Source organism: Watersipora subatra, chromosome 1 (genome assembly GCF_963576615.1).
Source record: "Watersipora subatra chromosome 1, tzWatSuba1.1, whole genome shotgun sequence".
Lineage (NCBI taxonomy): Eukaryota > Metazoa > Bryozoa > Gymnolaemata > Cheilostomatida > Watersiporidae > Watersipora > Watersipora subatra.
Window position 1 is genome coordinate 24,841,287 of NC_088708.1, and position 216,503 is coordinate 25,057,789.

Here is a 216,503-nt window from a genome sequence, read left to right on the forward strand (position 1 = left end):
GCAGGCTTATAGGAAGGTTGTCCGATCCCTGACATTAGTTCGCAGAGACCGCAACTCCAAATGTGCTGCTAGTTTTAAAGGAGAAATACCACTTGTCCTGGCAAGCGAAAATGGCCAGGGAGACGCAACTGCTGTTTGGTCCTGCTGGCCCCCTGCTGGTTGATGCAAAGGGACAGTTCAGTCTCCTTGAGGAGAACAAGCCAAATTTGTGCAAGCTAGAAGATTGTCAACTTAATCACTTATTGAAGATATCGCTTGCTGGTGCCCTGTAAATGCTGTTCAAGAGAAAAAATTGCTAGCTGGTTCATGCTTGTAGAAAGATTCAGTGAAGGTTGTAGTCTGTCTCGTATTGTGCACAAGAATGAATATAATCATTCATACAGAAGTATTCATACTCTAGAGAATGAGCATTAGCAAGTTCAAAAGAGTAAAGTAGGTGAGTAGAAAACAGGCCCTACCCTCAACACATGATTATGTAATGGCTAGTCCTATTATACACATCTAATGGTTGCATAAACGAAGAGGATAAATAAGGATACATTGTACTAGCTGTGCCTCCCGGCGTTGTTCGGGTATTAAAAACCAGCTTATAAACAATGAGAAGTGATGAGATTTGCTTACCACTTGCTGGCAGGCAACTCTCCAGCAAGTGGCAGGCCATTGCCAAGTGGCCTGGCACATTGCCAATGGAAAATTCTACTAACCTAGTTAGTAAGCTTCAAATGCTGGTAGGCAATGACATTGCGTCAGCATTGTTGCCCAGCTAAGCTATTCTAATAATAGCTATAGCCGGAATGCAGACAGACATATGACATACAGACATAAAACATACTTTGAGATATATATATATATATATATATATAGATTGTTTATACCCGTTCGCATCACTCTCATTCCCTAAGATTGAAGCACTAATCTAATTATTTAATCAATAAGAGCTCTGGAGAGCTTAATGTCTTTTTGTTGAATTTCTGCTTGAATAGAGCGAGAAGGTCCTTCTATCTGGTCAACTGACTCGCCATCCCTTCTATCCTTTTAAACTCAAACTTGTTTATCTGTTCATTTTCCATGTTGAGGTGCTGGGGACCTGGTGAATGAGATTTTTATTTCTAATTTTTGACTTTAGCTGGTTTAGTTCAAAATCTGTAAGGTAATCAAGAAATGGGACTATTTGCGCGAACGGGTCGTTTTGATTTCTCTGCTATTGGCTAAATACCTTTCTGAGCCTTTGCTTCCTCTGATTTATTATTTAGAATAAGTTGTGGGCTGTCATTCTCTTGTACTTCTTTCGACATTTGAATTCTTGTTACTTTTTGTTGGGTCCATGACGGATGACTCTAGTGTTGGGGTAGTAACTTCGGTGCTGCGATCTTCCAAGAAAACAGCATATTCACAATAGCGACCGTGTTGTTTTGTTTCATTTAATGAGTACCATTATTGAATTGTTCAAGTATTACATATGACCGTAACTCTTTGGTTGTAACTTGGTACTGATTTTCTTTCTGAAGTGCTTTGCTAACATCCATGCTTGATCTACTTTCACAATTTTTGGTTCTATTCTAGGGTCAGCTTTTGTGATGTCTTATTGCTGGTCACAAACAAATCTGTGACCATCAGCCATTCTCTTTTATAGTTCTGCAGCGTAATCGCTTTTTGGTTGTTTAGTATAGAATGTCTTAGTCTAGCAGTGAGAGTATCTGGTAAATTCAGTTCTCACCCAAACCTAAAGTTTGCAGTTTCATTGGTGAGTGAATGGGGTGTTGCATGTAATGATTGCATGATCTGGGATAATATCAAACCCCCATCAGTTTCAACTGTTGAAATTAACATTGATCTGAGTGTGTTCCCCAGATCGCGACTGTCATATTCCACCATTCCATTGTTTTGTGGGTGATAACTAGTGGTGTGACTATTGTTGAACCCCACCCCCATGCTACACAGCTCATACATAAGTTTCAACTCGAATTGAGTCTCCATATCTCTGTGAGTTTTCTCAGGTAGTCCGAAATAAGCAAAAATCATTTGATCTAGAATGTCAGCGACTGTCTTGGCGGTCCTGTCTAAGATGGCAATAGCATCTCGCCATCTGATGAAATGATTGGATAAAACCAAAATTATTTTATTTCCTCGCAGGGTGGAGGTAAGACGCTTTACAAGGGATCGATAGACATTACTTGTCCAAGTCTGCCAACAAATTATTTGTGTTGGCCTTGCCTTGAGGTATGTCTGCTATTTTTCGCTGCCTGACAGATTCTGCGTGCCTTTGCTATCCTATGGATGTCACCGGACATCTCCGCTCAGTACCATGCGAGCTGTTATCATCTGTATGTTTTGTTTATTTCAGCACAATGTTGAGTGTGCTATTTATATGACAAGAGCCCTCATACCCAACTGGCAGACAATTACCCAATCTGCTCGCTTGTTAAGAGTCATTCTGATCTGTAAGATTCTTTCCTCTATTTGACATAAGTGCAGTTGTTCTGTTAGCTTTTTAAGTTGTTTTTCTCCTTGGTCGATTGTCTTTCTGTGATCCTCTGACCTGACTCTAAAGCCGCGATGATACAAGCAGTGCTGCTGCCAGCTTGACACTACAAAGCTGGGATTTCTTGGCTTGCTGGGTCAGTCAGTCTTATTTGAAGGGTAATAGCTTCTTTTTTCATATCTGGATTTGCACTCTCCGTATGTAGTAGGATCTTACATTTTTATTTTTGTATCTATCTCTTATCTCAGTCCTCAAAACATTTACATTGTTTGGGTTCCATACAATTTCTGCTGAGCACGTCAGCATTGCCATGTTTGTTGCCGGCTTGGTGTTCAAGCTAGAATCTAAATTCGGACAGTATTTCCAACTCCGAACCACTTTGTCACCGAGCCACAAGTGGTTGTTAGTACAAGTTAGGAAGTTTTTTCCTAACTTGAGCATGCCTTTGTCCATCAGTAGCTGGTATTGGAAATCTGTGAAAGGCTTCATGCCAAGTATAGTATCTTCTGCTATTTTTGTGGCTCGAAATGAGAGTTCTGCTGCTACACTGCATATACTACATTGTAGAGTGATTGTTTCATAAAGCAAAAGTCCGCTTCCATCCACCATTGAGGCAGTGATTCTTTCTGCATCAAGTCTGTCCTTTATGTTGGAGAGTAGGAAATTAAAAGCTTTCTTCGATAAGGTGTTGGCAATAGCTCCGGTATCGAGTAGATAGTGGACAGATTTTTCACTTTCAATCTTGATGGGCACGTATAAAAAACTCCCATGAGCTAAGCTCTTAGCTTCTAGTTTTAGTATAGGTGTCTTCTTCACAAGTGTGTTGAGCCTCACTTTTAGCAGCGGCCCTCGCAAGTCCAGGCCGAGTAAAACTAGTTACGGGGCTGAACAGGTGGCATTTGCCAATGGTTGCTTGCTGGTCCTTGCTTGTTCTGCTTTGTTTTCTGGCAGTCCTTTTTCAAATGTCTAGTTTTTTCGCAATGTAAGCATGCTTTCATCAAGTGAGTGGTTTCTTTGGTGAGTTTGTTAGCTTGTCTTACCAAATCAGTTTAGTTGTCAATAAGGGCTTCCAAGATTTTTAGGATCAAGTTTGTGTGGTGAAGTCGTTTTGCACTTGTTTGGCTTCTGGTTCTGCTACTGTGTTGACACCAGTTTTGGTTTCCAACTGCAGGAATTCCTATGCTATCTGCACAGCATCTGTTATAGTATGGTGAGTCATGGTGAGTAGGTGTTGCTGTAGTCTGGTGTGATTTAGCCTTTCTTTAAACTTCTTTACTACAGTCTGAGTTCTGGAAGTTTTGTCCATCTTTGGTATGCAGTGTTGACTGGTCTATTTCAGCTTTCTAGTCATGTAGGTTTTGCTTGGGAGATTGCTCTAGATAGTCTCAGGCTTGCTATGCTGTCATGCCATATTACCCTGTAAGCTGTCATAAATCTCTGTTAGTGTCCACCCTTTTCCAATTTTTTTTGCCAGTCCATCCAGGCAGGCTCGGAGATGTAGAGTATTTTCTTTGCCATTCCAAATGTTAGGTTTTTGTAATTTCATTGAATTGTGAAATTAATAGCTCCACAGCAGTGGCTCCGCTGAACTGGGGAGGTTTGAATTTGGATTTTCTGGTATTCATTTTTGTCAGTCAAAATAAAAGCTCCTTCACTGGGCTAAGGTCATTTTCTCTACATGCTGTTTAAGTGGGGAGCCTGGGTAATTTGGTTTGTTGTCTCCTCTCTTCAATTTCTTCACTCAATTGTGGTAGTTCAGTTGGTGTATGAGTTATTATCCTTTTTCTTGACATTTTATGTTTTGGTCCTCTACCTTCTTGTCCACAATCCCACTGCTGTCCCCAATGAAATGAATTTTGATTAGCAGGCTAAGGAAGGTTGTCCGATCTCTGACCCTTTGCGCCCAGGAATCGCAACTCCAAACCCACTGCTGGCTTTAAAGGAAGAATACTACTTCTTATGGGTCTTGATAAATGAAAATGGCCAGAGAGACACAACTGTCCTGCAGGTACAAGCTGGCAACGCAGCCCCGTACTCCTTGAAGACAACAAGGCAAACTTGTGCAACCTAGAAGCTTGCCAACTTAGTCACTTATTGAGGATGATGCTTGCTAGTGCACTGTGAACGCTAGGGCAATTTAGGATGATTGTCAACTTAGCCACTTATTAAATATGCTGCTTGGCTGTGGTGCGCTGTGAATGCTGGTGCAATGCAGACGATTGCTAGCTAATCAATGCTTGTAGAAAGATCCAGAGAAGCTTGTAGTTTGTTTCGTATTGTGCACAATAATGAATATAACCATCCACACAAAAGTATTTATGCCCTAGAGGCAGGCCTTAGCAAGTTCAAGAGGGTAAAGTAGATGTATCAACAATGTTAAATGGTTAGTTATATAAGAGTTACAATGATTTGTAGATAGTGGAAAACAGACCCTACCCGCAACACATGATTGTAAAATGGCTAGTGTTATTATACACATCTAATGGTTACACACACAAAGAGGATAAATAAGGGTGTATTGTATTGTTCCTACCAGTCCACACCAGTTACAATTTTTTATTTTTAACGTTTGTTCATCAAGCTTCATTAGTTTTCTAGAATACAATATATATACACAGATTACAGACTGTAATAAAAACCTCATTATAGAAATTGACCACACGTTCTTGTCAAATCAATTTATGCAGATTGAATTTAAAGACAATTTTAATATATTAACTTGTCAAAGCAGATTGGGAAAAAAATAGCACCGTTCGTATAAGTATGTAATATAACAGCTGTAAATGTGGTGCTAGGTTAATAATAAATATACAACTATAGTATGGAGCAGTTGGTTCAGTGGTTAAGGCATTGGCTGATGATCAATAGGTCAGTGGTTCGAGCCACATAATGACCATTGGTGGTGTTAGGAAGGGCACCCAACTACAGTCGCTCCTGTGCCATATCTGGTTGGGTCGACGGTGACTCAACCGGCTCTCCCATCTACGCTCTCGCGTGGATGAGGAGTTTGGTGAGCAACCCTGCATTACTAAAAACAAAACCTGGAGAAGGACGAAGGAGCTCCTCTGCAAACCAACAGCCAGCTATCTAAAGATGGTGTCTCAATAAAAAAAACATCCAACAGAAGGCAATGGCAAACCACTGTTGAAACTTGTCAAGAAATTCTTAGTTATAGTAAGTGGGGGAGAACTATGATCGCCTAGGCCCTCGCAGGACACTGTACTCTGTAGAAAGAGACGCTGTGATTATGTATTATTTGTGTTGCGGCTTTTCTAGAAGTGCACCTATTTTAATTTCACAGCAGTACGTAAACATTATAACAGAAAATTTAACTAAATTACAGAAAACATCGCTCTAGTTTACACAACCTATTTGTAAAAGCATTACTTTAAATAATACTTTACCTACTTTTCATTATATTAGCGCGGAAACTCCTCTAAATACATACACATACATATGTTGTCACATATATCTTTGTATGTACCATATATATGTGACATCAGTAGTTTGAATAAAAATATTTGTCTGCTTACGATTTTTTTCTTAATCCTTAAAACGAATCCTTATTTATGCATTACTGTAAACACCAAAATATTCATTGTTTCGGAAAAGGGTTTTGAAATGACCCGTAGTGAGGCTTTGGAGTAATTCAAAAGTTGTGATTTGCTTACATAAAATATCGCTATGACTCTAAGGCTCTTTGTGAAGAGGCAACTAGTAAAACTCACATTCACTCCATTATTATCTATTTGTTGCTGTAGTCATGTTCTGAACCATATTTTTCCATTTTCTCGGATATATTCTCGCTTTGCCATAATACCACTATGTGCAATTCAATAAAATAACTGATATTCATCAACAGTGGCTTAGTGCAAGATTGCTAATACGTATACATGTAGATCAAGTCTTTTTACTGTATAGATATTTGGTATCTAACCAAGTATTATGCACCATCCAATGCAACTATGTGCAACACGTGTGCCATGTTATAAATAGTTTCACCCGCTGAACATTAACTAATCTCTACCAATTCATAACTAATTCAAAACTAGTGCAAATAAACAATGATGGACAATAAACCCATTGTCATAAGCTCTGTTTCACATATTTTAATGTAAAATTAGACTCAAAACAATGTTGAAATATATAATAAAATAAACTATAAGAAATGATCATTAAACAAATAACTTGACAACATTATGAAGGATTGAAAATAGGTAAAAAGATGGCCATGCATTAACATTCATTCTAGCTGAAATATGCATACAATTATTAGCACAATAAGCAAGAATATCCAAATGTATTTGCATATCAAAGAGTGACGCATAATACATGAACTAGCAGGTGATGTTTGTGTCCCTAAAAAGGCTTCCTTAGCTCAGCTGTTAAAGTAGTTTAGCCTACAAAAAAAATTCAAGAACTTAGCACGCTGTGAATCTTTAACAATTGTCAAGTGAGGAACAAAGGCAAATAAATGAGGTTGTGAGAAATTGCAATGCAACCAATTAGTTGTGAGATGAATGACAATGCTGATGATAAAATAAGTTAAAAGAAAATATTTAAATACATTTCCCTGATGACATCAGCCAGCATCGAAATAAGGTTAATTCGGTTTGTGTTCGTTCACTGAAGCTTGGTTCACAAATCCTAACATTTACTATGAATCTGCTATGATGGCTGATTAGATTACCAGTGTTAAACATTGACTGGCCATCTAACAAGGTACTACCGCTTTTTTATTTTAGACTGTGAACGTTCATAGCATTTTGGCCTATCAAACTGTCCTAGAAATTATTGTCCCAATGCAAGTGGAACATAACTCCAAATTTTTCTCACATTTCTAGGATTTACGCTAACAGACAGCTCGATGCAAGCTACATAAAGGAAATAATTGATACTACACCATACCTTCGCACAACAGGCGATAGTCTAAAAGTATGTACCACAACCGATTCTTTTCGCAAAAATATTTTTTATTGCTAAAACCCAAATTAGGATACAAAAAAATTGAAAAACAAAACAGAAATTTGGATTACTACGCACAGGTCAATGATTGGTAAAGGTAATCTATAATTTACGCAGTTGTTGCTGCCTATATACGTATGCATGCATATGCTATGAATGCATCCCCTATGTATGCAAATGCTAGATTGACAATACAGCAAAGCGTTTAACCGAATATCAGAGAACCAATACAAAACACACTTTTGTTTTGATGTCATTCCGCTTATATTCTGGCAGTTTATAGAACTCTTCCCTGCTGGTACCCAAGTATTGCATAAACTCATTTGCAGATAGATACTTCTACAAAGAAAACAACCATAAACCTTACGAATTTATGTTCTAGTAAACAGCTACAGGTAGTGTTAAGTATTGGTAGTGTGTATCTTAGCGAATTTACATCCGTCTTACCTCTCAATATTAGACTAATTGCATTAGAACTATGATCGGTGTAGAGTTGTCACTTTATTAATAATAATATTAACAATTAATGCCACTCATTAAATAATTTATGGAGAATCATATTACTTGGTTCCGAAATACATTGATTGACTCTTAATATGGATGACAATCAGCTAAATGCAACTCTGCAGATATAATGAATGAATGAGTAAATCTCCACTGGCCTCATACACACCATTTCCAGCTGCTAAGAATATCTGAAATAACGATTTGCAATGCAGAGTGGCGGCCTTTCTACAATTTTTTTACATATAGCATCAATAAGCAAAGTTACACAGACAATTTAACAAATTATAATTTTAAAAAGCCTCACACAATACCATTTTTTTTATATTTCCTGTGAGGAACAGCCTGATAATCATTACATTAAAAACAGTTATTTATATTTGCTACATATTTCACCTTTTGTTTCTTTTAAAACCATCAGACGAAAACCTTCTGTTTTATGTGCACTTCCAGCAGGCCTTACTCACTCATGTTCATTATGTCAAGGATATTTTAGAGTAGGATTCTAATCTACTCCACTAATAGCAACTAACAGCAACTACATGTACATTTCAAAAAGAGAAGAAATACCAGAAAGGTTTTATTGTAATAAGCATCCTTTCAAATGTTTTTAAGAAACTGCTGGGTGAAGCACATTTCCCTTGCCCTATGGTAAGCACACAACAAGTCAAACAGGTCAATCCTGACACAACTGTCAATAACAAATAATTTCGCAAGCATCCAACTATCACTTTATGTCACACCTTGTTGACAGCGACAACACATGCCGCATAACAAAAAATTCCAAACATATTTCATGAACGGTTTATGTCTCTTTCCATGTTGTGACACTGTCTGGATTGAACCACACGAGTCTATGTAAACGGTCAATTTAAAACACATGTAATGAAGAACAGCATGAGCTGATTGGCCAGATGAACCAGTGTCATCAGGACTTATTGAAACAAGTGTGTTGATATTTTGCTAGTAGGTGTGGCAACAAGTTGACATTTGGTTAGGTGAACCCATGCTTACCTCTAGATTTGTATTGGAGAGGCCTTTTCTTCTGGTTTCTGATGACAAGTTTAGCTCCGAGTATGGAATTGGCTACAACATATAAACCATAAGTTCTAGAGGAAACACTAAAATTGAACTTCATATTCAAATTAGTTTGTCAATTACAAACTATCATTTTACTCTGCACTTTTTCCTTTTCATTTTGGTGAGATAAATAGATACCTATTTCTGGCCTCTAGGACATTGTGCAATGTGAGAACTAGTTATGATAACCCTATGAAGTATACAGAAGATTAAAGTAAAGCTTTTGTCCTTATCCTCCTTACATTTATGTTACTGTTATAAATGCTCACAAAAATATTGCAAATTATGGTTTTAGACTACAATTTTTAGTTTTATAATTTATTCCCATTTTTTATAAGGGACTTTAAGGGGTTTAAGTTGAAATCAATTCACGCATATTCATATAGTCTAACATAACAAAGCAGCAAGTACAATGCGCAACTGATGTATGCGAATTCGATGTCAAGCTGTGTTGGACTGCACCAATGAAACTTGCAAGTTCGAACAACATTTGTCCATTGTGTTTTAGCATTAGCAGTGAAACTAGTTTCAATAAAGTAGCCAGAGATTATAAACGAGCTATCTATGTTTTACTAAAGGACAAGTATGAACTGTGGAGTCAACATTGGGACTATCTATTGGATGTGGCCAGCGTTACATACTTCATTTCATTGTTCACAACATAAATACACTTGAATATTTTATTCCTTGCAGCGCTTGAATTTACAAACTAAAATTTAATACATGAATACATCTCAAGTATTTGTAGACTAATAGTTGAGCAAAACCACTCTCATTGTTAGAACCCATAACAAATATAACACAAAAATAGCAAAATTAAACCACATAAGTATTGCAAAACTTAACAATCACAGCAATTTACTTGTCAAGTTAGGCTTTGTGTTTTCAGGATACGTAGCCTATACACTAAAGCCTGTTTTAAGTGGCCAGCCTCAGTATGTTGGGCTTTTATTGCCTATAGGTAAGGGGGGCCTCTCTGAAGACATCCTACCTCTTTAGGCTCAAACAGCAGCTCTTCCCACAGAGTAAGTACTGATTCTGAGCGTTTCCTATAGTCAAAGCTCATTGCATTAAGAAAAGGCGAGCCATCGAAATGTGAAATGTCATTGGAGCTAGTGGGGGACTTCTACAGATATAGACACTGGTGCACAACACAGCAAACAAACACACACAACAGATTGACAATAGTGACACCATGCAGACTAGGCAAAGGCAACACATTATTTTTACATTTTATACTCTCTGTGTTCTCGGTTTACAATAAGTAATGTTTTTATGTAAATCTGAGTAATAGTACACCATTTCTATAAAAACTAATAAAATCTGTGATTGCAAAGCAATTCTTCAGCTCACAAAAATTGATTTTTCATGATGAAATTTTTTGCCATCATTAGTAACTTTGATGAATATGTTTAGTGATATAAGATTACGACATATTGGAAGTAAAGGTACATGTTGCCAGCACCAAAGTTACAAAAGCAAGCGATACAGAGACCCATGTAGTTGAACAAGAGTACATGCACTAGTAGCAGCTGTGCTTTAGCAAGAGCAACACACATTATTGCAGAAGACAGAATAAGCGATGTATTGTTAGAAGAATGACTGTTGCCATATCATAAAACTAGCCAGGATACCTTGAGAGTGAGGTGCTTTAGAAAGACAACACTGTCAGACATAGTGGAACATCTATGGCTCGCCCCTCTCTAAATCATGCAACACATGTAACAGTTTCATGAATTCAGCAATAACATAGAGCTGGGAGCGGGTGCTCGGTATTCCCCGGCATAATGGTTATCAACGATCCACTCAACTCGTTTCACACGTAGTATTCTTGTAAGTTTTTACTAAAACATTTTATCATACAAAACCTTGCATGAAACAGCAATACTACACAAGTCTTGCCCATGGTAAGGGTGTCTCATAGCTACTCAAACATCATAGGTTAAAAGAGATTCTTCTCAAGTTAGCTTGTTGTCAAGCGATTGGCAAGGAGTTTGTGAAGGCAGTTGGCGATTAATTTGGATAAAATAAAAGTCGATGATAGAGATGAAAACGAAACTTCAATGGATGCCAGACAGATTATTACAATAAAATTAAAAATATCATTGTATTGTATTGTGCCACTCATTTCCGAACTGTGAAGGATTTTTTGAACCACAAGAAAATGTTTTTTCTTCTTAATGCACTTCTAATGAAAGATCCAGCTAGTAAATCTTTACAGAGACCCTTAATATCCTGATACAGTTATAATTAAACTAGAACTATAATTAAACGATACTGAGGTTTATCTTAGCAAAACGGTGTTATTAAAATTTATTTTACACAATTGTCTATTAATTAATGTAAAATATTACAGTAGTGAATGATTAATCAACATTATACAATTTGTTTTAGATATTAAGTGAAAATATCATTCAAAACCTTCCAGAGTCTTGCAGTATTGCATTATTAAAGTTTCATTTTGTACAGCAAGACTTTTGTTTTGAATGCATATGCGTTTACTTCAAACAGCCATCATCTGTCCTCTCTGCTTGTTAGTAGGCCTAAAGGCTTTTCAAATGAGTGTGTTAGGTGATATCTCTGTTAGATTATGTAGTTAATGAAAGTGTAATGTTGGTAGGTAAAAAAGAAAAACTTGCAGTTCAAAAAAGTTGTTTTTTCAATTCAACAATGTTTTAAATTAGCAAAAGGAAAAACTTTACTATTTAGTCTTCTGGATATGTAGATAGAGCAACGGGTTGATGCAAACCTGAGATCAAAATAAATCAAGAAGCAAATTGAATAGAAACAAAGAAGGGGACAGGGCATGAAGAGAGTTAAGGACGATTTGCTGAATTAAAATCGGTAATTGACTCAATTCGTGGTAAATCCAGCAATCAAGATAGACCCACTGCCAAGTTAGATGAATATTAGAGAGACAAAACCAACTGCTCATACCTTGCCCTTTGCGGTAGGTCGAGTATTGTTACGGTACACAAAAGTATCCTGCGAAAGGAAATCATGATGCTCAAGTGGCTACACCACTGACATGCAGTTAGAAGAAAAAGGAGTATTAGTGACAGTAGCTAGCTTCCCTGAAACTGATATTGGAAAATGACAACATCGTTATTAACTTAAATGGGAGCGTGACACGCAGCGTTACTACCATAAAACTATTGTGAACTAACTCCGACAACTCCAGCTAAGTCATGCTCAGACAACATACGACAAAATGTTAGCACATGTGAAAAGGTGCTGAGTGTGAGAACATGCATTGCAAAGTGATGTTTAGATACAATTTTTAGTACCTCAAAGACACTGTCTCTGTCGTCGTCTTCATCTCCATTGCGGGTGACCAGATCTACAACTGGGAAAATACACATCTTCGCTTTCCCGAATATTTTATGGTTCTCATACTATTTTTAATTCTATTAAAATGTGATACTATTCATACACAGAAAAAAACCGTAGCATAAGCAAATACCTGAACTAGTGCAGATCTGTATTCATTGAGCATGTTAACTGTTGTATAAGGTATATTCACAATTCATCACAATATATATATTACTAACTCTAAAACAATGTAATGAATTTTATTAAATAAAAAAACCCGTGATACTCCAGATTAAAAAATTGATTGAAACTGTAAGAAAATAGCTATGATTAAGCTGCAGCAAAGATCTGGTCTCTAGAAATGAAACATACCATTTGCTCAATCTACATGTATATAGATATAACATGTGCCAATATAAACAACTTTTTTGCAGGGTCAACTTTTTGGCTCAAACTGACATTTCTATCGACTGTTTTATATACAATAAAACATTTAATTGAATGCCGTGGAACTCTATTTATCAACCCTGATTCCATAGTGGTGGTCAACTGAAGGTAGCGTTCAAATAGAGGCTGACGTTGTGTTTTTTAAATGGCTCATCAGAATTTTGGGAAAAAAATTCTTGCCCTTTTACGGGCAAAGCGAACATCGCCTATATTTTACCCTCTCTTTTTTTTGGTGGAGTGATCCTAAACCTTCTGGGTGCAATAAATCAGCTAACTTACCTCCAAATTGTCAAAGATCTCTTAATAAATATGAATTAAAAAACCGAGAAATATCTCTACCAGTTGATATCTATTGCTTGCAATTAACCTGCGATGATATTATAGCCTGTGTCCTGCTTTGCAATTTGTTGGAGCTTTTAATTTTCATTTCATTCTAAATTTGAAGACATATTTTTATTTTATATATATATTTAACTACGTCGAATAAAAGCTTATTGCGCTCATTGATATGTTTGCTACAATTAGCAACCAAAGCTAGCTTTTTATGTGCAATAGAAGAACAGTTATGAGCGTCGATCAATTGTAAGATGAGACTACCGCAACGATGCTATCAAATAATATGCTATAAATCTGCAAATTTATAAGTTATATAATGATAATCTTTCAAATGCTAAAAAGATATATTCATGAACAAGTAACATAAACGAACCATACTTATATTACATGCAGATACAAAAACTAACATTTTTAAAACAAAAATATTTGCATCGCTTGCTCAGATAGCTGCGTTCTGATTGCTTTCGATGGAACGAACATCTTCTGGTTGTCCAATTCCTTCCACCACGTCTTCTGACCTCAACTCTTCATCTGCACTGCTGAACTAGTTGATATGAGCATCCAAACAATGTTTTTGCAGAGCAAAACTTTTACGCTTTGCATTTAGCACACATGCAAATATGATGTCATAAGTTGTACTTTGGAAAAGAGATTGACAGAATAGAGATGCAGCCTGCAGACATGTAGCGACTAGTTTACATGTTGCATTTAGCACACATGCAACGCGTAAACTAGTCGCTCATCTACTATCGTGAATGTAAACCATTTTTTATATACATGTACTTCGAAGTATTAAGACCGTGTTGAACAAGGAACTACTATTAGCCTGAGAAAGTTATTAATTATTTTTATGATGCTGCTTTCAAAGCTATAATGAAACAAAATGAAAAGCTTTGGAGTTGGACAACGAGAGAATTGATTGTTATTGATGTAAACTATTCATTATTATTACGATTTTATGGAAACCTTTCTAATGACTGCTTGATATTATAGGTTCAGATTGTCAAAGTGGCGGTCAAATGGAGGTGATGTTCGAATAGAGGGTGGCACTCTATTTTTCAACCCTCTCATAGTGGCGGTCAAAGAGAGGTGACATTTAAATAGAGGTGGTGTTCAATTAAAGGTTTAACGGTAATAAAAATAAAGTTTTAAGAATGCCCAATAAGCCTACCATGCATTTTGCGTTCCATTTCCCTTATTCCCATCTCTTCCTCATCACTGCTGTAGTTGCTAAATGATTCCTAGGAGACAAAAAGACCAATGTTAAATTCATGGCAGCTTGCTATTAGATACTGTTAGTATGCAGTTAGTACACAGGCATTGATAAATACATAATACTAAATTTACTGCTATGTAGAACAAACTTATTAAGCTTTTGTGGCCACACCCATTAGATAACTAACAATACCTCATACCCATTAGGTAACTAACAATACCTCATACACATTAGGTAGCTAGCAATACCTCATACCCATTAGATAACTAACAATACCTCATACCCATTAGATAACTAACAATACCTCATACCCATTAGATCACTAACAATACCTCATACCCATTAGATAACTAGCAATACCTCATACCCATTAGATAACTAACAATACCCCATACCCATTAGGTAACTAACAATACCTCACACCCATTAGATAACTAACAATACCTCATACCCATTAGGTAACTAACAATACCTCATACACATTAGGTAGCTAGCAATACCTCATACCCATTAGATAACTAACAATACCTCATACCCATTAGATAACTAACAATACCTCATACACATTAGATAACTAACAATACCTCATACCCATTAGATAACTAACAATACCTCATACCCATTAGGTAGCTAACAATACCTCATACACATTAGATAACTAACAATTATTCATACCCATTAGATAGCTAACAATACCTCATACCCATTAGATAACTAACAATACCTCATACCCATTAGATCACTAACAATACCTATACCCATTAGATAACTAGCAATACCTCATACCCATTAGATAACTAACAATACCCCATACCCATTAGGTAACTAACAATACCTCACACCCATTAGATAACTAACAATACCTCATACCCATCAGGTAACTAACAATACCTCATACACATTAGGTAGCTAGCAATACCTCATACCCATTAGATAACTAACAATACCTCATACCCATTAGATAACTAACAATACCTCATACCCATTAGATCACTAACAATACCTCATACCCATTAGGTAACTAACAATACCTCACACCCATTAGATAACTAACAATACCTCATACCCATTAGGTAACTAACAATACCTCATACACATTAGGTAGCTAGCAATACCTCATACCCATTAGATAACTAACAATACCTCATACCCATTAGATAACTAACAATACCTCACACCCATTAGATAACTAACAATACCTCATACCCATTAGATAACTAACAATACCTCATACCCATTAGATCACTAACAATACCTCATACCCATTAGATAACTAGCAATACCTCATACCCATTAGATAACTAACAATACCCCATACCCATTAGGTAACTAACAATACCTCACACCCATTAGATAACTAACAATACCTCATACCCATTAGGTAACTAACAATACCTCATACACATTAGGTAGCTAGCAATACCTCATACCCATTAGATAACTAACAATACCTCATACCCATTAGATAACTAACAATACCTCATACACATTAGATAACTAACAATACCTCATACCCATTAGATAACTAACAATACCTCATACCCATTAGGTAGCTAACAATACCTCATACACATTAGATAACTAACAATACCTCATACCCATTAGATAACTAACAATACCCCATACCTAGCCTGGGCATGGCTCTCGTGGGGGATTGGGAGAGAGAGCCTGGGACACATAGCAACACGCGGAGAAGACAACTCTGAAAGTCGACTTCTGAAGTCGCTATTATCACAATCGTTATTTCCGAAGGAGTATCATGTGACGGTCTTATTTATGATCTACGCGAGTATTATGTATTATTTTTAATCTGAATTGGCAGCTAACAAACGCTGGTTAGTAAGTATGAAATGTTGGTTGCATAATAAATCAATCACGAGAGATATATTATTTCATATGTGCAATTCATTATGTTTTGATTTAATTATAATAACAAATTAAATCAATTGAATAAGAAAAATTCACAATAACAATACAAACATAGCAAACTAATAGCAATAGAACAACAAAAATGAATCGCATGCTGCTAGTAAAGAAAAGTTCATCTAGTTAAAAGTAATCTCAGTTTTATTTTACTCGCGAGTATTATGATTACTCGCGACAGTTATTATGAACAACTCGGACCTACCACTGCAAAACGGTGCCATCTGAAAGCAAATACTCTTTTCGAAGCCAGTAGGAAGAACTATAAATTAGTCAAAACCTGCGATAATATGTTGTAAAGCTTGAAACTGTTCTGGTCTCAGTGTAACTATGCTTAGCTTAGATAGTAATTTTTGAATCGCTCTATTTTTTATCAGCATAGGAAATAAAACTGCTAACGCGAAAACGCAAGAGAATAGTAACCTATGGTTCTTATCGTTTTATTATTAAACGGGGTGTTACGTAACCAACCAGTCTATCAAAAATATAGGACTTTTAATTAGATCAAGTCACGTGACCATGACAATAGGCTTTTAAAGGCGCCACGTCTAATACATTGTGAGATCCGAATCTAACGACACGCTTCCATTAGTATCAGTCTGAGCGTCATATGTAACATATGTCGCTCGTTTTGCAGAAGTTATCGTACCTTTGTTTCGCTATGTGTCCCAGGCTCTCTCTCCCAATCCCCCACGAGAGCCATGCCCAGGCTACCCCATACCCATTAGGTAACTAACATACCTCATACCCATTAGTTAACTAACAATACCTCATACCCATTAGATAACTAACAATACATCATACCCAAAAGAGAGCTAACCATATCTCATACCCAAAAGGTAGCTAACCATATCTTATACTCATTATAATAATCTAAAGCATATTACAGTTTATTTATGAACATTGACATCTGCACGGTTTACTGACCTGGAATGTTTTATATATAATGCATCACTATCTACTACAAGGCTAGACATGGAAGGTACAGCAACTAAACTCTGTGTTTATGAATATAAATATAATGTGGTGTGCTTTGCCAGCTTTAAATGTAAAGGTCAGGTCGACATTCTATAATTTGCAATAGGTGACATTTAGGGCATGACAACTTAACAGTCTCTGCCAGCCTCATTATTTTACCCAATCATCGGATGTTTTTGACAGTTGAGAGGTAAATCTGTCTCCATGTAGCAAAGTTATCAATAGCGGCTTATTTTAAGGTTTAAAAAGGGAGTCCACATATAATCAACAATGAGTAAAACAAATAACAAGGCAAGATGTTAGCCTACAAGCCTGTTAATTGAAAACTAGATTTGGGAAAAGGTTGGTCTATAAAGGCCCCATAGGTGAAGGTCATTCCCAAAAATTGATTTAACCTAGTTAGACCAGTTTAAATCCCTTTCTTCACCATTGTCAATCAAATATTTCGAGCTTGAGCTATATTCTTCATGAAAAGTTGCTCAAAATTTTTAAACCGTACCTACATGTAAATACCATTGCAATTACTTTTTTCAAAACCAACGGCAGCTTACAAAATATTAGTAAGTTTAACACAGCTTACTTGGCATACTAGCACTTATGAATGCTTTTCTGAACCTCGTTAGTATAGAAAACAGTTCCTGATGTATTAAAAATGTTTACTTACAAATCTATTCAAAAATTCACACACACGTTTAGGATTCACAATACCGTATTTCGGTTATATAACCATAGCAGTACATTCGAGGAACCTACACCTTTTCTTGCATAGCTTGTTAACTTGTATCGATACAAAGAAATAGAGATACTTGTTTAGTCATGACACAAATAAGTGCTCACTTGACACAGATCTCATAGAATATTCGTAAGAAGGACAAGAAACATATCTCTACTCACATATATGTATGCACCAGGTGTGCCAGGTGGGGCTGTAGACAAGGACTTTGATACGCATCCAAAAGAGTAGCCAGGTTTGACACCTGAAATGAGTTTTATAAATTAAAATACGAGTAATTGGCATGCATGTAAGAAGAGTACGCCACTTTTTGATTAAGTAAAAACTCATAAAATACAGCTTAATGCTAAATAGGTGACGAATAATGAGTTCTTGTGAAGTAAACTTTGCAAAAGTTACAAATAGGAGCAAAAGGCATGAAATGAAGAACTCTTGTCTGACAGTATATGTTGTCTATTCCATACGCACGCCATTATTAGAGACAAGTTGGCAGAGCTGAAGAAGACATAACAGAAGATGAGTCTTACGGTATCTGTGTGAGGCACTGGCACTGTGTACGACTGGCCTATCTGTGTTTGTCTGTTTTATTGCTGACTCGGATATAAATCGTGGTCTATCCACCAGTGACCGAGATGGTGCTGCCAATGGATGTAATAAATGTGACAACATAATGACAAGGCTCAAATGTATTTTAACCAATTGTAGCAGAGAATGAACCTAAAATGCAAATATCAACATAACCATAACTTTCGATAGATTTTAGAAATAGTATAATATAAACTTGAATTTGGATACATGGAAATGTAGAATCACTGATCTCATAGCAACAGGCCCTGCTGTCATTTCATATCGTCATATGCTACTCCTTACATGCTATCCTGTATCTTATTTTGGCACAAATAAATGGGTAGACGAATGAACATCATAAGTAAATTTACCGAAACCTCTGACTGGAGTTGTCATTGGACACCTAAAACTTTATTAATAAATATGAGTGCTGTCAGCCGCCATAATTGAACTACTACAATTTCTTGTATTTAAAAGTGAATATGTGACAAATTATTGAAATAAATTTGTGATAAACAAAGCATTCTAATGCCAAGTGTGAGAATAATAAGATAAAGCTGAACTCTGCGTATTTTTTTATATTTGTGAAGCTTTGAAAAAAACATTTGCTATAAATTGAAGTACATCTCTTCTATTTATCTTATCTACTGCATTGGTCCCTATATATATCCTCAGAGAAATACCTTTGTTTCTGGGTGAATATGCGGATGGTCAATGAACTTTCTAGGTTGAGGCCGACTGCATATGAGCTCAAAAAAAAACATTAAGCAGTGGTCTGGACTATATTGTAGTAGCTTTACATAACTAGAGTAAACCAATTACCTGTGTAAAGGAATGTGTTTATTGAACAAGTGCCCCTATTAGTTGCAGGCTATTGCAGCAAACTAAGCATTATAGCAAGTTGTATAGCCTGGAAAATTAATTATACCGGCTAGAAAAAAAGTTCACCTCCCAATGGCAGTTCTAAAGGAGGCTTCTTGGTAATGCTGTGGCTTTATTTTCATATTTAACGATGAACTTACCCAAAATTTTAGGTAGATTTCATCAGAAAGTATCAGTAGTTTTCTATCAACTGCCTTTGTTTTTGATGTTTGAGCTGATCTGACTGCCAGGATGTTTCAAGATTAAAATTGACAAAACTTGATCGTGATTAAAACGCTCAAATTGACTCAAAAGCGCGATTATGATGTCATAAGTTGCACTTCGGAAAAGAGACTGACAGAATAGAGATCTTTAATGCTACAATTTGAACATAATTTGAAATCAATAACGAGAGAGACCGGCAACCGTGCAACCGGTGATGTCATTACAGCACATATTTTTCTGGTAAATGTTTTAACTGCAATCAAGTTTTGTTTATTTTAATCTTAAAACATCCAGGCAGTCAGATCACTTCAAACATCAGAAACAATTACAAACGATAGAAAAATACAATTTGTTTTTTGATAAAGTCTACCAAAATTTAAAAAAAGGTTTATGTGTGAATAAATGCTAGCCAAAAGTGCAAATGAAAAGAAAAGAGTTGAAGCCTACTCTTTTGCACACTGATCCCCTTCTCACAGCTCTACGTGACATGTACACTAAAGGCAAGACCTACTCACACGCGTTTAGTGGTGAGGTGAACCTTGGAGGCTGCACAGGCTCTTTGTTAGCGGAGGGAGTACGAGATGCACTTCGTGGATCTAGCAGTCGCTTTTTATCTTGTTTAATCTATAAAATTAAATTACGTAACATGATAGTAAGTTTTACAATCAAAGCTTGACAAAACGGGTCAGAACAGTTTCACAGCAATATTCATATTACATGATATAAATAGAACAGCTGATTGATTGTACAACTGCTGCTGAACTACGCCTAGAAATAACTTCAGCGTCATGTGTAGTTACAAAATCTCTGCTCGAGAGTCGAAATACGCAGTCTACATAGACTAATTTTTAGCTAGCCCTAAAGACATGCTACGTTAAGGAATCCTATATCTAAATTGGTGCGTTTCCATGCTTCAAAGATATACCTCGTAGAAGTTACATGTATTATGAATTTAGAAAAACCCAATTATAAGATATCGTAGGGAAAATGGGTGAGCTAAAGCCAAAGTAAGTTCATGAACAAATAGGATTAAAAGCATTTTGTACATGGGTGTTGACATCTTTTAGTATTTATTGTAATATCAGTTGAAAGTGTGAGCGCTCTTTTTATGGCTCATATTAGTAAAAGGTTTGTAGCAGTTTTTAACCGTTTTGGTTTTAAATTAAAACTAGATCAGGGGTCAGCAACCTGCGGCTCCGGAGCAACCTGCGGCTCCGGAGCAACCTGCGGCTCCGGAGCAACCTGCGGCTCCGGAGCCGCATGCGGCTCTTTCATCCCCTCGCTCCGGCTCCTCGGACTTTGGATTTTTTTTCCTTTTCTACCATATGCCAAGTAATTCATAAAACTTTAGAAATTTTATTACTAGATTTTGTAACATAAATTTAAAAAAAATGGTAGTTATGGTGATAAATCAAAGATTGTCGCTTGTTATGCGTCATTATTTACGTTCTATTACCGTATTATTAGTACCTTATCACATGATTGTCACGTGGCTTTAACTTTAACATAAAAGTGCAAAAAACGTACTACCGGATTCGCGCGGAGGGCCAAATCGCTACGAGATACTTTCTGATATTATGTCAACGAAGGGGGTTGCACAATTAGAAATCTAGTAAGGCTGACCAGCCACTTGGAACTGCAATATCGTCAACAACACTACTGACAAACAGCAACACTAATACAGGTAGTACACCTTATAACAATTTATGCGCCAATAAAACAGCCAAAACTATTTTTGTTCTTTGCAAAAGTGTAATTTTGTTTTCTCAGCAGTTGAATCATCATACATGCCACACCTTTTCGTTTTATGGTGTAAACATGGTATAAAAACATTAAAAGCTAAACAAAAAAGTTACATGTAGTATTTATTTATTAAAATATCAAAGGGGGTTTGTGGCTCCCACTGCGTTCTTTTCTGCTGAAAACGGGTCTAAATGGCTCTTCGACTGGAAAAGGTTGCCGACCCCTGAACTAGATTAAACCAATTTCGCTAGTACAGCAAATTGATATGAATTACAAGAGCAGAAAATACATGTGGGAAAGTGCATGGGTCTTCAATATAAGTAGGATATCAGTCGAATTATTGCTTTCAATCATTGAAGGGTACTTTGTAAGACGAAAAATGAATGACCAAATCTTTGTAGTTTTGAGCGTTTGTGTGAGTTTAAGGATGCTATGAAGGACAAATACTTGAAGTATAGAGGAGTAATAACTAAGCAGAACAAGCACAGCTCCTGATGCATTAACCAATGGCATGACATCCTGGTGCCTTTGCTGATGGCTTTAGAAGTCGTCAGAATTACTTGACTGAGAGGCAAGCATTTCCTTCCTTTATAGAAATATGGTATGACAGAGTGTAAATGGAACCATCAGAATAACTACTTCTCTCTCTCCCCCTTTCTTCCCCCCTTCTCTCCCCCTCTTTATCTCTCCTCTCTCTCTCTCTCTCTCTCTCTCTCTCTCTCTCTCTCTCTCTCTCTCTCTCCCTCCCTCCCTCCCTCCCTCCCTCCCTCCCTCTCCCTCTCCCTCTCCCTCCCTCCCTCCCTCCCTCTCTCTCTCTCTCTCTCTCTCTCGCAGTCAATCCTTTCAACAATGACTGTTTTATGGTTTAAGCTTTATCACTGACTTCCATGCGGTTCTGTTGTCCACCTTCTCTTGCCATCTGTTTGGGTTTAGTTCCCTCAACTTCCTGTTATGGTTAGTATAACTAGTAGCGATGCCAAAATGCTAATTTCAACCAAACCTTTTTGCTACTGCAGAATGTTGGCAAAACCGAGTGTTATGTAAGAGACCCTAAGCAAATTACCTATGCAAGACAGTTGTGACAGTCTGTATAAAATCATCTACATGTATGAGAATACCTCCCAGGGTTAGAGCCCTCTTGCTCCCGGCTTCATTACATTAAATAAACTGTCGATGTATTGATTCAACACACAGTTGCTATTATTGGCACCAGCTATGGAAGATACAGTTGCACAGCCAACATATTCCAAGCTCAGTATTGAGCCAATGTTAGTCATATGACCCTATCAAACTACACTGTCAGGTCTTGTGTTATCACCTGAAGTTAGCACCTGAAGTAATGGAATGCAGAGCTTTGATCTAATAAAGTGCTGCAATGCCGGTTGAATGATTGCAAGAGGTGAAAACTTTGCCAAAAAAAGAAATGAGAAGATAACTTACCTGTTCAGTGACATCCTCTCTAATACATTGTACCATGGCGGAGTCGTGAATTTTGGAGATCCCATTCAACTCTTTTTGTATTTTACTATCAATACCATTAATTTCTTCCTCATCACTGCTGTCTTTCTCGTACTTCTTCGCGAGGCTGTTTCTCACTGCAAAGGATTACACTAACATCGGCATCACTGCGTAAATATTAATATTGATTGTAATAGGTACCTTGCGCCAGGTTGCCACAGTAGTCGCAGCAGTTGCCATGCTTCAACACTGCCTATACTAAGATGTCTTCACAATTTAGCGCAGTAACTATCAGATGCCAACACCGCCTATGCTAAGATGTCTTCACAATTTAGCACAGTAACTATCAGATACCTACACTGCCTATGCTAAGATGTCTTCACAATTTAGCACAGTAACTATCAGATACCAACACCGCCTATGCTAAGATGTCTTCACAATTTAGCACAGTAGTTACCAAGATGTTTAGTAATGACTGCGATAGCAGGAGGGGCAGGCCAGTCTTCCCTCTCAATAGGTGGTATATCTTTTCTGATCTCTGCGCTTGGATAGTGGGAGAGTTTAATAACAGCTTCTGTATCAGCTGGCCGTTCTGGTGACTTGGAAGTATCTCGAGAGTGAGGCCTCTCTCCTGTCCTTATAGGAGAGCTTCCCCTCAACAAATCAAGCATTCCTAGAAGACAAGGTTAGCCTTTGACAGCAGGCATTTTCATATCTCTATAAATCTAAACATTAGCTAATTCTTAAATCAAACATCGATAAAATGTTGAGGAATCGCAAACCTATGTTCAGTCGGACACAGCGTACCATACGAAGGTTACCGCATGCTTGATTCTACCAAGTTATATACAAGGAAAAGGTTATGGTTCAAGCAAACTGTGTAGAAGTCAAAGCAGGGCACAAAACAAACTTCAAAATTGTCCATATTTTTTCGTTCGCTCAACAGATCAGACGTAGATAGCTATGCGCTGACTGACTTGCTGATTGCTGGTTGTGACATGTGACAACACGGTCAGGCATATGTTATAAACACATCACGTCTCCTTTCACTTATTTACATGTAGGCCTAAGTGGCTGGAATTGCTAGCTTTTATGTTCGTGTTATGACAAACAGTGTTCACTAGATCTCAGGACCAGAAACATAGTCAAGCACACTGGCCAATAGTCAAGCAATTAATCACTCCATTGATAAAAAGCCTGGCTGTCTACGCTGCCTGTGTCAACAGAGTCAAGCAACATAATACTATACTACATTCCTAGTTTCCAAAATAATTAAACCTAAAGTTGAGGGCAGAGCAACTATCAGCCATGTGGCAATGAGCTAGAGAATAATGTAGATACAATTACAGACCAGAAGATGAGTTACGAGAGAAGGAACAGCCGCTCATTGCCATAGAGTAGATAGTTCAATAGCAGCTAAGTAGTGCAGACAGCGTCTAACGGCAGCAACCACTCGTGTATGGCTTTGCTGGGCAGCAATAAACCAGTCTTAAACATTATGATCAATAATTTAGTAGCCAATTGAAAGGCCTTATATAGGAAGAATGCAGCATTCTTTATGCTTCAGTACTCATGTAGTATTCCCGATATCCTGCTACCTAGTGAGAGTCAGTGCATGAACACCTGGTAAACCAGTTGGAAAATCAAATCAAAAAGTGAAAGTGCACCTGCTATAAATGCCTGCTAATACTATGATCTGTGATTACATGCTTATGCAACAGGTAAGACTTTGATTAAGTGTATAATGATACTGCGGTTATCCTTCAAAGCAAGCATCCAAGGAGTATCAGCATTAAAGACAGGCAAATATCTGGAGGTTTATAAATAATAATCATAGGATCATATAGAGGTAAAACATACAACAATACTGTGTACTGCTGTAGCTATCAGTACGGCCCTATTAATAATCTGGAGATCACTCATTACCTGCCTTCTTGGGTTTCTTCAGCTTTGCGCTGGACTTCGCGTACGAAAAGTTATCTACAAAAGATAACATACAACACAAAATTTTAGCTGATTTTAAAATTTTGTTAGTTTTTTAAGGTCGATAACAATGTTTCTTATTAATGTGCTGCTAATAGCAGTTGGCAACTTTGTGTCTGTTCGGTGTGACAATTATTAAATGCCAACAATTCTTAAAATGCTATCATAAGCTGACTGAATTACATAGCATCTGCGATTCGGAACGAACTAATACATATAGTTTTGCTAGTGCCGGAAAACCGATTAACAGTGCAATACTCATACCATCTGATGTTATCGGAAATGAGAAGGCCAAAATGATTGATAATGATCCTAATAACCTATAGTAGCACTCTTATCAGAAAACTCTGTTTACATAAGATTATGCTCAATATAAATATTTTACTGCAACTACAGGTGGAGAAGGTCCTGCCTACTACAGTTCCTAGTAATGGATAGGTCCAACTAGCCATGACACTATTTCCTCGAAGGCTCTAGCCAGCTACTGGGTACCGTTAGTGAGTTTGAATTGGTAGCTAAAAATGACTTCTACAGAGAAACAAGACCTTTTATAAATGCTAGATAGCTAGTATGCAATGATTGTAGAAGTTACTGCCAGGTATGAAACAATTGTCTATGAATATGCTTAGCGAGTCGCTAAAATGTAAAATAAGCCACAAAGTATGTTTGAAAAATTACATGCAAGTGACCTACATTCATAAATAACATCACCATATGAAAACAGATGTTGATTAGTGAAGGGGTATTCTGAGGAATAATCTTTGTCATAAAATCAGTCAAGATGTATATTTTTAACAATATTTATTGGTAATATAAATTTCTTTAGATTTCAGTGCAGCAACTCAAGGCAGGCTGTTAACAATTTAATCTTTATGTTAATGTTTAAGAGTCTGAACGCCGAGAAAAATGAGGTCAAAAAATTGCAATTTTATCACAAGCTAGCGTTGTTACCACGCTTTTTGAGCTCATTTTTTTCGGCGTTCAGCCTATTAACCATCCTGTAACAAGCTACCAGCAATTTCAAATAGTTTATCTACCTTTTATAAAAGACTGAGATTATTTTGAAGGCTGAATTTAGATAATAATTGGTTTCAAGACACACATCTCTATCCTTCTAAAACTAACTAAACATCCCCAAGTTCCATTTTTAAAAAGCTAGCACACGTCACATATTTATGGGTGGAGCTTGCTGTGTCGATTGTATTGTTTTCGAGACCAATATTGAAGCGCTGTAAAAACGCCTTCATGAATTTGAAAGTTAGTGGATCAATCTTTATTTTGAGTACAAAATCGGAATCAACGTGTCTGATTTACTTAGAAACAACGATAAAACTTGTATGTGGCAGTTATGGTTTAAGGCATTGTTGGTCTGCTGGTGCTTTAGCCGTATATTAGAGATGAACTTACACACAACTTTAGTAGATTTTATCCAAAGGTATCAGTAGTTGTCTATCATCTGCGACTGTTTTTTATGTGTCTCACTGCCAAGATGTGTCAAGATTAAAATCAAACGATAATTAAACTATAAAAGTTGTACATGGCAGTTGTGGTTTAATGCAATTAATATCATTGATAAATGTAACATACATCCTACATTCCACAAACTATGTTTTAAGCCAATATGACAGCTTCTGAGAGAGCATAAGATTTCCATTACAAAAATACATCCTTTCAAAAAAACACATCATGCAATATAGAACATGACAACTAACACCCTTACAGTTCAACAGCTGGGTGTCCATGTGTGGTTTTCTATGCCAAGGTAATGAGTAATGTAAGGATTGATTACAGATACAAAGGTGAGGCGGTCATAGACAGTTGCTAGTCTGTTTGTCTGTCATGTTTCCTGCTAAATTTTTAGACTTGAAGGATAAATTTTATTGGCAACAAGCCAAAGTGAAATCAAATTTCATTATGAAATCTTTAAGCGCTGGTAGTTCACCGATATGCAAAAGTGTCACAAGCAATGACCTCCTCACATTGGTTCAGAACACAAGCTACTTGTCCTATGCAAAATCACTCACAAAATGTGACAATGCATCAATAAAATTTTGAGCAATGATGGCTTCAAAAATCACAATACAGTCAAACCTTCATATATGATCACTTCAGCATACGAATTAAATTTATTACGTACAGTGTAATCCTATAAAATATTTGTTCCAACATAACGTTTCAAATATACGGAGCAGACCAAGAAATGAATTAAGTTCACGTGTGAAGGTTTGACTGTGTTCCTGGCCGTCGAGGCACTTGGTGTTAGCTTGTGCTTACGATAGAGTGAGTTGCACTGTTATTTGAGACAGCAGCACTTACATCAGCATTGTCTGCCAATTTAATGTTAATACGCAGATAAAAGTGAAGGATAATTAGCAACAATTCAAAAAAGATGTCAGAAATCATACAATATAACTGAGCAATGATAACAGGCTGGTGGTTGCTCTCACTATTCAGTTAAATGCTTGCATAATAATTCTGTGGCTGAAACGTTATAGGAGCAGCTCAGCGACAGTACAGAACACACCATGCGGTACAGTGGATATAGCAATGAATGATGCGGCGCTAGAAAACCGCGACAAGAACACATATATACAAGAACACATATATAAAGATACAAGACTGCGCGATTGTGCTGTAGTCATCAATGTAGTAGTATCAAAAACATTGATGACACACCGGTCCTAAGACAGCTATCAAACCATGAATTATTTTATCAGGGCTACTTTAAAAAAACTATTTCTGAATTTTAACTGTTTTATATGACAATTTACTTGAGAATAAAAGTAGATCCATTTTAAATTTCTTTTTTTAAAAAGATTCTTCTATCAGTGAGAGATCACAGGCTATTTAAGAGACAAGTTAAGCAGTTAGTAAGATGGGTAGATGTAGAATACTAACTGACTAGACATATAAGTACGACCCGCTGCTATACTCTATGGTGACTTCTATTGATTATCAATTAATATTCCAAGGCAGCAATACACGATCCAATAATACAATCGTCTTTTACTTTACAGAGAATTGACTTTCTCAGGCTAGTAAACAGCCTTGCATGCCCAAGTACACCAAGCAGCGACTAATAACATATACACAGACATTTAATCTATACAATATATAAAAGTTTCGTGAAAGACGCAAGCTGGAAAAGAGTAGCACTAACATGGGTGACTTCTATCTGTGTGATTATCTCACAGAAACGCTAGAAAAAAGACTGGGGATTAACAAAACTGTGACGTTAATGATAAAAATAGCGTCTTCCCCTTTTTACTACTTGTAGTTAAGCAGTTTTTGATTCTTACAAAGTTTTTACAGCAAAGCTTTATGTGATGTTTTACCTGTAGATTATCTGCAGGCTAATTGGTCCACTATTCAAGATTTCATGACAACAACAAGTTTTCCCTTTTTGAATAGATTATTGATTTTTTCTAAATCAAATATCGCATTTCAATGGATTTTCATAGTGTTGCAACATCTCACTCCTCTGCACTATTTTATCTCGTGATCACCTAACCTTCTACTATTCATAGATAGAAGTTTCCAACTGCTGTCAGCAATGTCAACACCTAGTTTTCAAGTAAAATGCAGGCAGAGCTTAAGACAAATATGAAAGTAAAATTAACCCCAAGATTTTACAAAAAATAAATAAATCATGCAAAATAAAAATTATAAACACAAGTTGTAAACGTTTACCAAAATCTCTAGGTTATTTGAAACCTAATATACTCTATTGTAAACTATATGTGAATGTGGTTAAATCATGTGAATGAGTAAAATGTGGGTTATTATATAAAAACAAAGTAGGCCCATACTGCAACAATCATCAAGTAGTTTGTTTGTTGTTGGTCTGTCGTGGTTAGTTGTACAATGTAGCATGTCTCAAGAGGCTCAAGAGCTCTGATCTATATAACCATTACATATACATGTACTTATATCAACGCCAATATGGCTTTGCATATATAAATAAGAATGAAGTTGTTAAAAATGCACGAGAATTCAAATCGATAGCTACATGCAGTGAGCTGTTATAGTAGTTTTTCGTTAATTTTACCATTGATCCCTCAGGGATGTGACAAATACTAGATTTCAAATTGTCTGTAAAATCAGCAAAAACTAATATGAGATGTCCAACATAAATGACGGGAATTGTCCAAACAATCAGTCATATGTAAAAGTCATAAGCCGAGTAGAGTTGCTATTTTCAGTCTGTTATACCCTGAGTAACCATAAACCCTCTCAAAACCATGAAATTTGTTAACATTTTATGCAAAAGTGTACAGACAGAAAAATCTATGTCCGAGCGTTGCCCAAGTTCCTATTCAAAATAGAATTCTTAGTTCTTGCAGCAGGTTTGAGTTGAGCATTTTATTTAGTTGGTATTTTTATTCTACTATTCGGTATTATTTGACATATGCAAAGTTTTACACTCGGCTTTCAAATTGATTTTAACAATTTTTATAATTTTTATATAACTGCACGCAACTTTTTTATGTGCCTCTCCCGCTAATTAAAATCTCTGTGACACCCTCATGTGACCTTCTCATAGAATTTATCTAGTTTACTTCAGGACTAGCAGGTGTTAACATAACAATCTTTTAATCTTTTATTGCTTGGAAAAAATCAGTCCTCATCCAGAACCATTTGGATCGAGGAATAGACATTTAAATAGAAGAAACGAATAGCACTTGACTGTTATAATAACACTGGAAACATTTGTGTACAAATAATCTATATCATATCTCATAGTCAAAGGCAGTAATTCAAATGCGCTTCATTGAAATTAGAATTCTTAAAGACCAAAGATAAGGTGTCAACACGCTACGGTGATAAGAAAACCAACAGAGTGACTTACCAGGTCTGTGGAAGCTGGCTGGTGGCTGTAAGTTAGGCGTGGAGACTGAGCCTTTCTTTACAATGTTTCCATTCTTATCCAAATAACTTGTCTGATAGAATTTTCCAAAGTTCATATTTGTGCGACAAGACGGGCTGGCAGCCTGCAAAGAGCACGAATGATCATTGCTGGCTTTAGTATCACTAAGCTGCACCATGTCCCCAGACAGGCCAGCCCATACAGATAGATGATTAGCTACTCGAGACTGCCTGATCAATACCACAAGTATGATCTTTCACTTCACGACACTTGCACAGATCAGCTACCTATCAGTCGTCTAAAATAATTAGACCGAGCTAGAAGAGAAAGCCAACTCTCACTCACTCTCTCACGCCGAGCCAGCATTCATCAATGAGCTATTCACTTCATCGGCAGCAAAGGTCAAAGAAGCAGATGAAAAATGTGAAGCAACTATGTGGCTCCTACGCAGTGATAGTAATTATTATGCACTATTTATATACATCAACTCATTATAATATAATCACTGGGCTAGCTAACAACTTAAGCTATAACCTTCATGAACAATATTCTAGATATAGTTACATATTTATTGTGAATAAATGGTTTCCACTAGATGCCACTATTTCATATGAATGTAGGTAGACCTAGCAAACAATCTCACAAGCCCAAACATGAATGTGTCACAAAAACGTATTAATATAGAATATTTGTCAGCTTGTTAGATGCTTCAGGCAACACAGGCAGAAATAAGTACACCTGAGAAGCAGCTAAGGCTCCTCCCGCCATTTCCTCAGTGATAAAACTGTAGTAACGGCTATAACTATCTATTAAGCTATCCAGTGTCAAGGCCTCCCATGTTGCTCTATACACGAAAGAGTTGAGTGAATTCAGCATGAATTTGAAGAAGAAATATAATACATATAATCCTCACTATATTCTTCTTATGAAATGCATACTAAGTACACAAGGCTTACTGATGGATATGTAATCATGAATAGATGACGCAATACGAGGCCTCGCCTGTGATTTGGCAGATGGGTTGTACTTACTAGGCTATTAGAAGAGAAGGTAAGTGAGCCGCCGTTCACACCTGCACCAACTGCAAATGAAATACACCCACTGATAAATGTTCAACGTTGAAACAGCAAATAAAATGCTCACCTAAAACAAAACTAACAAAAACTACCTTTAATAGTCAAATGAAATCATTGCGTGATGCAAATAGATGCAATAAAGACTGCTAATTTTCTCAAACACAAACAAACTAATAATTAAATGAACTCAAACATTTGTTCAAAATAATAAATATATTTTATTCATTACTACATTTCGTAAACAATGTGACCAATTGTATAAGCAGTTGATCAGCTGTAGGCTATCAAATCACAGCTGCAACAACAATGATAGAATTGTCACAAATCTCGAGTGAACATTAACAACATACCAATAAACAGCTGATTTCACACCAAATATGATGCTAACTGTTCACTACAACGTAGCGGAACACATGCAATAGTACGCTAAGATCAGATTATTTCCAGTACCTTCTTCCATTCCGTGCAAATATTAAATAGACATCAATCCAAGAACTGGCAGCTATTCATGTTCTATTATTAAGTAAATACAAGAGAGCTCACAGCTGCGCCCTGCTATTACAAGTATGCAAGCAACTTCAGCCTGCCACAAGTGGTACGCTACAAAATAGGAAGTACTGAGTTACCCTCTCACGGTATAGAGTAAAGGTTCATTACCTGGTCAAAGCCTTTAGTATGATTACTTTGCTCTTTCAAACTACAGGTTATTTCCATCCTATGAAACCAAGGAAAATCTTAAGATCTAAAAGGAGTGCTTGACCTCATGATTAGTGTTTTATATCCAATTAGTTATGCAAGGTATTCAGAACCTGAATGCGCTTTCGCTCAAGGAACCAGCGGATTATAGAAACTACTGGGTTAACATCGGACAAAGCGTACCCGTTTGAGGTCTTTCACGTAATCTTTCTCCACTCATTCTCATGGAATTTTAAGCTGTATCCAAGAAGGAATTATCACCAGTGACTATATTTGCGGAGGGTCTATAAAGGACAGTTATCAGCTAAAGACGGACTGATAATTCATGCATGCACATTCCTGTTTCACGTAAATTTCATGCATATTTTTGAAGCTCCCATGAGGCGAATGGCCCTCCAAGGATTCATTCACGCAATGGTACTAGAATTTCCACAAACCAATGTTGGTCAGCATATACTTAAATCATGACCAATGATTATGATATATATATATATAAATGTACTATAAATATATATTATATATCAGTTCACTCTGTTACAATTGTTACAAAAATTGAACCCAGCGAGGACTGAAAGAACAACAGAAATATATACACAAATAATCTATTGCAACATATAATAATATAATATAAGGTGTATGTACATGTAGAAACATAGCCTGAGCCATGTTTACAGTTTGCAGCAGCCATGCGGTGGATACATTCAACTGCTACTGGGACCGCCAGTCACAAGATGATATAATTTTTTAACCACTAGTTTTATATTTAAGCTATTGACAGCACTCTGTATGGGGCCAACTGGAGTTATTGAATGGTGAATGAATCGTAAGAAACCCACTACGGAATAATTTCCTTATATCTGTAGTAGGTAGGTGAAAGCCTTCATGAATTGGTTACTGTCAACTACATAACTTTGGTGATTTGCTTACAATCTAACAATGAGCAGTTTAAATGGTCTAAAAGCAGTCTAATTACAAACCAATAGGTCAATAGAATAACACCAGACTATGATGTTCTAGCTCGCCATTCCACCATCACAAAGTAGAGCTTGAATCCTCACTATTCCATACCATAAAGCTTTTGTTCGAGCAAATGATCAATTCAATTACATTTTATCGGGTCATTTTTGCCCTGTTTGTTTGCCAAACTCTTCTTTTCTGCCTTTCCTGATACACCCAACTTCCATTCTCATTCTTTTTATCTAATCTAGTTCTTTTACTATCTATCAATTTTTAACTTCCAAAAAAGTTGTCACCATTTTGTCATTATGAGTAACAAGTTGGTTTCATTATCCGTTTGTTGTCAAACTCTGATTCTCATCATCAATTATACCCGATAGCATTTAACCTTTAATCTCACAAGACTATTAAAGCTACAAAAAAGACTGAAGATATTAGAAATCAGAAGCATAATCGCGTGTAGTTGGAATCATGCTTTAAATGCAGACCTTCTGAATCGTCTCTATTCTTTAAAATCACCTGCCAAAACTCAACGGCCAACATCAATGATTGCTACTTCTAACACCCGCAAGCGCAATTTCTGACACACAAGCCTAGCCTGATCTAACAGGCCTGATTGACGGATAAAACTTCTATAATTAGGTAATAGCAATCTTGCCCTCGCAAATGACTTTCTCAGGGCATCACATTAAAAATACCTTATTGTTTCTTTCTACTAAAAAAGTTGCTCAACAAAAAATAGTTGTGTAGACGAGTAAAATCAGCTGTCACTTGAAATATTAACAGCTTTATCTTAACAGTCAAAAGAATAACAAGGTAGCGGGTGTGTTACTCAAATCGTGTTTCTCATTTAGTACAGACATTGTTTTTATCTAGCTATGCGTAATCAAAAGATATACAGAACCCAATGATGCAGCCGAACTGAGTATTTATTATGATGAAAGCTTGGAAAAGTAGTAGTTAATAAACCTGCAATTGAGGATTGTCTATCTTCATGCACGCACAATATCAGTTCACATTCGCAATTGATGATAAACCACCACTGCTCATAATTCCATACCAAGTTTCGTATACCGCTTTTGGTAAAACAAAGACATTCACAACAACGTGAACAAGGTAAAGTATTGCTCCACTATGACAGCATCAGACCAAAGTTAGAATAGCCACGGATGAGCCACGTTTATGATCCCCGTAAGTAAACGATTCAGAGATCCGACACAAGTGCTTACAACAATGTACTTTTTGACTTCATTCAGTATATCTGCTTGGATAAAAAAGGATCTTAAAAAACTACTCAATGCGTTTCTATACGACATCCTTAAGTGATGCAGAAGATTATAGTAAAAATACAAAATTAAAAAGTACATGCGTATAGTAGTAAATCAATAGCAAAAAAGGTGATGACACCCCCAATACCTGTATAAAAAGGCTTTTCAACTGGTTTTAAGTACGTACATGTATAATGAGGCTGTGCTGATAGGGTAGTTTGTAAACTACTAGCAAGCAAAGTTTGTCTTTCCTTAGAATAGGCTTTAAACCAAGCATTACACTCGTATTGTTATTGTGCATTGTGTAGACAAAAAAAGTTGAAAGTGTGAATTTAATCTAAATGTTAACTTTATGGTAAAACAAACCTTGTTGAAGGACTTCTAGTTCAGTAGCCAGGCACTTAACAAGGTTTGATACGAGCCAATAAAGCTTGTCACTTATAAGGATTGATGATCTCTACCTTGTTGTTAGATAAACGCCTCCGATTTTATAATAGCCTTAGCTACCTATCAGCATCACACACTTCTCTCACCTACTTGACCTTTGTGAATACTGAAGCGCAGCAGCTCAAATTCCAACAGTTCAAACGCTTGTTGATAATAAGCAATAATTGTGTAAACAGTTTTATCAAGCCAATGAAGCTATGTCTCTGTCACATCACATTAGATCAGCGCTTGTGTTGTCATAGTAATTGTGGCACAAAAACTGTAAATGAATAGCATTAGTAGTTACTTACCAATGCAGGAGTCATTTTGAAAGATGCCAATGTGCATATGAGATGGTTTCCTTTTTTCTAAAGCAACTTACTTACATATTGTTTGCATAATCAGGAGTGTCTTACTAACATGATGACAGTCGCCCATTTTAGATGTTTCAAAAGATTTCGGAAGCCCTTGGGAAATATTCATTAGGATTGTATCAATGCCACACAGCATTATATTGCTTTAATTTTATATAATCATAAAACGTAAAGCATTTATCCATCGGAAAAATACATACAGTTTGATGCTTGTTGTGACGGTGATTATTGAACATGGTTTTTAAATAAGAATTGTTGACCCATTATAAAGATGGGATAACTCCAAATAAGAAAAAAATTGAACAATCATTACAGCAATGATAAATCAATGAAATCACAAAGTCTCCTCTTACCCTATGCCATCATATATCAAGCTACTCATCAACCTTCGGCTTTAATTTTTAAATATTTCGTCCTGTTTGGCATTGATCTTTACAAGACCTACACTATATATCACCTTCATGTTACCACTACAGAAAATTAAACAGAAGAACAAATTATAAAAGGGAAATAGTTTTCATCAAGCTCCAAGCGTAATATTTTATGTAAAGTAATGTCAGCTTAAAGTAATATTAGCTCAACGGAATAGCTTGCACTACAAACTGAGAAAATGGAATGCACAGCAAAAAAACTGACCAGAGGATCCATTGTAGTTCATTCACTCATTTAAATTAAAAGACACCCAGATAATCCTCAGGTAGTCATTACATGTGGACACTATGTAGTTAAATTCCTCCAAGTCTAGTTCCATCATAAGCTACAACCAACCAAGCGCGTGCAGGCAGTCATAAAAAAGCCAGTATGCAGATAATCATAAAAATGAAACTCTATATTCAATTTTTCAAGCACACCTACAAAAAGAACATTGCAGACAGAAATAACTTACTATTGTCAAAAATCTGGGTTCAAAGAGTAAAAGAATTCACTGCAGAAGCCAGGGGTATAAAACTGCCAATCACTGAGAACTATCACATAAATCTTGCAGAAAGGGCATTAAATGTCCCTGGTATCCATTTTTAATCTTTAACAAGGCGGCCTATAAATTCCCAAAAAAAGTAGATATATTCCTGTTTATATTCATGTGTTGAGGTCCACATTGCGCAGCCATATGTTAGCTAATAGACAAGAGTATGGTTAATGTAAATTGCATTACACAGCACACATTCTAGTATACTAATGTCATTTTTAGGTAGAATAACATGGCTAGTCTTAAAGTCTAAACCTTCATGTAAATTGAGGCTATTTTCTCAACTAATCGAGAGAACATGTCCAGACATTTTCAGTAGTTAGAAATATTTTTGCATGTCAAAACGGAGAAACCAAATAATATTGGTGATAATCCATTTTATAAATATCTAAAATATTTGGATACAACGTAAATTAAAATAGTTGGTTTTTAACTTTGATGCCATGAAGCAAGATATTAAAATCTAAATTTGTATACTTTCATAACAAAACATCGATTTATAATCACCTTTAATACAATAATATTACATGACAATAGACGAAAAGATACAAAAATGAAAAAATTTCAAGTGCTATAGGCAATTAAAGCTAAAAAAAGTTAATGTTTACTGCAGAGGCTTTACTGCAAAGGTTTACTAAACATGAGAAGCTTTACAAAAAAAAATTAACTTACTCAACAAATTAATTAACACTAGCAGCGAATGTTATAACTCTTTTTCATCAAAGCACTACTAAGCCATTCAAAAAATCGCATATCTTTTTAATTTTCTAATCATGTTCAACTATCATGTGTTATAGTTAGTGTTAACTCTGAATTACAGTTGCATTGCATGTTTATTTGCTTTACTCATAAACAGGTCACCAAAAGAACTAGGTCGACTTTAAAAAGTAAGTTTCCTGACGCTTATTCATAAAATAACTAATAATCACATATTGCTAAAGAACTGCAAAAGCACAGTTAAAATATAATAATCAAGAATCAAACTTAGGGGATCCCATAAACGCACTGAAATCCGCCATTTGGGCAGGACTCTCTAAATGATTATAGATTACCTGCGATATATTTGCTCCACACCATAAGGAAACTAAATAGTTTCAATATTTGGTAATATTCAATCGGATGCATATATACACCAACTATACAATTAGCAAGCACTTCATATTAGCATTCTTTGTTTTTGTACATAGAATAAATTATTGTTGTTTACTTTGATGTTTAAATATCTGCTATGTATTGTAAGATTTATAAGATATAAAATGGGCTATTCAGCGAAAGCTAAGCTGTCCTGAATAGAAGATCACAAATAGCACTTTCTAAACTTTTTACCGAAGCAGATTTTAGCTCAATCACTGAGCCAAGATCTGGTCTTCAACAAATCAGTTAATCCAAGAAATTAGAGTGACAGCAGGCACTTAAGAGGGTAGTCATAAGTTTATGGCTAAAACTGACCGTCTTGCGATGAGACAGTCCGACATGTGAGAGCAGGTTCCTCTTTGTATATAAATCAGTCAAGTAAAACTGCCTGATTGGCATTGAAGAAACTTCCTTCGCAAAGATGTATTGGCAGTAGCAGATCTGCCATAGCAGCTTGCACTAGAATAATCAAAAGCTCATCTAACTTAGAGAATTTTACTGAGGATACATTTGCAAGAACTGGCTGTAAAGACAGTAGAATGAAAAAGTTAGTCTACTGTCAATGACTGTCAATGAATAGAAACAGCAGCAAAAAAGAGCAAAACCATAATCTGTAGAATCATTTTCAAAAAGCAACTCAAGCATATCATGCAGTTTACAGAGACTTTACAAATCTTTGTCAGGTTACTGATCCTATCCCCTGTATTGCTGATTTCTAGCTAACTTTGACAACACTATCAGGGTCAAGATTTTAGGCTATTACGAATGCGTAGACTAACAAGAGCTGCTTAGAATTTAAAGTAGCAAATTACGAGATGCCCTGCAGGCAGTGATGTTAAATATTTTTCTCCTAAAGTCTACAACCTCTTTTTCTCTGGCATCCCAAACAACACCAGTATATCAGGGAGCTTATTTGTATAAATAACAAGACGATATATAGTAGTGTGTCAAATAATGTAAAAATGCAGTGCCCCTATATACCTGAAGATTGCACTAAAAAGTGCTTGAGTCTAGAACTAAAAGGGATCAGTGAATGCAATTACATAGGTACATCAACTGTAATTCAGTAAATTGTTTGATGAGACGTTCATCTGATAAATGAAATACTCCAAAGAATTCAAATATGTATAATGCTTTAGCATTACATGGCCAGAAGTACATGCCATGCTGAGATGCTAGCAGAACACAGAAAACGAATGGTTTTACAAAGAAATATCATTTGCTTACTTCACTAAAGAACAGAAAATACCCTTTTTTACAGATATGTTTCTTGTGAACTGACAAGTCAAGCCACAACTAGCCGGTCATCACAATGTAAGGACAGAAATGCAGGTACGGATGCCGAATGTAGATTTTTTAGGTACAGAGCATCTTGCATGTAGCTGCACATAGAAAAGGTGCTGAAAGTTTCTGAAGTTGCCTGTCCTTACTGTAGCAGGTCGTTGGATCTGACTCCTTTGTTGACGACGTCCATTACAATGCGGTACAGAAAGACAGAAAAGGTAGCAGCATTAAGCTTTAGTGGTTAACATGTTTTGATGTGTGGGCAGGTCAGAATGACATACTATATTTAATGTTCTATTTAAATATTTAAACGTCTAAAATTATCGTTCTAGTAATAGAATGTGGCTTACATAATGAAGCACCATCTTCTGAAAAATTTCATATTGTTGATCAACTGCAACTGGTTAAAATTAACATGTTCAATGGCTATGAATAATTTACTGCATGCTTATATCTACCAGAAAACGACAAATTATTTTAAAAAATATTAACTTTTTAGGCTTGCTAACAGAAATCTTTTGCAGCATGTGCACAACTCTTCGATACTGGCAGATTTTGAAAAGATGATTTCCAAAAGGAAAAATAATTGTGAAGTTAATAATTTATCTCTGTTACTTTGAATCCTTAACTTGAAGAATTTCCCATAAATCAATTAGTTTGCAGGCCATACTACAGCAAGTTCAACCAGATAGACGCGTTTTTAGAAGAGTATCTCATTAACTGAAAGTAAATTTCAACTTGATCTACCATCAGGCATGCTTGCGTGAAAAAAGGAAACTGTAATTCTACGTCAGTAGAATGAAGCAAGGAAATTAAGCCAATGCTCTCTTGCTCAAGTCAATTGACTTGATCAGGAAAGTACAATAATTCATAAAACATATCTTCAATGCGTTTACATATAGAGCATTAAGATGAAACCACAGTTCTGGATAGCATATTTCGGCATTTTATTGTATCATCCCGAAGCAGACGGACTTGCTAAACGATTTACATAAATAGTCGTTGGATACACCGCACATGCAATTATGTTGTACAGGCATTTGTCATACATACATAGATACTACACGCGGCTAAACTTGTAGGCTATGAACGAAGATTCTTCGCCAAATATTTATCGTTGTCCAAACTGTGCCTTGATATGGCAAGACTTGTACAATTCTGTTATAAATGAACATCCCTTCGTACTGTCTATGGGAGTTCTACAACATACTCCATCTATGGAGCTCTAGATAAGGTCACGGACATTATCGCACGCGCATTTTGTTGATCTGTCCAGCGAGCTACAAATAATTCCATTTTAATCATTTTGTATAACGTAGATGTTGTTGCTTTTGAGAATGAATTTTAAACGGAAGTACTTCAATTGAATTTGCAAATTTGGTTTAGCTTATGCTATTTTTGAAGATAAATATTTACTTTGTCATGTTGGTATTCTATACCAATATTACTTTATAGGGGCCAGGCCAGGAAAAAATGAAAATGAGTGAGAAATCGTGGGATTTTTGCCCCAATTTCCACAATTTTATATATACTATCATTGATACATCAATTGTCCCAAAACCAAATTTCAAGCATTGCCCCACTTTTGGGTTGGCAGGCCTGAGCAGGGCATTTTGGTAAAGTGACCCTTCTTAATGCCCTCATACGTTACCTGATATTGTCTAGCATTGTCCTCGCAATTACGCCGAAAGCACCTAGAGTACTACATAGCGTAACGTGTTCCCTTGAAATAATCTTGTACTACACAGCACGCTTAGCACATTTTATTTACGTGTTTTAGAACATTTCTTTCACAAAAAGTTTACCATAACTGAACCCGAAGCGATGAATAGATTAGCCCAATAGGTTCATTTATTGACTGAGTAATCAAAGAGATGTAGAAAAGTTTGCTAACACACCTTGGCCACAGAAACTTGACAGATATTTCTTTTTCCATTCCTCTAACAAAAGTCATGATCATCTGCATCTACACCTTGCCCAACAGTAATATATTTAGCCAATGGACTTTTTCTATATTAGAGATTTTACACCCAGGTTCTTGCTTACCATTACTCTTATGAAAAAATTTTTTTTTAGATAATCATATAATCATGATTTATCTAAAAACAGTGTTTAAGCTACTTCATGCTTGCATCTTCTATTTTTATTTCATTATACTATATAACTTGCCTCGTTGTTGTACATTGAATCTGCGAAAGAAAAAATTTTTGCAAGCTCATCCTATAATCCACTAAAGAATTTTTCTAGCTTTATACAGGGAACCTCTATTTAAAAAAGACTATACATACAAAGTTTTAAAGTTATGAAACGTCTTTTGGTAGAGATCTTGCTTTGACTTACAGAAGATACTTCTAGTTACGAAAAGCCTTTTCTACTTTGGCCTGTTTGTTAGTTTCGTGTTTTGGCCCGTTGCTTCTCGTGGGTACGACTCAGAAGGCCTCCTCACTCAGTTTCTTTTATTAGCGAAAGTCAGTAAACGACAAATGTTTTGCTTTCAGTCGTTATATATTTTGGAGTTATCTTATATCGCATACATGGCAGTGTAGTTTTTGTTTCTAGCAATTCAAGTTCTATGTTTTCGGTATGATGGCAGTTTTTTCAGTTCGTGCCGATGTATATAAATCTTTCTACTTATGTTTTTGAAAACATTTATTCTAAGCAAAACAACACTAAGACAACACAACATCCTCGTCCTCGTATGATCTTCATCTTCAAATTTTCTGTGGTCTTTTCTTAGCCTTGTTTAGATGGACAATGTTAAAGGTATACAAACAAACATACCGTTCATAGTTTTCAGTTATTTCTCTGTTTTCTTTCACCTCTTTCACATGTACTTTTTCTATTTATGTAGTAATAAAATTCTAACATGTAAATATTACAGGATTTAATCATGACATGTATTTATAGTTTATGCTAACGTTATATTTGAGTTATGTGGAGGCTTAGAATGGATCAGGGCGTTTACTTCGTAAAATCGATTTTTACTTGCAAAATTATGGAAGTTTAAAATGGATACTTATGAAACAGCTTCTTGAAAAAATTACTTTCGTAAGTAGAGGTTTCACTGTACTTTTTATTTCACTTTTAATTAGTGATGTTTGTTTTCTTATTCTCAAATTTACTAAATGGTAGCATGCTCTTCCAAATAGTTACAAAAACTTCTTTGAGGATGGAGGGGAACCAATTTAATCAAAGGGGGACTATCAGTTAACAATGCTTTCACTTCTATTCTGTTATGTAGATGGTATTGGTATTGCTGCTCGAGCTTGTTGCAAATCTTCAAAAAGCGGCATAGAGGGCCAATTCTGTGGTTGCTAAGCACGGTACTTTATCGATGCACACCTTGGCCAATAAAATTCAATAAATAAATTAATTTTGACTGTGCTATAGCTGCGGTCGATGTATGATTAATTATGCAACTTATAAAAATTAAAATTACTAAACTTGGGTCAGAGGTTTCCTAATAAATTCCCCAAAAAATAACTGTCATTGCTATCGCACCTTAGCTTCTCATATCGTCTGTGATGAATGTGTGTCTGTGCTCTTTCCTTTTTTATTGCATATGTATTACTGCACTGTGGTGAATGTAGTGTATGCTGCACTGTGGTGAAGAAGTAAAACTAGGAAAACCTTGCATTCAAACTCTAAGTATCCATTGTTTTTCATCTTTTTCATGCACATTTGACATTTCTAAAAATGTAGATTTGTTTGCTCAGTGCCTCAGGTAGCTAGAGTTGAAATTAGGTCAGCCGACTAAAATCAATAAATCAATAAAGTTAGCCGCGTGGCAAAGCTTTATCTTGATTAAATAACCGTCAAGTAAATCCCGCTTTTCATCCTTCATTTGAGATTTACAATGCATTTGCATACAATCTTTTTGCAAAAGATTTTACTTCATGTGGCCTACAGCAAACTTGTAATCTAACATTCTCCTTGAAACAACCATCAAAGCTGATCAAGTGAATCGCATGAAGTTTGAAACAAGTTTTTTGAATAAAATAAGTTTTTTAGGTTAGACTATCTTTGTAGCAGTCATTTGACACATTTAACGTCGTTTGTTTGGTTTTGCTCCAAATTTTCTTATTTAGTCAAAAGACAGCTAAAATTTTATACATTCAATATAGAGTAAACTTTTACAGGTTTTTTAAAAGTCGATAACATTTTTTAAGTAATATTTTTGGTATTCAATAAAACAAAATGGTACTTCCTAATACCGTATGAGTCAAACCTGACATGACACTCCTGCTCAACTGACCATTGGTAAAGAGAACAATATCTCAGTAGCATCTCGGTAGCAAGATATGTGAAAGATTGGTTTCGAAATTTTTAAAAGCTACAATAGTTTTTTAGTTTATACTGTGACTATAATTGAGTTTTGTTCCTTGATTTGTCTTTTATGCCATGATATGTTCAAGGGCTGCTGAATATGCACTATTATTATTGCAAAGTTCTTCGAGTCAAAAAATAATGCTACATTCTCAGCTACTCTTGATTATTTTAGACTTAGCACCATGCTGTCTCACGTGTTCAAAGACAATTTGCTTGATATGAAAATGAAAAACAAAATTGGCAACAATACATTCTGGTTCTGTTAATTTTTTTCTCAAATAAATTACTTAGTATGCAAAGAACGGTATCAGATGTCAAAATATGTAATGATGCAGTGGCTTTGATCACTCAGAATTTATAATTATGTTGTTCAAATCTCAATAGGACTGCAGTTCTGTGTTAAGAAATATCTTTAATAGTAGTTATTATTCCTTCAAGTATTTACCTTAAGAGCAGGCATGTATTCATACAGCCAGGAAGATTGTATTTGATCAATATTCCAATGCCCAAATATGTTTACAAACAGACAAAATGGAGAACTCATTTTGCACTGTTTTTTAATGCTGTAGCTTTTTAATGGCAGCAATAAAATTTTTTGTATGTTTTTGGTTTCAAATTCAAAATAAAATTCAATTGAATTTTATGATATCAAACTGATATGAACAACCATGGTAGAAATAATCACCCTCAGTCTTGTATAAAAATCGGTGTTGGTTGTCAGTGAATGAAATCTTCATGAATTCTCAACCCCATGCACTAATGAGTTTCAAACTTTTGGGAATCAATGAGTTCAGTGTAGGATCAACCTTTGAACTAAAGAAGTGCAATTGCAGTTAGAAGCTGCTTGTTAGTCAAAATCAAAAAAGCTTGTCCTGACTTGCAGGAGCTATGAGCGGAGATAAATCAGATACCGGTGTCAAGGCTGGAGAAGAAAAAGTTAAAATAGAAGAGATTCGTCCTAATGAGGATGATGAGAGTCAATCTTGTCGGACATTTGTCTTGCATGAGGAAGACCACACATTGGGTAACGCCCTCAGGTGCGTGTCCTAAAAATGTAAAAGCAAAATTTTTGGTAAAGCTGTAGCAAAACGTGTGACCCCCAATGTCTCACACCAAAAGGTTTAATATTTCGTGCATATAGATGCTATTATATGCCGTCTTACTGATCCCTCAGGAAGATTGCAGTGCAACTTAGCATATGGCGTATCTCGATTTATAATATGCAGTTTGTTTGCTTTTGGTATCGACCAGTAATAGAAATATCGATGGCCACAATAAGTTAATGCTCAGCTCAAACGCTCAATTTTAAAGAATGGTCATTTGCGAACAAGGTAAATGTGCAAGCAAGTAATCATTACCCGCTATCAGTAAGTTGGCTCTGTGTCTGAGTAAGTGGCTTAGTCCAATGGATTCTTGGTGATTATCGTAGAGACACAGTCGTTACCAGACTACTTTATTATTCACATATGAAGTTGCAACTTGCAAAATCACTCATAAACTTATCTACTAAGTAGTTTATTGCTTTTTGCTTTTCGTCCATCATTTTATTTTACATAACTTTTCCGGGCCGAGCAAACACTCGTAATCAGTCAAGCAAGAAAAAAGGCGTTAGGATAAGGCATTGTAAGGAATAAATAACTTGAAGTTTTTCGTGTCAAAGACAAAGCTGACAATTAAAATGATCAGCTTGCTCATTGGCTGACCCTGATTGTGTTCAAGTTAGAAACCTTGATATAGTAACAAAAACGACATCGTAATTGCTAGTACATATTTTAAGATAATAATACAGTCATACCTAACATATTAGCTTAAATATGTGATTGCGTCAAATTTTTGTTGGTTCTAACAGAAAGTATCAATTTTTTTCTATCAGTTGATATGTTGTTTTAGGCGAGCTCATTGTCAAGATATTTGAAGATTAAAGTCGACAAAAATTGATCGCGATAAAAACGCTCAGGCCAAACAAACATGCCCAGACTTGTCCAAAATGATGTATATAGTGAAACAGCCAGTCTCTATCTCTCGTATTCACATCGGCTATTGTGATAAGTCTAGTCCTACGCGGCTCTATTGGCATATATTTAATTTTGTATTTGCTCATGATTGCGAGAATAAAATGTTAAATCTAGCTACAGATACATTATTATAAATGTTTCAAACGCCTCAAATAAGGATAATTACAAATTTGTCATATTAAATTTCTGTAAATGCTGTGTCAACATTTGAGTACCGACTACGAATCTGCCAGCCTACAATGATTAGGTCGTCGAGTTAACTTATTTCATCGCGGCCTTTGTATCCGCGAAGTTCTCAGTTGCTACCCACACCGGAAACGAGTTACTAAATAAAATAAGCAAGCTGCATATTTGAAAAGAATACGTGCAAATATATGGTGAAACCAACTGCATCCCTAAAAAATTCATGTATAGTCAATGTTATCTAGTCATTATTAGTATCAATTTGTAAAAATTAATTTACTGGTCACATTTGATTAGTTGATTCAAGTACTAAACAAATGGTTTTGAGTTGACTGAAATAGTAAATGCAAAACAAGGTCCATTTCTTTGAATTCAATTAACCCACCGATTCTGGAAAAGGGCTAATAAAGCCATTCTTGCACCTGGTTGGCGGATTGTGGACTCACCTGTTTTCACTAAGTAGCGTGGAGCATAAAATCTTTTGAGCACTTATTATTTGGTCCAATGGAATTGAGTCGAGCTATGCAAAAGTACCTGTCAATACAGCTCTGATTCCACTTCATCCATCTATCAAACAAGATGTTTTGCAAATCATGTTTTGCATTATCTTATCTTCAACATTATTATATTATATAATTTTTATAAGCCAAAAAATTTTCATTTTAGCATAAGCTTTTATTAAAAACATCCATCCGAGTCGTGACCACTCCCATAGCTTCAGCTCATATAATAATACAAAGTACTCTACTGCAGTAAACTCAAGCAAAACATATCATGGTTTGTGCAGCGCACATTCATGTCTCTTTTTTTCGTGTATGGCAGTTTCCACTAGAGTTGTCCTGATTTTGGTATCAGTGCCGATATGGGTGTTAAGTATCTGAATCGGTATTGGCCGATCTTTTTTTAAAAATTGAAAACTTCAGATACTTTTTACAAATCAACTATTTAGCAGAAAACAGAATTTTAGCCTGCTACACTAACAAAAAAATCATCAGCTGCATGTTCCTTACTTTAATCTAATGAATTCTGGGGCTGCCACACAATCTATTTCATGTCTATAGCCTGATCAACATACCCACAGCTGAGGAATGTTTTTGCTTTAGTTAAGACGTAATCACAAAGTGCAGTATTTCTCAATAACAACGATATGATTTATTGCAGCTAATTGCGAACAAGATAACAAAGATGGGGAAACAAGAATGCGGTGTAATATTTCTATTTACTAGCATTACGAAAGTAATTTGAGCAGTCAATGCATAAAGTTATCTATCCTCTCTCTTGATCCTGACGATATGATGTATCATTTGTATCGTATAAAATAACCTTAGTTACTTATCGGTATTTGGCCTTTCCTCCTTTATCTGTGGCAAGTGAGTCTCTCTTCAGTACGGCTGGCGACATCGATAGTGATAAAAGATGGAGAGTTTTCACTGAGAGAATTGAATCACTAACGGTAATTAAAAAAAACATTGATTTGCTCTAAACTTTATACAGGCGCAGCAGTTCGTTCAGCAAGAGAGACTTCATTATCACAAACAAAGCTGTACCACTAATAGTAATTACCATTATTAATAACAACTCACAAGAAACACAGACTGTTTTGTTACTAGAGGCACGGTATGTCAGTATGTGGATATATATACATGTATATCTTTTTTTTCATAAATACAAACAAATAAATACATATTTATATTTTCTTTGCATTTTATTTATATTTGCATAATAAAATGAACAATTATCTATGCAACACAAAAGATTTGAATCAAATTATTTTTCAATAAGAATCGGTATATCGGATCGGTATCTGAATTGGCTGATGAAATTTGAATCGAGGCATCTCTAGTTTCCACCTGGCCACAACTGCTCCACTGGTGGCGGCACATAAACATCCTGTAATCAATAAAACAAATTAAAAAATATATGACATTCATAGATACGTCATTTTAATGTGTATCTACTGAAAGCTTTCAATTTGGGAGTTAGATAGATTGAGAGTGTAAAATTATAAAATGAACAAATGTTTAACAAAAGCATAAGTACGCCAAGCCAACAATTCGATGCTTTGTTTCTGGGAGTTAAAGATGAGCATTGGTCAATCCATTTTCCTCACTTTCTACAAGTGAGAAGTGAACGTAAATTCTAATCATAAATCTAATTTACTAGCTAAAACTGCCAAAGAAAATTTGAAGCAAATATTATAGCTAGGTGAAACGATAAAAAAGTGATTGGTTATAGCAAAAAGTTATAAATGTATTCATGAGTAGTAAAATGATTACCTTTAGTTCAGTACATATCTATACATAGGAGGCTCAAAGTTAAAGGTAAATTTACCTCCATTCTTCTATCTTCTTCTGCAGCATATTGCTGCTGATGCCTGTCAGCTCTAACCATAAGCTGTCTGCCCCAATCCTTAACCACCTGATGCTCAGAAAACTCTGAGTCACCTTCATTGGAATTGGAAGCATTGTTACAATTTTGTTGTTCGGCAATAAAGCATGTAAATGAAGCAATTCAGTAAATTAACAATGTTAATTGATTCAATAAATAACGATTGCGATGCCGATACTCAATCTAGAATTGAGTAAAATCCCTAACGAGGAGAATCACAAGCGATAACATTTATCATGACCTATACAAAAATTTTGTGCTGATGATTGGCTAAAGAAGAGATCTTATATTTATCGCTCGTTGGTTCTTTTCAAATGTATCACCACTATACACGTAACGAAATAAAGCACTCGCTCGAATCTGAGCGTTTTAAAAAATGATCTCATTCAAACGCTTATATCTCTGGATAGGGTTACTCTACAAAGACAAAAATCACATTACATTGTAGCCGATGTTTTAGCCTTTTATTGGTCTTAATTTCATTTGATCGACTTTTTTGGCGCGATGACATGTTTAATGCGTTCTGGGACTGAGTTCATATGTCGATGTTCTTGTATCTCAGTGCAATATTTCCTATATAAAATAACTAAATATAAATTAATCCGTTCCCATAATATGAAACATTGCCTAAAACAGGATTTCATGATGGAAAATGTGTTTTTTATCATTGTAATCCACTACTTATGCTCACAAAGTAACAAATACCTATTTAGTGGTTATGATCTACAACAAAATGTAACATTACTATGTACAACGCTGTATGGAGTTCTTACCTTCGAGACAGAACTTTTAGCTGGCCTTTTTAAAACTTTTTTTCAAACTGATTCGAAAATAAAGACTGAGCTATGCTGTTCTCAAAAGCGGCCTCTCACATACATGGCCACAAAGTGGCTGCATAGAGCTCCGGCTTCTTCCGGCATCTCAATTTTCTCATATGTTGGGGCACTTGTATGTCAAGGTTTAACTGTAATCCGTCTAAGGTACTGATTAATGCAAGTAATATTTTATTTGACAAACAACACTTGTAGAGTAGACAAGATAAAAATAAAAAATTTGCATAATGGTAGACTAATGGTGATAGGCATAGACAGAGTGATAGGCTAATGGCTATACAATTTCATTTAATAAAATGATTGTATAACTGCTTCCTGTTCACTGTATCACTGTTCCCCATGCAACTCTTATTGCTACATAAGCGTAGGTCTGTAGATGACCCTTACTTGTGACAATGCAAAATGTTGAAAAAGGAAAACAACTGTAAGTATACATTGATCAAGAACCAGTGTAGCTGTTTGTGACTATTTTTCTGGTAAACTACACGTATACATCGTATTTGTACGTAAACAAGTGTACCCATTTCAATAAATATTGCTCAACTCTTAAGCGTTCTATATGCAGCAGAGTGCAATGCACTGTCGGTTCTAATTTATCCTAAATACTTCAGGTTTTTAGCTTCAAATATTGTTTTGTAGAGTTAAAGAACTGTTCAGTTTTTGGTAGGATGCTGCTAGGTATATTTTACTAGGCATGTTTGTTCACTCGTTCTTTCTGCGGCTATGTATACAGAGTAAAGAAAATGTCACTGACCTGTTCCATAAATTTAGCAAACAATAAGCTTGTAGTTAAAATTTTGACACTCTTTATAACCTTTTGTTGTTAAACCCAAATCTTGTGACAGGGAAGAACACGCTGATTATATGTGGTCAGTTGTTAAAGGTTGACTTGCAACAAAATTTACATTGCAGTTATTTGGTATCAAAAGGTTCACCTTGTCTTACTCTGCTGTGTTGGGGGTGCAAAATATGTGAAAATATGATTACAAGCTCTTAAAAGCTAAAAAAACTAACAGTTTATCGCAGTCATCATGAAAACGCCATAGTTTGGATTCCCTTTATTTCGATGACGCACTCAACTCGACGTGGTTATTGTTTTGAAACGTGATGTTATCACGTGAATTGAAATGCCAATAAAAGGCTCAATATAAAACGTCTCGTAGCACTAGTTTATGACAAACACTTCGAGTTCTACCGGAAAGCCCTTATCAACTATAGATGCTCGCTACTTGACAGTTTCGTTTCAGCTTGGTCTAATCGTCTAGTCATAATCTGATCATGTGACCCATACTTCCTGCCAAATGGCGCAAACAATTTCTGCAGCATTTGTCGATTATTACGGGTGACCAACAGGCTCCTCATGTTTGTTAGGGGATGATATGTACTCCTTCAAGCTAAGGATAAAAACTTAAACTAATTTTTAGGCTAGGTTTTGAGATATCAGTGCTCAAAGCAACAGTATTACAATGATGATGAAATAGACACATGAGGATGGTTTTACACCATGAGGACATGGTTTGATTGAATGCGTGAAGTACATTTGTGAAAATATTTCAACTAATGAGGTTGCATGAATGTGTAAACAGAAGCACATCGTATTCAACTACATCCCATTTGAGCCGTTTTGGAAAGAGATTCCAATCTACGGCATTTTCATGATGGCTGCGATTAACTGTTCGTTTTTGAGCTTTTAAGATCTTGTAATCACATTTCCACATATTTTGCACCTACAACACAACAGAGTAAGACCTGGTGAACCGTTTGATACCAAATAACTGTAATGTGAATTTTGTTGTAAATCAACCTCTAAGCGTAATATATCCGCTCATTTTCATTGTTTCCTCGTCATAGGAACATTTTGAGGCAGGTAACTCACAAAATCTCAACCGTCAAATTTACCGCTTTTTGTTATATTTTGATTGTATGAGTATCTTGTTACTAGCTAAAAAATTTTACGGTATTTGGTGATTGCTAGGTGAACAAGATTTCATCTCCCGAGTATATTTATATTCATATCCATAAGTCGACTGTTATATATTATAAACTGCTCTTGTCTCTCGAATTTATCAACCGTAGTAGAGACTGACAAATGTCGCCCAGCGTCGTTTGTTTGGTATTTACAGAACGTGCTACAATTCTTCAATTAATGGAAGGGCAAAAATAGTATCAACATGTCGTATTGTGTACATCTAAACAAAGCGTGTTGGCTAGGCGAGCTGGTCCAATAGCTATAACCCAAGCAGCGGTTGTCTTACGCTTCACTTGACTATTGTCTTTAGCCTTTTCTTTTCATAACTGCGCATGATAATACTGCTCTTAATTACAAACATTTCCATTTATAGAATTGTTGCATCAGCATGAGACAGTTTTTGGCGTCTTTTCGGCAGCATTAATATTGATGGTATTGTTTTGTGACTGATTATAAGGCAAACTATGAGTAATATCAAAATGTTATTGAGGTTTGTGTTTGAAACAAGGAGATGATGCTGGCGTTATGTGCCGTTTGGTTATGTATAACTAATTTGGAATAATAATTAATTTTCAGAACAATTAATCAGTTTTGAACAAGCTCAAAGGTAACGTTTATATGAATACAGTGCACCCCAAGTTATGATCTCCCTGTTATGCAGTTTTTTGTCTTGTGATGTAGAATACGATGTTCTTTTGCCTTACGATGTGGATCGCGATGTTTTTCGTCTCATGCTGTGGAACGCGATGTTTTTTCGCTGTACGATGTGATACACTATGTTTTTTCGCCTCACGATGTAGGACACGATGTTTTTTTCGCCCTATGATATCAACAAAAAATTTTCTCAAAATTCAAATATGGCAGTCAGTATGCTGAATACATCGAAATAATGAAGATGCCAATATGCTATTCGCCAAAATCCCTTCCACAACGAATGAAAGATTTCGTTCGTTGTGGGAGGGATTTCGTTCAGCAAGCATCATCTCTACATTTTGTAGAGATGATGCTTGCTCTCCCCCTCAGTTTAGCAATCTTCGTGTTTCGTAAATGCTTGATATTGCCTGAGTAGAATGAAAATTAGTAAAAAGTAAATGAAAGTTTATTCTGAATTTTAGCGTTTAGTATAATATTTACTCTGAACTTTAATTCATCGTGCGTATATATAACTATACATGTATTACTACATATATAACTTAAGTTCGTTAGCCATGTGTTAAGTTTAATAGCGACGTCAAAGGAAGAAGTAAGAAAATTATTACCATTGCAATGAAGCTAGAGTTACTAGGTTAAATATAAGTTAAATATAGTTCCTTGAGTTAATATACCGTTTTGTTACGAATTTTTAATATGTGCAGTACGTATTTAAAATTTTGATGTTTTTTACTAGGGGTGTTTGCATTAGATAATTACTATAGGTTTCTATACCCCTCTCTCAACGACATTTTCGCCTTATGATGCCAACACCGGAACGAATTAATGTCATATGGCGGTGGTGCACTATATTGATAATTGTGTCCTAGTTGGCTGGCATCCATTTCGAACTTCATCTATCACTTCAAGACAAACGCACCTATAAATATTCAACATCTGTTGCTAGCGTAACATTATCCACTTTACAGTATTGCCATATATTTATGAAAAAAAACTCTTAGTTTTACTTAAATTATATTTATGGTTATGAAAGGATATCCTTGCATAAGGATGTTTGTCACTGTTGCTCAGGTATGTGATAATGAAGGACCCAAGAGTCGAGGTCTGCGGCTATTCTGTTCCTCATCCTTCAGAAGACAAAATATTGCTGAGAATACAAACGGATACAACGTGCTCTGCTGAGGATGCCCTTCGGACAGGAGTGGATAACTTACAGTCACTCTCCGAACTTATTCTCAAGAAGTTTGACAAGGCAATTGAAAAACACAAACAAAGACTGTCTTGAGACTGGCCAACGCCTTTGATTGATGTTAATTTCTAGCCATGCAGCTGGACACCTCAGGCTATTTCACAATGTTTTCCCTTGTGTGAGGCCAGCTTCCTTCCTGGTCAGGCGTTTTATATTCTTTGTCAGAGGAGGTGTGAGGGTTGATTGTGTAAAGCAATTATTATTACATGTAATGAGCTGAGGTGTAGACTACACGGGTTAACAGATACAATCCCTGGTATTGCTCTCGACTCTCTCACAATTACCTTCCTAGCTATTATTATATGAATGGTAACGTAATTTGTATCTAGGGGACCTCCGCTAAGACAGCACACAATAGTATCAAATTTTGCAGCGCTAATTACCTCTTTTGTAAGGGTCATCAATAGACCATCGATATCTTCACCTCCCAGTGACTGATTTTCCTTAAAAAGATAAACTTAGTTAAATGACTCTACTGCGACAGCTCATTGCTCTAATTGCTTTAAATGTAATAAATTCACATCTGGTGTTGAAGTGTTCAAAAATCAGCCATTTTAATGTGGTCATAAGGAGTTTAGTAGGTCTGATCATGAATTTGGTGCTGTGTGACAACCGCTAATGAGTAAATAGCCTTGTGTTCATTCACACAATGACCTCCGCATGAGCCTTGCTAATTATCCACTATATTGAAGTGACAACACCAGTATAATTGATCGCGTGCTTGGTGATGTCAGTTGGTTTCTATTTGTTTATCCATCTTCCATATATTGATCAGCTGTTTGTTGTCTGTAACAAGCCTAGCAGGAGGCTGCACTCCACTACAGACCTGCCACAAGGTCTACGACAGATATGTGACTTTGACGCAAAAAGATTCCAATAAATGCTTTTTCACAAAATTTAAAACTTGATGGGGGTCGCATGGTTCAGCCGACTAGATGATTTTATATACTGTATAATGTTTGGATGGTTTAGATGTCTGTTGAAGACTAAAATGGTTGGCTAGTTTGGAGACCATTAATATGCATAATGTTATCTGTTGTCATTAATACCTCCTAATCTTGTTTATGTAAGAGCAGTGCACTTCTTCAGCCGTAATGGAGAATATGAACCCAAAATAGTCACTCTTTATGAAATCGTTATGGTCTCCAACATTGCCGGTTTGCGGCACATTCTTTGTGGCCAGTCAAATCTCGTTGTTAAATTAGCAAAAAGTCGCCAGCCTATATTTCGTGAAATTTGTCTAGTCTAGTTTGTGACTGTTTTATACCTATAAGGTAAAATGAACAGTCTTTTAGCTAAAAGATTTAGCAAAATATGTTTTCATAGCAAACATATGTCAAATATTTGTCATACTACAAGAACAACGCTCCTGCCTCTGATTTTCTTATAAAATGTAATTATTTTAGTTTCTGGCACCATCAGTTTGTACTGGTATATTGTAGCGGGACTGGCTTGTTTAGTAAACGTTCTTAGATCTGGTGAAAACTGCTATTATTTTTAGTAGACTAAAGAGTGTGAAGATGTAGAAGATCTTTGAGGGCAACCCAAACACTCTCTTATTATATGATTAAATTAAACTAAAATTCTGCTTTTTGCAATTTCAACAAGAAACTTAGTACGGGAAACAGAACATAAACATCGGCAGATTTGTTGATGCAGGTAAGTTTATTCCCTCCTAATGCTGCTGCCCATTAGCTGTGAGAGCGTTGGAGCATTTGATGACGCTCTTTTAGAACCTTCACAACATGTTGGACTCTACCGACTATCATTCTCGTGGTCAGACCTGCCTAAGAGTATTTGAGTACTCTAACAAGCCTCTTTAGTAACCGAAACCTCAGGCTGTTATGATACTAACCATGTTCTTTTCTGCAAAATATTCTTTATATCGTTTTTGCAATTGGTGAATTCTGAATATTGTGTTTAGACTACCTTATGGTAATCGAGGGACTGAATACGCGTACACAAGCATAAGAATAGGAAGTTTGTAAATGCAGCTAGTGATGTGCATGACATGAGTGGCCATGTTGATGAACACAGAGTAATTGGAATTGTTGTTTGTTTAGAACTTAGTTTGCGCTGAGTTAATCTCATAAACTTGTTCAAATATAAATAAGTATTTGTATAAGTATTGTAAATAAATATGTATTTGCTATGGCCTTTAATCCTCATTAGAAGCACACAAATCATTCGTTTCACTGCATTCTTAGCTTAAAAACACAGTCAAACGCGACATGCGAAATTTGTTTGTTCTGAATTTCATGTTGTGTTCCAAAAATTGTATGATGGAGCTATATTCTTATCTGATTACATTATTGTTTATTCATTTTACAGTCAAAACTTGATAAATACTAAATTATATATAAACAACATAGTGACAATCAAAAGAAGAAGTTTTTTATTGTCATTTCATGCTCATGAAAAGCAAGCAAAGATGTGTAGCCTTGGTGATAGAGAAGAAATAGTACTCAGGAAGAGGTGATGATGAACATATAAAACTAGTCTAACCCAAGCTAGGTGAACTTCTAATTAAGACAGCTATTTATAATTCATATTTTTAAATTACATTTTAAATTATCATGTCCAGCATCTCGGCTTTCACTCATTTCAGGCTCTTTTCATTTCATCACTTTCACTTGCTTCCTCATGATAGCTACTAGACAGTTTCGTACTGCTTAGTGAATTGATCTACAAATGTTTGTTCATTTTTTACAAGTTCTTGCTCTAGTTTTAGGAAAAGCATTGACTGATCTTTGTTCACCACTACAACCACCCGTGCTAGACTTTTTTGGGTTCCATGATGTTTAAACTAAAAAGGAAGGTATTTTGTCACATTATTTAGAGGGAGACCAGCACGTACATGTATGTATTGTTTAACTAAACAGATGTTTTGAAAAACCTTTGATGATATGTGTTGGAAATTACTTGAGGTGTATCTCAAATATTTTTTTCAATTTCATACTGCATGTTGATGTACTTATATATTTAGGTAGTCACACCTATGCTTTCATCATTCCTCACATATCCTCGGACGCTTTGGTAACACTTTACATGGATTCTTCACCATCTTGACCACTGTGTGGCAGTGATTGATGAATAACATTATATAGTAGTCAAGTCGGTGCAGAGACTCTTAGGAGATTGAAGAACTCGAGTTGATTTGATAATGTAAAGCTCTGTGCGATCAGCAAGCGCGTGAGAAGCAAATGTGTGAAACAGGAAACGCTAGAAACGAAGCAGGATGTTACAATTAATGACACAGAAGAACTTCTTGCAGAGACATTCCCATCTGGAAACCTTCATTTTATTGTAACGGGTCAGAGTTTTATTGGAATTACTTTGCAGGAGGCCCACCAACTAATTACCCTAAATACGAGTGTTATTTAGCTATTTATAAATCAATATACAAATCTAAAGAGAGCTTTGTCCAACCATTGCTCGGAGGATCACCGACCAATCACAGCGAGGTTAGCTCCGCTTCAGTCTATAAAAGCAGGCAGCCTGTCTGAAACATTCAATTCAACGCCTCATCACTGTTCATATAAGATTCACAAACCCTTTGGAAAACCTACAATATGCAGAGCAATATCTTCAATCAAGCTATGATGCCGAGCTGGCAGCTGCTGCAGTTGTCTCAACTACCTCTGGTCAACACTGCTTGGATGGAGCAGGTCTACCACAATGCAACAGCAAACATGCAACCAACAACGCAGCACAGGAGAAAGGGTTTCAACATCGCAGACATTTTGTCTGATGATGACAGCCAGACGGAAAAGGACATTAAAAAGTTAGCTAGTCATCCTTACTATCCAGCGGCACAACCGTACACTGAACCTGCAGGTAATAATTCATATATGCTTATTGTATCAGAGAATGTTTTTTTTTCTAATTTTCCTAAACTTTTAAAAGACCGAGGTTTTGGAACAACTGGTTTAATGGACTGTTAAAACGAGTTCAACTTGCTCAGATTAAGTTGCGATAGGTATAGATGAAAGATTTAGGAAAATTGGTGGTTTTGTGGTAATAGGAAGAAACGAGTTGTATGTGAAGATAGAGACAATGCAATGACATTGTTTTGGTTATTAGGCTCAGAGGAGGTCTTCTCATTTAGCATATTGTCAGTGTAATGGGGCGAATTAATGAGCATTATGGACTGGCGTGAATAAAACAATTTAGTAAACAATAGATAGTCACTGCAAGACATATCGATTTCTGAGACTAATGAGACCCCCTGCTAGCGTGACTCCTACACAGCTGGTGATCATAACGACATTCCTCATACAATTAATCCTATTGTTGATGACTGCTGCCATTTGGCCTATAATGAGCCTCGCTCAGTTGAAAGGTGTATGCTTATTGACTTTTTATTTATTTACAGTTGCTAGAAGGCAGTGCAGAAACAAAAGAGTTCGAACCATCTTTACTCCCGATCAACTCGAACAGTTGGAAATCATCTTTCAGAAGCAGCAGTATATGGTTGGTTCCGAGCGATATTACCTCGCCTCAAAGCTGCAATTGAGTGAAGCCCAAGTGAAAGTATGGTTTCAAAACCGTCGTATAAAGTGGAGAAAGCAGACAGGGCTCGACGGTAGCCATGGTGCAGACATTGACAGTGGCTATCGTTCTCCTGGTGAACATAGCATCGACTTTAGTGACACTTGCTCTGAGTCTGGATGCAGTGACACGAGCAGTTTATAATTCACCAAATATATAGAATACCAGTTTTGAGATTAAACAAGTATTACTGTTGCAAGTTAGTATTTTTTTGCTCATTTATAGAATTTTTTTGTATATTTTTTTCAAATACAAAACTTTCAAATTGCTACTCGAGTATCTTATTTCTTCCTCTGCTTAGGAAATCAGATCTAAATAGTAGATCCAAACTATATTGTATAAAATGTTCGCAAGGGTCAACCAACAGGTCAATAAATATTACACATTATATACAGGCTCTCAATCAGCAAGCTATTTGATGTAACAAAGATAAATATTTAGGACAATATTGAGCAAAATACATGAACTCTCTGTCAACAAGACTTTCAAAATACCCTAGTTTAGTGCAGCACCGTCACTGGGTACAGAGTCTTTGCTGTGTAGGGTTTTACTTAGTCCCGTAATGAGAGCGTCATTGTTTCCATCATGAAAAATGGTTGTGGCAGGAATGCTGTATTGTCTTGATGCATTCAAAGTCACGTCAATATCGGGAGGTAGAACAGGCCCTTTCTCAAGACTGCCAACTCCTTGTGATCCACGGCTATACACGTGGTTCGCTATCCAAGTAGACTTGTCACATGCTGTCCTTGGTTTTACCGGACTTCCAGCTGGAAAAAGCTGCGAGTTATTTGTACCATTTTTAGGTTTGAACTGCAAGAAAATGACACAAGTTTAAAATAAACATTGCATTGTATGATATTGGAGTAAGTTTTCGAGTTTTACACATATGATACACTACCAAAAGTAGCTCCTATGCATATACTTATACATTGACACAAAGACACAATTTTTGAAATTCTATTTTATAAGTCAGTTTTTTTCACTATCAAAGATGTTAGAATAAAAGAGTGCGAGGTTCCTGTGGAACATACATTCTTCATGTTTAATTTTTACTCGATGTTAACTAATCCAAAGGAATACAACAATTGATGGTGATTAATTCTAAATACGGCAATGTTAAAAAAAAATTTCATAATAAAAAGTCAATCGTATAAACGCATATAAAATCCAAGTTTTAAACAACATCCGGTACATCATAATATAACACTGCTAGTGTAAAAATGTTCATAATTGTTCTAGCAGCTAAGGACTAGTAAACAATGAGACCCTGTAAAAAAAGATTGTAGGCTATATAGTAGTTTAAGAAAGTTTTCCCATCAACGTTGTTTTACCATCGAGTCAACCAGATTTTTAAATTTATTGTTGTCAGCACTTAAATGTTACAATCCAATACCAAATTAAGACAGCATATATTAAGGTACCTTACAAAATTCTGTACCACTAATATTTTATAGTTCTGTCTAAAAGCTGATTGTCGGTGTCACATAAAAACACAGATCATGATCCATTCTTTGTTTTAAAGTCTATTATGGTATACATTCAAAGACTCTGTTTTCGTCATGGCAACTTCAATATTTGAAGTCAGCAAAAGTATAAAGCAATGTTTCACAAAAATTAGGTGAATTATACTTTTGAAGGTTGAAATTGTGAACTCTTCTACGAAGAGCATGGTTGTGTCACTCTCGTAAATCGAGAAATGGCTTGTGAATGCTTCAATATTTTTGTCATTCAAAATGTACCAAAAGTTGTGGCAAAAGAACATGTTTTTATGCAAAACTAAAAAGTTACACAACTACATCACTAAGTTCATAGTTAGTTTGTTCAATAGCATATATGTATTCCGATTATACCGCTTTTATACCGCTTATAAAGTCACACCTAAAACTCAAGGTTTCTTTGTGACCCTCACGCGTACAAGTATACGCACTAACAGTTTATCATTGGTATTTGTATATTTTTTGTGTAAATCAATAGAATTCATTATAGATCAGCCATTTTAATAGCGAATTAATACTTGGTATAGTGGCGGATTATAGGCAAATAAAGTAGTCAAGTGACAACACTAATACATGTGTAAAAATAATTGCTACATGTATTTATTATTGGTTAAATAGCAGTGACAAATTTCTTGAGTCTTTGACAATTATTAATGATGCGGGCAATGTGACACTCGGCTTGTTTAAACAACCATTTTCATAGTAGCTGAGGGAAAACTGCAAAATCGTTCACAAAACATCCAATGTAAATACATCTCAAAATCAAAATTGTTTGTCTGTCTAAAATAACTTGCAAGCAGTTTATAAAATATAGTCTTTTAATAATTGTACTGCTTTTATAAATGTTTGGAATAATATTTTATGGCTTCCTATGCGTATTGAAGCTTGAGCTTATTAAGTGAAAGCATAATCTTCAACAATTGTCAATTGCACTCACATATACACATTTCTGTATGCATTAAGCATATTACCTATAATAACTACTGGTTGCTGCCAGTAGCAATGTTTGTGGTTGTAAAAGAATAGTGACACCTGAGAATTCGACTCATGTTTACTTAGACCAGTTACAATAGTAGAAAGTTTCGATTACGTACTTTCTTACATCACAAGGTTTAAACATAATGCTGTAGAGCATTATGTTTAGAGTTGAGTAAAATGAGTAAATTTATGAGTAAATTTATGAGTAAATGTAGAACAGTATGGTTAAAATCATAGATGAATACATAACTTGGTATATATAGCATATTTAGTGTGAAAGCCTTTAGTACTTCAGATTGGAAGCCTTTGCTCGATAAGTCCTTTGCGTCTTGACGTTACAATAAATATACCCACGAAACAACTAATTTCAAGATAGATGATCGTTTCTCTGCCTTGTAGCTTTTTACAGGTCAACACTAACGATTGTTATTGTTATTCCTTACCTTCCTTATTATACGTCTCGGCGTTGGCCTGCTTTCAAGAACATCTCGCTGAAATTCTGTATAAGATGGTGAAGGGAAAAATCTTCCCGGTATTTGCTTTTGCTTGTGTAGAGTGGCTCTCATAGGGAGACTTCGCTGTACCACTATATAAACGTATTTATTTGTAAAAGCACTGACTACTTATATTATATATGGTATATTCTATTAACGTGAATCTTTCAAGGAGACTCATCTTGTACATGTAAATATATGTGTTACTATTAAAGGATAGATAAATTTCAATATTAAATAACCTTTGGTTCATCCCACACCCTTATACATGTATATAGAAATACTACATGTCCTGCTATCTAAGTGGCCAGTAATGGCATATAACAGAACGGATGCAAGAGAGGATAACTGACGAAGTAAATAAATTATGAGACTGGCGCGTAATTACAAATAGTTTTAGGTGATAATGCAATAATAAACGTCATTAAAAACTTTATATCACAAGAGCTTTCTTTTGTATACTTAATTAGCGCAAACTTGCTTAAATGAATATAATACATACATGTATAAAATTTTCTTGCATATCCTGGTAAATTAGGGAAAAATGTGCTTTTAACAACTTGCAGTAATCAATTGCTTTGATTTTATTTTACTTGAATCTTGCTAAACAGGTATTTGGCCACAATTTTAATATAGGAAATATTTTGCTGTATATAAACCATATTTATTGCATGTAACATCACTAGATTAAGAGTTGTCCTCCCCGACTATTGAATGTGCCTTAATAAACTCTTATTGAATAAATTTTTCCTTCAGCAAAGGTTTCATTACTGATGACTAGCTGGTTATTAGTTGAATGTTTTTACAGACTGACATATAATCAATACATAAACTAACAAATGGATTAGACAAGTATTTTATTTAAATTACTTGTATGATACATCTATATATATAAATCTCAAAGTCTGTATTTCAGTTTGTCCAGCTATAGCTATTAAAATATTGGAATGATGAATCTGTATCGCAAAGAATTTGATCTCGGAATCTCCTGTTCGCTAAGCAAATGCCGTCCAATTTAGCTACGCGAGATTGATAGATTTCCTGAGCGATACATGTTGTTATGTAGGTACAAATACGTTACCATTTTCCATTACGGCGCAACGTCGTTCTATATATTAGTATAGAGTCATAGATAACTAGCTTACTTAAATTAGTCATTGACAATGTGCCACACTAATGGCAAGTAACTACATAATAAGCTGGTTTTTAACACCCGTGCAACACCGGGCATTCTGCTAGTATTATATATATATTGTTATTTATAAATAAAGAGCATACGAACTTGTCATAGTAGTGTTTGAGATATAAGCAGAGTTGTGTGAAGTTGATCTGTCAATGCTAGAAGAGTTACCAGTTTTTAAATATTGATTAGTTATTTACGAGTTTGGTGTGCTACAGATGCATACTAATGATACACATTAATGATACACAATGATGATACACAATGATGATACACATTAATAATAGCTTGAGAGATTGTATGGCCCATGATATCTTCATGCGCAGTGAATTTGCACTGACTCTTCAAATTATAAACACCCCTTTATCTCTTTATATACCCTGTAAGCTAACCAATTATATATAGTCTAGCAGTCCAGTCAGTCACCTTGTATTGATTGACTGCTTTAATTATGTCAATTATTGACAATTAGAAATACGAATTTTGACTCATATTCTGGTTTTAAACTTCTAACAATGCTATCAAACAGTCTTGAAAAGTGTTTTATTTTAGAACTAACAGCAGATATAACAAAGTTTTAACTGTTCGCAGTAGCATTTCAAAACTTTTCTATAAAATGCTTCTTTGAAGTTATCTTATTTGTGAATCATTTTGGTGATGAGTTGGAATGTACATGAACATAGCTGCGATGAATGTGTAAACAATGTTTACAAATTGTTGAAAAATGTGAATTTTCGTTTTTTAACATTTCTCGCATGAATTCTCTAATTATTGTGAATTATTCCATTCAGCCTCATAAGCATTTTATAAACATACTGGAGCTGGTCGATTCATCATATTTGAGCTCGGGAAGCGCAGTAAGCTTGGTGTCCACACCATTGCTTAAGGGAGAGGCTAGAGAAATGAACTTGACCCCAGCTGAATCTGTTGTCAAACTTTGGTGTGTATAACCGTTAGTCAGAGAGACTCCACCATTCAAGCCTGCACAAGTAGATAACATTTGGTTTATGTGACGACTGGGAGATAAGACGCCGCCGTAGTTCAAGTCAAGCTAACATTGTTGATAAACTCACAAACCTACATTGTTGGTGCATAATGGTGCATGCCATAGATACCCTTCACAATTCCAATATATTGCTTTGTTCATTGTGGCTTTGTATCGAGTAATGCGTCTATACACACGCATTTACTAACAAAATATGAAGCAGTCATAACTAGGGCCAACGGGTTAAGGAATATTGTTCAGTTTAAATACTATCATGCTGCGATTGTTATATTCTGATTGCCAGTAAAGAATTTCCTTCTATAGTATTCTTGTCAAATTTCCCATCGTATTCCATTTTTTCAGTTGACTTCAGTAACATTAGAGAAATTAATGATTTTAAGGAGTTATGGTTACAGGGATTGCTTCTTAGGCATGTGAGTCATTACACAACACTGCCTGAAGACATTGCAAACATTCACTAAGTACTCATCCAAATCTTTTTGCCACTTTTTGATAGACAAAAGCCATTTGTGGATTTATTAATATAGTGAGATATCTTTGTGACAGGTTAAATGTGATAGCCCAATAGGTTTGTTTTTCCCAAATGCTAAGTTTTGCTATAGCATCTGTTGTGTGTGTTCTCAAGGTCAATAAACATTTATTGTCTGTTATGCATAGATAAGTAGCTATTAGTATATAATTCATATACGGTACATATCTGCCAAAATTTTGTCATTTAAAAAATTAACAAGCCAAAATCTTCTGGTGTTATTCATGCCTAAAAAATGGCCACTCAAGTGATTATATTATGATATCCAAGTCACAGAAGTCTGGAGTATAGTAACAACAAAGGGACAGATGGTCAAGTTTAGTATGGAATCAATGAAAGGTATGCAACCACGTAACTCTTTATATCGACGCACAGGCACCTCAAATAGATACCCAAACACCTGTCTAGAATTACCGGCTAACTCAATTTCTACATTGAAACGATTAAATATATTAGTCCAAACAAAACATGTCATCAAGTGACTGATAACTATCCAATGCCTCTGAAATCCCAAGCAGCTTAAATCTTGTCGCAGAGAACTAAAGCATGGGCATATGCTCTTTTGTTTTATACTCACCGGTTGTTTAAAGCAAATAATTTTGGCTTTCAAGTTTTTTTACAAATAGAGGCTGACCTTTTTGGTTTACTCACTGTCCTTGTTTGAAATAATGATGACCTCAATTCTGTGTAAAGTCTTGTGACGACATCACATCGGTTGACCAATCTAATAGGAGATTTGAAAAATTTTATGATCAGTTGCTACTAACTATATAGAGTTATCATGTGATTGGTTGATTATTGCAATGCTATAATTTTATTGATCCATTAATGGACGTACTCGGCATGTTTGAGAACAAAGTTGAATTTAGTACCAGTTATTTTAAATAGATAGAAAATCTTGTGCGTAGATGAACCCTGCATACAAATAATTTTTGGTGACACGAGCCATCAGTGCATGCAATATGATGCTGTGGGTGATGCACCTACCATGCAATAATACATAATACCAATTAATACATGTAGTTGTCTTCTCATGACATAAAACAGATCATTTCGTCCTTCGAGCTAAGCAAAAGGTTTTTTAGCAGCAACTATGTAAACTTACCAAGGCTAAGGCTTTTCTTCTGTATCTCTACAATCTCCTTGTTCGAGGCTGTCCATCGAACCGTCTTGGCTGCTGGTGGCTGTAATGCTGTAGTATCCAAATTGTGACTAGATGGAGGGATTGGTGTGGGTGTAGGTGTAGGCTGGGGCAAACCGCCATTCATCATTCCATTGCTCGAGTTATTCATTCTTGACTACATGTGTGGCTCAATGCCACCTTAACTAAAATATTGCCAACTCTTTTCATACTAAATGAGCAAACGGATAAATCACTATTATTATCTGAATACATAGTGAATACACTGGTAGTCACTAAAGGTTAAGAAGAAAAAATCCGGAACTCACCATCGACAGCATGCCTTCCCTTATAAGGCTGTTTTACACTTTGTTTATACCTATTAAATTCTGTGACATGACCCACTTAGTAAAAAGATTTTACGGAACTGATCTTGTTACTTCTTAATATTACTTATTGAACAGCACGCAAAAAAGACAAGGCAGGCCATAGTTTTTGAAACTGTTACTGTGACATCACCTACATGAAAAAACAGGTACTGTCAAACCTCGACATTACATTGTAGTCATAAATCAAGGTTTGACTGTATTTTTTGTTCTATCTCAAATTCTCAAGTTTTGTAATGTACACTTATATTCATTGCAGTCGTTCATAAAAATGCATAAATTTATTTAAACTTTGTATTTAGCACCTTACAATGAATACTATCGAAATGTATACCGTGAGTATATTGGAAATGTTAATAAATTATAAACTATAAGATAAGAATATAATAGATATGTAGACAGCACCCAAGTCATCATAATACAAATTCATTAAAGTACAAACCTTGTTGCATCCACCATTAACATATGCTGATTGTAGATGAGCTGTTCAGCTCTAAACCTATCTCCCTGCCCGTTCTTTTCAAGTTGTGAGCGAACAACCTCTTTCAAGCAGAATTCGCTGGACGACTGCTCATTCGGAGTTAAATCATTCTACTGAATCGGTTTTTACAATAGTTACAATACCATACTTGGCTGCCTGTTTGCTGAGGTGCCATTCAACGGGTATTTTGTTTGTTAATTATGATTGCTGATAAGAAGTGAACCAAGCGACATACATATTGTATATATTTGATTAAGGCAGCCTTTATCAACGAAAAGGCAACAATGTTCTATTCATATTCGTCATATTTATTCTCTCAAGGTTCTCTTTAAACATTCATTCAATTGATTGCATAACCTTTCTAATCGCTATGAAACGCTAGGTCAAAGCCTTGCAAACATATAAGATGCAGTGTGCACGCAGCTACTACTAGCCAAATGCGTGCCTGCCCTTGCTCTGCGCTACTCTTTCCATGCGATACCTTACAGCATAGCATTTTCTTTATAATTGATGAGATGTCTACATATAATAAATACAATTCTACAAAGGTGACATATGTATTCTATTCTGCCATGGCCCCTTCGAGATAGCCATAATTCGGTCGTGTGAGCAAATTTGAAGATTTAGTGTATCGCAATTTGTAAATCTTTGGAAGAATGTCAACAGGCTCTGATTCACTGACTTCCTCTTTCTCTTTGCATTTCTTTCTACTGATTTGATGCTGCAGCGCAATGGCTCGCTGGTAAGGTGGATGCAACCTTCTTGTACAGCTTTCTATCAGCTTACTAGGATCCTGCGCAGTCTCAGCTATGGGGAAGCATGACACCTCTGGCAGTGTGCTTATTCCATGTTTTTCGGCATTAAATGTTCGTTCTTTTTCAGTTTCTTTTAATAATAAATGTACTTTTGAGTTTTCTTTTGTTGGACAAGTGCTTTTTATTTCTTCCAATTTTTGTTCCTGTTCTTCAGGTTCAGGAGGCTCTTCGTCATCATCGTATAGTTGGCAGTGCGTGCATTCAATGTTTGTATGACATGGAATGACTATATGCGGCCTTCTAGTCGTGTGAGTCAATTTTTGTGGTGCTGAATTTGATTTATTTAGTCGTCTCTTAGTATAAGCCAGCATGCTCTGGTAGGCGGTAACATTGCTGATAGAGAGGCAAGTAAGGCTTCGATGTGATTGTATAGCATTTTCTCCTATACCGTGTGGTGTACGCAGCAGGTTCTTGTCTGCGCGGATCTCTAACGGCTCTGATGCGCTTGATCGGAAGGATGAGTGATCTACAGCACCTTGTAGCTTCATCTTCTTACCCTGTTATAGAGACTGATACTTATGAACAATATGTAATGCAGGGTACATGACAAGCATCACCATGTGTTTCTTAACAATAGTGAACGCTAGCAGAATAACTGCAAAGTTCATCTCTTGCTGCTATCATGAGTAACAAATATTTCAAAAATGACAATTTTGACTGCTCTTTTGACTTGACTATGTAACAGTTGATTCAAGCTAGTCTCTTTGCTCATACAATAATTTGCTATAAGTACTGTCACATAACTCCTGACTAATGTCAATGTCCTTATAATAAAGTGTACCGTCTCAACACTAACTCTTTCACAGAAACAAACCTTTAGAATGTCCAAGTCTCTCAGACTAGTTTATACATAGCGTAGCTAATTATTTATCTTTAGACAAGAGCTCAATGCCTCAAAAGTGTGTTGAAGGTGATAATAATAGATAAAAGGATTAAACATACAAATACAGAAATTGATCTCTAGTTAAAGACCACAGAAATTGATTTCTAGTTAAAGACCACAGAAATTGATCTCTAGTTGAAGACTATTTTCTGTTGATTTTATATAAAGAGTTTGGTGTATAAAAGACTGTACTCTAATAAGACGTATGGCTAGAGATGTGATTGCGGAAGAGATATCCGCATTTGCAACAATAAAAATTTTTGTAAAAACTACTGCACTCGAAGACTATATAACAAGCTTACTGCGACAATATATGTGCCATCCTAATTTGAGCATAAATCATGTTTGTTTCTAAAACTTCATCAGTTACATTTTTTTGCGTCACACTAATAACAGAAATGTAGTTTTCTTGATTGCGTTTATTCATGCATTGAGAAAGTAACTTCTCAAATTCAATGAATCAAATTTTTTAATCACTGAAAATGCTAGTTGGAGTTTATAAATTTGCCTTATATACATAAATGTTGCGTAAACTGTTTCCTAGCTTACAGCTACATCAAGTATAACACAAAGAACTAAGGCTACTTCTATTAAATCTATATCATAGCATATGGTTCTTTGTTCATGTATACAAGTACAAAACCTGAACCAGCAGAGTTATACCGGGTTCATTGAACAGTCTTTTGTCTACCTACACTAACTAGATAAGTGGTAGATTATATCAGCATTGTTAATTTTCCTTCAATATGCAGATTAAATCCCTACTACTTCTTTCACTACGGTATGCAATATATTAAATTGCCTTTAAAGGTCCACCTGGACTAGGCTACCATTACACTATTATAACTTTGAGCACACATATAGCATGCTTCGTATTAAATATGATATATACGGGTAATGAAGAAACACGCTACTTATAAAAGAAAAGATAATATAAAGAACTTGTATAGTTATCAGCGAAAATATATTTGTTTTAACTTTGTACCTGACAATGTATCAAGGTTTAAAATTTCTGTCTAGAAATGCCTGGCAGTATTAAAACGTTTAATCTATTTTTTACCTTTAGAAATCAGAAGATTAAATCTTTCTGATTTAACTTCACTTTCGAAGAGGTAAAACCTGAATGAACTGTTGTTTTTTTGTACCACCAGGTAGCTATGAATTTAAAATGAAAATGATCTTGGAATGTTTAAAGGAAGGATATGAATTCACTATCTATATATATTTTTTCAAAGTATGTTTTATGTCTGTATGTCATATGTCTGTCTGCATTCTGGCTATAGCTGTTATTAGAATAGCCTAGTTGGGCGACAATGCTTACGCAATGTCATTGCCTACCGCATTTGAAGCTTACTAACTAGCTTAGTGGAATTTTTCATTGGCAATGTGCCAGGCTAATTTAACAGCTTGAAAGTTACAGTTGTTTGACAAAGTTTTTAAACCTTTACTACAGTTTTTTTCATTTTTCTCTTAATTTGTTTCAATTGCACGAAACACTTCTCTCATGATATGTAGTTTGAAAGTTAGAATGGTAAATGTTGTTATATGTTAAATACAAATCAATTTTCTGTCCAGACTTTTTTATTACCCGGGCAACGCCGGGTAGCACAGCTAGTACAGATATATAAGTGATATCCGCAAGAGAGAGCCAGAATTTGCATGTAGGTTAGACAGCGTGGCGAATAATCAATAGTAAATCATTAATACTAATAGTTTAGTCTCGGTGTGTAAGATACTGATATGTATACCGTTTGCTACCTTATGTTCAGCTCAAGCTAATGATAGCAGCATTATTTGAGGTTGAAGTTCAAAAAAAGCAATTGAATGGTGTTCAATGAGCTTTTGCTCTGTTAAAATATATTTTAATAATGTTCTTTTGCTCAATATTATTAACCGCAAAGAAACGACATAATAACATAAGGTTCATTTCTATCATTTCAAGTCGTACGAAAGACTCTGAGGAAACTAGGCATAATGTACATAAGATTTATTTCTATCACTTCAGGTCGTACGAGAGACTCTGAGGAAACTAGACATAATGTACATAAGATTTATTTCTATCATTTCAGGTCGTACGAGAGACTCTGAGGAAACTAGACATAATATATACATAAGGTTTAATTTTATCATTTTAGGTCGTACGAGAGACTCTGAGGAAACTAGACATAATTAACATAAGGTTTATTTCTATCATTTCAAGTCGTACGAGAGACTCTGAGGAAACTAGACATAATATATACATAAGGTTTAATTTTATCATTTTAGGTCGTACGAGAGACTCTGAGGAAACTAGGCATAATGTACATAAGATTTATTTCTATCACTTCAAGTCGTACGAGAGACTCTGAGGAAACTAGGCATAATATATACATAAGGTTTAATTTTATCATTTTAGGTCGTACGAGAGACTCTGAGGAAACTAGACATAATTAACATAAGGTTTATTTCTATCATTTCAAGTCGTACGAGAGACTTTTGCTCTCCTTACATACACTTTGTTAAAGGTAGTAAATTATGGGAAATTGCACCTACCACATTCATGATCATCTCATATGCATAGCTGTGAAAGCGTACCTTTGAAATCAATATGCAAACAAATTAATGGTAATTGAAAATATGGCAGACTATGAGTTTGTGTGCGTAAAAGGCATGCTGATGCTAAACGATAGTATAAATAAATTAAATGCATAGATTTTCTGCTTCAGTCTGAAATGCTAGAAATGAACCTTTATGATCAACTGAGTCCCACAAAATATCTTGTAGTTGCTGACTTATGATTCAGCTGCGGAATCCTTGAAAGCAGCGAAATTGACATGCATAGATTGTAAACAGCACCCATGACTAGACCTAGACTAGACCTCTAAATACTTTAACAACAGTGGGAAGCCACAACAACTGGGGCAGTATTTTACAATTGACACCTCATTAGTAGAGCAAATACGCTGCCTGTGCCTACACACCTCAGCAATGGTAAAATAATTTCTGTATATTAATTTTCTTATAATTAATTGCTGTTAATGCGATGTACTCTAACGTATTACAGTTGTTATTGAACTCATATAAAGCAATTTTAATATCACGAAGGTTCTGTCATAAATTGTTTCAAGACCAATAATGTCACCAAAAAATGTTTGTATAGTCTATTTTGAGACAAGCTTAACAACTTTAGTAGTGAGTAATGCTCTTAGAGATTGACAGCATTGTCAGAACATATTAGATACAGTCCTTGAGAGCAGCCTCAAATATTCTGACTATACTTCAATAACGGTAATGGAAAATCTCTCTGGTCTGGGTAAATTTTTCTACCATCTCATGCCTTGATATGTGCACAATGATTAGTTCCATTTCACAGTGAATTCCTGTATAGAAGACTTATCTATGTGGCATAGTTAATTTCTGTAGAGTCAATTATAAAAATGGTTTTCTACTCCAAGTAGCCAATGATTAAAGGCAAGGCATGTTAACTCCAAGAATGTACTTGGGTCTGGAGAGACAACTTCCTATTGAGCTATTCATGGCCACCAATTACCATAGCATATGAGCAGTGTGCAAGTATATTAAAAGTGAATGTAGTATGAAATCAAAAAAATATGTATATGCACTTTTTTAAAGCCTTGGTTGTGTCACTATTTAATATGTTGTGTATCGCCTTTTTCATTACGCAAATGCTTGATAGTTTACCTAAATTCGGATATATGAATTTTAGCTTCCTCATATTGATAGAGCATATATGTATATAGAATTTAGATATACAAGTACGCTGCTACGTATAGTGGCGGAAGCTTATGTTTTATGTAGCCTGCGCTCTGTTGAGACCTTGAATCAAACTCTGAAGCCAATATGATACATACATTTTCATACTCTGATGTATTATAACACTTGACTTTCTGAAGCAGTTTACGGAGTTTTTGGTGAACACGCAAGCTCTTCCAGTAAAAATCCTAAAACTCACACAAAACCTCCCGAACACGATTATTTTTGTCTCGATATGTGGTTATGGCAAGATATATAAGGGGTTGGGGCCTTCTGAACGGGGTTAAGGTAGGTGAAAGGGGAAGCAAAAGTTAGTTACCAGAACTTCACATAGAAATAGTGATGTCTATTTATGACTGAGGCTAAACACAATCATGGAATCTTTACTATAATAAGAGCCATGTCTGTCCGTCCGTCTGAAGCCATGCTAAAAGGTTAAGAAAACGAATGCTACCAACAAGATTTGACCTCAAGGGTTTCAGCCTAGTTGACAAATGCTCCACCACACACACCAATCAGAGTTATTGTGCAGCTAACTATTTTTTGTATTTTATCAGCACACATAATGATCTCTTACACTGGACTGTACCAGCACTAGTGTCAACAGTTTGACCAATGAGATTCGTAAGCAAAAGTTAAGAGCTTTAAAGTTAAGCGTGTCAAGTCAACTTCCTCCCACCCTACCTTGAGTATGTGCAGATGTTCGGAGTAACTTTTAGGTTTAAGTGGTTTCTCTCCGCTAGACTCTTTTGTCTATAAAATAAAAAGGGTCATATCAGAGCAATGCTAAGAGAGTCTGGTTTCCTCTTACTATTGTTAACTTTTTAGCTGATGGAATTGTAAACTGATATTTTAAACTGTAAACTGAGACAAAAAAGGCAGCAGCAAGTTTGATGCCGAGTGCAGTCCGAGGCATGCCTCTAACTCCGCCTTCTGTTGATTCCTTAAATCTTTTATGGTTTAAAAGTGTGATTAGAGTGCAAACAGGTGGTCACAGGGTGACTGACCTGGTGTTTTAAAAAGCCGTATTCACATAGAATTGTCATATAACACAAATTAAAGATCATTTACAGCAAACAAACAAAGAGTGGAAAACTGAAGTAAGCATTGGATTCGTTAATTGTAAACCACTTAGTCAAATTTGTCAACAAGTATTGCTGGTGCCCAAAAATAGCATCATCTTTGCTGTTTCTCATTCTATTTTTGTGCAATTCTATTTTCAGCTATGGTAATCTGGTAGGAAAAAGTTCAAGTAAACATTGCATTAGTTAATACATTTCTCACAAAAACTCAATGTTGGATTTCGACCAACCAAACCAAAATGAGCATGACTGATGCAGTTCAGTTGAAATCTTTGTTTTAAATACAATGATTCTGCGGCTATAATTTAGAAAACTTTGCTATGGTTGCCTTGCTACCACCAAATAACTTTTATCGCTCACTTATTGAACAACAAGAGATTGCTATGACCTAGTAGTCTGCAAAAAGCTGTTTTAGGTTTGATTTTCAAAAAGACAACAACAAGAGCGTCACACTCTGTGTTGCTCATTGCAGATTACTTTCCTGTGCTTACTTCATTAAAGGAATCTGAAAACAAAATAAGATAAAATAAGTAAACGCATGATGTGCTGTAATATTTTGCAATGATTTGGCTGCGTTACAAATGTCCACAGCAGTTGTGTGCTGACATGTGACATGGCAGTAAAAGAACTTACAGAAGACCTATTAGCAAAAAAGCTTGCTGCTCAAGGTTATTTTTTCACTCTTGGTAATTTTGTTGGAGTTTTTCTGTTTTGGGCGGCGTTAGCAATGTACATCTAAGATGGTATTGAGTCAGTCATTGCATTATTAATTGCTGGTTACTTACTCTTTACTGTAACTCTCAAAACACACGATCCACTATCGACCATGTTCTAGTTGGGTAAGAAGCACTCATTCAGATTTTCAATTAGTCTCAAGTAGTCTAGACTCTACGTTAAACAAACCAACACGTAAGTATTTGGTATCCTTTTCCTGCAAGCAATGTAAACGTGCGTAAAGATGAAGTCTGCATCAAATTGGTGTTCTAATTTTAGGCATTATAGGAATAGATTTACTTATTATATGAATTAGAAAAGAATTCACAAGAATGAAAAGGAATGAATGGATATGTAAATAAATGTATATCCATGTTTGTTAATGATTGTTATACCCATCCTTGTTACTGTTTGTTTTATCCGTGTTTGTTACTGTTTGTTATACCCATCCTTGTTACTGTTTGTTATACCCATGCTTGTTACTGTTTGTTATATCCATGTTTGTTACTGTTTGTTATACCCATCCTTTTTACTTTTTGTTATACCCACGCTTGTTACTGTTTGTTATACCCATGCTTGTTACTGTTGGTTATACCCATGTTTGTTACTGTTTGTTATATCCATGTTTGTTACTGTTTGTTATACCCATCCTTGTTACTGTTTGTTATACCTATCCTTGTTCCTGTTTGTTATACCCACGCTTGTTACTGTTTGTTATACCCATGCTTGTTACTGTTTGTTATTCCTATCCTTGTTACTGTTTGTTATACCCATGCTTGTTACTGTTTGTTATATCCATGTTTGTTACTGTTTGTTATACCCATCATTGTTACTGTTTGTTATACCCATCCTTGTTACTGTTTGTTATACCCATGCTTGTTACTGTTTGTTATTCCCATCCTTGTTACTGTTTGTTTTATCCGTGTTTGTTACTGTTTGTTATACCCATCATTGTTACTGTTTGTTATACCCATCCTTGTTACTGTTTGTTATACCCATCCTTGTTACTTTTTGTTATACCCATGCTTGTTACTGTTTGTTATACCCATGCTTGTTACTGTTTGTTATTCCCATCCTTGTTACTGTTTGTTATATCCATGTTTGTTACTGTTTGTTATATCCATGTTTGTTACTGTTTGTTATACCCATCATTGTTACTGTTTGTTATACCCATCCTTGTTACTGTTTGTTATACCCACGCTTGTTACTGCTTGTTATATCCATATTTGTTACTGTTTGTTATATCCATGTTTGTTACTGTTTGTTATACCCATGCTTGTTACTGTTTGTTATTCCCATCATTGTTACTGTTTGTTATATCCCTCCTTGTTACTGTTTGTTATATCCATGTTTGTTACTGTTTGTTATACCCATGTTTGTTACTGTTTGTTATACCCATCCTTGTTACTGTTTGTTATACCCATCCTTGTTACTGTTTCAGCGGAGTTGCCAGGCAGCTCAGTTCACCTATAAAAGTAAGTTGATTTTGGGCTTGGCTATTTAATTTCAAACATGTTCAATCAAATTCGATTCACTACTAGTGATAAAAATGAATTAAATTATAAAATTAAATGTATTTCCATAAAAATTGGTTTTATATAATACTTTGATTCATAAAAATTTAAACAACTATGATAACTTCACTTTTAGAAGACATAATGACTCCTACAGAGCTTAGAAACACAATGATTAGAGATAGTTATAAAAACTGTATTGCTGCAACATTATGATATTAAACCAGCTGCACTGAAAGGCTATAGACAAACTACTGGTAGCAAAAATATTTCATTATAATGTCTCTTTCTCCTGCAAGCTTCTGTGTCCACTACTGGTGAAGGTTTGTTAGAGCCTTTGAAGGTTCCTGTTACCAATATGTTGTTTTCTGCAGCATTTGAATTTATCTCAACACTTGTTACGGCACACTTTTTGTGACTGTTTACTGGTGGAGTAAGAGTGATGCTCACAACAGGTTGCTACTGCACAGAACCACCTCATGCAGTATCCTTATTAGAAAAGAATAATCCATTCTATTGCAACTCACACATCAAATCTGATGAATATTTCATTCACCAACAAAGTTTCGGTAGAAATAGTTATTTCAGTATTAATAGTACTTTTTTATGAGGTGCTCAATTCTGATATCGTTTGAGATCAAAAGCTTTGAATATCATAGATCAAAAACACATTTTTGCAAAATTTTCTTTGTAATGTCTTTCATGAAATGATGATATCTAAAAAGACAGTGTAGCTGTTTGCTTTTTACCTTATCCATTTTGCTTGGTTGTGTTCCTGCCCAGTCATGCCCACTGTTGATCATCCTCGGCAAACTAGACTGTGACATGCGGAGCTTATCCAAGGCTGAATGTTCCGGATTTGTCCTTTCTCGACGCCGGCTCCTTAAAGCTCTCACCTTCTGTTTGGTAAGCTCTAATTGCTGGGGAGTTTGATCATCAGCCATATTCTTGGCACCTTGTTCCCTTGAAGCCTGCGTGAAAATGGCGGCTTCACAAAATCATCTCGCGCTAGTTAAAATGAGAATGCAGAATAAAGATCATGACTTTTTCATGTGACGCTTGCTTAATAAAGATCGGCGCAGGAATGAATGCTGTAATTTGAAATGTCATCAGAGTTATGTTTTGCATTCTTTGAGATTTCAACTTGAAGTCCTTTGAGTAATCAATAATAAATAGCCATATTCAAACAAGTGTCTCAATAACCTCTATAATAGGATCAGATATAGTTTATTAAGCAAACAGCCTGTTTACCCCAGCCTCCGGCAGCTCTTCTGGAATGCATCTCACAATCTTGGCTGGGACTATCTAAATAGAACTTTATAATGGAGTTTTTAAAAATGTGAGGTATCGAAAATTTGAGAAAACTTTTACAGAATTTAAAAAGTCTTGTGAGAACAGGTTGTAGCTATTATATATATTTCTGACACATTAGTAATGTAACTGTTATTACTATGAAGCGTATGAAAGTTTAGAGGCACGTAATATGAACCAGGCTTATGATGTCAGTTAAAGAAATGTTCTAATTTTGTGTACTGTTTTACACAGAGAAAATGGTAGTAATAGTAACTGATAGATTCAGTCTTGAACAATAAATAAGAGTAATTAAAGTTACGACAGATAAGAGAAAAGTTACAACAGAGCTAATTTGATTTGAATTAGACAAAGCAATGTACTCTCTGGGCAATTGACTCGCAAACGTATATGACGAGATAACTCCTTACCGCAATTACTACGTTAGGCTTTTGACAAAAAGACAAGTTTTCATTAAGTGCTGGCTCGTGATGTCAGATATTTGCATGCCATGGTGTACATACCCAAACATTTGCAGTTTTTAGAGCGTCCAAACTGAGGTTCTTATCAGAAGACGTTATTGATGAAGATATTTCTGCTGAACCAATTATCAGGTGTCGTAGCGTGCCTATTAGTTTTAGCTGTTTCGATTGTCTCTTGTAGTCGGCCACCGCTGTCACTGCCCGCCTTTTGTCCGTGTGCTTAGTTTTAGAGTTGCCACTGTCAGTCATCATCATAGGCTCCCTGCAAGTGTATACCCTGTATGAGAGTGTCATCCTACCCTTCCTAAACAGCCTCTACAATTACTAGTCTAACCTTTGTGTCAGATATATTTCAGTCTTGTGTTTCTAAAGGAATTCTCCTTTAACTATTTATTTATCATCGATTAGATGCTAATGGTGAACATTTTATAAAAGACAAAACATTCTATATCCTATTATATTTTATAAGTGACCACCGTAATTGATCTATTTACAGACGCATATGTTTATCCAATTCATGACAGGGCGGAATATGAGGTTATTAAAAACATTTTGATATGAAAAAGAACAAACAAGATTAAGTATTAGCAAATAGTCTAATGCACAGCGTAAAGGTTCTTTGAACGCTATCAATTCTTTCTGAACTGATATTACACTAATGCGTAACCTTCCTTAACGTCGGCATCTAAGGATTAGTATTTTAACATATGATAAGGGCATGTTTGCATTTCTCAGTTAGAGTTGAAAGCGAATTCAGTACATGTAACTGACTTGCTGCCAATCATGAGCAGGGGCAAGAAAGTTCATTGCTTGCTATTTATTTTCCAGAAAATTGTGCAACAAGTAATGGAAAATTTTTGTTTGTTGACCCCCGTATAAATACAATAGTTACACCATTCTCTAAACATCGTAGCGTTGTTAAGGCACATATCAGATCTGTAACATAACATTAAGATTAAGTCTGTATTATTGAAGGCTACTACGCTTCGAAAGAAAAAAGTGGTTTACCGGGGTTTGATATAACCTTTAACACGATCCATACTCATTGAGTTCACTCAATCTCCAGCAGAGTTTTGTGTCTCCTAAATATGGAATAGATTTGGAGATTTGAAAAGTCTCTAGATAACTTTGTTTTTAGTGTTTGTTTGTTTACCAAAATGATAACATGATATAGCATGATCTAAAAGCAATTGATTAGAAATGACAGTTGGTGGACGCTGTAACAAAAAAAACGTCTTTTATTGAAACACATTTCTATATGAGGCAATGCGAAAACAAAGTTCTTGCTTGATGAAACAATTTAATAAATGCGATTCATTGTATACATTAGTTTTAGCATACGGTGTTGTAGAACCTGGTTGTAGAGAGTAGATGTACATGTAAGTTCTGTTGGCCACCTGAAGATTTTTAGCACAAGCTTTATTTTTTCATTGCCTGTCCTGCGACCAATAGCTATATTGGATTCGATTAGACACAGCATCTGGTCATTAACGTCTGCAACTGTATGAAATGGCAAATGCTGCATAGGAGATTGAAATATACATATTAGATAAATAATGTGAAGTCATTTCACATTATTCTTTATTGATGGCAAGTGAGATGCTGCCTCCGATTTTAGCATTTATAGCTGATGATCTGCACTTAATAACTGCCTCTCAAAGTATAATGGGCAATTATTTTCTAATACTTATTACTACCACTAGTTATATTGTCTATTGTTGTACAATGAAATCAAATCAATTAGCGATACTGAGATTGGATTTCATGATTCTAAGAGAAGTTAGCGGGCTTATATCGGAAAACGTCGTTTTATAGAAGCTTTTGAAAGTATTTACTATATCATTAGAACCTCATCAACAGCATGGTAAGTTAGAACACAATTTTCAACTGCCAATTTTCAACCTGAAACATAAGGTATTGGAAAAAGTTCTTAAGTCTAAACCAAATCAAAAGAGAATAGTAAAGAAGTACTTACGATTGAATTTGTTACTTTTACGTGTGGTTCAAACTCTGCCTTGGCAGCTTCATGCTGATGTGAACTTATGACTTCACGTACTTTATAGTAGTTGCAACTAATCTAGATAGCTCATTCGCATCGACAATGGTAAGCGTTCTTAAGAAAAATCTAGATAAGATTGAGGTCATAAGCTTTATGTAGGCATTGCAATTTCATATCAGAACATTTTATGAATTTGCTTATGATAAAACTCATTTGAAAATAGCAAACAAAAGAATGCTGTTTAAATAGATAACTAATAATGGCACAACTGATACACCTAAACAGTAGCCTTATAACTTGATGGTGTAGGTATAACATTGATGTATCTATTTATCTAAAATCCAGATAATTATTCAATATCCTATTTCTAATTATATATAATCAAACAACTGTAGATTATGTTAGCTAGGATGTCATATATATCCTATACTTAGACTTCATTGTATGCATTCACTGCCCTTTTATCTATACTTCTTACGTATGCTAAATAATAATTTAACAGCACTTGTTGTGATTTGAAATTCAGTGTTCGTTTTAGTCAACTGGCATGTGTACATATAATTTACGTCTTATAAACATGTCAAAAGATAGCTACATGTTTTATTAACCAAAATCACGTAGTCACTGTTCACTGTGATGCCAAAGTATCTATAACGCAATACTCATTCTCATCATGTGTTTTAATTTGTATCAGTGCGTTTCAATATTGATCAATTTCATTTAGTTGTGTGGTCTTTATCTACATCTAGTTCTGTTGAATCTGGGTGTCGTCTGTAAATCTGAGTGTACATTAGCTGTCTCTCATCCTACACACAAGTTCGGCCCATTTACACCGACAACTCTTATGGTAACATTCCCTTGTTTGCTTCCTCATATAGTGTGTGGTTTTCGTTTATGTATGGTGCACTTAATTTGCTTTCTGTCCGCTTACTCGGTATGCTAGTTTATTCCTGATATGTATTGCCACCATATGCCCACATTTTCATTTTTTGTAGTCACATCTATTCTTTGCTGACCTTGAAACGTATTAGGCCTATAGCATCATTCTTAAAGATACATGCATCCCATCCTGTATTGATACAAATCCTTGATTGATGCTGTAACCTGTATATAAACTATAATTACCGTTTGTTGCGTTATCTCTTACCAAAAAGCCTTCGCCCTGCTCTGTCGATGCTTCCTATTCACAGGTTGATTAAAACGTTTTTAGTAAACAGTGTTTCTTATAAATTGGCTGATTTTTTGATAAATGATTTAATTCGTTCTTATTGGTGAATTAAAAGACAACTCCGAGAAGATTTGAAAGCAAACTCTGGCCTCATAAACAATTTGATTAGGATTGGTTTTTAATGAATTTCCAATAAACAGATTAATACAGTATTACCTGAAAATTTACTATGGTTAAAAATAAGATTTAAATTATACTGTTAAGGTGTTAAAATTATAAAAAAAATAATAAAATTGTATTTATAATTGCAAATTTTTCAACATGTTAAAAACATCAAGTTGAATTGTGATTGGTCATTACAAAAATTACATGTACATCCAAATGTAATCCCTTTGGAAAAATTATGAGACAATCGGCATTAAATAAAAATATTGTGAAATACACATCTTCAATAATTGTTTACAAATATAGTCACAATAGATTACTGACACTAACTTTTGGCAGAGGGGATATTTTATGTCTTCACTATTTTTTTTAATTTCACGATATTTACTGAAATCACATCAAACAATTAATATTTGCATAAAATTAACTTTCAATATTAATAGTGTAGACTGTTCAAGCCTGGAAATGTCATTAAGAAATGCTTTCTGTGATTGGAGATTTGTTGTGTGAACAAATTGTGAAATAAGTTTTGCTAATATATGTCAGGCAGAATTTATAATTACAAAAGTAGGAGCTAACAGACATTTATAAGCTAATTTAGCGGATCTCACCCACAGTGACACAAAATAATAGAATAAATAATGTAATATTAGAGAAGTTATAGCCACTGCAGTGTATAAATAGAACGGTTACTGCCCAGTAGGTATCAGCAAGAAGCTTGTCAGCCTGTGACGGGGAATAAGTTTTATTTGCAGAGAAACTTTTCACATCTGTGCTGGATAGACATCCTTATTTGATAAATCACGTACTACGTTCTAGGTGCCTTAAAAACCAATGAATTACGACATACCAGGTAGACGATAAGGATATGCGGAATCAAGACAAAATGAACGAGCAGTCTGGTAAAGAGCAGGTCAGTAGACAATCAACAATGGCTCAGTCAGGCACTATTTTATTGCAAGACAATAGTTATGTAAAGTCACTTATCCACTCTAAGGATGAATATGGCCAAACACTTCTAATCAGGGCTGTGTTCATCGAGGAATGCAATCAAAGAAAACGGCTGTTAGATGCTTTGCTGAAAGCTGGTGTGGATGCATTAGCTATCGATGCTTACAACCGTAATGCTCTAATGTGGGCTTGCTTGTATAAACGAGATAATGAGATAGCAACACTTCTCCAACGCGTGTCAACAACTGGGTTGCTGCAGATAGATATTTATGGAAATACTGCGCTTCATCTTGCTGTAATATCTGGTTCAGCTGCTGCTGTGAAACTCATAAAAGAACGTATGTCTATTGAAAATTTGCCACTTGAAATAGAGAATAATAGTGGGATTACCCCAACAATGGAAGCACTTAGGTTAGGTCATGACATCTGTTACAGCTTGCTGCGGCCCATAAAAAAGGAACACGAAAAATCTGTATACAAACACATTCGTCGTCAGCCTGAATCCAAAATCTATAGCAGCCTAGCATCACTACCACCTATTCTTCCAGCAACCATAAATATGAAGATAAAATCATTCGATATAAAAGCTTGTCGTGAGCCTACAGAGGTAGACCCATCAAACTATATTCACCAAGTTTGTGGAAAGAGCAATGTACCTCGATTGACCGACAATTCAACAAGATTGAAGCTTCCAAAGGTAGACAGTACTGACAGACAAAAGCGACCATCCTGTCAAAGCTTAGCTACCTCATTCGAAAGTAATCTTCCAGATATAAACTAAGATTCGATAAGTAAGATTTGATAAGGGATAACTCACAGCTTCAGTGTGATTATAGTCCTACCAGAAGTGGAATTTTTTAAATTTAAGAGTGCAGCATTTACAGTTATTTGAATCTGTTGTTATACTATGAAGATAATAAAAAATGAACCATAAACGCACAAGGGTTTTGATTTTAATTTATTTTTTTCACCTACAATAAAATGCAAGTATGTTTTATGCCGGTTCTGTTAAGCATGTTGAGAAAGGGTAATTATAATTTGAACAAAAATCACCTGTGGATTTAGCAACAACTACATTAACATATTAATAGTTTACACGCATAGACTTTGGTTAAAAATTGACTGCAAACAACAGGTTATGCTATAGCTCTAGATTAATACTTACTAAATGGATAACCTCAATGTACTGCTACAACTGTTAATGGCTATGGTGAGATTAAATGACATTAAAGCCGCACACACGAAATTCGCAATGGTGATTGTGTTGCAAAAACATGATCATAAAATGGAGAAATGTTAATTAATTACGGTTTATTGAGTTACAATTTGGCCAGTAGGGTACAGCCCTACTAAAATGCAAGGCTATTTTTTGAATCGATAAACCATCAGCTCAGGTACCAAAAGCATAATTAAACTTAGGTGTTGATTTTGTGTAATTAAGATAATTTTTTGTAAGAAACATCTTCAAATGATGACCCAACTAAAAAATTAGCAGCTGTGTATGGGAGAAAATTAAATAAATTATATACTGCCGCATGTAGCGTAGTTGTTAGATAGAAACAAAACTTAAACAAGCTAATGATTATTGATTAAATATTTAAAACAACAATAAGTCAATTGCTAGAAGTTAGTGAAGAACTTAAAATGTCGGTTGTTGGCTTCTTTGCGAGCTTCCAAACATTGAATACTTGCATCTGATTCATCCTGAAAACGGGAAAAAAGTCAACTTTTAGATATCGAAAAGCACAAATACTGCATCAACCAATCACATTAGTTTCATGTAGAACTACAGTAGGTGCTTCTACAACGTAAATAATCCGTTCCAGCAACGTTTACGCTATAGGGATTTTACATTATAAAAACAGTAAATATATGTAAATTGCCTAATCTGTTCCAGGATCTTGCCAAACTCATCCCTTAGGCCATTCAAAAAAGAGAAACTTGACTTAACTTTTTTAATTTGTGGGATGCACCATAACTGCTGTATTAATGGTTTGCATCAACAACCTTTTTCCTTTTTTCTGATCAATCTCACTGGTTTTATAGACCATGCTCGCGGTAATTTTACAATAAACTGATGGGAACGCGCATCTTCGCTGCTCATTTACAACGATTTGTTTATTTTTTCTAGCCAGCAAAGTCTATACTGCAAGGTTAAACTAATAACAAATATTTTATATGCCTGCAATAGAGCAAAACCAAAAATATTTTTACTACAAAAAGAGCAGTACTACCTGCTCATCGTCTATCTGTATTCAGGGGGTCAAGGCTAGGATAAAAGATAACTTTCGACGATACTCCAACTCGTGATATTCAGATTGGGAGACCAACGCTGTAACACCTGTACCAATCGATCGTTTTTGTATTTATGAACAATTGTGCAGCTACCCTATTCTCTGTTTTGTCGACACATCTGACGATCTATCATGATGAATTAGAATGTCGCAAACGTTGTATACACGTATATAGTAGATGTAACTCTATATGCACTTCGTTTTCTCTTTCGCAAGTGCGGCGAGATAAATTAACATTCAAATTGAATTTGGGAACTCACTCGACTTGACACTTTACATTATATGGAATTTTTTACGTAGTACCAAGCAAAAACCTTACATAAATTCTGTTATAGGAGGTATACATTATAAGAGTGTCTACTGTAGAAGGATATGAATTAAGTGATATCAAAATTTGAATATATTAAATATATCTTGTTGTCTTTGAAACACACTCCATCATACGTTCACTCATCTAATGGTACATCAAAGAGGTAGAAAGGAATTTATTTTTGCAAAAGGCTGTCAGTCTTGATAGAGCAACTTTGGTTGTTAACTAAACAGTAAGATAGGTAAAATGTAAGAAGTTTTCTTCATATTCAACACCTGGTAGTTTTTTCATAAAGTAGTTCGTATGGTCAAAGTTTAAAAATCCTGACAAAGTTAAAAATAAAAAATTACGCCCATAAGCTATCTAGACCAAATCGAAGTACAGAAATAAAAAATCTGCAGATTTTTGTGTAAAGCAAAATGTTTCACGTAGAACTAACGAGTAATGGATTTCATCTGATTCAATTAACAGCCAAATCTGACATATGTCCGAGTTAAAAATCTTTTTGAACTATGAGAAATAGAGAGGCAAAAACCAACCTTATTCATGCAAGAAACTGTTGGTTTGGATACAGCAGCTCCATGTGCTGGCAAAACAGTAAGATAAGTAGAATCTTCAGCAAAAGATTCTTCATATTCAGAATATGGCGACTTTTCCATGTCGTGGTCAATGGGATTAACCTGGGATAAAACCTGAATGGTGAAGAACATTTATGTTATTGTGCTAAATAAAAAGACATCTGTTGTATCATCATGTTGCATCATTAATTTCTCTGAAGAAACACCTTTTTAGAGAGATTTCGGATTCATGTGTACCCCAAAATGGGTACACAACATAAAATGTTAAGAACAATTAGAATGGGATAGGTCTAAGCAATAAGCAATTTGTTTACCCATAAATGCATACCCATAAAGTTGGTGATAATCTCTACAAGCTGATTTTAGCGATATGCTACCAACATGATAATTGCTCGATCAATGGACCTTGAATGAAACCAATAAAACGCTTGCAGCGGACATCGAACTACATCAAACTTATAAAGTCAAAGTTCAGTTAATAACTCGAAACATCAAAATATTGATAAAGATCTCGGGCAACATATTTTAACGATGCATCATCATGCATGCACTTATTCACAGTTAATGGACAAGGCCCTGACTAGGGGCTCAAGGCAAAAATGACCATGATTATCCGAAATTTCTGAGGAGTATGCAATTGTAATCGAAATGCCTCACATGTAGCCCAATCAAATAAACCAAACGTATAGGGAACCTAAAAGCGTTCTTCGTGGAGAGGCCAAATAATACACAGTTGAGCTGATGAATAAAAGGGCCAAGTTAATCAATACAATCAATAATAAAATACGAGCTCAAACAAAAATTGGTTTGCTGTTAACAGTATTAATATTTTTCAAAACCAATCATCACAACATAAAAGAATTAAGTGACAGTCATAATTTAGATATTGGTATATGTCATTGACATATTGTCTGCCTGTCTAGGGTCCTTTCACAGATTCTTTAGCAGTTGTCAAAGCTTAAAAATATACGTAACTGATAATACAATTGTTATTGAGCCAACCCCTATTGAAACCAGAAGGCTACAAACATGACTATATATGGCTTTATGTTGCATCATGGCGAAGTTTTCGAATCAAAACAAGCTACATAAGATAACATACCAGCCTCATCCTTTACGGTGCTACCATGCTGCCAATAACTATATAGGCTATATACCGCATATACTGCTATATACTACTTATGAAACAAACTTCCTTAATAACGCATGAGTTACAGACATAGAGTCAGAAGCCTGCATAGAAAATTTTTCTAGCAAAATCTTAATGCGCCTGTGAATCGGGCTCTTCAGTTTTAGTTAATAATGAACACTTAATTGTAGAATGCATACAAATAACTGAAGAGTATTGTTGAATGATGCGATTTAATGCTACCCCACCTTCCTGACTAATTGATGTCTGTCGTCACAGCAGTTGCAGGTGGGAGTTATGAGAAGTTGATGACATGCCGATAATACATAGTATTATGCAGTATGTATATAAGAGAGTGTTACATGTGAGTATCTTCTATTTACAAAACAAACATAATATCAAAACTAACTTCCAGCTGATCTAAAAAAAGAATTTTTATTGGCGATATTAATTTCAAAATGAAGGCTACTAGACTATTAAGGTGCGCGCACACTAGAGCGAATGTGATATGAGAGTGAAGCGACGCGACAAAGCGGCAGCCGCAAGATTGTGGCGTTTTCAGAGCGTTCAAACGTGTTTGATTTTGGATGCGATCTCTTGCACGCTATTGGCTGTTCCAAGGTCATAGACCGCGAAAACTGCAAGCCTGGTCAAACCAAACACTAGTGTATTAACAATAATAAATTGATTAATAATATTAGCGTGATCAGATATGGAAGAGCAACTCATTGCGCTAGTAAGAGAGAGGCCATGCCTCTATAATCAAAGACACCAAAATTATAAAAGAGAAGATATTAAGAGGAATAACTAGCGAAAAATAGCAAAAGAGTTAAAGCTAGCTGGTAAGTAAATAAACCATAATATTTAATACATTTTATTCAAATTTAAATTAATGCTGGATGGACGTGAATGATATCGCACTAAGTTGTGCTTTGAGGTGACATTCGTTTGATGCCTCAGCTGCTATAGCTTTGCTTAATTCCCTTTTAGTGTGCTCACTCACACCTTTAGTATTTTTACCAGTCGGCTCTGATGCAGCACTCTCAAATGGAAACAAGTAGAAAGCATATGACAATGAAGTAAAGATCAGATCTGGAACGCAACCACAGCCCCAACATTTAGGCAGGTTTGAAAAGCATAATTGCAACTGGTTTTCTCTTGGGTTTATTCATTCAATGTTCAAACAATTAGCAAGCCAAAGTGAGTCATATTGAGCATGTTGGATTAGCTGTTGATTACACGTTTAAGCTGTTTTTACAGGAGATTTGATGACCATAACAACGTTTACAGCAGGAATGTAAGGCTTGGATGCAGCTTTGCAACTGAAGCAGTTTTCTTGTGTTTTAAAACTGCAGACGTTTCTTAAATCTTCTGTCTTTTTGCGTTTGTCTTTTTATGCTACCAAATATCAGGTGTAATTGTTAAATAATGACTGAAATTCTAATTTAAATAGCTTAAACTAGGTTGGGGTAAACTCGTGTCAGACTTCATCGCGCGCATGAGCCTTACAAGAATAAATCAGATAGTCCCTACAGTACAGTATACTCCCTGTAGCAAATGGTGTCTCCCTAAAGATGTGTTGCAAACATGGGCTTGGCATTTGCATCTTTAGGGTTAGATGCTGAGCAGTTGGTGACAGACACTCTTTGACTAATGTAGACGAGTTGACTAGTTAGTGCATCCAATTTATTGTTTGCAAATTAGCCAGCAGCCGAATGATTAATTTTCAGCGCAGTTATTTCCCTGCAGTCACTCCAGCAGAAAAACCAGGCCGAACATAGCTTGCATGCAGCATTTATACTTTTTTACTGTATGCCAATGGATTGTAATTTGGAATCCTATGACTCTTCAGAAGAATCTATGATTATGGTTCCAACATACTCAGCCTTGAACCACTCCTCATAATGCTGTTATTGATTCTGTTTTTCATATTGTATGAGATACATATTTGAACAACCTGAGCTATATGCATTGAAAAGAGCACAGATAATATAAACTAATTTTACCGGAGTTGCTAATAACATTTTCACAATGCGAGCTCGGATTGGCCACCGAACTGTGTTTAGAGACCTCAAATAAGACACTGCGCTTCATGCATTCACACGCCAAGATCATCACTCGTGACGCTATGACAAAGTGTGTTGCTGTTTTGAACTGTCGGTTTATTACGCTTGCGTCACGAAGACTGCTAGCATTTAAATTTTTATCATTTTGCACACTAGTGTAATAGAGCCTCAAGGTAAAGTGATTCCAACTAGAGTTTTATGCCTCCACCATTCTAAGTATGATGCTCTCTATTAAAATCTATGTGTTTCAAGATGTACAGTAATAACTTTATCATGCTTGGACTTATACTAAAATCAATTGAATATATATAAAATGTATATATATAAGTATTGCAAAATGACACCTGCAAAACTTTCCATTTTTAGTTGCACTACAAATATAAAAACAACTTAATTTTTCAAACTTTTCATATCATATATAAATGGCAGACATCTATGCTATTGCAGTTAGAGGTAAAATGTGGCTCAATTGACAGACAACAGCAAAAATAAATTGAAACTCCTAGCAACACATTTTTGAAAACTTAGCTGTGATAACAATGAATCTATAATTAAATTACATTACTGATAAGATTTGTTTTTGTGCCAAATATTAGACAGTCTTCAAATATTTGCCACAAGTCTTCAATAAGACTGCATTTGTCATTCCTTTACTAATGCGCAAGTGCACTATTGGAATTATGATTTTTTTTCATGAAGAAATTATTCTTGATTAAGGTAAAGTGTTCTGGCCTGTAACAATATTTACACAACACGAACTGACAAAAGACAACCTCTGTCATATCTCCTGTAAGATTTACTGTGGATATCTGACACTCATGATATAATAAATTTACCTCATCATTGAGCTCATAATGTTGAGATGCATACATAGGACTATTATAGCTGCTTGCATACTCGGCTACCTAAAAAAGAGAATTCTAATACTCTGCAAATGCATAGCTGACAAACACAAAAGTGCAAACCAGATATTTCAACTCTGCTTTGATTTATTCTAAAACAAACTGGATGATACTGCAACAAAGTTCATCTAAATATCAATGATTGTCAGCTTGAGAATATTGAAAAAAACCCTAATTGACAAAAAACCCTAATTCTGCTAACTTGAGGAGTGATGTCAACAACAACTTATGTAATTTCATGCTGTAAAGTTGTTTTATTAGCATAACCTACCAGCAGCTCTATTGTATAATTTGCCCAAATAAAGGAGGACATTTCATAGTGATACAAGCAATAAGACACAAAATAGAACACCTGTGAGCTTTAGGGAATGCAAAGATAATACCTCAAGTCACTCACTATATGTACACCAGCTTAGGGTGAGAAACAGAACTACTGCTCATATGCCTTTTCATAAGCCTAAAGGTAGTATGTTATATTTATTGGCATACGTTTTATTGTAGCCGTATCTTCTTTTCACTGAGATGTAGCTGCCAATATTCATAGGCTTATAATGCAACTGCTGTGTTTTTACCTACAGTAGATGTCAGTGGATGAGAGCAAAATTTGTTTTCTCAATGACTTGTTGGTTTTTGACTGACAGCTAATAGTTGAGGTAATCTACATTTAATTGTAGATCTCTCATCACTCTAAGAACAAAAGTGTTAACACTTTAAAATTTGCGAAAAATATTGAGCAAAAGTTATTGGAGTGACGAAAAATATTAGCAATGTCAATAATGATTTAAAGCCAATTCAAATAAACGTCTAAAAAATTTGTCATTATAAATACACTCAATTATTTTGTTCTAGCAAAATGATGATGCATCATAAATCTGTTTACTAAATCAGTTAAACATGACAAACTCACAACTCGACTCGTAATTCAATTCAATAAGCTGTGCAAGAAATGACTCACTGAACATTTATCTGCAAGCGTGAACATACTCTCGATAGCAAGTGCAATGCTATATGTGCTATAGATTCTTCCCAATTCATATGCGAGCAGTGATGTACCTACCGTTGAAGACAATCTTGGTATTTTGTGAGGAGATTGCAGAGGAGCTTCGACATCATACTCCATAGGTCGAGTTATTGAAGAGCATGTTGAAAGTGAAGAGCATGGCTTCACAGACTGTGACATGTTCTTGATATTAATATGTGGTGATGGTTGAACTGGGTTAATAGGTGAGCAAGTGGAGGGTCTGTTTGAGTACTGCAGATGTGTAGATGGTTTGTACCACTGTTTCTGTCGAATCTGAGCCAGTTGTATTCTAAGATCTCTGCACTCCATTTTTAAAGAGTTTTCAGAATGCAGAAGAGACTGCAACTCTGAATCATTCTGCAGCCTGAATAGACCAAATATATATTGTAATCTAAGCAAAAGACTAATCAGTTCATTTATTTTTTGTAAAAAAAAACAGTAATCTTGATAACAAATGGAGTACTTTTTTTAAACTAGCAGGAGTGTGTTTAGCAAACTTTTCTATAACTACACTAGTTAAAATTTTGTTGTTTAACTACATGTAGCTAAAAGATTGTAGTATGATTTTTGATAAAGCCTAATACTCACTTGGATGATTTTGCACCGATCTCCTTTAGTTCTGAATAAAATACATATATTTGATCAATAGTAATAATAATCGATTAGTGTGAGTCTTAACCCTTTTGCAGGCGTAGCGACGATATTGTCGTTTAACGATAATGGGCAGCATGATAAATCAATTTCTGGCCTGCTTATTGCCGGTTTTTGTTTAGATTTTCTACCTATAGTAAACTACAATAGATCGGTCTTTATTAGCAACAAAGAAGCCGTTTTGTGAGAAAAAAACATTTGTTTTGCAATACTATACAAAAAAAATCCGAAAAGAAATTCTGCAAATAAATTTTGGAATTTTTTTTTAGCTTGGTTCTGCTTTCTCAATGTTTTGCTAATGTGCAACATTTTTCTTTTACTGTCATGGCGACCTCCAAACGAAATTACGCACATCTCTCTAATGCTGCAAGAAGTAGAAGTGTTAGTACTAGGGGTAATAGGATATCAGCTGATTGTAATATAACTTCTTAGAGTTAGTAGCCAGAACTAATAGTGACAGTGAATCTGGTTCAGATTGTGACTGGGACGATTTTGCATTAAAATCTGAGAGTGAAAGTGACGAAGAACCTAGTAATAGTTTTGATGATTATGGAGGTGGGAGCAAGAATAAGCACATGGTGTCAAGACTGCGGTGTAGGCTTCTGCAAGGGCAAATGCTTCCGAAAGTACCATAGCTAGAGAAACTGTTATGTGAAGAATTGACTTGAAACATGTTCATTTGTATTTACCTGTATCATAAAAACATAATACACGTATACAATACCATAAATAAAAGTGTGCCAATGATTTTTTAAAATCGATTTGTGAAAAATTAATTTTCCCAGGAGGTCTCAAACAGCCTCAAAAACTCGCCTGCGAAAGGGTTAAATTAGCAACAAACAAATAATAGCTAAGAGTGCCTGGCTATTGTTATGGAACTGTAGCAGTTGAAATGTGTGCAAAACCATTTTACAGCTGACCTAAAAGTGTGTAGGAATATACATGTTAGTTCATGCAAATGTAGAGATTACTAAGAAAATAAGCAATGGTTACACCAGGAATCTAGGAATACTAAAAGCAACAACAACAACAAGAAGCTCTATATAGGAGTTAAACTGTTTGGAAATGGTTTATATTCATTATAAACCATTTCCTTTCTTAATATATTAAGGGTTTAAAGAATAGAGAAAGCATAATCTTATTATGCTTTATTAGTTATCTTGAGGTGTTGACTGATGTTCTAAAAAAAGAATCAAGGAGATTGACCTACTAGAAGCCGAGATATAGCCAGCCAAACACAGGTCTACCTAATAAAGAATCAAAGGAAAACCCTTCGAAAATCTCGAAAACTGTGACGTATAAAATCGACTTAATGTTCATGTGCCGGAGTTGTGCACCCTTACCGCCGTTACGTATAATGATTGTTTTGGCTACGAGATGTGAAAAGCTACTCGCGATAGTAAATAATTTACAGACTAGCTCTGGTTTCTCAGGAAAATCAAGCAAACATTATGTGGTAAAGGCATTTGCCCATAACCCCTCGACGTGATTTGTCAAAACAGAAGAGCATATTTTGACTATTGTGCTTCAAATTTTAACTCGATCTCCACGGATATGCTCCGAAGATCCTTTGTTCAACGAACGGCGCGTGTATAGTCTATATGCGACATCCGCGATTGCAAGTCGTTTAGAATAAGAAATGAGAATGTGAATTTTTGTTCATTCATCATTTTTCTATTGTGTATCTACCGCAGCATTTAGTTGATTTTCATGATTATCGTCACTATTAACAGACTGTAAGTTCACTACAGCCATAATCTTAAAAAGAATAACTTGACCGTGCTGCTCTTGCTGTAAAAAAAGAAAACGATAACTTTTGATTTGATTTTTCTATTGATCTATTATCTTATCTATGATTATTTTTTATGATTAATATTATAATCATAATGCATATTATACAAAATAATAATATAACTGCGTATAGAATAAATGATGTAACTAATATAATTTGTAGAAATTGATAGCAGAATGTTGCGAAATAATAGATGCGTGTAATTATTTTATTCTAAAACTAATCTACACGTCAGAGGGACTGGTTCGGAATTCTCAGAGCAACGATTGTTAGGCCCAATTTGATTGTTCTATACTTCCAGGGATTAGACCAATTAAAACGCCGTGATTGTTATAGGAGAGCGCATTAGTTGGCTTAATTGACCAATGGCACACGAGTCGATTTCATACGTCATATATTGATGACTACCAAAAAACTTATGTTTTTTGGTAGACCTGTGTTTGGCTGGCTATATCTCAGCTTCTGGTTGGTCAATCTCCTTGATTATTTTTTTAGAACATTAGTCAACACCTCAAGATAAATAATAAAGCATAAAAATATTATGCTTTCTCTATTCTTTAAAACATAATACCTGAAATTTCCTGTTCATTAGCCAAGATACGGTTTTGAAGATTTGCAATATCTCTTTTCTGCTTCAATACCAAATTCTTCAAATCATCTAACTCGTCGCCTAGAATTGAATATGTTTAATTTTTCCTAACATATACTACGCGTGTGCTACATAAAAAAATCACCAATGATATCGGCATTGAACAAAAATCAGCATTGTTACTGTTTGTGGTGAAGCAAGCCAAACTTTGCACCTACTATCAAATACTAATCCATTTGGTATAAACTTTGAAGGAGCAGGGAAAGGGATTGGAGTGCAAAGATCAGGGAGAAGTGTGGATAACTTTGCCAGTTCTCTCTTGCAAGATAACTACAAAAGACAAATGAAAAAATTGGATATTGCGAGAGTCTATAAGTATTGAAGTACATAAATTTACATGTAAGTAAATATAAGAAAATTTAATAAATATAAGTAACAAATGGCAAAAATTTATGTAAAGACAAAACTGAGAGTTTACCAAAGAGCACAAGTTCATAATATTCTCTGTATTTGCAACAAAAATTCAACAATACAGAAAATAAGTGGTGTTTTACTGTGCAGTTTGTGTATTTTAATTTTTCTATCACTTAACATCTTTGCACAAAAAGCTCTGAGCTCGCTGCCTCTACAAAGATGAGTAAGCAATTTACCATTCAAGCAACGTTTGCTTTTTTCAGAAAATTCCTGCATCTGTTTAGATCACACACATAATTCTAGTATCAGCTAGTCTGAACAGTCTGAATGCAACCATTTCTATCATTATTAACAAATAAAGGCTCCGTGATGATTCTACAGGATTGTCATTTTGTACTGACCAGCTTTTCCTTCAATTCTTTTTCTTGTTTGACTACGTCACACTGAATTGATTTAGCTGTTGCCAATTGCAAATCCCATTTCCAAGTACTTTCTTTGTCCAAAGCAATATCGCCCATCCACCATAGCAGTGTCTGAAACCATTGACTACTGTGAAGCCATTTTGATAACCATTTTGAGATTCTATGTAAATGTTGCTAGAGTTCTCTGATGTAAAATACTGTTGGTTCTATGCAATCTGCATGTATGTACATCTGCATCATTTTTGTAATGAAGACAGGAAAGCTGCAACAAAATATCTAATAACCTAAAAGATGAGCTCTAATTATAAAAATTTACTATTTACGGTCAAACCTCTACATCTGATCACCTCAACATACAGATTTTTTAAAATAGTAAATAAATTTTCCAAAAAATAAATAGTCAAATATTTGCTCAATGTAATCGTTGAGCAAATATTTGACTTTGCACTCCAAGTAATTTTTAACAAATGATTTTTAACTATATTTTAATATATCGAAAATGGGAAAGGTGAAAAATTCTGAAATGAAAGACTATAAATAATAAAAAATACATAATATGAGTTAGTTTAAATTTGATGCAGTTTAAACAGTATATCCCGATCAGAAAAGACTTGTTTAGAGCTACGCGTTGCTGAACCTGCATTTCCATGAGTGTCTCTAAAGTAAGGTAGCTACAAAAGCCTCTGTTTACTGATTGTTAACTTATTAATTTGGTTTTTACACATAATTCAGTTTTGGACATAGTTTTACATATTTTATATCATATACTTGTACTTGTTTTATTAATAGAGTTATAGCCAATGATTAAGTTGTGGAATAAGTTTATTAAATCCTGATGTAATCTGATAAAAATATTTGCCCCCACACGCAAAAGTTTTATGATATGAAGGAAACTTGGAACGAATAAACTTGAAAGTGTAGAGGTTAGACTGCAATTCAAATTACTGTGCTTAGTTTAAGATGGGAAACATTTCTTAATAAATTAAAAAAACAATTAGGAGCATTGAGCCTAATGATATACAAATGCATAAACAACTTAGATTGCTAACATGCTACTGCAAAAGGATATTTGGTTATGTTAAACATCTATACCTCTTAACTCTTTCCCTATAGTGGCAGTTAAATAGAGGTGGCATTCAAATAAAGGCTAGCGTTGTATTTTTCAAACAACTCATCAGAATTTTGGGGAGATAAATTTAACCATTTCACGGGCGAAATGAATGTCACCTATATTTTACACTCTGTTTTGTCTTCGAGCGGAGCAACATTAATCATTTTAGAAGCAAAGAATCTGCTAACTTACCACATACTTGTTGTAGATCTCTTAATAAATATGCATTAGGAAGCTGAGAAATATCTCTACCTGTTAATATCTATTGCTTGCAATTAACCTGCGATGATATTATAGCCTTTGCCCTGCTTTGCCACTGATTGGAGCTTTCAATTTTTTATTCCATTCTGAATTTGAAGGCATCTTTTTATTCTATAACTATATTTAACAATGTTGCATAAAAGCTCATTGCATTCATTGATATGTTTGCTACAGTTTGCAGCCAAAACTGGCTTTTATGTGCAATAGAAGAGGAGTTACGAGCGTCGATATTTTTGTTAAGTTAAGATAACTGCATGGATGCTATCAAATAATATGCTATAAATCTGCAAATTTACAAGTTATATAATAATAATCTATCAAATGCTGCAAATATATATTCTAAAACAAGTGACATAAACAAACCATACTTTTAATGCATAGCAAAACGAAACTTAATGTTTTTGAAACAAAAATATTCACATTGTTTGCTTGTCCAGTTGTGTTGTGATTGTTGCTATAGATTGGGATAATTTCATCTTTTTCCGGATGTTTAATACCTTCCACCAAGTCTTCAGACCTCAACTCTTTTTTTGCACTGCTGAACTAGTTGATATTAGTGTCCAAACAATTTTTAGCAGAGCGAAACTTTTACGTGTTGCATTTCGCACATATAATGATAAACTTTTAGCTGCGTATGCATTAAGCGCAACTTTTAGCACAAAACTAGTCGTTCATATACTATCATAAATGTAAACTGTTTTCACATAGGTCGAAGTATCAAGACTGCGTTAAACAGGGAACTACTATCAACCTGATACAGTTATTAATTATTTCTGTGGTGTTGCTTCCAAAGTTTCAACGCAAAACCAACAATCTTTGAAGTTGGAAAACGGATTTTGGTACGAACAGAAACAACAAAAGAATTGTTATTGATGTAAGCGAGTCATTCTTGGTACGATTTTGTGGACGATTTACCAATGATCACTTGCTATTACGAGGTCGTAAAGATCAACAAGTGTCAAAATGGCAGTCAAATGGAGGTTGCGTTCTATTAAAGGGTGGCGTTCCATTTTTTAACAATTCTCCTATAGGTCGAATAGAGATGGCATTTAAAGATATGGTGGCGGTTCAATTAGATTTTAACAGTAATCAAAACGTAATATGATGTTGGAGACATTATTTTATCAGATTCTGAGTGTTACACAAAATGAACAATAAAAAGTAACATACACAATAAAAACAAAGTTTATGAACTAAATGCATGATGTACAGTCATACTACAACTTACGAATGCCCCAATATACGAGAAACTTGAGATACGAGCCAGCTTTTAAGCAAGTTTTAGCTCTAACATACGAGCCATGTTTGAGATAAGAGCACGCGAGTCAGTATCCACGTATGTCGGAGGTGTTTTACGAGAACAGCATCACTCTGTATTTTTCAACTGCTCACGTTATACTTTTGCACCGTGTTTTTTGTGCGCGTTTTTCAGTGTAGAATTATGTGAATTAGAAACACTGTGCGTAGACCGAAAGTTAACTGGTACAATGAAGGATAATGCAGATGCAGAAGCAAAAGCGAATGATAACAATTGATATTAAATGTGGAATTATTGAAAAATATGCGAAATATGTATGCATGAATGAGCTAACTCAGCAAAATGACAGAAATACATCCACAATTATCAAACAAAAGGAGGATATTAAAAGCATTTAGTTTGCAAAAGGATTAACCATAGTTACTAAATGGCTTAGTGATATTCACGATCGCTGATGGAAAAACTGCTCAGGCTTTGGATAAAAGACAAACAAATGACTGGCGACAGCGTAACTGAAATAATGCTACGTGAAAAGGCCGGTGCTTTCTATCAAGACTATAAAAATTATAGACATTCGAACAATTTGGCTGGTGGTCCTGCATTAGCCCTTTGTGACGGCACCTGTGTTTTTCCTTATCGCAACATGTTGAAAGGGCGACAAAGGCAAACATACTTAGATAGGTTTCTCTTAAAAAGACCGGCTGATTGTGAGAGCAAAAAAAAGGAAAAATTAGATAAGCTGCGAGAAACTTAAAAGTATGAATGCCGAAGAAATTTTAATTACATTAAGGTAAAAATTAAAGTTTGCTTTTAGGTCTGTGCATCAGAATCCAAACTTATCAAAGTCAACTGTTGTAATGAAGGATAACTTATCTCTCCCTCTCTGGCAAATGCTAGCGTTAGCTGCTGTTGTATGTATTTTAATTTTACATTTTCATTAATCACATTTCCTTGCATTATTTTTTATTTGTTACTTTTTGAAAGCATGTGGTAAGTTAGGACCATAGAGTTATCTCCCCTTAGAGTGATAACTACACGAGCGTTTCCGGTGCCAACAGGGAGCGTTTAGGCCACGCCTCTTTTTTGTGCTAGTCAGTCGTAGTGATTGACTAGATCAATAACATCAGCCATGAGAAGGGTTAAACAAGGATCATGAATTTCCAGTTGAGATAGTAATTAATGCTCATATTAAAGAAATGATGATTATAGTTTATTACTCTAATATATGCTTATTATTTAAAGCAATTCAATACCTACCAGGGATTGCTAAACATATTATGGAAATGTTTACTTTTTCATTTCCATAAACATAAATATTTCCATAATTTTAGGGAAATGGATATGGACATTTTATTTTACAGGTATGGAAATGGTATGAAAATGGAAATAATATGGAAATGAATTATGGAAATGCTATGGAAATGGAAATAATATGGAAATAAATTATGGAAATGGAATTAATATGGAAATGAATTATGGAACTTTTATGGAAATGGAAATAATATGGAAATGGAAATAATATGGAAATGAATTATGAAAATGGAATTAATATGGAAATGAATTATGGAAATGGAAATAATATGGAAATGGAAATAATATGGAAATAATTATGGAAATGGAATTAATATGGAAATGAATTATGGAAATGGAAATAATATGGAAATGGAAATAATATGGAAATAAATTATGGAAATGGAAATAATATGGAAATGAATTATGGAAATGCTATGGAAATAATATGGAAATGAATTATGGAAATGGAATTAATATGGAAATGAATTATGGAACTTTTATGGAAATGGAAATAATATGGAAATGAATTATGAAAATGGAATTAATATGGAAATGAATTATGGAAATAATATGGAAATGGAAATAATATGGAAATAATTATGGAAATGGAATTAATATGGAAATGAATTATGGAAATGGAAATAATATGGAAATGGAAATAATATGGAAATGGAAATAATATGGAAATGAATTATGGAAATGGAAATAATATGGAAATGAATTATGGAAATGCTATGGAAATAATATGGAAATGAATTATGGAAATGGAATTAATATGGAAATGAATTATGGAACTTTTATAAAAATGGAAATAATATGGAAATGGAAATACTATGGAAATGAAGTAGGGAAATGGAATTAATATGGAAATAAATTATGGAAATGGAAATAATATGGAAATGGAAATAATATGGAAATGAATTATGGAAATGGAATTAATATGGAAATGAATTATGGAAATGGAAATAATATGGAAATGGAAATAATATGGAAATGAATTATGGAACTTTTATGGAAATGGAAATAATATGGAAATGGAAATACTATGGAAATGAAGTAGGGAAATGGAATTAATATGGAAATGAATTATGGAAATGGAAATAATATGGAAATGGAAATAATATGGAAATGAATTATGGAAATGGAATTAATATGGAAATGAATTATGGAAATGGAAATAATATGGAAATGGAAATAATATGGAAATGAATTATGGAAATAGAATTAATATGGAAATGAATTATGGAAATGGAAATAATATGGAAATGGAAATAATATGGAAATGAATTATGGAAATGGAATTAATATGGAAATGAATTATGGAACTTTTATGGAAATGGAAATAATATGGAAATGGAAATAATACGGAAATGAATTATGGAAATGGAATTAATATGGAAATGAATTATGGAACTTTTATGGAAATGGAAATAATATGGAAATGAATTGTGAAAATGGAAATTGTGACATACACGTAATCCCTGATACCTACATGACTTGCCAAGGCACTGAATAGATAGTGAGTGAAAGTGAAGGTAATGCAAGCAGTTACTCATAAATAACATACATAGTCATACTGGGGTTGTATTACATTGGTGTGATGGGAAGCTAATCAACTGCCATCAACTATGAGCTGTACTACCCGGTGTTGCCCGAGTAATAAAAAAGTATTTGGACAGAAAATTTATTTTTATATAACATTTACTATTCTAACTTTTAAACTTCATATCATGAGAAAATATTTTTAAGCAGTTTAAATGAATTAAGAGGAAAAAGAAAACAACTCTAAAAGTTTGCAAGCTTTTTCAAACAACTACAACTTTTAAATTTCATATCATGAAAGAAGTGTTTTGTTGAAATAAATTAGGAAAAAAAATAAAACTGTAAATGTGTTTAAATGTAAAATAATTAGCAAGCAATGGCTAAATATAATCTGTTTAGCTATGATTACAATGAAAAATTATTTAATAAATAAGGTAATAAAAAAGTCTATTTTATTTTTATATAATTATAGTTAGTAGAATTAAGTATAATTTATTTTTATTTAACATATAACAACATTTACCACTTTAACTTTCAAACTACATATTATGAAAAGTGTTTTGTGTAATTGAAATAAATGAAGAGACGAGAGAAAATAAAAACAACGGTAAATGTTTTCAAGCTTTTTCAAACAACTACCACTTTTAAACTTCATATCATGAAAGAAATTTTTTGTTAAAATGAATTAAAAAGAAAAATGAAACTGCAAATGTGTTTAAATGTAAAATAATTAGCAAGTAATGCTAAATATAATCTGTTTAGCTATGATTACATGTACAATATAAAATTATTGTAATCATAGCTAATTTTTATTACTTTATTTAATAATAATTTAATTTAATAAATAAAGTAATTCACAACTACTTTTTTATTACTTTATTTAATAAATAAAGTAATAAAAAGTCTATTTTATTTTTAAATAATTATAATTTAGTATAATTAAGTATAATTTATTTTTATCTAACATATAACAACATTTGCCACTCTAACTTTCAAACTTTTTGCTTGCTTACATCAAGCAAAGATGGCCACTAACTAGTGGACATTTTTGCTTCAAGCTAGTCTATGTATTTGATTGATACGCATTGAAATCTAATATTACTTGCAAGGGCTGTTTGTGAACTGAGGTGACAATGAATCACTCTATCACCATACAATGTCAATACTTTCAGTTGATGGCAGTCGATTAGCTTCCCATCACACCAATGTAATACAACCCCAGTATGACTATCTTATTAGTGAGACTATGAATAACCAATGATATACAGCCCCTCATGTGTGGGGGCTGTATATCATTGGAGTAACTGATTGCATTAACTCACTTACTTAACACCATCTATTCAGTGCCTTGCAATGCATGTAGGTATTGAATTGCTTTAAACCATAACTGCCACGAACAACTTTTATCATATTTACTAGGTAAATCAGACATGCTGATTCCGATTTTGTAATCAAAATAAAGATTAGGCTACTAACTTTCAGAGTAATGAAGAACTTTTTATAGCGTTTTAATATCGGTCTCGAAAACAACACGATCGGCATAACAAGCTCCGCCCATAAATACTTGATGTAACCTAGCTTTTTAGGAACAGAAGTTACGTAGGGATGTTTAGACCGATTTAGAATAATAGATATGGGTGTTTTAAAATCCATTAATATCTAAATTCAGCCTTAAAAATAATATCAGTCTTTTCTGAAAGGTAGATAAGCTATTTAGCATTGCATATTTAAAAAGCGCAATAACAACGCTAGCTCGTGATAAAACCGCGCTTTTTGAGCTCATTTTTCTCGGCGTCCAGCCCATTTAAACGTCATGTAACATGCTGCGAGCAATTTTAAATAGTTTATATCCCTTTCATAAAAAACTGAAACTATTTTACAGGCTGGATCTAGATAATAATGAGTTTTAAGACACCCATCTCTATTATTCTAAATCGGACTAAACATTCCCAACTTCCGTTTCTGAAAAAGCTAGGTTTCGTCACATATTTATGGGCGGAGCTTGTAATGCCGATTGTGTTGTTTTTGAAACGGATATTGAAACGCTTTAAAAAAGCCTAAATGACTTTGAAGGTTAGTGGACTAATCTTTATTTTGAGTACAAAATCGGAATCAGCGTGTCTGATTTACCTAGAAAATACGATAAAAGTTGTTCGTGACAGTTATGGTTTAAATAATAAGCATATATTAGAGTAATAAACTATAATCATCATTTCTTTAATATGAGCAATAATTACTGTCTTAACTGGAAATTCATGATCATTCTCATGGCTGACATTATTGTTCTGTCGATCACTACGATTGACTAGCACAAAAAAGGGGCGTGGCCTAAACGCTCCTTGTTGGCACCGGAAACGCTTGTGTTGTTGAATGCACAGTTATCACTTTAGGGGGAGATAACTCTATGGTTAGGACAATAACCACCATGTTTTTTCTGCTACAATATTTTGTTTTAAATGTTTTTGTTTGCATTTTTTAGAGTATGAAAACCAATCAATATATATTTAATTGTTCTATATATAAATAAATTGCGAGTAAATTGACATACAAGCTCAGTCCCAGAACGCATTGCATTAAGCTCGTAAGTCGAAGTATGACTGTATCAGTTTTGATGATAATCAATGCATTGAGCTTGTGCAGTTGTCAAAAGTCATGCAATGTCAAAAGTTGTGCAATCAATAAAGGTCATAATCTGGGGCTATTTTACCGGAGTCATTTAAAGCTGGTAGTAGCATGCCAAGATGTAGCACGCTGACAAAGACAATAAATTGAAAATGTAGTGCTAACTGCAGTCGCAAGCTTTAGAACATGTAACTGAATTTTACAATGTTTACTAAGATATTTATGAATAAAACAAGATTGGAGATGTTTATTATTATGTGGGAGCAAAGTCTATGCAAAGAGGACAATGTGGTTATGCATAGCAGCATTTCCCAACAATCTTTTTTAAAATAAATAAGAAAAAACTAATGCACGGATTTAAAGAACTTCCTCAACACAAAAAATTAGTACGAAAATTATTTTCGAATGAAACATCAATAACGAAATATTTTAACAGTAATCAAAACGTAATATAGTCACAGGTTTCCTCATAATGGATGACGAAACCTAAACAATAGCGGCAATAATCTAACTAAAAATAGCGGCAATAATCTTTCATAAATAAAGTAGTAGTGTGTAACATTAGAGACTCCTTTCAAGACAAATATTTGCTATAGTTTTATGTTGAATGATGAAAAATTTGTATACAAAGGTGATCATAAATCAAGGTTTGACTGTGTACAAAGAAGACAGCGCTGCATGTAACCTATGAATACCATTGGCCAGCTATTTGTTGAGGAAAATACTGTTGTTGCGATATTACAGCAAAACCTCTACTTCATGCTTAATATTGAAAAGGGTGCTATCTTTAATTAAATTAGCAATATCGTTGCAGAAGAAGATTATTGATAAACCAATGAACCTACTAATTAAATCCAGCATTGATAAGCTGATCAAAATGTGCACAGTAAAAATGATTGATCTCATGCAATGGGTAACTAAAGTATAGTGTGCTGCAGAATGGCTCTCTCCAGAGATAAGAGCTTCTACATGATCATGCAATATTTAATGTCTGACTACACTGGTGTCAGTAAATTTGACAAATAGTTCTAATAACTCTATTAAATCCTTGATAAAACTGTTTGTGCTGCACTCCTGTGCTAATATTGCATTACAAAACTCACCAAGTGCTGTTATAGCTACAAAAAAATTTTCTTATGCATTATCGTTTGTGAATCTGAATCACAGGCAAGAATTGTTAATCCGTTGATCTGTTTTTCACTGATCCAAGATTTCAAATGTTCATTGGCCAATGCTTATTCTTAGCATTTGCATACACATTTAAAAAGAACTGCATTTCAAACAATGGTTATACATGTATATCACAATTATATTTTATTAAAAATGACATGGTAATCTTAGATTTTATGAATGTAACATCAAAGCGTCACCGATAAGCAACAGATAGCCTTCTTGTCATAATTTTAGAACATTAAAAATCAAAAGCCTAGCTGTATTACTGTGTTGCTAAAAGTTCATATTATTTTCTAATCCTTGCGTGAGATAAGAGCAATAAAAATTGTTCTTGGTAAAGAAACAAATATGGATGTTCAGCGACCTATTTTTCATTAGAACAAAACATCACTGAATGATTGTTAAATAAAACATATTTTTGTGTTTCTAAAATGATAGCTAATGAGAAAATGAAATGAAAACAATCACTGCTTCCGTGCTTCTAAGACTGGTCTGTCATAGCGTTTGCTGATCTATAAAAATTGGCAAAACCACAAAAATCTTCCTTTGTAAAGCAAACCTCACCTGTGAAGTTTATTCTTCAAAGTGCTTTTACTAAAAATGATCCGTCCATAATTAAAAATTATAATCTTCAATGCGAATGACATCGTTTGCTGGGATAATAGGATGTTGTAATTTTGCTGTTAGTCACTCACATCAGTTTACTATAACAAAATTTAATTTAATATTCTTTTAATTTAAGATAAAAAACATAGAAAACTGGCCTCCACTAACTTTCCAAATAGAAATAATGCTAAGCATTAGTTGAAACATTGTATATTCACAGCAATAAACAACTGAAACAAATTAGCCATGATGCACCGAGCTCAATTGATTAGTTGGTAGACCAATTTTGGTTTCTAAATGATGATCAGATAGCAGTCTTTAAAATTTGATTACCTAGGAATGTATCTCACTGAATGAAAAATTGTCAGCCTCCAGGTTTTTGTAACAATAATGATTTTTATGAAGGAAATCTTTTAAACCTGAAAATGTAGTGACTATTTTGTCAAATAGGGATTCACCTAAATAATTTATTCAGTTAATAGGCCCAACTTTATTTTTTACGGAGCTAAAGATGAATGCTACACAATTAAACTAAGTATTCAGACCCAGAATCTTGACTGGTCAGATATTTTTTATATGTGAGATTGACAATATTTTAAGCAGACTTAAGTTTTCAGCTGCATGCAGTCAGAAATGAGAGATTATTATATTGTAGCTAAATTGATGTCATAAGAGTAATAATAATTACACTTAAAAAAGGTATGAGTAAAAATTTTGGGAGTAAATATTTCTAAAAATATTGGAGCAGCTCAAATTTGACTATGGCTGCTAAAACAAATCGTAATGGGAAGATAAGCATATAGATATGATTATTTTATTAAAGCAACAGACGCTAAGATATTTTACAATAGTGTGACATGATAGTAAAATTATATCGAAGTGAAATATTTTTGCATAGCTGCATAGTCTAGTAGGCCACCTTTAAAGTTTGTTCATAAATTGTTGACACAACTGGGTTGGTGTGCGGTAATACAATATTATTGAGTCTATAGATTTTAATACAATTTGTGAGATCTCGAGGTGTATTAGTTAGGGTTAAAAACTCAAACAACTATCGTAAAACCTCTATTTGAATGACATGGTGCTGCATTTTTTAACCCTTCTCCTAGAGTGGAATTTTATTATAGGCGACATTCAAATAGAGGGTGGTGCTGTACTTTTTGACTAGCTCGTCAGAATTTTGGGACAATAAATTTAACCCTTTTGCGGGCAAAGCGATGCCAATGTCGCTTATATTTGTGTTATCACATAATGGTATCTGACCCATACACCCAAAATTTGCCACAATAAATTTTGGAAGTTAGGTTACGATTGTGCCAAAAACAAACCAGTTGCATAGTTTTTCTTTTACTTATGAAACACAGCATAAATTTTTGTTTCAATTTGTTTAAATTTCCGGTTTAGGATGAGTGAAACAAATATTGTAAACAGCAGTCTAAATGTAATTCTGCTAGTAAAATCTTTCAACACTAGACCAATGATATTTTTGACTACTACATTTTTATATTAGCTAATGTGTGTCTGTATATTGGTCAAACTGCAAAAACGACAGCATGTTTTTTGCGGCAAGTTTCACTAAACTACAAAAATACTAAACATTCCTTTTGTTTTTTCAAATGCATTGATTCTTGTGCAAATTTTTTTGCTAATTCTAACAAACTATAAATTGACACTATATGATAGAAACTGCTTTTACAGCAAAATACTGAGTGTATGCCAGCACAAAATGGTAGGCATGACTTAATTCCACCTGACAAAAACATTAAAATCCTCAGTGAAATAATTTATATTTGCTATAAAAAAATCGATAAATTGAGCTAATGCGTGTAGCTAATTAGCAATTGCTAATTATTGTTATTTTGATATATTGTCACAGGTCAACTTCCGTAAGAATTGATGTTGTCAATTTGGGAAAATTGAATAGAATCGAGTCAATGAAGTTAAGATAACTAAAGAATTGAATTGTGATGTTTCTGCTATGAATTGTAAATCGAATCGGTTCATACATGACATACGATGCAAAAGAATTAGGAATTGAATTCATTTTTTGATGAGAATTGAAATTTTCAAAGTCTTATAAACATTTCTTCTTACTGGTCACTACCATTCAGAAATTTTTTTTTCTCAGACTAGATTTGTCTACTGAAAAAGAATTTCAGACCCATTTCACAAAAAGAAACATGACTACTAGAGAAAAAAAACGTCGTTGCAACAATTGTTGACAGACCACTCAAGGTTGGCATTCAATTAGTGCACCACATAGAAATTGTACCCCATTCTGAAGTCATGATCTGATGTAAGCTTACTCAACCTTAGAGAGCTGAACTAGCTTTGATCGAGGATGCATTGCAAAGAACAAACTGTCTCATACGAAAAACAACTTATAGATTACACTGAGGAACCTTGCTTGCAACAGAACAGTCACTACATTTTAATTAGATGTTGTCTCAATTGTTGCCAGTCGTAAGCAAGCTGAAATGCTAAGAAACTTCAGACTTCTATTTATGACTTCTAGTATGACAACTCATACTGTTTATAGCAACTCTAATATCACATTGCCGCTGTGACAAATCAGGTCGAAAGTACGTTATATGCTACAGTGCTACCATTTTTTTAGCTCGTCTATGTTTGATCCGGGTAGAACCAGTTTCTCTAGGCATAAGATGGTGTTTGGGGACAACATTTGGCCCAATAAACACAAACCAAATTGACATGGTCTGGCACAGGAAAAAAATGAAAGACAGCAAATAGAGCCGATTGCGACTGGAGACAGTGTGGATGTTCACACACCTGATGACAACCAGTGGAACCCTGGAATTATAGTGGCAAATCATGACCAGCCGAGATCATACATTGTAGAGACAGGAGTTGATGATGTTGCTAGATGTTGAGATGTCTGAGGCTGGAGAACAATGTCAACATTCGGCATGGGTATCAACGACTGAAGCAGAAATGTCAACACCAGGTGCAGTAACACCTCGGAGAAGTTGTTGCAGCAACAAAGGAACTTTGTCCCAGGAGTATGCCAAGTTCCAAATGGAGTAATCGGCGGTCTACTCTAAACATAATTAGTTCAATAGGTTATTCTGCTCCTTCTGTTCAATTCTTATTTAAAAAAACTTCCAAAGAAAGGAGATGTTGTATTATTATTAATTAAAAACTTACATGGAATCAACTGGTTAGAAAATCAATGTTACCTGGCAATGCTGACTAACTACAACACCAACTGGTAATTACAAAACTATAACGTCATCCGTCCAAGATAGTGCAACACTATGTTCATTATTGATATAAACTAATAAATAATCCTCTGATAGTAACTGAATATATCAGGTCTCTTTAAAATTTAGTAAGGTGTAGAACTTGAACAATAATTACTATATCTAACTTTGTAAGGTATCTCCTGTGGTTGGGTCAGCTTGTGGAGATAAAATAGTTCAATTAGAGAGATATAGAGGTCAAAAGTTGAAATAATTTGTAGATCTAAACTCCAAAGCTAAATTAAAAATGAATTTTCCATTGTGTTAGTGTTTATAGTCTGCCTTGTGTTGTGTTTAATAGAATATTGAGAATTCGTTTGTTGGAACTGATGAACATCAACTTTGAGCTCTTAAAATTGAATTTTACTCAATGTGTGCAGGTCTTTCATCTCTCGTCTGCGTTTCAGGGTTTCCCAATGTCTACTTATCATTTTTTTTAAATATTAAGTTTACAAACACCATATGTTCATCTAAAAGCCTTGTGGTCAATTTCTCTCTGACGGATATTCCATTATTTGCAAGCAAATACCAAAATAAGCAGTTCTCTTAGCTAGAAGTCTAACAATTTAGAGGGCAGGCATGATTATAAAAAGAGTGGCATTTGACTTCCAAACAGTATTGTTTATATGCCCAGTAAAGTCTAAAGAGCCTCACATTAATACACAATCACGTAAACAAAATTGTCGGAAGGCCTTAGGGGTATGGCGTCAAGGTTGTAGGTAAAGCTTATGTTAGCTGGGTACATTGATGTATAGGAGTATTTATTGGTGTTAAATTTTAGTTGCCAAGTTTCTACCCAGGCTGACACTTTGGTTGGTTGTGAGGTGCCTGGCAGTCTTTTACACAAGATATAAGTCTGTATATAATTGCATTGTCAGCAAAACATTGAACAGAAGTTTTCTCACAATTTAAGACTCCGTAAAGATCCTTGATGTATATAAGGAGCAACAGAGGCCCCAGCACCAAACCCTGGAGAACACCAGATGTCACTTTCGGCAGCAAAGATGAGCAGCCATTGACTTAGACTGAAAAGGTGAGCATTGTGATGAATTTGCTAAGCCAAGCTTTCCTAATCATCATATGCGTCCAGCTATCCTTGGATTAGCACTGTAAAGCCGTGGTCACACGATGGCCGAACCGACTTAGCTTTGGTTCGAAGGTTGTTTTGGTTCGGCTAAGCCACATGTCACACGGCATCCGAAGTAACTTCACTTCCTAGATACCATACGCATGGAGACCGGACACTGTTTCATTGGTGGTTTTTATGTATTTGAGCTAAGTATTTCTTTTATAAACAAAAAACTTTGAGGAACAATTATTAATTATAATTACGCAGGATATTTATCAGAAGATCGTTCAGCTGCTCAAAACAAATCACTCGATACAAAAGATTTTGCCAAACCTTCTTATCAACAAAATTATATTTTTTGCTAACATATGAATGTTTTTCTATGCTGAGTACATAAGAAACAAAGAACAGTTTTTATTATAGTACTACGGTTTCACATAAATAAATCAGTCAACGATTCTTCATCAGGATAAATATGACACATTACTTCCACGTATCTACTTCTACTCTACACGAAGGAAAATCACACTCATTCTCTTACATTTATGCAACACTTAAGTGCAACATCTTACATTTATGCAACACAATCACAAGCTACATTGTGCCTGAGTAAAGCCTGGCAAAATCCTTTTACAGTATATCATCATATTGCAATGGATGACGTCTTTTAATTATTTTACTTATTTACCAACAAATTCCATATAGTTTTGTGCTCTCATTTCATTCAAAATGAAGGACGAAATATTGTAAATGACGCCATCGTTTTTGATGTAGTTTTTGATGAGCCTTGTCGTAAATTGCTTCATGTTGTTTAATTAACGAAATAAAAAGATTATCCCATTTTTTTTTCAACTTTGCTCACACACGCAAGGAAAAATGGGAAGCGTGCTCGCTAGAATTTTAACCAGCCAATAAGAGCAGGGATTCAGCCACAAAATTACGAGCAGGACTGAAATAGTTCGTTTTGGCTAGAAATGTCTTCGGCTGAACAGTTTACAACTGACACCGACGTCGTTTTGCGTCGTTTAGTTCATTTCGGCTATCGTGTGACCACATCTTAATGCAGAAGCCAGCTTGCATGGAAAGACAATGGACTGACGCCTAGCACTTGCTATGTAAGCTACTGCGCTCCAGTGTTAGGGGGTGAATAAAAAGCACAGAGCAAGGAACCTTGAACTACAAGGCCTAGAACTACAAGGCAAAAAACTATGTTCCATATTACCATAAACAACAGCACGGTAACATTAATTAACCTCTGTGCAGCTTTGTGCATATACATGTATTCCTGAATGAAAAGAAAGCCTGCAGGCATATACAACATACACAAAATCCACTTGTGAGTGGTAAGTAAACACTGAATTCCAGAACAATATACATGGTGCTTGATGCATGTAAATAAAGTTATTGAATTACAACAATATTATATCCATGTCAATCGGAGTCTAGATGTTGTTGTATGAAAATATCACGAAAACAACATACCAACAGGGAATGCAGCCAGACCAAAAAATAAGCATATAATACGTACAAGCAGCAAGAGGTTCAAAAGATGTCAAAAGATCCAATAATTAAAAAACACCAAAAGCAAATTAGAAACTTCAAAATTTAAGGAATAAATCATAAAAATTGTGTCAACGCCGGGCAGAGAACATGCCAAAGGGATTTAGAAGCAATTGAATTACCAACCACTACCATAAAACCATCAAAGAAACATCGACGACGAATCAAATGATATCCCATATAGAAATCTGCCACCCTCTGTCCGACACGATCTAGATACCATGAGTAAGTCATGAGCTCCACCCTACATGTCTACATCTTGTACACCAGCTGATGACTTGCATAACAAGATATCTTCGCGCACCCAACAAAAAGCATTGAACCATAAAACTCAACCTACTGCTACAGACTAGCTTTCTAACATGCTAGACATCTATAAAAGAGAGCAGCTCCAATGACTCAGCCTCTTTTCCAAGGGCTTGCAGAGCTTTCTCTTTCCTGTGGCCTGCTTAGGCGCTCTCCTCTCTGCCTCATCCTCTCTGCCTCATCCTCTCTCTCTCTCTCTCCTGCCCATGCAGTCTTTTCCCCCACCACATGCTTAAACTCTCAACCTATGAGCTGTCATGACTTTCATTTGACTGTTGAAAATCGCAGCTGTACAGGACTGAGCAAACAAACATTTTAATTGTTTGACTTATAAAATATAGAAGTAATTTCTACTGGTAAATATTAGTGTTGCTTACAATAGCTTAATACCTTCATTAGTATCTGAACCAGTAGAAATCAAATTAGTTCCCACAAGCTAAGCAAAGGCGCACAAACTAAACAGTCAAAAATGAATAAAATGACAATTTAATTTCAACACTGATGTTGTGCGTGGATGTTGTGTTGTATAGTTATGCATAGCATAAATTCTCCTTATCCACCAATAACAATATAACAGTCCCTACTCTTTTCTTCGCTTTTTTATTCGAAAGATAGAAAAGCAGTAGGGACGTATTCGTTTAAATAATCGTTTTTGATACAAGTTCTCGTTTTCGAATCCCTGCTATCACCAAAGTTATATTTAGGTGGTGTTATTCACATTTACTCAGTCGTCTTACATTATAAATATAAATAAACCTTGTACGTTGACAAACCCTCCCGTATTTCTCAAATTAAGCTTGCTAGGTATTATTCATAATTTATTTTACCAGCAGACTGCGCTTCCAACCAGGGTCTTCTGCACCCCTAGCTTACAACTTCTATCAATCCTATAGAACATCGTAAAATATCGGAATAATCTCATTAGATATTTTTTAACACCGGCCCACCGGAAACTTACAATAGCGATCGCATTTAACCAAGAATATACTGTACATAAAAGACTACAAATAATTTTGCATATTGTTGTTTCATACATTGTCCTGATTATTTAAGAACCTTATTGTGTTTATATACTGACACGTATTAGATTATTGAACTAGTTTGTTTCAGCAAATAGTTGTAAGTGTTTGCTTTAATTTTTACAAAGTACTAAATTTTATTTAACAGCGATGTACGTTTGTACACATTTTTGAGTTGCTATGAAATGTATTATCTAGCATTTCATTAAATGCTTGCGTTATGATTTTACTCAAAAGATTTTTCGTAACAATTTGTATTGTTCATCGCTTAATGCTGGGTGTGCATCTGTATGACTCCTGTTCGGTAACCCTGCTTAGGTGGTGCATTCACGATTCTAGGTTTCGCATATCGTGATCTATTTACCTGTAACCAAAATTTTATTGCTCAGAAATTTATTCTCGATGAAGAACTGACACAAGAACGAACATTTGATGCAGCGAAAATTACGCTTTGCACCAGCATGTAATTATTTAAGTTTGTTTAGGTCTAGGTCTAGGTAAAACTCGAGCCTTTAGACCCCGCTCGCGGGTAAAAGAAGGCCTTCAAAATGTCTGTCAAAAGTTCGATAAAATTTCATGGCTTTCCTCGCAGGTTGCGGGAAGTCCTGGGCATAAAACTATATTGATAAAAACTCGAATTTGACTCAATGGCGGGGGGTTCCCCGTTAGTTGTTGACCTTGTATTATGATCATGAATTGTATCTTGTAAATGCTTAAAACTATCAATAAAAGAACTGTGCTTGCCATTTGTTAAAATCTCTAGCATCAATGTCATGCGAGCATTCTTACGCCTTGCCTCCAACAGCTCTAGATCTAAAAACTGCCTTGCTTCCGTAACACTCTGTTTTCCCCTCAAATCTGAAATAAAACGCACAGCCCTTCGCTGCACATTCTCCAACGATGTTATCTGCCTAACTAAATGAGGGTCCCATACCTCACCTGCATATTCCATTATAGGTCTACACAAGGTGAGGTATGCAACCCTCTTCACCTTTCTGGGGGCCTTAAAAAGCACATGCCTCATCATACCCAACCTCTGAGAAGCCTTTGCCGTCACCGAATCAATCTGCAAGTCCCAACTAAAATCACTAGTAATTTCAACTCCAAGATATTTAAAAGCTGATACATTCTCTAACGCTATTCCTCCTAAAAAATAATCCACAGAACTATCAAGACCGTTCTTACCAAACCTGACTATTTGACACTTATCAGTGTTAAACACCATACCCCAATGCTCAGCCCACCTTTCCAACAAAAACAAATCTTCCTGGAATTTTTGGGAACTATCTAAGCTGTTAACCGGGCAATAAAGAAGGGCATCGTCCGCAAAAAGTCTTATTGTCGATGTCTTTATAATGCTACAAATGTCATTAATGTAAACTAGAAAAAGAGAGGGCCCCAGCACGGAACCCTGAGGAACACCAGAAGTTACTGCAAGAGAACCAGACGCTGCTCCCTCTACAACCACTCTCTGCATTCGGTCTGCTAAAAAATGTGCTATCCATCTAACTACTGCTGAGTCAATACCAATAAATAACAGCTTTTCAATTAAGAGACCGTGAGGTACTCGATCGAAAGCTTTCGAAAAATCCAACACTGCAGCGTGTACCGAGTCATTTCCATCCACCATTTTCATAATGTCATCTACTGTTGTGACAAGTTGGGTAGTGCATGAGAGACCCTGTCTAAATCCATGTTGGTTTGGGTTGAGCGTTACATTAAGATGCTGATTAATATTGCTTAGTACTATATGTTCTAAAAGTTTGCATGCAATACATGTAAGTGAAACTGGTCTAAAATTACTGGGGCTGTCTCTCGAGCCTTTTTTAAAAATTGGTACTACGTTTGCCGCCTTCCAGATATCAGGTAGCTGGCCAGTATTAAGAGAATGTTGAAAGATAAGAGCTAAAATCTGACTAGTGACCACCACATCAAGACTGAGGTCCTCTTTCCTCAGCTGGTCAGGGCCTGGGGCCTTTCCGGTCTTCAGACCAATTAACAATTTCCTCACCCCCTCACTAGTAATTGTAATCGGACAGTTCCCTTCAGCCCAAAGCGGCTCTGAGTATGAACTGCTCCTAGAAAAAACACTTTGAAAATACTTGTTAAAAATCTCTGAAGTCTCAAAAGCTGATTTACCCTTAAAAATAACAGAGCCATGGCAGCTCTTCCCACTTTTCCTTCTATAAAATGAATAGAAAGGCTTGCTATCTCCCAAACTCAGTGGTTTGAATAATATTCTATCATAGTGGTCATATTCCATTTTCCTAAAGAGCTTTTTGTTTTGGCGCCTAGCCTGTTTGTACTGTTGTAGGTCTGTGTCCAGGCCACTTTTCTTGAATTTATCATACAATTTTCTTTGCGATCTTACACATTTCCTGGCAGAATCATTAAACCATACGGGCTCGTCTTTGTTTCTGATCTTTTTTGTGCATTTAGGTACATAGTTACTGACTGCTTCTTTCAAGTCAGTTTCAAAGATTTGCCATGTTGTGTTTATGTTTTCTTCATTTTGAATAGCGTTTGACACTTTAGAAAGTGTTTTCTCTAGAGCCAGAGTGATAGCTTCAAAATTTGCCTTAGCGTATATTTTAAAAGAATCATTATGCTTACTATTTGGCCTAAATTCCCTGATTTTTATATTTATGCCTACCATGTAATGGTCACTTAGTCCAGGATTGATCACATTCAAATCTGTAAAAAGGCTGTCATTATTAGTAAGGATTAGGTCGAGTGTATTGCCAAGTTGGTGTGTAGGCTCAGTCACGAGTTGGGTCAGGTGATGGGATAGCAGACTGCTCAAAAAAGATTTGTGAAGTGTTTTGTTGTGAGATCCAGAACGAACTTGACCTATAATCCAGTCTATGTCAGGCAAGTTAAAATCACCTGAAACAAATATAGTAGATTTAGGAAATCCTGACACTACTTGTCCCAGTAGATCGTCAAGTGGATCAATTGTTTGTCTGATAAAAGACGGTGGGATGTAAAGGCACAAAATTATCAAATCTAGGCCACGATCAACGCATTCTATTTTTACACAAACCACTTCTATTGGAAAATATGTACCCTCTAAGTGGATCTGGTGGTGATTAATACATGGTGAAAGGGCAATCATAACCCCTCCGCCATGGCAATCTCGATCACATCTATAAATACACTTTTGCGATGAGCTCAAAATCATTTCATTATTGAAAGACGAATCAATATGTGTCTCTGTAATGCATAGTATATCATATTCCGATGCTAAAACTTCTATTTCATTCAGTTTACCCTTCACTGACCTTGCGTTTGCTAAAAGAAGGCTTATTGGTCTACTTTCACTATTTTTTTTTTGATTATTTTGTAACGATTTGTAGAATTTTCTGCTCTGATTTTCTTTAACGTCTGGTATAACTGAAAATCCTCCTCTCTTTCCTCTTTCGACATATCTAGCTTTGCAAAAATACCCCCCTTCTTAAAGCTGTTGATTCTTCTCACTATTTCCCATTTGTCTTCCTTAGACTCTGTGCATATTTTGATAGGTCTTGGTTTCTTATCTTTCAAGTCAGATTCTTCACTTATCCTACCTAGCCTATACATGTTCTTCTTTTCAATTACTTTTGAGAGATGACATTCTGAAAAGAGCTTGTTTATTTCTTCAACAGTTTCCTGTTTGGTGTTGAACTCTTGGAGTCCAAAAAGAATCAGGTTTTTGTCTCTAGCTTCTTTTTGTTCGTTTTCATTTTTCACAAGTGTTTGTTTTGCAGCACTAACAAGAACTTTTGTGTTCTTTTCGATATCTTGTACTGCTGCTGCATATGTTTTTTTTATAGCCTCAACTTGAGGTTCAAGACTACCAATAACCAAGGACTTGATTTCATCCAAACTTTTCTCGATATTATCTAGCTGGGGATTACTTTGAACAAAAACTTCTCCCTTGCTGCATACCTTACAGGCCCACTTGGCACCTTTAGGCTCCAGCCTCGACAGCAGCTCAGCTTCCTCTTTGCTCAAACTAGCACATCTATAGTGAAACCAAAACTGACAAAAATCGCATTGAATTAAATTATCTACTTCATCTTTCAGTTTGTTTTTACATTTACCACACTGACTATCCAACTGAATCAAACCACTGCCTCTGGAAGTCTTAGCCTTAACCATTCTATCACTGAGATTTAATAAAACAAAATTAAAAATCAGGACTTTAAAATAAAACAAAGAGTTGTCCCACTCAGTGTCTACCACTAGTCACAGCAGTGCCTGAAGCGGCCAAGCTGCCTTCCTGCTAACTTCAAAACAATATAAAAGTGATATGGTAGTATAAAATATGTATAAAAAGGGGTAAGAAAGTAATAAAAGGGATAAATATTCATAAAAGTTGAAGAAAAATTTGTAAAATCTGAGAAGCTCTTAATAGCACGTCCTCTCAGGTCAAGGTCCGTTGTACGCTTAATGTTTCACTCAAAGCATTTGTAGCTTGTATGTTGTTCTATATTTTTGCCAAACTAAAATGTGTCTTGTAGAATACTCAGTCAGACTTTTATAGCATACCTAACATTACAGCCCGGCAAGGACTAGGTTCACAGTTTTATGCTTGATTGTCTAATACTCATGGTTAAAATTGTATTTGAGGTTCTTAGCCCGTGATAACTGCTTGGAGTGCTGCTGGCTGTTTTCTTTTGGTTGTTATGATTCAACTAGAATGAACATCAATTAGAATGAGCTGTAATCTTGCATTGATAGCACCCTAAAATGAATGACAGCAATTAAAAATAATTACAGCGCGAAGTTGTTTCAGTTTTTCATTTATTTTTGCTTTGTCCATAGTAATTTTAGGTCTATCTCTAGTATTTTTATGTCTGAAATATAAGCTTTGTAGAAATTTTGTAAACTTGTGGTGAGCATACTTGTGCCAGTTTAGGTGTAAACATACAACTTTTGTAATATATACATAAAATAAACGTATTTTAATGCCAATGGAACAGCAAAAACACTGTATTGATGAATAATAGGATAATTTTTGGATTGAGTGTCATAAAAAGTATTTTTTGCATAGAGAGAACATTAACCATGAATGGTAACCAACTGTGTGTATTGATGGGAACTAAACCATGTATTGAGAAAGCTGTGTTAAATGGATGTTTTGCAAGGTCTTTTCAAATCCATTCTAAGTAGAGCTGAAATTTATTCTTCTATTACTCATGTATATTTCTATAACCATTGGCAAGAGCTAGCATTAATAGCAAGCAACTTGAGCTGACTTGAGGCTTCAATTAATCATGGTGATGGTATTTATGTGACAGAAGTATTTGCTTGTAATTTTCATACATTGCATGTTAGTAATTTTCGTAAATTTGTATTGTGCTTTATCAGGCATACCGGTGCTTGCCTGGAATTCAGTGCATCATTATATATAGTTCTCAAAGTATGTGGATATGTGTGTATGTGTGTCCCTCCATCTATCGCTATAATTTACTCGCTTTCTGGAATTTTCCATTGGCAATGTGCCAGGCTAATAGTGGTAGGTGAGCAAGTGGTAGGCAACTCTCATCAATTCTCATTGTTTATAAGCTAATTTTTAATACCATTTTATATTGGCAATGTGCCAGGCTAATAGCAAGTGGTAGGCAACTCTCATCACTTCTCATTGTTTATAAGCTGATTTTTAATACCCGGGCAATGCCGAGAGGCACGGCTAGTCATAATCTATAGCTTATGTTTTAAAAACATACGGAGGAAGATGTTTGGTAGAATGTATTGTTATGCTGCTGTAAGCAAAACATAGCTATAGGTAAAATTAAATCTTCATGAAGCACAGAAAAGCTATCAAATATTGAAAGAGGGTTTCTAAATACCAATATTCAAACTGTAGGGGAAGTACTATCGAACAAGTTTCATCAATTAGTCTTCCTGCGATGGAGGCTTTGATCCCTGTCATTAACAAACTGCAGGATGTTTTTAATTCAGTTGGGACAGAGGCTATTCAGCTTCCACAAATTGTAGTTGTTGGTGCACAGGTATGTTCATCTATCATCTCAAATTCCATTTATCTCTTACTGCTAACAAGATGGAATAATGAATTCGAATCTTACAATATTTTGTTTGCTATTAGATAAATACAATTCGAAAGTTTTGTTGAACATTGAGATTTGATATATAACAATTTCATCACTCCTATCTCAAACATTGAAGCATCTGCCTGTCTCAAGCATTGAGGCACTTGTTCTTGCTATGGGACAATTGTGACAGTTATAAATGTATTTCAATACAGTAGCTTTTACTTTTAGAGCTCAGGGAAAAGCTCAGTGTTGGAAAGTATTGTTGGGCGAGATTTTCTACCTCGAGGAACAGGTATTGTTACGAGACGACCTCTCATCTTGCAGCTTGTCCATGTACACAAAGATGACTCGGAAAGTAGAATACAACCCGATGGAAGTATGTGCTATTTCTACTCAAGCTTATATGTGTACTAACCGAATGCTTGGCGTTGCACGGGTAGTAAAACAAGTACCCAATGAATTTCAATAACTTACCATGTAAGCTAATAGTCTAAATTTTTACTTGAACTATAGCTAGCTTTCAAAATAATTGTTATGTTATGCATAACGGTCAACTGTGCTAGTTAATAACCCCAAGACTTTAGGTGTTAGTATTTTAACCAATGTAACTAATGTAATCGCAATCATTCATTGGTATGAGTTGAAAGGTCGTAGTGTAGTGGGTTGAATTGCTGGTCTTCAGACCTGGAGGTATAGAGATCAAATCCTCTGTGAAGCAGATCATTCATTGTGAGAGTTAAATAACTATACCTGGACACAGGGCAAACCAGCAAATAGATTAACACTGAGATATACATGTATATAAATATATGTTTCATTCCAATTCCCTTCGGGATGGAGTGGCTACTGGCACTTGAGTCTCTTTCCCCAGACGAGGATTTTTATTACTCCCCTCAAAATATTTGTCGTTCTGATCACATTACTTGGAACTGTAAAAATCTTGAGTAGAGTACATATTTTTTAGGAATATTCTTTTATTATTACGAAACTTGTAGCTGTAAAACTCAATTTGTCACAACTTTCTGTTTAGCTTTTAATGTTGCTATGTTTTGACATGCATGCTAAAAATATTTGCATAAAATTAATAGGTAGGGTTGAAGCAGAGGAATGGGGAAAGTTTCTGCACACCAAGAATAAGATTTATACAGATTTTGAGGAGATTCGCCAAGAAATAGCAAATGAGACAGATAGACTGTCTGGCACAAATAAGGTGAGTAGGCAGTGTTTACTAACTGATGAATACATCTACAGGGTACAGCATGAAACCCTTCTATTCTATGTATGCACAGTAATTGTTATTTATTTTGCATATTTCTTTTCTAATTATTTTGGGATACAAATGAAAATATTATGTACACTTGTTATATATACCAACATGTACACTTGCTATATATACCAACATGTACACTTGTTATATATACCAACATGTACACTTGTTATTTATACCAACATTTTTTGACATCCTTCCCTATTGCTGTTCAGGTAAGATGTTTTTTGTTGACAACAAGCTTTAGATTTTGCATGCATCTTAACGCAATTGTTGGCCTAACCATTAAGTTGTGGATTTCATCCAAAGATTCTATGCAACTCTCATCTAGGATTAGTCAAGAGTATTCTGCTCTAGGCCGGCCCCTCATAACATGATTTTCTTCAATCGCTTGGATCAGACAGCTATTGCATCATTGTTTATCACTTGAATATATTACCCAGACCTTTAGATTGTTCATATCGTCTAATATATTTTATTGTAGCCTATATTTAGTATATATTTGAATTATTTTGTTTTTTAATTGAGTAATGTTAGAAAAATGCAAATATACGCAAACGGATTTTGAGAGTGAACCAACCTTCTTCCACTGAAATAATGGACAGTTTTAGAAACGACATATGATCTTGACCTTAAATGGTTACTAAGGCTCTTCAAGCCTCAAATTCAAAAGATACTAAAATTGCATCAAGTATAATATTTTTTTGGATATTTTTCCCAGAAGATCAAATCTAGCCTTGTTTATGTTATGCAGGGAATTTGCCATGATCACATTAGTTTGAAGATTTATTCTCCTCATGTGCTCAACCTGACTCTAGTCGATTTGCCTGGTATGACCAAAGTTCCAGTCGGTGACCAGCCAGCTGACATTGAAACACAGATCAAAGACATGATTATAAGCTATATAGCCAATCCAAATTCTATAATATTAGCTGTAAGCGCTGCCAATACTGATATAGCTACATCGGAATCTCTCAAACTTGCCCGTGATTGTGATCCAGAAGGTTAGTCAAATGTAATGTCTCCTCTTTTTTATATACACTAGACATTCCTTTAAAGGTTGACTTGTAATAAAATTCACATTACAGTTATTCGATATGAAAAGATTCACCATGTCTTACTCTGTTGTGTTGTAGGTGCAAAATATGTGGGAATGTGATTACAAGCTCTTAAAAGCTAAAAAACGAACAGTTAATCGCAGCCAAAACGGCTCAAATGGGACGTACTTGTTACAGGATGGTTTCGGTTTACACTTTCATGCAATCTCATTCGTCAAAATATTTTCACAAATATACTTCACGCATGCAATAAAACCATGTCTATTGTTCTTACGCGTCTGTTTTATCGTCATTGTAATGCTGTCACTATTAGCACTGGTGTCTTATAACTTACCGTAAAAAATCGTTAAACTTTTCAGCCTTAGCTCGAATGAGTACATATCATTGTCTGATAATCATGACGAGCCTGTTGGTTACCTGTGATAATCGAAAAGTGCTGCAAAACTTATTTTCGATGTATTGGGTCACATGATCAGATTACGACTTGACGATTAGTCCAAGCCGAAACAAAACTGTAAAGTAGCGAGCATTTATATTTGATACGGGTCTTCGGTAAAACCCGAAGTGTTTGTCATAAACTAGTGATACGATAAGTTTTATATTGAGCTTCTTATTGGCCTTTCAATTCATGTGAGGACATCACGTGACAAGACGATAACCAAACTGTAATGAATACGTCAAATAAATAAAGAGATTCCAATCTATGGCGGCTTTTCGTTTTTGAGCTTTTAAGAGCTTGTAATCACATTTCCACGTATTTGGCACCTACAATACAACAGAGTAAGACATGGTGAATCTTTTGATACCAAATAACTGTGATGTGAATTTTGTTGCAAGTCAACCTTTAACGTAAACCTCCTATAACGTAAATTCTACAGAACAAAGAATTTATGTAAAGTTCTTCGCTTCGTACTACTTAATAATTTCATATAACATAGTGTCAAGTCAGTGCATGTTTTCGAATTCAATTGGAATAGTGTCACTTTCTCTCTTGCCGCACTTGGGAGAGAAAGCAATGTATAGGGTTATCTCTATATATACAATGTCTATATATACAATGTACTAGTTCCCTGGCATTCTATTTCGCTGTGAAAGATTGTCAGCTGTACTGATAAAGTACAGAAAATAAGTAGCTGTGCAATTATTCAGAAATATTTACAGGTGATCTATTGGTGCAAACTTTAAGTTTAGATTGATCTTGGAACAAATTAGGCAATTTACATGTGTTTGATTGTTCGTATGCCATAAAATCCCTCTAATGTTATCGGAATGAATTATTTACTTTGTATCTTTATATTCCTGATATTAATTGATTGTATTTAAATATAACTCACTGGAACTTTTTTGTTCATCAAGCTACAGGGTGGACGTAGGAAGAATCCATGATACGCATTGTATTGAATGATGCTCTGACAGAATGACTATGGGCTTGAATCTAATGATTTCTGTTTACAAAATCTTTTCACAGGTCGACGAACTCTGGCTGTAATTACAAAACTTGATCTGATGGATGCCGGCACAGATGCCATGGATGTCTTATGCGGCAGAATCATTCCTGTGAAGCTAGGAATAATTGGTGTTGTGAATAGAAGTCAGGCAGATATTCATGACAACAAGGTAGTGCTTTGTCATGCTGTCTGATGCAAATAATGTCAATATTTATCACAATCGTTTATTGAACTTAGACAGAGTAGTTCAAGGTAGTAAATTACTTATTTGAATGTACAGGTAAAGTACCGGTTGTATACATAAGCTGATGTTGGGGTAGTTGCTACAAAATCAGATTACTTGATGAGTAGTTGTAGATGGTATTGAATGCGGTTAGTGCTAAGCTGAAGGTTACAAACATTGAGATCTATTTCATGATGGCTTCATTGCTCATTAAAATTTTACTGCATGTAGGCCTATAGTTCATACAAGTCGTGGTATATGAATTTACATGATGGGCGTACTAACATGGGCCTAAATAACAACTATCAATTTTGCTATGTTAGTAGTTAGTATTCTATAATTTGGGCTTTCCTCATTTACTTAATAACCCTGATTTAAAATTTCAGAGTAGGTTTGCTATGGTTTTAAAGTCGCGCTTCTTTACTTTACGCATCTGAGCTAGTTGTAAATACACACCTCAAAATGCTGCACACACATTACATTTACAAAACTTCAGTTGTCATTTGTTGCCTTTTGTTTTGGGATAACCTCATTTTTATAGCAAAGATAGTCTTCATTTTGAATAAGCCAATCTTTTAGTTGAGCATAGTGAAAGCCAAATGGCTATTTCAAATTAGTTTCGGATCAGATGACTGCACTACACAACCTCTGAAACATGCTAACCTTGTCTAATTCATAAACTTGAAGAGGCTTTTAAAATAATCGGCTATTTTAACTTTACTTCTACCAGGAGTTCGATTTTTTAAACTTGTATTTAAGTTGTGTTAAGAAACATTTACAACCTGACACCTACTTGTTAGTCACTGACGTACATCCTTCTCTGTAGCACCGCTTAAAAGTTTGTTATCTAAAATTGGCTAGAGTGGTGCTAAAGTCTTGCTTCATAGATGTTATGACTTGTTTTCAGTAGATAAGGTTTGTTTGTGAAAATATTCTTTAGGTAATAGACGATCAACTGAAAGATGAGCACAGTTTTCTTCAAAAGAAATATCCAGCGATCGCTTCTCGGAATGGAACTAAATTCCTTGGGCGAACATTAAATCGCTTACTAATACACCATATCAAAGACTGCCTTCCCGAACTGAAAACTAGGATAAATATTATGACCTCACAATATCAGACTCTTCTCTTGTCCTTTGGAGAGGCCATCGAAGATAGGGTAACAAAATATGATTTTTATTTTTAGCCGAAGGATGGTAAAATTAGTAACATGGCACTAAATGGTTTTAAATTGATTATCTCGTTTGCCATTCTGTGGAAGCCATTTTTCTCGGAGTTAAGTGCATTTGCTAGGTTTGTGGAGTCTTTGAGAGTTCTTATACTTTTGAAGTAAGCTTTGTGTTGACAGCAAACCTCTAAACGATAATGGATCCACAACAGCAAATTAAATTCCTAGTTTAGAATTAAATTATAAAATATCCTGTTTTATAATTAAATGTATTTATAATGTATTTTGTAAAGATTCTGTTGACAATCGTAAAGACTACATTAGCCATTGTTTATCTAGATTCCTATGGTCCGTATTCTGGCTACAATATAATATCACTGAGTTGGTAACTAGTTTTTTTTTACTATTCAAATAACCAAACCAAGCATTACATAGATTCTTAATTTATTGGTCAGGCTTAAAGACAAGTTCAGTTTGGACACCATTTAAATCACGTTTGAATTATCTTGCTGTCGATGTCTTTTGGAAGTTGTGTTCACATACACGCATACTAGGCTTCCCTTGCAATTGTTTAGTTTTCATACTCATTTAGACTCTGTTCCTAACTACAGGTTCAGTGCAAAATTTTTGGAATCGGTCTCTTCTGTTTGCGACCAAAACTTCCATTTACATTTGGTTAGGCTTTTCTAGTGGAACTGATCACCCCAGCTCTAAGATATAGCGTACAAACACATTAGAGAGTTTTTACCAGTGTTTTTGCCTGGAGTGCGTGCTCTCAACATAGTGAGAACATGCTCAAAACACTCGTGTAGGTTGTCGGCGAGGCAGATAAACCTATATTCATTGGTAACCAATCAGGCAGAGCTTTGTCAATCTACTTTAACACACATGCATTAGTAAAAAATACATATAAAATTATTTTGCTTATTGCCTTGCACCATATTTTAAAAAAATGAGTAAAAAGTATGAAATAAAGAATTAAATGGCTGATTAAAAGATCGAGTAGTAACAGATTACAAATTGATGTAACAAATAAATATTTTAGTTTCAGTTATTTTTTATCAATTTTTAATATTGTTGTAAAGCAAAACGTAGCGATTTGCTATTGTCTAGCTTTAGTGTTTCAACAAACCATAGTTGCTAAATTTTACAGAAATATTTTCATAGATTAACTAACCAGTGAGTTAAATGCTTAGTGAGTTTTACGTCAATGTCCATTTGCTGAAATTAGATCGCGCTTAGGTGAGCGAAACTCCATCATGCCTACCTAGATGATATCACCTTCAAAAATGCTCAGAACTCTTCAGTTTATTTGTACCTATAATGACAGAGAGGCTTTTTAAGCTATTCCTGTGACATCACTATTAATTTGTCCGATTTTTTGTTGATTGTGTAATGTTTACATAATCGGTATAATGTTGGTAGGCGATAACGAGTAAGAAAAATTAAATTGCTAAAATGTCAGTAACTGATTATAAATATATCTTGAAGCATTTTGAATGAGTGTAAAATATTTTAATTTAGCAAGTTCAATATAACTCTGTCCTATTTGATGCTGTCAAGGTTTGAGTTGACTAAGTTGGCGGGAATGTTTGACCAAGCTTAACATCCTCGTTTGAGTACTTCTATTATTCATAAACTATCAGTTTTGTTTTCTCAATTTCCAATCAGAATTGAATACGAATGACGTTTAGTGTGTAGCAGGCTTGATGAATATGTATATCACATGTTAGCACTTACTAGCGCACCCATTAATGAGAACGAATATATCAATACAAATAGTATTCTCTTGGACTGTTGCTACTACATGTATGTACAGTATATACGTATGTTTGTATGTACTACATGTATGTATACTACATGTATGCTACAACATGTACTGTATGTACAGTGGGTTGTACTTGTTTTTAGAATCAACTACTGCTTCAAGTCGTCACAAGATTTGCTACTGCGTACTGCAATACTATAGAAGGAACTGCAAAAAACATTGAAACGTCTGAGTTGTGTGGTGGCGCAAGAATATGCTACATATTCCATGAGACATTCGGCAAAGTTCTGGACTCTATAGATCCTCTTGGTAACCTAACGCAGCTGGATATACTCACGGCTATTAGAAACGCAACGGTTAGTTTTCTAGTGTATCTGATCACAGCGCTGATGGTTTTTATTTCTGTATGAAGGTTTGTAGATTTACAATATTGCATTGGCTTGTAGCTGTGGGTTTGATGAAGACTCAATAATACATTGTTAGACAATTACATGCAAATTTGACATCGTAGAACAGTTAGAGAGATGGGCCTTACAAATCTTAAAGGTTGACTTACAACAAAATTCACATTACAGTTATTTGGTATCAAAAGACTCACCATGTCTTACTCTGCTGTGTTGTAGGTGCAAAATATGTGGAAATGTGATTACAAGCTCTTAAAAGCTCAAAAACGAACAGTTAATCGCTGCCATCACGAAACTGCCGTAGAGTGATTAAGTTTTTTTTATTAGAATCTTTTTCCAAAACGGCTCAAATGGGACGTAGTTGAACGAGATGGCTTCTGTTTACACTCTCATGCAACCTCATTCGTCGAAATATTCTCACAAATATACTTCACGCATTCTTAACTAGAGTACTGCTGCTGGCAAGCCTGTTGCACTTGGGTTATTAAAAGCTATTTCTTGCCTCGGCTGTTCACTCAGTTGTAGTATATTGCCCTTTTCTGTATGAGTACATCTCAGCATGTCAAAATGCCTTTCCATCTACTATTCACGACCGTTAGTTAGCACTTCCATCAGATTCATCATAATTGGAGTTCGTTATCTTATTAATTTATAATAATAAAAAAAAAACGCGATTGTTAATTATGAATTGCATTAGCTAAACTATCTGCAAACAAATTTCTTTCTTTCATCAATCGCAATTGCCACATCACCTATGGCCATTCGGTCTAAGGCTATGAATGCCTCGCGCAGGCTCACACTGCTGTTGGCTTCTACTTTTTGTGGCTGTTATTGATTCATGAATGTCTACTAACCAAAGGATCGCCCTCTCTGCCATGATTTCAATGTTTATAAACATTGTTCATCGGCTTCTCTAATCATGAAAATGTCAGTAGTTTTGTAATAATTGCATTGAATTACTACTAGTAGACATCAAAAAATAGACAATCTGGAAGTACCATTAATCAGGAGAAACTTTGGATAAGGTTTCTTAAATTCCTTCCGTCTGAGAATAGGCTCAACATATGATTCATTTGCGTAAAATCAGGATAGATGAAATAATGGTTTGTAGTACAGCAAGGAATGAAGATGAATCCACAAGCTATTTGCTATAGCTGAAAATTAAATTTATAATTTTAATTTGTAGTTTTTTATTTGGCTTGTGCATTTATAATTTCAAAAAAGTCCTTGGGTCACACCTTCTAGCTGACAGTCAGTATTAGCCAGCTTTGTTAGCACACAGAAAGGTCAGTGGGTCGGGGAAAGCCTGTTTCACTTATATGGTGTATCCTCAAATCTCTGGAAGCCTGTTGTTTGTATTCTTAGTTGATTTGTCTCAAGTAGGGTAGACGAATCCTCACAACATTTATAAGTTGGGTTTCAATTGTTGACCAATTTTATTCATGCTTGATTTCGTGCTTTATATTCTATTATTTTGTATTATTGCTGGATCAGATTTATATCATTTACCTCCACCACTTTGTTCATTTTGTATTTTTTCAAAAGCTAATTATCTTCCTGTCATATGGTTGGATTTGTTGTATGTGTGATCTCTAGGGGCCGAGGCCAGCATTGTTTGTTCCGGAAGTGTCTTTTGAGCTGCTCGTGAAACGACAGATAAAAAGGCTTGAAGAACCAGCACTGCGATGTGTAGAACTTGTTCATGAGGAGATGCAGCGAATCATACAGCATTGTGGCACTCAGGTAGTTTGTCGTCTATAACATGTTTTCATTTATCTTTCTTTGCTGCCGGTGACTGTGTGATCATCTCAGTTAAGTTTCGCTCTAGCCCTGATTTCAGCACACTAACATGGCAATAGCTCTTTGGAAATTCTACATTAAAGTTTTGAATAAGTGCTTGATATATTTTTACAACGTACTTTCTCATTAAATTCATCTTAGTATTGTGCTGATTACTACATAAAAATACTATTTATAATAATATGTCGTTTTGATCACAATTGCTAGTTGATGAATCCCCTCTAATTATTCAAGGAATGAATACTCTACATTCAGTTTTTTATATGTCTTTGTTGGTCTTAATTATGGTTTGAATTACTTTCACAGAGTAATAACCCCAAATCTCACATATGCCAACCGTATTCATATGGGTCGCGGTCACAGAAACCATGGTTAAGTCGCAAATCACGAAGTTGAGTTATTCGACTTTAAAGTTCCACTAACTGAATTTATAATTTTAGTAAGGATTTTGATAACACATGCTTCTGGACTAATCAAAGAGTGATCTTTCTGAATCTGAAGTCAGTTTAGATAATAAATGTCTTAAAACCTCGGAAAAACCCCTTAAAACCGTTGCTATGCTAAACAGGAAGTACTGATAAATGGCGTCCGAAAAACGTAATCGTTTCTTTTTTGCCGATTTGAGGGATAATTCTGACATTTTGGACACTTATAATGAGTACTTTGGTATTCCAACTGATGCCAAAAGCAGTGTAAGTAAAGGGAATGACCATGATATATTCTTAACCATTCATATAAGATTTTTACAATATTTAATTATAAGAATAATTATTCGATTTTATAAGATTTGATTATAAGAAAAATTATTCGAATTTGCAAGATCAAAGTATGAAGTGACCAATGATGTGCAATATGTTACTGCTATTATTATTTTTTAACATTTTGTTGATCATACTACGGTTGTGCTCAATATCGCAGGACTGCCAAGCCGTTTTTAATATCTGCAAAATTAGGTAATACATTTTCTTATAGATATACAGCCATTTCTATGACAACCAGCCAAAATCTGTTTAGATTTTTAAATTCAGCATAATTTTTTTGATACAAATACAGAAATCTAGATAAATATCACAACCTCTTAATGTTGGTTGCTATGACGTTTTGAAATGCAAACAAAACTGTGCATCGGTTTTCGTTTCTCAGACTTTAACACCAGTTTTCTCGGAACTAGGTTTTCGCACTGATGGTAAACATGCATTCAGTTTATTGACCATAAAATCTGTTGTAATTAAGCTAGAATCAAAATTTTTTTTGCAAAATAATTGTGAGAATTTTCTCCTTCTGTTAATGCAGATAACTCTAAATCTTATAATCCCGACTTAACCATGGTTTCTGTGATCATGACACATATCATAAAAACTCCTCTAGACAGGGGAACTGTGACGCTCTTATGAAACTCGGACAAAATGAACTTTTTATTAATCCTTCCCATTTTAGTCCCATTTTAGACTTGCAATATCTTTCTCTTGCAGCAAGAGATGCTGAGGTTTCCGCTGTTGCATGAAAGAATAGTGGATGTGGTGACCGCTCTGTTGCGTCGCAGACTACCTCCTACTAATGAAATGGTTGGTAATGTGCAAAGAATGGGGAAATTGTGGTGTTCTCCTTCTTTGGATTTGTCTTACCTTTTTATCATTTGCAGTTATGTCTGATAAAAACATTTTTATCAGTCAATTTAAGACAGTCTTGTATTTGCGAGTGTAGATGGAGGGAGAACTGGAATATCGCTATAGATTAGTATAAAACATTAACTTGGCAATTTTTTGAATAAAAACTTTGTAATGAGAATAATTTCAGTGTGAGTCACAATGAAAAGCTGCCGTGTAAAATGTACTCATCATAGACTTATTTTGTATATACATGTATATTGTATTTTGCTTTTGGGATTATTTGAATTGAGTACTTGATTAAACTGCATGTACGATGTGTATGTTTAGATTAGTCAGCCACTGTGAGCAGTAAACACAAGCAAAAACTTGCAAGCAAATGTTACTCTTACTTCAGGTATCCAATCTGATGGCAATCGAACTGGCTTATGTCAATACTAAGCATCCTGATTTCTCAGAGGCAGCCTTGATTCATCGGTCAATGACGGAGCAGCAGCTGGATGGAATCGCTACTATGCAGGTGTCGAGACAGCGAGAGCCTGAACCTCATACCAAGGTGGGTTTTAATGGTGCTCCTTGATCCAGCCGTACTATTTAGGCATTGCATTAGTTTAGACAGCTAATTCACTGACTACCTTTTGTGATAACTTGTTTTTTTGCTGTAAAAATGTATACTATCAAACAAGGCTCCAATGATTCAAATGGGAAGTTTAGTCATTTATTCGGGATTTGATAAATAGTAGTAGTAGTTAGTAGTACTTATATAGTAGTTTTAAGGCTCTATAGGTTCACTAGCTGTCAAGAAACAGTTCAAGAATGTTGAAATTGCTCCAAATCGCTCCACGAGATTGCTCCACGAGATCGCTTCACGAGACTGGCATTTTCCTTCTCTCTCTGTGGTGTAAGGCAGGTTTTCTTTTCTCATACTGCAAGTAAAGGGTATAAAACATAATTGTCTAATGTCAATTTGCATAGTAGCTATCGTATAGCTAGCTACTCACCTATGACTTTTATTCAAATACTTTGCAGAAGAAGCCACATAAATTACACAATAATTTGTGCAGGCATCAACCATTAAAATCCAATAGTGAGAAACAAAAGTTTTATAACACTGGCAAGTATATTCTAGTTGTAGTCTGGGTGGTGAAACTTCCACTAGCAATAACTGGTCTTGATATTATCCATTGCTTTTTGTGTAGATGGTCATTGATGTTAGACAATAGCAAGCTCGGAAGGTTCCATTAACTAGTTAGGGTATTGCTCTCTCTCTCTCTCTCTCTCTCTTTTAAGATTTTATTACAGTTTAATAATAAAATAAAATAAGTCTGGCCAAAGAGGAAAAAACATTAACTATTCTAATGCGTAAAACAAATAAATGAACAGGAGTCTGATATTTTTAGTTGGCTTCTTGTTTGAGCCTATGATTAGCATATCTCTATATTTCCCTGTCAAAAACTGCATCATCACATTAGCTTTTAGAGCAGCAGGTCTGTGGTGCCATACCAATTCAAACATGAGTTCACATAAGCTTTTAGAGCAGCAGGTTTGTGGTGCCATACCAATTCAAACATGAGTTCACATTAGCTGTTAGAGCAGCAGGTTTGTGGTGCCATACCAATTCAAGCATGAGTTCACATAAGCTTTTAGAGCAGCAGGTTTGTGGTGCCATACCGATTCAAACATGAGTTCACATTAGCTTTTAGAGCAGCAGGTCTGTGGTGCCATACCAATTCAAACATGAGTTCAGTGCTTAGTGTTTCCATTGGTCTCAAAGTTTTAACAGGGCGCTTATAAAGGTATTTCTTTTTGCGTCTACCTAAACATTACATCATCTTGGTCGACCGCAAGCAAATTAACAAAATCACAGCTTGAATTATTAGTGCCTATCTGCTTCAAAGGAGGAGTGGCAGCAGCAAAATATACACATTCTATGGAAATAGCTATGGGGCAAACAACTTTACTATAAGCTAGGGTAGGTCATTTTCTCATGAAACAATAATGATGCGGGTCAATAACAAACTGTAAGCTTTCTTTGTTATAGTAACTGACTATTGGATTTATTTACTCCAAAACTTAAATATGTTGGCATTATAATGCTTAATGCATTATTAATGCATTAAGCATTATAGTGCTTAATTCATTAATAATTAATAATGCTTAATGTATTATTAACACTTTGGTATCTGTCACAAAAAACTAATCTTATCACTAACGCAATATAAGTACATATTTTCGCGCGTTTTCATTCTACCTAAATACATGTATTTGGACATGTTTTGTTAAGAAATTCAGGCTTATTGCAAGATGTTGTCTATCAATAGCAATAGTGTTTTGCTACCTAACTAGCTAAATGCATTTTTCTTGTTTTTTTGTTTAAACAATGCAAATTATTTAAACAATACAAATTACAGAAAATGTAAAATCTCTTTAGCTTTGGTCTAAGTATTAAAACATTCCGGTTTTTCAACTTTTTTCTATATACAGTATGTAAATTTGTAGTGTTGCGACTACAGGAGACGCTCCGACGTAAATAATCTAGTCATGTTTACGTAATGGGGATTTTATGTTATAAGAACAGTTAAATATATGTAAATTGCCTAATCTGTTCCAAGATCTTTCCAAACTCATCCCTTTGGCCATACAGAAAGAAAAAACTAGTCTTAACATTTTAATTTGTTGGCTGTACCATAACTGCAGTATTATTAGTTTGCATCAACAACTTGTCTCCTTTTTTTGATAAATGTTACTGGTTTAGTAGACTATGATTGCGATAAGTTTACAAAAAATTGACGGGAACGCACATCAACGGCCATTTTTCTAGACAGGAACGCACATCAACGGCCATTTTTCTAGACAGGAACGCACATCAACGGCCATTTTTCTAGACGGCAAAGTCTATTCTGGAAAGTAAAACTATTAACAAATATTTTGTCTACAATAAAGGAAAACAAACATATTTTACTATAAATAGAGTAGCGTCTACTTGTTAGTCGTTTATCGGTATCCAAGTCAAGGTTAGGATAAAAGGGAGCTTTCAGCGATACTCCCAACTCTTGACATTTAGATTGGTAGACCGACGTTGTAACACCTGCACCAATCGATTGAGTTTAAGTATTTATTAATAATTGCGCAGCTACCTATTCATTGTTTTGTCAACACATCTGACGATCTATCACGACGAACTAAAATGTCATGGAAGTTGTGTATATAATAGATATTACGTTATACGCACATCGCTTTTTCTCACAAGTGCGACGAGATATGTTATCATTCAAATTGAATTTGAAAAGTTGCCCCTATTTGACGCATTACGTTATATGGAATTTTTTATGTAGTTCAAAGCGAATACTTTGCTTAAATTTTTTACGTTGTCTGGAATTTACGTTATAGGAGCGTCTCCTGTACATGTATATGCAGTCATTAGCACATTGTACAATCAGTAGGTCAGTGGAGGCAAATCCGTACAGTTAAACCCCAATATACAGATTTAATCCATTTTAAGCGTTCCACTTGTATTTTGTTTCATTCATTTAAGAGTCAAAACAATAATAAAAATCTCAAATACCAATAATTACCATCAAACCTCTACTTGGAACATCACTACAGACACATTTTTTGATATACAGTATATTGTAAAATTTGATCAAGTACATGCTTCAACGTAAAAGGTAATTTTCAACATGTTTTAGGTTTTTGAAAGATTACAGCTTTGTAAGTCAAAGTGAAGAAGCTGATAAAAATCGAAAATAAAATGTGAGATTGATGAATAAATAAATTAGTTAATCAGAACATTAGTTAATGCAGCATATGTTATGCTGCATATTTCTATCACTCAATCTACCATCAAACATAAGCTTTGCTGAGCCTTACTTCTGTTCAGGTGTCATTAGGGTATAGTAACAATGAGAACTTTTTTATTCGTTCTTATTATATTATATTAATTTAATTTTTTTATGTATAGTTCCACTTTCAACATTTAGTCTTTTACGTAGTGATTAGTTTTAATGTTATCAGTATTTATTAGAAGTATTTATCATGGTACTATGTGTTATAATAAGTTATACAACATACAATGTGTTCTCATACAAGCATACGGCTTTTTCAGCATAAAAGAAAGCAAATATTGGAACGGATTAGTATCATATGTTGGTACTATGTAAGATCTTTTAAATTTGTGGCCAGAGGTCTACTTGCTAAGCTTTGTGACTTAGAATGACATTTAGCTCTCGAGCTGCTTCATCATAGTGATATATGGTGCTATTATTAGATGGTGCTATCATTAGATAGTGCACCTTTGGAAGTGCTTTTATGGTCAGCCAAAACGGACTACTCTACATGCATATAAGTTTCTACTTTGGAATGTGTGTTGTTCATCTATAAACTATAAACATCCTGCTATTCTAGACACCATGGAGTGTAACTCGATGGCAGCCAGTACACGACGAGGTAAAGTTTGAAGTTGCAGATTATTTTTAATTTGTTACTGGTTAAAGTTTTTTATAGCTTTCACAGATTTAGTAATTATAGCATTTCATAGAATGGCTATACGCAGTGCTAGTTCGGCTCCGAATATTTAAAATATTGTGTCTGTATAGTTTCATTACAAACTTTTCACCTGTGACATGGTCATCTGTGACATGAAAACCAACAGCCATTTTTTAAAGCAGTCTATTCGTGTTTCATGGGTTTTGTTCTTGTTTCCATATTATGTGGATAGGAGGGAGGCTAAAATGTTTGCACATTAGATGAGATCAAAGGTTTCCTTACGTGTTATATTGTATATTTACTTGTATATTTCTTTGTCAATTTCGAGTTGGTTGTCATTTTAAATGAATTTGGTTCACTTAAATTGTACCCCACTTGCCTGGCGAAGAATTGTCATTATATTTTCATGTGACATTTTTATAATGACATGACTTGCAGCATCACAAGTGGAACCACTCTTTGTTAATACTGTTATACTTAATGCCTTAACAGAATGCTCCAACTGAGTGGAGGCTTATTCTTACTATTTTTGTACATACACTCACAAACAGACCACTCTCAGCTTCTGATGTCAAAGCTCTTAGTGACTGCAGAAATGCTGGAAAGTATGCATTTTTTGGCAATGTTTTTAGTGTTAGCTCATACTCGTTAAACTTTGTAGATGCTGCCGACTTCGGCCCCGTCAAGTTCTGAACAAGGTGGTACATGGAATCGTATTTGGAACAGAAGTCAGCAAGGCAAGTCGGAAGTGAATGGTGGAGGTGACGCTAGCCCGCAACCTTCTAGTCCACAATTTGCAAGGAAACCAATGGACAGCTCGAAGTCTGCTTCTGTTGGGGTGAATCTTTTACCAGATATTCCACTTCAAGGATCGAGCAGGAAGCTGACTGCTCGTGAGCAGAGGGACTGCGAAGTTATAGGTATGGGGAATTTTACTGAGAAGCTAATCTGTGGAGAGCTGGCTTATGTTGAGTTGTATCTTGCTAATGGCTGTTTTATCGCGTGAGACTTGTAGATTGTGTAATGTCTTACTCAATTATACTGTTTGCTCACTCTTAACCACTTATACCTCTGGCTAAGGATATTTGTCAGCCGAGATATCTCTGTTGGTTGCTCAACTATGTAACAAGCGAATCATATTTGTAGAAAAGCTGATTCGCTCATACTTTCTAATCATACGCAAGAGCATACAAGATGCTGTGCCAAAAGCCGTTATGCACTTCCTGGTCAACCATGTGCAGGACCATATCCAGAGTGAGCTTGTAAGCCAGCTTTATAAGAAGGAGGAAATAGAGCGATTATTAACTGAGTCTGAAGCCGTCACATCAAGGCGACAGGAAGTCACTGAGATGTTACAAGTGAGTTGCAGCATCGTCTTACCCCTTCACACAAACACAAAGAGTCACCTATTATATTGTCAGCTCTCTATGGGCAATCAATCATCCTTGGCAACATAAATATTTGATTTGGAGCGTTAGTTGAGCTTTTTTAGTCCGTGTTAATGTGCGACAGTGGTGTCTGCCACACATTTTGCAAAATTTTATTGCCGTCTGACGGCTTTAGGGTAATTCTCAATCAAATTGGTTTTTGAAATCTGTGCAAGAGGTTTTGCTCATTATTTGACTTAGTCTCATTTTGAATGTTGTATCAATCACTGGTAAATTTCAGCTATTCGTTTGACAACGGAATTTTACGATGTACATGTTTTATATTATAGTAGGCGCTCCTATGATGTAAATAATCCGTCCCAGTTATGTTTACATTATAGGGATTTCACATTATACGAACCGTAAAATACATGTAAATTATCTAATCCATTCCAAGGTCTTTTCAAACTTGCCTCTTCGGCCATGCAAAAAGGATAACCTTGACTTAACTCTTTTAATTTGTGGACTGTACCGTAACTACAGTATTATTGGTTTGCATCGACAACTTTTCTCCTTTTTATTAAAACTTTCACTTGTTTTATGGTTCATGATTGGGATGGGATAATTTTATAATAAGTTAAGCACATTTTTGACATCCATTTACAGAGATTTGTTTATTTTTTTTAGACAGCAAACTCTATTCTGCAAAGGAAAACTAATAACAGATATTTTATACGTCTACAATAAAGTAAAACAAAAATATATTGTCACTCTAATAAGAGCAGTGTCTACCTGTTGGTCGTGTATCTGTCTTCAGGGGGGTCAAGGTTAGGGTAAAAGACAAATTTCAACAATACTCCTACTTGTGACATTGAGAGTGGTAGACCGGCGGTGTAACACCTGTACCAATTGATCACGTTTAAGTATTTATGAACAATTGCGCAGCTACTTATTCTCTCTGTTTTGTTGAAACATCCGATGATCTGTCATGGTGAACTATATGTATATATAATAGAGATAACGCTATACGTTTGTCCTTTTGCCCACAAGTGCGGTGAAATAAAGAGAGCAAAATTTTAAGGCTAATTACAAGATTATTATTGTTCAATTTGAATTTGAGTACTCGCCACGATTTTACACTTTAGGTTCCATGGAATCTTTTACGTAGTACGAAGCAAAAACTTTACATACATTTTTTTAACATTATGTGGAGTTTAAGTTATAGGAAGTATAGGTTATAGGAGCATCTACTGTATTAATCTTATTCTGAAGCATCTTCTTTTGTACCTTTCAGTAAAAATGGATTTGTGTAAGTTTTTTTGCTATTTTAATATTTTGATAGCTAGCAAAGTTTTAAAAACAACAAAACATAAAGTATGCAATTGTTTGTTGGAAATTTAAAAGCGTTTGTGCTTTTACAGATTGCCATATAACTTATATAAACATTGATGGTTAATTTATATGTACACTTAAATTCCTAGTTCACTCTATCCTAATTGGAATATTATAATAATGTTAGCCTCATCATACAGTCAGTTGCTTTTCGTTTAATCATTCCAAACAATTAAATGTTAATTGCAACTATTTAGGGTACATACAGTATGTAAACTAATGGTATGAAGAATTAAAAAATATAATTTTTAGCCAAATTAGCGGATTGCTTGTCCATGTTTTCCAATATTACTAAGGGAATATATCAAAATAGCTCAATATTTTTGTATTATGTAGCTACCTCTTTATTCCTGCAATGAAATTGCTGTTAAAAAGCTTTGCTATACTAACGTGTTAGGATTTGCATAGGGATGTTGTTGGATTCAGTTGAATTTTTACAATGCAGAGAGCTACACTCATTTTCTTATAGATAATTAATTTTACATTCTGTATGGAGACCTTGAATTTCGAGGGACTTGAGTTTTTACTTTATTCATTTTTCTGGTTTATTTTTTATTTTTGTTAGCAGAACAATAAACACTCACAGTTCAAACAGGTTAATAGCTTGCGCTGTTGAAACCTCAAATTTGTATGAAAATGATTAATAACATCGAGTGAATTAATCACAAACAAAATGGTGAACTCTGGTTTTTCACCTTTAGTCACATTAGAAGCAGTTGAAGAGGGTTTTCTTGTTGTAAATCGTTCGAGTTAAAATGGGAATGTAGACATGCATTTATTGCGGTTTCATCTGCCTATATATATATATATATATATATAAATCACAAAGTTTGTCGATGTCTGTCCAGCTATAGCGATTAAAATCTAGCAATGAAAAACTCGTATCGCAGAAGATTTGATATCAGAACCTCAAGCTCACAGGTGACGAGCTAACCCATTTTGCTACAATGGATTCATTGGGTGATATGAGTTAAAATAATTTATATTTAAACACCTATACAGTTGCTTTATTTTTCTCTCAATTTGTTTCAATTGCACAAAACACTTGTTTCAAGATATGAAATTTAAAAGTGGCAGTTGTTTGAAAAGGTTTGAAAACCCTTAGTTGTTTTATTTTTTTCCCAATTTATTTGAATTGCACAAAACACTTTTCTCATGATTAAAGTTTGAAAGTTAGAATGATCATTCTAACTCTTGTTATACACTAAATAAAAATAAGTTTTCTGTGCAAAAAATTTTTTATTACCCGGGAATTCACCTAGTATGTTATAAAATTGAATCCTTGAACTGCCTGAGTATTTAGGAATACTTCTGTAAATTGTGTAGTTGTATTTAAACCAAGTGCGTAATTAAATTTCACACACCTTCTGAATCAGGATGCATAAGCTGAATCAAAATTACAATTCCCTAAAACTGTGAATTTACATATCAGCACATTAGCTGCGAGTTAGACTCAATTTCCTTTTATCATCTGAATTGTCTATAAGCCCAGTATGACCATATTCCAAATTAAAACTATTTTGGTTAAAAAATAACGTTCAAAAATTGTATTTTCAAAAGGCCTTGATTGCAAAATAAATTTTACAGGCTTAGCGCCGTGATGATAGAATCTGTAAAAAAGTAAGTCTTCCATTGTTCATGTGCGACATTTTTATCACAATGTGTTAGTTGTTAATAAAAGCACAAATCCTGAAACAATAATTAAATAACATCAATTAAGTGTAGAGATCACACTGCTTTTGCCATTTGATTGGTGATATGGTAGTCTATACCTTATATCTGGTGAGAAGAAAAGTACTTGCAACAGTTTTGAACTTCTACTCTAATTTAGCCTCTCAACCTACAGCTCAAGGTAAAATTTGCAATTTCTTTCAATTTCTTTGCTGCGTATTAAAAAATAATTTACTAATACTGTTTTACTTTCAGGCATTACAACGAGCTTCCCAGATCATTAGCGAGATTAGGGAATTCCAAATATGGTGAATAGAAACACTCCATCAAAAGCTCTCATAAAGCATTCTTGGCAGTGGACAGAAAACTTTGTTTGGGATATGATTATTTGCAGTAGTTTGATATTGTAGGTCTGGAGCCATTTCAAGCTCATTGTTGTTCTTCAACTCTCACTTATATTTTGTCTCTTACTGATTCATTAGTTCATTCACCACAAATTTTCAAGAAGATAGTATTTTTATGTTGGTAAATCATTCTGCAATAATGTTAATGTATTTATAAATATAAAACTGGCTGAATTAAATAAAGAATTCATGCATTGAGTTCCCTTTGCATGATAGTACACATTTACATTATTAGAATTATAAACATCGGAATTATAACTTCAAGCAAATGTTACACTATTTACATCTAGGCATAATGACAAAACGTTAACTTAAAAAAATAAATCGCTATGAACATGTTTGCTGAAATTAATTGCCCTGAATTTTTGTTTTTACAATGAACACCCTTGCTAACCATCAGGAGTAATGGAATAATCGGCATCACTACTATCTTTTTTATAGACCTCTGTATAGCAGCTGCCAGCATCACCCTTCTCATTTACTCCATACAGCCTCGCTTGATCATTGACCTGTTGTGGGCTCCCGTGTTTCTGATGCAGACGCAAGTCATTTTCAGAATGTACTTTTCGGTCACTTTTCGAGGGAAATTTTGCTTCATCCGTCGAATGCATTTTCTCTCCATCCCTTGAGCGAATTCGCTCTTCTCTTGAAGGCAAATCTATTGACTGTACATTTGGTTTGTCTTGAGAGGATGCAGTTGCTTCATGAGTCGTCTGAACCTTTCCTTCTTTCAACTGCAGTCTTGCTTCATCCTCAGTATGAATTTTCAAATCACCCTTGAAATGCAGTTTCGCTTCGCAATTGGAGTTTTTAGCTTCAATTGCGTTTCCATTCATTTTCTCAGTCCTTTGTTGGTGTTTCGTATGAGATTCGTCATCCTTAACCCATTTGGCTAGTATACTTGACCTTGGATCCTCTTGCATCATGCGTTTTAGTCCATCCTTAGGTAGCTTTTTGGACCCCGCTTCTTTTGAATGCTTGCCATTTTCACTGTGATGTTTCTCTGTCTTGTTTTGTCGGACTTTTTCTGCTTTTTGAAAAAACTTCCCAGGCGATGAAGCAACTTCTAAATTTTCAATGCAGGTTTTTTTTTCTTGTAACTGATCATTTTGATTTTTTGCAGCTGCTGCCTTTTCTTGTGTTAGTTGAGCGACTAAGTCCGGGTGATATTCTTTTAGTCGCACATGCCAAGCTATACTTGTCACAGCAGAAACTGTGCGAAACTGATGCACCACATTTCGAGGAATAAAATATATATCGTGATCCCTTAATGTGATGCGAGCATACTTCACTCCCTCTCTGCGCAGTTGGTTGAGTTTAGCATCCTCAACCCAGCTGACACACTAAAAAATTATTATTACAAATATACACCTAAAAACCATTAATGCCTATTTATACACATTGTGGGAGAACACGCACTGGAGAAAAGTACAACAAACAGCAATAAGCGTTCTGAGAAGACATGTACCTGAGAGACTGGTGGTTCATGCAGATCTAATTGTAGCTTATTAACTACATTGAGAAAGCTGTCGGCGCTAAATGCTATCACATCTTTAACAACCCTGTCTCCATGTGATCTGCAACACCAAATATGGATTGTTAATTGAAACATGTTCATTACAGGCTGCAAACTGTTACATTTAGCACAATACATGTTGAAGAATGCCTGCAGTTTCATCTCTAAGTAGCAGTAAGTGTAGAAGTGAACAGTTGCTACTGGATAATTGTAGTTCAACATTTTCTCTTTGCTGCTGCTGAGTTTAAGTAACATGTTAACCACTAGAAATTCCCCTGCCATACAGCCCACAACCTGATAATGGAATAGGTGATAATGGAAAAATGAAATGGTAGTGCTGGTTGTTGAAAAAGTAGTTGTCAGCAGGAATTGACAGAGTATAGCGTAAATGCATGCTTCTCATTACATCCAGTACATGTGAGCTGTTATATGTTGTTGTCAAGTCTGCCTAGAAAGTTGTTACGCAGTTCTTGAAAATAAGGAATGTGATGAAAGGGGGGGGGGGGGCAGCATTGGGAGGAGCAATATTGTTTTGTGCAATATTTTCATGGTCAATGATGTCCATAAAATCATGGTCATCATCTGGAAACCAAGGGGTTGCCAAGTCCGTGTCATTTACATCGCCTACATCTACTAAAGAATTCTCTGTATCAAATGAGTTGTTGTTATTAATTTGAGTAGCGTGTTGTTGAACATTAGCATTTGATTTTGATGGTTGCTGTGAAGACCTATTTATCCTCCTACTAAGCTGTAATAACTGAGAGACACGTGACCGGCCACTGCGTTGGCCACGACGTGGTGTTCTGGGAAGTTGTATGTCCATGGTAGTTGTCAAGTTGTTTTGAAATTAAATTTAAAAAGTCAATTATGCAAAAACGGTGAAAAAAATCACATCTAATCTACTACTATCTCAAACCTATGTTTTACAACAATAAAATAAATATTAATTAAAGCTGTAGGCCTAACCTACTGTAATGTATGTAATTTAACAACAACAATAAGGAAATACATGTATGTTTATTATAACTCTGAAATGCAATATTAGAAGTAAAATGGCAAGCTTCTGCGTAATATGCACAGTTTGAAAGTTGGTTGTGTTGAATGTAGAATGATTTTGATAGCGATCTTTAACAGAAAGCGAGTATGAGCGTTCAGGCGTCTGAAAGTTTTCTTCAAACTGGAGCAAAATAAAAAAATGTTCTCGTCGTAGAGGGGCATTGTAGTTTGGCCCTAGCTTGTACATAAGGTGTAAAGAATTTTGGCTAACGTTTTAAATAATTTAATGAAACCTTCGGTAATTGGACAAAAAACATCTGGCTGATAAACTGTGTACCACAATTTCGTACCTGTAAATCGGTCTACGCCTCAAACGGTCTACGTTTATTACAGAAACCTTCGAATAAATTCGAAAAATTATTCTTATAATTAATTTTATAAAATCGAATAACTATTCTTATAATTAAATATTTTTGCAAGATATTAAAAACGGAAAAATGTTAGAAACCTTCGGCAATTAAACAATGTCATAGACTGGTGAAATGAGCACGTTTTTCTCATGAAATGCGCACAGCTTAATAGTTCTACTATCTGTCGCACGGCTTTATTGGCGTATCGTTGGCCGGTCTTAATTACGATTTAAAAAAGCTTTTCAAGTGTTTTATTGCGATTTCAGGCCAAATTAATCTGACTATTTGTATATAATCCGATCATATAGGTAAGGTTTAGGATATTGTCTACAAATAATAAAGACTTGGTAACATATTTAAATAGATTTATATGTGTTTTGTATTGTTATTATAGTTAAACGACTCCATTGAAAAATGGTTAAATTTGTTGATGAGTGCATTTATCATAAAGCTCCCAACAATCGCTTCGCTCGTGTTTGGTGTTTTGTCGTGGGATGATAATTATGTTGTTACTCATGTGTTGCATCTATTTTTGTGAATTTAAAAAATTTATTAGAATTTTTAAATGTTTGTTTTTCTTTCCGACAAAACTGAATTTTAATGTGTAACGAAACATAACTTTTGGTGACATACACATGATGAATAGGAACAACCTATGGCAAACTATTGCTGAAATCTTTTATCATAAATTTTCTATTATTGCAAAACAACACTTGGTAAGTTTATTGCCAAATGCAAATTTTCACATTAATTTATAACTAGTTATTACTGCAACCAAGTTATTGTAACAATTTTTTTATGCAGCAGGAATTATAAACGAAATTCAGCGAACGTAGGTAGTTGGCCTATGGTGCAAATCTCTAGCGACAGAAACAATACGTGTTCTATAAACATACGAAGTACAAATATATAATTTAAACTAGGTTTTTGTGTAGTTCTCCATTACATCGTTGTCACTTTGGCAATAATATTAACGTGACAGTTTTCTTTATAGGTTTACATTATTTTCATCAGGTAAATGTATTGTGTAATTTTGCATGGTCTCTCCATCTAAATTTTCTATAACAAGCAAATGTCTATTACGGAATATTACGGCATGTGCTGGATAAGATAATTACCGTACTAAGGGGTCGGCTTACAACTCTGATTGAAAGCACATGAAATGACCTCATGCTAGTTACATAATTTGAAGACCTACAACTCAAACCATACTAGTAGCGATGGCTTGCACATCAAAAAAAATGCAACAGAACCAGTGTATTTGGCCTTGTTCTGTACAGCTTTTGTTCACACGATAAGAGTGTGCACACCCGAGTTCAGCAGCTATTGTTTGATAGTAGGATACCATGACGGTAATGCAATTACATTAATAGTATCACTAGTACAGTTAAAAATATATTACCAAAAATATGTCATTTTACCCACAAAAGGAAATGAATGTCTTACAGTGACTCTTAAACTAAAAGCAATAAAGGCATAATATAACAATAATGGTTACCAATATCATTAACTCTTTCGCTACTAAGTAATTTCTTTAACCAATACAATTAAATATTTGGTAAAACCAAATATTTGACATTGGCGTATATAAGTTTTCATATCTCTTGACCAAATCAATTAGCATTAAATTTTGCATTAAGTGATGCCATAAAAAGGCCACAACTAAGTTTGCGAAAGAGTTTGGACTATTTTTGCCCTCTTCATACTACCGTGATTAAAAAGTTGAGCATGTTCTGAGTCAAACTATTAGCGCTATCACTATAGCTTACGGCATTATTATTACTGTTAATAATAAATACTCACTGTCTACTACAATTTGTGAAACCCGCGTAACTGTGATAGCTGTAATGCGTCTGATCATCGTGAAGAAAAATAGCTATAAAAAAGTATTTATGCAAAGCGAAACTACGGTCATCTTGAGATGCACACATGTTTTTCATTGGCTCAACGCAAACTGATGAATGATTTTTTTCAATGACATGGAAGCTTTATACGGTGGCTGGGAATGTAGAGTTTGAATAAATGATCTAAACATTTTATAAACAATACAGTCAAATCTCAACCTGCTGTGACCTCCACATAAAAGATTGTTTAACATCTGACGCGCAACTTTGGAAAATAATTGCCTTGACATGAAAAGTCATTTTCAAACTGAATTCTGAAACATTGCAGGTTTGTTAAACAATACATATGTATGCAGTTCTCCTTTGCGTTGTTTTGTTCCATGTTGCTGGTATAATGTTAAACATTTCTTAAATTTCACTTAATACCTTCTCTTTTAGTTTTAAAATTATTGATCCCTAAATGACCAGTGTTAACATTACGTATTAAATAGGTAACAAGGTTAACATCTACATGTAACTTGATAATATAATTTTATATAACGCATTTCTGTTAGACCTGTATGTAGGTACCAGAAGCATACATGGGCAAGTCTATCCCTCAGAATGAATTAACATAGATTATATGTTTATAAGAATATTTACTGCTATTATTTCAATATCGACACGCAAAGCAATTATCGGAATAGATTAACTTTGTTGGTCGAGGTTTGACTGTATTAAGAGGCCCAACTGAAAGTAGATGGTACTAACCATATCCTAAATTTTCCTACCAAAACAATCTAGGAAAAATTAACCGAATTAGATAAAGTTGCCTAACCTACAATATCTGCAAACAATACTACTACTACGCAGCTCTTGCCAGATTACTAAATTCAGTTGCATTGCATTCAATCTTTGAAGAAGATGTTAGAGTGGCAAAGTTTAATCATTTTCAGAAAATTATTACAGGATGAAAAACTGACTAGCTTCAATCAAAGATAATATTCTTATGGCACGACTTATTACTTGAGAACAAGTAACAGCGCAGGTTAGTAACAAACATAAATCATCGTTATTAGGTATAGTTATGTAGCCGACTACCTGCAGAGCTAACTAAAAAGTAACTTGATGCTACGGGCTACCCATTATTATCAGTCTATATTTTTGGCTTGTGTGAAGCAGTGCATGGGCAGGAGTAAACTGCCTAGTCAGTGTATCACAAAAAGGGTAGATTGAGAAAAAAAATCTATTTTTAATTTGACATCAAATCAAAGTAAAAAAAAGGTATCACTCTATTAAGTTAGTAAAACGCTAAGATCAGGCCTCTGTTAACAATTCAATAAGCATCTACCCTACATATACTCACTTATGCCCACAATGGACAGCCTTAAGAACAGCTGCAGCAGCAGTGGTTTGTCTGTCAAATCCTTGACCAATGTGGTCAGCATGGCACTTGGTTCGGTCTTCCACAAGCGTTTCCCTAGGCTCAGATGACCTTGGCATAAACATCTGTAAGTTTTTCAGCTCATTAGAGCCACGACTGCAAAAAAGACATGTAAAAACAATAAAGACTAGGTGTTTTACATTGGAGGTACAATGTATAGACTATTAGGGTTAAAGTTACTGTTAAGAGTGCAGTGAGAAGAAACTGCAAGAGAGATGCAGCAGCAAGCATAAAGTTAACAAACACAAGAGAAGGATAACCATTACCGAGTAGATGCATTCAAAGCGTGATTTTCAATTGCATATAGTTCTAGAAAAGTCCTAAAAAAAATATGCAAAGTTCTATGCTGATGTTGTTAGTGAAAACTTTACAGATTTTTGCCTGAAGGGAGCAGATTAACTACAGTGAAAGCTCAACATACAAAATTAATCTCTTTCAAAATTCTTATAAGAATACATTGTCTTTTGTTTAAATTTTGCTAGAGCCTAAATGACAACAATCAATATGTCCAATAAATACATATAGCATTAAAACAAATGCACTATATGAAATAATGTAAAAAATAAAAGAACTATATTTAAATACAAAAACTACCAATAAAGTAATAATCAGTCAAGAGTTTTTATTGTCACCATATCTTAGAAACATAAGAACATAAGTGTAAACTGGGAAAGGCATAGGTTTGGTGACATTGTGAGTAGTATAATTATTCCAAGTAACTTACACTAGATATAGCTGAAAATATTTTTTGTATGTCATGACGAGAAATTTGACCACATATGACGGCTTGGCTGAATGATGAACAATTATCAACTATAAGAGAAATTAATATAAAAAATAAGATAACTTAGTTATGCCAATTCAAAATTCATGTGGTCCAACTTAACTAGCTTCATATCTCTATCACCACCTGTGTCTACACACCGCCCGTCTTCTGTATCGCCAAAACTCTATCTGTGTTCACCTATGTTTCCAGCAAAGTAGACATGCCAGTAAAACAATTTTTGATTTATTACTGATTCATTAATTTAGCTTATTACATATAATTTAAGTGCTTGAGCGTAATTTTTTTACAGCTTTATGTAATACATTTGTTTTAATGCCATACATTTACTGTTACCATGAGCTGCAGAGGGAATTAAACCAAATAGTTTCTATTCAAAATGTTCACTTCGACATGTGACGATTTTGACATATGAAGCAGATATTGGAATGGATTAACTTCATAAGTCGGGGCTCGGCTGCAAAAGGATGGAGCGAGAACTGGGTGGTCGTGCACTAACACCAGCAATATAACAAAAGTAGATGAAGGATGTAGTGTGAATCAAAACATTCATATACCTCTTTTGCCTTTTGAATGGTGATTTTGGAAGGTCTGCAGTAGGAACAACTTGTTCACCAGGTCGTGTCCATAATATAGGTCCGTCATTACTGTGCTGCCTTGGCATCCCATGTGCGATAGACAATGTACTCCATGGCATCGACACATTTAGAAAGAGATTTGACTCAAGCAAATCTAGGACATCTGTCAGATAGCCTCCAACCTAGGCAAGATTATGGTACAGTCATAAGAGATGAAAGAGAGAGAGAGATCAAAAAGAATGTAACCAATTTGTATTTGAAAAAATATGTTAGCTTTGTAAGAAGCAACACCAGGTTGTGTACCCATTGATGCTAATAGAAGGCACACACCAATGTTATAGAATGCAGCGGAATTGTTCACCAACAGAAATACCTATGTGTGTTCTCAAACCATGCCACTTCTATAAACTAAAGTGATTTGTGCAGAATGTAACTAGCTTGTTATCATAAAAACCTGCAATATTGTCCGCCATTACAAAAGCAACTTTCTGCCAATACTCTCTTTAGGTTTGAGAGTTATAATTATAAAGACAAGTTATGATGGTGATATAGACAAAAATAAGCTATGTCAATTCAATGTAGTAAATCATATTTAAGAATGCCAACACTAACAAACACCCATTTCCTGACACAAATTTATTCTATTTTCTTTTAATGAACTAAATTATGTTAGCAAATGCCTAAAGAGAATTTATTTCAAATATCTTAATAGTTATGCGAAGCATGTTATGGTGATCAAATGACCTTGGCCCACATGGTAACCAGTTCAAACTGATACTCATGTAAAAGCAGAATTGAGCTACAACTAAATTACACTAAAAGCATACCTCCTCTTGTGCGAGACCAACAAGGCTGAGCTGTAGAAGTGGACCTGCTCGGTAGGTGCCACTATCATAACTATTGTATATTCTCTCCTTGACATCTGACATTGACATGGTCTCGATGTCGGATTTACCCAGCACACCCATTTTAGCGGTCATGTTCGAATGTTTCTCAGCCAAGTAGTCAATGAGATCAGGAAACGATCGTGCCGAACCATGAACGATTGCCATTACAAAATAAGCAGCTCCAGTTTCATCTTCAAGGAATGCTAGTTTCATGTATTCATCGACAAAAATCTTTTGCTTATCCTCTGGTAAATGGTCGATCTCATCCTGGTAACTATGCAACACCAGGCCTGCACCATTTGTATGAACTTCAACATGCAGCAAGGAAGCAAACTCACCAGAAATATCAGCCGATATATAACGTTTGATCATGTGATACTCAGGCAAGTAGCTGTATTCTTTTGATTTTACAGATTTATCCAGCTTTAAGACACTCTGGAATCTATGTTGAGACTCCTTGGGTCGAGAGCTTGACTTACAGGTCACCTTAAATCTTTTGACAGATTCTCCTAAAGTCTCGTCATATCGCACCCGTTTCGGACTAGTTGGCTTACACTCAAGACTGTGTGTACCATACAATGATGAGATCATATGATTAGGAGTGGATTGTTTAAATTTAGGCACAGCATGGCTAGTTTTTGTCTCAACTTTCTCCTTTCGAATCTTTTTCGAAGCCTTCTCAGTTTTTTGAGAATCCAATGTAAAATTTGATATATGAAACTTTGAGGGTGAGTCATGTTTGGATTTCACAACCTTAGGATGTTTCTCCTCGGTAACATGAGTAAATGCTTGGCCATTTGATGTCAAATCTGCATGAGCCGAGTAGTCTGGGGTAGTATCACCGGAATCGTTAAGTTGAGGTCTATTCTGTTGTTGCGTAGAATTATGATTGCGTTTCTTATCTGAATGCTTATTTCTTTTACTGTCTTTTCGTTTGTGATGATGTTCATGAGTTTGCTTCAATGCTTTTGCAGATTTGTAGATGTCTGAGCTACATTGGTCTGGTCTTGCAATAGAGTCTGTTAAAAAAGCATTGTTCTACATACAATTAATCTTTTCAAATCATATCTATTAAGAGCCTAAACATAAAATGGAAGAAACTAATTGCTGTACATATCGTATAATGACACTGGTACACTATACTTCTATATATTACATAATTAAGCCTAATTGATGCAGAGAACTGCAAATGCATAAAAAATGTAACTGAATCACACTTACGCAAATGCGGTATATAACATAATTTATTGAAAAATGCTTTTTATGCCGAGCAAGAGTATGCGCAATCAGGCTTCGTATTATTTTTGTTTGGCTATTTTACATTGTGTGGTTTGGCAACAATGAGCGCAATAATATGCACCAAGTCAATGAGATAAGAGTTGGCAATCAAGTTCATAGCAATGCTTATTTAACTTATTGAAGCCAATTTCACACAGCCCCACCAAAAATCTAAGATCATCTTTTCCACAATAAACACCAGTTCTACTAGGTTTAATGACGCAATTCAAGATGATGAAGAAGGAAAATGACACATTTCTTATCATATAAACCAAATTTCAAGCAAAACAACCAAAATAGCTTTGAGATAATTTGTAATAACAAAAACAACGCAAAAACACTCACAGCCATGAAGAGAGGGAGAGAGAGCAGTAAAAATTAATTTCCTAAACTCTGTAAAATCTCATATGATGTACAATTTTCCCTGACAGAAACGACCTACACCTTTCAGCTACAGCCTTTGTATGTACATGGTTACTCGTAACTGCGTAAGAAGGATGGTTGCAGTTTTCCCCGTTGATGGCAAATACCCCTGGAAAAAATATGGTTTTCACCGTCCACCCTAAATACCAGCGATACATTAAAACTAATATCAAAAGTTGAAATAGAACAATAAATTCAAATTATTATGCTTCTTACCATCTCTTTATGGTGTAACTAACCTACTTCCACTGAAACTAAGAGAACAACGTATTTTTCGAAAGCTATCATAGTGTCTTCGACAGTTCCACTAGCTATAGTATCTAATAATAGTCAAAGAACTTTCAAGTAGAGTTGAGCCTCAATATTTGACAGTCAAGAAAGAGGAAGACGAGGCAACTTCAAGCAAATGGTGACATGAACTTTGTCTCCTTCCCAAAACCTTTATAGTCAAGTTGTAAATGTGTGTAGGTAAATAATGTACAAAATGTAGGCATTAAACTTTGATGTTATTGTCTGTTGTTAGCAAATAGTACTATTAAAGGATTATCTCTTTATTACAGATAACGGTTACACATTCTGGGAGCTTTAAATTGTAGGAGTTTCTTTTTCAAGTAAAATTTTTTTCATCCAATATTTGGAGTGAGCGAAATACTTTAGCAAAATACAGACTAATTGTAACAATAAATCTAATCCTTGTTGTTTAGGTGGATAGGATGAACTTCCAAGTACAGTATGAGTGTAGGTCTTTTGGTTATTTTAAGTGTTGAAACCTATGCTAATTGGTATAATAGAGCTGACAAAAGTGCATCAACTGGTTAATTGTATACAGTTTAATTTATTGAAAGGTTAATAAGCAACACAAACCCATATTTTCCTTGTAAAACTTAACCGAATAAAATTTGCTATGCTTTTTTTTATAAAAACACAATTTACTATTTTTCCCTTTTTCCAATTTTTTCCATGATATTTAAGAGTAAATAGGGGAGGGTGGGGTACGATGCAACGAAAAATGCCTTTTTGGCTATAAAGTTTTACTAAAATATTGAAATATAATTTAAATAATACCATAGGATACAGAAATAAGTTTTACCTCTGTATGCCAAATCCCAATTTTGCTGGTTGTATACTTTGGAACATATCACAAAAGTATTCATTGCATAATTGGTGTTTCAACATGCCCCGGTAGGGGATACATTGAAACAGCCTATGGGGCACGTTGAAACAGCCTATGGGGCACGTTGAAACGTCCTTGACTTTCATAGTAAATTTTAATTTTAGAATTGTGTTTTCTTGAAATTTATTTTCAGCCAAACAATTCAAATTTCCACTAATTATCTGAGCAAGAAAAACTTGAAAAGAGTTGGCTATGAACTTCAGAACACTGTGTACAACAATCACGACAAACAAACTTCCAAAGTACAACAAAACATATATGCATGTTGATATAAAGACCAAACTTATTTTTCTATATGTTAGCTTTTGCAGTCATGATATCAATATTGTACAGAAATTTAGGTGTTCATCATGGGACATGTTCATCATTAACTTTTAGCTATATCATAAAGGTTTGTATGTTGCTCAAGCTGTTCCCCTTAGTATAGTATAGAGGAGCAAGTTTGAGATATTTTGCAACTTGTCCCTCTATTTTTATTATTGAAACATGTTGCAACTTGCCCCTCTATTTTTTTATTGAAACATGTTGCAACTTGCCCCATATCCTTTGTGTTTCAGCGTGCCCCAAATGACTTTGAGTAACCATAATGTTCGTCCCAACTCAGGGTGATGTAACATCATGAAGTTGGTATGTGCATTGTGAAGAGAACATGTCTATAGCTGCCTTCACTGACTTTTGATAACGTGGTATGATGCACAAAAAAGATATGCAATTCTCTAAATTTGGATATAAAAATGAAAAAACAAAAATTTATCAATAAATTTTACAAAATCATGGCTTACCTAAATCGCTGTTCTTTTCATTTCATGCAATCAAGATATATCATAAGATGACCTAGAAAGCTCTTTAGTTGGCGAGGTAAGAATTCAAAATGATGTGAACAAGCAAGACATTTTTGGTGTGTTTCAACGTGCCCCACTGTCCCCTACCCCTTTTTCTCGACTGTCTGTGATAAATTCAATAATCCTTTTGGAAAGATCCAACCTAGGTAAGAGGTATGACAAACATACGAAATACATTAGCATACCCACTTACTTGTGTTAATATGGCTATCCTTGTTGAGTACGTGTGTTGAACCAGAGTTAAGTCTTATGGTGATAGGTTCCACTTTTGGTGGTAGCTCCATGTGCACATCTTTACTCAAATCACCGCTGCAAGAAGGTTTTGATGTACAACTGTCAATCGGTGTGTTGGTCTCCACCTGGCCTACATTCTTGCCAGATGTAGCACTGTCGGCATGCAGATGATTGTCTGGCGAGATTTTAGAGATGAGATTACAATGTGATTCGTCTAATGGTGTTTTGGAGTTTGTACTTGGAGACTCCTTTTTCAATTTATGTTTATCCTTTTTGTGGTTATGATCCTTGTGCGATTTATGCTTGCGGACATCAGAATGTTTTCTGTGTTTCTTCTCTTTAGCTTTTTTGTGGTCCTTTGTGCGCTCTACTGTACCATCTTTGAGTTCCAGTTTTTCTGTTTCGTGTGCATCCATAGTATCATCAACAAATGCGTTATCATTCAGCCTTACTGCAAATGGCAAAATCTTTCGATGACAGTCCTGATCAGAACCATTTTGAATCATATTATCACAGCCACTTGAAGTCTTAGACCCTTGAAACCTTTCCGTAACAAGCCGACTGCTAGAAGCATCTTCTTCTGGGGCCAACACCATTGAATTACGAAGTAGCTATTAAAAGGAACGAATATAATTAATAAACGATCAAAATGTTAGTAGCAAAAACTATCTCTACACAAATACATAAAATTAACGCCTAACAATAATTAAAACATACTATATACATATACGCAACTTTAAATACCGCTAGCATGAAGTTGTATTTTTGGTGCAATCTTTTTCGCAAATACTTGCAAAATAAAAATCAGAAAATTGCTGTCCTTACAGGTATTAACACTACTTACTAAAAAAAGCAAATCAACCAAACCTGAGGTAAAAAATAAACTGCCACAACAAGGTCTGGTCAAAATAGCGTTGTGCTCGAAATCGGCAGATTCCAATGTATATGATTAAGCTAGTAGTAAACCCATAACAAGATAGTCTCTGATATATAAGCATGTCTTGAGTTAATTAAAACAAAACTAAAATTATCGTCATTGCTAACACTAAATAATCCGCAAAAACCGTTTAACCAACTATTTTACTAGTTACTACCAACCGTCAATAATATTGGCGTGTTTATTTAGCAGTTGGCTAGTTAGCGTCACGATCTCACATTCCTGCGCAATTTAGCCTAAGTACCATCACATATATTAAATGAATATGCACTTATTTTTGTTCACAAATTGTAGTGTTAAATCACAGCCTAACATCTTTTCACCTGAAATTTTGTTGCGTTAAATTTATTTTTTGTGCTAATTATTATAATTAACTATCTATTTTATGAGAAATAATTTCAACATTATAATTTATACAAAATTACATTTTTATTACACAAAAGATCTTTTTATATACTGCTGCAGATTGTTGTTATAATAAAGTAACCAATCAAACTAGCTTGAAATACCGAGAATATGCGATAGTTTACGATATTGCATAGTGGAGAAGTTCGCGTACTATTGATGTTCCTTAATACATTTCATTATAATTTCTGTTTGAAGATACGTGTAAAAGCAATCGCTACTGGACCTGAAGGTGCTTGATTTTTGTGTAAACTTACTTGTTTGCTTTTAAAAAACCAATTTGATGCTTCAAGTTTGAAAATATTGGAAGCTCAGTCGTCAACCATTACAGTAGAGGCGCTCGAGTTGGGCCATACTTTGGCCTTGGTACACGAGTTTGTCTCACACGTCATCGACAAGCGTTAAAGGAATTTTACAATTAGTCATTTGTATTTTTCTATGAATCTGTAGCTCATATTTGCGTTTTGTTGTGTTTAGAACAGACTGGGTTTGGATTTCGCTTAGGCAGTCGCCTTCTTAGTCCATCATTCCTGTTAATCTTAGTTGCTTTTAATGTATTATCAGCTGGTATGACGGAATTAGTTTCATTATTTTAAACTTTAGAAGAGTGATTATCTGGTTAAGCACTGACAACTGGTCAGAATAACTTTACTTATTCCATCTATATTTATTCGCTCACCCAATGTGGACTTCAACGTCTTATAACTGTTCTAAACTACCTTTTAAACATTATTTACAGTTACAGAACAAGCAATCATTGGTTATATAATCAACTGTTATTTGGGAAGCTTGTGGCAGATATACCAATAACACTGAATGGTATATTACAGGGTGTACAAAATTACATCGTTTGCTGTGGGTGTAGTACACGTGTAGGCCTTATTGTTAGCCTCTTTAACTTGCTTTCTTTATTTCATTTGAGGTTACCTACCACATCAAATTAATGACATAAAATTAGTTCAAAATTTAAGAATTCACGAATAATAATTTCTAGGGATTACCGTAGTGAACGATGTGAGTTAATGCAATTCGCTCAGTACACCACATTTTGTTGTTTGTTCAGTTTTAACATGAATTTTCAATTACGTAAGGTTGCCTCAGCCTTATGATGGCCTTGTGACGAAATGAGTTTTTAAATTAGGACTTCATGTCGCAACTACAAAATGTTGACTGCTCATTGACTGTTAGGTAAAATGATACTAAGTAATATGGCAAGAGGAGATGTATAAGTTATGTGTTAAATCATTTTTTCATCCTGTCTTCAGTTTAGTTTTTTCAGACGCAAGCCCATAATCTCTGTGAAATGTTGGTCATGGTACGAAATAGCATTTCCAACAGTGTTGGCATTATTGATTTTTGCTCGAGTTAGAATTGTGTAGCCAGTAACTAATCTGCCTTTATTGATTTTGTTTTATCTAGCTTGCTAGTTCAACTAGTGTGCAAAGAGGATAACAGAGCATAGACAAGTTTGTATGCTCCTGCGGTCACACAGATGCAATGATAAAATCTGTGATTGTGATACCTCCAAACAGCGGTAATAAAGTAAGTGATCCCGGTCAGGTTTAAGAATTTGTTTTTATGATAAAATGGTTCTATTTTGTGCAGCAGCATATTTCATAATCTCTTAGGCATGTTAATTACATGATTCTGTTCGGTCACTTGATCTTGCCTATTTGATTCTACTGTGGTTTGTTGTTTTGAAATATTTGATAATACATGTAATTGTATTTTAAAATGCACTAGATTTAAAGAATGTTTGTCGTCTGCCTTTTTGCTACATAGCAATTCAAAATTAACTCCGCGAATAAATTCATCCTGTAGGGTAGCAATTCAAAATTAATGTTTAACTTCATCATTACCTCAAAATAATTTTAAAGTTGATGTGTTCTTATTGTAAGTTTTATTTTGTGTCTGTGAATAATGTATTAGTAAAGTTCATCTTGCTTTTATTTTTAGAAAAGCTCCTCATCCGTCATTAGTGATGACAAATCTAGAGCACATAGTTCATCGGGGCGGCAGCTGCGCTTACACGATCGTGGTAAGTGTCCTTTTGGGTTATACAATGTCTAATTGATTCTATGGTAACAGTTTGCGTATATCACACAAGATATGTGGTTTAATTAAAGTCATCCTAACATACATGTGTTGTTCTTGTATGATATGTTGTTGGTTGATTTTTGCCATATCATCTCAACACCTTGTATTATGCATCTTATAACATGTGGTGCGACCAAATAATTGGTTTCACTCTTCTGTATTGTTGAAGAATAAAGTGTGAAACACATTGATATTGTGGTGCTTATTTATTCATTGCTTGTATATTACTTCTATAGCTCGGGATAGCTGGAACTCAAGCACTGCTGTAACAATGCAGTGAAATGATGTGATTATATAAAGGTTTTTAATGTTGTTCTTACATATAAATGATTGAGTCAGATTCTGTTAACTCTACAACACTTGAATACTGCTACTAATTCCCTGTTTGCTTTCCCTTGTCTCCTGAAAACAATGCAGTCAGCATTTGTTGGCATATCGAAAGTCAACTTGCACTCGAGCCTATTCAGCTGCTTAGTCAATAGTGAAGGTTTCACTTTGGCCACTCTTGCTTGTTTTCTTCTTCAGTTTTTTCGAGAACTTGTTCTTGCTTTACAACATGCATTGAAGAATATTCAGTTTTATGAGAACAGAAACACTTGTTACTTGAATATACTACATGTTATGTATCATCTATAATGCTCTCTTCCAAAACTGAAGGTCTTGCTGATCATGCAGCTTTCTTAAAAGCATAAATTTGTAATGAAGTCGTAATGACTTTTTGTTCTTTCACACAAAAGACATTTAGTTGTATCATAGAGAACATCAGCCCAAGTGGTTCTAAGTAAACCTTCACTATTCTGATGTTAACTTCACTTTTAGTAATTTTGACCCTTAGTTGCTTGCTCTTATCAGCATTGCTTGCGCTCGTACGCCGGTGTTTGCATTGCATGCGCCTTGACCATTGCCAATGGTGGCCACGCTTGCCTCATTTCCAATGCGTTGCAAGGCACTCCTCTTGCCTTTGGTCGGGGAGCAGGGAGCGTAGACTCCCTGGCGTGATGCCATTACCTGATCTATCACGCAACTAGACTGCATTGTTTTCGTGCTTGTTTGCAGTAGTTTGGCTAGAGCTGCTTAATCCGGGGGTTTTTAGATTAGCTTTATTTAGCACTTTTATTTCTTGTCTCACCACTGTCATCTTTGCTGGCTATTATTACATGTTATGCGTTTCTTGTGAATGCTGGGTGTCAGTATATTGATATAGGCATATGTTCTATTATGTCAATAATTTCCCTTGTTCTCAAATAAACCTGTATTCTAACATTGAGAGTAAATTCGTTATTTCGAGATCTTATGCGTTAGTTTCATTAGCGATGCTGCTAAGTTTTTTTGTGTTGTGATTCTATATTAGTATAACTGATGCAGTAAATGAGAGCCCTATCATTTGCCTTGGATCACCAAGTGTAGTATTAATCTAATAAGCTTTGTGGCTCTTAGTTTATTTGTAACCAAACTAAAACATGGTGTTTGACTTTTGACAGATCCGTGGTGAGTTTGTCACAAGAAAGGTTATTGCTAGTTGACCCAGAACTTATTGTTTGCTATAAATTTCATGTTTCAACTGCCTGCTTAACAAATTAACCTGTGTGATTGTTCTGTCTCTTGGCACCGTGCTAGTCTGGGTACTGAATGGGTGTCTCTCTCTCCACCATAGAGTCACACTGGTATGCAACTCTATGGAAGCCACTAATCTCCTCTATGGTTTGGGTGCTTCACGTTTACCTGAATATGCCATTAAAACACCATGTGCATCGTGCAAACTAACTAGTTCAGTGGTGCTGAAAGCTTCTATGTCACTCTAATAAATATACATGCGCTTATTGCCATAGCTTGCTCAATGAAGCTTAGTGTCTGTCAAAGTCTGTGCACTTTTGTGTATGTGAAGATCGGAATTGTCATAAATTTGCCTGGGGTTTTACCATATTGATTTTAGTGATTCTACCAATTAAAACGTGAACATGCCATAGGCGCTATAAAAGACATGTTGTTTGAAAATGCAATGAATTCTGTTAGCATAATTCAAGGAAATTTTGATAAGCAATTTAGCTTGTTGATGTTTAGCTGGCCAATTTTCTTAGTAACTGAAGGCTCTTGGGTGGAGTCTAGGTGGATGTTCATGTGAATTTATAATGTGCTACACGATGCGCTTTTCCTTCAGGGTCAGCATTTTTGATCATTGCTGTTTTTGCATGGTATCAGCCTTTGCTTGCGAAAGAATCGGCGGGATTGATAATGGTTGCTTAATCAGCTGGTTGCAAACATCTAAATTCAATGTGTCAGACTCCTCGTTTGTGCTTGGTACTCAAGAAGGAACTTTATAGCACAACTTTGTTACCCATTCTTCCAAAGCCTGCTCGCTCTTGTATGGTTCAGTATTTTCTGTTTTCGAGTTCTTTACATAACTATGACTTCCGGCATCTGACAGCTTTCTTGTCTATCTCAACTGAATGGCTAGTGGGTTTGCCCAGGTATGTCGCAAGTTCTAGGTTCCAGCATGCAAACCCAAACCACCGAAAATGCACTTGCGAGGCTAGTGTTTGCACCCTTAGGCGTGTCACTTTGTATATGATTTTTACTAGATGTTCACCTAATGCTCTTCCCACAACATATGTATCCTTCAATCTCAGCTTCCACTTACCTGAATGCCATATGTTCACTATATTATTTAACAATTTGATATTTAAGGCTTATCTATGGGATATCTGTTTTCTCTCAGTGTTATTGTGCCAATATTTTTATTAGAACAGTCGTGAATCAGGTGTCGCCTAAGGCAGGGGTGCCCTCTCTTAAATATGCAAACTAAAGTAAAATAACCCAATCAGTATGGTGCGAAATATTCATGATTCTATAGCCTTTTTGATATGTACAATATATATTTTGCTGTATATATGTAGCACAGAAGACAGCTCAACACTGATTGTACCACCAGTCATGTGTATTTTATATTTCATTTTGTATGTATGTACTTTAACTGTATTTAAACTTTTTATTGGCATTATAATCATCAAAATTATGTTTTTCATTACATGGCATAAAAATGAACAGACAGAAATCAAGAAATATCACGTGAGTTGAAAGCACGTGTTTTGAAAGTTGGTAATCTAATAATACTGTGAAAAATGCGAGATAGTGAATTGAAGGTTGCAGTAACAGAAAGTTTCATTTAACAGCAAATTCTTGAGTATAAGATCTAGCTACATACAGATGGAATGCTTCGTCCATGCCTAGTGTACAATTAATTTAATTCTAAGTATTGGTCAAGCATGAGATGAGCAGATGCTCCCAACCATGGTATGCCTAGGCTACTGTATATACATAGCTGTGGAAAATTAGTGGATCAAACTTACCAAATACCAATCATCTCCCTTCCATCTGAATTATGTATGCGTTAAGCTTAACTTTTCAAATTGAATAACACACGAATCACAGCTACACGCTGCCTAAACTTTATGCTGTAGCTTTTGAACATATTGATAAAATCTTTAAAAAAACTAATTTACCAGCAACAAAGCTAAATAGTATACCAATAGGTTACCAAACTTATTTCATTATCGTGCAAAAAACTTTCTTGCCTTTTACTGCAAGGCAAGAACATATGCCTTGATGAACATAACTACAAAAGGAACTGAGTGTTTGATATTGAAGCAAAAGTTCATTTGTTCAGTTTGTTAACGGTTTACAAAAAGATTTTCAATTTTGTTGTAAATGAAGAAAAATTAGTTTTCAAACACTGTGAAACTCGCTTTATTGAGTTGTTTGTTATAATCTAATGGCAGTTAAGTGAAAATTATAAGATGTGGCTGTTCATTTTTTTTTTGATACTACCACAATACTGTTCTCATACCTTACATGTGTTTTAAGTCGATCTTGAAGGTCTTATCAGCATTCCTTGATGGTTTATAGCACATTTTAAATTCATTGTGTATTAAAAAAAAATTGAAAAGTTCACGAAGCTATTGTTAAACAGGAGTGTTAGTTTGACTGAATGAGTCTCTAGGCGATTTAATCTCATGATTACAATTGAATGGTAGACCATGATTAATAATTATTGAGCACCCCTGGCCTAAGTTGTTTGAAGCTTAGTGAATGTTCCACTTAGATAATATCTTATGGTGTCACTGGCATTTACTGTATTTTCATGCCACTAATTGGTTATTTTATAGATGCTGTTATAGAAGCGTTATGTAAGTTTTTGTTGACATCGCTAACATGGTCACTTTTTGTGACAGCTTTTTAGGCAGTTGATGATAGGCTTTTATTTCCACTGAATGATGAGCGATCAGGCTGCACTGCGCATGAACTCTCCACATTTAAAATGCGCTGTCCGCGTCATATTAAAATGTTCAATCATCATGCATGCCATCATTGTAATAAATTTTCATTTTCTCAGATATATTGTCCGCCTATCCAAATGCTAGTAGCTACGAAAAGTTCAGATTTGGAGGCGCTATAACGGTATAGAACTGTTGCCATGTGAAAATGATGGAGTTGTTATTTCAGTAATGATCATGCTGCTGAAAATGATTATCAGACATCTTTTAAAATCTGACAGGTTATTTTGTAGAACTAGTTATCTTGAGCCTTGGCATGCATGATGATCGCAATATTCTCATGTTGTATTGATTGCTCAACTTATGTAGTGTTCACGACTTCATGTGCTGGCTACCCTTCCCTACACCATTTCTCTGAATGTCTTGTCTCTTGCTATTCATCCTTATTTCATGTTAATAGCTTTAAGATAATTCGTAAGCTTTATTCATCATTGGTCTGGAGCTATGCTGTCCTCTCACTATTTGAGCTAATATTTATAGTTCCTTCTTGCAATTGGCCTTAGTTTTTGACAATTTTTCTTTCTTGTTCTGTTAGGAAACTTGGCGTAATGTTTCTATCAGCGATAGAACATTACAAGAACAAGGTAAAATATGGGTGTGTGATATGTAAAGATTGTGTCGAACTATCAAAGTAAATGTAAATATATTCTACTCTCCGCTGCTTATTGCAAATACTTAATTATGGTTATCTTATTAAGGCGTTGTTCCTTATGTATGCGCTATGTGCATTGCTCTTATCACCAGCTTGGGCTTGGGTTTAATTTAGACCTGTAATTCTGCTCAATCTTTCAATTCAAATTTTCTACAATTTTTGTGCTTGATTTGCTAGTACTGAAATATGTGAGCTGATCAATATTATTTTTGGTGGCCTGAAGAACTCAGTAATAGGTCGATAGAACTGTTTGAGCATCCCCAGCTTCTTTAACATTCCACCATCTTGTTTGTCGATGTGTCACTTGTTTGCATGCTGTGAAATGTAGATAGCAGCGTGAGGGTTTTCTCTCGTCGCTTTGCATCTTCTTTGTCATGCACCCAGCTTTATCAGTTCTTTGCATTGGCCTACAACCAAAGTAGAGCTGAATAAATATGGTTTTGCTCATTGACACAGGATTTTCTTCCTGGTCATAGTGTCCTTTGTACTGTTCCAGTCTGTTCGTCAGGGTGGACGATAATAGGTAACATTTCCAAAAAAATTTGGACAGTTGTCTAACCACCATTTCTAGCATTTTGGTAATGTTTCTGCAGGTGATTGCTTGTCGTACTGTGTTACAAAATGGCTGTGCGTTTTCTCTAAGCCTGAACTTACTGTTCCGTTATAATTTATCTAACTACAGTATACTTTTTAAACTTATTGTCATTTTGTGCATTGCATTGTTGCCTTCAAGACATGTTGATTTGTCAAAGGTTCAATGGATGGCTCCGGATCAGCACTGAATCAGTGTTATCGCTGTACTGAGTTGGTAAACATTAGAATCTGCCTCGCTACATTTCGCATACTTACTGTTATCATGCTATGTGGTGTTTTGCAATGGGCTAGCTGGTATGAAGCTGGTCTAACCGCTAGGTTTGCAATTAGCTGTTATCTCCAATTTGTATCCTTAGTTGCAGTGGTGCTTGGTCTCTTTCCTATGTTACTAAGGCAAACTAACTTCTAATTAGCACACTCCCCATCCACTAGCATTAGTACCGTCTATTATTCATAACATCTCTCACGCTTTTGCAGTCAAAATCATGCTATCACTCTCTTTATCCAATGGGTATACTGCTATGCACAACCACAGAATTTAATCCTTGTTGACCTGTAGTGATTTCTTTTTCACTAATTTACTTCTGTGTGTTTATGCATGGCTTTTAGTTTGTTTACCTAGGTATTGTGAGTTCTCTTCGCTGAACAGACCGTGATACTTCATTCAAACCCACAAGATGCATTGCGCATTATTGGCAGTTGTCTTGCGGTGATTCAGATAATCTATGTTCGAGTACAATGGTCGATGGCACAAGCTCTACTATATGGTGTTCTCAATTTCATAATTTCTTTCATTTTAGGTTCGTCTCAAAAGAAGATACTGGTAACATAATATAACTGTAGTAAGCTAACAGGCGGCTTCAGTCGGTTGTAAAACAAAACTCTTGGTCATTGTAAGATTTCAGGTCTTGCAACTCTCTTTTGTAGGCGATGAACGTAGTGGAGAAAGGTCTGAACGCCACAGACGCGATGAAGGATTGTCAAGCAAATCTGAGACACCAGCAAGCTCGCACCACTTACCTGTATGTACTGGCATGTTAATGTGTGAGCCCCCACACAACGAAAAATGTTTGCTTTTTAGCTTCTGACATAAAAATAAAACTATTATATTATTATTACTAATTATTGTTACTTTTTATCATGGAGCTAGGTGATGCTTATAGAGTAAAACATTGATAGTTATGGTAAAACCTCTATTTAAACGCCGCTTTTAATTGAATGCCACCTCTTCTAGAATGTCACTATAGAAAAAGGGTTGAAAAAGTAGAGCGCCGCTTTTTAATTGAAAGCCATCTTTACATTCTTTACGAACCCATAATCGAAAGTGATCAGTAAAAGTGTCCACAAAATGGTGCTAACAAGGACTCAGTGACGTCAATAACAAGCAATTATTTTGTTGTTGCTGTAGTGGTTGCCAAGATTTTAGTGACGGTGTAGTTGAGAAGATCGATTGTCACAATTATCAGAACTACAATCTGATTCAAATTCACTATGGTCTAAATCATATCCCTTGTTTCAGATTCGTCCATAATGTGGACGATGTGAACGAAGAGAATACTCTTCAGGAACACCATACGATGTAATAGCAGCCATTGTTATGGCATATTCTAACTTTGGAACGTTAAAAACTTCTTTAAAACTTGAAAATGTCCGTTTTCTAGCTCCAAAGCTTTACAGATTTTTCTTCAAAACCTGGAAAGCGAGATGCCATTGAAATAATTAATAACTGTATCTCTCTAATATTTTATAATCAACGTAGGTCTTCGTTTAACTTGGTCTGATACTGTGACATACAGTGAAACTCGGATATCTCGAACACATGGTTAACTCGAACGGATTTGTTTGGTCCGTTCCCACGCAATGATAAATTGCTTTAGATAACTCGACCTGTACTTGGTTAACTCGAACAGTTTTTTTGGCTAACGGAGACGGTTGTTATCGCTTTAGAATATCACTTTATTCCAAGCCATAGATATAAACGTTTAGTAGTTCTTAGGCATCATTATTACCACCATCGGCAAAATATTTTCGTTAACGACTTCTCTAAAGGTTTGCAAAAAATCAAATTTTACCTAACATCCGTTTGGGGATAGCCCTACGCAAACAAGGAGAAGCAAGGTAACCTTCAGATAAACTTTCAGAAAAATCGGCAAAACTGGTTTTTGTTAAAACGCTCAAAAGAAAAATGTCTTTTTGTTCTGAGAGTTTCAACCGCGATCAAGTTTTGCCTATTTTAATCTCAACATCCTGGCAGTCATATCACCTAAAACAAACAAACGAATCTCAAGTAATAAAAGGACAATATTTATACTTTCTGATAAAAATTGTTAAAATATTACATGAGAGGTCCCTTGACTTGCAACAAGCATTCAAATCTTTTGATTTATATATAGTTTGTACTGATAAATACAATAATACATGCACTTGTCACAGTGTTCTCATAACTTGAACGCTCTGATAACTCGAACACTTTCTCTCGGTCCCGTGAAGGTCGAGTTAGCCGAGTTTCACTGTATATGCAAAAACAGTTTAGCAAAAATGCTGAGGCCGACAGCATTAATGTCGATCCACTCGAATGAGAATGCAAAATATAGGGGACATCAGAGTCGCTTCACTTGTAAAGCAGTTAAATTTATCTTTCCAGTTCTGACGAGCTATTCGAAAAATACAGCACCACTCTGTACTTGATTGCCACCTGTAGTGAAATGCCACTATTATAGGGAAGGTTGAAAAATAGAGTGCCTTAGCGTTCAACTAGAGATTTTATTTAGGATACTCACTCCTGAGATTTTCTTCGTATTTCAAACGGTCCATTTGTTTATCTAAAGACTTCCTTAAGTTTTCTAGGCACTACAGTCGTAGTAAAGTACAACACAGAATTATGCTTGACATGGGTCTGTTATTTGCGAAAAGAATTCGAAACAAGATTTTACACTATCATTTTACACTATCAGTTTTCATAAAGAAATCATCACTGAACCCTATCCAACTACACTGAAAACAATCAATCAAGATGCATTTTTATAAAACCTCGCATTTATAGCTGTTGATTTTAGTGTAAAACCATGTTGGTAGTTCAGAAGTTGAATTAAAACCTAAGGTTGTTTTGTTTGTTGCCGTTTATGTACTTTAACACTGGTGAATGTCCGGCGTTGACCGGGTAATAAAAGTCTTTGCATAGAAAATTAATTTTTATTCAACAGAGAATAACAGCTGCCGTTCTAACTTTCCAACTTCCTATCATGAGAAAAAAGTTTTTTGTGTTGTTTAAATAAATTAGGAGAAAAAATAAAACAACGGTATAGGTTTTCAATCTTTGTCGAATAGCTGTAACTTTTAAACTTCATATCAAGAAGGAAATTATTTGTGCAGGTCAAATAAATTAATAAATAAAATAAAACAAATATGAAAGTGTTTAAATGTAAATGTGAAACAATTAGCAAGTAATAGCTAAATTAGGCCGGTTTTCTAAGGTTACAATAAAAGCTGATTTAATAAAGGTACAATTAATACGAACTGCGAAATCAAAATAGAAAATGTGAATATGCTGAATTAATAATAACGATTTTTGCATAGAAGTGTGTGTGTAGAAAAAGTGTGTCTGTGTGTGTGTGGTCACTGTTCCAGCAGAAGCTATCCATCAAAACTTTGAATACGACGATACTGGTACAAATGTAAAATGAGATATCGGACTATCTTTGTCTGACCGAATGGAGAGAGAATGTAGAGGCTATTCCTACTCGATATTCCTGACCGCGATTTAGCAATTGAACCATACGATAAAGCAGAAGTAGAAGTTGGCGAAAAAGCACCGTGTTTCATACCTTAAATGAATATCTCGAAACTCCATTGCGTTTCATAGAGTTTCAATTATTACGTCATTTAGCATATAATACCGTAGAAAAAGGTGGATAAAGTATGAATTCAAGGTTCAAAGTAAGTACAGTTAAACTCGGATAACTCAAACTTCAAGGGACCGAGCAAAAGTGTTCGAACTATCAGAACGTTCAAGTTATCAGAGCACTGTCACAAGTCCATGTATTTACTTATTTATTAGTAGATACATGAACATATACAAACTATAATATAAATCAAAAGCACAAATGGCTTGTTTCAAATTAAATGCTTCTAATGTAAAGTTTAAAACGTTTTTATCAAAAAGTATAGAGATTTCTTTATCACTTGAGATTGGTTTGTTGTTTGAGGTGATGTTATTGCCAGGACGTTTTTTAGATTGACATTGGCAAAACTTGATCGTTGCTGAAATGCTCAAAAGAAAAGACATCTTTTTCTTTTGAGCGTTTTACCCACGATCAATTTTGCCGATTTTTCTTGAAGTTTATGCAAAGATTAACTTACTTTACCTGGCATTCGTTAAGAGCAACACTCCGAGGCAGTTCAATTAAAAGATTTACGAGGTTTTGCGGTACATTGTATATCACTAACGTTTTTTGAATGGATACTTATTGAATGTACACACGTATTCTGTGTTTAGGTCAAACGATGAATAGTTTTTTTTAGCTAAGGCAACGTATACGTTTGATTACCACAATTTTTAAAACGTTTTCAACATTCCGACGTTGATTCAACACGGAATCCACGTCAGAAAACTATTCATCACGGGCTAGCCGGGTCACGCACTCAAGAATTTTCGCCACGCAAATACAAAACAAAAACAACATGCTGTTTTTGTTTTGTATGTGCGTGGCGAAAATCCTTGCGCCTGTGACCCGGCTAGCCCGTGCTATTCATCGTATAACAGTATAAATCAAATTTCACCAAACCTTTAGAACAGTCGTTGACAAAAATATTTTGCCGATGGAGGTAGTAACGACGCTTATGAATTACGAAAGGTTGAGGTTTACCTGTATGGCTTGGAATAAAGTGATTTTCTAAAGCGATAGCAACCGTTTCGGTAGCCGTTGGGCAAAAAACAGTTCGAATTAACAGTGTTGAGTTCGAGTTATATAGAGCCATTTATTATTGCGTGGGAACGGACCAAGCAAATCCAGTCGAGTTAACCATGTGTTCGCTATATCCGAGGGCGAGTTATCCATGTTTCACTGTACTTTGAATCGTAGGAGTCTCTGGGGTCTGGTGGTTAAACAATGGGATTGCAAACCTGCGGCTGCCTTAATTATGAGTTCAAATCCAGCAGGATTCGAGATTTTAAATCTAAGATTTTACGAGCTATTGCTGGACAGACAGATATCCAAACAGACGACAAACTTTGAGAAATATATAGATAAGAAGAGTTATGAGTGTCGATCCATTGTAAGCCGTATTAAGATAACCGCAAGGATGCTATTAAATAATATGCTACAAATTTATAAAGTATATAATGATGATCAATAAAATGCAAAATGCTACAAATATATATATTCATGAACAAGTGACATAAACAAACCATACTTATATTACATGCAGAAACGGAAATTTACGTTTTTAAAACAAAAATATTTGCATCATTTGCTCAGATAGCTGCTTTGAGTTGGACAATGAGAGAATTAATTGTTATTGATGTAAACGATTCATTATTAATTCGATTTTGTGGACATTTTTCTACTGATCAATTGATATTATAGGTTTGTAAAGATTGTCAAAGTGGTGTTCACTCTATTTTTCAACCATTCTCTCACATGGCGATCAAATAAAGTTGGCGGTCAAATGAATGTGGCGTTCAGTTGAAGGTTTTTCCGGTATATATGTTATTTTCTCAAGTATGGTATGACCATGAGTGCATAGTGTTGGGCACAAACAAGTGTGAGCAAACAGCCTTTCCCTACGGGACATAGCTGGACATACCAAAGGACTAACAGAGTGACAACAAACTTTGAGAAATATATATATTTCTCAAAGTTTGTTGTCTGTCTTCATCTGTTTGGTTATAGCTATTAAATTCTCACATTCTGTTGGATTTGAACTCGCGACTATTGTAACTACAGGTTGGCAATCCAACTGTCTAACCACCAGTCCACATAGTCTCTTTCGATACAAACCCTTTATATTTTTTACACCCGTTTCTCCGATTTTCTGTGCTAAGTAATGTAATAATTAAAACTCTATTAACCCTATGAAACGCAATAGAGTTTCACTCTATCGTGAGCGGAACACGATAGAGCGAAACACGATAGAGCGAAACACGATAGAGCGAAACACGATAGAGCGAAACACGATAGAGCGAAACACGATAGAGCGAAACACGATAGAGCGAAACACGATAGAGCGAAACACGATAGAGCGAAACACGATAGAGCGAAACACGATAGAGCGAAACACGATAGAGCGAAACACGATAGAGCGAAACACGATAGAGCGAAACACGATAGAGCGAAACACGATAGAGCGAAACACGATAGAGCGAAACACGATAGAGCGAAACACGATAGAGCGAAACACGATAGAGCGAAACACGATAGAGCGAAACACGATAGAGCGAAACACGATAGCGCGAAACACGATAGCGCGAAACACGATGGGGCGAAACACGATGGGGCGAAACACGATGGGGCGAAACACGATGGAGCGAAACACGATAGAGTTTCATAGAATTTCACTCTATAAAGCTGTAGTGTCATTTAGTTATTAATTGAAATTTTCTAAAACACTGCTTTTTTCGTGAACTTCTGATTTTCGGTTTTCATGGACTTCTATATCTGGTTTTTCGTAAGGTTCAAATGGTATGTCGATAAAGGCCAATACTTTCACGCGGACATTGCTAATATTTCGAGTAGGAATAGCCTCTACATTCTCTCTACGTTCAGCTAGACAAAGCCAGCCCAATATCTCATTTTTACATTTGTACCAGTATCAAGCGGTACCAGTATCATCATATTCTAAGTTTTGATGGGTATCTTCACCTGGAACAGTTACCTTTTTTATATACACACACACGCACTTCTATGCAACGAATTTTTATTATTAATTCAACCTGTTCACGCTTAATTTATTTGACTTGCACAAAACATTTTCCTAATAATATGAAGTTTGAAAGTTACAGTTGTTTGACAAAGTTTGAAAACCTTAACGGTTGTTATATTTTTTCTCTTAGTTTATTTGAACTGCACAAAACACTTTTCTGATGATATGAAGTTAGAATAGAATGGTAACTTGTTATATGTTGACTAAAAATAAGTTTTTTGTTCAAAGAGTTTTATTACCCTAGTATATATATATACGTGTGTATATATATATATATATATGCAATTGAATGTTGGAAAATAAATAAAATGATAGAATAGATTCAAAGTAATTTGTTATTGTACTAGCAAGAAATTTTCTAATGTATCAAAACTTAACATCTCACAAGTAGAATCCCAATTGCGATAATTTATAGTTTTTCATACCGTCTGATGCAAATGAAATCAATAGTTACACCTCAATAAAAAAGCTAGGTTTAAACTGGCAAACTTCAGTATTTGGAATTACAAAGTTCTAATTCTTATATGTCCACTTATATTATCAATCTCGACTCTTAACGGCTTCCTCTTCCAGTCTTGCAATTATTTCTTCATAATCATCTTCGGCATCAATCATTTCGGAAATTATATACATTTAAATTTTTTTCTTCTGCTTCTGTTATAGTACCAAAGTATTCTTTGAAAGTATCTTTACTAGCCGAGTGCCCGGCGTTGCACTGGTAATAGAACAGTTACCTAATGAATTTGAGTAATTTACATGGAAAGCTAGATCTTCGCCAAAATCTTTACTGAAACAGTACCCGCTTTTTGGGCTTGCTTAACCCCAGCTATTAAAACTAAGTAAACTTAACCAATGTGGTGACTATTTGCCTAATGCACAACCTGTATAGCTTAATGGTTAAGTTCGCCCGCCACCTAGATCTAGGTAGAAGTCCTGAGATCAAATTCAGTGTCATGTAGGTTTTTCAATGCTAGATTTTAATTGCTTCAACTGGACACAGGGTTTAACAAAAAGACAAACACTGAGATTTATATGTAGATAGAGTATTATTATCAATTGAGCCAGTGAAAAAAAACTGACTATTTGACTCGAGCAATGTCATTTTGTATTACTTCTGGTTTGCATAGCATCAACTAAACCTAGTTCAGATCTTGAAAGAGCATACTTGATTGGCTTAAATAAGTAAACTTAAAAACAACAAATGCATGGGGCGTCGAGTGTACTAACTGCTTATCGCTATTACATTGTTATAATGTATGCAACCTAACTACGCTTACTGAGATCGTGACCCATATCCCCAATTAATGTGCTATTATGAATTATTTCTAAATCAAATAGATTTTGAACAGATTATTATTTCATTATTTCACTATTAAAATCGACTTATACTTGGTATTTGTGATGCTATCAGCTATGGAAGCTTTTGAATTATTTCTATCTAAGTACAGACAATAAGGCTCACTGTTTGCATTATGTTATTTTTAGAGTGAAAATATAAAAAAAGGAGATCGACATTTGAAGGAAGCCAGCGCATGGTGAGTGGCTATTTACTTGCCTATTGTTTTTGTACTAAATGCATTTATTGCTTTTTGCGGATCCGTTCGTTTTTTCTATTAAAAAGTTGAAAGTCAATTGCTATGTCATTATTATTATTACTACTACTATTGATTACTGTGAGCAGTTGTGTTCGTTAGATAATCGGTCAGTGCAGTGAGCAGATGAGCAGTGGTGTATTTGTTGTTCAATAGCTGAACAAAAATATTTGATTGGATAGAGTTTTGCTTAATAGTCACATCTCTCTCATCTCTCACACTGACTTTGATGTGATATGTATTTACAGACGTTTCATATCCTGAGTAAGTAAACCCTTATAAGATACTGCATTGGTGTAGTTGACAGCATTCTTGTTTGATAATAATGTTTTATAATACATTTTGTGCTTGCATACTATTCGTTGATGAATGGTCACTGAGCAGCAACTTATTTGGTGCCTGTCTTTTACCAATGATTGTGTTTCATTAAGTGTATATCCTGGCCATTTCCAAATTGTATTGTAGTATTTGAACTGGTTTGTTTTCTTTAGCTCGCCAACCTTCCCTTTCTCCACATATGCTAAGGTGTGGAATTAATTTATTGAACTTATGTGCTATCTTAAGTCTGCTAGGCGCTAAATTACTTATGTATCCTTTGCAGCATTACTGTTACAAGTATCGACGGATTGACTAAGCTGAATTGGCCTTCCAACTCGATTAAGTACACAGGCACTAGACCTTCATTGTCCTACAGTTGCGAGCCATCTTTCTATGCTCACAATATCAACCTGAACAAAGAAGAAGAAAAGCATCGCAAAGATCTTTTTATTATCAGTGATCTTCTTGATGATATCATTGACTGTATTGATCTCGACAATAGAGCTTCAAAGTCTTCGAGCAAACGAAAGTCTAAATCCAAAAAGTCAAAAAAAAAGAAAGCAGCTAAGAGAGAAATGCACAATCTAGCCAATACTGAAAATACAAAACTAAAGAAAAAGAAAACAAGGGAGTCAAAGCAGGCAACAACGGAGTCCCACGTTGCTGATATTGCTGTTCCTACAGCTGCGTCCTCGTCAACTCACCTTTCAACTGCGGCAACAACAAAGGCTGTGGACATCAATGCTAAGGATGTTCTGCCATCTTTTTCTTCTATTGCAAATGGAGAGAATGTTAAAGTTGAAAAGAAAGTGAAAAAGTTGAAGCATCTCAAAAAGAAGATATTGAATGAGCATCCTGGAAACTCCGCAGCAGTAAAGAAACCAAAAATAATTCAACCAGAATGTGTAGTTGACGAAACAAGCCAGCAACGGATTAAAATCGCTTTCAATCAGAACTCGGGAAAATTATCAACCAAATCTAAATGGGACACAAGCAGCGATGAAGAGGGATCAAGCAGGAAAGGTGCTATATCTTACCGCTTCTCTGATGAATCTGACACACAACCATCTATTGAGCCTAAGAAAAAAATTCAAGATGCACTATCTCAGAAACCACCAGCCAAGTCAAAACAGATGCCATTTGGTAGGATGCAACCAGGAGGTATTCTACAAAGCATAGAAATACATAATCCACTACCAGACATGAAACCGGCTGTGCCCATTGCCCACCCTAATCCTGGGCCTGATGGCGCTGGTGTTAAATCACCATCTAAAAGCAAATCTCGTTCTCGCAGTAGAACTCGTTCTCGCAGTAGAAGTTACTCATATTCGACAGATGGTAGCTATCACAGGAGTCACAGACGCAAAAGACATAGCAAGCGGAGAAAAAGATCTTACAGTCGGTCATATTCACGCAGTCGAAGTCGTTCATACTCTTCTTCTCGTTCGAGGTCATACTCGAGGTCATATAGCAGGTCAACTTCAAGAAGTCACAGTAGGTATAGGTCATACTCCCGAAGTAGCTACTCGAGTTACTCGTCACGTTCATACAGCTCACGGTCTCGATCCCGGTCGCCGCGTTACACACGAGCTGTTCAGCCGAAGTACAACAACACAAGAGCATACAATCTCGGAAAAAGGAAGAAGTTTAACAAGAAAAAGAATCAGTACAAGAATCAGCAAAATCAGATACATCAGAACCCGAATATTCAAAAACAACTGGAAACGGGCCGAATGAAGGCTGAGGAGACTGTGATGAGGTTGAAAAAACAAAAGGAGCAACAAGAAGACTTGCAAAAGCGTGCTTTGGAGTCGATAGCTAAGGCTGCATCTTCTGCTGGTATACCCCTTCCATCGAGCACTGCAACTTCCACACCTCCTGTATCAGCAGCAAGCAGCAATACAAGTGCCGCCACCACTGGTAAGTTCTGACCAAAGTAAACTCGTATAATGGGTATCAGTGCATATTCACTATGGTCAAGTACTGTTATTGCAAAAATCGCTCGGGCGTGTTTCTGTAAGGGTGCTGTTTATGATAAAAAGGTTTCAGCTGTGTAATCGCTTGTCAAAATTTACAACCAGTCAGGGCTGCTACTAGCACACACTATGACGTATTGAGGGTTTGACGTCTATATGCAATTTGTTGTTAACAAGAAATTTTAAGAGTGATGATACCTGATTGAGAAAATGAGCTGCATCATACCAATTTGAAATGCAAAATCTTGCAATGAAAATATCTCTGCAGTTCTCCTCTCATTCTCATGGCTCGCGCAAAATCAATGAGAAACTCACCTTGTGAAGCATTCGCCTCATGACTCGTTGAGACATCTTCTATCTAAAGCCAGTCATAGCATTTTTTTGACAATGGCAATCCATGTTACACATTTTATATTAATTTTATATACCATATATATAGAGTTTATTGCATTCAGTTAAGGCTTTCGAAACTCAAGGAAAATTTGCTTGTTTTGCTGCATTGTATCCATTTTATGTATATTGCACGGCATAATTACTAGTACATTATTATTGTGTTGGAGTTGTTTTAGATGGTTATTATAGTTGCCTCCAGGTAAGTTAGGAAGTGCCCTCACAGCTGTGCTCTATTAGCCTTTGTGACACTAATCCATTGGCTGATTATTTTGTCCTTCACTGTACTATGTATTCATTACTGCAGGAGCGTAGCCTGTGCTCTAGTAGGGTGTAGGAACTTTATAGCCTTGGCTCCCAGAATTTCGGTAACAATGCTAGCAAATTGTTTGTTTCAATACTGTATTAATTTTAGAGCAAATTGCGTCTGATGTCAAACCGTTGTCTTACCGACCGCCAGTGTTGGCATCGAAATTAATTCATGTTTCCTTTTTTACATTGTGATACAAAATTGTTGTTTTTGAATAGTGCACAATGTCTGTTCCACTAATGTAATTGTAGTTACATATTGAACGTTATTACAAATCACTCTTGCTTCATTTTTATCAGACAAAAAATTTCATTATGTGTGACTGACTATTTCTAGAAACATCAAAATGCAAGCTGCACGCTACACCAGCTCAATTTGCAAATGAGAAAGGCAGTATGTCGTGCAAACACCATCTGCCACTATGCTATTGAAAACATGTCCTGAACACATTGATGCAAAATATCCAACCTGTTTAGCTAATCCGTAATAGTACTGTGACTCTGGGTGCTTAAGCTAAAGTCATTGGCAGCGGTACTTTTATCTTCTGGTACAGCTGTGTAATACTCTACACTACTTTGTTATCTCTTGTTGTTGATTCTTTCATTGAGCTTGCACGCATGAGCTGCCATTGTTGCCTCACAGCGTCTGTTTCAGGTGTGCCGCTCGCGTTGGCAGTTCAGGTATAATACATGATTTCCCATTGCAAACCTATAATCATTGTGCTAGCTAACAATGCATGGTTTCATCTAGGTAAATGTAGTGCAAAGTGGCTCTTGCAACTCGCTTTCCCTGGCACTAATCATTTTCTTTTTTCACGATGTTTAGGCGCTATCAGTTTGGATGAGATACCTAAGCCTGTTAATGGTGGTGGCAATGGCCTCATAGAGAGCTATGCTGAGGCTAGTCAGCTCTCCACTGTTCCTGCATTGCTCCCTAGAACATTTCAAAACAGAGAATTTATTGGTATGTATGTTGATATCTTTAGTACCATTTGAATTCCTTAAGTATTCAGATTAAATCTGGTGGAGTATGGGCTGCAGAACTGGATCTATTTGTCATTCTATAACACACATGAACTATTTATTTTCAACTATATATAACCAAGCATGCCAAGTTCACTACAGATTTCATTTTGACCTGGTCAAATTGATATGTGAACGTAGCAATAAGAAAAACCCAGAGTTGATGGGTGCTAGGTCTGTATCCAATGTTACATTGTATAGCCAGGTTATCCATTTTCTTTGGCAAGTTGTTAAAAGTTGAATCTATTTTTTCAACATTGTAACTGTTTTACATGAAGAGTTTTCTTTAATTCGCAAGAAGTTAGTATTTTATCTTGACAGCAATCAACCTCTAATATTAAACTGACAGCGAGGAAGTGTCTAGTTTACCTTATCCACATGCATTAGAGTTGTCAAATGATCCGCTGTAAAATTGTTCATGATAGCTTATACATTATAGGAAATGTTACCAGCGATAGTCATTCGAATTTCTATTTTTTGAAACTCGTAATATTAATTACTTTTCTTCCCGATGTGGAACGCGCAGATGACATCCTTTGTTTTAAACATTTTCATATACAAATTTGTCATGAAGCTTGCAATAGAATCGTAATATTTTCCATAATTATCATCTGTCTCATGTTATTATAGAATGAATGACTTAGTTTTTCTTTATGAGTTGGTCTGTTTTTTCGTGCAAAAGTAAGGTTTCATTTAAAAAACAAGTTTAATGTTTATTTTTGCATGTTTCTATATCATTAGGCCCAGTGAGACCAGGTATGGAGAGCGATATTCCTCTACCAGATGGTGCTCCTTCAAGCAATCCTACTAAGGACGCTATGGCACTTCATGAACCTCTGCCAATGCCAGTCCCTAATACAGAAGACGATGTTTACAAAGATTTGGAAGCTCAGGCCATTCAGCATGTGCGAGGGTCCAATTCTAGTCCAAGCACAGAGCAAATGCAGCAGATGGGTGTCGTTCAATACCTCCCACAGTTGCAGGTGTGTATGAGTATAGCGTTTGACTGCCCGCATAGATGGCTCAAAACAAAGATTAAAATTGTAAGCACTTAATAATTATACACTTACCTATGATATTTGATATAATAGTGATCTCTCTTGCTGCGCTTGGGAGGAAAAACGACATACAGAGGGCCCCGGCCATATGACATTAATTTGTTCCGATGTTGGCATCGTAAAGCGAAAATATCATATAGAAACCTATAGTAATTATCTAATGAGAACACCTCTGGTACAAACATCAAAATTTTATATACGTACTCTACGTATTAAAAATTAGTAACAAAATAGTATGTTAAGCTTAGTAACTATAGTTATCTACATTAACTTTAGTGTATTTGGTGGTTATGATCTGATGATGGTTATGATCTGATGATTGTTATGATCTGATGATGGTTATGATCTGATGATGGTTAAAGATTCTTACTTCTTAGGACCCATGCCTAACAAATTAAAGTTATAAATGTAGTTATATAGTTAAACACGTATGATGAATTTAAGTTTATAGCAAATATAATATTAAACGCTAAAATGTACAATAACTTTTCACCTACTTTTCAGTAATTCTCGTTTCACTCACGCGATATCAAGCATTTACGAAACACAAAGAATGCGGAACTAAGAGAGAGTGAGCATTGTATCTCTTTCAGGTGTGGGAGGGATTTCAGCAAATAGCATCTTCGTTACGCCGACGTATTCAGCACACCGACCGCCGAATAAATGAAAATTTCGAGACTTTTTTATGGCGGTATGGCAAAAAAATAAGTCATAACGAGGGACGGAAAAACATCTTGTTTCACATCATAAGGGGAAAACCAGTAAAATAGGGATGTAACGCGGGTGTGCACTGTATAGTTGTATCCGGAGTATCTATTATATTTTTACTTGATTTTAGACATATACAATATTTATTCTTTACAGCATATTTCTTGCTGCGAAAACAAAATCGATTTAAAGATAAACTTACACAAAATTTTAGTAGATTTTATCCAAAAATATCAGTATTTTCCCTGCAATTTGCGATTGTTTTTATGTTTGAGGTGATTCGACTGCCATGATGTTTCAACATTAACATGGACTAAACTTGATCGCGGTTAAAACGCTCAGAAGAAAACCGCTGTTGAAATGTCGCTAGTTGCACAGCGGTCTCTCTTGTTGATATCGGCTATTGCATTCAAGTTGTGGCGTTACACATCTTTATTCTGTCGGTCTCTTTGCCGAAGTGCAATTATCGACTATTATTATTTTATTATTATTATAGACAATTATTAATCACTGGTTCACTTGAATCTGATCATTTTACCTACAATCAACTTTTGTCGATTTCTATCTTGGAACATGTTGGCAGTCAGATCACTTCAAACATGAAAACAATCTCATATGATATAAAGGTACCGATACTTTCTGATAAAATATACTAGATTTTTGTGTAAGCTCATCATTAAATCGACAGCGAAGGTATGCACACTTTGCGTAAAGCTACCGTAATCATGGACCCTAAACGAAATGTAAGGGATAATAAAGAAAGAGAAAAGTTGTTGATACAACCCAATAATACAAGTCACTCACTGTACAGTCAATAAATTAAGAGGTTAGGTTTTTTCTTTTTTTGCGCAAAAGAGGTCAATTCGAGATCATCAAATGGGTTAGGCTATTTATAACGTAAAACCATTATAACTTAGACGTTCTCGGAATGGAAAATGTACGCTGTAGAGACGACGACTGAAGTCATCATTGCAAACTAAGTCCACCTTATATATATTTGGAGGGCGAATAATCAAGAAAGATTTGCTAGCTGAGCAGTGTTGCAAGATTTTACTGGCATTCATATGGCTGAAGGACTGGAGTGGAAAGTTAGCTGAAAAGCTGGGCCACTTGCGAATGATAATCTGCTAACTATCATTTTGCATTCTGATCTCTGTATTAATAGTGAAAGTGTCTTGAAAACACACCTTTTTAGCTCTTGATGGTGAGCTATTCTGGAAGGGCCTCACTGGAAGAGTTAGTTGAAGCAATACATTAAAAAAAAATTCAAAGAATATATTTAGAAGTACATGTTCAAGGAAGGCTTTCTCGTGACAGGAAAATGTCTGTCGGATAAGCACCCTTGTGATTATTTTGTTGTGCCCCAATCGGTTATTGCAGCAATAACCGATTGAGGCTAATTATTGGTATCATGGAATAAAAGTAACATTGATGTAGGCCTTGATAAAAATGTTTTGTTACAGGAGACCACAACACAATTTATAGATCCATTAACTGGTTTGCCGGTGCAGTTGGCGCAATTTCCAGGAGTTCATCCTCAGCAGTTTTTGGCACAGCAACTTCAGCTTCAACAGCAAGCACCAACTTCCCATGCTCAGTCACCACTCTCTTCAGAAGGAGAAACCCAGCAGCAGTTAACAGAAGATGGTAATCCAGCTCCTCACGAAGCAGTTGTGCAATCCTATGCGCATCAGGTATTCATGTCTCAGCAAAAAGCTCTCGTGTCGCAATCCCAGTCAACATTTACCATGGCATCCTCTAACTCCACTGTGCCCCAGGCAGGTCTTCCCATACAGACTTCTACCCCTGTGATGGTCACTGCTTCACAGCTACAATTGGCCCAGTTTCAGCAGGCACAGATTCAACAGGCGCAGGCTGCTCAGGCAGCTCAGGCAGCTCATGCATTGCAGCTACAACAATTACAACAGCTACAAGCCGCTTCACTTGGTCTACCTCACCAAACCTTTGCTTTTCACCCTTCACTACAGCATATGTTTGCTCCACAACAGTTAATGCAGGCACAAGCAATTCCACAACAACCCCTACTGCTCGCCAATGGTCAGGTCGTATTACCAAATGCTGCAGCTCATGCCATGGTTTTGCAGCGACTGTCACGTCCTATGTAGTTTTGATATTTAGTGATGAAGGGATTACCAAGATAATAGCAATTGTACAGATGTTGATTATAGCTCACAGTATTTTCGTATTCCCTTTTTACGATAGACCAGCTACCATTGTGTTGTTAAAAAACTGGTCGTTAATATGGTTTGTATGTGATATAATGCAACATGTCATAAACAACTCTACTTTTTTCAAAATGATGAGTCTTTATTATAGATTCTCTTAACATTGGTTGACACAATTTGTATTTATCGACTAGCTTGTCATTAATAAAAAATAAAGGATAGCTTTGCAGAACATCCAAGTTTCTCCATTCCATGATGAATAGGCCAATTCTCTCAGCCTCATAAGTCTGAATATTTGGAAAACCAATAATTTTCAGAAAATAGATTGAACTCGTGTTATAAATAAAGATAATGGACCAAAAATATCAGTCAAACTTTTGAGCAGTTGCAAAATTTTGGACCTAAATTTAAATTGTTTGTTAATCTATTGCCAGAATGTCCAGACAATCTCCTCCACCAAGCCGGTAGTTCGCCAACTGTGTGATACCATGATAGTGAATCATTGCGCCAGCAATGACGAACACATGGAAGATCTGGTGGCTTTGAAACTGCAACGTAATGAACATTTGTTTAAGAATATATAAACAGACATTTCTATGGGAAGGTAGCAGCAGCCAAACAAATAAAGAATTTTCTGGCACATAAATTTGTGATGTGATTTTTTCATAAACCGTCATGAGCAGCAAAATTAATCAATTATAATAAATAGGAAACAAATTGGTTGGGGTAAACCTGCAGAAACCAATTATCTAAGGATAAGTAGGGTTGCTTAGCGGTGAAAAATCAAAGCACTGCAAATGGACAAATACTATAATCATTTGGTGGCCAGAACTAGTCAGCTGTCAGAATGATTGGTAATTATTTAAACTGCTAAACTTGCAAAATGCAAGCCACAACAATAATTAACATCTGATGACTACTGTAGTCGTCAGATGTTAATTAGGTTAACGTCAGGATAATTGGTTCAACCTGTAACAGTTATAGGTTGTAACAGTTATAGGTTGAACCAATAATTCTACTACATTGTCATATACCAGATAACTGCTAGAAGTTACCCCATCATACAGGTAAAATGAATGAGACAATACAGGGTGAGGAATTGATATGCATAATAATGATAAACAAGCTGTAGTGAAAAATAATGCCTTCCATGTTTGAAATAGGCCAATTAATGGTTTCACTCACAGCAGTGAATGTTAAGAGAGCCTATTCATTCATAGGTTGTACATACCCAGATATCAAATTTTCCCGGCCAGATACGTTCAGGAATGCGTACAGCATAAATGACAGCTCCAAAAATGTAGCAGAAGGCCATGAGAACAAGCCATCCAAGGGAAGCATTATGTACAGCCTCATAGAGGCCGTCAGTGATGACGAAGTGCATAGCAGGAATTACTCCACTTAACCCAAGAGCTATGAACATGCCTAAAAATATAAAGTTACAAGATACCAATTCTACATAAGCATTATATTTACTTTTTAATATTGGTCATCTGTCAGCTCTCCCCTATTTCATTCACGGAAGGAAAATTAAACTACCTGCCATTCTAAAAGATGGACTATTACTGACAGAACATATAATGCTTTGAAAGAAATCTACCAGGCAAAGGTTAATAGAACAATTTATGAGCTGCTACCTGAGCAATGTAATATTTTGTTAGCAAATCGGAGATTACCAATCATAGCAATGGCTGTCATGTACAGTTTAGGGCAGGCTGCTGTATTACTATTAGCATGCTTGGAAGTCCCATGCACCATGAGAGATCGTAATGAGCAATCACTATGTGCATACTGTAAAACCATCTGATTGAACGCCATGGCGTTCTATTTTTCAACCCTTCCTCTATTATAGTGGTGGCCAATTGGAAGCTGGCGTTCAATTAGAGGTTAAACGGTAACTAATTCATGAAGTGGCAAGGCCATTGAGTGGTATTACAATGGTTAGCGCACTGGTCAGTAAATTGGAATACTCGAGTTCAATTCCTGTGCAAGGTAAACTTTTCCTATCACTCTTAGCGTGTATTTAGACAGAGGACGGGCATCGCTCTTATGATACCGGTAGTAAAGACTGCGGTGTCTGACCTGTCGCTTAGATCTGAATAAACAATTTTAATGATCTCCTTATTAGAGGTCGCTAAGTAGTACACGAGCGCAAACGTATTTTTTTCATGAAATCAGATAAAAAATAAAAATGAGAAGCGATTATGCCCAAATTTCAAAACCTTTTACTCGGAACGCTTTGCGATCTGTTTGTGTAAATGCTAGAACATTCTTGGTCTAGTTTCCTGTAATAGAATATGTTTTTTATACTTTCCAATCAGTTTTTAGACGAGTTGCCAAAGATACAGGAACTGTGCCACATCTATTAGTAGAGCAGGAACATAAACTTATCTTTCAGCTTATTCCTTCCGAGGGTGGGCTACTCAAACAAAGATGTTTCATAGTCAGAAATTTATGCTGAATTCAATTATAATGTTTCTACACCTATGTGTTTGCACATTTCTGAGCTAGAGAGCACTTTCGAAATGGGAGGGGACAACTCCAAGTTTGCTTGGAAAACCTTACATATCAGACAAAGAAAACTATTTTATAATCTCAAAAGTTAGTAAATGCTTTTACATGTATTTGAGATTAGGTGAGTCAACTTTCAGCACTTCTTAACTCATGCCAAGGATGCAGCAAGACTGCTTGTTTCACTGTCTTGATCAGTCTGTGAATGAAACCCTAGTCAGAGTGACTAAACTTCAATATGAGGCAGCTAAACAGTATTCAAACAGATGGTTGATATTGGAAGAAGAGAGCATTCAATGTGAAATTACTCAAAAAGTGCCAAGCATTGAGAACTTTGATGAGAGTTCAGACTCGTTATGTCATTATGCCTGTTATAAAAAGTATTGTAACAAACTTTTTATGGAAAGAGCTGAGAAAAGACACGAGAAGAGACAGAAGAATGTGATACAGCAGAAGAGGTGAAGCTAGATATCTATTACTTTACAAATTCATGATAATTACTCCATGATGATGGTACTTTGGTGGGAGAAAAAGAAAACATTTTCATGTTTGTCTGCACATTTTGTGAGCAGCAAAACTAACTCTTTGCAGTTTACATGACGTGTTATAGCTACAATTTGGGCGTAAATGTATAGATAAATTACATGTATGATCCTTCCTTGGTTTTTTGCATATGACCACACAAACTATGCTAGATATGGCACGCTGTACTATGCAAAGATGACTAATCTGAAAGTATCGCAGATCAAGGCGTATGAGGCTCTTATGAAGAAGGGGTATTTTACTTATTAATCACGACATCACTGTCCGGTCCGCTCTATCGCTTGTGATCAATCTATTGAGCAAACAGTTAAGAGACTCAAAGTCTCATTGTGGAATCATAGAGTTTACTAGGAAGTCATTGGCCTCTCAACGCTGGACTCCATCTCACCCGGAACGAACAGCTGTACATACAGACATGAAGAAGATGCCAGTGCTTAGTGATTCGGATGCAGCAAGTTATGAGATGCGTGAAAAGGCATGGAAGGCTGAAGAGGAAATGAGGGAAGTCATGAAAGACTCATAACAGCAAGAATAAATCCATTTGCGTTTCAAACCACCAAGCTAGTACATATTACCAGTGGCGCAAAAGCCTCTATTGAAGTGAAGTAGCTAGGATCTTGAAATGGCAAATGTGATAGGATAGAAACAGCTTTCAGAATTTGTTCAGAAGAGATTAAGCACCGAAGAGATTGATTTCAATGCATCTATCAAGTCAAACAAGCTCAAAACCTTCACCACATTACCATCAGCTAAGAAATCAAAATAAAAAGTCATAGAGTGTTCGCACAGATTGTTTGAGAATTTGGTAGTGATCAGCCAACAGCGTAACTTGGATTTGAGAAAAGTGTTATCATTCTCTCTTGGCAACATATCAGCTGGTCCCTGGCTAACTGTGATGGCTCTATATTGAAGACTGCTAAGTTGGCTCTGATGGCTGCTGTTGAGAAAGATGTTGCTGATCAACCATCAATTTATGTTAACCAGGATCAGCTACCAGTCTTTGACGCGGTTGTGGTTGATGCTATAGCCAAAATTCAGACCCTGACACTCCTCCAGCGTTTGCAACGAATAGTTAGTATTGGAAGCTTGTATCACACATGTGGCATGGATTTTGTTTGTGACACATACCCTGATATCAGCATTAAGGGAGGTGAGAGAAGTCAAAGAAGTGTGAGAGGAAGGCAGAAGGTTGCTGTGTTTAGTCCGAACTAATCATTGCCAAAATGGTTTGAATTTTTAGCAGATGGCTCAAACAAGACTGCCCTAGTGAAATTTTTGAAGGATACATGAAGCAAGTCAACTGTGAAGCAGAAACTTGTAACAGCTTTTTCTCAAGAATGCCACATGATCAGCTATGACCTTGATGAATCAATCGCTGTAAGCCAAATAGATAATTTGACATCAGACCACGAGGAGGCAGATACGGGCATGTTACACTTATCGCAAAGATAATGGAAGACAAACCCAGCTCAAAAGTTCTAATCAAGTGCCAGGACACAGATGTTTTCCTAAGCTGTCTATCTCTAGTGGATGAGCTGCTATCACAGAAACTCATTTACTGCTGTGGTAAGAAGAAGCAGTTGAGATATGTAATCATAGGCTGTCTGTCTATCGTCTTCACAACTGAACGATGCAAAGCACTGCTCGGGCTCCATGCTCTAAGTGGATCCGACAGTGTAAGCGCATTCTATTCCAAAGGGAAGATAACTTTCTTCAAGCTGCTAAAGAACAATCCTGAATTCTGTAACACACTGAAATCATTGGGAACAGATTTTGAAGTTGATGGTGCAATATGAGAACCTATTGAGACATTCATATGCAGATTATATGGTGAGGAGACAAATCACATCAATGAAGCACGGAATAAGATCTTCTGCTCACCGTCTTGCACATCACAATCAAACTTACCACCCATACTAGATGAGTTAAATTTCCATATACCTAGGACTGCTTACCAGGCCACGATTTGGAGAAGAGCCAAGCAAATCATCATCAATGCCCCATCCCCCCAGCAACATGGATGGTTTATGGAAGGTGGAAAGCTTAAAGCTATATGGATGACAGAACAACCAGCACCTCCTGATGTGTTCATGGACACGTTTTGTCGATGCAAAACTGGATGCCAGTCTTGTCGCTTTCAGTGCAACAACACAGATCTCAAGTGTACGGACATGTGCAGATGCAGCAGCAATAGAAATAAAGATGGAGATAAAAGTAGTAATGCAGAAGACTCAGATGACTGCGAATTAGAAGGTTATTATTCGAGAGGTATTGTAACCAAAGGTGTGCTTCATGTTTGATTAGAATACATGTGGCATACCGTATAAAAGACTGACTAATTGCGATTTCACTTGCATAATAAAGTACACGGTTCAACATAATAAGCATTAATGATGAATATATGTATACTAAAATATTATATATACATGGTCTTAGTCTCTAAAAATACTTTTCATTTTGTTTTGTAGATCTGTAATGATATAGGAGTTGTGGAATAGCAAGGACAAACTGTAACGCTGCTACAATATCAACAAAACTGGAAATACATAATATTATATAATACACTTGTAATATTATTCTAATATTTAAATAATAAATATTTTAGTGTTATTAGAATTGATTTCAACTTAGGTTATTGCTAATTATTTAGTATTTATATGCCATTTTCATTTTCACTTTGTTGGCAGAAGCACATAAAACATTACAGACATTTGTTTAATTAAAATAATATATTAATTATATTGCTCAAAAATGAACAATCTGAGAGGTGTAGAAACCAGATATTTGAAATCAGCTCGAAATTCTGATCTAGGTACCACTCTTATCACATAGCCCACCTTCAAAAGGAATAAATCACTTTTTTTGACAGCTTTTTGATGCCCTCCTGCTCTACTATATGTCACTTGCACACGTTTGCATTGTATGAGAAATACACTTAAGCAATGGAATAAAACTATGGTGCTTGATCAGCAGTACTCACCAGCTCTGATTGGCCGATATCGAGGAGTTTGAAACTTGTCCAGCAATGATATAACAGTACAGATGCTACCCAGTGTGAATATTAACACCAGGTAACAAACTTTTTCTATGAGGCGACAATAGAAGCAGTAGTATAGCCATGGGATAAATGATCCAACAGTGAGTATTGATATACCACAGTAGTCCAGTCTGTAAGCAAATAAGAGAAGATCTTAATAATGAGAGGAGACTATCTAAACTCTAAAGCTTGCAGCACATCCAAAAGAGCCTTCAAAGTAATGATGCACAACTTTGATTACATCCATATATATATATGTATTTCTCAAAGTCCGTCTATATGTCGGAAATCCGGCTATTGATCTTAAAATCTTGGAATAACTATTTCGTACCAAAGAGGATTTGATCTCGGACCCAGGCGGTCACCAGTCTTACGCCTAGCCCACTGGGCTACAGATGTCGAATTGCAAGCCTGCCAAAATAAGATATTTTTTATGGCAAGCCTGCCACAATATCAGAGCAATACCTAACTGCTTTACGTATGACGCGGATCATAGCATAACGTCACGAGAAGCTGTTCGCTCACATTATCAAACTGGCTAATAGCAAAACTCTCACTACTTCTCATTGTTTATAAGACAATGATATTTTTTCTCATGATATGCAGTTATGTAGTAATGAAATATGTAGTGATATGTAGTGATATGTAGTGACGAAATTTAGAATGGCAAATGTTGTAATATGTTAAATACAAATCAATTTTCTGTCCAAATACTCTTCTATTACACGGGCAACGCCGGGTGGCACAGCTAGTACAAATATATATACTAAAACTGCAAAGAGTAATCAACCAGTGAACGCCATACTACACAAACCATATAATATTGGTATCCGATATTTCAAAATGAAATGAGACAAAGCCGCTAAACGATATACTCCTAACTATGTACTCCCACATTGTGAGTTTTCGAAACTATTCGAAAGAAAAAATTGTTCGAAATTTAAAAATACTAAAGTGTTAAAAATAGCACAGCCTTTATCAAGGAAAATGAATACCTAAATTATCAAACATTGCTTCAACATTAATTAATGAAAGTACTTTGGACTCACTTATTGAAGAATTTTCCCACTTTACTAGAATGACAGGCAACAGTGTGAAAAATCCAGGAAAAGCCTAAGCAAATGATGGCCCCAACGAAAAAAGCTGAAAATACAGCTTTTTCTTCCCAAGCAACTTCGTCATTTGGTCGAGATATGAAGAAGCTAGAAATCCCAATAAACGCAACCATACCTATAAGAAATAGCAAACAATTACTAACAAAGTTGTATTAAAAAGTATAACAAAATTACTTGCAAGAACACGCGCCCTCAACACTTCACTCGATGTACCAATGTTTGATTTAATCCAAACTCTAGCAAACAATATACATTCAAACAACAGTTTGCGATCATGTTTACATCCCATTCGAATTATGATGTGAAATTTAGGCCAATATTTGTCTCGATGAAGTATTTAATTTCCAACATACAGTGTTTAAATTCCCAAAACATTGGAAATTTAAAACATTGCATTGTGAATAAACTAAAAACGATAGTTAGAAACTAAAGTTACTATAAAAATTTAAATTATAATAATTTACACCATACATAATGCAAATTATAATAATTTACACCATACATAATGCAAATTACAATAATTTACACCATACATAATGCAAATTATAATAATTTACACCATACATAATGCAAATTATAATAATTTACACCATACATAATGCAAATTATAATAATTTACACCATACATAATGCAAATTACAATAATTTACACCATACATAATGCAAATTATAATAATTTACACCATACATAATGCAAATTATAATAATTTACACCATACATAATGCAAATTATAATAATTTACACCATACATAATGCAAATTACAATAATTTACACCATACATAATGCAAATTATAATAATTTACACCATACATAATGCAAATTATAATAATTTACACCATACATAATGCAAATTATAATAATTTACACCATACATAATGCAAATTATAATAATTTACACCATACATAATGCAAATTATAATAATTTACACCATACATAATGCAAATTATAATAATTTACACCATACATAATGCAAATTATAGTAATCTACGCAGCGTATTCCTATCACTCACTCTACCACTGATCGAACACATTACCTAGTCTATACTTCTGTTCACATGTCTCTAAGGTAACAATAAAAACTTATTTTATTTTATTATAAATGGATTCATTTTGTTTTTATGTATAATTTAGGTTTTTTGCATTTAGTGTGTTAGACAGTGTCTTTTAGTGCATTTTTAACGTTAAAAGTGATTATGTAATGTATTCATCGTTGTTTTATAGGCCTGGAACAAATTAAACAAAATACAATGTGTTCTTATGGAAATATCTCTTGCCGACATTCGACAGTTTAAACATACAGGTACAAGGTGAACATTGGGCGGATTAACCTTGAATGTCGACAGTTTAAATATACAGGTACAAGGTGAACATTGGGCGGATTAACCTTGAATGTCGACAGTTTAAACATACAGGTACAAGGTGAACATTGGGCGGATTAACCTTGAATGTCGACATTTGACTGTTTAAATAAAGGGAACAAACGCTGCAGAACTGAATGAATGCTTATTTACAACGCGACTGAGCAGAGAAGAGACAGAGAAAGTCAGCTGAGCATACACTGTATATCTCACCAAGCAAATGAGTCCAGATGTTTCCAGTCTCTGTGTGAATTCGAAAAACAGACTTGAAACACTCAAGAAATGATCGGAGTTCTGGTCTATGCCCATGATGTATATATTCGTTGTCTCTCATCCAGTCTGGTAAATGTGCATGATGCACCAGTCTCCACCCAGCCTCGTATATCTATAAAAGACAATGAATTGAACTTTCTGCTAAATCATTTTTCAGAGAACAGATATAAAATTTGGTTTACTACGTTTAGTAATCTTGTTTACTAAGAATTTTGATTGATATGTTGAGGCCAAGTCATTGTGGGTCGAATGCTTGCGCCTCGCTTGGGACTATTTCAAGTTGAAAAAAATTACTTGCTTGAACCAACTATAAGTTCATTTAAATTTGACAAATAATTTAACAAGCAAAGAATTGTTGATAAAATATGCTAAACAGAATGTTACCTTAATCTCCAAAATAGGAAAACATCGTCAAATAACCGTATTCCCTAAAAATAACCATTATGACATACTTGTCTATAGTTTTACCAACATTTATCTCTGAAGTCAGTTGAACAAGTCGGCTTAATGAATTTATTCTTCAGAAACAATGAAACGCAATCGGACATACATGTAGTGACGAGTCTGTCTGATGTATGGGAGCGATCAGAGACACAATTTATTATGACTTCGCTCTGCGCTACATTGTGTCACAGAGATGGCGCAAATCTACAACTAATGTTGAACTATTTAGGTTTTTATTACATGAAACGTGAAAAAAAAATCTGAATGATGCAAGAAAAAAAATGAATGCAAAATTTTTTACGGCCTTATAACATAGCGTGAGAAAATTTGAACAATCCATCGATTTTTTTGACGTCATCAAGTCGTTTGCACATGCGCTCGTTCACGAAAAAGCCGCCATATTTGTAGAAAACGATTGTTTTCTTTTATTTAATAGTACCTTTAGGTGTTGTTTTGATGCTATAATAAAAAAATTGCAAACAAAAGCATCGTTTTCAAAATATCATTGCAAAAGCTTCATGTTTTTAACGATAAAATTGTCTATAAAGATGGCCGACAACGATAAAATGACGTCACGAAAAAACGAAGGATACAAGACTACACCACAGGCTAACAAGGTAATCAAAAACCTGAATATCGTATTATCAGATGAAGCTTGTTTCCAAAAGAGTTGACCAATGTGACAAGTTTCTTTTATGAATTAGTGATTTGATGATTTCAAATCAAATCACTAATTCAATCAACTAAATAACTAAATACAATCAAATACTTCAGCTTGATTCAAACTTCACTTGCTACTAAATAAAATGCTCATTTCTACTCAAACTTTGAGTTGGGGACAGACTAAAATCTTTCCACGGAAAAGTTGGCCCAATTTCGCTCTACGTTTTCCTCTAGCTGCTGTAAAAATGTAAATCGAGAAAGACCAACCTTTTCTTTGACAACATGAGCAACCTCCTCCACCTTGTGGGCACCGTGCACTAGTTTGTCATGAAGAGAAGCATTCCGGTCTAGTTTCCCATCTGGATTCTGTGTGTCCTGGGTACAACAAATAGAAATAAAATTATAAAGAAGCTATAAAGAGCTCCAAAGCGAAGGAAACCCACGACTAAAAAAATTCAACATGCACCAAATATTAAATGGAATACAGGGAGGCTGCCATTTTCAAAAATCTTCACCATGGCTTGCTATTTGCATAAGGTTGCACTTAGGCCTAAGTGCTGCCGCATATGTATGTAAAAAAACATTTCTGGCAAGATCTCACATGTGTTAAAAAATTTTAAAATATTAGTATTTTTGATAAACTACTAAACAAAATAAGTCTTAAAGCACATCAATTACATAAGTACTGTTTCAGCTTATTCAGGTTCTTCAATATCTTGGCTTTCAAATGAGCCATTGTTTGACATGGTGAGACAGACATTGGTTGGCGTTTATAGGATTTCCCCAGAGCTCTACCGCAAAAAATGTTCAATGGTATCGGCTCGGAAATTGTGACGACACAATTTTCATATTCGGTGTTGTGTGCTCTTACTGCTTATTTGTAACGCTGACCGCTTATATTTATCGACTACGATAATGACGCTAGTGGCAGGCGAAGTTAGGACAACTCCAGAAAACCAATGAAGATGACAAAGGAATCAGTGTGATTAGCTCTCCATGTACAGATCATTTTTATGGTAAATAACTCAGATTTCAAGCACCATACTATATTTTCCCGATGATATTATGCACTAGCCCTCTCTTTTTATTGTGATGTTGAGAGGCACGACTGAGGCTAATTAATTTCAAGCATTGCGTGATCTCGCAAGAGTACAATCTACATATAGTCCTCAGGCCACGCCACTGCAGGTCACTATTTAATCGATGTGATTTCATTACCTTTACCACCATGGGTGGTTAACAACCAGGTATGCTGTTAGTAGTCATTTGTCATTTTGTTTAATTTTGTTGTAGAAGTCAATTGAATTAAATCAATCGTTTGGGGTTGACTCACTGCACTCCGGGATTGTTCAAAATAGAAAAGGCTACTGTAGATAACTTAATCTGCCTATAAGCTAGTATCATACGCAAAGTAATTAATTTAACTGTCCAATACACCTGTTTCTATTTTCCATATACTGTAACTTATTTGAATATAATATAAATATTTTAATTTTCATATTGTTTATTTTTTGATATTTAATTACTAATTAGTTATTAATCAAGTTATTTTATTAATCATTTCTGTATGGGACAAACAATGCCGTCATATAAAACGATGTGATAATAATTACTATAAATGTTTAACATGAACGAAAGGATGAAAAAAGTAAACTCCAACAATTACCCGAAATCTATTAACCTTGAACATGTGTTTGTATTGGTCGGGCTTTAGCACGATCCCCGGGCATTGTTGATTATTTAAAATGCTAGTTTACCTATTATTAACGCTCTCTGGGTTTAAGAGCACCAATCGTCATAGAAAAGTGCAGACTCAATGACAGCGAAAAGGATCGACAACCTAAGGCTAAATGATAATTATGACATCACATTGTAGAAACCGCAACTAAGGGTTTTTTTTATTGCAGGAAGTACTTTTGACACCCTGTTTTTCATAGTTCTATTATTTCTTGTGTATTGAATAGTATTACTAGTGTAATTGATGTGCTTTAACTGAACATTAGCCATCTAGCCATCTGTTTGTAGCAGTACAAAGAAAAATTGCTAAATAATATGATTAGTACTCGAAATTGGATACTCAATTAAAGTCTCACGCGCTGGGAATCCGATTTTTAAGATCATCAAATACAGTAGACACTCGCCATACAACATTAATTCGTTCTGGTGTTGGCATCGGAAAGGCAAAGATGTTGTATATAGTGATATAGAAACCTATAGTAGTTAACTAATGCAAACAGCTCTTGGTAAAACATCAAGATTTTATATGCGTACTATACTTATCAAACATTAGTAACAAAAAAATATATTAACCTGAGTAACTATAGTTAACTTATAGTTAACCTAGTAACTCTAACTTCATTGTAATGGTAATCATTTTCTTACTTCGTCCTTTAACGTTGTTATCAAACTTAGGACACATGGGCAACGAATTACAGTTATATATATGTAGTTATATATGTATAATGAATTGAAGTTTATAGCAAATATTATACTAAATGCTCAAATGCACAATAAATTTTCATTTTCGCTTACTTTTCACTAATTTTCGTTTTACGAAATATCAAGCATTTACAGAACATGAAAAATGCTGAACTGAGAAGAAAAACGAGCATCGTATATCTCTTTCAGGCGTTGTGAGAGAGATTTCAGCGCATAGCATATTGGCACCTATATGATTCTGACGTATTCAAAACACCGACCGCCAAATGTGAAATTCGAAAAACATTTTGTTGATGTCGTATGGAGAAATAATGCCGTAACGAGGGAGTGAAAAAACATTTGTTTACCACATTGTAAAGCGAAAAAACTGTACAACAGGGATATCGTAACCCGGGGGTGCACTGTGCAAGAAACAGTCTCAGAATCAGTAAAATACTCCAAAGATTGGGTGAGCTTATCCCTTTTTGGTTTTCAGCAATTGTACAAGTTATCTTAATACTGCTTGGGAAAGTTTAATCTTCTTTTCTTGAGTTGAGAGATGCTGCCCCCGCGGCTATTGCATTTTCTTTGTTAGTTCTGTCATCAACTAGGTTGTGTTTTCATATGGTGAGCTAAGACAAGTGTTATGCCCCTCTTGTTTTGTACTAGCTGTGTACTAGCTGTGCTGTTCACTCAATTGCCGTATGTCAGTGTCGTCCTCTTGGCAATTATTCATCGACTATGTGCACCTCAAACCGATGACATCGTCAAGGCAGCGCGGATACGTCAAGAAAGGTTGTTTGCTCAAACTTGTTTTTGCCAACACCAAGCACTCGTGATCTTACCATCCATTGATTGCCACCTCTATTTGAATGCCACCTTCATATGACCGCCACTGTGAGGGAAGTGTTGAAAAATGGAGCGTCACTTTCTAATTGAACACCACCTCCATTTGACCACCACTTTGACAATCTTTACGAACCCATAGTATTAATTGATCAGTAGAAAAATGTCCACAAAATCGTATTAATAATGATACGTTTACATCAATAACAATTAATTATCTCGTTATCCAACTCAACGCAGCTATCCGAGCAAATGATGCAAATGAGGCAAGAACAAAGCATGCTTTTCTACCTGAGGAGTGTCTGGAACTGTCCTTAACCGAAGTCCTTTTCCATCAGCAGCTATACCTTCGTCGTTTTCATGCTCATGGATGTCACAAAAGCTGCTGCCAGCAGCCAGCAATTGTGTTTGGCTTTTTCTTTCTACTTGAACCTCCATCAAGTGCCTCAAAACATAAAAATTATTGCAACGAATATGAAAACCTTTGAAATTTTTTATACTTGCAGAGATTTTTGCTGAGCTCTCTTCAATTGTACAACTCCAAATCAGAGATGTTGTCACAGAAAATCACAAGTGTTAATATGATTAATATAGATTAGCAACATTAGAGGTCTCACTGACTGGACCGCAGATGAGTTACGAGAGCTAATAAGAAGGTCAGTTTAATCCAAAATAATAGTAACCAATGAGTATGGGCCGACAGCTAATTGAGGAAAATGTTGAATGCTGGTAAGTACCTCAACCACATCTAATAGAGTGAAATAATAATATTTCTTAATGATTGCAACAAAAAATGTAGAAAAAGAAAACCAAAAAAACTTTAGAGTAAGTTATGTAGGTTGTTAATGCAGATAAGAGAGCTTCCAACCATAAAAAGGCACAAAATACAGGATTTCGAAATAGTTTTGAGTAGTTAAACAAAGAAAACAAAGCAGTTCCGTTTGAAAATGTCTTTTTCAAAAGAATTACAAAACAAAAACTTATTCGCGCATGATAGATATTCATAATTATGTTAAATAATAGCTAACAACAAATGCCATAACAAAACCGAACAAAATCAACTATATTAAAATGATAGTAGCAAACAATGTGTTTGCTCTTAAGAATAAAGAGCAGACACATTGTTTGTTGAGACCATTAATCTAAAAAAAAATGAACACGAACAAACTAATAGACGATGGTGTTGACAAAGCATTGTAAACTTGATTCAAATAAGAAAAATATGACAACAATATGACTTTGAATTGAGTTAGCTTCAGTTTGGAAACGCCCCTTATTGCGCATGGGCTAAACAGTAGGGTAATTGTACAACTCTGCCAGCAACATAAGACTGGATTTATAAATAAATTAAAATATTGATACACGTGCTTGACTCAAAACACTGTCAGCAAATCCATTTGCGACTAACAGAATACAGCAGTGTATAGCGTTGGTCATCAAGTTAGTAATAATCTGCAAATCAACATATAATTAAACCAAATTCGCGTTTATGCAACTTTATATCAGTTCTTCGAGTTTGTGTCATCCAGACTTCCCTGTTTTGTTGTTGTGACAGCCTAACCAAAGCTTAACTGAGGAGAATTTCAAACTTTGGAGAACAGTCAAACAGGACCAGACAATAATAATGAGTGATATAGGTCCTAAAGGGTGGTAGGAGTGGTGCACATAAATCTTCTACTAATTGGACAATGCAATCTCTTAGGGTGTGAGTCTTTCAGTAATTCAACATAACCTTGGTCAACTGTGTGAATCATTTAGTACATTGGACTAGACTAAGGTTATTAATTATAGAAACGCACATTTTACACTCGTTTAATTTTTTGATAAAGCGTTGTTTTGGATCATCTCATCATTATGTACAATGATTTTGTAATGAGAATCCCAAACCACATCAGCATATCACTGAATAAATCTGCAGACTCATGTATGGAAATACTTCAGCTTTCTCCATAGCTAGCTCCATACATGTGGTCTTTTATAATAATTTCTGTAAATGTTTTAGTTGCCCAGGGAAAATTGCCGAGATTTGATTGCATCAGCACACATAAATACATGTTTCAAACATTAAACATCACAGTTTTGTGAGCTTGTTCTATTCAGCACTACTGCCTGTTGCCGGTCCGAAGAAAACTCGTGAATCCAGTTTAAGGTTGAAGTGGCACCCATCAATACCAGGAATGCTCTCTGTACCATCCGCATCAATAGCAGATGCAACGTGATAATGGTATTGAACCATATTGCATCATCTCCACCTTCACACTACCACATAAACAGTACTCTCCTAGGCATTGTACAAGAAACCAAATATCTTGCAGTAATACTACAAGCTGATATGAAGTTTAATTGCCATATACAAGGGAGAATAACGAAAGTCAATCGGATACTAGGGATGATCAAAATTGCTTTTTACCGTGCTCCCAAAAATGCCCTTTTGGCTTACACTACACTATGTAGACCACATGATGAATATGCTGTTGTATGCCTGACTATGTTTCAATAACGTGGGCTAAGGAAACCGGATCAGCTTTAGGAGGAAAAGCCTCTTACACGGGTTTGCAGGCTTATGTAGCTTCCTCAGCTTATTGAGGTCTCATATATATATATATATATACAAAAGTGAATTGGAGAGCGTTTTTTTCTGCTTCTAGCTAGTGAAAACGTGGAGACTAAATATAAAACATGGCATAGTAGGCAAAGTTGGCTTGCAGGGGAAAGTGATAGCGTTGACATTGTTTAGTGCTCAAACTGTCACGTGGACATTCCAGGGAGGTGTAAGGATAAGTGTTCACTGATTGTGTTACAGGAATTAGTTACCTATTCGTTTCATGAAAACCGAGAGTAAGTGTTTGTATACTTTTGTGTTGTGATTGTGGTAGAGATGCTTTCATTATTTTTAACGATGGCTGCATTCAGGCTCAATATTAATGAATTCCCTAAGTTAGTTATTAACCCTAGTGATGTAGCCAATTAAAATAAGTCTTGACTAACAGAATTTGGCTTGTGTGTAGAACTTACCACTCTGCAAATGGGTAAGGCTGAAGGAGGTCAGGATTATTTTAGCGGTCACATTAAACTGTTTGCGCTATTGAGTGCTAAAGGTAAGGATGGCCGTGAGGCTTTACAATATGTAGGATTTAGTTTTAGGTCGCATGATTCTACTTATGAGCAGGCAATAGAACACCTAAAAAGAATTTACGGTGGGGATGACACAGCATATGTTAGGACCATGAAATTCGTTACTTGTTCTCAAAAATGTGATGAAAATGACAATATGTTTAGAGTTGCCAAACTCCGCAGGAGGTTAAACTTTGGTGGCGATGATAACAGGAAATATTTTGCTCTTGTGATAGCTGTTAATGGACTTAGAAAGTCAACGCTTCGTAGCCAATTGATGTAGCAAAGGGATTTAGATTGGGCAAGCTTATCTGATACTCTAAGAGCTAGACAACTTGCTCGTGATTCAAAAGGGGTATTAAAAAGTGCCAAGGCTGAAGCTAATGGTACTGAAGTTTCAGAAGTAGTGGCCATCTTTTCTAGGCAATCTAAAAATAAAACTATAAGCGCTAGTCGTTACTCTAGTGACGGTGCAAAAGTTCATAAAATTTCTCAGAAGGAATTTAAGGACTATTAAATGGTAATAGGTCTAAGAATAGGTGCCCCAAGGTTGGGTGTAGATCTTTAGATTATTGGTCCACTAAGCATGAATGTAGGAGCCGAAAGAAAAACTCTAGTCGGTCCTCTAGGGATTCTAGCGCTGATAGAAATAATTGGCGTACTAGACCTAAGGGTGAACTTTCACCTAAGAGTGATCAATGTTACAACTGTGGAAGTCGGCAGCACTGGCTTTGCAGTTGTCCTGCTGCTAGGTGCTTTACTTGTAATAAAAAAGTCATACTAGTATTGACTGCGCTAGGAATGTTTCTGAGAACTCTAGGAGACAAAATCTTAACAGGTACCACTATGATAGAAGTAGCAGTAGCAAAAATGAGAGAAATATGGACATAGGTTCAGGTAAAAAAGATAGAAACTACACATGTTCCTGTCATCTTAGTAGGAGTGTGAGGATTTTTTATCTGGTTCTAAATTACTAGATGATAAGATAGTTAAAACTTTAAAGGCAAATGATATTGAGGTAATTTTGTGCTTGATACAGGGGCTGAAATTTCAACAGTAACTGAAAAACAGCCAACAGATTAGATTTACAGTTGAGAGTACCATCAACTGTTTTGACTGCTGTAGACGGTTCTGAGTTAAAATAGAGGGTGAAGCAAAGGTTGAGTTGAGAAGTAAATACAGATCTACGGTCACTGAGGTTCATGTTATAAAAGGATTAAGCAAAAGCTTTTTGGGCATAAATGAGTTGAGGCAGCTGAAATTATTGGCTGTTTTAAATGCACTATATATATATATGAAAGGTTTCAATGTCAGTTACATCGTTGCCTCCTAGACCTATTACTTCTGAACTATGTTGGTATCTTTCAGATGGTTGAAAGTTGCAAAATTTGATGAATAAATCTGATAGAAAAGGTAAAGGTCTCGGAGATGAGAAGGACAGCAAGGAAGGTCGACCAGGAAAGTTATCAATGAGGGATAGTACTAAAGCAGAAAACGCTGTTCCACAAACAAAGGTGCATGCTCGTAGCACCAGCTACACAGAGGCAGCTCAGAGAAAACCACAACTTTGCCTGAATCAGGTGAGCAGCTTGTGAGCAGCTTCTTTAATAAAATTCAGTCAAGTTTCGTGCCACAGGAGGTCATCCAACAGCATAAACATGCCCTTGCTAAACACAGGTCAATGACTGAGGAACAGTACAGGAAAACTATTGCAGCTGTAGATCTATCTCCAATTGGAGATAGAGAATGAGCGTGAGTTCAAGGATGCCTTGGCAAACTTGGGTACCTTGAAGGACAAAGTTCTGAAGAACACTAAGCTACCTGCTATCCAGGCTAAGGTCAAGTTACCTACAGACAACCAGCTGTCTGTCGGCAGAGAGGCTCCTTTAGCTCCCCACGCTTCTAATCAGGGAGTTGCAGAGGATACTGTTTCGACAGTAACCTGTACTAGCTGCGACATTAGTAAGGCTCAAGCACAGCCACCTGCAGACAACCAGCTGTCCGTCGGCGAGGAGGCTACTTAGATTCCCACGCCTCAAATCACAGAGGTGCAGAGAATGCTGTTGCAGCAGCAACCTGTACTAGTCGTGAGGCTAGCCATGCCGAAGCAGGTGGCATGGTAGCCCAAGAAAAGATGTCTTGGGCTTAGGAGATGGAGAGGCAAGATGCCCTGATAGAAGAGAAGCCAGGCTCTGAGGAGGAGTTTAGCATCTACACTCGGATAACTCGGATAACCGGATGATGTCGATAGGAGGAGAGCATGACAAAGCAAAGCAGAAACAGGTGTGTACACAGGACTTGCAGGTTGGAGCTGAAGATAACAGGTTAGGCTGGCAAGTGCTACTACGGCTAGGAGACTAAGTATGAGAAGAGGATGACTCAACTCGTACAGGTAAAGCCAATTTCAATTGTAGTATAAGGTTAAAGCACATAAATTACATAATTTTTTTATTATATATTTCAATACATCAGAGTCTTGGCTTTCGAATGAGCCTATATTCAATACACAAAGAATAATAGAACTATGAAAAACGGGGTGTCAAAAAGTACGTCCTGCAAAAAAACACTTGGTTCCGGTACTCAAAATGTGGCATCATAATTCTCATTTAGCCTTAAGTCGTCGATCCCTTTCGCTGCCATTGAGGCTGCGTTTTTCTGTGACAATCGGTGCTGTTAAACCCGGAGAGCGCTAATAATAAACTAAGATTCTAGATAATCAACAATGCCCGCGATCGTGCTAACGCCCGACCAATACAAACACACGTTCTGGGTCAATTAATTATGCTTCAATAAATGTACTGTCGTTGATAACAGTAATGAAATCACATCGATTAAATTATGACCTGCGGTTGCATGGCCCTAGGACTAAATGTCAATCGCACTTTCGTGAGATCACGCAATGCTTGAAATTAATTAGTCTCAATCGTCACCCTAAACTTTGCATTAAAAATAAAGAGCTAGTGCATAATATCATCGGGAAAATATAGTATGGTTCTTGGAGTCTGAGGTACTTATCATAGAAATAATATGTACATGGAGAACTAATGACACTGATTCCTTTGTCATCTTCATTCGTTCTCTGGAGTTGTCCTACCTTCGCCTGCCACTAGCGTCATTATCATCACTTTCGTAGTTGATAAATAAGCCGTAAGAGCACACAACAACAAATATGAGAATTGTGACGCCACAATTTTCGAGACTATGCCAGTAAACTTTTTCGCGGTAGAGCTCTGGGGAAATCCTATAAACACCAACCAATGTCTGTCTCACCATGGCAAACAATAGCTCATTCGAAAGCCAAGACTCTGATGTATTGAAATATACAATAAAAAAATTATGTAATTTATATGCTTTAGCATCTGATACACGGGCTATCTTCATACTCATGTATGATTACTACACTCTCACTTAACACCTTGAGTAAGTAACTTCCACTGCTCCCAGTGTGACTAATACTTTGGCGAGCTCATGATGACTGCAGGCCTTATTAGTGTACTGGAGGATAGTATACAAGCGTGTCAGACACTGTGTCTGAAACTTGTTGCTTCATAACATGATTCTTGGTGGTGGTAAAACCTATGCTTGACCCTCAATAGTTACAGTGCCTATGTTCAGGGCTCAAAAAAGGGCATGTTGTATATGCGGGCAGCTTTCGTGTGCCTGATTATGTTTCAGAAACTTGGGCTAATGAAACCAAATCAACTTTAGGAGGAAAAGCCTCTTACACAGGTTTGCAGGATTATGCAGCTTTCTCAGCTTGAGGTCGCTAAATAAATATATATATACAAAGGTGCATGAAGAGCGTTCTTTTTTCTGCTTCTAGTTAGTGAAGACATGGTGGGTGAATATAAAACATGCAGCTTCAGCATGTGACACACCAATTAACAAGCTCGTCCATGAGATCGAGATGGTACAAAAACAAAGCCATCAGATATATATCCAACGTAAAAGGAAGACAAAGTATATCTGCTGCACATGAAAGACTTGGAATTGACACACTTGCTGAATGACGCAAGTAAACAAAACACATTTGTACTTCGTATTCTATTTAAGAACGAGTAACATACTGCAATGTCAAGTTCATATGATGATATCATACTTGACTGACCGGTATTCATGTTTTTCATCAGAGCTATGGCCAATGAAGAACCACAAACAATATACGCCAAGAAATCTACCTACTCACAACAGCTTCCAACCACGAACCCGTTGAAGAAAATAAATCAAAGATCTTCTGCTAGCCTAGCACGTAATCAATAAACTAGCGCTTCTAACACACTGCCAGTAACCCACTGCCAGTAACCCTAGTCGTAATCTCCAGCACGACATAACTATCAAATACTCGCTAATAACTTAAATTTAAAAGGCACACCCATTGCATTTGCTCTAGTGTGTTTGAAAGAAAAGGTACGAGCACTTTGTGGAATATCTTCATAAAGCCTATAACTACAGCATGTGGGGTGTACTCATCATTAGCAGATTAAACTAGATCATTGTAGGCGGCAAAAGGTTGACTGACAAAAAAGAACACTCCTACAACCATGTTGCCTACAGTGGTTATAATTGTTTAGGGTCTCATTGAGGTAGCGCAGAGCAATATGTTCCATAAGTTTTTAATGGGGGGAAACAGTCCCAACATCGACCAGTCTGAACCTAGACAAGCCCCAATCTCGACAGAGGTTGGTCCGAATCTAGACAAAGGTTAGTCTGTATATCGACAAAGGCTGGTTAAGAAAAAGCGGCTAGGAAACGCTTTGTCCAATTGTTTTCTTGGTCTTGGTCAATCGAACCCTAAGACCTCGATCCCCGAGGAAAAAAAGGCCCATCATGTACGTATCTAGATCTAGTTCAAATGTTTTCAATAAAAGTCAAGTAATATTCGAAGTAAGTAAAATCATGACTATAAAAAGTGCGTTAAAAATTTCCTCGTAGGTCGCGAGAAGTTCTCGGTAAAAAACTATTATGATAAAATGTTTTGCTGGCAGGAACAGCCCTAGGTACGTCATTGGATACCGATCTGGTATGATGTGAGTGTGTGTCATTGTGTATATTGTTAAAATTATTGATTAAAGACTCATGCACACTGCTGGAGAGAATTTTTATAAGTAAAACCATTCGAGCCGACTTCCGTCTGTTCTTAAGCAATTCCAACCCTAATTTGTCTCTGGCCATAGTTACGCTTTCCACCCCTTTAAGATCCGCAATAAAACGCACAGCGCGCCTCTGGACATTTTCCAGTTGTGTTTCATGTTTTATGAGGTATGGGTCCCATACCTCACAAGCGAATTCCAAAACGGGCCTGCACAGACTAAGATATGCAATTTTTTTGACGTTTTTGGGTGCTCCGTGTAATACTCTCCTCAACATCCCTAACCTTTGATATGCTCTAGAGGTAATGTCATCTATGTGTATGTCCCATTTAAAGTCATTAGAGACATTCACTCCCACGTATTTAAAAGATTCCACAATCTCCAAGTGTACGCCATAAAGGGTATAAGATAAATTAACTTGGTTGATTGGTGGCTTCCAGCCAAACAAAACTACCTGGCATTTTTTAACATTAAACTCCATTTTCCATGTGTTAGCCCATCGCTCAACAGATAAAAGATCTTGCTGAAATAAAAGCGTATCACTAGGCGTTGTAATTGGACAGTATAAGAGAGCATCATCAGCAAAAAGGCTTATAGAAGAATGTTGAAGAGAACTTCCAATATCATTAACATAAACTAAAAACAGTGAAGGGCCCAAAACAGAACCCTGGGGGACTCCGGATGTAACTGCCAAAAAGCTTGAGTTACTTCCTTGGATAACCACTCTCTGAAATCGATCAAACAAAAAATTTTCTATCCATTTGATTATTGACTTGTCAATTGTAGTACGAAGCAATTTGTCAATTAACAGACCATGGGAGACTTTATCAAAAGCCTTGGAAAAATCCAAGACTGCTGCATGTACTGATGTTTCATTATCAACAGCCGCCATTATTTCATTTGATGTAGAAACAAGCTGAGTAGCACAGGAGAGTCCTCTCCTGAACCCATGTTGGTCAGGGCTTAAAAACTCCTCAAGTATTGGGCTTATATTGCTAAGAATAATATGCTCTAAAAGTTTGCATGATATACATGTTAAAGACACCGGTCTAAAATTTCCAGGGAGCTCTTTGTTCCCTTTTTTAAAAATTGGTACAATATTTGCAGTTTTCCAGATGTCTGGCAAAACTCCAGTATCCAAAGAGTATTGAAAAATTAGTGTTAAAATTTCAGCCGTATTATTTATATCAATACTAAGATCGTTTTTTGTCAAGCCATCTGGGCCCGGAGCTTTGCCATCTTTAAGACCTTTCAACATTACTATGACACCATCTTTAGAAACAACTATCTGACTTTTTGCTACCCCATCACTATAAAAAGTAGGCCTGTGGTCTGTTTTTGAAAATACGCTTTGGAAAAATGTGTTAAAAATCTCAGCTGTCTCTGAGCAAGACTTGTCCTTAAAAGCTGACGTACCGCTACCACCACTCCGGCCACACTTTCTTCGGTAAAAAGAATAAAAAGGCTTACTGTTCCCCTTGCTTAGCGGTTCAAAAAGAGTTCTAATATAATGCTCATGTTCCATTCTTCTGAAAACCTTTTTGTTTGTTCGTCTGAGTATCTTGTACTCTTCAAGGAGTTTTCGATGAGTGTATGTTTCACAAGGAACTGCAACAAAACAAATTCTAACATGTTTCGTTTTGATGTCAGGAAAAAAGAAGGCAAATTACATAGCGGTAGGTTAATACAAGCAAAAATATAAAGCTCACAATTGGACGCAGAAAACAAGAAAAACTTGAAAACCCCCTTCGTGGTGTTAAAGAAAGAATGCATGACTACAATATAATTGAACTTATGCTATTATTGAACCTATCAGTATGATTAATAGTGTATGGTGTTTGTGATCAACCCGCTTCGAGATTGGCACTAACCGCTGTCGAGATTGGACCAACCGTTGTCGATATACAAACTTGTCGAGCTTCGGACTATAATCCTTTTTAATGTTTTAGAATAAAATATTTTCGGTACTCTCACATTTGGTTTTCAAAATATATAGACTAAATATCCCACCAAAATTAAAGGTTGTATGGTTGTTGTGCAGTCATCCATATCTTTACTGAGCGTATTTAGCTCATTTCTTAAATAAATTAATGGAATTTCCACTTAAAATACAGTTTCTCATTACGAAAAAGCCTAACATAACTGGTGAAAAGAAGATTTAATTTAATTAATTTATTTATGGTAGTTCTCCCTCGACTACCTCTGAAAGCGAAACATGTAGTTAGCATGGTTACTGGATCATATGTACATTATGATGCGATATCTAGTCCCTACCGTAACCCTGCGCTAATCGCTATAAACTTTATGATGCGATATCCTCAAGAGGTATACCGTGTCGTTATTTAGTGAGGCGTTTTTAATTAATAAAATTCGCTCTATGCTTTCACGCGCAAGATCAATAGAAGCTTGTTCATACTTCCGTTCTAAGCTGTTGCAGTTTAGCCTTAAACTCTCAGTGTACTACACCATTGTTACCCAATCTATTTAGTCTTATCGACGTATACTCTACTTTCGAGTCCAATGAACAAACGATGTATATAATGTACGACAGCATAGAGCATGAATATTATACGCAGTGGTATCAAGGCTAAAAATTGGCAACGACTTGGTTAAGCGTGATTGATACTAACTTCCTTATCCTGCAGGCCCCTGAAACATTTCTTGCTACAAGCTCGTCAGATTTGTTTTGTGTATCGTTTTTGTGCAGCATACTATTGTAAGCCTATAACCATTTGAAACTTTTTTGAGATTTTTTCAAGGCTACGGTAAAGAATGAATATCTTCAATAAAATAGATCAAGCTTTTACACATTATGCCTAATTTAGATTTTCCGCTTGTTTTGTCATTTGCTTTACTTTTTAAGCTAAAGTGACTTGAGTTGGTTTGATTTGCTTTAGCATGGAAAAGGTTTTTATCTAAAAATGCATGATAATCCTTATTTATTCAGCTAGAAAAGCGCCCAACTCTTATCAGTTTTTGTCACTGATCATTTTTTGTGTTAGGCGTAATTACTGTTTATCTGTTTATTAGATGCTTGCTACAGAAACCTTTGAGAGTTTTAATTATGTCAATTTGTTTTTATTTGCTAAAAGTTCAGTAAAGCGTTATATAACTGCTTGCTTAGAATCACCAGTATTTTGATATATTGTTTTGTAGTCTAATTGTAAGCTATTAGTCTTTAACCTGCATTTGCACATGTTTGATGTTGTGTGTATAAATATAATTGTAAAATAACAGGTTTTTAAATTGCATAAAATTGTGCTTTGTAAGCAAGCTTTAATGCAGCAAGTTAGTCGGCCATTACTTAAAACAGATGCCTTTCGAGTATCAACTATTGATTATTCAAAATTAACCTTTTTTTTCACGTAATTATTCTAGCTTTAATTTGAGATTAGAAATGTTAGAGCGGAAAATTGCCAAATATTTTGATTCAATTATTTGGTAAGATGCTGAATAGTTCTTTACTACACAAGCGTTTTTAAGCATATGATTTAAAGTGCGTTGATTAATACAGTGTCTGTTTTAAGGATTAGATTCCTAACGCAAAAATCTTAAAGCTGAACCTTTAAATCGCTTGTAGGTGTCTCCCCGAAATGTCCAAGTAGTTTTTTTCAATTTTCTGCTGTATCAGTTTCTGCTTAAATTTTTTCTGATTTCATGGAAATACTTTAAAAAACTGAAGCTGGAAATACTGCTTACTAGAGGTTGTTATCACTAGTGGCCACTAGTCACTTGAATTAATGAAGCTCTTCATAAACAAAACATTGCTATGCTCGAAATGTTTTGCTAACTACTGATTTTTTATAAACTATTTAAATGCAATTACAATAATTTAGTTTTCAGTTATTTCTTCGCAATAAATATTTTCAGGATGCCGTTTGTTAATCTTAATAAAAGCATGCCGTCTGAATCCTGTCTACTGAAATGCTTGCTTAAGGCAATTCAAGCTGCATTTTTCTCAAAAAAATAATTAATGAGAGTTTATTGTGAATATTATAATAATTCCATCAATTTAACTTCTAGGGTAGAGTTGAACAGACTCTACATTTACGCGAAAGGTTCTCTTTCTAGAGGTTTTAATGATTTCATTGCAATGTATAATGGCAATATATCTAGAGTTAGCTAACATTTTTCTTGTGAGAGAACAAACCTTTCAATTGAGTAATTCATCATCAAGAAGTGCATAGTTATGTTTTGCTACCTCCACAAAATTCTTAGGATCCTTCAACCACTGCAGGTCTTTAGGATTAGCTATTTGCTAGAGAACTAGGTTTACACTAAGAGGCACTGTTGATTAAGTCATTTTTTGTTGTCGAATGATTTTTTAGTTAAACCCTTCATGATGAGGTAAGTACATATACAAATGTAGGTGCCCGTTAGTGCATGTAACCTAATTTTTAGGCTATTTCTAAGCAGCTAATGCGCTTGTCTCTACTAACCTGGCACTGTTCCAATATCCCTTCATCAAATATGGCAGCTGATTATTGTCCTAATTATTTCCCGTCTATTGAGTTCTTTTCCTTCTCTTATGCTAGTCATGAGTTTCTATTCATTTAGATTTGTATAGGGCCCACTGCAGTCTAGTCAGCTACCTTGCTTTCGTAACTCCCATGATTTCTACATTGGTATAACAAGTTTAAGATATTTGTCAAAAAAATCGTTTCTGTGTCACACTTCCTTCCAACTATCTGTTGTCTATCATCACTCCAAACTTGTTTGGGGTTCTGCACCAGCTGTTGAACCCGAATATGTCTATTTATTGTGATTATTATTTACATAACTTTATATAGTGTTCTCATAAACTGACACACCCGCTTCATCGCGATTGGCTCCTTCCTTATGCAATTACATTTCTAGTCAATTATTCATTCATGCATGTACCTGTCGGGTTGTCATGTTATAGTGAGGAGTCAAGTGTGACAGCCGGGGAAAGGATTCGAGCATTTGAAGAGATGGCGGCGGTGCAGAAAGGTGTGGCTATTTTACAACATGAGCTCCAGGAAGAACCAAAAGATGGTCATCCTCATATATTTGTGGTGCTTGGAGCTTCCGTGAGTCAACTATATTTGCATTAGCTTCTGTTGCCTTATCTACTTTGTCCGAGTTGTTACATTCATGAATCATCCATCATAGAAGTGAACAGAGATAAGTACAAGGATGTCAAAATGGGAATTGATGTGCTAGATATCAAAGGATAGAGGATATTTTGATGCACATTTGATGTTACAGAGGCAATAATTATCATCGCATTGATGTGATAGCAGGATGTGCCAGACATTTCCTTGTATTTTTCAGGGTGATTTGGCAAAGAAAAAAATTTACCCTACATTATGGTGAGTAGATTAATAACGTGTCTAGTGTTGGATAGCTTTAGAGTTTAAAAAAAATGTATGTTTTAAAAAGTGTGTGTGATTGGTTAACTTGTTGACAAGCTTTGTAAAATATTCTCATTGGTACTCTGGTTGCTTGTGTGTATAGAGTAAAAAATTTTTAACTAATGTGAAAATCTGGTGCATTACTTGTGCGTGTACATCTGCAAAGTGTATATACAGGTTTACTGTGTTAGCAATATACAGGTTTACTGTGTTAGCAATATACAGGTTTACTGTGTTAGCAATATACAGGTTTACTGTGTTAGCAATATACAGATGTACTGTGTTAGCAATATACAGGTTTACTGTGTTAGCAATATACAGGTTTACTGTGTTAGCAATATACAGGTGTACTGTGTTAGCAATATACAGCACAGGATCACTGGGTTAGCAATATACAAGTTTACTACAGATTCTGGTCATAAGTGCCACACAGGGTACAACGATTTTCACCAACAAGATTGAACAACATTTTGTCAATGTAATCATTCGTAGTCATTCAACTAATAAAAACAATGGATACATTTAAAAAATTTTATGTTTTGATCAAGATCACATACTTTTATTGAGTGAAAGCAAGTTTCACATTGGCCGATTCAGTTTATTTAAGAAACTGGCAAACCCTCAGATAGTCACAAACAGGTAAACCTTTGGTAATCACAAACAGGTAAACCTTAGGTAATCACAAACAGGTAAACCTTAGGTAATCACAAACAGGTAAACCTTAGGTAATCACAGACAGGTAAACTTTGGGCAATCACAAACAGGTAAACTTTAGGTAAACACAAACAGGTAAACCTTAGGTAATCACGAACAGGTAAACCTTAGGTAATCACAAACAGGTAATCACAAACAGGTTAACCTTAGGTAATGTTTGGCTTTTATTTTCAAATTTGTGTTTCAACTTTCAGGAGACTCTATATAGACGGGCTGCTGCCAGAGAATACCCAGTTCGTTGGTTATGCCAGATCTAAACTGACTGTAGAAGACCTAAAATCCAAGTGTTCTCCATACCTCAAGGTACTGTATTCTTTGGTTGAATGGATTCCATGATTTGATTGGCTATAAACTTTACAGATATATACGATTCTATGATTTGATTGGCTATAAACTTCACAGATATATACGATTCCATGATTTGATTGGCTATAAACTTTACAGATATATACGATTCCATGATTTGATTGGCTATAAACTTTACAGATATATACGATTCCATGATTTGATTGGCTATAAACTTTACAGATATATACGATTGTTAAGGATGAACTTACATACAATTTTAGTAGATTTTATCAGCAATGATTTTTAGAAAAATTTTCTGATATTATTGTCCACATATTTTTCTTCTGAGCATTTTAACTGCCATCAAGCTTTGTTGATTTTAATATATTCACATGTTGGCAGTCAAATCACCTCAATCATTAAAACAATTGCAAATGATATAAAAATATCGATACCTTCTGATAGAATCTACTAAAATTATTTGCGAGTTTACTGGCAACCAATCGAATAGCTGGTTGTATGTTTTATGCTCAGGTCGCGGAATCAGAGAAAAATAAGGTAAAAAGCTTCTGGGAGGTCAACTCATATGTTGCGGGCTCGTATGACAAGGATGTAGACTTTAAAAATTTAGACTCCCACTTACTAAAGCTCGCGAGTAATGCGAACCGGTTGTTTTACCTCGCTCTGCCACCCTCCGTCTATCACACAGTCACTGCTCAAATTAAGGCATGCTGCATGACCAAATCGTAAGTCTGAGATATGTAACAGTAACCATACCATATGAGATCAGTCATGAGAGCAGTAATTTCTGACTAAAGTAATCACATCAGATTCAATGAGATCCATTTCAGGTTATAGTAGTACTTCATCTCTTGAATCCTAGCACGTTGATCATCCTGTCAGGAGGTCAGTATGAGTAGGTGGTGTCAGATATAATTTAAAGGTCAACTGACCGCACAATTCTTTACTACATTGACAGCAACAGATAACATGACAGGTCAAAGTTTTATTGATACTTTTGTGTAGTTTCAACCAACTGCCAGTTTTTATCAACATTTGTAAGTCGTGAAAATAGGCAGGATTTGCAATCTTTGTAAAATATCGACTTGGAACAGTTGCGACGCTATATAGTTATAATAAAGTCGCTTGTTTTTTTATTAGACTATTTTATTCATGAAAACAGGTAATTTTCGAGAATACATGCGGCTAATTTTTGTGGGCAATTTTTTAAATTTCTAATTTGTGTAAAGGAAGAATTTCTTGCTAGTGCTCTCGATGAGATGTTCGCATAAGCTGATTGGTGTAATTCTAATACCATCGCTCAAAAATTAATGCGAAATGTATCAATACCATGCATATTTTTTTCTGTGTCTGCGCAATCTGTTTCGACCTTGCTTAGTAATTATCTGTCATGTTGGGTACCCATAACAACGTAAGATGGCGACTAGATGGGGAAATACTTAAAAATGGCAGCCAGCAGAAGTTCTTTTGTCTTGCGTCCAGCCATTGACTAATTGTCGACGTTGTCATCGTAATTCAAAAGTATGTGTTTTTGCTCAAAAGATGACCACCTTATTTCTCAGCTTGGAGTTTGCATCGTGAGTGTATTCATTTCCACCACGGATTTTTGTTCTTCTAACATAAAAATCATTTCTGAAAAACAAAATACATGTATTATGATTATAATATAATGGATATGATTTTAAAATGTTGTCAGTTAACCTTTCAAATACGGCTATCACTTAAACAAATCAGTCTCATTTATCAGTCTCACAGCTGATAATGAATAGTAAGTGTGGTCATATATTCCTTCATTTACAATCCTGACTCATTATAAAGATGTAATTTGCTAGGGAGCTTTTTGTAATGAGTCATATGTGTGTGAAAACCCGATTAACTTAGTCCATATGTGTGACAAATGTTCATTTAATGCTTGTGCCCTATGAAGACAATAATATTTCAACTGGTTTGTGGTACATTCGGTCGCTTGATATATTTGTGATGCTAAGACATGGAGAGCAAGAGACCAGAGTGTTTTAGTAAAATTGGTACAGAATTAGTCGATGTGGCTGCAGAGCAACTAAGCTGCATCAACTACACCCTACACAGTAGCTCAGGTTTAGTCATTGTAAGTTTGTGTCAGTCCTTGAGATTGCTTGCAGAGGAGCTTGGACTCGCGTTATCGTTGAAAAACCTTTTGGCAAAGATCTGGCGTCTTCTGAACTGCTCTCTAAACACTTGTCCAAATTGTTCCAAGAAGAGCAACTGTATCGCATAGATCATTACCTTGGCAAGGAGATGGTGCAGAACCTCATCTGTTTGAGATTTGGTAAGATGTGAACGATTGGTCTAATGATTTTATGCTGTAAACAGTATTCATAAATTAGCTACCCTAATATATCTATGAATCTGTATACCTCTATGCTTGAAAAGCTCCTTATGGAAAAAGGACTACAATAATAGAATGCAACCCTTGTCCAAAAAGTTTTTTATGACCTTGGTTCACTATAGTCAGACCCTTTCTATGGAAGCCCTCATAATGGAAGGATATTGTTGCCTGAGGCATTTTCATTAAGCTCTAGGAAGTTGGGGTTACAAGAACTTGATGGAGCCGTGGTCATGTGATCTACAGTTATATTATGATATGCTTTGTTTTAGGTAATCGGATATTTGGTCCTGTATGGAACAGAGATAATATCGCTGCTGTTGTCATCACCTTTAAAGAGCCATTTGGAACTCAAGGACGGGGTGGTTATTTTGACGAGTTTGGTATTATCAGGTAACACTGTAAAGAGTTTTGATAGGCTAATCGCATTTTTAATTTTCCATTTGTGCAACCCTTCTGTAGGTTCATATGGTGGTGCAACCCTTCTGTACGTTCATATGGTGGTGCAACCCTTCTGTTGCTTCAGATAAAAACTGTAAAATCTTACATGAAGCAAAGTAAAGTTTTTCCACACTGTTTGCATCAATCAGTAGCAACAAAAGTCATGTCTCCACAGCTATTTGATGCCGTGTTCCGGGAATTAGTATGAGAAAGGGACATTTGTTATATTATACCTTTATGGCAGCGCTTACTCATAGGTTGAAGCCAAATATTATCATATGGTGGTATCTCTAAAATAAAGGCTGTGTCATGTGACTGTCACATGACTATGCTCATGCATGCTCTTATCTTTTAACAGCATTCTAAAACATTGTCTTACCTTTTGGCTGGATGTAACTGGAGTTATCTTCTATCCTTTTTCATTTCCTTGTGTTGAAGTGTTCAGTTCCTTGTGTATTTCCTAGGACTTGTGAAAATGTCCTATCAGATTTCCATAGATCATCAGCTTTAGTAATGTTTGAGTCGTAATTCAACACTCATAATAGCAATTTCGTTTATTTAAATATCTTGAAATGCTGCAAATGGCTTTGCATTGCCACTCATGCTCGTTGTTGAGCTTAATTTCTAAAAATTACTTATTTTCACACACATTTATTCTCAACTAGCGTAGTTTGAAATTTTATTAATTATGTCAAAGTTATGTTTTTTTCTCTTATTCCCAATTGTATCAGTCTCCATAGTGGACTCAGGCACTGGTTTAAATGGTTTCCTTAACTTAATATTTTTATTTCCGTCAGTTTGTCAATGTTTGTTCTCATAGCGCCATATAGATATAGCTGTTTGGCTTATGAAGATGTCAAATAACTGTCTCAATATTTGAAGCCAAATTTCTAGGTGCCAAGCTTAGCATTGCAGTAGAAGAGTTGACAGGCACGAGTGGTACCTCCTCTGGTATATGACACGATCATTTTCTTTGATTCACCCAATTAGCTGATAAATGGAGTTGATTTGTTTTTATTTGTTTGATTTCATTAGAGTACAGCTTTAAACATCACTCATGGTGGGCAATTGATTGTGAAATCAATACTGCTGGTATTTATATTTAAATAATTAATAGCACGAGTTTCTACCGGTGTCACTGACCTTGAAGTTACAGCTCATTTATTTCGGTAAAGGTCACCTTCATGGCCAGTGAAATTGCATGAACAAACCACTTTCACCTTGAAGTTCGTGTAATCAAGATTTATTAATGTTTTGAAGTGGTTCATCGTTAAAACAAATTGTTGATTCCTACTTTGGTGTTTAACATAATGTCATAAATTGTGGATTCTCGTAATCTCTCTATGCTTCTGATTCTATTTGTAAACAGGGATGTGATGCAAAACCACCTTCTTCAGATATTATGTCTGACAGCAATGGAAAGGCCTGTGACAATGAGTGCTGAGGATATTAGAGATGAAAAAGTATGTCTTTCGCCGGCTTCCTCACTTCCTCACTTTGGTTTTTTAAATTCGATGCTTTGAAGAAGTGCTTCCTTTTGTTCGCTTGTTGCGCCTTATAATCCTTATGTGTCGACAACAACAGGAAATGATATGTTAAATTATGCTGCACCTTATAATCCTTATGTGTTGACAACAACAGGAAATGACATGTTAAATTATGCTGCACCTTATAATCCTTATGTGTTGACAACAACAGGAAATGACATGTTAAATTATGCTGCACCTTATAATCCAGTTCATGCCTGGAAAATAGGGTATGTAAACAGATTTTTCGACTTCTGCAACTTCTCTTTCTGTTTTTTACCGATTGATAAAATAGTACAAACGTACCAATAAAATATATTACATAATGTGATTTCCCCTCACACAGAAGTTGTTTCCCCTTACACAAAAATTGATTTTACTAACTGAGATTTTTGACATGCTAAAGTATAACCCTTCCCCAACTTTTGCTGTTAACATTTAGAATAAAAAAGGGAGCACTATATTTTGGTGATTACGATGTCTTTTTTACAGTCAATCACAATTACTGAGTACATAGTTTGTCACATTTGGTATAGAATTGCATGTCGCCGCTTTCATATATCCTGTTCGTTCAATATTAGACGCTCACATAATAGGGAGATCTCTGCTTTTTAGGTGAAAGTTTTAAAGGCAACAAAGACTCTCACATTGGATGATGTAGTACTCGGGCAGTATGTAGGCGACCCTGATGGTAAGACCGAAGATTCAAAACTGGGCTATCGGGATGATAAGACTGTTCCAAAAGGTAACAATTTTACCATACAGCTTGTGATTTTCGACATATACATGTATGTCTATTAGATGGTAATGTGATAGAAATGGTAGTTTCAAATCTTTGTCCAATGGTATTATAGTATCCCATCACCCAACCAATCAAATTACAACTACACTATTATAGCTTACTGTGCCTTGAAGTTAGGAGCTTGGTTAGCTTTGGAGTTGTTTATTCTTCATATCAACTTGATAGTTGTGACCTGAACATCCATATAATTGCTCTATGACTCCACAGCTGATCAAGAACGAACTTTGTGGAATGATGATGAAAGATAATTCTGTACATATTTAAAAATTTTAGCACATCATAAGCATTTGAAATACAGTGGAACCTACTTGAGCACTTCGGTTCTCAACCAATTCGGTTTTCGACCAAAAAAAATGAGATTGGTTAATTTCAGATCTCGAACATAAATTCGGTTCTCGACCAAACCGGAGCATGTTCATTAAAATTAAATGTTCGGAACAGTTCCGGCAACAGCATGGAAACATTCGTTAACAAAGGGAGAAGCAAGTTACGCTTCATTAATTCTTTACAAAAAGGAAAGAACCATCTGGGACGACGTCTCTCTACCGAAGAGATTCGCTAGAGAGACAACTCCTTCAGTCGAGTTACCCTAAATTGTTTTGAAAGAGGATTCTCTTTCAAAGTTGTGAAGTAAACGTGCCATTGCTGTTTATATTTTCTTTTTCACACGATTTTTGATATAACTGATCTGTTGTATTTTTCGCTGTTTTGTTATCAATTTCTGCAATTTTCGGTATTGTATCTTAATGTATCAAGCAAAACATATGAAATGTTTACTTTTTGTTTTCTGTTTTCATCATCATAGATAGAAAATCTTTTGTTAAAATTAAACACGATCTATATCTACCCGTTTTTATTTATAGTATGTAGTATACAGTACAGTTTATGGTGTAAAATGTTAAAAAAATATTTCACCGAAGTTTTTATCTCGGCTTGGAACGGATTAAAATTTACATACATTTATTCTAATGGGAATAATTGCTTCGGATCTCGAACAACTCGGTTATCAAACAACCTTCTGGAACGATTTATGTTTGAGAACCGAGGTTCCATTGTAGATAAAAGCATTGCATTAAGTTGTGATATAAAATATATCATATATTTACATTCAGTTGATTTTGATCGAAATATTCTTTTTCTATTCAATTAATATGAATATATAGTATTTACAATTATTCTAAATATATAATGTATACAATTAATATAAATACATAGTAAGTGTATATACAATTAATATAAATATTTAGTATACACAATTTATGTAAATGTATAGTATATGCATTTAATCGGAAACAAATTTAGTCGTCTGCAAGTAGAGCCACTACCTTGTTTGCAGGCTCCAAGACTGCCACCTACGCCTTAGGGTGCCTCAGCATTTGCAATGAGAGATGGGATGGAGTTCCATTCATTCTCAAGTGTGGAAAAGGTGAGGCGATACATTCGTAGAGCTGTTCACTATTCCTATCTCTTCTAATGCTACCCTATTCCCTGTCACTTATTTTGATTTGTTGGTTCTTTTGGTGGTATCTAGTTAGCGGTGTCGTAGTACTAATGGATTAACTGTGTTGTCGATGAGGATTGGACCAGTCGCTAGCTAGTCGTGATTACGTCGCCTGACTTGTGGTCACATAAGTACAGCCTTTTTAGATAATTTTCATGCCTATGCTAGTTTCTGTATGTTTATGCATGTCATTGACTGATCCATCACTTATGTAGTTGTACAAGCCAAACATTTTTATATATACATGACGATTGCACAAGTATGAAACAAGTTGTAGCCTAAATCCATTTTAGTGGAGTCCGTTGTATTTATTCTGTAACTGTCTCTATACCTAGCATATTTGAGATCTCTTTGTAGGTTGAGCTGCTCAAAATTGCATTATTGCATATATATAAAAAATATATAAACATATATACATGTATATTGTTCTCTTGGATTTTGGCTCATTACTTATTCTATTCTCAATGGTATATATATTGTTATATATATATAATTCTCAAAGCCACTAATGAACGAAAAGCAGAGGTGCGCATACAGTTCAGGGATGTGCCAGGCAGCCTGTTTCCGGAGGACCAACTCAAGAGAAACGAGCTAGTGATGAGGGTGCAGCCAGGAGAAGCAGTTTACTGTAAAATGATGACTAAGATGCCCGGAATGGCTATTGGTGCCGAGGAGACTGAACTCGATCTTACCTACAACCACAGATATGAGGTGAGTCTTATAACTTATAATCTTATTGCTGTATAATTCTGACTTTTGAAAGGAAATAGTCTTCCTCACGCATCAACCAGGAGTTATTTGTACAAAGCTGACACTTGCGCGGAGCTGTCACATGCGCGTAGCTGTCACACGCGCGGAGCTGTCATTCGTGCGGAGCTGTCACTCGCGCGGAGCTGTCACTCGCGCGGAGCTGGTACTCGAACGAAGCTGCCATTTGTGCGGAGCTGCCATTTGCGCGAAGCTGTCACTTGCACGTAGCTGTGATTTATGCGCAGCAGCCGTTTGCGCGGAGCTGTCGCTTGCGCAGAGCTATCATTTGCGCGGAGCTATCATTTGCACCGAGCTGTCACTTGTGCGAAGTTGGCATTTGCCCAGCGTTGTCACTCGCGCGGAGCTGTTGCTTGCACAGAGCTATTTTTAATGTAAAGACAATTCCCAATTTGTCAGCATAATTTATTCCAGGGAATCAAAATGCCCGACGCCTATGAGAGACTCATCCTCGATGTGTTCATGGGAAGTCAAATGCACTTTGTGAGAACTGATGAATTGAGAGAAGCCTGGAGGATTTTCACTCCATTGCTGCATACCATAGAGAGTGAAGGAGGTCCCTCTCCAATACCCTATGTATATGGGAGGTTTGTTGCCTTGCATTCATACCTCTCCTTTTGTGTGTCAATCATCTCACAATAGATCAACATTGTCAACCATTTAGGAATTATCTTGATTATACAGTGAAACTCGGATTACTCGCCTTCGGATAACTCGAAAACACGGTTAACTCAACGTATTTGTTTGGTCCGTTCCCACGCAATGATAAATGGCTTTAGATAACTCGACCGAAACTCTGTTAACTCTAACAGTTTTTTGCCAAACGGCTACCGAGACGGTTGTTACTATCGCTTTAGAATATCACTTTATTCCAAGCCATAGAGACAAACCTTGACTTTTAGTAGTTCTTAGGCCTCGTTATTACCAACATCGGCAAAATATTTTCATTAACGACTTTTCTAAAGGTTTGCAACAATCAAATTTTACCAAACATCCACTTAGCGATGGCCCTCCGAAAGCAAGAAAAGCGAGGTAAAATTCGGGTCAATTTAAAGTAAAATCGGCAAAATTGATAATGGGTTTTTAATAGTAAAGCAGTTTTGCAATAACTGACTTACTGCAAAATTGATCTTGGTTAAAACGCTCGGTAGAAAAATACGTATGTATTTTTTTCTGAGTGTTTTAACCGCGATCAAGTTTTGCCAATTTTAATCTGAGAACGTCCTGGCAGTCACATCACTTAAAACAACAAACAAATCTCAAGTGATAGAAAAATATCTATACTTTCTGATTAAAAATATTTAAAACTTCAAACGAGAGACCCTTTAACTTGCAACAAGCAATCTATGCTTTTGATTTATACAGTCAAACATGGATAACTAGAACTTCACGGGACCGAGCGAAAGTGTTCGAATTATCAGAGCGTTCAAGTTATCAGAGCACTGTCACAAGTCCATGTATTTATTTATTTATTAGTAGATACATGTACATATAGAAACTATAATATAAATCAAAAGCATAAATGACTTGTTTCAAATTAAATGCTTCTAATGTAAAGTTTAAAACTTTTTTATCAAAAAGTATAGATATTTTTCTATCACTTGAGATTAGTTTGTTGTTTGAGGTGATGTTATTGCCAGGACGTTTTTTAGATTAAAATTGGCAAAACTTGATCGTTGTTGAAATGCTTAGAAGAAAAGACATCTTTTTCTTTTGAGCGTTTTAACCAAGATCAATTTTGCCGATTTCTCTTGAAGTTTATGCGAAGGTCACCTCACTTTTCCATGCTTCCAAAAGGCGATCGCTAAGCGGATGTTTGGTAAAAATCAAAATTCACCAAACCTTTAGAAAATTCGTTGACAAAAATATTTTGCTGACGGTGGTAATAACGACGCCTATGATTTACGAAAAGTTGAGGTTTACCTCTATGACTTGGAATAAAGTGATTTTCTAAAGCGATAACAACCGTCTCGGTAGCCGTTGGGCAAAAAACTGTTCGAGTTAACAGAGTTGAGGTCGAGTTATCTATATCAATTTATTATCACGTGGGAACGGACCAAAAAAACCGTTTGAGTTAACCATGTGTTCGAGCTATCCGTGGGCGAGTTATCCATGTTTGACTGTATATAGTTTGTATATGTACATGTATCTACTGATAAATACGTGCACTTATGACTGTCCTGATAACTTGAACGCTCTAATAACTCGAACACTTTTGCTCAGTCCCTTGAAGTTTGAGTTATCCGAGTTTCACTGTAATTGTTCACTGGATAGTAATTTGTAGTTTTTTCCCCTAATTTAATCTTAACCTTAGCCTTCTTTTGTATTCCACCTTCAGCACTAAATTTTACTGAATAGGTTTATTTGAATAGCATTTTATCGATTTTAGTTATATTCTGTAGGGTTTGAGCAACTCAATAGATATCTGGTTGTAGCGCATAAGGATTGACCGGTTCCTCGGTCAAACATTGCAGGTGCAAACATGCAATTCTATCAAAGCATAAATTAAATTGTTGTAGTCTAAAATTATTTACATGAATATCTGACTAGAAACATTGACAGGTTGACCACATTCAGCTTTCATGAGTTAAGTTTATATCTCGTTGTTAAAACTGTCATCTACAACTTCAAACATATAAGAGTAAAGCTGGTTGAATTGTTGCTATTCATATCAAAACTTTGTCATTGCTAGTCCATTGTTAGCACTGAGATGGTGCTCTCTATATTATAAATTCTCTATAAATTTCATGTGTAATTTCGGCTTCTTGTAGTCGTGGTGTAAAGGAGGCTGATGAACTGGCAAAAAAGAGAGGGCTTGCCTATTCCGGTACTTATCAATGGAGGCCTTCTAAGAACAAACTATAAAGGCGACTTATATTCGGGCAAGAGAAAACTACTCTGAAAAGTGTTTAACGATAATCCTAAGGTTGTTGCTCAATATAGACATGTCAAAGCTATTTCTGTATCTAATCTGATTACCTACTCCAATGTCTTTTTCTTTACAGGCGTTTTACGGCATTTATTGTCATCTGTTGATCACATTTCAATATGGATTCTCTAACAAGACTTTACCGTTGCATTTAGTTATCTTTTAGCAAAAAAGCATTATTTTGTGCGCACACCATTCAGATGTGTATTAGCATTGCTATGTTGTTTTGTATGTTTCTTGCTGATATGCATGTTAAAAGTGCTGTGCAATAATACAAAGTAGATCGCTACATGCATAACCTAATGACTTAGCAATATACATGGAGTTATCATATCTATCTGTCAAGTGTGGTTGAAAGCTCTGCATTTCTTTCTCTGTAATTATTCTGATAATTCTATTGATCATTGACAGTTTGATGTGTTCTGCAATGCATGGCAGGTAAAAAATGCCAGTTGACATATTAGTCAAGTCTTTGCCAATAGTATCTATTGCCGACTCACCAAATGCATTACTTCAACTCACATCTTAGATAATAAAATAATACTCACAATAAAAGTATAAGGCATCATAATACATTAAATACTGATTGAACAGCAATCATTAATTGTACATGTATATACAATGGTTATATAGAGTAATAGCAAATATTTCTCTCTCAGCATTATATGTATTTGGAAGAGGTCCTTATAATTGTGTGATAGCAAAATATATGTTGGGTCTTGTTGAAGAATAATTTTTGCTAATATAACTATAGTTTGTAGCACGTCCCGACAGACTAATATACTATTTGCACCATCCCTTGGAAAAATAACCAACAATTTTAAAATTAATTTGAGTAAGGTGATTTTAAACAACTAGTAAATCCTTTGGCGCAATGAATAATCAAGTTGAATAAATGCACAATTGTGGCGTGAAGGCACAAGGACAAAATGTAATACTAAGCGGTGTAGATTTTCCATGATTCTATATAAAAATATTAATTTTAATTGCACCAAAACTGATCTGGAGTGACCAGCTGTTGTACTGGCATTTTAGTAGGGTTACTAATCTCCAGTAAAAAGGTTATGACCTTTTCTATGACAATTGGAATGAATATACAGCAGTTGTAGTTGATAGTTGACTAGTTGATGGCATGTTGTGCACATTGTATAAAGTTGCATAATACTGAGATGAAGCAAAAGCTTACTAGACTAGATGCTTGTTTGCATATGAGTCAAACCTGGCAGCAGCATTAACCGCTGCCAGAGCACCGCTTGGAATTGAAGATAATGGTGTAGATTCTGGAAAGGCAGGCGCTGTGATAGCCTGTGGCCAAGCTTCATGGGTCACTGGTAGTGATGGAAATTCATTAAATGTTATTTTTTCAGGCTGTTTTATAGGTTTCTCTTGTAGCTGCTGAGATCTCAAATGGTCGTTTGGTGATGATGAGTCAACCGTTTCAAATGTTGAATCGTCAGCATCAGGCAATGACCTTGACTCGTCTGATGATATCTGCAATGGTAGTGCAGCTGTATCTGTGGTCTGTCGAATGTCAGCTAAGGAGGAGAGAGTATCTTGGATAACCTTTTCACTTATGCTTTCTGCGAGATCATGATTATCAGATTTCGTAGTGACCTTATGTTCGCCCTTGGGTGACTTGAGCACACTGCAGTCAAGTTCATGGCTGGCAACCTTAGAACTTATCTCCACACGGTCGGTCATGTGATGCACCTCTTTGAGGTGATTAGTCACTCCTCGACGATACTTGAAAAACCTATTGCACACCAAACAGGAGAACTGCTTAATTTCACTATGAGATCTCATATGATCAGCCATCTTCTCTTTCGTTGGAAACTGACGGCCACACACATTGCATGGAGGTTGAGACTTTCTAGACAATGATGTTGGAGAGTGCCTGCTTACAGCAGGAAGTGACGGCTCAATCTTACACGGTTGAAAGCTTGGGAAGTATGGCTGATTAACATTATCCATGCCCAGAGGTTCCTTATCAACATTGTCTAGGCACAGAGGTTCTTTGGAAGGAAATTCTATAACAATGCCATCAGGTTTTTCAATCAAGTTATCATCATCCATGGCATCTTCATGATTATCAAACGATTCTTCGGCGTTTTCCGACTCACAAGCTTCTGAATCGAGCTCAGCCAGAGGCGAGCTGTGAACCAACTTATGTGGTGTGCCCTTCCTGTTTCGCTTAGAAGGTGGAGGAATTAGTTCGATTTCATCATATGGCTTTTGGTCTATGAGTGAGATGTCTGCGGATGAGAGAGTTGAAGGCCGACACTGTAAGAGCGGAGGAGGAAGTCGTGAAGCTGTGCCTGGTGGCGGCTTGAATAGCCATGCTGAGCCACCATTTGTCTCCATGTCTGACTCAGCTTTTATGTTTGGAGTAGGTGTACAGCTATCTCTTGGTTCAATTTTAATATTAGACTGGCTGCAGATTCTACGATATTGAGTGCACACATGCTCCAGCTGCTTGAGGTCTTCCTAAGAATGCAAAATATTCAACTGAATGATTGCCACTGATTAATGTGACAATCATGAAATCAAGTGGTCTCATGTCTTGCCTGCTCAGAGTTTACCATAATAGCAGACTCTGAATAGAAAAACACAGCTACTGATTGTTCAATAGCTGTATTTGCCATGTATAACAACAGATGCTCGAGTCTCATAACTGCCACACAGATTTTGTCAAAAAAAGTTTCCTCACCACTGTGGCACCCATTAGGCTTGCAACTTTCGGTTACAAAGGATAATTTTGTTCTTTATTATGGAAACTTGGTGTTTCACAACGCTTTAATAAAAAATCGAGACTTCTAGCAAAACAATAAAACCCAAGCAGTGTACATAATATACTTGACACGTGAAAATCTTTTTTAAATTCGGAGTTGTTTTTTCCCATATTTCATGAAAAGATAACCCTGAAATAAACAAATGACCATAAAAATTGTGAATACATACATGGTCAATCAGTACCAATCTTTGAAGATTTTCTTCAATCTTTTCAACACCATGCATAACTATAAGATGTTCTCTACAAGCTTTTCGGGACTTGTACGTTCTCATACAGCGAGAGCAAGTGAAAGGTCGAACAGGTGAGTGGCATATAAGATGCTCCATACAGTGGGATTTAGAGCCCGCTATCTTGTCACACAATAAACATTGATATCTTGTCATCCGCTCCTTAGCTCTAAAAGATGGTGAACACTACTAGAAAATGCAACCCCATACTGTATATCTATGATGATCGCATGAGCTAAACCATTTGGCAAACCTAGTCCTATGACTTTTAATTTATTTTTTGCTAAGCCTATCAAATCAGCAAATACTGGTTGACATATCAAACACCGGTTCTGTTACAACAGGAAATATGTAATTTTGTAGAAAGAATATGGCATACACTGCTCATATAGACATCATTGCTGAAGGCTAACAAACAGGATGGCCCGTTACATTCCTAAAATAAACTTTCATGGTTTCACCACCTTGTTCAGCATGCACTTACTTCCTTGCCATCGGCAGAACCCCTGTGGAACTAGGAGACTTTGGTGACGGAAGCGAAATAATATCTGCAGAAGTGTCAGATTTGTCGATAACCGTACAATCACTAGAAAATGGAGGCCGGGCCAACAAGCTCGGAGGTGGAGGCGCACTTTGTGTGGCACTTTCCTGGCATGCCAGAGGAAAGTTTACATGATCTTCTACACTGGCAGGTGAAGAAATGAGAGACTTTTTATCGTGTCCGTTATAATACTGGCTTTGATTGGTGCTGTTATCTCCCCTGTTCATATTTTGCACCAGGTCAATATAGTAGTCCTTCATGGCTGCTCGAATAGCGAGAGAGCGTATAATCATGTCAATGTCAGCGAGACAGCAAGTGCATATCCCTTCAGAGCTATCAAGGACTGACTCGTCTAGCTCCAAGGCGGAAGATAACTTTGAAAGAAGTTTTCCAGGTTTGATTTGGCAGGTCCTCACATCAGAGCGAGGACAGAAGTTGCATGCTGCCATAGACCAGATAAGCTTAACAGTGGCAGGAGGCATCTCTGAAATAGGCAAACAGTCACTTCTCAATATCTCTACTATTTCAATATTAATAAAATATTACTGGAAAAAAAACAATTTTAAAATCGGAAACAATGTTATATTTAGTGCATACTAACCTGAAATGATAATATTATGCACGTGAGCCTTATAGATGCAAGATTATTCATGTATACTGTCAAAAATGAAACTTCTGTGTATCATCAGCATTTTGTGATATATATTAGAAGGAGAATCATGTCTGAGAACGTGGTTGGCCACAGTCTCTGTTCTACAATTGTCAATACAAATACCAGTATAAGAATTTCAAAAGAAGCAGAAAAAGAAAATCAGGCATCACTGCTCAATCAACTCTACTCCTTGCAGAATGTTATCTATTTGTTTGTTGGATATATGCCACACACAAAAAACTGACATATTTACAATAACTAAAATCTAGTTTTATCCTGCATCATATCTGTATGCCCAAGGCATTAAAGTAAACTGTGGTCTAGTCAGAATCTATGGACTAGGCAATCACAATGCGAGCGAGCCAAAGTCACAGTAGACTTAAGCTGACCTATTGTCCTTTAAAGTCATGTTAGACTTGCTGAATTAAACTAGCTAACCACATCAATGTTACATGCAATCTAATAACAACACTGTGCGCGCAATGTGCATTAAAACCTTCTAGATCCAATATATTTAATAATTTTTAACCTCCTACAATTGTTTATGTACTTGGGCTGTACTTTTAGAGTGTCAGTTGTGACAGAAGCAGAACATGTCACTTGCTAAACTACATAAAACAGTAAACAATAAGCTGTTGTTATCTGCATGGAGTGACTGCAAGATTTAAAGTCAAGATAACTGAGGTACATTCGTTTAACTCGTTTGAATGTGAAAAAAGAGTTGAAAAGGTCAATTAGAAATTGAAGAGCTTGTGCTCATTTGGTCCGTAGACGCTGTTTGTAAAGCTCTACATGAGCATCTCGAGCCATGGCGAACGTTTATCATTCAAACAATGAATAGGAGTTGTCTAACTCATTAAAACGGAAAACCCATTTCACGTGACAGCAAACGGCTCAGTCTTCAGCAACACTGCAACCTTTAATCTCATTTTAAGCAGTAGTTTAGCACTCCATCAATATATTAGGTTGATTACCAATGAGGACTTACAACAGCTGATACGTAAGGAGATTATAACACGTACCTTCTGCAGCAACGGCACACTACTTTAGCGAAGAGCGATTGAACTGCTCACCAACATCACCCTCAGCCGCCTCTCGTCTTTCTCGACGTCACATTCTAGGTCGGCGATTGTTAGTTGGCAAAAGTCAACAAGAGGTCATTCCTGTGGCTACGTTATTGGCATGCCAAGCGATTTAGCGCAGTATTTTTGTGACCCGCATCGCAATCACGGCTGGAGTGGTTATCAACCCGAATGATTGGTGCCTCGATTGCATCAGAAGCTTTCGGAGTTCGGAGTCCCGCACACGAAAGGCTTGTGCACAGAGCGTTACTAGCGCATGCAATGCTAGGGCTCCCAGCTATGCCACGCATAACCTCTGTAATGATATCCACAACGGCCCATTGCCATATCATCAAGAGCTTGTCATCTTGACAGCCATGAAACTTTATAATGTATAGTCATTTTGGCTACAAAGGATGCATGGCACATTTCTTCCATGATGCAAACATTTATGTTATGCCATTGAAGTTATAACCATTATACACCCTATAATTGTCCTTGATGTATCTCTTAACTGTATCTAACTATATCCTACTATTAAGCTCTAAAACTTGCTCAAAATATACTTCACAAAAAAATTTCATGTGTGAAAAGATGTGAAACTGCAGAAAAAATGCAGGTTTTGCCTGCATAAAAAGTGTTTTACACCTAACTAAATGAAATCCAATCAGCCAGGCTGGAAAATTTGCATAGTTATACAAATTTCATATTTGTAATGATAAACTATTTTGTAGTTCTCTAATATAGGTTGACCCTTATGGCAAATTCAGCCATTCTGAGTGCAAATTGCAGAAGCACTTTTTATCCATTTTGTTTCATCAATTTGTCAGCTTATAAGCAATATACACTGGCATAAATAGAGCTAGAGAAATAAGACTTCCTGCATCACTGCTAGAAGCTTCTGTTATACAGTCTACAATTAGTTATATTCTTGAAATGAGTACTTATTCTGTGTGCAAATCGAGAACAACATTTGTGGAGAAAACTATCAACTGAACGAATTATTTTCAACGCCCAACTCAGAAGAACAATGGGTCACTTTCTAATTTGAGCCAATATTTCATACATAAATAGTTGACAGTGTCTTTCATCTGCTCCATTTGGTTCATTTATAATGCTCAAGAATCTTTACCTATTAGAGCATACTTATATGCATACTTATGCCCTCGCTTGGTTGATCTCATTTGACTACATTTTATACACAGATATTATTCAGTTTATAATACATGATATCTATTTTACATAACAATAATTATATCTATTGTACACGTGTACCATATCATTAGATTTAATACTGTAGTATTTATACAAAGAGACTAACTGAACTGTATGAGGG

At 35.5% G+C, this 216,503-nt stretch overlaps 11 protein-coding genes across 21 annotated transcripts; 5 read left to right on the forward strand and 6 right to left on the reverse strand.

The window, feature by feature from the left end:
- Positions 1 to 6,594: 6,594 nt before the first annotated feature.
- On the reverse strand, positions 6,595 to 34,115 carry LOC137405141 (dematin-like). 7 transcript variants are annotated; one of them, XM_068091376.1, is made up of 17 exons: positions 34,044 to 34,115; positions 31,636 to 31,736; positions 30,712 to 30,761; positions 29,663 to 29,804; positions 24,757 to 24,810; positions 23,288 to 23,503; positions 22,813 to 22,967; positions 20,145 to 20,253; positions 18,504 to 18,614; positions 18,138 to 18,220; positions 14,298 to 14,367; positions 12,319 to 12,371; positions 10,666 to 10,734; positions 10,023 to 10,157; positions 8,966 to 9,037; positions 7,688 to 7,786; positions 6,595 to 6,882 (listed from the first exon to the last, which is right to left on the reverse strand). In XM_068091376.1, the coding sequence occupies exons 2-17, from the start codon at positions 31,676 to 31,678 to the stop codon at positions 6,868 to 6,870; spliced, it is 1,476 nt and encodes a 491-aa protein (XP_067947477.1). In that variant the 5' UTR covers positions 31,679 to 31,736; positions 34,044 to 34,115; the 3' UTR covers positions 6,595 to 6,867. The 7 variants fall into 7 exon arrangements, with proteins under 7 accessions (XP_067947477.1, XP_067947470.1, XP_067947482.1 ...); XM_068091369.1 differs by having other exon boundaries at positions 12,319 to 12,377; XM_068091381.1 differs by lacking the exon at positions 10,666 to 10,734 and adding an exon at positions 11,969 to 12,016 and having other exon boundaries at positions 12,319 to 12,377.
- Positions 34,116 to 43,067: 8,952 nt separating this feature from the next.
- Positions 43,068 to 51,956, forward strand: LOC137408191 (DNA-directed RNA polymerases I and III subunit RPAC2-like). The gene is made up of 2 exons (XM_068094599.1): positions 43,068 to 43,228; positions 51,302 to 51,956. The coding sequence occupies exons 1-2, from the start codon at positions 43,080 to 43,082 to the stop codon at positions 51,513 to 51,515; spliced, it is 363 nt and encodes a 120-aa protein (XP_067950700.1). The 5' UTR covers positions 43,068 to 43,079; the 3' UTR covers positions 51,516 to 51,956.
- A 2,969-nt stretch (positions 51,957 to 54,925) lies between these two features.
- Positions 54,926 to 56,301, forward strand: LOC137408662 (homeobox protein pnx-like). Its single transcript, XM_068095247.1, has 2 exons — positions 54,926 to 55,316; positions 55,855 to 56,301. The coding sequence occupies exons 1-2, from the start codon at positions 55,052 to 55,054 to the stop codon at positions 56,172 to 56,174; spliced, it is 585 nt and encodes a 194-aa protein (XP_067951348.1). The 5' UTR covers positions 54,926 to 55,051; the 3' UTR covers positions 56,175 to 56,301.
- A 224-nt stretch (positions 56,302 to 56,525) lies between these two features.
- Positions 56,526 to 63,005, reverse strand: LOC137385502 (uncharacterized). Its single transcript, XM_068071977.1, has 4 exons — positions 62,819 to 63,005; positions 60,995 to 61,159; positions 58,948 to 59,090; positions 56,526 to 56,840 (listed from the first exon to the last, which is right to left on the reverse strand). The coding sequence occupies exons 1-4, from the start codon at positions 63,003 to 63,005 to the stop codon at positions 56,526 to 56,528; spliced, it is 810 nt and encodes a 269-aa protein (XP_067928078.1).
- Positions 63,006 to 79,644: 16,639 nt separating this feature from the next.
- On the reverse strand, positions 79,645 to 107,626 carry LOC137410474 (uncharacterized). Of its 2 annotated transcripts, none has more exons than XM_068095892.1 (9): positions 107,573 to 107,626; positions 90,664 to 90,795; positions 90,067 to 90,178; positions 89,831 to 89,929; positions 87,405 to 87,435; positions 86,849 to 87,180; positions 85,730 to 85,794; positions 81,660 to 81,800; positions 79,645 to 80,220 (listed from the first exon to the last, which is right to left on the reverse strand). In XM_068095892.1, the coding sequence occupies exons 2-9, from the start codon at positions 90,778 to 90,780 to the stop codon at positions 80,137 to 80,139; spliced, it is 981 nt and encodes a 326-aa protein (XP_067951993.1). In that variant the 5' UTR covers positions 90,781 to 90,795; positions 107,573 to 107,626; the 3' UTR covers positions 79,645 to 80,136. The 2 variants fall into 2 exon arrangements, with proteins under 2 accessions (XP_067951993.1, XP_067951992.1); XM_068095891.1 differs by having other exon boundaries at positions 81,660 to 81,812.
- A 105-nt stretch (positions 107,627 to 107,731) lies between these two features.
- On the forward strand, positions 107,732 to 133,852 carry LOC137410054 (dynamin-1-like protein). 2 transcript variants are annotated; one of them, XM_068095653.1, is made up of 14 exons: positions 107,732 to 107,864; positions 113,616 to 113,764; positions 114,038 to 114,178; positions 114,891 to 115,012; positions 115,824 to 116,073; positions 117,596 to 117,744; positions 118,739 to 118,957; positions 120,878 to 121,090; positions 122,735 to 122,881; positions 124,411 to 124,503; positions 124,943 to 125,101; positions 129,692 to 129,950; positions 130,177 to 130,388; positions 133,716 to 133,852. In XM_068095653.1, the coding sequence occupies exons 2-14, from the start codon at positions 113,659 to 113,661 to the stop codon at positions 133,770 to 133,772; spliced, it is 2,127 nt and encodes a 708-aa protein (XP_067951754.1). In that variant the 5' UTR covers positions 107,732 to 107,864; positions 113,616 to 113,658; the 3' UTR covers positions 133,773 to 133,852. The 2 variants fall into 2 exon arrangements, with proteins under 2 accessions (XP_067951754.1, XP_067951752.1); XM_068095651.1 differs by having other exon boundaries at positions 113,616 to 113,760; positions 114,031 to 114,178.
- Positions 125,255 to 147,406, reverse strand: LOC137410032 (lysine-specific demethylase 9-like). Of its 2 annotated transcripts, none has more exons than XM_068095650.1 (7): positions 147,352 to 147,406; positions 146,213 to 146,864; positions 142,243 to 143,321; positions 141,395 to 141,597; positions 139,976 to 140,149; positions 135,333 to 135,441; positions 125,255 to 125,471 (listed from the first exon to the last, which is right to left on the reverse strand). In XM_068095650.1, exons 2-7 carry the CDS (start codon positions 146,847 to 146,849, stop codon positions 125,412 to 125,414), a joined length of 2,262 nt encoding a protein of 753 aa, XP_067951751.1. In that variant the 5' UTR covers positions 146,850 to 146,864; positions 147,352 to 147,406; the 3' UTR covers positions 125,255 to 125,411. The 2 variants fall into 2 exon arrangements, with proteins under 2 accessions (XP_067951751.1, XP_067951749.1); XM_068095648.1 differs by lacking the exon at positions 125,255 to 125,471 and adding an exon at positions 133,994 to 135,207.
- A 293-nt stretch (positions 147,407 to 147,699) lies between these two features.
- Positions 147,700 to 171,982, forward strand: LOC137403977 (G patch domain-containing protein 8-like). 2 transcript variants are annotated; one of them, XM_068090129.1, is made up of 9 exons: positions 147,700 to 147,827; positions 149,015 to 149,137; positions 149,552 to 149,633; positions 156,197 to 156,291; positions 163,676 to 163,725; positions 164,384 to 166,020; positions 167,602 to 167,739; positions 168,540 to 168,781; positions 171,028 to 171,982. In XM_068090129.1, the coding sequence occupies exons 2-9, from the start codon at positions 149,093 to 149,095 to the stop codon at positions 171,688 to 171,690; spliced, it is 2,952 nt and encodes a 983-aa protein (XP_067946230.1). In that variant the 5' UTR covers positions 147,700 to 147,827; positions 149,015 to 149,092; the 3' UTR covers positions 171,691 to 171,982. The 2 variants fall into 2 exon arrangements, with proteins under 2 accessions (XP_067946230.1, XP_067946238.1); XM_068090137.1 differs by lacking the exons at positions 147,700 to 147,827; positions 149,015 to 149,137; positions 149,552 to 149,633 and adding an exon at positions 154,586 to 154,607.
- On the reverse strand, positions 171,828 to 195,473 carry LOC137403991 (adiponectin receptor protein-like). Its single transcript, XM_068090148.1, has 8 exons — positions 195,440 to 195,473; positions 185,253 to 185,406; positions 181,965 to 182,072; positions 180,531 to 180,702; positions 178,891 to 179,071; positions 177,785 to 177,972; positions 172,982 to 173,175; positions 171,828 to 172,298 (listed from the first exon to the last, which is right to left on the reverse strand). Exons 2-8 carry the CDS (start codon positions 185,397 to 185,399, stop codon positions 172,170 to 172,172), a joined length of 1,119 nt encoding a protein of 372 aa, XP_067946249.1. The 5' UTR covers positions 185,400 to 185,406; positions 195,440 to 195,473; the 3' UTR covers positions 171,828 to 172,169.
- Positions 195,474 to 195,769: 296 nt separating this feature from the next.
- Positions 195,770 to 210,232, forward strand: LOC137385612 (glucose-6-phosphate 1-dehydrogenase-like). Its single transcript, XM_068072110.1, has 14 exons — positions 195,770 to 195,881; positions 197,494 to 197,512; positions 198,069 to 198,216; positions 198,461 to 198,498; positions 199,449 to 199,557; positions 200,077 to 200,288; positions 201,705 to 201,871; positions 202,201 to 202,321; positions 203,739 to 203,832; positions 204,511 to 204,640; positions 206,034 to 206,123; positions 206,701 to 206,909; positions 207,381 to 207,553; positions 209,738 to 210,232. The coding sequence occupies exons 2-14, from the start codon at positions 197,505 to 197,507 to the stop codon at positions 209,829 to 209,831; spliced, it is 1,593 nt and encodes a 530-aa protein (XP_067928211.1). The 5' UTR covers positions 195,770 to 195,881; positions 197,494 to 197,504; the 3' UTR covers positions 209,832 to 210,232.
- A 310-nt stretch (positions 210,233 to 210,542) lies between these two features.
- LOC137385611 (spalt-like protein sem-4) lies at positions 210,543 to 215,280 on the reverse strand. Its single transcript, XM_068072109.1, has 5 exons — positions 215,129 to 215,280; positions 214,056 to 214,207; positions 213,398 to 213,938; positions 212,854 to 213,082; positions 210,543 to 212,379 (listed from the first exon to the last, which is right to left on the reverse strand). The coding sequence occupies exons 3-5, from the start codon at positions 213,934 to 213,936 to the stop codon at positions 211,081 to 211,083; spliced, it is 2,067 nt and encodes a 688-aa protein (XP_067928210.1). The 5' UTR covers positions 213,937 to 213,938; positions 214,056 to 214,207; positions 215,129 to 215,280; the 3' UTR covers positions 210,543 to 211,080.
- Positions 215,281 to 216,503: the final 1,223 nt, after the last annotated feature.

Excerpts from the sequence above, each read along its gene's own strand:
- LOC137405141 (XM_068091369.1), bottom strand. The coding sequence starts at position 31,678 with ATGAGAATGAGTGGAGAAAGATTACGTGAAAGACCTCAAACGG. Across the intron at positions 24,811-29,662 it reads AGCCAGCTTCCACAGACCTG|ATAACTTTTCGTACGCGAAG; the intron begins GTAAGTCACTCT and ends TATCTTTTGTAG. Across the intron at positions 22,968-23,287 it reads AGTCATTACTAAACATCTTG|TGAGAAACAGCCTCGCGAAG; the intron begins GTAACTACTGTG and ends AATCCTTTGCAG.
- LOC137408191 (XM_068094599.1), top strand. The coding sequence starts at position 43,080 with ATGAGCGGAGATAAATCAGATACCGGTGTCAAGGCTGGAGAAGAAAAA. Across the intron at positions 43,229-51,301 it reads ACATTGGGTAACGCCCTCAG|GTATGTGATAATGAAGGACC; the intron begins GTGCGTGTCCTA and ends ACTGTTGCTCAG.
- LOC137408662 (XM_068095247.1), top strand. The coding sequence starts at position 55,052 with ATGCAGAGCAATATCTTCAATCAAGCTATGATGCCGAGCTGGCAGCTG. Across the intron at positions 55,317-55,854 it reads ACCGTACACTGAACCTGCAG|TTGCTAGAAGGCAGTGCAGA; the intron begins GTAATAATTCAT and ends ATTTATTTACAG.
- LOC137385502 (XM_068071977.1), bottom strand. The coding sequence starts at position 63,005 with ATGAATAACTCGAGCAATGGAATGATGAATGGCGGTTTGCCCCAGCCT. Across the intron at positions 61,160-62,818 it reads GAAGAAAAGCCTTAGCCTTG|GCTTGAATGGTGGAGTCTCT; the intron begins GTAAGTTTACAT and ends CTACTTGTGCAG. Across the intron at positions 59,091-60,994 it reads TGATGAATCGACCAGCTCCA|TGGTACAGCGAAGTCTCCCT; the intron begins GTATGTTTATAA and ends ACGTTTATATAG.
- LOC137410474 (XM_068095891.1), bottom strand. The coding sequence starts at position 90,780 with ATGGGCGATATTGCTTTGGACAAAGAAAGTACTTGGAAATGGGATTTG. Across the intron at positions 85,795-86,848 it reads AAGATTGTCTTCAACGGTAG|CCGAGTATGCAAGCAGCTAT; the intron begins GTACATCACTGC and ends TTTTTTAGGTAG. Across the intron at positions 81,813-85,729 it reads ATTATGAGCTCAATGATGAG|GTTTTATCCCAGGTTAATCC; the intron begins GTAAATTTATTA and ends TTCACCATTCAG.
- LOC137410054 (XM_068095651.1), top strand. The coding sequence starts at position 113,659 with ATGGAGGCTTTGATCCCTGTCATTAACAAACTGCAGGATGTTTTTAAT. Across the intron at positions 121,091-122,734 it reads CGGCTATTAGAAACGCAACG|GGGCCGAGGCCAGCATTGTT; the intron begins GTTAGTTTTCTA and ends TGTGATCTCTAG. Across the intron at positions 122,882-124,410 it reads TACAGCATTGTGGCACTCAG|CAAGAGATGCTGAGGTTTCC; the intron begins GTAGTTTGTCGT and ends TTTCTCTTGCAG.
- LOC137410032 (XM_068095648.1), bottom strand. The coding sequence starts at position 146,849 with ATGGTGTTGGCCCCAGAAGAAGATGCTTCTAGCAGTCGGCTTGTTACG. Across the intron at positions 140,150-141,394 it reads CCATTCAAAAGGCAAAAGAG|TCGTGGCTCTAATGAGCTGA; the intron begins GTATATGAATGT and ends TCTTTTTTGCAG. Across the intron at positions 135,442-139,975 it reads GCTGTCCATTGTGGGCATAA|ATCACATGGAGACAGGGTTG; the intron begins GTGAGTATATGT and ends TTGGTGTTGCAG.
- LOC137403977 (XM_068090129.1), top strand. The coding sequence starts at position 149,093 with ATGATAAAATCTGTGATTGTGATACCTCCAAACAGCGGTAATAAA. Across the intron at positions 149,138-149,551 it reads CTCCAAACAGCGGTAATAAA|AAAAGCTCCTCATCCGTCAT; the intron begins GTAAGTGATCCC and ends TTTTATTTTTAG. Across the intron at positions 168,782-171,027 it reads AATACCTCCCACAGTTGCAG|GAGACCACAACACAATTTAT; the intron begins GTGTGTATGAGT and ends GTTTTGTTACAG.
- LOC137403991 (XM_068090148.1), bottom strand. The coding sequence starts at position 185,399 with ATGGAGGTTCAAGTAGAAAGAAAAAGCCAAACACAATTGCTGGCTGCT. Across the intron at positions 182,073-185,252 it reads CAGTTCCAGACACTCCTCAG|GACACACAGAATCCAGATGG; the intron begins GTAGAAAAGCAT and ends TGTTGTACCCAG. Across the intron at positions 180,703-181,964 it reads CTCATGTTGTCAAAGAAAAG|ATATACGAGGCTGGGTGGAG; the intron begins GTTGGTCTTTCT and ends TGTCTTTTATAG.
- LOC137385612 (XM_068072110.1), top strand. Across the intron at positions 200,289-201,704 it reads GCATGCTGCATGACCAAATC|AGGAGCTTGGACTCGCGTTA; the intron begins GTAAGTCTGAGA and ends GATTGCTTGCAG. Across the intron at positions 203,833-204,510 it reads AGGATATTAGAGATGAAAAA|GTGAAAGTTTTAAAGGCAAC; the intron begins GTATGTCTTTCG and ends TCTGCTTTTTAG.
- LOC137385611 (XM_068072109.1), bottom strand. The coding sequence starts at position 213,936 with ATGCCTCCTGCCACTGTTAAGCTTATCTGGTCTATGGCAGCATGCAAC. Across the intron at positions 213,083-213,397 it reads GTTCTGCCGATGGCAAGGAA|AGCTAAGGAGCGGATGACAA; the intron begins GTAAGTGCATGC and ends ACCATCTTTTAG. Across the intron at positions 212,380-212,853 it reads GATTGGTACTGATTGACCAT|GAAGACCTCAAGCAGCTGGA; the intron begins GTATGTATTCAC and ends TTGCATTCTTAG.